This window comes from Enoplosus armatus, chromosome 3, assembly GCF_043641665.1.
Source record: "Enoplosus armatus isolate fEnoArm2 chromosome 3, fEnoArm2.hap1, whole genome shotgun sequence".
Taxonomy (NCBI): domain Eukaryota; kingdom Metazoa; phylum Chordata; class Actinopteri; order Centrarchiformes; family Enoplosidae; genus Enoplosus; species Enoplosus armatus.
In genome coordinates, this window is record NC_092182.1 from 23,372,031 (window position 1) to 23,613,878 (window position 241,848).

The 241,848-nt window shown below is 40.8% G+C and overlaps 12 protein-coding genes across 18 annotated transcripts; 4 read left to right on the forward strand and 8 right to left on the reverse strand.

The window, feature by feature from the left end:
* Window positions 1-47,303: 47,303 nt before the first annotated feature.
* gpr37l1a (G protein-coupled receptor 37 like 1a) lies at window positions 47,304-53,177 on the reverse strand. Its single transcript, XM_070903105.1, has 2 exons — window positions 52,533-53,177; window positions 47,304-48,326 (listed from the first exon to the last, which is right to left on the reverse strand). The coding sequence occupies exons 1-2, from the start codon at window positions 53,175-53,177 to the stop codon at window positions 47,304-47,306; spliced, it is 1,668 nt and encodes a 555-aa protein (XP_070759206.1).
* Window positions 53,178-54,215: 1,038 nt separating this feature from the next.
* On the reverse strand, window positions 54,216-63,902 carry nol8 (nucleolar protein 8). The gene is made up of 17 exons (XM_070902849.1): window positions 63,782-63,902; window positions 63,466-63,528; window positions 63,120-63,198; window positions 62,436-62,592; window positions 61,770-62,068; window positions 61,234-61,499; window positions 59,374-60,830; window positions 58,773-58,979; window positions 58,558-58,683; window positions 58,101-58,194; window positions 57,502-57,640; window positions 57,320-57,400; window positions 56,856-57,160; window positions 56,615-56,756; window positions 56,136-56,197; window positions 55,791-55,873; window positions 54,216-55,107 (listed from the first exon to the last, which is right to left on the reverse strand). The coding sequence occupies exons 1-17, from the start codon at window positions 63,900-63,902 to the stop codon at window positions 55,048-55,050; spliced, it is 3,741 nt and encodes a 1,246-aa protein (XP_070758950.1). The 3' UTR covers window positions 54,216-55,047.
* Window positions 63,903-66,268: 2,366 nt separating this feature from the next.
* Window positions 66,269-148,093, forward strand: cenpp (centromere protein P). Its single transcript, XM_070902776.1, has 8 exons — window positions 66,269-66,426; window positions 66,643-66,797; window positions 67,457-67,545; window positions 69,838-69,926; window positions 75,444-75,540; window positions 146,472-146,551; window positions 146,644-146,735; window positions 147,761-148,093. Exons 1-8 carry the CDS (start codon window positions 66,269-66,271, stop codon window positions 147,889-147,891), a joined length of 891 nt encoding a protein of 296 aa, XP_070758877.1. The 3' UTR covers window positions 147,892-148,093.
* On the reverse strand, window positions 80,457-87,812 carry ogna (osteoglycin, paralog a). The gene is made up of 6 exons (XM_070903186.1): window positions 87,657-87,812; window positions 85,324-85,387; window positions 84,151-84,315; window positions 81,878-82,080; window positions 80,867-80,959; window positions 80,457-80,627 (listed from the first exon to the last, which is right to left on the reverse strand). The coding sequence occupies exons 1-6, from the start codon at window positions 87,810-87,812 to the stop codon at window positions 80,457-80,459; spliced, it is 852 nt and encodes a 283-aa protein (XP_070759287.1).
* Window positions 110,268-114,754, reverse strand: aspn (asporin (LRR class 1)). Its single transcript, XM_070902478.1, has 7 exons — window positions 114,535-114,754; window positions 113,353-113,465; window positions 112,326-112,539; window positions 111,718-111,828; window positions 111,372-111,465; window positions 110,868-111,006; window positions 110,268-110,465 (listed from the first exon to the last, which is right to left on the reverse strand). The coding sequence occupies exons 1-7, from the start codon at window positions 114,752-114,754 to the stop codon at window positions 110,268-110,270; spliced, it is 1,089 nt and encodes a 362-aa protein (XP_070758579.1).
* On the reverse strand, window positions 124,958-143,071 carry ecm2 (extracellular matrix protein 2, female organ and adipocyte specific). Its single transcript, XM_070903054.1, has 12 exons — window positions 142,948-143,071; window positions 138,768-138,902; window positions 137,953-138,114; window positions 134,992-135,180; window positions 131,740-132,564; window positions 130,800-130,915; window positions 130,360-130,495; window positions 129,179-129,336; window positions 128,205-128,344; window positions 127,729-127,841; window positions 127,027-127,240; window positions 124,958-125,126 (listed from the first exon to the last, which is right to left on the reverse strand). Exons 2-12 carry the CDS (start codon window positions 138,898-138,900, stop codon window positions 124,958-124,960), a joined length of 2,355 nt encoding a protein of 784 aa, XP_070759155.1. The 5' UTR covers window positions 138,901-138,902; window positions 142,948-143,071.
* A 5,139-nt stretch (window positions 148,094-153,232) lies between the features above and the next one.
* Window positions 153,233-167,529, reverse strand: ippk (inositol 1,3,4,5,6-pentakisphosphate 2-kinase). The gene is made up of 14 exons (XM_070903187.1): window positions 167,449-167,529; window positions 162,275-162,334; window positions 160,848-160,943; window positions 159,386-159,452; window positions 158,658-158,776; window positions 158,178-158,267; window positions 157,326-157,384; window positions 156,935-157,007; window positions 156,239-156,391; window positions 155,692-155,812; window positions 154,918-155,053; window positions 154,731-154,833; window positions 154,108-154,199; window positions 153,233-153,544 (listed from the first exon to the last, which is right to left on the reverse strand). The coding sequence occupies exons 1-14, from the start codon at window positions 167,527-167,529 to the stop codon at window positions 153,301-153,303; spliced, it is 1,494 nt and encodes a 497-aa protein (XP_070759288.1). The 3' UTR covers window positions 153,233-153,300.
* A 3,643-nt stretch (window positions 167,530-171,172) lies between these two features.
* Window positions 171,173-182,802, reverse strand: rbbp5 (retinoblastoma binding protein 5). 7 transcript variants are annotated; one of them, XM_070902367.1, is made up of 14 exons: window positions 182,694-182,802; window positions 181,030-181,055; window positions 180,663-180,835; window positions 179,849-179,989; window positions 179,525-179,687; window positions 179,111-179,220; window positions 178,676-178,795; window positions 178,366-178,519; window positions 178,170-178,241; window positions 177,825-177,942; window positions 177,228-177,297; window positions 176,679-176,914; window positions 175,082-175,159; window positions 171,173-171,557 (listed from the first exon to the last, which is right to left on the reverse strand). In XM_070902367.1, the coding sequence occupies exons 1-14, from the start codon at window positions 182,710-182,712 to the stop codon at window positions 171,505-171,507; spliced, it is 1,533 nt and encodes a 510-aa protein (XP_070758468.1). In that variant the 5' UTR covers window positions 182,713-182,802; the 3' UTR covers window positions 171,173-171,504. The 7 variants fall into 7 exon arrangements, with proteins under 7 accessions (XP_070758468.1, XP_070758464.1, XP_070758463.1 ...); XM_070902363.1 differs by having other exon boundaries at window positions 174,938-175,159; XM_070902362.1 differs by having other exon boundaries at window positions 171,173-171,560; window positions 174,938-175,159.
* A 2,497-nt stretch (window positions 182,803-185,299) lies between these two features.
* LOC139282822 (transmembrane protein 263) lies at window positions 185,300-190,331 on the forward strand. The gene is made up of 3 exons (XM_070902711.1): window positions 185,300-185,543; window positions 187,382-187,469; window positions 188,884-190,331. Exons 1-3 carry the CDS (start codon window positions 185,535-185,537, stop codon window positions 189,168-189,170), a joined length of 384 nt encoding a protein of 127 aa, XP_070758812.1. The 5' UTR covers window positions 185,300-185,534; the 3' UTR covers window positions 189,171-190,331.
* Window positions 190,332-191,884: 1,553 nt separating this feature from the next.
* Window positions 191,885-198,575, forward strand: hgh1 (HGH1 homolog (S. cerevisiae)). The gene is made up of 10 exons (XM_070902853.1): window positions 191,885-191,986; window positions 193,174-193,296; window positions 193,730-193,868; window positions 194,087-194,224; window positions 194,482-194,633; window positions 195,278-195,378; window positions 195,785-195,883; window positions 196,441-196,532; window positions 196,620-196,742; window positions 197,937-198,575. Exons 2-10 carry the CDS (start codon window positions 193,187-193,189, stop codon window positions 198,111-198,113), a joined length of 1,131 nt encoding a protein of 376 aa, XP_070758954.1. The 5' UTR covers window positions 191,885-191,986; window positions 193,174-193,186; the 3' UTR covers window positions 198,114-198,575.
* Window positions 198,576-207,723: 9,148 nt separating this feature from the next.
* LOC139282783 (coiled-coil domain-containing glutamate-rich protein 1) lies at window positions 207,724-209,487 on the reverse strand. Its single transcript, XM_070902663.1, has one exon. It carries the CDS (start codon window positions 209,050-209,052, stop codon window positions 208,375-208,377), a length of 678 nt encoding a protein of 225 aa, XP_070758764.1. The 5' UTR covers window positions 209,053-209,487; the 3' UTR covers window positions 207,724-208,374.
* A 3,207-nt stretch (window positions 209,488-212,694) lies between these two features.
* nisch (nischarin) lies at window positions 212,695-235,795 on the forward strand. Its single transcript, XM_070902547.1, has 28 exons — window positions 212,695-212,775; window positions 213,462-213,545; window positions 214,423-214,605; window positions 216,169-216,217; window positions 216,396-216,559; window positions 216,678-216,773; window positions 217,910-218,005; window positions 218,098-218,250; window positions 218,909-218,977; window positions 220,216-220,401; window positions 220,892-221,020; window positions 221,179-221,292; window positions 223,181-223,352; window positions 225,558-225,676; window positions 226,181-226,287; window positions 226,414-226,704; window positions 227,393-227,709; window positions 228,011-228,222; window positions 228,579-229,024; window positions 229,618-229,799; window positions 229,882-229,945; window positions 230,653-230,791; window positions 231,153-231,303; window positions 231,837-231,956; window positions 232,111-232,272; window positions 233,217-233,389; window positions 233,479-233,669; window positions 235,203-235,795. The coding sequence occupies exons 1-28, from the start codon at window positions 212,695-212,697 to the stop codon at window positions 235,528-235,530; spliced, it is 4,578 nt and encodes a 1,525-aa protein (XP_070758648.1). The 3' UTR covers window positions 235,531-235,795.
* The last annotated feature ends 6,053 nt before the right edge of the window (window positions 235,796-241,848 follow it).

Here is a 241,848-nt window from a genome sequence, read left to right on the forward strand (position 1 = left end):
CGGTGGGTGGGACTGTGGGGAGGGGAAGGGGGTCCGACACATTCAAACAGGACCAGAGAAAAGACCCAACGTCCGGATCAGCGTCTTTTCCTGGCTAGCAGGGGAGCTGAGAGAGGGAGGTGAACTGGTGCTGGAGACCGCGAGAGAGGGAGGGACCAGCCCGGGAATGCCCTGTTTTTAAGGTGGATCTATGAATTAATTAGGTAATCGGGCAGAAACTGAGAGCCCTGCTATCGAGATCAGCCCCGGGCTGAGGAGCCAGACTCAAGCCCCGGCAATTTAAGAGGAGGAATCATCGGAGAATAACGAGAAATCCACATCTGGATCTTTTCTGGGAGCGACGTATGGAGGCTCATTTCCGCCCATGGCAGAGAATCAAATGATGAGATACTATCTCATTTAGTCCAGTGTGTCTTCTTTTTCTAACTTTAGAGGGAGGATTTCCCTCTAAAGTTTGTTGAAATACATTGGGGGAAAAAAGTCTTAATACTGCAAGAATAAAAAAGTTTAATATGTCATGAATAATGGCATAACATTTAAAGAAATAAATTATATTTCAAGAATAAAATCTTATATTTCAAGAAGAAAGGGGCTGTCATACTCTTTTTTAAGAGAGAGGATTGCCATTATTAGGGGGAAAAAAATTTCTCTTCTTGAAATGAAGAGGATTTTTTTTTTAATTCAGTTACTGCCAGTTAAAACACTTTTATTCCACAATACAGTCAAAAATATTAAATTGAATCTCAGTCAAATAAAGCATCTGGCTTGAACAGCAGCGTATTTAATCGTTTTTGGATCATGATCGTATATCTTGACCTTTGGAGAGGAACAGATACTCGTCCTCTCAAAGGTATTTCATAGATTGATGCGGAAGTTTAACATTTTCAGCTTTGAAGTTGTTGTTTTTTAACTGCTGAAAATCTACAAAACTGCTCCTGTTAACGCCTCCGAGCTTCAGTGCACATCTGTCTGATGTGTAGGTATGAAAAGGAGCGCTCACATCATCACAAATAAGAGATGGACATAGTTGAGACTGTGCTCACGTATGGTGAATATTTCTGGTCCAAATGCAGAACATGAACAAAGAATCTGAAAAGAAATTTCTCTCTGACTGCCAACTGGCCACTCAATCAGCTCTGCCTCCTACGCTATGCTAATGACAGAGAGGCAGAGAGGTGGTTAAAGCTGCCATTTAACAGCACAGCACACTGCTTCACTTTCTACCAAAAACTGACTGACTGCAGATGAAGGAGAGCTCCTGATTCTTATTATTGTTCCCAAAGTCACCATCAGTCACCAGCAGCCGCAGCCTCTCATCCTCACTGTGCGTCTGACAGCAGTGCTGTGTCCCCGTCCCAGAGCCGCTTAAATTCACTTCAATTTTATCAATATCACAAATTTGCCTCAAGGTGTTTAACAATCTGAACAGCATTCGTCACCCTCTGTCCTTAGACCCCCAATTTGAATGAGAACCCCCCCCCCCCCCCCAAATAAACCTTTAATGAAGAAAAAAATGGAAGACACAGAGGAGGGATCCCTCTCCCAGATCGGACAGACAGATCTGGGAGGACGTTGAGCTCCAGGTTCAGCTATCTTTGTACTGCTTCTGCAGTTAGTATGCGAAATATAACACGCTTTACTGTCCACCACTACAATTATTTGACATGTTTAGTTACTTCTTACTTTACAAATTAAGATTTTTACACACAAAACATATGAAAATATAAAAGTACAGCTGAAATGATTCATCGATTGACAGAAAATTGATTTGCAACTGTTTTGCTAATTTGTTTTTCGTGCAAAATCAATTCATGATTCTAGCTCAGTCAGTCACAGCGGCCATTTTTTAAGTACATTTTCCTGATTATACTTACATACTCTTACTTAAGTAACTATTTCACTACAGTATCTTTTACAGTGTAGTGTTAGTAGTTTTACTTAAGTAAAGGATCTGCCTTTTACATTCATGTAACGTTTAGACCCCTCCACCCCCCTGCTGTGAATCCGATCAGAGGAATGAGCCGTGTCAGGACTCACCTGCCTGATTCACCGCAGTCCTTCACCTCCCCTCCTCAACACACTGTTGTCACAACACACCTGTGTATCTAATGTCAATACGTCCTGCAGCGTCTGTCCGAGGCAGGGCAGGCAGGAGAAGAGCTGCACTTTTATTCTGAAGAGACGCTGACCACAAAGTTCAGCATCTGTGAAGGCTGAGGGACGCCCACCAAACTCAAAGTGAACTGCAAATAGACAAAGTGTAAGAGGACCTGGTTGGATCAGGGTTTGATGTTTGGTGTGTTCCATCTATAGCACAGAGTACATCCGGTAATCCAGTGATGACCATGAAATCAGCTTTATTTATTCATTTATTGTAGTTGGTTATTATTTAATGAAAACTTAATAAAGTCGTGAACAATGGTGGCTCTGGTTTGATGAATAATTCTGAGATGCTCCAGTTCCATCTTTTGCCGTGTAGCTGCATTTCTGCAGAGTCACAGTGGAGAGTTCATGAACTCCACCACCATCAAAATACTTAAACCGATACCTTTTTTTGAAAGCTCTTCATCACTTTTCTAAAACACTGGCAGAAGGAAGCACATTAGCAGCAGCAGACTGACTGATTGTGAGCAGGTCTTAGTGACTCAGGCGTCCTCTGGACTGCCTCTAACTTCACAGACTTTGAAGTAGCATTTTTGAGCGTCAGCCTAATTATTGTGACAACCCAAAGCTGTAACTTGAAAATGAGATAAGCCGCATAAAATATGAAATGTCGATTAAATATGTATCTGACACATGGAAATAACAGCTGGTGCCTACTGACTTCACAAATTATTTTTCACCAGCTACTTGATCCACATACTGGAGATCCTGATTCACAACGAAGTGGATCAGCTTTAATCATTTGTCTAAAGACGAGTAGCCCCTCCGTTAACCTTGTTAACACACACACACAGTCGAAGAGACAGAAGTTACAGAATGATGTTTCTTTTTGATCGCAAAGGATCTTTTGCTGAGAGCAGATCACTTTTTAAAGAGAGCAAAATTACATAAACGAGGAACCGAAAGAGGTCGTCAGCAGTGACTAAAAATTATAGCTAATAAAAAGAGTAAGAAGAGCAGAAGGGTTCGATGAGAGATTTGTTAGCAGCGTGGTTTAATGAACCCTTGTATTTTGCAGACCGGGCACCGAATCCAAAATGGATCTGGCTCAGAACCATATACTGTAGAAAAGAAGTGGACGTGGCAACCGCGAGGTCACCCATTGGTTTGTGGACTACCGTTTTGATTCCTCAAGTTTGGCATTTTGGCCGTCGCCATCTTGTTTTTTTAGAACCAGAAGTGGCCATATTTGGACAAGAGGCTTGAGCTGGGGATCCGAGAACCAGAGAACAGTATGCAGGCCTACCTATACTGACTGCAACAGGCTCCTGGCTTCACTGTGTTTAAGGCACTTCCACACTTTCCAGCCCCGTAGGTTGGTGCTTTCTCATATCCCGACCTGGTCTAAGTGCTTAAATGCTTTTTTAGCACAAGCTAAATCGACAGCCACAGCCTCACGCGTGTAAACAAAACGACAGCTGTTTGGTTAGCCGGCAAGTTGCGATCAGACAAGCATTTGAAATGATTTATGTAAAATATTTAAAATTTATGGAAAGCTTTAGAAGGCTCGCACTGCTTCTCCTGACGTTGTTTTGTTGGAGTCTCCTGGTTCTGTAAAAAGGAGGTGGTGAGTGCAAAGTTAGCATGACCCACAGTCAGAACGACCACAAACATGACAACAAAACCCAGCAGGCTGCGTCTTACCCCGGACTGGCATTGACACTATTTCTGGGAGTTTCTCCTAATTCGACCAGTTAGAAGCTACTTTTAGCTTCAAGATGTTTTGTGAACAGGGCCCCTGATCCATAACCTAAACCATCGAAAGCATTTATTTAGTTGCTGGAGGTGTTCCAGAGCCTGGAGGGGGAGCGTCCTGAGAGACTCAGTTCAGGGCATAAAAGTCACCCTTCCATCTGTTCATGGCTTCAAAGGCAACAGGGGCTTACACACACACACCCATACGCACACACGCACGCACACACACACACACACACACAGAGGCAAAGGAAAGTGGTTACTTGAATTTTTCCCAAAGTGTCTTTTTGACAGCTTTAGCATCTCACATCCATTTTCTGAGACGGAGGCGACCAAGAACATTAAAAAAAAAAGTTTTCCTGGACCATTTGTCACCAAATGGATTCCTGTTCAACATGTACTACAAATCTATATTTTAAGTTTTTCTGCCTATAAATCAGTTCCTTCCTTTGGTGGAAATGAAACATGTGGCTTGGGTTCATCCTTCAACACCAACAATATTACCAGAATATTATTAGACATGCATGAACGATTTCATTAAAGACAAGTGCTATTGGTAGAAATTGTTTTAAGCTGTATTTGTTAAAAAATAAAAGCTTGGTGCAGCACAGATTGAAGAAAGGCTGCTGACTGATCTTGTTGTCTGCAGTGTAATAGCGTCATACATCACTGTGTGATGTGATATTGGTGCTTCTGCCCTGCAGTTTCACAGATACGAAAGACTGATTCCACCTGCAGCTCAGAGTTACTGCAGCACTGAGCAGGTGGCTGAATTTCACGGAAACACGACTTTATATTTTCAGTTTTATTTTTAGCTGCGTGGCTCTGAGCACTTTGGTTCAGAGTCAAACATGTCCATAACTGGATTGTCATGAAATTGGGTTCAGACATTCAGCATCCTCAGAGGATAAATCTTCTTGCTTTTCATTTAGTGCCCTGGAGTTTGGTGGATCATCCCAGACACCACCTGTAACTTTCTGGCACATTATTAGTTACTTCTGTGCCATCTGCAGTGTTGCCAACTTAGAGATTTTCTTGCTACATTTGGTGACTTTTAAAGCCTCTTTAGCAAAAGAGCTTAATGACAAATCTATAGCCTTTTTGGGCCGACATTAGCTCCTGTCCCTAGAAGAGAGTCTGCAACACTCCTCATTGAATGTGAACTCATCCCGCTGCAGGTTTCTGGATCGACCGTGTTCAGAGAGTGGCGGAGCAGCACGTTCAGTCGACCAATCAGCAGCCAGACAGGAACATGACTCAGCTGTGAATGTGCATACCTGTGTTAACAACCAATCACGGACTCCCATTGTTTGCCTGGGGAACTCCTCCTTTGCTTTTGTTCTGAATTAAATAACTTGACTATTTGATTACTATTTAACTTGGTTTTATGTTTTCACAAGCAGCACATATTCTGGTGTCCAGACCGTCTCTATTCAAGTCACACTGTCTGTGTAACAGCCGACATATAGGTTTTGAAATTATATGTAAATTTAGATGCATACTGACGATAGCAGCTTGAATAATAATAGCTATTTATAAAGCTAGAATCTAGTTTGACTATATTTTTCCAGGCCTCCACATCTGTACTGCTCAACAAAGCCCCAAATGCAGTATTTAAGACTAGAATCTGACTTTTTCACTTGTTCTATGACATAAATTTTTTTACCATAGACGTGTACGTTATGAGAAAACACCTTACATGCAATAACTAAGTACAGCAATAGCATTTACAGCATTCTCAGTCATTCGAATTCATGTGATTTGGAGTACTCAAGCTTCCAAAATTTACATATATAACAGCTTAGTTCAGGAAAATGAACACATTTGGAGGTGTTTCTAGGTGTGTTTTTGAACTTTGGATAGAGCCAGGCTTGTAGTTTCTAACCGCTTTCAGTCATTATGCGAAGCTAGCTAACCATGTCTTGACTGTGTGTCTTCTTACCTTGGATGTACCATTTTACTTTGTGAAGAAGGATACAAGAAGTTAGATGATCTGGATGAAATGGGGATTTAAAGATGTTTGCTCAGCATAGCGTTCCTGCTCTGTTGGACGTCACGAACATGTATGAATTAATCTTTAACACCGGATCTTCAAACTGAACTGTCATCGCCAGGTCAGCCATGACATACAGAACATTACTGCTGCCAAGTTTAAAGCTAATGATGACCATGATGATCACTCTGCAGCAGATAGTTGGCTGCTGAGATATTAACCTTATTTATGCACTATATATAGTGCCCTCAAAAATTCCCTCAATGGAACAAAAAAGTAGTGTCCTTGGCATGTACTCTCTCTCAGTGATGATGCTATGGTGATGATTCATTGTCTGAAATTTCAGGTTTGTGCTCACTACAGAACTGTCGAGTGTTCATTATGTAGGGGGCAGTGAATGAGTGAACGAGGGAGTTATTTCGGACTCATCCTTGGTGAGTAAAATATTTTCAGGGATGATAAAAATGATGAGACAAAACTCTGGTTGTAAAATAAAAAAGATGAATTGTCCTTTAATGTTTCATTGTAAGGATTCCAGATTTTAAAATAACATGTTGACACTTCGACTGGAGGCTTTTTCGACGTTTCATATGTGGGAGTTTTTCTGTGAAAAGAGCAGGAGCCAATCGAAATCAGTGATTTAATCATGAAATCACTGATCAGCAGTCCTGCTGGAATGCGATGCAGTCGTCCCTGCAGTTGTCCCAGAGAAACTTTTCAGTATTAATGTTAATTATGAAATGGAGGCTGTGATTCAAAACCATCAGGCTTATGTAACGCTGTGACTTCCTGGGGTCAGAATCCACCTACACTGCAGCTATCTGACAACACACAGCATTTAGACAACTACTTGAGGTGGAAACACATAAATCTCTCCATATATGCACTGACAAGGGTGACTGGATGTTGTATCCATGGCTACCTTCTCACGTAATCTGTATTATTTTTATCACAAAGGCTTTTCTGTTTTTTCTCCCGAGCCTCCTGCTAACATGATATACACAGATTCAGTTTTATATGTGAAGGAACCAAAACCAAACAGGCTCAATAACACAGAGAGAGGTTTTTATCAACAGCAGGATGAACAAACTGGAGTCCATGTGGCTTTAACTGGTGTACCAGTCAGTTAAATGATTTCCATTTGCAGCAGATGTGAACATAAGTGATGGAGGTAATCAGACATAGAGCTGGTTCACCTACAGCCCCAAGAAACATAACTGTTATTCACCTGCATCGATGATGACTCCCTGGAACTAAACTAATGCTCTGCTCAGGAGGTGATGCTGACAGCAAGTTCCAGGTACTTTCAGGCTGCAGTGCCGTCGAGTGTGATTGGTCAGTCATCTGTTTGGAGCAGAATAGTCTGACTCACCGGATGTAGGCTGTTGGGATAAATCTGCCCCTCTCGCTATCTGCATGTTAGCGTTTTGCAAGGGCACTGTCACTGCATCCCTGGCTTAGCACCACCCATGACGATTGTGATTGGTTTAAAGAAATACAAACTTTTCCCTTATACCAGAATGATAATTGGAAAACAACCAATCCATTAAACAAGACTAAAAGTCTACAGCCATGCTAGCAGCTATGCAATGCTGTATTTAAGCACAGCAATGCTTTTAATTAAATGCTAACGCCGGCATGCTAACATGCTGACAATGACAAGGCTGACAGATTATGGAATGACATGGAACATGGTTAGGCAGGTATATGATGATATATAAATACAACATTTTCTGTCAAAGTTTGCTCAGTTTTGGTTATTTAACTTGAGAGATTTCTGTATTTGTTCTCTGTTGGATGCACCAATCAGGATGAAGCACTATTTGAATTAAAATATGATGACAGTTGTAGGTTGTTTGCTCATGTTGCCGGTACTGTCAATCAAATTTGATCAAACCACACACACACACACACACACACACACACACACACACACACACTCACAGTCCTGATGGAGCAGATTAGAGTTTTTGAGGAATTCTTTTCCCCAAACATGAACTTTGACTGTTGTTTATTTAGTCTATAATGTAATAAAATACAGAAATACTGAATATTTCAAACCAGGTTTTCAGAGGCTTTAAGACAAAAATATCCATATTTCTTCAAAATAAGAGCATCTTCACCTGGATTTTATGTCCCACACACACTTCTGTGTTTCTTCCTGCAAGATGAGGTCATTCAGCAGAGTATTTCCAGCTGTATGTTTGCAGTTTTTGTTTCAAATCTTACTTTGATTTTGTTTATATTCATTGATAAACCATCTTTATTATTATTATTTAAAAATAACAAATTAAGATAAAGACCCCTGAGTTAGTTCCAGTATTCTGGCTCCAGCTCTGGTCAAACAGTCTCTGATATTGTTGTGGTAACCCCACATCTCCAGACCGATTTCACAGTTTTGACCAACATTGTTCCGACTGGGATCTTATTCTGATCATCAGTGAAATAAAAAGCTCTATAGAAACAGAGCTTGACTGAACTGGCAGAGCTGAATTTGAAATTCAATGCAACCATAAAAAAATTCAAATTTATGCAGTTTAATCAGCAGTTTGCAGGCTTGACGCAGAAGAAATACAGCCTTCGACAGTCGAGGTGAAAGGTCAGGAGAGAATCCATACGAGGCAACGTTAGAGATCGAACGTTAATCCTTGTCACCTGCTCAGGGGGTTTCCCATCATCCTCAGCGCTGCGGCTCCTGCAGCCAGCAGTCAGCTGATGGATACACAGGCAGAGGAGTCCCCGCCCTGGGTAGCAGGGTGAGGCTTCCCTCCTGGCCTGGAGCTCTGCTGGTGGTCCCTGACATGGAGTCCAACCCTGTCATTACTGCTGCCCGGGGGTGGAGGGGCTGCTCACTGATACCATTAACTTTTCATCAGCAGCTCCAGCCTCAGCAGCCCACCATGTACTCAGAGACTTAGATACATCTACAGAGACCCTAATTACCCTACAAACCTTTTGCATTAAAAATCTAATTTACTCTGCAGTGTGCTGTACCAGCTAGATATAACAGAATATATGAAGTGGTCGGTCGTACAGGTGACAAACACACTCGAGCGCACATCACTCATCACATCTCCTGTTTGTAAAACAAATATAAGGTTGAAGTTTGGTTTTATTCCAGAAGCCATCAGACTTGGGAACAGCTACTAAAAGAGACTGTCAGTTGACTCCATGTATAGACTGATAAATTCACTTTTTGTACATTTATCAATGGCTATGTACTGCTACAGAAACACACACTGGAGAGTCCTTACTGCAGGGGCTCGGATTCGAGTCTAGCCACGCCGCTCTTTTTCCTGTCACTATCAATAAAGGCAAAGAAAATATTTTTTATAGAAAGCTCAATCTCTCTGCGTGTTTATTCAACCATTACTATTTGTAGAAGCCCTATTTTATTTGGTGTGATAATGATTTTAAAATTGTTATTAGAAGCAATTTTCATGGGTAAATTAGCGCCACATTCGATATCAGGCCATGTGAACTCTTTTTATATTTATTTTACGCTACACATTTCTTGGTGTTAAATCTGTAAAGTGCTTTATAACTTTGGCTTCATTGTTATTTTTATTATAACTATTATTATGCTCTTCCCATCAGCTCACAGACCCGAGCAATGAAGAAGGTCTACAGCTGGACCTTTCTCGAATGATCGTCGATCAATCCCAACAAGAGCAAATGATCCAGACACACTGTCAAACCTATAGAGGCTGAGTAGTCACAAAGAAGTCCCTCAGAACTACATTTTCTATTCTGCGACTGATGCTCAACATTTGTCCAATGACAGCTGACGGAGGTTTTGGTTCGTCTGGGTTTAATGTTGATGTGTTTGTGGGTTTGATCCTGCTGATGCTCTGCAGCGAGGCAGCAACACATCAACACATCCAGCCAGTTCTGATTCTCCACCAGGAGAAGTGTGAAATGGCAGGTTGGGATGTGTGTGTGTGTGTGTGTGTGTGGGTGGGCTCTGGCCTTTTCCCCTCCTCTCCCACGTCCTCCAGCTTTGCCGCAGCATTAGCATGCAAACAGCAGCTGCAGCGCTGCACCCCATTGCTCACTTCAAACAGCCGCACAGCCTCAGCTCCCACACACACACACACACACACACACACACACACACACAGACAGCGTCACACTATGACCATGTAGTACAGTTCATATATCATAACAGTAGAGGAAAAAGCACTTTGTACATGTCAATGAGATGTATTCATTTGACATTCAACCCACGCAGTAAGTGACACACACACACACACACACACACACACACACAGTTTACAACCCACACAGTATAAGCGGCTGCACACACACCTGAACACACACACACTGCTAACCTACACTCAGTCTGTTGCTCTGCAGAACCTGTTCAGCTGTCTTTAGGTTCTTTTCTTGTTTCTTCACTTTCTTCCCAAAGTACAAATTCAAACAGCTTTAGTCTGAGAGCTGAGCTGGATTTAAACTTGTGCATTACAAGTTTACAGCATCGCAACAGAGACCAGGAGCCTCTGTAGCTTCATCACAACCTCCACCCGAGCTGTCCTGCACCTCCTGAACAAATCTTCGGTATATTCTTGGGACTGTTGCTGCTTCCAGGAACTAGCCACAGCCTTGTAACCAGCCTCCCAGCCAGATTCCTGGATAGGTCACAGGTTGCAAACCCGAATCAACACCAACCAAACAAACACAAACGAATATGTTAATTATTTCTAAATCAACTCGGGACCCGTTAATATATGACTTGACCAATTTATGATTTATTGAAATCAATAATAAATCAGTTGTGGAAACAACAGACTTAATGTTAATTGACCTTGTGTGCTTTAACCTGATTTTGAATTTGTATGTTTGTGATATAAGAACTGTTTAAGGACTTTTAATTGGATGAATAATGACTGACGTTTTGCATATTGACAGGTTTATTTTTATTGGAATTTAAAGACATAAATGAAGCTTTTCAAATATGCAAAGGAGGAGCAGATTCGTGCAGTTTAAGATACATGACTACGGGAATTTAATGTCCCATAACCTTTAGGAACCTGTAAGGCTTTGGATCAAGGTTCTGCTGTGCATTTCCACTGTGTTTTACAAACCAGAAGGTTATGGATATACAGTATGTAAGGCAACAGCGGAACAAACATTTTCATGTGCTGTCTGATGTGACGAAGGCTACAAGCTAAGTTACGGATCATTAAGTTCCTGAAGCAGCCAATCAAAACAGAGACAGGATGAGACTGGTAACAATGGGCACCAGAAAGGGAACCAGTACAACATAAAGCGGCCTGCAGTTTGTTGATCATCATGTAACATCCATGGATTCATGCGCGAGTGAACTCAGGTCTGATCTCTGTTTCAACACAGATGGCAGTTTCTAATTGTACATTCCCAACATTCGGGGGGTTGGTGCGAACAAGAGCAGAGTGCATTAATTAGCCGACATGTTCAGATGGAAGCTGCTCTGTTAATGAAATAAGATCCACAGCTGCAGATAAGAGTGTTGTTGATGGTGTGTGTCTTCATGTTTCAGTGTTTGTGAGTGTGTGTTCACATATTGCGTAATGACCGCATCGCTGTAATTGCTCAGTAATAATCAGCAGACTTCACTCGCTGACGTCACAGAAACAATGATCTGGTCTTCAGTCCTGGTTTCCGGGTTTGTCCGCAGACAACAAGGATCCAGACCAGAAGATGTTTTATTTATTTCCTGCTGAAGCCGAAATTTGATGACGGTGACACATCGATGAGGTGGTTTGACTTGGTGTCTGTAGCAGCAGAACTCAGACAGTGGATTTAGAAACAGAGCTGTCAAAGGGACAAAAGGAACTTTTTTGCCTTCAAACTGAGACTATAAGACACCGAAACACAAAACAATCCAATCCAAACACCAGGAAAGATAAGAAAACTGTAGCTGCTTTCAATATTACTTATAAGATATTGCTGAGCAGCTCTGAGGATTCAATCAATGCTAACATGCTGATATTTAACAGTTAAACTGTTCACCCTCTTAATTTAGTATGTTAGCATGCTAATATTTGCTGATTAGCATTAGCTAACACAAAGTACAACTCAGGCTGATTTTCAAGTACATGATGGCAATAGAGGAAAAGCTAAAGGTGCCAGTTTTATTTACAGATGAAAATTTTAAATCCTATATTTAATCCTGTTTTCAAATGTTACATTTTATTCTGGTTTAGTCTTGTTTTTATTGTGACAAAACAAACACTGCACAGGACAAAACATCCCCCAGTTACATAAGTGAACAGCCAGGGAAAGGACTGAGAGGAGAGAGGCTGCTCAGTCATACAAATATCAAGGTGTTCACCTTGACTGCAAACTGGACTGGATTGACAACACATACTGTACTGGACTCTACCCACGGAGGAGATTAAGGTCCCTTGGAGTCTGCGGGGCCCTCCTGAAACTGAAGTATGACTTTGTGTTGGCGTTAGCATCTCAGCAGCAGACAAGAACCAACTGGACAATCTGATGAGGAAGGTCCGCTCTGTCCTCGGATGCTCTCTGGACTCCATAGAGAAGGATGACTGATGAAAGCCTGACTGCTCTGAGCAGCTCAATCAGTGACGGGGAAACCTGTAACCAGAGTCAGCTGCAACACCTGAACACCACCTGCTGCTGCTGAGTTTGTGAAAACTAGGTAGCAGAGAGTTGTGAAGTGGGAGGCGCAGTTTAAATGTTTTTAATGATATCCTCAATGTTACTTAAAATAGAAACAAAGGACTCTCCTGGATGACGTAACGATCCTATAGATTTGTTTATTTCAATTTAATTCCTGAGAAATCATGTTTTCCATCAGTTTGGCATGGCATGGCTCTAAATACTACAATACCCATAAGCCTCTGCTACCGTTGCATGCAGAAGAAGCTAGGTGCAAATCAGAATTTCTTTCAGCTGTAAACAAAAACACAGGCCCAGTTGCTGAATTCATCCAAAAGTGACCCAGAAATGAAAATTTAAGCTGCAGATTGAATTAATCTTAACACTGTAGTCTTTAGCTCCTGCCAGCCGTTGGCGCTGCACAGACTTTTTAAGCTCTATGTTTGGATGTTTCTCACTGAAACACACCTTAGTAGTCATAGTTAACTTCTCACCCAACATTGTTATGTCCACAGGCTTGTACCCTTGACTTTTCTATGAAAGAAGCTGACATTTTCTAACAGTTGTTAATCTTACGGACTGATGACGAGAGTTTCATGCCGATACAAGTCGTAGAAGAGCCTGAAGAGCTCTCCCCTGAACATATGTTGGTCTTTGTCTGTTGCATTACCTGTTTTATTTTGACATTAACCTTTCCTGTCGTTTCCGTTCCTGCCCTTGTGTTTCTCCAGCCCCTGATTATCCACACCTGCACCCACTTACCCGCCCCTGGTCTTGCCTTCAGTTTATCCCGTTATATACGCCCCTAGTTTCACTGCTCACTTGCCTGATTGTCTTTGTTTACTTCTCTGGTTTTTGGACTTTGATAAGCAGCACAAGCTTGATCTTGACTACCAGGCAACCAGCCCAGGAGTTCGTTGGGTCAACCGGTTGACTATCTCCTTCTGAACGGCCGTGCACGCACATCTGCATTCATAGAGGTATGAAATGACCTGTGATTGGCCAAAATCTCCCGCCGCGGGCTAGATTTTATGAAGCGATGAGGAGGTGCAGAAGTCTAGTTTCCTCTCAGACCACTTGAATTACAATATACTGAAAGCCTATTATGTATTTTTTGCCCAATGATGCCAAAATAAAACTGCCTACCCCAGCTTTAACATTGTCTATGGGAAAAATGAATGGGACCCGAAATAGCTCCTCTCACTTCACAACTCTATTCAAAAAGCTTCAGCTTCTGCTGCTCCAAATGATAAGTTTGAAGTACAAAAGCCAACCAGATGCACTGAAAGAAAGAAGAGACCAAACCTTCATGTCATCAATTCACTGCGTCTTGTATAAAACAGATCTTCTGACATTACAACAGTTAATAGTGTTAAATACCATCCAGTTTTCTAATGAACACATGTGGAACAGGGCTCAACTCATCTGACCAAGGCTGTGAACGACTGCTGTGGACCATTTCGCTGTTTCAAACAGAAGCATCGGCTTCGTTTGTTGTCAACAGCTGGCAACAAGTGAACTTGGACCCAAGCCGTTACCACGGCAACGCAAACAAATAAGACAGCATATCCCAAGTCACAAGCAGCGTTTTAATGGTCTGATTTAATGAGTTGCTGTGTGTGTGAGATCACTGGGATAAAAGACCAAAACTGGAGGACAGACAACTTGTCTTTTTAACTGTTCACTGCAGAGTTGTTAGCATTTAGCTAAAACTCTGCGCGCACCATTTTTAACTGACTACTAACTACAACAGCAACCTGCAACATCAGTTCCTAAAGCTTCACGGATTAGACAGGCAAGATAATTAAAATAAGACCCCAACTGTCTGAAACAAAGGAACAGAAAAATATATAAAATGCTGATGTATACATGTTGGAGACATCTTTTTTATATATCATATGTGTACGGGTGTGTTTTCTATATACATACAGTATATGTAAAAGAAGAACCATACTAACCAAGGCAGCAGATACTAAATACTGTTTTCTGTCTGTCCTCCCTCACTGTGACACACACACTTCAGTTAAAAACACTGTGTGTGTGTGTGTGTGTGTGTGTGTGTGTGTGTGTGTTTGATTCAGATGTGACTGTGCCACCTAAATCATGTAGGCGCTGCAGCAGAGTGTCAGATATCGACGCCATGGCAACAACACAAAGCTGTGTGGTTACATAAAGACGATCAGAGTTTCAGAGTGAAAAGACAAACTGATCAAAGACAGACGTAGACTCACCTGAGGAGCTGCTGCCTTCATCTGATCTGAACTGATCTGATCTCAGACCCTGTTTAGCCCCTTCATGCGTCTAAAAAAAGTCATGTGTAAATGCATCCCAGAAGCATTAGAGAAATGAAATCTAAGTGTTCGAGACACATTCTAGCCAGATGTTTGAAGATGTAAATGCATATGTAATCTTTACATTATATACTTACTGTGGAAGTAGAGTCACCAACCCATCTGTAGGCTTAGAGCTGTATCAGGACTTGATCTGCTGTGTTAACTTATCGCTAATTCAGAGCGATCACTTCCTTATGCTATCGTTTCACATTAAAAGCTTTGCAAAGGTGACTCATATGGAGACTTTTTTATTGTGAAGCAACTACAGGAAATATTGCATTTGTCATAGAGACAGAACAAAAAAGGAGAAAGCTTGGAGAAAAGTAAGACTGCATGGTAAGTTCTGAAAATATGTGTCTGTTACTTGATTCCAGATATCTGTTGTACTTGTACTATGAACCAAGTTCGCACTAGCGTTAGCTGCCTTCCCAATGACTCCCATCGGCTGTTAAAGGCGAATATTTTAAAATAGTCACATTCTTGGTCAAATGTTCGGCAAAAACAAAAAAGTGCTTTGAAGTACCTTTTTCCAGCTCTGATAATTTCTCTTTGAATGTATTCAATAAAAATGTGCGTAATATTAAAAAAGAAAACACCTTTTTTGAAGCACGAGACGGCATCTCCAGTCCCTGAAGGTGCATGACAGTGAGACTGCCCGCCTGCAGATGGATGGACTCATGTACTTCATAAGAATATTATGTAAAAATGTTTAAGCATTTTATAAAAATGGAAAAAGGCCTGTGACAAATGGAAATTAAATCACAACAGTGTGTTTCCGCTTGACGCACAGTGACTGATGACTGCTCCGACACTCAGCTGGTTTCGGGGGGGGGGTTTCCGTCCAAACGTCCCTCAATCACCCAAATTCCTCTCTATCTTTAGAACGGGACTGTTTGTCAACATCTCATTCACAGATTGAATGTGCCCCTTCAGTGTAATGAGCCGTACACATAAACAGTGATGGGACTTAATCACTGCTGAAAATTTAATTAAATGTTAGGAAACAGCCAAAAATCTGACCCAGTAATGTGTTGTACAGTTTCTGGGCTGTGACCCAAGAATAAACAATAAGTCCTGAAGCCCCGAAGGGTCGCTGGAGATATCTGTCCACTGGACATAGTGGCAGTGACATTTAGCAGCTAAAGAGCCAGATATTTCCCTCAGGAGTTGGTGGAGACCAAAAGCAGAGCTAAAAGAGAGTGAATATCAAACTTACATTCATCAAGTGGACACAAGCACGAATCCAAATGAATGCTAACGTTGCTCCGTAACTGCTGGATGTGTAAATAAGTAACTGATTGCTGAGTTCACGTTAAAGGGCTTTAACAACGGTTTGTTACTTCACTTCACTTCTATCAGCCTGACATGTAGTAAACCAGCTGGAGGCCATTGTAGTTACCTGTTGCCTCAGCACGACCTGTCAATTGTCCCAATTTCATTCTACATACTAATTGTTTACAGTGTATACTACGTACTAAATAGTATTAGTATGTATTTATAGTATACTGCAGAAACAGCTATACTATCATGTTTTTTGTGTCTTGAAGCTGCATTTCCTCTTAAGGGACAATAAAGAGATTTATGTCAAGATGTTAGTTTTTCACCAGGTGTCGGAGCGTTTGCCTTCTCTGTTTCTATTGAAACATTTGTATGTGAATCCTGTTTTTCAGAGCAAACACTCTCACCTGCTTCCAGGGAAGAACTCATGAATAATTATTTTACACTTTCCAAACTCTCAAACACTTTTGCTGTGTACAGACCCTGGGAGCTGGCCTGATTATGCTGTTTGCTTGTTTACGAACAACATTTTGCCCAGCAGTCTCTGCAGGCGCTCGCTTTTTACCGTCTCAGGGGTCCGCAGCCGTCCGGATGATGCTGCTTCATCCCCCGGAGCTAAAACAGACGTCTCCTATTCTCCAACAGAGTTCACGGCAGCTGAAGGAGAATTTATCAAAGCTCAAAAATATAAATAAATAAAAAGAAAATTTCACTGTCTTGCCTCTGGGATTTAGCTCTTTCTGTATAATAGCATATGCATATGATTAAATCTCTCCTCCAATCCTAACGTCTTTTTTTCTTTCCAATCCCTCCAACAGAATGGTTGTGTATGGTTTTCGAATCAGACCGTTCTTCCTCTGCAAAAAAAAAAAATTTTTTTAAAGATTTTGTGGTTTGACAGAGACAAGTCCAAAGCAATACATGTCCGAGTCAAAACACCGCTGAGATGAAGACAAATCCAAGTCAAAACACTTGCAAGGCAGAGACAAGTCCAAGTAAAATTACCCCGAAGACTGGAACAAGTCCGATTAATAACTGAGAGAAGTCAAAATCAAAATACCAATAACACAGAGTCCTGCCAGAGCCAAAACACCCATAAGGGCTGAGACACGTTCAAGTACACAAGTCAAAATACCCACGTGACCCAGACAAAGTCCAAGAAGACAGAAAAAACGTCTCTAGACTGAATTTAGCACTGAGACTGGACTGAAGTACTACAGCCCTGTTATAAAGTCAAAAGAGTTTGTATATCGTTGTTGCTAAATCACCTTTGGATCATTAATATATCAACACTAGTGCCGGAAGTATTTCCTCTCTGACGTGACGGCTGAGTCCTGCAGAACATTTTATAATCTGAGCGTGAACTGAGCTGTGGGAGAACAGCGAGAGAACGGAGTTGAAGTCAATAAAAAGAGAAAGTCTTCAGGGTTCGCAGCTGACTCTGTGACCTTTGTTGACCTTTGGTGATGTTGCTGAATGTGGGTGATGATGCTCCTGAGTTCAATAACGCCCACCAGACGCATCTCCAGCCAGAGCTGACGGACGAGTGAAGCTGAGAGAAATCATATCTGCACTCTGCAGCAACGAGGAAGTTTGTAGAGAGTCTGTGTGTGTGTGTGTGTGTGTGTGTGTGTGTGTGTGTGTGTGCATGCGTAGGCTTTCTGGACTGAATACCATTCAGTTTCCACTTTTCAGGGTCTCATTCACACAAACATCTCCTCCAGGCTGTGAGTCAGGTGTAGCAACAAAACTCAAAACTCAGTCTGGAGTCCTGCTAGTGTCCCCTAGAGGAGGCAGTGCTCATTACAGCCACATGATGACAGAACAGAACAAACATACTGATGATTAGTACTAAGTATTGAACCTCAACACTTTCAGTATTAAGTACCGTTACAGGGAGGAATCTAACTGTTGTGGCTGATGATGCTGAACCATCAATGCTATCAATAACGGGGTGCCACATGGGTCAATACTTGGTCCGTTACTATTTACATTATACATAAATAACTTCCATACATCCATTTTCTTCTGCTTATGCCAGCATGGGTGTAGACTCTTACGCTGTATCCCAAATTCATACTACATACTGATTCTTTTTCCGCAGTTTTGTTTATCGGGATCTCAAGAGGTCACATTGGATTTTCACGTATCAATGTAGCGTCACAGCCCTGGCGACCTGTCCAGGGTGTACCCCTCCCCGCAAAGGATAAGTGGTTATAGAAAATGGATGGATGGAATATAGTATCACTAGAATACATTTCTTTTACAGTCGATAATAAACACGAGTATATGTTTTCTTCATCTTGCAGTCTCCAGGGCGTCCAGCTGGCTGTGCCTGAAGCTTTTTTCTTCCTTTTTTAAAACAACTAAAACTTGATGTAGGCGCTGATCACCAGATTTACACCCAAAGAGGAATCCTACAAACTTCAGTTATGATTTCCTTGACCACTTTCTTTGTCTTTGACTTTATACTTGTAGATATTTGAAAGAGCACCGTCAGCTATGTGACGGAGCTGCGAGCCGCTTCATCACACTTACAGAAATATGACGAAGGTGTTGACATGTTGCGCATCAGACAGCCTTCGACCTCTGTGAGGCTCCGCAGGCCTGAGCGGCACGCTGAAACATTAACAGGAGCTGACTCAGCATCTTCTTACATTCAGCAAGTTAAAACGGCAACGCGTCACGTAGACGACTTACATGCAGCGAAGGATCACCTCATGTCCACCTCCTCCTGCTCAGGTCTCACAGGGGCAGCTGATCCACATCCTGCCACATCTGCCTGGTAACACGCCTGTTAAATCTCCGTGCCACAACAAATCACAATCATGTCGTCACCGTCTTCCACACAGAACTGTGTGTTCCTGCTCTACATCGGCGACATGAAGCCACATGAAATCCCTAAAAGTTGGAGGTTTAGACTCATTGCATCCATGCTGTTGGATGTCTTTAACAGACTGCACAATACTAATGATACTACTACCAACATTATGTTACTATTTTACCTTAAAATTACAGCTTCAATATCAATGGCATCGACTTGTAATAGGGAGAAAGGCGCCTCTTTCATTCCCACTCTGCGCCCGAACAGTTGAACTGATCGTGGAGGGATCAGGTTTGACTTATTTAAACCTCCATTATGAAGAATAAGTAAGCCTGGTTTAACTAGTAATCTGGTTTTATGAAACAACAGAGTGGCTAACGTTAGACTAAACGCTGACAGTAGATGTTCTAGTCCTGAATGATTCATGTTAGCCAGGCTGACATTTACAGCTTAGCTTACGTCCTTCCAAACTCTTTTCACTCCAGCTCCATGAACACCACTTCAACATGTGGAGAAATCTAAATACTGACAGAAATGCCGTACCTAGATGCCCAATTGTTTGAAAACTGAAATAAATTTTGATTTTAATCATTAATTGTACCCAAACATACAGCAGATAGAAGCCAAACCACCTTGTGAATTAACCAAAACATCATAAAACAACAAATAAAACCCGTTAATTCTGTCACTAACTGTCAGTTAGCTGCAGCTAAAAGCACTTTGGACATTCAGAGAGAGTCAAACGGTGAAGAACCTGCAGGAGCAGCAGCTCGCTCTTCACTCTGCTCAATAATTAGTCTAAATTGACTGCAGCTGCTGCAGCTCTGTCTGTTTCAATGTCCAGCAGGTGAAACTGACGGCGAACTACGTGATGGCTGGCCTTTTTAACAATATCCAAATAAAGGAAACATGCACTGAAAAGAAGCATATAATTTATATGAAATCACTACATCATCAGTATGTTCTTTGTTCTGTGAACACTGCAGCCTCTAGGGGGCGCTAACAGAGACTGTTAAGTTATAGTCGTGAATAAAAGATTTATTTTTGATTCTGATTTGTTTTGAGGTGCATTCAACAGCTCAGCGAGAGGACAGTTTTTGTCTTCAAACAGAACAGTCAAATGTTCAGCTGCGGAAACGTATTGTATTATTTTAAATCATTGTAATTATGAGGATGCATCTCTACATGTGTAGCTGCAAATTAAACTTTCTCTGATGTAGACGCTAAGCATGTTCAGCAAGTTTGTTGAATTACTCTGAATCCAATGCGGAAGTCTGCCATTGGCCGACTATTTCAGTCGGCTTTCTTGTCCCCTCGGTTGCTTCTTGTGGTTACACCACTAGAGGGTACTGCTTCTTTGAACGGATAACCAAAAATAGGAATTAGTCTGACAACATCTAATAATTTGAGGTCACATGTAAACAGCAGATTAGAAACCTGGTTACATGTAAGATAAGAACTCTAGCTTGAGGCTAGACTGGTTGGTGAGTGTTTAATTAAAATAGTTTATTTGCATTTTAAACATATTGCGTTTTTTTTACGTATTTCCTCACGTTGCCCGAGAAACAGACGTGGTTCTGTGACGTCTATTCTCAGCGTAATGTCTAAAACACATTTTCCACCAAAAACACTTTCTTTGTGCTGCCGCATTTGAATGGACCTCTCACCTGTTTGCACCTGTTCGCTCTACACTGAGCACCAAGTACCACACAGGAGGGTAAAGCAAATTAACAAGGCCAGGAAAATACCAAACTGGCCCTTAATCTTCACTTTTAGCGAAAAACTTTTTTACTCCGCATTCTTAAGCGCAGTTTCATGAATACAGAGCCAGGTTTCTCTAATCCTCTAACCCGATTACAAACAACAGGTTTCTGGTTCCAATGACGTTTAAGACCTCAGATTACTGTAGAAAGAGAAAGACTGTTACTGAAGCGCACGTGAACACACTGAATCTAACATTAATACACAGTAAACATACGTGTTGTCGGCAGTGCTAACACGCTGTGGATGTGTGTGAGAGTGTGTACGTGCACACACAAAGTGGTGCATTTTGTGCTCCGTGGCACGCTCCAGTGGTACCCCCACCCCCCTACAGGGTCGACAGTCCCATTGGAAATCCATGCAGCCAAAGCCTCTTCCCCCACGGCCGCCTGCTCATTGATTACCTGTCAGAGAGAGCGCGAGGGGGGGGGGTGAGAGAGCAGGCCTGGGCGAGAGACAGAGAGAGAGAGAGAGAGCTGACGAGACGAAACAGGAAGCAGGATGAGAATGAGGAAGAGGAGGAAGACTTCTGCAAAGGCTGAGAGTGAAACTGGGAGACGACATGAATGATAAGAGGAAGTGAAGAGATAACCCGGACCATAGCACACACACACACACACACAGAGATTATGTTGCATCAAACAGCAGCTTGTTATCTGTTTTTATTCATTGGTCACACAAATAACGCTAGCTGCAAGCTCTTTGGCTGAGTCTCAGTCACACTTAAACTGCCCAGCTGCTGAACGCTAACCTGACCACATGTTTACGCTCATGTGACCGAAGTCACTATGACGCGAGCAAAGGAGGAAGTCGGGCGACCTTTTTCATAAAGCGACAAAATCCTCATCAGGAGGAGGTCAGAGTGGATGAACGAGTCAACACAACACCCTTAACTCGAGGGACTGCTGTTTGCTTCACGTTTCCAACTGACTGTCATTGTTCCTCGTTGCGTAACCTTAACTACATGTTTAACATTGTGACCATGACGACCAAGGTCTCCTAACATTAACAAAGCAGTCATTAACCGTTATCTATAAACCTAACCGAACATTAACCACAGCGATGTCACGTCATAAAACTTCATGATTTATTTTTCAGTGATGATTTGAAGCAGTTCTGGAAGGCACAGAAAAAATATATATAACAAATATATTTAAATACCTCATTAATAAGGTTCAGAACACGGAACTGTACGGAAAATGTGTGAATGAGAGTTTAGAAAGATTCATCCGTAACTGAGCTCAGATTCTTATTAAATACTTACTATTGTATCCTTCACAATATGCAAGGAGAGCACTTTAGAGGCCTTCGAATACATAATGAGCAAGAAGAAGTGCAAAATATTTCAAAACGTTCCAGGCTGATATATTTTATTCTCCACCCGACGAGTAAAAAGAGCAAAACATCAAAGCTGAGTGAAAATGAATGCAGTTATTCATGTTGAATTGAAAAGTTTGTCTAGGTTTTTGTTGGAGCCGTCGAGCTACACACCCATCTGCAGAAAGTGAGATGGGACGGTGCAGAGACAGAGCGGGCCGCTCAGTGATGGAGGATGAAGAGGGAATGTAAATGTCAAATGTTAATGAGATTAGAAAAGGCAGAGGAAGAGTTGAAAAGAGAAGGTGAAGCAGCAGGACGTGGGGGTACAGCTTCCCTCTGATGTGTCCAACTATCATATCTGAGCTTTAATGATTCTCTCTGGATGAAGGAAGGAGAGACTAAAGAGAGATCAAGGGAGCTGAGGGGGAGGGGGTGGTGGTGGGGGGGTGGGGGGTGGAAAGAAAGAAAAAAGCAGTGAAACAGCATTAAGAAAAGACAGAAGTGCCCTTCCAGACATACTTATTCTGTGTGTCAGGGAACAGCACTCGTGGCCATTAATGAAGCCCGTATTAAATCCTGGTGTTGGGTTTTTACTTTATAAATAGAGATATGAGGTGAAATTAGACTCTAAATCACATTTTAAAGCCGTTAAACTGCTTAAATTCCTTAAAAATACAGAAGATTCTTAATCTATTTACCTCAACTTCAAAGAGAACCAGGCCTTTATTTCTAGATCATATTTTAGTAAGAAGCCTCCCTGTTTTCTGAGCTGCTCTTATTTTAATTAGCTATTTATGTATATTTACTGTAATGTACATTTCCACAGCTCTAATTCCATCAGTACAACAGTCATGTCACACTCAGCACTCTTTTTAACATTAATGCTGATAAAAAAACATTTTTTGAATTACTGTGAAGCTGCTGTTAGTCAATCAACATGTTTTACAGATGTTTCATATTAAAAGCCAACCAGCAGCTCAGTGGTTTCAATCCCTCCCCTTTTCTGGTAGGCTTTTATTGTGAAGCACATCCAGGAATAACTAATGTTTTTGGTCACTTGTGGTCAGCGGGAACAAGTTGTGAACACAAGTTGATATGTTGACATATATGTTGACAACAAACAGTTACTTATTTACACATCCAGGAGTTGAAGAGCAGCATTATCATTTGTTTCCTCGTTGACTGCTTCTGGTCTGCCGTCAGGACAAGAAACAGCGGTTTCTCGGTTGAAAAGCGGTCGTGGACTAATGCCATTCAGACGGATACTTTGGTCTATTGTGATTGGTTATCGAATGCCTCTCCCCCACGGAAATTGGTTGGAGTGGAGGCAATGTCAGACTGAGGATGGAAATGGAGTGTAACGAGTTGACAAAAGAGCGTTGCAGGGATGTTCCCTCGACAAAAAACTAATGGGATTTGGGATTATTGCAGAAAATAAACTCTGTGGCAAACAAAAATAAACAAAAGTAAAACGCCAACGTACACCACGGTCGCATAACTTCAACGTCACCACCACTAAGCTTAACTTTTGAGAGAATATAGATAGATAAATTATAATCACAACGAGGATATAAAGGCGGACTGGTGAGTAGATGACTTTCCGTGTTCGGCATGAAGATGTTAACGTCTGCGACAACTTCTGTAGTCTCATTTAGCCGCTTGTTAGCAACCGCCTTTTTTAAGACACGTAAAAGCTTCAAAATTCACGAGTGGGGTATCTACTGACGTATTTTATGTTGTAGAACAAAACGTGAAAATCTCTTAAGCTTGTGTTGACCACAGACTCATTGACTTCGAGACGAGGGAACCGGAAGTAGAAAGATGCAAACTAATTTCCGTGTTTTAGGACTCATTCCTGCAGCACTGTATTCAGTCTGATATCAGGGAAACTCCTGAGGGAAATATCTGTCTCTTTAGCCGCTAAATGCTCCAATACGTTCACCAGCTCGTCTCTAACTGTGTGTGGTTCGGTGCTGAGCAGGTAGTGTGCGGTGGGTGAACCAGAACAGTAAAGTTGTTGACCGGACAGATAAACAATAAGCTGAAACTAATTTTAAAGTACAGCGGAGAGGAGCTGCAGATTCAGGTTCATCACTACGAGCAGCACCTTTCACAGTTATTAATATATTGATGATAGCTGCTCTTTTTCACAGGCGCACAAAATTCACTTCTTCTGTACAATAAAACTGCTGTTGTCATTTTTTGCGAGGTGGAAAATGGAAGTGCAGATTTGAAACACGTAAATCTTCCAAAATTCAGAATTTAAAGTTTTGTAACTCTTCTACTGTCGACCAAAACCTCTCATATTTAAAGCAATTTCTTTCCTACAGCAGAAAGGACCCTGAACTCATCACCCTGACACACACTAATACATTTTAACATTTTTTTTACTCAAATTAAAAATCAATATGTTTAATGAATAACTGGCTCTATTTTTAACCCAGTCAGTGGATGGGCGGGCACACAGTCTGACTGACAGGAAAACGAAGTTAGCCAGCGGGAATGTTCTGTGTGAGAGGAGATTCATTAGCACTCTCAAAGGGACACAGTCATTTATAATTAAATGCTGAGGCTGTTCAATAATAGATGACCAGCAATGAATGTTTTCCCATGACAAAGCTCGAGACAAAATACAGAGAGAAAGAGAGAAGCAGAGGAAAGAGAACAGAAGCCAAGAAGGAGAGGATACGTGAAGTGTACAACCTCCAAGATGGCTGAAACTAATCACACATGAAAAACACCATTTTACCTCAGAAGAGTCGAGTCAGCAGCTTCTATTTCGTCCAGCAACCTCAGGATCACAATCTTGAGAAAATAAATTGTGTTCACCGTTTTCAAGCCTGTATTCCAACTGCAACTGCTTTTCATCTCTTCAGTGGACATTTAAGTCACATGCTTCTCGTACGTAAAGATTAATTTGCTATGTCTGTTTCCATTTTTGCATTTTTATTTTATTGATACACCAACTTCCACCACCTCAGCCAAACATAAAAACTATTTTTGCAATAATTAAACTTTTTTTTTTCTAATTTCCAGCATTACCACTCAGTTTTTTAACGTGCAAATTGAAAATGTGCATTAAAACAGACGCCTACAGTCCTTTGAATGAGTGCGGCTTGCTACTTAGAGAGGTCCTCACAAAGATAGAAGCCCACACACACAAGCACAGTAAATATAAACACAAATAAATGAAGAACAATATAAATCAAATTTTAAAAATGCCCAGAATTGCCAACATATAGTAACCACCAAGTACAACTAGCAACCAGCCTAATCACCATAGTAACCAGACCCACATGTGTGTCCTACCCCACCCCAAACACCTTAGCAACCACCCAGTGACTTTGTTCTTTCTCACGTCTTTGTCAGAGTAACTGCAGCATCATTATTATCATAAATGTACAGTAACATGTTTGCTAACTGAAGATGCTCTTAAACCAGGGCTGCAGGAAAACATTCATATTCAGGAGTAATTGTTTTGTGATTTACACATTTTATAGTGTGAAAGCCTAAATCTGTAGACTCCATGTAAAAAATCAGACACTTAACTGATGAAGCAGACATGATAAAGAGCTTTTGAGATACAAACAAAGAAACAGAGAATCTGCATCTGAGGACACCAACTGAAGAAGAAGTCATTATCTTCACGTCTAATTTGACCACAGTGAGACGAATGAGCTGAGGATCTTCTTCACAACCACCAGGGGAGGAGTATTATGGAACGCATGCAAGGTCACCGGCTAAATTGGTAACGCTTCGGTAGCCGTGATGATATTGGTGCTGTCAGAAACCTCAGGGGAGCAATAATGCAAAGGAAGCATAATTCTGCAGAAACAGTTTGCTGTTGTCTAAATGATGAGGATCTCCAAACACACTCAGAGGGAGGAATTCAGCACCGACAGAAGCCTGCACTACTTCTTTATTGGAATATTTATATGTATGTGTGTTGATATGTTTTTCCCCCTGTGCTCGTTGACTTCAGCCTGCGATGAAATGCTGACTGGCAGCCATAACTCTTCCAGCAGCAGGACACATTTCATTCACCCCCCACCCCCCGGCCTCGTGTCACTTCCCCTCTCCCCTCTCCCTCCATCACCCTCCTCTCTCCCCCTCATGACAAAATCATATCTACAAGCGTGGAAACATCAGGGTTTTTTTAAGTGTTGAGGATGTTGTAGCTCCTTTCACACACATGTACATTTAAGTGTTGGCACATTGTGGAGACAGGACCACGCAGGCCGAGATCAACCTGCCGGGGCAAAAATGAGCTGTGGGTCCCAAGTCGGCCATCTTCCCTTCCCAAGTTCATTTGTGATAATTTGATTACACATAGATTTACTAAAGGGAAACGTAACGCCCTGCTTTAGCTTTAAAAAGTTTGTGCATCCAAACCCAGACTCAACTGTTATATACATACCCTGTGAGGTATGTAGACATTTTTTAACCTCCATTGTATTGCGGTGGAAGCAGAAATCTCAGAGACAAACGGCTCAAATCCTGGACAAATGGTTCTAAAAGCTGAAACAATTGGTCAATTAATTAGTCGATTGACAGAAAACGTGCAGTTTTGATCATCGATTCATTGTTTCAGGAAGGAAAAATGTCAAACATTGACTGATTTCAGCTCCTCAAATGTGACTATTTGCTTTTATCTTTGTCATAAATAACTCGGGTTATTTGTAAACAAAATATCTTTGGGTTGTAGACTGATGGATTCTAAGAAACTACATCAGTGAGACAAACGGGGTAGAAAACAAACTAGACTGACTGACAGCATTTACAGTTTCAGGTTTTTACTGCCAACGTTACTTCTGTGTTAGCGTTATCACTGCTACTAGCCGCCATTTCTCACTGGAACATGTGTCGTGTTAGCTAGCTGTTAGCAGATGCCTATCAAAAGGTGGCACATGGTACATAAAAAAAAATGAATCTCTAAAGTATTTTCACTAGTTTACAGAATGTTGCTTTACCCCAAAACGTTTAATGTGCCTCCTTTCTTCAGCCAGACGAACGAGAAGAACGACCGGGAACGAACCTTTCATCTGTTTTGAGGTCAGAGAGTCAAAGAGAGGAACTGAAAACTGCTGACTCGGATCAGGTCAGGGCGAATGTTTACACATAATTGCTGCAAAGGTCGTGAGTGAGATCGGACTCCTCTGTAATCCATCTCACCGACAACAGGAGACAACAGGAGACTGAGACCCTCTGAACGACAGGACAAGAGTGCAGTAGTTCATAAAATGTTGAACTATGCCTTTCATTAACAGACTGAAGGAGAAATGATGAAATCCCAAAATAGAGTGATGTAAAAGACAGTGGGAGATGCAGAATAAGACATTAACGCTGTCACTTTTTATTTAAAGTTTGAACTACTGTTTGAACATGGGAAATGGGGAATTAAATATTCAATCTGTGATGATCTCTGGGTTTAAAATTCAGCAGACTTTTGCAATCAACTGTGCGTAGGTTTGGTTTCAGAAGTGTGGGGAGACACAATGCAGTTAAATATATATGAATTATTAATGCACTTCTTGATAGATAACGTCGTATTTGCATTCCTGGCGTCTTTTGAGGAGAATATTAACTGTAAATAAAAATATTATGTAAAAAATAACATCGTCTCTTCCTCAGTCCTGAGTAGAACCTGCAGGTCCTCTTTTCAGGCTGCCTACAGGCCCAAAAACCTTCACAGATGAAGTAGGGTAAGCTTGTGTGTAGCCTTAGAGGGGAAACCCAGGGCAACAAAAAGTCGGCAAAGCACTCGCCGCTCCACTCGGCCCTGCTCGATAAACTCATTGCTATGAGCACACAATAATAAAAACAACTGAAGGCTGAATAACTCAGATCCTCTCTCATCTGGATTATGGTGGCAGGACAAAAACATGACAATAATTCAGAGAGACTTTAGAATGAAAATCAAGCTGTAACAACAAGAGAGAGGGGGACTTTTTAAGTAGCAACAGCTCTGTCTTTAGTTTTTCATGTGTTTCAGTCAGGAGATGTAGGTTAGAAGACTTGTTTGTTTGCACTGTGCTGCTGGTCATCCAAGGGAGTGGAAAGATTGGAGAGTCATAACACCGACGTCCCGCTGTCCCACCAGTAACCTACGCAACTGTTGTTTTCTTTGTTAACATCAAATGTCGTAAAACTAGCCGGTTGAGCTGAACAGATGATCACAAAACATCTGAGGATTCAGCGCTATAGGTGGAAAACATGAGAGCAGAAACAAACACGGAAGCACTGAGAGCAGGTTTATTGTTAACAGGCTGCAGAGCAACATTCAACCTTTACATCGCCGTCCACTGAAACCAACCCCACCTCTTATCATGGCTTCATTCAACTGTGTTACAGAGCGTGGACGTGTTACACATGGGGGATTCCTACCTCTACGTGTGTGTGTGTGTGTGTGTGTGTAACAAACAGACTGGTGCAGTACTTATTTATGTGTCCATTGCGGCATCTAGCTGCAGTCACTTTTCTGCCCACCCTCCCCAAATCACTCACACACACATACAGTCCCTTGTTAGAGCACACAGTCATGCGATCAGCGCTGCATGCGGCCGCATGTGTCAGGGCTCAGCTCCTATAATCCACATTGATTCATGGTGTAGAGAGGAAACAGCTCCCAGGAGGGAAACACTCTGGGCCGTTGTGTCCATCAGCTGATGTTTGTGTGTCTGAGTGTCTTTCTGACAAGCGTGTGTTCGGTCTGAATACACCAACAGAGAGCCGGGTGGAGGTTTGTGGAGCGCTGTGACCAAATCAGGGAATGTATCTTCAAAAGAAAAACATCAGGATTTGTGTTGGGAGGATTTTCAGCCGGACAACAGAAATTAAAATCAATTCATGCCTGTTTTCATATTTCATAACTCCATCCAGACATATGTATTATCAAATATTCTCCAGCTTATATAAGGACGTTAGATTAAAGGTGAACAAATAATGAAATAATGGATGGAGGGATGGACTGATGGTTTAGTGGATAGACAATATACGGATCAATAAAATATGGATGAAGGGAGGGGTAGATAGATGAATAAATGGCTGAATGAAGGAACTGTACATGTAAATGGGAAGTTGGATGGATTGAATAATGGACGGATGTTTTAAGTGAATCGGTGGCTGTATATATATATATATATATATATGGATAGATGGATGGATGTGTGGATTGCTGGTTGGATGAATAAATGGGTGGATGGATGGATGGAAGGATGGATGTGTTTGACAGCAGCCCTGAACAGTAAAACAAAAGATAAAAACCACGCACACACACGAAGCCTCAGTCGTGAACAGAGACTCTAAAGGCTGTCAATATTCAACTAGCGCCTGACGTCCATTCACACAGAGACAAACAGCGAGAGGGGAGGAGGGGGAGGAGGGGAAGGAGAGGGGAGGAGGCCGTAAATCCAGAGTTTATGGTCTGTCCATGGAGCAGGGAAACAGGTCATCAGGGAGAGAGGGAGGACGAGAGAGATGGAGATGAAAGAAGGGAAAGGAGGTCAAACTCATAAGAAAAGAGGGGGAGGAGGCACTTTGTGGTAATATCCCTGTCTTATTGTGTTTCTTACAGCTGTGTGTGTGTGTGTGTGTGTGTGTGTGATTGTATATCTACCTTTGTGAAGACCAATTTGAGTTTTAGGTCTCGGGAGCGAGGACATTTTGGCCGGTCCTCACTTTGGACCAGACCTTCGAGGAGCACAAGATGGATCTAATATCTTGTGCACACAAAATAATAAAATGTTCTTTTGGGACTTCAGGGGCTGCGTAAGAATTTGAAATTGAAAGTTCATTCTTCTTCATTTTGAGAACAGCAGTCGCCAAAACAGTCTCACCACGCGGTCCATTTAGTAGCTGTTCTGGAGTTTTCCATCATATCACATGGTCTTCCTCAGCAGATTGAGTTTGCACAGTTTTCATTGAATTGTAGATGTTAAAAGTTCCACTTTTCTACTGTTTGCAAGGTCAAAACCAGAACTTTTAATACTTAAATATATATAAATGACCAATGTGAATGCTGTTATATGTTATTGGATTATTGTTACCAATGGATTCATGTGGAAGTTACTTTTTTTACTGTTGCTGTTGGTTGAGGTGGAGCAGATTCATACTATATCATATATTGTTGGGAAGTTTAATATTTAAAGATGCAGCATATTTTACAAGATGATCATGTGTTTTGTATGTAAAATATTAACCTGCAAAGTAACTGTCAACTGCAGCTATAAGACAAATGTAGTACAAAATTATACTTAAGTGCAGTTTGTGTTGCATTGCACTACTGGTTATACATTCAAATTGTTGGCTAAGCTGTAGTTGCAAAACATAATTATCATTTAAGCTAAGTTCTTACATTTTGGACTCTTTTTTCAAAGCTTCAAAGTGATGTTTAGAGTTTTTTCTCACAATACTGAAAATATGTGTAATAAAAATAGTTTAAGTTTAGTTGTAGTTTGTCGGCCTGCAGCCTGCGTTAACCTCTGGAAGGAGAAAAGAAAAGACGTCAGGGAAAAAGCTGCGTTGTAGAGTCAGATGTTGTGGGTTTGTTCTGCAGCTGTTCAACTTCCCAGTGAAGACAAGCTGCAGTGTGTGAAGGAAGGCGGACATCTTTAAACTCCTCTGGGCTTCTCTGAGAAATTGAAGTCACCGTGTGAATAATGTATAAGTCATATAAGGTTTGGCTCTTATGGCTATGCATCTATGCATATTTGACCAAACTCGCTGGTTCTGAGAGGCAGAGAGAGCACGCAGCACTCAACACGCAGTATGTATGTTTATACACACACACACACACACACACACACACACACACTTTCATGTCTGTAGTTACTTTTAACCTTCACAACTGGAAATATTCACTAGAGCAACAAATTTGTATTAATCCGCAGCTGAAAATAGTCCCTAACAAAAATGATTTCCTCCTGTTTGAGTAACATTTGCTAAAAACTACAGTCGTTTTTTTTTTTTAAAACGACCGGGAACAGTCTGGGCAGTCTGGTGGCAATATAGAGTGTTAGATAAGAGTTTCTATGACCACATACATACATTTTCTACTGCATTCCTGTCTGAATGAAGACGTGATGAAGTGTCATAAATATGCCTGTGCATACGGTTCTCTTTAATACATCATCAGCTGGAGCTTCGTCAAACTAGTCAAACCACGGTTGTTTTAAACGGAAGTGAACCCAAACAGAAGGGGTCAGCTTCCTCTTGTTGTTTCATGCTGCAGCGCCCCTGGCTGCAACGCTCAGACTGCAGCTCACGCTTGCTTTATAAAGATTTTTCAGATGACGTACTCATAGATGACATGTTTGTGCCCTGACTTACAGTTTAATTTTGGACCATTAATGTGATTTGTTGACAGTAAGAAATACTGTATACAGAATAATGACTTTTTTTGTAGGTTTTTTTTGTAACATAGTTATGTGTTAACCACCTAAATCATATCATCGTGTGTGTCCTTCAGGTCTAACAGACACATTAGATGTATTTCCTTCTTCATTCAACCTTTTTTGATGATTTTGAAACCTGCATTGTACACATCAGCGTTAACTTGCAAGCAGTCTTCTTCTTCCCTGTCTTTTGTGTTCCTTGCTGCACTGCCGCCACCTGTAGGTCAGAGGAATCATGTGAAACCATTGACAGGAATGTGCAGCCTTACAGACAGAGGAAGTAGTCAAGGCACAGCAGGTTTAGCACAAGTCCTAAGTACAGAATGGGAAAATGTATGAGTCTTTGTACACAAACCTCACTGTCAGCATTTTTTTAAAACTAGTTTCTACTGAAAAAAAAATGTCTCATTGAAAAGGAAATTGAAAATATGTTCTGTGGATCATCCAGAGTAACAGGGAGACTCTTCCTGGAGTGCAGTGTTGCCGATCAATTTCTTAAATGTAATTTTTCAATGCTCTGCTCTCAGATTCAATACATACAGGCAGTACAGTATGGATGTGACTTGTATTCATCCTGGCTGCCTTCAGCAGAGGGATCCCCTGTTAAGATGCTGCCTGTAATTATTGGATTATTGAAGAGTGGAGAAGCCGGTGGCCAACCTGAGCCCTTCACACTCATGATCGCAATCTCGATACCTTCCTCCTTCTGCTGCCATCCATTCTGCAGCCCCCCCCTCCTCCTCCTCCTCCTCCTCCTCCTCCTCCTCTCCTCCTCAGACAGCTGAGTGGAGGAGGCAGTGCTGCTGGGAATCCCACAGTCATACATTATATAACCAGCTCTGTGCTGCAGTCATGGTGCTCAAGCTGTGATACTGATTAACTGGTGGCTGTTCCTCTAAATCTAGCAGATCAACCTCCACATGGAAAAATTAATCATATTTCCATCTACTTAAAGGTACACTTTCTGATTCAAACGTCCTGTCAGCTCAGTGTTAAGACATCAGTCAATATTCGTACCTAATTGTAACAATCAGGCCCACTTCACGCGGTGACTGAGCGGGTGTGCGGAGGTGTGAAAATAGCCGAGTTTAGAGTGAACCGCCATGAATGTCTTCGAGGACAGACGTCTTAAAGTGTGCACCTTTATCCACATTTGCACGATTCATCGCATCTTGTCTCTCTGTAGGACGCTGCCTTTCACTGTGCACATTCAGAACAGGTAGAAACACTTCAGACTATTTTACTTTAGACGTTTCATGTGAACCAGTTTGTTTGAAGCATTCAGTTACATCCCCATTGTGGACTTTGGCTGTGGTTCTCAAACCTTTTCTGTTGTGCTCCCCTTTGGAAGCTGAAAACATGTCATGCCTCCCCGATCACTGAAATGTGCCAAATGGCCGCCATCTTTACGCACCGGGTCTAATTTTGCTGAATTTGCCGTATTTACTGGCAATTCATTTTGAATAATGCATTTCATTTGTGTCAGTGAACACACATATATAGTTTGTAGTTAGGAAGAGAGAGAGTCAGTCACCTCCTGCTCTCTATGATCACTTTAACTGTGTTTTATTTAATTCACTAAGATGTGTGGGAGGGAGGTGGAGAAACGGTCATGTGACGTCATTAAACACACACGTTTGATCGGTCAGACATTGATTTCTGACAGCAAAATTTAGGAAGAAAAACACAACTTGATATTACGTCTTTGGTTGTCAAGAAGCAACAGAAACACAATCTAGTACAATCGTACTGATCATATGTATCGACACCGGAGAAGTGGATAATGCTGCACGAGCAGTTTAACCTGTGGTTGATTGATTGATTAATTATAGTCATCGCTGGTAAAAACACAAATAAGATAAGTTACTCCATAAGGGGACAGAGGTCTTGTTGTAGTTTTATTTTGAAAGCATCATCAGGAGCTGGCAGACGTGTCAGGAAACAACAGCTAATTAACAGCAGGTGTCCCAGCTGATTATTCTGCTGCATCGATTAGGCTGATAATGTCACAGGCCTGCACTGTTTGTAAGACTGAACATCAGCACATACAAACACCCAGCGCAGGTCTGTTTATAAAGTCATTGTGAACACGAAACACTCCAGAATATTCCCCCAAAATAGTGAACTATTCCTTTAAACATGCACCTCCACGTTAAAGAGAAAGAGCTATAAATCATGTCTGTGGAAAGTTTCGAAAGGGTTACAACTCTAACATATTACTTTTAAGGTTACTGGAAGTTGTACTATCTCACATCATGTTGCATCATAAAATCAAACTATACTACACAGCCAAATGATAAATGTCTTTATTAAAACAAGTCAAAACGTAAAAAGAAAAGCTATAATTTAATGACACCAGGAGGGATTCAATGAAACCAGCTGTTTTCCCAAAATGTTCGTTTATGGTCAAGGATGGGGGACAGAGCCCCGACGTACTCCTCATAAAGCATCTGACAGTGAGCATCACAACACGTTACCAGCGTTTCAGCTTCATCACCACATTCAGTCATGGAGGTGGTGTTTCACTTCTTTTTTCTTTCTTTTTCTTATTTTGTGAACAGTGAATCACTGGCTGAGTGCCGAGGCTCGGCGAGAAACTAACAGCAGACAGGACAGAAAGAGAAGGAAAGGGTTAATGCATAGGAGGCTGAGCGGTGTGGGTGTGAGGTCACAGCTATAATCGATACGAAACAGTCGGAGAAAGTTAGAAAGTAGAGGCAGACATGGAGGGGGCAGGTAGAGAGGGGGTGGGAGACAGTAAAGCTCGACTGATTTGAATTCTATTCATAATTCTCTGCTGGGAGGCTGGTTAGCTGAAGGCGGCGGATGATGAGAGATGGAATGAAAGAGGGGGAGAAGGTGTAGGAGGAAGAGAGAGAAACAAAGGGAAGGACAGGATGGGATGGAGTGTGGAGTCTCTGAGGGGGAGGGAAACTGGGAATTAAATACAGCTCGGCTTCAAACAGAGAGGTAGGGAGACAGACAGAATGAATGAAAGACAGACAGAGTGAGAGAGAGGGGGGGGGGGGGGGGGGGGGGGCTGGTGTCTCTGCTGTGTGGAGGTTTGGACACTGATTTACAGCAGCTGCTCAGTTTGATTCCTGCAAATCAAAAACAAGAACACAAACCGTTATCCTCCAAGTACAGGAGCAAAGACTCACATGTCCTCAGCAGTGGGCTGTAATGTGATTACTCTTCTCAGAAGAAGTAGCGCACCAGACAGAAGAAGAAGTCAGGGTGCAGTAGCTGTCGATTCGGGGAGTAATTATTTTTATCAGATGCATCTTTTAATTCAACTTTCTGAGTTGAAATTGAAGTCAGAGGGAAGTCCGTCTCTTTCATCCATCTCTGTTTGTTTTATTAGACCCAACATCTTCTCCTCACATTTGGATTCAGATCTAAAGTCACCGGTTTGGGGATGGGGGTTCCCTCACATCGTGCTTGTTTCTTTGTGTTCAGAAGCGAGAAACAGGAGCTCGTGCTTTGGGAGGCAAAGGGAGTCACCCAGGAGGCACAACGTAGATCAACAGCACAACACAATTGTCCAGTACAACCCCCGCATTACTGCTTACACCGCACCAATCCCCCCGTCAACGTCACGCTCCATTTTACCCTCACTCGTGAAGAAGAAGACCCCAAGATACTTGAACTCCTTCGCTTGGGGCGGCAACACACACAACCCAGAGGGAGCAACTCACCGTTTTCCGGCAGAGAACCACGGCCTCAGACTCAAACCGTCCCAAACTGCATGGACGAGGTCACGGTCTGATGAAGCCACAAAACAAAAACAAAACCACATCATCTGCAAAGAGCAGAGAAGTGATGGTGTGAGGTCTCCACAGCAGACACTCTCCTACCCCCCGGCTTCACCTTGAGATCAGTGACAAGGGACAACCCTGACGGAGCCCAAGACCCACTGAAAACATGTTGGACTTCCTGCCAAGAACTCGGACACAGCTCTCACTCCGGTCATAAAAGGACCGAACGGCCCCAGTGGTCGAAAGCTTTCACCAAGTCTATAAAACACTGCATGGGCACACTCCCATGACCTCTCCAGTAACCCGGCAAGGGTGAAGAGCTGGTCCACTTTTCAGAGGTTGTCCCCAGTTTGCAAAGATGTCCCCACTTTCTAAACCTCTAACTGGTCCTCACAAAGATGGAAGTAAAGGAGCCTAACTATAAAAAAAACTATAATCTGAACCCTAAAAGAGAAAACAGTTAACCTTGTGAAGACCTGCTTAATGTGACAATGTCAGCGCACACACACACACACCCACACGCACACACACACACACACACACACACACCATATGCGGGTATAAAATGCTGGGTTGTGTCTAGTGTCTCGCTGTCATAAACAAGTGGAGCTGTTGGACCTGCTAAGAGTCTAAATATGGACGTTGTGAGCTGGTCTCTGTTAGGAAGCTGCAGTCCTCCTGTACAAACATCCAGCCTTCATATCCAACACACACACACACACAGCTCGCTGAGGAACACTGCACAGTGTCCAGGACTTTACTGCTGATGGAAAATCCTCAGCAGTAATGTTCTGTTAAAATGTATTCTAGCCTCCTAACAGCTATCAGACAGACAGTAAACTGCAGAGGTTTTACATGTTGTTGCTAAGACAGAGCAGAGTGAGTCATAATAAATCACCCCTCAAAAGGTCAGAATTAATAGCGGAGGGATATTCATGTTTTAAGTAAAAGTGAAGAAACACAGTGACACCTGTAACAGGAGGTTTGTGCTGCTGTGTTTCTGATATTTAGCCTGCCGTCATTGATGTAAATGGGGTGGACAAGATAATGGAAACACCTGTCAGTGTAACACAGTGCAGTTCAACAGCACCACAAACTACATCCTCCAGAATGACCACGCAGTTGAATCAACACGTCTCTAAAACCTTCATGAAGGGAGGATTTCCTCAGGATTTACAGGACTGTTAGTTATGGCTAGGTGTAGCTAATCAACTGGCAACTGTGTGTGTGTTTATACTGAGAATGTATATACAGTATATGTGTGTATGTACAAACTTTTTCATCTTTGTAAATCTTGTCCGTCTTAAAAGTCACATTTTCTTGAAACAAATGAAAAACAAAAAGAATCAAAACCTCTTGTGAGATTATTTCCAGCTGTTAATACAACGACGTCATCTTGAAACAACATCTTGTTTTTTATTGGAAACATCGTAAAACTTTGTTATTTGCTTAAAAGAATATGTTTTTTTTTTATCTATAGACATACACTTTACAATAATTTCAGCTGCAGTCTCGGTCAAGTTGTTACTCTAAATCAAAGTAATAATTGTGTACTTTATCAACACTGTCTGACTCTCACTGTGTTTCGTCTGAGAAATCAGGTCTTCTGACATGAAGCAACACTGTCCCCATGTGGCCAAAGAAAGACTCACAACACTTTAAATATACTGACGTTGACCATGAACTTCATCACCACATCAAAACACGGCAGGATTCATCATCATTTCACTGATATTTAATTTCATTTTTTATTCTTTTTCTCCATCCCTTTGCGTATTTGGCTTCACAACAAACATTTCCAAAAGTAAAGTGATTCTATGTGTCTCATTAAGGCGTGGGCCAACCTGATGTTGCCAGCTTCAGTACATACATAACACATAAATATCTGTCTATAAGTCTTGTTTTGAGTATTGATACTGGCATCAATAACCCAAACAATCTGATCACATTATGACCACATGAACACTCTTCATGCACTCTTTGCTTCTCTGCTGCTGTTGTTGTTGTGTGTATGTACGATACAATACTGCTGACTGTTACTGACTTAAAATAACAATAATCTGTGCAATAATTCACCAGTACATATATATATATACAGTGTTGTTGTATATATTTTTTACTTTTTTTACATTTTACTTTTCTCTTAAATATTGTAAATGTATATATATTTATTTTTTATATCTTATATTTGTACATACATCTAATTTCTAACTCTATGCTACGTTTTCTATCCTTGAATGGGAGCACCTGAAACTTGTGTAATTTCCCCCCCGTGGATCAATAAAGTATTTCTGATTCTGATAAAAAGCATCAGTATTGATATGGTGATTCTGGTCCTGGTATAATTGGTATCATATCGACAACCAGATTTTGAACATGCACATGTTCAAATAGACATTGTATGTTGTTGCTTTTTATATATATTTATATATACACCTATTTTTCCACCTACTTGTATGTATATAATAATTCAATGTTTATGTTTTCCTGTCGTTGTGTAGCTTGTTCTATCTTCCTGTGAACTGTTCTTGGACCTGTGTGTAACTGAAAGCAACTTAAAACCGGAGTCAAGTTCCTGGTATGTGTACACAAACGGATTCTGCAGAATTTAATTTGTGTTAAACCGTTTGTTTGATGTTTTTCTAGAAAGACCACCTCCAGATTTTGTCTTTTTCCTGCTTGAGCGCTGCCAAGTTAATGAAAGTGTTGTTTGCTCAGGATTGAAAGGGACCCCCAGAGTTTATTTGTGGGCTTAACTGATGCTTCCCATGTCCTCTTATAGAGCTCAGTGAGGAAGTGGTCCGGGCTGTCCACCCCCAGCCTGCTGGTGGGGTTTCAGTCAGCTTCCACTGCCTGCCGTCTCACACTGACGTGACCTCAGAACAAACTGCCTCTGTGTTCTGGTGACGGGGGACATGGAAGCATCCGGAGCCTCTGGTCCTGATGGGAAGCTTATAGCCCAAAAGTCTCTGTGGGACTCCAGCATCAAGTAGGGACGGACGAAGCCTTTTGTGGGACCATTGTGTGGTGGAAAAAGTACTCAAGAAGAACTAGTAGTACCAAAGTGTAAAAATAAGTAAAAGTCCTGGATTTGACTTCAGTAAAAGTACATAAGCATTTTCAGCTAATGTAAAAGTACTCATTATGAAGGAAGGCCCCTTTCAGAGTGGGATTTATTATATCATTGGATTATTATTGTTGACGCATACATTTGTAAACAACATTCTAATGTTATAACTGGTCGAGGTGTGGCTAATTTTAACTACTTAATATACTGTGTAATCTATTGAAATGCATTATATTTTATTGATGCTATGTTTTGTATTTAATATCTGAACCTGCCAAATAACTGAGCTGTCAAATAAATGTAGTGAAGAAAAAAACTTTTTTCTCTGAAATGTTGTGGAGTGGAAGTATAAAATGGAAATACTCAAGTATAGTACAAGTACCTCAAAGTTGTACTTGAATAGTACTTGAGTAAATGTATGTACAGGTGTTCATGTTCCGTAGCCAGCGATCATCTACGTTCCTTTTAACTGAAAATAACTAATAAACATCTTGTCACGTCTGGAGTTCAGTGGCAGTTTAATCACTCTGAATCCAGGATCTAATCTGCTTTTTGAATTATTTTGAAGCCTTTATAAAATCTAAATGTTGTAGTTATTTCTTCATGAGACAGAGATCATCAATCCACACTGACATTTTGAAAACATTGATGTAAATATGCAATGGTCAGCTCAACAGCTAGTTTCAAGGTTTAGCTTTCACAACGTTTTAAGAGACTAAAGTTATAAATAAACTTAAAGGAATAATCTAACATGTCTGGAAATATACTTGTTTTGTGTCTTTGTTAAAGTGAGATGAGAGAACTGAAATCAATCTCATGTCTGTGTGTTAGGCGCAGAGCTGGAGTCAGGATGTAGTTAGCCTAGCTTAGCATAAAGAGCAGGTGGAAACAGGTAGCCTTTCTCTGACCAAAGTTCAAAAATAATACACCACCGACACCTCTAAAGCTCATCAATTAACATGTTGCATCCGTAACATTTGTTAGTTTAACAAATCCAGATATTTAACTAACTTGGAACCAGATCCAAAATGAACGCAGCTACTGAAACTTAACCCTGCAGTCCCCAAATCCCCAAATGTCTTCAGATGGTAAGACATCTTGTTGCCACTAAAAGTCACGATATCATGATAATAAAATCAACGAATATACTTTTAATGCTTCAAATATTGACCAAAAATGATCAGAAGGCCACGTGGTGTCCGAGGGATCCTAAGCAACCACTCAGTTGGCCGATGCCTCGTGCTGGCTCTGCATCAAGTCAACAGAGAGCTCTCCTTGTGGACAGGACTCTGTTAGCATTGCTGATTAGCGGTGGGCTGTCGTCTTGGTAATGGTTGCTGCTAACAGATATTGTGTTGTGTATTTCCTGATCCTGCGGAGGCCGTCGGCGGAACAAGACAAGCATAAAAAAAGCAACTGTCAGAGCACACAGAGGAGGGCCTGGACGTCAATACAACAAGGCCCAAATACATGAAGGCCTGCACTTTTATTTTGAAATGCTACATGACTTTTGACTATTAGCTGTTTCATCACTCAAACTGTATTTTATTTAACACCAGCACCAGTATCTTGCATGCTTTAGCCCATTTACTGCATATCATATGTTATGTTATGATATGGAGGAAACCAAGTTACGATGCATGCTGCTGTGCTGATGGATAAATATGTTTTTAACTTCTTCTTTCGCTTCTAATATCAATGTCTGTAGCAGATGATCTTTTATGTTGGAATATGAATGGTCACACCCGGGAATAACTTTCACTGTTTTAGACTTGTGAAAAAATGATGAATAAGAGACTGCATTGCATCACAGAGTCAGGTGGAACAGACTAACCCGGACGTGATGTCAGGTCTTCGGCACTTTATATGGAGCACAAGTTTCACACTCAAATAAAATGGCAAACAGTAAATACACAGTCTCCGACTCTTGTGTTGGTTTTGCGATTCTTATCGGTTAATCTTTGCAGCCTCACGTGTCTGTCTTCGGGCAGTAAACCGGTGGAGAACCTGAGGAAACCCGCTTTAACACAGCATCAACATGCAGAGTCGACGCACAGCCCCCAGTCGGGTTCAAACCCAGGACCATGTTGTTTTTTTTAAGCCATATTGCTAACTTGAGGCCACCATGCTGCTGTGTCTCAGCTGGTTGTCAAGGCAACCAAGAAGAGAGGAGTTTGGGTTCTGGCTTATCTGGGTGGATCGCAGCAGTTCTTCCTCCCCTGCATCTCTGCCCTCTTTCTTCTCTCTCTCTTCAGTGACTGGGGCAGCTGGTGGGAGGTGGTGGGTGTTGTGTAGCTTAGCAACTCCCTTGGTGGATGGCGATTGATATGCAGCTTTGTTCAAGTGTCTCTCTCTCTGAGCCAGAGAGGGGGACGCCTGAACAAAGCAGGCCTTATTGAAGCTTCCCCTCCTCCTTCTCTTTGCCCAGGCACAACAACGTGGGAGGACAAATATTTCAGCTCAAAGGAACCGAGACTGAACTTACAGCAGCGGCCCTGAAAGTGTAACTCGGGGACGGCCGACATCTGTGAAGGGCCTCCAGGTGTCCCCGCCAAAATGAATGCATTGTGTCTTCATAGTATTCAAACAGAAGTTGTCTATGTACCACGAACCTCTTCTTAATTTACTCAAAATAATCAGCCCACTGAAATCAACAGGTACAATCTCCTACTGCTTCCTTTATCTGATTAAATGTGTGTTTTTGGGTCTTATATGAGACATTAAACCTCCACCCCTCCATCCATGTCCCTGTGTGTTGTGTTGCTGCTTCTTGTCTGACGTACTCAGCTGTTTTCTTTAGTTGTGGAAACCAGGAACGGACGCTGAATTTCAAATGTTTATTGGGTAAAAAGCATAAAATTCAATGTACAGTCAATATCAAGCTATAATCTCCACACAAGGGAAACTCTTTTAAGCCTTTTTTAAAGGATCATTTTGAGAAATACACGTTTCCTTTGTCTTCATTGTCAGAAGAGAAGATGGATCAAGTTTAATCTCTGTGCGTTCAGTACGGCGATAGGATGGATGGATGTAGTATGTATGAGTTAGTTTAGTTTAAGAGCACATACAATTGCACATTGCACTTAAAAAATGCACAAGAAATTAACCACCCTATTTCTATGCTCGTTTTTTTGTTTTGTTTTTCCAAAAGCCCCCATGTTTTCTGCTCCCAGAGGACCAAGTATGAGCTGACTCTGGCCCAACCATAGCTGCAGGATTTGGCTCAGGTTTAGGGGTGTGGACTTGGTCAGATTTGGGTTGAGAATCAGCTCCTGTCAGCAGCATTCAGGCCAGCTGTGGACCTGCAACCAGAATCAGACTTGGACTGATTACAGCAACCAGCCATGCCAAGGTGCCCTCAGGTGGTGTTGTGTTCACTGTGTTCATGAAAAGAGTCAATTTAAATGATGATTCGAGCCTCGGATGAAGTTGTGATGTTTTTTTTTTTTTTAAATGTTAAAATTGGAACAAGGTAATCTCTATTTTTTAGTCGTCTCCATCAGCACCTGTATTTGTAAGATAAAGTCACCTGCAGACATTTAACAAAAAGAGGAAAACATGGCCAGTTTGTGGTGCTAACAATGAAACCCTCACCTGTTCTCTCTGATTCGCTCATTGCTGAATTTCCTCAAACGTCCTCAGCTGTAGTCTGCAGGTGAGCAGCTTCAAGGCTTCGAGCTTTCTTTGTTTTGAGTTTCTTAATTTACACAGATTTCAATAAAAAATGACACCTATGTAAGATAACAAAGAACTAGACAGTTTTGTGCAACCAAGTAAGACATCTATCTGACGTTTGGTTTTGTTAAAGTTTTTATGAAGTCAGCAGCAGGATGTGTTGTGCCTTTTGTTTAGCAGTTAGCCTGAAAGCAAGGGGAAATTGCTAGCCTAATGCTATCAAAAGAGAAAAAATACACCTTCCAAACTGCAGATACCACATGATTTACATGTTTTATCTTGTTTATTGAACAGGTGTAGCAATAGAAATGTAAAAAGGAGACTTTTAACAGCAGTTAAAACCACAATGTTTGGGCACCAGAATGGGCACAAGATCCATATCTTGATCCATAAACTGTGCTCAGGATATTATCATACAGAGATAATCAATGGATCAAGATAATAATATCACACAAAATAATATTATCCACATCTTGACCCATATATTATCTTGCAGACAAGACAGTATCTCTATCAAGATATGAATCTGGTGATAATAAGACAACTGTACTGTGTTTTGTTTTTCATTTCTAAATGAACAAGATGACTTTCGGGCTACATTACATGTTATTCACAAAGTAGACTTTTTTTTAGATCAATATACAGTGCATCCGGAAAGTATTCACGGCGCTTCACTTTTTCCACATTTTGTTATGTTACACCCTTATTCCAAAATGGATTAAATTAATTTTTTTCCTCAAAATTCTACACACAACACCCCATAATGACAATGTGAAAAAAGTTTTTTTGAAATTTTTGCAAATTTATTAAAAATAAAAAACTAAGAAATCACATGTACATAAGTATTCACAGCCTTTGCCATGAAGCTCAAAATTGAGCTCAGGTGCATCCTGTTTCCACTGATCATCCTTGAGATGTTTCTGCAGCTTAATTGGAGTCCACCTGTGGTAAATTCAGTTGATTGGACATGATTTGGAAAGGCACACACCTGTCTATATAAGGTCCCACAGTTGACTGTGCATGTCAGAGCACAAACCAAGCATGAAGTCAAAGGAATTGTCTGTAGACCTCCGAGACAGGATTGTCTCGAGGCACAAATCTGGGGAAGGTTACAGAAAAATTTCTGCTGCTTTGAAGGTCCCAATGAGCACAGTGGCCTCCATCATCCGTAAGTGGAAGAAGTTCGGAACCACCAGGACTCTTCCTAGAGCTGGCCGGCCATCTAAACTGAGTAATCGGGGGAGAAGGGCCTTAGTCAGGGAGGTGACCAAGAACCCGATGGTCACTCTGTCAGAGCTCCAGAGTTCCTCTGTGGAGAGAGGAGAACCTTCCAGAAGGACAACCATCTCTGCAGCAATCCACCAATCAGGCCTGTATGGTAGAGTGGCCAGACGGAAGCCACTCCTTAGTAAAAGGCACATAGCAGCCTGCCTGGAGTTTGCCAAAAGGCACCTGAAGGACTCTCAGACCATGAGAAACAAAATTCTCTGGTCTGATGAGACAAAGATTGAACTCTTTGGTGTGAATGCCAGGCGTCACGCTTGGAGGAAACCAGGCACCGCTCATCACCAGGCCAATACCATCCCTACAGTGAAGCATGGTGGTGGCAGCATCATGCTGTGGGGATGTTTTTCAGCGGCAGGAACTGGGAGACTAGTCAGGATAGAGGGAAAGATGAATGCAGCAAAGTACAGAGACATCCTGGATGAAAACCTGCTCCAGAGCGCTCTTGACCTCAGACTGGGGCGACGGTTTATCTTTCAGCAGGACAACGACCCTAAGCACACAGCCAAGATATCAAAGGAGTGGCTTCAGGACAACTCTGTGAATGTCCTTGAGTGGCCCAGCCAGAGCCCAGACTTGAATCCGATTGAACATCTCTGGAGAGATCTGAAAATGGCTGTGCACCGACGCTTCCCATCCAACCTGATGGAGCTTGAGAGGTGCTGCAAAGAGGAATGGGTGAAACTGCCCAAAGATAGGTGTGCCAAGCTTGTGGCACCATATTCAAAAAGACTTGAGGCTGTAATTGCTGCCAAAGGTGCATCAACAAAGTATTGAGCAAAGGCTGTGAATACTTATGTACATGTGATATCTCAGGTTTTTTATTTTTAATAAATTTGCAAAAATCTCAAATAAACTTTTTACACGTTGTCATTATGGGGTGTTGTGTGTAGAATTTTGAGGAAAAAAATGAATTTAATCCATTTTGGTATAAGGCTGCAACATAACAAAATGTGGAAAAAGTGAAGCGCTGTGAATACTTTCCGGATGCACTGTATATTTTAGAAAAAAGCTGAGAAACGCCTGAAAATACTTGGTTAAGCAATGAATTCTTGTCTGCTCTCCCCAGCAACTGGTCACAGAGCGACTGTGTGTGTGTTATGTCTTCAGAAACTCAAAGGCCAACTGTTATTGTGAAGCTGTGACCTTCAATAATTGAATAATGACAAAAAGGAGCGTCACAGTCAGGCATGAACAGCTTTCTGCTTCAGTGGGTGTCGGGAGCCCTGCTGCATAGCATTCCTTCCAATGGAGATCATAACGTGAGCCGTCTCTCTTTTTCCAAATAAAATAATAAGGATTCTCCAAAAGTGTTCGGATGTTCACTGAAAAACATTACGGTTTAGGATCAAACGCAACTCTGCACTACCAGGAAACTCTTCCTTTTCGGTCTCTGTCTTCTGGCCTGTTTTTCATTCTTTGTTTGGAAAACAACAACATTTCTCCTCCCCCCATTTCTTTGTTTCTCTATTGTTTTTCCTCTTTTTCTGTTTTCCTTTCAGTCTTTTCTCTCCGACTTTCTTTGTACTCGTGCTTGGCAGCTTAACATTTAACTCTGAACTGGACCTGGATGTCTGCAGTTTTAAATCAAACACTTCATAAGAGAATTCCAATTTTTACAGGTGACACACTTTGAGGACATTCTTGCTTTTTTATGGGACTCAGAGAGACATTTTACTTTGTTGAGCCAATTTACAGGATATGGCCAAAGTTATTTTATATTTTTCTTATTGTCAACAAATCCCATGTGCAGACCATAAACCAACAAGGTGTTAAGTCTGTCTTCTTTCTGACTATCTTACTCAGGCCATTGGCTCTAAAAATGCCTCACAAGTATAGTTTCATATTTTAAAAAGTCTCAGTAATTTCCTAAAACAGCTGCTCACTGTAGTCTTTAACAAACATTACTCAAACAAGAGGAAATAGTGTATTTGTTGGGGGGCTATTTTCAGCGACGGATGAATACACATTAGGGCATTTGGGGAAGCAGGACGGTAAATGTGGGATTGAGTCAAAATAAACTACAGTGTGTGTTCATGGTAATGAAGGAACATGTCACCCGGTGCAACAGTGAGGCTAATTGATGTGTTTTTAATAGTTTTTGGACAACGATGGCGCTCTATGGCTCAGAGCAATAACATTTATCAGGCTTTGGATACTTTTCTTTTTCCAAAGATATTTCTGGGGCATTTTTGCCTTTATTAGAGAGAGAGACAGCTGAAGAGAGAAGGGAAAGGTGGAGAGAGGGAGGACGACATGCAGCAAAGGGCCCAGGCTGGAATCTGACCCGGGCCGCTGCGGTAAGGACTCAGCCTCAGTACATGGTACACACAGGTGAGCTACCACGGTGCCCCACGCAGACAGTATTTGTTAGCGGATCAGTTCATTGTTGGTTTGGTCCACTGGCTTTGTTGACAATAAAAAAAAACATCACCGGACATGTCTTTTAAGATGTGATTCTGCTGCTGAAAAAAAAAACAGCTCATAAAAACATATAAATTCATATCTAAGATAAGTAAAAAGAGCACTCAGAGTTTCATCTGCTGAATGCACTGTGAAAAGTGTAACTCATTTCTATTCCAATTATTAGTGGAATAAAAACACCCTGTAAACACAGAGAGCACCCATCAGCAGCTCTACTGGTTGTATCACCAGATACATTATAAAGACACACAGAGGGAATTACTCACAGCTGATTTTTCTGAACTTTACTAAACCAAATGTGATAAAACAAGTAAATAAAACAAATTACACTTAAAAATTTTGATTGATCTCTAATATGATAAGCTGACACGTACTGCTTACACGACACATCCTGTGTAAACGCAGCTTAAGTCAGCCGTATGAGCAGCAACAGCAAAATCATGTTTAAAAAAAAAAACAGCTCACAAAGTTCACAGAAGTCTGCTGACAAAAGTTTCAGTATGTCTTTGCTACATTTTCAGTTTAGCCATTTTAAACTCAAATTACCGAGTGTTTCTCTACAATACAGTACTCAGAGCAGATAATACTAATATCCTGAATGAGCATTACAAAATTGTTAATAACTATAACATGCAAAATGTATCATAAAAAAACACTAAACTCCTTTTTAAACACACATTCTCTATATTGTATATAATCCTCGAACTCTAGTCAGACAAGTTTCTGCTCCTACAGTGGCTCAACGCCGTCAGTTCATTCGGACTCAGATTAAAGGATTATTACACTTTATTACAACTTGGGTTTATTTTGGTAATTGCGTCCATCATTTCTATCAGTAATAAGATCATTATACTCACCAAGTTAATAGCTGAGATCTAAGAAAACTGTGTTTTCAGTCTGACAGGTGAAGAAACGGTCAGACGATCAGACAGGTTGGAGACAAACTGTAGGTCAGACAAACTTAATCTGGAGGACCCACTTCCTGCTCCAACTTTGACCTGCTGTACTTACCGTAGTTGTAGTTTCATCTAGTTTTATTGCCAAATAGTGGATTAGTTACACTGAATGACCAAGAGTATGTGGACATCCCTTACATACTGTATGTGATAGCTGAACATGGGATTAATCTGCTGATAAAACAGCCTCCTCTTCCTCCTCTGGGAAGTCTTTCCACCAGATTTTGAACCGTGGCTGCAGGGATTTGCTCCCATTCAGCCACAAGAGCATCAGTGAGGTCCAGCACTGATGTTGGGTGATAAAGGTCTGGCTAACAGTGAGCGTTGGATGGGGTTGAGGTCGGGGCTCTGCGTAAAGTTCTTCAACACCAAACTGGGATAACCGTTTCTATATGGACCTGGCTTTGTGCACAGAGGCTTTATCGTGATGAAACAGGAAAGGAACAAAGCTGGAAGCACACTAGTGTCCAACACGTCATAAGTAGCATAAAGATTTCCAGACTGAGACAGGGGTGTCCACGTACTTTTGGCCATATAGTGCGATCTGAATAAACTTGGTTTGTTTCCAACTTGTCTGATTGTCTGACTGCTTGTGTTTCTCTTCATAATGAAATCATTGTGCCCCCAAACCTCCACTTTTAACATGGTGAGTACAAAATTATTATGACTGATAGAAATGATGGACAAAACTACGAATATAAGGCCCCGGCTGTAATAAACCTAAATGATCCTTTAAAGTTACATGCGGCTAAACGCTAAATGTTCTGGGCCTCAGCAGGGCGTCCCGATAGCTGTTGAAGAGTCTTTCGCTGTGTCGTAGCAGACTGCTGGTTCTGTCGCCAACATGCTCTTTGTCTCCTCTTTGCTGGAAGGAGACAGGGAGGATGGAGAGGGCGATGTGGGCGAGGAGAGGTTGGAGGTGGCGGTGGTTGAAGCAGATGACGATGAAGAGGAGTTGCCGTCGGGGAGGCACTCTTCACAGCAGCAGCAGCAGCAGTCCATGAAGGCCTGGCCCAGCGAGCGACACAAGAACAGCAGCAATACCGGCGTCGCTGAGCAACGCACAAACAGCAGGAACTGTCCAATCAGACTCAGCGCTGGCAGAACCAGAGCCGGGAGCGCATCGGACACATGGACGGAGACGTACGCCAGGGTGATGTTACAAATGCTCTCCGGCAGGTTGCATGTGATGTACAAGATGGTGAGTGCCATCACAGTGGTGCGCAGCCTCAGCTCTCTCACATGCTGCTTTTTCTTTGTCGAGGAGGAAGACGAAGAGGAGGACGAGCATCTGGCGGTCACCTTGTCCCCGCAGGGTTTCTGTGGAAGACGCTGGGCTAACACTTGCCTCGTCACCAAGTCGCAGGCCAGAGTGAAGAGCAGCGGCAAACAGATGTAGCATCCAAAGAACCACCACATGCGGGCCTCGTGGTAGGTCAGCACCAGAGAGTAGATGTTCTCTGGGAGCTCCACAGACGGCTCACGGACACAGACGTCCACCTTAAACGCGTCCGTTCGGGCCACAAGGGCAGCCATCAGCGAGCCTCCCGACTGGCTCTGCTGCAGGTCGGTGGTGAGCGTGGGCAGGCTGACAGTTTCCTGGAGGAGCTGCCACAGCAGCAGCTCAGGGGCGGCCAGCACCATGGAGCCCACCCAGATGACGGACAGCTTGGACAGGATGGACTGGCAGGGCTCCACCTTCGGCGTCTGGAGGGGCCCGGGGCCGGTGGCCGCGTGGAAGCGATCGATACTCAGAGCACAGAGGCTGAATGTGGCCACGCCCAGAGAGGTCACCTGACAGAGAGGAGTGGAAATGAAGGTTAATGGCATTCACTTATATCAGGTATAAGCAATTAATAAGGACAACCTTTGGGTGTAAAATATAGATAATTTCCCACAATATTTAAAGTATTGCTTTCATAGAGTTGAAAGTGAGAAGAGCCCCACTTCCCCACTCTGTATTCCTCATTGTTCCTCAACATATAAACACGGGACGATCCAATAGGATCAGTTTGGTCGACGGCTCTAAATCCTACAATACCCATGAGCCTCGGCCGTTGTTGCTGTGGAGAAGAAGCCAGTCAGAGGTGTAAATCAAAGCTGTGTTGAATTCAAAACGCGGCGTAGTCGCAGTTGCCATAGTTACTGAATTCATCCAAAATTGACCCCCAATCCAAAAGTGAATTCAGCGTAATCGTTAACATAACATCTCTGTGACTGAATGTTTCTTACTGAAATCCACCCGGGAACTTCTCACCTTTTTATAGGTTTATACCTTTTTATTTTTTTTTTTTTACCTTTTTTATAAAAAAGCAGATATTCACATTTTTTGTACTAATGAGTAAACCAGGAGAGTTTAATGTCCATCAAACACTTGAAGTGCTCTAACTGTGAATCACCTAACATTGTCATTGGGAGAAAATGAATGTGACAACCAACGTCAATGTGGCTCAAATGTAGTTATTTATGACTAATAACTGAAAAACAAATGTAAATTATTCATCGCCATTGATAAAGCCACGACTTATAAACATTTTATAAAGGCTGCCTTATGAAAAACTGCGACTGAGAAGAGTACATTTTGGTATCAGCACAGAAACTCTGGAACTACAAACTTCTAATACAGTTTTTTATAATTCAATATGACTTCTTTTTTTTTTTTGCATTGCAGAGCAACTTCCAGGGTTAACCTGCAGGTTGTCCCTCGCTCTGTATTCATTCACACTGCTGCTCTGATTCCGCTCAGACGTGACCTGGTAGCACGACTGAGAACTCAGACAAAAACAACATGCAGACGGTCTAAATTGAGCACAATTGGGGGTGTTTTGTTGCTTAAAGAAGAGATTTAAGGCTTTCCTCTGCCTTGTTATGCCTTCAGCCTATAGGTGAATTCGCTACAGTACAACTACAGTAATGAGACCTTGTTAAGACAGAAAGGAGCACAGAGAGCCATTATGTCGTGACAGCTCTTAGCTTACAGCCGGGGGACAGTTATTAGAGCCTCGTGCACATTAAAGTCTGTGGTTTTGGCCAAAAACACAGACTATCATTACAGAGACTTGTCCTCCCTCTGTGAGTGCTTAATGACCTCAAACCGTTGAGACACAACTCAAGATAATTAACAGAGAGCTCTAATTAGCATGAAAATAGTTTAACTAACAGAGCGCAGGGGCAGCTGGCAGCCTGACCTGCTTTACACAGCTCAACACTCAGAGTACAAACTGCTAAAGACCACTTTAAAAAAAACGTTAATTAATTAGCAAGAAATTAATTCATTAATTAACATAAAAATAGGTGATGCAACAAAGAGGAGAGGAGGCCAGCAGCCTGACCTTGTTAAAGACGGCTTCAAACAAGCTGTTATTACAAATTAGTAAAAGTCCACTTCAGTGATTTAGAGCTCTGTAGACGTGCGGAGCTGGTTCTGAGCCAAGAACAAGGACTCTGCAGGCCGGCAGAGTCCACGATGACACAAGAGACTGATGAAGCCAATGAAAATCCAACAATAAGTAACCAAGAGGCTGTGAGCGCTCGACCTCATTACTCTCTAAACTCTAAACTAGACCACTGATTGGCTGAGCTTTTAACACAACTACAGGGACGAGTCAAGATTATATTTCAAGCTGCAAGTCAATGAGTCGATCATCAGAAAAATAACTCATTTTGATAATCGATTACTCGTTAAAGTAATAAATAAATGGCCGTGTCCTACTTTTCTCTGTTTCTATAAGCTGAAGATTTTGGGGGTTTTGATTTTGATTTATTTTGGACTATTTTCTGATATTTTATAGACTAAACGATGAATCAGTGAATCGATTCATCGATAATGTTGCAGCACTAATTATATTTCTTCAACTTTCTGCAGAATCATATCGTGATAAAATGATTAGAGCTGAAACAATCAATTAATTCGTCGATTGATTGACAAAATGATATGAATTTTGATGACAGATTAATCTTTTCCTCTGACAAACATTCTCTTATTCCATGCAGCTTTTCTTTGTTTTATGATATTGTACACTGGCTTTAGGAAATTGAGGCATTTCTCATTATTTTCTGACATTCTATAAACCAAACGATTAATTAATTAAGCATGAAAATAACCAGCAGATGAATTAGATGATAATCAAAATAATCATTAGGTGCAGCCCTAGATATGATAAAAAAGCATCTTCCAAATCAATGTAATATAACATTGGGACATACTGTACATTTCAGTATCTGACAATATTCTTATTAATATTGTGATGATGATTAACTACATCTTCATCACCCTTATTGGACAGCAGGTGATGTAAATATGCTCTACACTTTCCTTTTTTCATAGTTAGCTGTTCAATTACATTTTTTGCAAGTCGTATCTAAATTAAAGCAGTTATAATAATTTTAACACAACAAACTAAACTCAAACGCCAGTTTCAGAACATCGTCTATATTTTCCATGTAAAAGGTACTATTTAAACATATATGGACTTATCTTATTTCCCGACATGAAGGTCTCCATTAGAGTGGAAATGATTAGTTGATATTTTAATGTTTAATGTTTTAAAGTATAACTTGACTTCCATGTCTCCAAATTCAACTGCTGCCAGTTTATAATGAGCTGATATTTTGTACTAATAAAGGACGACTCTTCTGTTTTATCACGATTTTCTCCTGTTTTCATTAGAGGCAGCAATAACGTTATATTCTCTTTCATTATTGAGACTTAGTTTTGGTAAATAAACATCCCATTTCCTGATAACTACGTCTCTGTGTTTCATGGTTTGGTTCTGTGAGCTGGAGAAGAAGAGTCACTTCATGCGGGGCCCCGCCGGCCTCCCCTGATGGTTCCCAGCAGACAGCTGAAGAGGCCAAACAGACCACAACAGCACGTCTGTTGAAAGTAAAGACGGCTCAGAGTCTGAAACTGAGGCGCAACAAGACACAAACAGGCCATTCATCACAGACCTGGATGTCTCTTTATTACACTGGAAAACATTTACATTGAGTTAAACATGGGGGTGTAAAAACAGCACTGATGGTGTGAAGACTGATTCATTATCATCACATTAAGTTGTTTGACATCTCTGTGCCTCACTATGGCTGGATGACATCTGAGTTTTGGTGCAGATATAAAACGCTTAAAATACTTTTTGTAGCAATTTAACTCATGGTTTGGCTCATTTATACGGTGATAAAATAAATAATAAGTCAATTAAACGATTACTCAATAATCGATTAATCGTTTAAGTAATTTTTTTTAATCAAAAACACCAACAATTCTCTGGTTGCAACTTCTTCAATGTGAGGATTTGCTGCTTTTTTTCCCTCTTTTATGTAATTCAAAACTGAATATCTTTGGATTTTGAACAGTTGGTCGGACAGAACAAGATATTTAAAGACGTTACCTGGGATTTGGGGAAACTGTGATGGACATTTTTAACTTTTTCAACAGTCAGTAGACAGTCGGCTACAGTAGGCTAAAACATGAAAAAAGTTAAACAAAAAAACAAAAAAAAACTCAACAAACAAAACCACCAGATTACTCAGAAAGATCAGTGGAATAGAAATCCTTAGCAGCAGCACTGGAGCTAACTGGTAAAACTTCAGCAGTAACTGTTGCTATAGTTACCTGTTGTTTACCTCAAGCACTGATCTATACAGGTGTTGACCCCAACTTTCTTTAATAAAAAAGAAGAAAAACTTTTTTTTAGTTAAACCTTATTTAAAAATAACAGCCTATATTTATGTTACTTTAGGCTATATGTATTTCATATATTATATTTTCATTAATTGATTATTTGTTAATGTCATTTCATTTTAAACGACATGGGAGGAGTAGTGGGCCTAGTCGTGGTATTTTCATAGAATAAACAACATTAAATTATATTAAAAACGAATTCAATACTTTTAGGTCAAACGCTTTACTCATTCCTCACGTGCTCCATCACCTGCGCTACTAAGGCAAAGTGAACACCTGTCCCACGCGCACATTCGACTCCTCCTCCTCCTCCTCACCTCCAGATAGGGCACGAGCCGGCAGGACAGGTCTCCGAGCAACCTCTTCAGGGTGAGCTCGTGGAAGACGACCACGGGGAGGCAGAAGAATAGCACGAGGAAATCCCAGAAGGCGAGCCCCGCCAGGATGCAGTTCCACGCGCTCTTCAGGTAGAAGTTGTGCCACACGATGCACATGAGCGCGAGGTTCCCCACGATGCCCGCCGCGAACAGCATAAGCGCGAGCAGCATGACTGCGTACGCCCAGTAGGAGCCGTCGGTGACCGGGAACAGCGGGTTGAGGAGCCCCGACCCGCGGCCCGACGAAGAGTTACCCTGCCGGGCGGAGGCGTCCCGGCCGGTCCGCGGTGTGGTGAAGTAACCGCTCGGGTCGTCGTACCGCCTCGGATGCCCGTAGCTGCTCGGTGACTGCGGGTCTCTTTTCCCGAGACTCCGATCTTTGGCTCCTCGGGCGACTCGCTTCAGGTCGGGAACTCTTGCGCTTTCAACCCGGTCCAGAGAAGTCCTTTCCGGGGAGAGAGACTCCTCTAACCCCGCAGCCGGCGTGCCGGCGTCCTCCGCCCGCTGAAACTCCCGGGCTGCGTGGACATGACGGAGCTCCGCGGTCCGCACAAAGAGGAGCAAAAGACACAAAACCGGACTCATTTTGTTTTTACCGTTGAACTAACTGGTCCGTGTTATCGGTCTCCTCCACAGACATGTGCTGCAACAAACTCCCGACTGACTCCTGAAGTAAAAATGTCCATAAAAGAGCTGGTCTCACGGTCCGACCCTCTTCTGGTCCTGATGGAGAAGTTTGGAGTCTGCTGCGCACTTCAGCACTTGTTGTTATTCACGAGCATCAACGCAGACTGAATACATCAGGGAGCTTCTTCCGGTTCTACATTTCAAAATAAGGAAAAACTGGACATGAGATAAAGTGAAGCCTGGTCCTCTGAGCAAGTACAACATTACTTGTACTTTACTTGAGTATTTCCATTTTCATCTACTTTATATTATTTTATCTGACAACTTTACTTTCTGGTTACTTTGAAGATCAATGTTTACATACAAACTGTGTTCAGTTTATAAAATATGACGCATTATAGATAAACTGTTATAGATTAAACTACCCAACAGTATAATTGTTGATTAATTTTTCGATGGTCAACTAATCAATTAGTTAGTAATGTCCTCACACACATCTTCCTCTTTCTGGTGTTTCTGTTTTTATCGTTGCTTCCCACCACTCCCTTTATCTTCCACTGTTTGTTGTCAACAATTCAGTGATTTCTTCACCAGAATTTAGTTCCTGGCAGAGTAGAGAAAACTCGATTTCACACCAACTATTTTTATAACTTTGTGAAACTGTTTCAGGGAGGTGTTTGTCATTTGTAATGCTCTATATAGAGAGGTGTTTCTTCCATCTCATCATTTCATCTTTAAGAGACCTAACAATTGAGAAAATTATCAACAAAACATTGATAATGAAAACATCAGTTTCAGCCCGAGTAGAGACTAAATGTTAAAACACCTCTCATTATATCCCTCTCCTAAAAGACTGAGCATGATAACCTTCATAAAAGGTGGGACTTGTTGTATTTAGACTGCATTACTTTTAGCTAGCTGGATCTAATAATAAACTGGACACTGAGTGTATTCCCACAAACCGAAAGCTTCTTCATATTCAAATAACAATCTCATTTCACTTTATTTTACAGCACACACTGACACTGAGGCTTCTCATCACGCCAACCGTCAGGAGGCAAAAGCTTAAGTCCAGACAAGGACTCATCAGATCCGGACAGTCTGACGACACCGGCACCATTTCCAGCCTCGTCAATCATATCAAACCTTTAGTCTCGTTAGTTTGACTGCAGATGTTGACCTCAGTCCGCTGACTCACAGCAGTAACACCAAAAGTGATACAGAAATAGGTGATGTGATGTATTTAAGACCCCAAAAAAATGAAAAAAAAAATGAATAGACCGACCAAATAAATGACAAAAGATATATATGAATGAATGGATCAAGAAAATGCATCCACCTGAAAGATACAATAACGTGGAACTAAATTATTACACGTTTTCACATTTATTTTTGTTGTTATTTTGTTGTTAAAGTAATTATTTGTCTTTTCATTTGACCATTTTGTTTGTTCATTTATTGATTTTTTATAAACAGGTTCGGTCCCCTGACGCTCTGATTGGCCGATGCTGCTGATTGTCCAGGAGTTCCGTTTGCAGCATCGTTTCCATGGCAACTAACGAGAAAACCAAACCAGATGCTGTTTCAACAGTAAGTCCTTACCACAAAATATCTCTCAGTATTTACTAAAATAAAAAATAAATCTGATACTCTGATGATCTTGAACTTCCGCAAGATGTTTGCGTCTTCAGTGGACATTTTGTGTCCCTCCTGCTGTCTGAGGCACAAAACGGCACCAAGCGGGAGGAAATAATCTGTCAGCTCCCGATTCTGAAGTCCAGATCAGTGAGTGCAGACTGAAACAAAGAGACTTCAGCTCCCACAATCCTCAGCTTTTCTGGGAGGCCTTCAGCTTCCTGCGGGCGTCCTTGTGTTTCTTGCGGTACTCCTGTGGAAACAGACGGGAAAGTAGAAATATCTTCACTAAATCTTCCCCATGTCTGCACTCATCATCTCTAATGTGTGAAGAGAGTTGGGAAATGGCTTCTCAGGCTGTACATGTGTACTTTGATATACTTTTGATTCGCGAATGTGAAGCATAGGATTTGTACATGAGAAGAAGAATCCACAAATAAGTGTAAATGTCCTTTTATTAACAAGTGAAGGTATTTAGCTTCAGCTCCTCAGTTCCTTTGTCTCATTTGTCTTTGATCATGTGACTTTCGCTACACTCCTGCCAGACCCGACACATGCAGATGTGTGTGAAGATCTTTCTGTAGCGCCTAAGATGAGGCTCACAGTCTCAAGCTGTTTAATGTAGAACACTGAGTAACACTGCAATTACTAGCTTATGTGAGTGTGACACTGACCTATAGTTGGGTGTCATAGAGTACAAGGTTTTTGGTCTAGACGATAGAATAACTGACTGCACACAAAATTTACAAACCCCAAAAGTATATTTAGTGTTAAATTACTGTTTTAAAATGTTTTAAGAGTTATTGCGATAGTCACTGAAACATATTTTAATACTGTGTGAAGATTTTCATGTGGTTTGCCGCTCGACAAGGTAAACACGGTGAGACTGTTTTTGTTGTTCCTGAGAAGAGTTCATGTAAACGTCGTGATGCGTACCTGTCTGAGCTCGCTCCTCCTCTCCTCCCACTGCTCCCTCTGCTCCTCCAGGTGAGAGGTGCGACAGAACAACCTGGGACCCTCTGACGGAGGAGAGAGAGAGAGGGTTGAGATCACGCACAAAAATCTTTTCAATCTACATCTTTAGAGAAAACAGTAAAACATTTCAAACAAATCCTCTGTAATGTTGGCGTCACCTCGGGCAAACATTTTAACAGTACAGGTGGGATCACAAAAAAAATATATTTGAAGATTGAATTTGCTGCTTGAAAACAGGTTGAAAAACAAAAACAAAGACATTTTGACTTTTCCCTTAATGTTTTCCCTTAAGAATCTTCATCCTACCTGTCAATCTGCTGTCTTCAGGGAAGAAGAAGAATCGGTCTGTCTTTGAAAGAGTCTCCTCTCTGTGAACAGTAACGCAAACACACATTTAAATGACGTTTGATTTTAGAATAACTGTCCTGCACTGTAACAATGAAATCACGGGTCTACAGGTGAATATTAAGGCCTCAGTATACTTCAAACAGACAATCTGACAATCACGGCTGCTGTGATGTAGTGATTTGACAGGCGTGAAGTGGGCGGGGTTAAACCAGAACCAGTGAGTGTTTGTTGTCATCCTCAAAAGGAGATTATAACAACCATCTACACTATTTTATGACATTTATAGACAAAACAATTAGTTGAGAAAATACACAGACTAATTGATAATGAAGTTAGTTGCAGCTCTAGTAGAAACCCTTTGACTTTGTCTGAAGCAAACCGAGGCTTTAAAAACAAACACGGAGCAGTTAACAGGATTTAATCTTCATGTTTCTCACTCTGCAATTTTAGCGGCGACGCTGCTTTGCTCCTCATCTTCCTCCTGCTCTTCCTCATCCTCCTCAGAGCTGCTGTCATGGAAACGAGGGTCTTGCTGCCATGACACCTTTGGCGCCTGGATGCTCTCTACCTTGTACTCTTCTGGCAGAGACAGAGAGAGACATTTAAAGAGATTTAAAAGATTGGGAAAGCAAATCTTCCCTCTGACAGTCTGAGATAAATATCTGAGGTATAACCCACCTGTTTCTCTACTTCCTGTTTCTGTGTCGTCTCCAAAGAAGGAGAATTTAAATCCAGACGACTCTTCTGTCTCTGCGCTGGGATCAGCTGAGAGGAGTGATGACAGCGGGGTTGGCTGTTCATCCTTCCCTCCTCCATCCTCTTCTTTCTCTCGGTCCCAGCTGGTCTTCTCTTCTCCTTCAGTGACGACATCCTTCGATGCACCGAACACAGCCTTCAGGTCGCCGGACACATCGTAGTAAATCTCCTTAGAAACCTCCGGAAGCTTTTGAGCTTCCTCCCTCTTCTTCCTCCTGGCCAGCTTGCTGTGAAGACAACAGATCACAGAGGTGGACTAACACATTGTTGGCCTTTTCATGGGAACACATACGGTTACTTATTCTATCTGGTTAATAAGGTCAGTATCTGCGCAGATAGCGATTCAACATATCGGATCAGTGCATTCATAGTTCCCGTGTTCGTACCTCTCTTTGGTTTCATCTGTTTTGGTCTCAAACGCAGCGTGTTCCTCTCTGCTGGGGTCGTAATGCAGCGCCGAGACGTCTCTGCAAACACAAACATTTCATTAAAAAAAAAAAAAAATTCCTATTGAATATCAAATGTTCCAGTTCAGAAGTGGCTGTGATCATGTGTGTGTGTGGCTGACCTGAAGGTCTTGGCCTTGGTGGCCATCTTGCTGCTGCAGGTTTGTTGGCTGCTGCCGAGGACGCTCTGCAGGATGGACAGGTTCTTCTTCCTCTCCTCCTCCAGAGCCTCATCATCCTCTGTCACGCTCACCTTTGTCCCTGAATGAGCAACAGTCGTTTTATTCACCAGGAAGAGAAGCTTAGAGGTTTCACAAACTTACAAACACGACGTACACCACAGAGAGCCTCTCACAACAAAACTAGATGTAAATAAAACCAAATGTGCTTTGTAATGAGAGAAAAGTACAAATATAAGTGGAGTGAAGAGTGAAATGTACAAGCACAAAACTTTACAGCACAATTATACTGGCGAAAAATGATCCAATTTAATAATTACTAAATTAAAAAGTTAATGTTAATGATACTTGGAAGAAAACAAGCAACAGGTTTATGGACTAAATTAATCTACAATCTGCACAATGAACATACCTGACCTCTGCATCATTGTCATGGAAACATCATCCTTTCCTCTTAACTGTACCTGCTTTTCTACACGCTATGACCAGAGTGTACCCACACCCCCATCCAACCCACACCCCTCCCACAGCCAAAGCCTCACCTGACACCTCCTCTTCGTCCTGGTTCTCCTCCAGGAAGCGAGAGTCCATCCTGAAACGTTCGTCAGTCCCGAAGCGAGACTGCAGCTCCATCAGCTGGACAACACAAACAAACGGACAAACGACATCAGAGGCAGTCGTCCAATCGCAGCACTGAGCTCCTCCGTGAAGATATCTAAACGTGATTCTTGGACTTGAAATCTGGTTCAGACATGTACGGTGCCCAGAGGATGAACCCTGATGGCTTTTCATCTCGTGCTTTAGGCACCTTAAGCTTATTCTTAAAAAGGTAAAGCCATTTCAGTTCTACAAAATATGGGGCCTTTTTCTTTCTCACGTGGGAGACGATGTGATCCGAACTCTGAATGGACGCCATTGTGGATTTGCATGGGAATGTTACAGAATAAGAAGAAAACAGATGAACATACAAAGCAGCGCTGCGTGAACTCCTTTTCTCACCTTCTGTCCTGCTTGACCTTCAAACTGAGGCCTGATGTCAAACCTGCTGCTATCTTCCTCTTCATCACCATCCTCCTCATCCTCACTGCCGTTGAATAGCTGAGGAACCGACGGCTTCAGACGCACCTGACCACACACACACACACACACACAGTTAAACCACAGCTGATTTAGTGTCACCTGTATAGAAAAGATAAAGTCACTTTTTCACTCACCTTTTCTTTTACTGTGTCGTTCTCATTGGCTGATGCCTCATCACCTGTGGCCTCGTCCTCCGATTGGCTGTCCTGGAACAGTGTCTTCTTTGGCGCCGTGACCTCTGAGGTTGTCTGCTGCTTATCTTCATCATCACCATCACCGTCATCCTCCTCCTCATCAGAGCCAAAGACGATGTGTTTCCCTGCTCCTGCTGTTGGAATATCCTATTGAGGATTAACATCGCGCGTTAAACACGTCACCACATAAATGTTAATGTTGCTGGATGTGGAACTGACTGCTAACAAGTTTTTCATATCAATGTAAAAAGGTGAAAATATGCAAGTGTTTGTTCAAGAGGCCACTTAATAATCTGCTTTGTTTCCTAAACTTTATTCATCCGTTTCAAAGGTCAAGACTTACCTCAGTTTAATCAATTTGTTTATAACACCTTTTCAAATTAGTCATTATAATTTTACTTTGTAAAAGTCTATTTTTCTTTCCGTTGGCACAATCCAGACCCCACAACCCTAACCCAAAACTTAACCTAAACCTAATTCTACTTTTAACCCCTAATCTGAACCAGACAGCCTGAAGACTGAACACACACTCTGCACCCACCAGGTTGGCTAGAGCTCCCTGGATGAGCCTCTTGTGTTCTTCAGCCTCTTTCTGTCTCTGTTGGACGGCAGCCAGCCTCCTCACGTTGGCCTTCCTCTGCCGCTCCTCTTCCTCTTTAGCTCCTAACGGCACCCGGGGAGGAGCCTGTTTTTCCCTCTCTTCCTCCTCTTCTTCGCTGGAGGAGGACTCACTGTGTGGAGCAGCTTTCACAGCACCTTCAGCAGAAATGATCTCTTGCTCGTCCTCGTCTTCCTCAGTAGAGGAGCTGGAGGATGAAGGTAGAGTCATTGCTGCAGCTTTAGCTGTATGAACACTCTGATTGGTCTTCGTCCTCTCCTCCTCCTTCTCCTCCTCATCATCACTGCTGGAGGAGGAACCAGTCTCAGCTTTCTCAGTGTTTCCTGCAGCTTTGGTTGGAACCAGCTTTAAAATCCTTGGAGCAGCCATGTTCGTCTCGTCCTTTTCCCCCTCTTCTTCTTCTTCTTCCTCCTCTTCTTCTTCCTCCTCCTCTTCTTCTTCTTCCTCCTCCTCTTCTTCTTCCTCCTCCTCCTCACTGCTTTCTGAGGATTCAGTTTCTGTGTGTTTCTGTTCGCTCAGAGTCCTGCTGGTTTTGGTGTCCATTGCTCTGTGGTTCAGCTGAAGAGCTTCAGAGTCCATCTTGTGTTTTTTAACCTCATTTCCTCTTTCCTCCTCCTCCTCTTCCTCCTCCTTGTTCAGCGCTCTCGTCCCCTGGAAGGCAGGCAGCGGCGTTGCCGTGACGGCTTTTCTTTTCTTCTTTTTCTTCTTCTGTTCGTCCTCGCTGCTGTCCTCCATGATAGCGGCGAGGATCTCTTCCGGCATGGTACCTTTCTTGGGAGCAGATGGTTCAGCAGAACCGGACGTGAGGTTATTTCCTTGTTCAGAAGAGGCACTGAGGATGCTGGGAATTGTAGTCTTAGAGGTCTGCTGGGACTCTTCAGCTAGCCTCTGTAGATCAGCCAGGGAGATCTCCAGACGGGTGACATTAGAAAACATGGCTTCATAATCAGAATCTGAACTGTAATCTGCTGATCCAAACTCCTTTTCATTTTCATCCTCTCCATCCACATCATCATCCTCTCCATCCTCATCTTCATCATCTTCATCACTATCTGATTCTGAGAAAGGGGGTTTTACAACAGGGAGGAGTGTCATCTTCTTACTTTGCGAACTCTGTTTACCAGAATCTCCTTGCTGCTGTGTGGTGGAGGGTTTCCTGGAGGTGAGTTGTTCTTCAGCATCTGCTGAATCGCCCTCTTCCTCTCCAGCTTTACTTTTCTGCTTTGTCTTTCTCTTCCTGTCTGCGTCATTTCCTGAGAGGTGTTCTGCAGTGGGCGGAGTCAGTCTCTCCTGCAGTGGAGGAGGAGGTTTCCTGGAGGCAAGGAGTTCATCCGTGTCTGCAGAGTCGTAGTCATTCTCTTCTTCATCATCTCGACCGCCTGGAATCACAAAGAAAAACTTGTTCTTGCACAGTTTGCCACATTTTTACAGCATATTTAAAATGAGTTTTTACCAGGTCTTTGGATACAGCCTGAGCTTCAGGCACTAAATTCACAAACCTTCCTAGAACTACGAGCTGGTCCTTATTTATCATCTTAAAAATGAATTAATAAAACATTCCCTTTAATTATTTTTCTTATTCCATTATTTTATTTTATCATCTTTTACATACAGTTCCTATTAGTTATTATTACAGCTAGACCAATAAATCGACTTGGATTATATATATCAGCCAATCGTATCTTCTCACAGATATACTGGTATTGTAACGTACAGCTCCTCTTTAAGAGAGACGCTGACGAGACACAAAAGTGGAATTGGTGTTTAACACACGTCTGTGACCTTTCTGCTGCTGACGGGAGAGTCCGGCCTTCACCAAGTAGTCGAGTCCGACCACTTCCAGGTTATCGTCCTCCATTTCCTGCCACAGTGCAGCATGGGAGTTGCTCTTAGCCTCCACTATTCTACGGATTTCCTCGTCTGAATCAATATCATTGTCAGCCAGTGCCCCCCTCCTCTGAGCCAGTCTGTGGTTGGTTGGTAGGTCATGTCCATTGGTGAACTGACGAGCCTCAGTGTGATCGGCAAAGTCAACAGTCTGCTGAAATCTACGAGGAGAACATAGAAACCTCTTTAAACTTCAACCAAAGTAATCATTGTGAGCGTTTGGGAATTCAACAAACTAACTGAGAATCCCAGAAACATTGTTGGACCTTTTTGCAATGTAGTTTTTTGGAACTAATAAGAATTCCAAAAACCATTAGGAAGCTTTGGGCAGCCCAGAAACTAGTAGAAACCTTTGAGAATCCTGGAAAGAACTTGGAAAAATGGGACAAGCTGGGTCAGACTGTTAGAAGCAGAAAACATCTCGTGGTTACCTGGTTCTGCCCACAGCATTTTGGGAGTTGACCGTGTCTGGTCGACTCTTCTTGGGTCTCGATGGCTCAAACGGTGGGAACTCTCCCCGCCTCTTCTTGCTGATGTCATCATCTCCTCCCTGCACCTCCCAGGTGAGCTGGGTGACCGGTGTGGGCTGGTCTGCGGTGGTCCGGTCCAGCCTACGGATGTTGTGGCTGTATTTGGACGGGTCGTACTTCAGGGTCCGAGTTTTGCTGCCTTTCTGACACTTGAGCTGCAGGACGGGGAGGACTCGTCCGAATTTACTGACCACCCAGTCCTGAAACCAGAGCACCCAGAAGACAGTGAACACGTCCATCCTCACACATGGTGCAGCACGTCACACAAAGACGATTAAATTCTCCAATAGTGGCCGAGGCCTTTTTTTTTTTTTTTTTTTTTTTTTTACGTCAATGGCAGAGAAGACCAGGCCTTTATATTAGAGACTGGCTTTTATTCCTGATTTCACCTTCAGTATTAAGTACATAGTTTGTCCATCAGAGAGCACAGGCAAGTTTATTTTTTCAATGTAAAAAACTTAAAGGATTCTTATAAAAATGTTTATGTTATGTGTAAATTAAAGAAAATATTGTTCTATTTTTAACAGATTTTTTAAAAAACTTTAAAATACTGATATTGGTGCAGACCTTGTGTCCTGGCACTTCGGTCCCCGGCACCGCAGCCTTCATAGTGAAGTTCTCTACACCGGATTTGCTCAGAGAGTCCAGCATCTTCTGTCTCTGGTCCTCGGCTGCAGGCTGCTGGAGCTGCTGCTCCGCGGCCTCCTGCCGCTCCTCTGCCAGTCTAAGACACAAATACCACAAACTCATAACCCACTGGGATCAGGAAGAACCTACTCTCATAGATTATCAGTGTGTGGTTCAGGGAGGGGGATCATTTTTACTTAATATACTCTCTGCTGCTGTAAGGAGCCACTTCTGGGACCATCTCAACACCTTCATCCTACAGAACTACAGATCCGTTTAGGAAACAAAAACCTTTTCAATACTTTTACAGCACAGATGGTCACATCATGCTCTCAACTGCGATCACTTTGTAAGTTAAGACACAAGTTTTAGCTTTGCCAGTAGAGTTATAAAGATTTGGTGTATTTGCCGTTGGCACCCACTCAACAACCTTGATCATCTATCAATCGTTGAATTATTTGTCAAGCCTGATAAATTGAGAAAATAATCATCAGATTATTAAAAATTATTGTAAATTGCAGCATTGCTTAAAATTAAATTGAATGATTGTTAAATAAGCCAACCTACTCTCACCCCATAATCATTTTTGTGTTAATATTAGAAAGTCTGAAGACTTTCTTTTACCTGTGCAGGAAACTCTCCTTGGCTGTTTCAATCTGCAGAGTTCCTCCTTTCCATTTGGATTTGTTCAGCACCGTCAAACCTGCAGAGGAAACACACCGATGTCATTCTGATGATACAACATGAGCTCTGATGCTAGCGATGGTTAACACAATGCAAAGGATGTTTAAATAATTTTCCAGAACCAGAATTGTGCAGTGAATTCCCTGATTCGGTTTTGTTTCAAGATACAGACACTCACGTGAAACGAGAGAAGTGGATATATGAAGTGTGTTATACCCTAAAAGTATTTTAAGGCAGTAGATGGTAGACACAAAAAGCTGTTACTGCAGCAGCTCGCTTCACTTACATTTCTTCAGGTCAGCATCTGAAATGTTGATGTTAATGTAGCCGAAGGTTTTGTAAGGAATACCTGCAGAAGAACAACAAGAGTCAGAACACGTGCAGGTCACTGAGGAATCTCTGAACAGAAAAGGTATTAACAATAAAATGCGATTTCTACCTGATGGAACCACAACAACTGAAAAGAAGCCTATAATCGTTCCTCTATAAGATGACGGTGGTAATTTAGATTTTGATTAACCCACTAACTACAAAAATCAACCTGTAGGACTTGAAACTTGTTGTTATCATCACGATGTCAGAGTCTGTAATGGATTCCTCACCCTCATCGTCCCTCCTGGTCCGGAGCTCCACATCCTTCACTTCTCCAAACTTTCCGAATCGATCCTTCAGATCCTTCTGGGTGATCGAGTGACTCAACCCGCCGATGTACAGCCGCCGCATCGCTCCGTATCCACGACAACAGTCACTGCACAGACAACAAACACCAGAGTCAGCCATCTATTAACTGCCTATCCGTTCATCCACTCGTCAATAGGCCATGGATGGGTGCTGTCTTTGATGAACCACAAGGTTTCAGTGTGAGTACTTGCACTTTAGCAGTGCCAAAAAGTTTAATTAATCAATGATTAGTTGATCGATCAGAAATTTACACAATGACAGTTTTGATAATAGATTAATTGTCATGTCTAACTTTGTCATGCCACTTTACTAAAGGGTCTCCACTCTGACGATTTGCAGCTTCTTTGTTTCATAGCAGTGAAAACTGAATATTTTACATTCTTTGGTCACTATTTTGCATGTTCCGTCCTCTTCGTGTTAAACACTGTGCTGCCCTTTACATTGTAAAACAGATACATATTTTCTTTTTCTTTTCTCTTACTATGTTTATAGTTTTGCACCAAAATACCAAGGCAAAATCCTTGTATGTGAAAACCTACTTAGCAATAAACCTGTTTCTCATTCTGATTTTCTGTATTTGGAATAAGAGACCATTTATATATATATATATATACCCATTGTATCATAGCGCTGATTCTCAACTGGTGACAGCTTTGAGAATCATCATTAAGACTACATGAGTGTAGGTTGGCTCTCTCTGTCAGCTGGAGGAGATCTGCTCTCTTCATATCTCTAAAACCCTTGTAAGTGTTGATTAAACTACAGCCTCCAAAATTACCATAAAGTTGAATCAACACACATTCAACAAAAACTGAACAGTTTAACCTCAATGAAGGCAGGGTGTATTGCAGAGCTGTTAGACTACATTAGCTGTAGCTATGTGGACCTAATACACTTGTAAGTGACATATATTAAACGAGAAAGTAAATATGACAAGATTTACATGATCACACCCATACTCCCTGCATGGACAGACTACACTTAAAGGGGAAAATAAAATAAGTAAGTGAAACAAAAAACGGACGCAAATTCGTGGACTTAGTGGACGTTTCCATCTCATCTCTTTATAGCTCAGCCTGCAGATCTTCACTGAATCTTTGGAGGAACTAAAACAGCGGCACACAGAGTCTAAATAGACCACTATCTCTAAATTAATTCACTTATAACTGAGCTGATAGAGTTATCACGATCAAACAACCGGTTTAATTTATATCGACATGAAAAACCAACAAATGTTTACCTCACATGTATCCAACTGGTGTTACCGTTAACTCAGTCCGGGGCTGCATCCCTGCCGACCTTCCCTTCTGAAAATGTTTCCGCAAAACCGAAACGTTCCGCTGTGGTTTAATAACGATGACATTCAACAGCAACTTTAGAAAAACACAAAGAATGCCGGTACGTTTATCCGTTAAAATATGTAATTCTGACGTTTAGTTAATGAAGAAATAATTATTTTTCTCTTGATTAGCAACAGCAACGGATTACCAAGTGACTATACAGATATGACTTTCTATGTAGAGGGGACATTCACAATTTGCAGTTCGGACAGGTCTTTGTTTCGTGCCTACTAGCAATAATGAAGCATTAATGTGTACATTTAAATTGTATTTCTACAAACACTTGTGGTATTTGTACCTACAGAGAGGCACACCGACTTACCTTTCCTCACAAAAACAGTGAGCTGTCCCCCCTCCGACACGGGAAAAGTGGTAGAGTCCAGAGGGCGCGAGGCTCCAAACTGTTTTGGTTGTCAGGGTGAAGAAACGTGAATCTGTCAGGTGAGGAAAAGTGCTTCATTCTCTGTAAAGGGAATAACACCCTTTTATATATGTGGATTTAGTACTTTAAAGTAATTATTATAATAGTAGTATAATTCGGCATTATAACGGAGACGAAGCTAACTTCAGACATGGCGGTTTGTCTAACTTCGCCTGGTGTTATATTTCTGCTAAAATCATCGTTGTCATTTTAGCTAACGTTAGCTAGATTTTACTACTGCCGTGATTAAAGCTAGTATAACCCAAGTTAACTCTTTTAACAGCGTATTTCTTTTACAATTTAGACTGTCAGCTACGCTTTGAGATGGTGAGAAGTGCATTCATACTTAGCTAGTTAAACACAATGGAAAAACGGCCTCTTTATTTATAAGTTTTGTTAGTTAACGTTACCAGACTAACGTTAATATCACAACCTTCTTCTGCGTCTTCATCAGTAGATTTGCAGTAAACAATCACGTCTCAGATAGTATCCTTTCACCTCCTGCATACAGTATATTACTCATATAATATATAATTATATATTTTATAATCGTATTTATTTGTGTAACAGCGTTTTTATGCTGCCCTCTTCACCCTTTGAAACTTCCAGGTGTTTATTTGTATTGAATCAGTTGGAGTTTGTCCTGGATGGAGGAGAAGATGAGCGAGGAGAACACTGAGGAGGTGAGGATGCTGGAGGGTCAGATTGAGATTCTCCAGGCTGAAGTTGCAGCGTTGCAGTGTCAACAGCAGGACAACCACAAGGACATAACCTTCCACTTCAGGGGACAAATGCAGGATGCCATGTGAGTTTCATTTTTATTCTTCATTTTTAAATCTCTCTCACACCCACTTTTCACTTTTCAACCTGTAACATACAACTTTACATCTTTAAAATCTAGTCTTCCTGTTGAACGTACAGCACAACGGGGTGGTGCAGAGGCTTGTGGATAAAAAGTATAAAATGGTAAACAGAAGTGCTAAACTGTTGTAAATGAATAGTCTGTTTTCCGTCTCCACAGTTCGTATATGTGTGGACAGAAACAAGGAGGAGGGAAGGAGAAGGTTCTGTCCAGGCTGAAGGAGGAGGTGGAGGAGCTGGAGGAGGATCTGAAGCATCAGACACAGATGAATGGCATCAGTCTGAACAGCTGCACCACAAAGACTCTGCACAGCAGTAAGAGCACAGTCAATGTCTGAATCCACTGCCTTCACGGCCTTATGATGTTTTATTGATTAAATGATTAAGCAATGAATCAGGAAAATAACCAGCAGATTCATTGATCAAAGTAATCGTCAGTTGCAGCCCTAATTCTTCATATGTACAGTATATTGTTCCTATTATTTACCCATAGCGTTACTACAGTTTAGCATCTTGCTTCCCATGCTTATTATTATGGCCATATATCAAATAACTAATTTTGTGACGTTAAAGGTCCCTGTGGAGTTTTTGACCACTAGCAGTGCTGTGGAGCAAGAGCGGCCCCCATTTTATTTGTATCATCCACAATCAGTGTGAATCACACCCTGTTGCAATCACACTATTCCACTGATTGAAAGTTGCCACCAATAACGCGCCACGAAATGTGCCAACAAAGGTGGAGAGGAAGAAGACTGCTAGCATGTAAACAATACAGTATTTAAAACATCTGCTTTGCAAAACTGTTATGAGGAAAGAAATTAATTAACACTTTTGTTAGACCTCAAAGACACACAGTGCGTTTTGGTGAGAAACACTGGATGTAAAGCTAACTTTTGTTTGCTTACAAGAAAACTTAGAGAGAAACTTTTAATTTAATAACGTACTTAAACTGGTGTGATGTGTGTGTCTACTAGGTGTCAGTAAGCTGGTCCAGCAGCTCTGTGTATCAGGTCATTGCTCTGAACTGGTCTTTCAGGTGGAGTTCCAGCTCTCTGAAGTCAAGGTGAGTCATTTCATTGTTCAAACACTGTTGAAGAGACAGAGGGTCTCTGGTCCAAATACCACTGTTCCTGTTGCTTGATAAAGATGCTCCCTCTGTCACCCCCTTGCCAAGGCATCTGACAAGTGGAGCGGAGTTGATTATTTGATTTATTTTGATTGATTAGCCTTTCTGAATGTATGAAGTGTCAGCTAAAGTGAGATCAGTCAAACATCTTTTCATCACAGAAAATGTTGCCTTTTGTAGTTTCCATATTTATGTAATCTAGTCCCAAGCTGCGTTTGTGGATTCAATCCGCTTCTCTCTATTCTTGTTTTCGGACTTTAGTCTGGTTTTTAGTGTTTTCCAGACTGATAAACAGTTCATCCAGCTTCTCCTTTGATATCTGTATGTCCTTTACAACTAACTCCAGTCAAAACGTCAATCAAATCAAAAATTAATCCACAGTATTAGTAAAAATTATAGATTAAACTCAACAGCTGTATTGTTGTGTTGGATTTAGACCTGTGTGAATGAAAATACATTAAGCATTAATGGGTCATTTGTTAACACACAATTTATTGTCTAAGCTTTTGGTCAAACAAAGATCGACAGTGTTTCTTTTCATTTACACATTTCATTAGACTTCTTAGAGTGGTAAATCTACAAATCTGTGGATTTAGACACATTTTTAGAGAGACAAAAGCCATGTTTAAAATGGTTCTGGTAGCAGGTAACACACTGAAGGGTACACGCCTTTGTTGATTGTGTTATTGGGTGCTGGTGCTGTGTCCAGCCAGCAGTGGGCGAAAGAGGGCCATGTCCAGTGGTTCACTGATGAGACATCAAGAGCACAGTTTAGATTTTAGCAGCTCCTCGGACCTTAGCCGCAGTTGTCAGACATGCAAAACAGTTGAGAACAAAGAAAAATCACTGTGAGGTCTTAAGTCTCATCCCATCAGACCAAACTCCCTCAGAGGACGAAACTGTGTCAGGTGGTGCTTGGTAAAGTCATGCTGCTGGCAACAATAAACAGTTTAGGTTTATATGTCAGCTTTTCATAATAAAAGCACTCTTCTAAAGTGTTTTGTATTTTGTTGTCACTCCCACTAAGTGAAAGTGTGTAAATGTACTGTGCGCATTAATATGACAAAACTCCTCTGGATAGAACTGGGTAATCTTTGGATTCTAGTGCTGAATACTTGTTTCAGTAACAATACTAAAACAATAACTTTATCCATACCTTACTTGGAGAAATATAAACAGTTTTTGATCAAACACATTTTGTTCTTCACCAAAAAAGTATTGAGTTTCAACAAGCAGCCCTATGTCCAGGCCTCTTTTTGAACATTTTGGAACTTCACAGTTTAACAATAATGATGGTTGACTCTAAACATTAGCTGATACTGTATATGTAAAGTTAACAGGAATTGTAATGTTATTGTGGGGAGATTCTGTATTATTGTGATCTGTAAACCTGCTTCATGTAGGTCCAACAGTCTTCTGGTTTTCATTCTCACTGGACTAACCACCAGAACAGCTGGTTTCATTGAATCACTCCTGGCTCGCCTGACTCATAGTTTTTCTTCTGAAGTTTTTGTTGTTTTGATAAAGACATTAATTATTTGGCTGTGTAGGGAGTCATTTTGTAAACACATACTCTCTTCTTACCCTTTATTATAGTCTGATTAATACTTACATTTTATATTGCAACATAATGTGAGCTAATACAACTTCCAGTAACCTTGAAAATAATTTGTTAGTGTTGAAACCCTTTCCAAAACATTCACAGATATGATTTATGGCTCCTTAAATATGGAAGAACTTTCTCCTTAACCCTGGAGATGAATGTTTAAAGGAATAATTCAACATTTTGGGGAAACATGCTTATTCTCTTTCTTCCTGAGAGATGTTCAGATGGATATTGGTCTGTTTGTAGTTTGTAGGTGATCATTGATATAAATGATACAAAATAGTAATAGTAATAGAAACACCTGCCAATGTAATACAAGTCAATGTGTACCTGAATGAACTGCCAACTGAGTGAATTTCTTGTTGACCAACAGCCACTTGCAGTGACTATGAGCAGCTTCCTGAAGTCTTGTCGTCATAGTGATATTGAACAGTTGTATTTCTGTTTTTTCCATCAATTTACCTACATGCTCCGTGAATAAGCAGCTCTGGGCTTCTTGTTTTTTTTTCTCATTCTCTGAAAACAGGCTTAATTTGATAACACATCATCATTCATCACTGCACTGACTAAGTGACCCTAACCCTATTTTTTACTGGGTAATTGATGCTGTGTTTGTCCTTCAGGAGGGTCAGAGATCTGAGAGGACGATCAGTGATCTGAACGTGGTGATGGATGCCAGCGACCTGCAGAACTTCAGCAGTTTCTTGTCTGGGTAAGAAAAACACTGCAGATTGGCGTTAAGCTGAACTGGAATGGACGGCAAACCTTTTTTTTCCAGAGTTATCAACCTCTTGGTGATGGTAGTCAGGTTTCAGATTTCTCAGGCTTATAATTTACCGTAATGTTGATTGATTTCTTGTTATAATCAGTATTAATCGGTAAAATAAATGGTCTAAAATGCACCTCCAGTCTATTTAACAGACTCCATTAATTTCTAATTAATAAACTGCACCCTAGACCTCCAGTACACACTAAAGTTACACTCACATTTGTTTCAATTCAATGAAATCTGCCCACACTCAACTCTAAACCTGATGTCATGTCATGTCCACTGAAGGTAATAAATGTCAAGCGGGCAATCAGAATGTAAAAGGTCTACGACAGTGATGCAGCAGTTTGCCGTCTGGTAGTGTAATATTTTACTGAACTGTGTGACGGCTCATCACGAAAATTATGACTCTGCTTCCAAACACAAGACACATCAAGACAACACTGTTTCTTTCGGCTGCAGGTCAAAGTTGATGCCAGGTGGACTTGACCTCCAAGCCGGAGATCACACCAAAACACGAAATGCATTCTTGAAATCGTTTGTTGAATGGGCTTCACTGAGCAAATAATCACAGAAACTGGTGCAAGTGTGTAGATTAACATAGAGCCAGTGTATCTGACAAAACATGGGATCTACGCTGAATGGCCAAAAGTATGTGGACAGTTCTGTCTACATACTGGAGAGTAGTTTTTGGTCTGTTTCTGTTACTGGTTTGGTCTAGACCTCTTAGTTCCACTGAAGGGAAATCTTAATGCTGAATGGTTTTCCCACTTTAGTGTGGAAGAACTTGCCTGGCCTTCTCTGACCCCTGAGCTCAACCCCATCCAACACCTTTGGGATGAACTGGAACGCCGACTGTTAGCCAGACCTTATCTCCCAACATCAGTGTTCGACCTCACTAATGCTCTTGTGGCTGAATGGGAGCAAATTCCTGCAGCCATGTTCCAAAATCTAGTGGATTGTCTGAAACCAGAAGCAGCATGTTATAGCAGGAGATTAATGGAATCACATGTTCAACTATCACATACGCCAGAGGAATGGTCTGTTAAACTGAAGTTCTTCAGATGTGAATCAGCTATCAGGTTAATTGGTGTGTTTGTACTGAAACCCGTTGGCCAGTCAGTTTGTCATTTATTTACACTGTGTGTCTGCTCAGTCCAACTCTGCTTGTTTAATATTAGATATTGTTCCTGTCAGGATGAAGCTGTCTGTTTAGTTCACCAAGTGTTTATTAAGATTAAAGAAGATGTCAAATTGCTGGTGCCGTCCAGCTGAACGTCCTCACTCACACATCCACTTGTTCTCACTTAGTCTGCTCTTTACTCACAAACAACAAGCCTCTCTCATGGCAGACATTTTGACTTGTCAAACACAGGTGTAGCTCATTACTTTCATAATGGCTGCATTCCATTTAGGTGTGCTGGCTTACTTGCACACCTGCCTGTAAATGGAGCACAGCATCATTAATATTAATAAAATATTTTATTGATAGAGCGCTTTTCAGGGTAGTCGGAGACACCTTACGTAAGTTAAAGGGGTCATAGAAAGCAACACAATAAAAACATTAATCAAACATTGAAAGCAGTTACACCTGTTCTTTTCCTGCTGTGACTGTTCAAAATATCTGGGCTGAATCTGGTCTGTTGAGATTTACTCAGTAATGTCTAAACTAATGAGCTTTGGTCACAATATCTTTCCTACCAGGCGCTTTCTAAACCATGGAGTCGTGCCTATTGCACCACAGTAATAGAGAGGCCAGAGAATTAAGCTGAACCAAATTTTCAAATCCATGCAGACAGATACAAGAGAATTCTGTGCAGAGAAGGCAGTTACAACAATATGGATTCAGTGGGAAAAATCACCAGTATTACCATCATTTTCCAGCAGGAATCTATGTGACTGTTTACAATGAAAGAAAAATAATTTAGTGTGTAGTTCCTCTTTAATGTTGTGGAGAAATAATACTAGTAAAGATTTGAAAAGTTGTCAGGGTTTTAAAACTGAACAGCCTTCAGCTAAACCGTTTGCCTAATGTTATTTATTCTATTTGTCTGTCTGTTTTGTACTGTTTAAAAAATGTATTCATAAAGCACAATTTAAAAAAAATCTATCAATGCTGAATCTTACAAGAGAGAATCACTGCATCTCCATACATTTTCCTACCATGCTGTCGCTTCCAGTGGCCTTCGCTTGTGTCAGCTCTGGTTATTAAAACAATAACCAGACCTGACACAACTTACATATATTTTAAGTGTTTCGGCATGCAGCAAAGAAGTTTGCCTTGAATCTGTGGTGAACTCCAGTCTCCTGCTGACAGTATTCACCTGAGCATCAGGAGCACCTGCTTTGTTCGCGACTCCTGTTCGATCCAAGTGAAGTTCTCTCACTTGTGTTTATATAAACTAAATGTATTGAAGGTGTTGTGTTAATGTGCTCAGGTGCATTTTTCTGTCCTGATAACCACAGTCTGCCAGAAAACGTTTGTTCTGTCAGTGGATCAGCACCACCGAGCAGAAGTCTGATTTGCTCTATATCTGAGGCCAAACCACATCTGGATTGTATGGTCTAGTCTGCAGAATCTGGCAAACAACAGACGGAAAAATACTGGAGATAATGATTCTGACACACTGCTGCCTTCTCCGAGTCGGTCTGTCCCTGTGTGTGTCCGTGTGTTGTGTGTTGTGTGTTGTGTGTGTGTGTCCGTCCGTGTGTTGTGTGTGTTGTGTGTGTCCGTCCGTGTGTTGTGTGTGTTGTGTGTGTTGTGTGTGTGTGTGTGTGTGTGTGTGAGAAAGAGAGAGTCATACTCTTGCAGTTCAAATCAGACTGATAATCCTTTTTAAATCAAGCTGGTCTGAACTATAAAAGATAAACACTGACACTGAATTTTATTAGTTATTTTTATTTAGCAGGCACACATCGTTTCCACGTTTGAAGCCTAAGTTATTGTTTAGATTGATTTTGTCAGACGTTATGATCATAAAATAATGATTTTATCAGCAGTGCAGCGCAGCAGCTTGGGAGTGACTGCCTGGTTAACAGGTAGTATTTATGAGCTGCAATTATATCACTATTATTGTATTCTTCAGTTGTCCAACAAAAGAAACAGATAAATGTGTAAATGAGAATAACTAAATAGTGAAATCGGCTTTATTAACACACAGTATGTGATCACAGAGAGCAGGAAGCGGACTGGAAACTCGAGTGTGGACGCACATTGTTTTCTGAAAAATTAAATGGCTTAATTAGTCTCACTTTTATCCAACTGTTTATTAGGAGAACAGTTGAAACTCTTAGCCAATGCTGTTGATGCAGCGCATTGTGGGATAGGCTTAGAGGATTCAAGCAGGCTGGATTATGTCAAACTTCCTAATGAACCTCTCCCATTAAATCACAGTGCTGCTGTGGGATCCAAGCCAACTGATCCATGAAGCAGTTTGACTTCCAGCCTGCAGTTGAAGAAAACACTGAACCAGGCTATCGAGTTTCTGAAGTACAGTTTGTGTTTACTGATCTAAGCCAGGCTGATAGTATGAAGCCAAACTGTGCTGAAGTCAAGACAGCAGTGGGAAATATCAGTCAGCTCTGAAGTAAAAATTTACTTTCAAGACAGTTGTTGCCTTAAAGACATGGCAATCCTTACAGAATACATTCATGTGTTTTGGACAGTGTAATTGCAGTAGTTTGCTGCGTAATAATAAAAAATGTAATTTCAGATTTAAAGACGACAATGCAACACTGAGTCTGTGACTTTTTTTTGTGGGTAGGGCTGCAACATTCAATTATTAGGACCTGGGGTCATTAATATAAAAGGATTCATCTTCTCGGGAATATGAATGTTATCAGTAAATTTTATGACAATCTACCCAGCATGGCTACGATACTGACACTTCCCCACAGAGACACACACCAGAGAGCCTAGCTACAACACAAGTACCCACACAGTAACTCTAAAAAGGCCATAAATGTGCTTTTAGTGACTGTCCAGCAGAGATTTTAGATTTGGTGATGTGCTCATTAACGGCTGTTTCCCCCATTTCCATACAAGCTAATCTGACCTATAAGTAAAAGGATAAAGACTGGGAACGTCATCCTTCTGTGCCAGAGCCAGAAAATTGCCACAAAAATGACGACGAGTTGGTCGCAACCTTACAGGTTGTTGTAACTCGACTGTACTAACAGATCTTCAATCAACATATTTTCCACTGTTTGCTGCAAACAAATTTTACTGCTTCTTTGGCATGATGAACTAAAGCCACTAAAACTTTCCACACTTCTCATCAGAATCACTACATGATAAGGTTTTTGCATTTACAACCATTATGGTTTAATTGGTTCTACACTGAAGATATAATCAAACTGCATCACTCAGAACCAGATGGACCAAATCAGTTCAAAACAACAATATCAAACCAGGGATCAGTCTCTCTCTCTCCCTTTTTGGTAGTGCTCCATTATTTCAGAGGGTGCTGCCATGTTTCCATCAGCTCTTTGTGGAATAACAGTCGTCTGGAAACTTCACCCGGCTGCCGTCTAGCCCCGGGCCCCCATGGAAAACTCTTTCACAGAATGTCCCAGGCTCACTCAGAGCAAACCAGACCAAAACAAAGATTTTTTTTGTGCTATTGCCATTGTGTTATACAGCATACTGTATATAAGGAAGAATCATATTGTAACCTACCCTTTACAGTCTTTGGGTGGGTGGTCCTGGATTTACTCACTACTACACTACTACTACTACTACAACAAACAATGTATCCTAATGACTTTGATGATCCCCTGGCCTTTCCTCTAGCACCACCAGTGGGTGGAAATTTTTATTTGTCCAATACTTTGGTTTATGAGTAAATACCAGCAAAACTAATGACATTCCCATCAACCTCAGCTGTACTTGTTGCAAATTAGCAAATGTTAGCATGCTAACACACTGAACTAAATTGGTGAACATGGTTGCAGGTATGTTACCTGCTAAATATCAGCATGTTAACATTGTCATTCACATTAGCATTTAGCTCAACGCATGGCTGTCCCTAAGTACAGCTTCACAGAGCCGCTAGAGTGGCACAGAGGGAGTTTCAGCCACGTCGTCCATCTCACACTCTTCTGACGGAACAGATACGCTTATATTCTCATCAGTCCAGCTGTCTACACAGGCTGCACAACGGCTGTTAGTCTTTTTTAATGCTATACACTTGTCATCATGTAAGACTGCAGTTGAGTTAATGGATTACATTTAATAGCGCCCTCTGGGATGTGTTGTATTCAAACTAAAATTGCTTTGTAGTCTGATCACATTTACTTAATATTGCCATCCATTTTTCAGTTCAGTTATGCAAATGGTCGCATCTTTGTTATGGATATTTTGTCACACCTTTATGGATTAACAAATTCAATTCATCAACTTTGAAGAGGCAGAACTCCCTTAAAGCCCCTTTTTTAAAGTGGTGTTCAATGTCATTTCAGGGTGGAGGAGAGCAGGGATCTTCTGCTGTTCTTCAGGACTCTCAGGACTTTCTCAGACAGATGTGACGACCGGCGCAGAACCTTCCAGCACTTTCAGGTAAGTGAGGACAAACCTGCGCCAAAATGAACTTCAAACTGGCAACCTCACCCTCACATACCTGTTTTCCATGTTGTTTCATTATTTGTGTGTTGTTGACACATAAACTATTTGTTCCTCACAATGAATGTGTCTGACTATGGCTAAGTTGGTCCTTTTCTCTTACGCTATGTATCTAACACCACTGATGACCTTTTTAGAAACATGCCAGTATTTTGGTCTAATGAGATTGCCACAGCTGTTTTTTAATAGTTTGTATATGAATCTAGAAACATGAGGGAACATTTTTGACTTGTTGCTCAATGAAGTCTCTGCATCATTTGTGGGGGACAAGATGCATCAGTCCATCCGTTCTTTCAGTGGGGAGACCAGATGGTCCATCATTCAGTGTGAGGGCAGACAGACCTAAAATGGGAACCTAAAGACTGGATTTAATTTTTAACCTCTGCTTGACCCTTGCTGGGTTTCACCCTCATCCATCAGTGGAGGAGCCTTGCTGTCTTGTCCACATTAGAGGTCAGAGGGTCAATCCAGAATGACAGGGTTACTTTTTGTGGTGCAGAAGGGACTGGCTTCAGGTTTTATATTTAAAAAAGTACAATTCTTATACTGCTTTGGCAACCCTTTACCACCCACTGTCCCACCCACGGGACTCCAGTGCTATGTAGAACTTTTTTTGGTCATTATTTTATTTTCAAAAAGAATGCCTTTGTTGTCTAAATAACGTAGGTGCATGAATATACTACTGAAGCCTTGAACATGGTGTATCCCTACCTTCATAGCAGTCTGGCAGTCCAATAGTGTAAGTCTGATAATGAGGTTAAAGGGTTTATTTCATGAAACTGAATGTGGGCTCCCAAACCAAGGTATGAAAATCCTTATCAATACTGTTCCTCTGGAGAATTCTGGTGAAATTCTGGAAACATTTTATTTTCAGGCCTAAATTTAGGTAAGTAAGCGGAGAGATACAGCAGCTAGATGGATGGCTGGGTGAATGGATGAATGGTTGGTCAGATCGATGATAATATGGACAGACAGATAGATAGATAGATACTCTAGATTATATATTCTAGATATGTAGATGTCTCCTGGCATTGTCTGAAAATATGACAAATCTAATTTAATTTGTAGTGTAGTGCCAGCCTTAGCCTGTGTATGTGGGGTTTCTTGTGTTCGTGAAACTGTACACAGGGGCTGTTGTTTGTAAACTGCTTAGATTCAGGCTGATGAAAGAGTAGAAAAATAAATGTTAATGCAGTGGGTGTGAATTAGTGTGGGCATGGTAAATGTCAGGGTGGGACTTTCTTGAAGAGGTTGCAGTAAAATGTCAAACAGTAAATCAAGCTGCACAAGCAATATGGAACCTATTCTCCTGTTTTCTTGGAGAATGTAACATTCTGCCAAGTTGGCTGGGCTGAAGGAGGATTAACCCACATTTTCCATACTGGCCTGTGTGCTCTAAACTCTTATTTTGCTTTAGTGGCATTTTCTTCAGTGTTATTATGGAAAAATGTAACTCCCATTGTAACCATTCTGCTGTAATGTGGGCAGTGCCTTGTATACTGATTTCCATGCTTTAATGACACACAGACATGAACATGTATTTGGAGGAATAAACAAATAAAGATATAAATCACAAAGAATTCACATACAATTCAGGCCAGGAATCTTTAACATTTTTGTTGTTGGTAGACCACAACATTAACTAGTCACTGCAGGACTACAGGACTGCAGATGATGGTTGGCTACGTTGGCAGTTACAAACCACAGACATTTACAAGCATGTGGCCAATCACTGATTGGCATTTCTCCATTGAGAACATATTCGTGTTAAATGTCTCTGCACATATACACACAAACACGCACAGACTCTACAGTCAGCCATGGGGAACGGTGTAATGCAGTTAGTGTTTTTGTTGTGCAAGTCATGTGGCTTTAAGATGGCGATATCAGTTGGTCATTTCAACACTTTCAACACACAACTTAACAATGTTAGCTAAAGCTCTAATGATATTTTTAAGGTTCATATCTGTATTTAAGAGTTTAAAACATTTGATAATATATGAATGTCTGTGGCAATGTTTGCATTTTAATAAGGACCCCTTAAATTTTGATATTAAAGAATTTTGATGAAGATAACTGTACGTACTGAGTGGGACATTTTACAGTGTAAAAATAAACTCTGCCATGCTCTCTGGTGGATGAACAGTGTAATGGAGACACTGTTCCTAAATGATTCCTCAGATTGCTCAGCTTGGGCTGCTTGTGTTTTCCTACAAGTTTCTGATGCTGATGGAGATTGTTCACAGTAAAGACAACATTAAAGAAGTTAAAGTGGGACTGCCAGAACCACCGCCAAAACCCCCTGTGTAAATTATAATTCTGCCAGTACCTATACTTTAGTCTAAATATTACAAACATTATCCCTTACATGTGAAGCAGAGTCCAACAATGATTCCAAACACATTTTAATTAAAAAAGTTTAACTTTATTAAAATATCATGTCACATACACATCTTCCTGTACACCACTGTCTTATTCACATCAGTAATAATTAAGTATTTTTTTATTACTGGAAGGGAAGAGTTAGGGACACAAGCAAGACAAAATAAAAAGGAGTAACATTCACATTACTATAGTTCATAGATACATTGTTCCCCAGTTCACTTCAACTGGAGTTTATAAATTAAAAATCAAAGTGAAGCTAAGTCACAGAACGTTTAAGAAAGCCTGCAGTTGGACAAGTGTATATGGCCGTTGCCCTTATGTAGAGGCATTTTTAATGGAATAATTAAAAGTGAAATCAATTCACACAATGGCAGAGTACAACCCACTCAATGAGAAAAGCATGTACAGACTATTCTTGCTGACATTCCAAGACAATCTAATGTTTATCAGCTGTTTGAGTCAGCTGGGATCAATAGTCTGACAAGCAGGAAATCTCAAAGCAACATACAATTAATGTAATGAGACATTTTAACAATGCTTACAGGCAATTTTCCTTTTTTTGTTTTGTCATGTAATAAAGTTCAGTTGAAGAAAACTAAACTTAAAATCAACATGCAGGTATCAAGTATTCCTTTTGAAATTACTTAAATCTTGTTTGGAAGAGACTGTAGCATATTCTCTCCTACTGTCATCAGGACTCTATAAAGTATTAAATGCAAAAAATACAGATCGAAATGTTGTTTACCCAAAAACATCTAAAAACATTGTCTTTTTCTTAAACTAACATTTCATTTCAGTGGTGACAGTATGTCAGACAAAACTTCTTTTTTCAAAACTGTTATTTTTGCAATGTGTTATCCTCAAAGCCAGCTTAAATCTCACAAACTCATTTTCTCTACAATTTTAGTCTGGAAATTTTATAATGAAGCATGCAACAGCATTAATACACATAATTAAAACTTCAGACGCTTCAGTCATTTATTCTTGTAATGACGTCTGTCCAAATGAAATTCCTGATTACCCACAGTGAGCAAGGTGAAAACTGTGATTTGGCTTTGCAAGTCTAGAAAACATGTGGGTCAGTTAAAAACACCAATTGGATGTTTTTCTTCTAAAATATTTTGTAGTTAATTTAATAAAAAGGATTTTACAGTAGCACAATATACTTGTTTAGGTCAGCAAAAGTGGCTAAGATATCTAGAAGGCTGCTGTAATATCTTGAATTAAAAAAAATCTTTTCTACTTATAGTTACTTATAGTTACAAAATGCTTTTATTTTGGATTTCACTTCACAAAGAGTGTAAAAACACAAAGTTACAAGCAAGCCTGTTGGCTTGCTCGTGTGTGTTGGTTCAATGTCACAAGCAGCTTGTGTACTTTCATTCATCTAGGAAGTACAGCGTCAGGTCAAAATGAAACAATAAATTGGACTGATGTTGTGGAGGTGTTGAAGCTTCTCCACTTATTCAAGGGGTTACATCAGTTCTACTGACATTACATCACCTGTGGAAAAGACATTCAGAAGGCACCTCGCCTATGGTGTCTTTTGAATATGTGGCCTAAATCTTTTAGGTTATCTGTCACTTACAGTTCCATTGTCAAGGCTTCAGTATGCAAAGTATCAAAGTATCAAAGTATTTGTCAAATGTATTCACAGCATCTGAAGCCCCTATTACAGTGGCAGAATCGAAGGCTGTGTTGGACTATTTTTGTTGTGTGTGAAACAGACAATCTGACACGCTCACTTTATGCAGTGATTGGCCAGGTGTGTACACGTGTGGACGTACACCGGGTTTGAACTCTCAAACTCTTCCATCACTTTTCTTGTGAACATCCAAGTGTAACACCATCATTGTTTGAGCAGAGACCATCTGAAAGGTTATGCCGTTATCCCCATTTTACGATTTAATGCGTCAAGACTACAACATGATTCAAAAGACACAGAGTTGATGGAGAGAGATTGGGGAGGCAGTGTGATGCAGCCACAAGGAGACTATGAATGCAGGCTTTGCACCCTGCCTTTCAGTGAGGATGTTCATAACTAGTAGAAACACAAATTTTAGATGTGGTCAGACCAATTAGTCAAATTAGTTAGAAGCATATTGATGTCTTCACATCCCTTCTCAGGTTGTTTTGCTCCAATTCATGTGACAATGACTCAACAACTCTCAGGTGCAACTTCCTGCAGATGTTTAAATGCCTGGTACTCCCCACAAGTCAGTAGAACTGAAGAAGGCCAGAGTAGAGAAACTCCTTCAATTCTACACCTTTAGTCCAGTGAATGGTTTCATTTCGACCTGACAGTGTCACAAGCTGTTTGTAGGTTTGCTGAAGTAAAAACATTGACACTTTTATCCTCACGCGACCAGCACCTCAAAATCTAGAACGTCACGGTATCCCCGCAGCACTCTGTTGTGCGAGAACTGCTCAATCAGCAACAAAGGGGCTACAGTAAAGTTTCTGCCTCCTCAGCGGTACCGTCCGACAGGCAGTACCTTCATACAGGTGAAGCTGTCAGGGTACTTAGACAGCACCACAGGGTTGCCATCCAGACGGACCTCACTGAGGCTCAGCCGTAGGTAGTAGGTGTCATTGGACCTGCAGAAGGTGTCTGTGTTGACCTCAGTGATGTTGTTGTTCTGGAGGAAATGGAAACAATGTCGAGAGTGCAACAGAGTGAATAAAATCTTAGCTGGTAGAGTCAAAATCCTCAGGAACAGGTAAAAAACTTTGTCCCGTTATTAAAATCTCACATAGTAAGTTCTAGCAAAAAAAAGAATGAATGTAATCCGTTTTAAACTTGTACAGCAATTGGAGGGTGTTAGTAGTTTCTGAAGTCAGTTTATTTATATATATTTTAGCAGTAGAAGATACTAACCTGTAGATGTAAGATCTTAACATTGTCTGGGATGTGTGGAACAGCTTCCAGCTGGTTGTCGGCCAGGAACAGGTTGACCAGCTTGGTCATTTTCTGTTGGGGAAACAAATTCACACCATGGAGACCCAGTAGGTTCAACAGTTGTTTTTAGTTGTCCTATCACGGCATGGGAAATGAAGTTGTACTTGCAAATACATGCAGTACACCTGGCTATAAACCAGATATACTTTGGGAATAACAAAGTCATGACTTTGACTTATATGGACCCATTAACATTTTGGAAGATATGCTTTTTCCGTGTATTTTTGTCAATGAGATGAAGAGATTGATATGAATCTTATGTCTGTACATTAAGTACAAACCTGGAGTCAGGATGTGGTTAGCTTAGCATAAAGACGCACTGAGACTCACTAATTAACATGTAAATATCTTGTTTCTTTAATGCGTAGACAAACAAAAATATGGTTTTAGGGGGAGTTAGGCTAAGAGCTATTTATTGTTGAACGACAGCCAAGTTTAGTGACTGTACAGCTTCCCGAAGTCTTGTTGTCACACTGAAGTATGGGTATCATTGGGCTTGTACAGTGACTATAACCAAAACCTGTGCTCACCAACCACGTGGCAACCCACGTTATAGTCGGAGCTGCTGCACAGAAGAACTGGGCGGATGGATATGCTGTCAACAAAGAGTTCCAACATGTAACTCCCCCTAAAACCACAATCTTGTCATCTTCTCACTTCTCAACCACAAACTTCTCTTCTAATGGTTTTCTATAATATGTTGTAGAGTAACCTGAAGTGTTGTTGCATAGTATCCTGTAGTAAGTTGTGTTATATTTGAGACACTCTGCATTCATCATCATCTATAATGTTGAAGTATCTATCTGAAGATCACTCGCTAATGATGACAAATTTTTTTCTTTTTTTTTTAAATGCCTTGATTTGCCCCTTCCTTTGGATCTGGTTGAGATACTCCTAATTGAAAAAGTTGGGAGAGTTGATGATGTGTACCTTGAAAGCGTTAGCTTTGACACCCCTGGTTTTGAGGAGGTTGTGGTTGACGTTGAAGGATGTGAGTTTGGCAGGGAGCATAGGAAGTTTGACCAGTCTGTTCTCAGCCAGAGACAATTCCTCCAATAGGTTTAGCTTAGCAAACGCCCCGTCTTCTATCTCTGAGATCAGGTTCCCTGTCAGGTCAATCCTCTTCAGAGTCACTGTTGAGAGATGGAAAAAATCAGTTATTACAGTTGCAGCCATTTGTAGCCAGCGAGTCTGAACAGCTGATATTAAATGTCATATTAAATCCCCAGGATATTGGTTAGCAGTGGTGCAAAACGCTTTACTCTCTCACGGCCGGGCCACACATCCTACTTCTACCTTTGTGTGACAGCTACCTTGCTGAACTGCTGCGTCTTGCAAGCATGTGATGTCCACACGGACAGCGTTGCTGCTGCTGCCAGCCCTGTCTTTCTAAATTGAGTTTAGCTTTGATAATGGCCATCAATAATAGAATGTTTCATATCATTTCATTATAAACTTAATTTTTATTTAGTTTAGACAGAAAAGGGTTAAGAGGCGTGTGCTCAATTAATTTCTTTCATGTCTGTAACATATTCTAGAAATGCAGACATTGTACTGTCTGTACAATGTCTCCGAATCGCTAGATGACACACGCTGCCGACTCACCTGCTCTAACCTGTTAACATGGCCGCTGAAAAAAAGCAAGAGGTTCTGCAACGCACACGTGCTGCTCATACTGGATATGTGGCCCAGCCATCACATCTGTTACCTGACTATGACTGATTGAACTCCTTGTTGCTAATTTTCCCCCTGAACATTTTCCTTTTTCCCAAAATTGGGATGTGCTGCTTTCATTAATTATTATTATTAACATTGCTGTCACCCACTGAGCTGATTGTGAATTGTGATTCAACTCTTTTCTTGATGAGTTTAGTTGCTACTTTACTTAACAAAATCTAACACTTTCTGCTAACAGTTGTGGGAGGGAGGGCGTTCTGAACTATAAAGTACTGTGGGAAAACCTTGAAACTATCAAACAGTGTGGCATCCATCTTTATGCCACCTCATTTGAATCTGGTGAACCAATACAACAAGGCCTGTTAATTTTACAGTCTGAATCATCACATGATAACTAGTAGTTTAAGTAGATTGGACATCAAGGGAAAGACATTAGAATACGTCCTGGATGTTGCCATCATCAGAACTGAAGGTGAACATTAAGTCATAGTTCTGATTTTGTTGCCATAAGTTGGTATGAGTTACTCAATGATAGTGATGTACTTGCATTTCTGTCTGTGAAGGTCTCTCAAACTGCTGGTGTCTTGCCAGACAAAAAAGAGCAGTCGCAAACAGGGCTAAGCATCTTATCTTTTTAAATCATCAACAGAAGCTGATACCTGTGGTGTTTTTGTCATGTTTAATTCTGCTGTCAGAGCTCTCTGCAGGGCGTCTAAAAGGACACCTCCATGTGACACCTGTTCACATATGATGTCACATATGAGCAGTGAGTTAACAGAAAGTCAGAAGCACCTGTTATCTTGTTTTTGAAAGTAAATGCAGCTTAAAATGTAAGCTTTACCCTATTTATCCAAAATCCTTTACCACTGTTACGCTGACGACACGCAGCTATACTTCACCTTAAAGGGTTACTCCATTGATTTACTTTTACACTTCCATGAATTTGGGGGACTCAAAGATTGAAAAAACAATGGTCAAAATATATCTTGGCCAAGATATTCTGACTTTTAGTTCCAAGTTTGGGTCAAGCGCCAAAAACATTGGATCCTACATTTTCCATAGTTCAATTCGATAGTGTCTTTTCATTAGACCCTCCCTGCCTGGTAAACACCAATGTGTTTCAAACAATACATCTCCAGTTTGTAACACAGGCTTTCTGTTTATAAATTGGTAGACCAAGCTGACACAACTCATGACATCACTGTGACATCATCAGGAGGAGGAGTCAGGCATCATACAACTAGGAATAACCATGACTAGTAAAATGATCTTCACCTGTAAAAGTGCTCCTTTAACTCTAATTAATTAATTAATATCTTCAAGGGCTTTCTCTAAATAATAAAATACAGTATAACATTTACACAATTTAATTTCAATTAGGAAATATCTAATCAAAGAACAAGACAAAGAATCTGACAAAGCATTCACAGCCAACTTTGATTCTTTGACATTGTTGGGCTGAGCGATCAACAGGCTGTGATGGAGTCCGGTCTCCATCACAGCCTGCTGACTCCATCCGGACTTACCAATTTCATCAAAGTCTTTGATGCTGATCTTTTTGATCCTGTTGAAACGAGCATACAGGTAGGCCGTCTCTTTAGGCAGGGTGGGAACACTGGTCATGTCTGGACTGACCTCCTCACAATACACTGAACCAGTCAGACACACGCACAGCAGGCAGGTGGGCAGGTCTGCAACACAGAGGCACCAAAAAAACATCAAGCTGTCTTCAGAATAATCTAATATGGTCTTGTTTACATTTATGTCAACCATTGATCCAACTCTATTCTTGATTAATTGTTTAGCCTATAAAATGTCAGAAAATACAATTTTGTCAATCCCAAGGCGATGTGTTCAAATGTCTTGTCTGACAAACCAACAAAAACCCAAAGACATTCAGTTCATCACTTAAGACAAAGAAAGCAGAAAATCCTCCTTTTTGAGAAGATGGACACAGGGTATGTTTGGTATTTCTGTTTGAAAAATTACTTAAACGATTAAATGATTATCAAAATAGTTGTTGATTAACTAATTGTCGGCTCATTGTACAAAATAAACCATTTTGATGAATGGCAGCCACCTGACATGCTTATATGACTTTACAGCGAATGGTAATTGATCATAGTCCAAAGGTGACCAAGCTTTTTGCATTGCTTCTCCAAGACTGGAACAATTTACCCCTCACTGTCTTAAACATCTATCACCACTTTTAAATCCTATCCTAAAGACCTACCTTTTTCACAATTGCCTCGCAGTCCTCTTATCATTATAACTATATGTCTGCTTCAGTTATTTACCTATTTATTTTTAGATATAATTTGACCCTCTTTTTAAAATTCTGGTGGCCTTTTTAAAGTGCAAAATAGCTGAACAGGTATGGTGTTAAACCTTTGTAAGCCAGCAACACTAGTCTGATGGGCATGAGTACCCCAAACTCTACAAACATGGTCTTTGAGATAAATATTATGAACCACACTGTGCTCCTAGGTTCAAACCCAATACAACCCTGATTAACTTGTTATGAGAAATCTGTAGTTTGTCTTTGAGTGTCTTTCCCAGACCTTCGAATCATGAACAAATTGAGTCAAAACAACCGACTTGAAGTTTTAAACTTCCCCTATAATATATAAATTAGATTAAATTAGATTTTCTTGTGTGTATGTCCAGGTGGACATGAGGTAAACAGATCTTTCTCTTACCAGAGGCGTCTCCTTCAACTGGGATTGGGTTGTCATCAGATTCATCAGCAAGAGGCAGCGCCCTCTGCAGGAGAAAACACGGCCTGTTCATATACCGGCCAGCTCATTGGCTAGAGCAAAACATTGACACTGCCAAGGTTAGGAGGCATATTTACAAGGTTTTGTAAATATGCAAACACATTGCACTCAAATTGTAGGTAGCAACTAAATGAAGAGATATCTGTACTGCATTGAGCTTGACTTAACCTGGAGTCTGTTTGCTAATACTAGCAAGTTAGAGGTAAAAGTGTGGTTAAACAAGGTGGTCGGGTTTGGTTAGGTTTGATGTTAATGGTTGAACTGAATAAAATGAGAGACACTAACAGTTTGACAATTTTAAGCCCACAGTTTTATTTGGAGAATACGATTTACACACTGTGATTGTGGCAATATTAAGTCTTAGTGTAATTAATTAATTAATTGTGAACAGTGAAGGTGGAAACTGAATGTGTGATGTTAATCATTAGAGAACAAGAACTTTAGTCTGTTAGAGACACTTTTGGGTCTAATAAATTACAGCTAAGTTAAGGCCGTAAACACCACTGTGTTAAAAGAAAAAACTCCACAAGAGTCTGTTGGTGCGGGTGTTGCTTCAAGTACAAGTGAGAAGACGAAATACGATCCAGGAAGTCCAGTTTCATACTGTATAACGGTTTATAATACTATTTATCAACTCTGGTATGTTCACTTTATCCTCCGTTTCCACAATCCAGGTGATCATTAGAATCACTCCGTTCACGTTACAAAGTCATCTACCAGGAATGCGTGCTTGGATGTATTTGATTGGCCATTGCCGAGCATTGTTGGATGATGTTTCTGCAAAAGGTTAGTCAGGCTCAACTTTTTTGCTGCATTGCTTTGGCCAGTGCTGCGACTGTGACACAGTTCTGCTGTTGGTCTGAACATGTTTAACGCCCTCATCAATAATCTTATGTTGATTCCCAGCATATATTGGCTTTCTGTAGCAGTCCACATTATATCCCACAGCTGGCTGCTAGCTGACAACTGGCCACAGCCTTAACTGCTGCAGTGTGCATAATTGTAGTTATTGGTGAGCTACAGTTTTGAAGAAATTAATTTTTTTTAAATTTTGCAGTGATGACTTTTTGATTTCCATGGCTGTCCCAAGGTGCTGGCTCTGATGTTTGATACCTGGTCAAAACATCTTTTCAGAAGTGTCCTTGTTGTCACAGTGGCCCATGACCAGGATTTGTTTGTTTGTTTTGTGCATTCTTAGCCCCTGACCCCAAATTTCATCCTTCAGCTTGAGGAGTTTGGGGCCTCTGAACCGTCTGGCACTGACAGAGTCTTGTATGAAACACAGCTGGTCCCAGATTAAGTTTTTACTCATTAAAACTGAAGTTACATTTCATAAACATTTTCACTCACACTTCTTTCGCTCTCATCCTTTGGACTGTTTGTGGGTTTTTCACTTCCTGCAAGTGTTTCCCAAAGGACGAACCAGACCAGACTTCGGTTTTGGTTCGTCCAAATATTTCTATTAGAGGTTAGTGTGGTTAGTTGAGGGTTAGTGTGGTCGATTTAGGGTTCGGTTTGTCTGGTGGAAGAACAAGTTCGACACAGCAAATTGTGTTTGTGTGTGTGTGTGTGTGTGTGTTGACACTGTGAGCTGAATGAATTATTATCTCTTAGAGGACGGTAAAGTCAAGTGCTGACAGTTTGACAATTTCTGTTGTAAGCAAGTTGGAGAGAACAAATGAATTGACTAAACTATGAAGTGGAATATCAGCTTTTAGAATAATGTGCCTGGATCATTGATTTTGAATATTGCCAACTATTAAACTTTGGAGACTAGTAAAGACTTATATCTTATCGCTTATCTTTTTTCATCTGCTTTAATTATCTCATCTTTTCTCATCTTTTCAAATTTTCTGAAAAGAGAAAATTTGTCTGGTCTTACCAAAATCTTGGCAGTGTGTCTCTGTTCTCATATTTACTGTAACAAGAGCAGAATGTTTGTTTTTAATTTAATTCTAAATGTATTACATATTTTTTATTTGTGTTTATAAATGTATCCTTATCACCTTGAAATGTTATGTAACAGTGACAACCACAAGTGTAAGGATTGTCTTCTGAAGTCATGCTTCAAGTGAACTACTGATCAAAACTGTTTACTTGCTGACATTGGACTACTTGTGGAAAAACATTCACATTTAAATGTAAAAACATTTACATTTAAATGTTTAAAGCATATGTTGTATAAATGCATTTGTCAGTTATTGAAGAAAACATTGTTTGGCAGAGAAGCATGATATAAATAATAAAGTTCTTACCCTAGCCCTCCTTGATTTCAAATGGTCACTGAAGTATCCGTTCAGCTCCCTGCCAGGTAGAGATCCCGGTATCAGCTGTGAGTCCTGGTCAAACCTCCTGGCCGAGGCTGCCACCAGCCACGGCACCAGCATACAGGTGAATAAGAGAGCCTTCATGCTGTCCAAAGCAGTGTGACGCCGACACACCAGCCTGCCTTAAAGCCTGAGTTTGGGTCAGCAGCTGCTCTCTGCTACGAGCCCCTGTTGGGATGTGTCAAATGACTGTATTTAAAGGCTGAACTAGTAGCTTCCAGCAGACTCTTAAAGCAGAGTTTATAGAGCAGAGCACTTAACCCTTCCCTGACCACCCACCAGTGACAGAGAGACAGAGACACAGACAGGATGTACAGAAAGGGGCAGACACACCAAAAAGAGGCACATATGGAAAAAGACAGAGTCAAAGAGAGAATAAAGTGTCCTGTTTTTTCTGTTAAATGTTGCTTAAATGTGTACAGGAAAAATGCACACAGCGAAAACTGCAGAGAAAGCAGAAAAAATTGGAAGTTGACAACCACAGTGTGAGTGTGTTTTGTCAGGAGGAATGTCTGTGGTCTCTGCCCAGCCACTCAGTGAAGACTCGTAATAACCAACCTATCTTTCATTAGGCTGGATGAGTGTTTTTTTTTCTTTTCACTGGCTCTGTTTTTCTCTCAGACAACACGTTTAGCAGCCGTAGACACACATTGATTATAGGCTAAAATTTATTTGATTATTTTGGACTGACAATAGTCGAACCGGCTTTGCTTTCTGGACGACTCCTCTCAGAGTGACTGATGTTTCAGGTTAGGGTTGATTCTATTGGAATTCAAGGTCTAATAGAATTTTGAGAAGGCAGGCAGATCAGTTGAGTGTGTTTCTATTTTTTTCTTCAAGAAGTACTAGGGGTCCTGTAAGACTTTCTAGTGGGCATCAAGGAGGTTGTTGGGAACTTAAGGAGGTTGTCACGGCCACTGCAGTGGTTCTAGTGTTCCTTTAGGAGGATCTGGTGGGCCTTTGTCGAGATTTTAGGGATCTTTAGTTGGTTGAACACCTATGGAGATTTTTAGGCAGCACTATCCAGCCACATCATCAGAACAGCAAATGAGGGAATGTATTTTGGAAGAATGGTGTTCATCCCTCCACTAGAGCTCCACGGACATGGAGAATCTAAAGGAGGTTGTAGGGTCCCTTACAGTTTTAGAGGTCATTGAGGAGTTTCTTGGAGTCCTTTGGTAGGTTTTTAGTGGTAATTGAGAAAGTTTTGGGGTACTTAGTGAGGTTTTGAAGCCCACTGAGGAGGTTTTAGGGGGCCCTTAAAGAGGTTTGTGTGGTTGCTAAGGAGGTTCAAATGGGCCTTATGGAAATTTTACGGGTCCTTCAGGTGGTTGAACAGGTTTTGGTGTGACATCTTAGACAACACTCGCCACCACCATCATCAGAACATCAAATGAGGGAATATCTTTTAAGAATGATGTTCATCCCTCCAGTAGAGTTTGCCAGACCTGGAGAACCTAGGACAAGGAGCACTGAAGCTATTGTGGAAGCTCATAGTGGTACAACACCTTGCTAACACACGTTTGGTTTTACTTTCATGTGTTACCCTTCTGTAAATTACAGCGGTAGTATCTAGGAGATAGTTCTTTACTGTGGTTATAGGTATGAAGTAATGTCAACAGGTACTATGCACAGATTAACTGTGTCTTTGTCCACCTTGCAGTTGTCTTATGAGTTAACATGTTTTTCATCATCACTGGCTATAGAAATTTTCAGCATTGTAGGCATGAACTAACACATATGTGTCACTGTTCATGAAGCTTAGTTTTAAATGGGTGTTCTGTTTGAATAAAACTGTTATATCAGCCTAAATCTGTGTTTCTGACATAAGGTGCTCTATCTAAACCAACTGAGGACTCTGTTCGTGAGACTGGAGCCATGACAGTCCCTCCAGCAGCAGCATTTGGTTTCCTTATTGCTTCCTTCCTGATGTTGAGGTGTCTTGAATGAGAATGTTGTTCAAAAGTTCAGATGCTTCTCATCTTTGAACATCAACATTCTGACTTTCTGTTCTGCTTTCTGATATGAAAAATTAATTCAGTTATCTTACATAACTTCACAGATAAAGCAACGCACCAACAGTGTTGCAGTCTTTGTATTCATTTTAATTGGTGGATGATTAGCTGTGAAATAGTGATGTAGTGACAAGCAGAATTTACCATTGTCAATACTCCCTTAATCAGTCATTTGAATTTTACCTTTTCAGGCTTATCGTCGATGGCAGAAATAAACTGATCAATGACAATCTTATTGAAAATGTGATCTTTTTGGGAGTTGCTGGTTGTTTTCATAATCGTCTTCAATTATCCTTAATAAATGGGAATTGATTGGAGCATGCACACTGCAGTTGTATATGACCACTCGGCCTTCTACCATGCCAGGTGTAGACAGTCTGTGTTGAGATTTCTCACCTGCATCATTTCTTTAGCCACATTTAGGTGAAATAGTCTTGAGCCTTTACAGTTTTGGCAACATCTGTGTGCAACAAGGTATGCATCATCATCATCAACGCCTGAAAGCAAAACCAATTACATTTTTCCATGACATGGCAGGACACTGGATATTTGCTGAAATAAAACTCAAAATCCTTCACGCATGTTAATACTTCAGACCTTTTTAGTAGGTTCAGCCTAACAATCCTATTTGAGGCCTACTTGCTGTATTTTCATATGAGCATTTCATATGAACAAATCAACATCACACATTGGTGCAACAGTAGATTACATCTACTTTTTTGGTATATTTCTATTCTATTATTTATTTTTTATTTAGTTTTAAGATTTAAGATTTTTGGCATTTTCACCTTTATTGGACATTTGACAGTGAAGAGGCAGGCAGGAAATGAATGGAAAGAGAGAGAGGGTCCCCTTCAGCTTCAGTAGTTATTGAAGTTGAAGAACATTTAACTGTAAAAATTATGATTCGTTGACGATCTAATGCAAACATAATTCTCAAACAAAGCTGTTGACTGGCGATATTATTTCCCCTCTCTTTATGACGGCCGGCTTTTCACTTCGCCTTTGAATGTTGCCTTTTGGAACAACTATAAACACATTTGATTTCTGATGTTGTCAGATAACATGTTATATAAACTAGTTCTGTTCAAACATAACTGGACCCTAAGGTAGCCCAGATGTCCCGCTCCCCAGCTGCATCCAGCTCCAGTTCTTCGTGGGAGATCCCGACGTCTTCCTAGACCAGATAGGATATATATAATCCCTTCACCATCTTCTTGGTCTACCCCAAGGTCTCCTCCCAGTTGTACGTGTCCAGAAAACCAGAAGGAGGCATCTAGGAGGCATCCTTATCACATCCCCAAACCACCTTATCTGACTCTTTCAATGGAAAGGAGCAATAGTTCTTCTCCCAGTACATCTTACCCTCACTCAAGAACAATTTGCATCCAAATATGAAGCGGCCGGGATAAGAATCTGCACCAAGTTTGAGAACAGAATGAAAGTGCTCCTGAAGATGACTGTAAAAGGTGAACAGGTTCTCAGTGATCTAAGTCAACTCTAACCAGAATGATCCCTGGAAGATATTGTGAAAACATTCTGGACAAGACATATCTCAGCTTTTCATCTCTTTAATCAATGCATCTCTATGCTTTAATATGTATCAGACCTCTACAGCCTTGCTTTTCGAAAGAGTTATGAAGTGCTGTGCAGGCAATAACACATCAATAAATAAGTGCCAATATGACAAACACAAAAATGCCAGAAATGAATCAAAAACAGAATTACTGGAAAATGGCAAAAAAAAAAGTATGGAAGAAGTTTCCAAAGCAGAAAGGCCAAGAGATTCTCAGTAATAGAAATGAAGAGACACTGTTCACTCAGTCTATTCAACAGCTGTTGAGGTCCAGCTGTTCTTGGGTTGATTTCAACCTTGGTTGTCAAACCAGAGAGATGTTGGGCTTCCCCAGAGCAGTTTTTAAGAATTTGCAGTTTTTTCTGTGTTGTCCCCAGACATGGTGCAATGAAAGAGAAAAAAAATGACAAGAGACAGTACTTCTCTATAAACAAGCAGAGCAAAAGAGCAAAGACTGAAGTTTAACAGTTAAATAGAAAACATGTGACTCTTTCAGTGTTCAAGAGAAGAGGAAAAAGAAGGGGGCCCAGATATAAACATCCAAGGAACATGAGCCCAGACTGTTACAGGTGTGTTAGCAATTATGAACACCTTTAAACTTTTATGACTCTGGGAAGAGGGCCAGCAACTGGAGAATGTTTTTACTGTCACTAATTTTCTATACCAGAGTTTGGGCTGTCAGGGTGGTTTCACTGGTATTCCACTGCACAATAAAGCAAGTCAATGGGGAAAGCCACCCACAACAACACACTTAACACACACTATATCCTTGTGTTTTTGTACCAAAAGAGAAATGGACATATATTGATATATTGATAGCTTGACAAGAGAAAACTTTTACACTCTATTATTTTTCCCTCCCAACTGTCAACACCAACTGGTCCAGAGTGGACTGGACTTGGTCTAACATGCCCAACTCAGAAATACAAATAGCCACCTAATTGTAATGTTTGTGCTCCCCTTAAAGGTTCCCTGTGGAGTTTTATTGTAAACAAAGAAAGTAATATTTTCATTCAGTGTTTCTCATCAGAACACATCGTGTGTATCCTTGAGGTCTAACAAACATGTTTCATGCCATTTCCTTCCTTATAAAACATTGCACAATCTTCTTTGTCACTGACTTTGTCGGTGCATTACTGCGTTTCTTCATGGGTTATCGCTGGCGACTGTCAATCAGAGGAATAGCGTCAAACTGGTGGTAGGAATGTGTATCTTGTCGCTTGTACATGAAACGAAATAGGGACCCACTCATAACACACAACACCATGAATGCTTTCGAGGAGAGACTGTCTGAAAGTGTGTGCTGTTATCCCCATTTTTACAATTATCACACATGCCCCTCTCCATTCAGAACAGGTGTAAACATTTTATCCTTTAGATGTGGTCCTATGCCATGGCGTAAAATCTAGATTTTTTGAAGCGTAATGGCACCTTTACAGTTGTAAGCCTTAAGATTTCTGTCCTGGTTGATTTGAAATCAACACAAAAGCAGCTACTTACTGAAACCTATTTAGTACAATGGAATGGACAACTGGTCTATCTGTTTACAGTGCAACCAAACAAACTCACGTTGTTTTAATTAAAAATAAAAGCATGGTCTGATTTCATTCTGTGCATGGCGTGAGTAGTTTTCCACACAACAGCAGAGCACGATAACAGGAGTTGGTTACCTTGCTGAGGAGTTTGAGTTGTGCAGCCTGTCGCCTGCAACTCTTCATTACTTCTTGTTCCTTTACTCCTTGCAATATTTGAAGCTGATCCCCTGTCAAAATTGCCAAAAATTACCAAGTTCTGTTTTATAGATGCATGGTTGATGAATGATGACAGTCTGTGCTAACCTCTGTGATGAATACATTGCGATTTTCTGTGACTGCTTCACAATAAAAGACACCCCGTGTTTTGCCCGTTGAATGCTTTTAATGTGAAGCAGCAGCAGTAGAAAATGTTCTGTTTGTATTAGCAGTAACTTAATAGAGCTCTGAGATGCACATGAAAAATTTCGATGAATCAATTGTCTGAAAATTGTTAATTAACAATAGCTTCAACAACCTCTAACCTGAAATTCAACTAACCACTCAGCCCACTGTCTAATCTTTTATATCTGTGCATTGTTCCAGTAGTTAAATAATTGTATTATTTGAAAGAGCAGAGGCTGCTTGAGTCATAAAATGCTATTTTCAGCAAACTTGTAAAACCAGTTAACTTGTGTGTTGTAATCCTTGAGGTTGCCTGCTCAAAACCCACCACTTTTCTCTCATGTAAACACAGTCATCATAACATTAAACTTTTTTCTGGCTTATTTCTTCTGACAGCTGCGGCCGATGTGACGGTGAGCTGGGTTTTAGGGTGACAGGTGTAAGCGAGCGATACGTAACGCCAGGCTGAAGCCAGCCTAGACAAAACAACATACGTCAGTGAATTTACTCCACACACAGACGCCCATTTGACTGCAGAGTAGCTTTCGACACAGTGGACCACCTGGCTAAGCATTAAACAGCCTTGGTCTGCATGGGTCTGGCTGACAACTGACATGATGTATTAACCCACCGCTGAGAGCTATGTGTTTTGGTGTTTTGACATAGCCACCCGCTAGCTCTAGGCTGTCGCCAGCAGCTGCAGACCTGACAGTGAGGTTTTTTTTATTTTATTTATCGTTATGCAGTGAGTGTTACATGTTTTTCAAATTAAATGGTTGACACAAAGCTACCACCTTCAATTCCATTAACGTCCTTGTGAAATTAAACAGAGACAAATCAAACTGACCTGCAGAAAATGACCACCCAACGCTGACAGACACAGGCGGCTGTTTTTAGAAAACAAGCTGTGATAAACTCACTGTACACTAGCTGGTGAAGAAAGTGGAAGAGCCAGACATTTTTCTCAGGAGTTAATGGTGACTACAAGCGCGTTTGTAGTCATTTTGTGTTTCTTTCAGAGACATTTTGCAAATGAACCGGAACTCTCAGCTGCTGCTGTTTGTTTAAAAACGCACTCAGTATGTAGTTGACGCTGGAGATCTCCTGTCATAACCATCCATTCCTCTGTACAGATATTATACAAAATACTATAGCATACTATACAATATAATATAGGAAGCCATCACAGGCTGTGGCTCAGGATTTTGAGTAGGTCGTCCATTAATCGCAGGGATGGGGGTTTGATCCCTGGCTCCCCCTGTCCACATGTCAATGTCGACATTTGGAAGCACAATGTGTAAGACCAAAAATACCAACAACTCTCATCACATTACCTCATTTGAATGAATGAACCTCCTACTTGTTTGTGCCTCCCACCTGAGCACTGAGTGCGCTGGGCACCAAAACACCACACAGACAGGAAATTTCAAGGTCAGCGAAATACCAAACTGCTTGTGCAAGCAATTGAGCCAGTTCTGAATGTCTACTGATATTTGGCATTGGTTTATCAGAAGTGATCTTGGCTGGACGTCCAGATATGGAACCTGTCCTGGACATGCATATGACTTCCAAGAGTGAGCCTGGACTAACTGACAACACGTGTTTGCTGGGACAGTGTTTCAAATTGTGTTTCAAATTTAAGACTCATTTAAACTCAGTAGCTCAGTTGTTGTATGACTCATCTTTTATCTTTAGTTGTCATTGTGACATTACTCTTTTTAAACATAACATGTCATTCCCTCAAATGCACAAGTGAAGTTGCACAAGTTGTTCCAGCAGTTGAGTTGTTAGGTCTGTATTACTGTAGGTCTATTTTTCCCCCTGTAATCTTTTGGAAGTAAACCCCTGTGCAGGAGAAGTGTTCTGTCTTCCTATTTACTGTAGAAGTGAGTGTTTTTCCTCATGCCGAGTTTTGGTTCAAATACTGGCATTTAGCCGTGGACTTCAGTCCCAGAGGACCTGAGGACGACCTGATGGTTAAAACAGAACAACTGCAGCCTCCACAAGGAGACCACCACTTTAGTTTTAGAAACGACAGGTTAGTTATTAATTTCTACAACATTTATATGTTTTTCCAGAGCTCAGGGGTTAAAGACAAAGATTGTATTGTTTTACTGCACATTTGGCAGTATGTAGTAATGGCCTCTTCCACATCATATCTTTGTTACACTGAATTTTTTTTGTCATGCAATGTTATTGGAAAGGGAAAAGGAATACTCAGTATTCTCAACATCATTCCTCATTAAAAATGAGCAGCGTTCTATTTTCTGTTAGTCACTAACTCGGATTTATTAGGTATAATTTGAGGCCTATTCCTATGTAAAATCATAAACATAATCGTTTTAAAAGCAGAGGAATTCTAATTATAAATGCAGTTTTTATGTTCAGATCAAATTTAAATCTAATACATTTGTGTAGCTCTTTGCTGTGACTGCTTGTTTGCTTGATGTATAGTGTATCACTGTGAAGCTGTATTGTAGAGCTGTTTCTGTAAACTGCAGTATGCCCACTGTCTATGTATGGTTCCTGTTGTCAGAGCCAGATGCAGAGCAGATGTTGAGGATGCATAGGGAGGAAGGCCGGGGTTTATAGTTTGCTGTTGCACATACGACTCTGTCATGCAACACAAGTTCTCTGGAAGACATCTGATAAATTGCTGTATTGCTGGTGGTTGTAACTAGTGAAGGTTCAGGAATTGATGTCAGACCTGGACCTGGAGCATGCTTTCAATTACCTCCCAATAAGTTTGATATGACAGTGATCTCTTGCCAGAATGCTGTCCTTGTTTGAATTTTGAAGAAAAATCCACATGCTGAGTTGAATGTGTACTCTTTCCTGTTTTGTTTTTATTACATGCTCAGTTCAAGATATCCATTTGCCTGCAGGAATATGAGGCTTTTTTTGTATCCTGTCCAGGCCAAAGGGAGGCCTTGCAGTCTCATGGTAGAGTTTGAGTTCTCTCCTTTGGTTTGTTCTTGGTTTAGTTGCCTCAGACTTCATCAAGAGCCATTGAATTCAGCTGTGGTGAATTATTATTATTATTATTAATTATAACCCCCTAACCCATGTTTTGATTTGAGTGTGCAAAAACAAACAAGTTTCTTACCTAGTGAATGATGGCTATCTCTTCTGATAGAACTCCATAGGTGTCCTAACCTGTTAGTAGCTGAGATTGGTGTGCCACAGCCAACAGAGGGCTGTAACGTTATTGCCGTGTGTGGAATGGAGATAGTGACTCACCCTGCCACCCCATTAATACATGAAACTTAGACGCCCGTTGTAATTGGAAAACCAATACACAGGAATTCTGAGTAGATGTATAGTTACCACTACAAGGCTCATTTTATATAAAAGGTATTTGATTTGATTGATCAACAGCCTGAGAAGCATTTGAGAAACACATGCACATAGTGGAACAACTATGGTAACTGGCACTGATTTGTTTTACAGCAAAGATGTGCACAAGTTAAAGAAGTGAAACCACAGATTTGTACAGCCTCTATGTAGAGAGTTTGGCAAATTAAACAAGTGCCTTTGTTCCTTCTGATCAAATCTTTTATTTTTTCACTGTCTTGGCGCTGTGTTGTGTCTGCAGTGTTTCTGTTAGTGATGATGGTCTCTGTCTGTTGGTACTGGACAAGAGACCGACTCTGATTAGACTGTCAACTGAGACATGACGGTTTGGACTAAACCAGTATGAGACATGTGGAGAGTATTACTGGCTGACTGGGTTCCAGTGTGCGGTGGTATTGGATAGTTGTTCTCTGTTCTCTGATGACTACTGGATTTGTTATCCTAGCATTCCTGGCATTTTCCTCCTGCCAGACAGAAACTGAGGGACAGTTAAGTGTTGGCCCAAACGTGATTCATGCTGAATTTGAATCTGTTGAAATACTAAATATCTAAATGGTTAATCTAGTGACCCCCTGGTGTTCTCACACAGTGGTTCATTTGTCTTCAGGTCACCCGTCCCAGCTGAGCATTCACCATCTTTATTAGTCAGAAGGTAAAGGCTTACTTACAGCTAGAAGGCACTTTGTGCGACTTGGATCCCACTGAGAGAGATAAAAACAGATGGAGCTCATAGTCGACATGTGTTTCCAGGTATCATACGTCATTGTTGGACCTGAGGCTGCTGAAAATGAAACTTTGTTCATGGAATGAATCAGGATTAAGGATTTATGTTGATAAGATCTCAGTAAAGATGAATGCATTTTGGTTTTTCTGACATCTAAACTAAACATGGTGCACTGACAACAAGGTTCTTGAAATAATTGGATGTGACGTCAAACACAAGGGCTTTTCACTTTTTAAACAATATAATGTAAAAGAATATCAATTGATGAGTAATTGATATTGAATCTTTACAACACGATTGTTTCTCCCACAGTGGAAAATGTTTCTTACTCCCAAATATGTAGCCTTTGGCATTTGTCTTCATTCTGTGTCACAGCGTTCAGGTAATATCAGTGAGTTCTCCACTGTCTGAAATGCTGCAGAATGAAGGTTGTTTTGTCTCTTCAGTTCCCAAAATGAGCAGCTTGTTAACATTTTCAGTGCTCCTCATTAAAACTAACAAGTCCCACTATTGGCTGGCTGATAGCCGTCACTGACAACTGCAGTATATTGGGACTAATTGAAAACCTGTGATCTACACAAGTGCGTGTGGACCAAAGCATATGGAGAGTGTTTTCTGTTGGGGGGGTCCCAGTGTTGGGTGGTACTGGATAGTTGTTCTCTGTTTTCTAATGCTGTAGAATTTGCTATCCAAACATTTCTGCCCAGACAGACGGTGGGATAAGACTTGTATTTGGGTAATTTGGGGGATTTTATATAATTGTGTATTATATACTGGGTCACACTGTTTCTAAGTGCTGTTAATTACAGGTTTACTCACTATCGGGTACTATCACCACACTGCAAAAAGGTTGATTCAAGAAAGGGCTGCACGATTCTGGTCAAAATAAGAATCACTATTTTTGTCCACTCAGAATTGAGATCACGATTTTCTCCCACAATTCCTACATTTATTTGGGAACAAAGAAATGTTTATTGCAATCAATATTATCTTCATGTAAACAGTACAAGGAAAATGATCACTAGATACACGCTTCTTTTTTTTTTTTTAAACAAATACAACTGCACGAAATGCTAGAATCAACAATAATCAACGAAGTCTGTCGTCTGCTCTTTAGAACAAAAATGTTTTCCAGCGTCTGGTTGTCGCACACTGTCAATTTTAAAGTTGAACTGCTTATATTCTGTTTTACTCGTTTTAAGGTCAGATTGTGCTTCGAAGTGGCCTGATTCACAATCACAATGTTTTCCTTCGATGACAATGGTATTAAGATACAGATTCTGTAATGCACGTCATCTACACTTCAGAGAGATACTAAGAAAAATAATTTGTCAACCAAATTCATTTCAGTGGAATTGCTGTTGTCAATGGATTTGCTTGCAGAGGCAAAGTACATTTCCACAGAGTTAAACCATCTTGTCACTTAGCTATTATCAATGAATTTCAATGTGCTACTTTCCGGCATGAGTTTGAGTTCATTTTATTACTATGATGAGTTAAAACTCCAAGTTCCCATGAACGCTGTAAATTAGAGCTGCCAGTAATGATTACTTTAATTAATTATGATTAGTCTTTTCGATCAATTGATTAACCATTTGGTCTATGAAATCTCAGAAAATTGTAAAAAAAAAAAAAAATGCCCATAACAATTTTGCTGAAGCCTAAGGTGAAGTCTTAAAATTTATTGTTTTGTCTAACCAACAGTCTAAAACCCAAAGATGTCAAATCTATTGACTATTGTATTTCCAGTCGATGAATCTACGTATTGGTTCATGGCTCTGGTGCAGAATTAAAGTAGCTTGAAATTCTTCAGTTGTGGGGAACACCAGTTTCTATTATCTATTTAAATTTTTTCTCAACTGTAAGTTTTTGAGGCAGGCTGAGGCTTTACTGACCTGTAAAAATGGTATGTTGTTTTTTCTTTTTTTTTCAGTCAATGAATCATACTCGTGGTACAGTAGCCTACAGTCTTCTCCCTACTACAGTTACAGTTCATCTATATCATTGTTTGTGGTTAAAGTCAATGCGTTTTTCATGTGTTTGTGAAGGCAGGGGAATTCTGGGAAGTTCCCATGTTAATGCAATTATGTCTGCTTAATAGGACATTGTGGTCTTGAATGTTTCCCTCTGTGCTAATTGTGATGAGGAGAACACGGCTGTCTCCTCAGCAGTAGACTCCATCTGGATAAAATCTCTTTTTATTGGACTGCTCTTCAAAAGCTCTTCCTTTAATATCGCTACTGGCTAAAATAACAGTGTCTGTGATTCTGGCTATGACTGCCTGTCTGTCTCTGTATTTCTCTGTCTGTCTCTCTCATTTCTGCTCTCCTGTCTGTCTTTATGCCTTCATTAAGGCTGTAGCATACCCTTAACACAATTTTAATGCCATTTTGTCCATAAATTTAATACCAGAAACCTCAAATTATCCTTTATTTGGCTTCCAGCCAAAGATTGTTGTTACTCAGAAATACTCTATTGATCCCCGGGGGGAAATTGTACAGTAAATATTACAGTATTATAATAATATTACAGTATTCTACAGTTGTTGCAAGATATTATTGAATCAGCGTAGGCAAACTTTTCAAGCTTTTCAATCCTATTCAAAACTGCAGAAAAAACTCTTGCAGTCTTTGAATTCAGACTCTTATAATTCTTAACTGTGATGAAAGCAGGAGGCTGATGGGGTGATCAGGGATATCACACAACCTGGTAGAAACTGACAGAATCATGTCCTCTTTGGTTGATTCAGAGACACTTGAAAACTCCTCTGAAACAACCCTGAAATTATGTGTGTGCTTGATAGAAATACTCCTTTCGCCTTTTGCAAGTCAACAACAGCCGTCACATCGCAAAAGGAAATAGTAGAAGACAAATACACCTTTTCATAAATAAAACTAATATAAAAGTCATGTCCTTCCCCAAACACTACTAGCTTGAACTACACAAAAATACATTCAGTAAAAATGAAAAAAAAAAAAACAGGTTGTCATACCTTATTAGTTGTTGGTCCTGATGGACCCGTCAGAGAGATGGGAGGGACTAATACCAAACCCAGAGGAAAAGTTTTTTCAATATGGCTGCATTTATACAATGCTTTTATCCAAAGTGCATTACAACATACTCACACTCGGTGGCCTGACCATCGGGAGCAATTTGGGGTTCAGTGTCCTGCCAAAGGACACATCGACATGTGGACAGGAGGAGGATCTGGGGATCGAATCCCCAACCCTGTGATCAGTATACCCACTATACCTCCTGAGCCACAACCAGCAGGAGCACATTGTCTGTGACAGACTATATCCTTTACCTTCTGCTGAATTTACTTTTTTGTTGCTTTGGTCACTTCTAACAGAAACTTGTAGCTGTTTATGTTTTTATTTCTGAGTCTTTTACACCAGGATGGACGTTTTGCATACGCTGTTATTGATGTTGTTATTATATATGATAATAGCTGGTGCAGCAGACGGCAGGAGATTATGTCCATTAAACATGTACTGCTTCTCACTTTTCATACTTAGCACATTATATCTCTGAATGAAAGAACAGTAATGACTGTTAATTGGTTTTAAATGTTCGTAAGACAAAACTGGTTCTGCTGGCTTCAGTGTAGAAACTCAAGTTTGGAATCAACTGGTGAAGCAACAGCTTTTTTTTTTATTTATGAACAGGTATGGTTTTACTACTTTTATACTTTAATTTCACTATTTTGATGCTCGACACTCTCTTTCTCTCTTACTCACACTCACACACATACACACACACACACCCTCTCACACACAGTCATCATAGGCCAGGTTTTTCCACTCAAGAGCCAGACAGCAATTGGCTCGTCGTCCTCGTTGCTCATTTTTCATGTCAGTCTTTTCCCTGCAGAAAGCATCACTGCTGGGATTCTCTCACATGAAACAAACAGGCCTTTCAGTCTATGCCTCTAAACATTTTAATTTCATTGGCCTCATTTAGCCTTGGCTCTGCTCTGGATGAGTTGGTGGTGTATGTTTTAGGTTTGTGTGTGTGTGTGTGTGTGTTTTTGGACAGTGAATGTGTGTTGAGTGAGCGCTGACAGACTAAATGTCCAATTTTCTCCAACTTTTGAGAGTCTTTTGCTGTGAGTTTGGCATCCTGAAGTGTTTGATTCCTCTCTGAAAGCGTTGACTGCAGTCTGGGGAGACTTTGTGCCTCATTAGTTATTTAGGTTTGTTGGCAGTAACTGTGCAGGACTTGTCGTGCACAAAAAAAAAAAAGGTGATGATGTGCTGGTTGCAAAGGGCTCTGAATGGAGGAGCTTCTGCAGTAAACTAATGACGATCTGTGGAAATTGTGTTTTAATGCTACGACGTAATTGTTAACTTTGCATAAAATGTGCAAGGCTAAAACCATTGAAGGGACTTACTGTCCGGACCGTAACCCAGTGTTTCTTTCCCCCTCATGTGCATTGGATCCTGCAAGAATATGTCCACTCTAATCTGGATAGTTTTGATATTAATATGCAGCTCATCTTTAGTCATATGTGGCCTGTTATGGCCCCCACCCCCACCCCCATGTTTATTCAAAGCGTGGTCTTTCAATTTGAGAGCATGACTTATTGATTTCACGTTCAGATTTTGTAATGCTTTCCCTCAAAATCCTGCCTGCGCACTCAAACAGCCCATGCCCCAGCCCTGCATGCTCTGTTTCTCCTTAAACTGTATGATTGCACTCATATATATTGCACAGATTTCCTGCTTCAGCCCTTCTCCTTGCACTCAGGCTGCTGCTGTGCGCTCGTGAAACGTCTGCTCTCAGAGCTCTCTTAGATTTTTTTTTGCAGCAACCCTGTCAAAATGCCCCAACCAATAGAATGCCAGAATATACCAGTGCCTTACTTTTTACTATAATAGCTATAGCACGGCCTACCGTTGGTGTGCTATACTATACGTTTTTCAAAGGTCAACAGGTTTCTGATTTGTTTATTAAATCTTGATCCAAGTCTTTACTGATATTGTTAAAGAATAATTCTGGTTTATAACAACATGGGTCCTTTAGCAACGTTATTTTCGTAGTTTGGTCCGTTTCATTGTTGTGTCATCAGTAATGATGACTCACCAACTTGGTAGCTGTGACATGGGGACATGGTGACATCGCTAAAAAGAAGTCCGACAGGTCAAGAGCCATGAGCAGTCAGACGATCAGACAAGTTGGAAACAAATCCCCGGGTTAGACAAACTTATTTGGAAGAGAAAACAAAGGTGAAAGGTAACATTATTACACAAACTGTCCCTTACAGTTATACTTCCTGCTTCAACTTACTGACCTTACTTACACACCATAATTGTGCGCACACAGTTTTCCTGTGCATTGAGGGATTATTACTGACATATTGACGTTCACGTGACGCTTGTCTTGTAAGTCATATCAGTCCTTAGAAATTCTCCTGAAACAGTACTGCTGTATGGGCTTTACTTATTTTTTCCCCGCAGAAGGAGGACTCCTCTGTAGCTTTTTGACATCAGGTTGAGATAGCAGGAAGAAGCAGAGTTAGGTGACCTTTCACCTCGTTGCGTGGTAAGTCTTTTAAAAGATTGAACATCAGATTTGAAAAGGAAACGCTGACATTCTTCTTGCTGGAAAGTTAATGACAATTAGAAGGTAGAGTGATATTTCAGTAGCCTTGAATTCATCAGTGAGGTGTGAAGTGATTGATGAGGTTTTCGGGTCTCCAATCAGAGGAGCGGCTGAAAGCAGTGGCCCTCTCCTGCTTAATGACTCTACCATTGCCCACTTTGTCCTCAGTTTATACTGAGAAACCTGAGCTCCCTCCGTGCCTCCTCTGCCTCTTTTGTTGGCCTCTAACCAGCGTCTTCCAGGCTCACAGCACAACCAAGGGCATTCACTGCATCCTCTGAAGACAAACATGACAAAGGTAATGTTATATATGGCAAATTATAAGATCCCAATGTTTCTCCCGTTTCTCTGATGGAAAATATTTTTGACACTCTGGGCATCACATACCTAATTATCATCAAACTCAAGTTCAGTGAGATTGAGTCTCATTTTACTCCAGCCACCTCAAAAATGCAGCCAAGTCTGAAAATTAAACCCCCTAAACTGTCAGTGTAAAGTCGATTCATTATGACAAGTAAGATTGGATTATGAACTTTACAAATGGCATGTCTGACACTAATCTAGGTTTAAAGAGCACCAAACGATGGTAAGATTTTAAAAAAGGTCTAGATTTAACACTATGGAATTATAAAGTTGATCCTCATTAGTGCAGTCCATCCATGGAGCTGCTGGAGCTTACACCCCATCTACAGTTCATCATCTGAGGCGGTGACATATTTATAGTATCAATATTAATACTATTATTATTATAGTATTATGATGTGCCTTGTAGTATGGCTTTTACATTTTGATAGATAAGGGAGGCAGAAGAGGAGAAAAGGATAAAAAAAGTTATCTGAATTTGTTGTTTTTGGATTTAAAATATTTGAACTGCAGACAGGGAAGGCTGATTTATCTCCCCAGACAGTTAAACAGTCTTTAAAGTACACAATAAATCCAGCAGAGATAGAAAGGAGTGTCCAGCAGCTTTTCACCTGAAAGAACTTATTGAGGAGGAGCCGACTAAAAGAGGAAAAAGGATGAAACTGATACTTTAGTGATCTTTTCTGGGAATATTGCATCAACACAGAATTAGGTAAAGAAATATGGCATGGCTGAGGAATGAGTGACATAGACACAAGCATCCCAGATTAATTATGTTTTAATTCATTAATTCATATTTAAAATTAATATCCCGTATTAAGTATTTGGGACATGATGTTTTTGGGCCGAAGTGATTCGTCAATTAGTCGTTTCACAGAAAATTGGTGATAAACTGATTTCAGCCTGGTGTCTGACCTGCAGCGTGGCGGTGTCATGACTTTTCCCAACTTGTAAAAACTGCTGCGCTGATTAATTACTGCAAATAACGTAATAAAACGCTGCGACAACTTGGGGAGCCTTCGGGCATGGAGCAAGATCATTTTGGGAGCATGGACCCCTCGCACCAGGGACACTGCATTGACCATAGTGTTCAGTGTCTTGCCCAAGGACACTTCGACATGTGGATAAGGGGATCGAACCGCCAACCCGTTCTACCCTGCTCTACCTCCTGCGCGACAGTGCTAACGACTGCACCAACATGCCACCTGCGTTAATAGATGATGGTTTAAACAAAATCGCCTCAATCGATTCACTTTACGGTGAACCAGGTGAGGCAGAGAGCCTCCATTATAAACCCTGTATAACTTGTGACAAGTGTCTGACTATAAATTGACATGGACTGACTGCATAATGACTGGCACTCTGTGGTTTGTTGGGTACTGATTGTTGAAATTAACAAAAAGGATACACAACCTTTGTGATGCATATTGAGGCAAAAGAAGGCTGCATTTCTGTGCTGGATTTATTTTGGTCTTTGGAATGGGACAGACCTTGTTAAACTGTTGATGACCCTTTTTGTCCACACTTTGAAGGAGGTGGCAACTGACTTGAGACATAATTAACATGTACTCTACTTTGACATCCAGAGCATCTTCATATTGCTGATCAGCTTACGTTTTCTGACTAGCTTCACTAGTTTAAAGACTCATTTGTGCAGGATGGAAACTGTCGTGGAGAGAAGTCGTGGATGGAGGACAAAGTGGAAGATGGGAGAGGAGATGACTAGAGTAAAGTAGAAGATAGAAAAAAGTATGAGGAGTAAAAGCTGAGGGTGAAAAGAGGTAAAAGCCCTGAAGTTAGGACCATTTTTTGTGTGTGTGTGGCTGTGAGACGTGGCAGAACGAGGCCTGGCCAACCGGCAGATCTGTTCCATATGTTTCCTGGAGAAAGCAAGAGAGGCAGCTCCCATCCACCCCACCCACAGCACAAAGAGTCTTCATTTAAAAAGACAAAACAGTCGAAAAGCAAACCATCCACAGTACTACGTCGTCGTACAGTACTGCAGCGCCGTCTCGTTTTCTGTGGACTGTAGATATCAGTTTCAGGTTAAGATGGATCTGACAAAGGCAGCTTGCAGGTGTTGGGTTTCTGGGAGTCTGCAGGGAGCTGGCTGCTGTTTGACAGGGGCCTCCCAGAGAGACTGAGAGGGCAAAGAAAACACACACACAGCCGTCACGTTTTCACATTGGTTTCATCACATTCATCATTTCTGTGTGTGTGTGTGTGTTACAAATGAATAACTTTTTCAAAGAAACTTCCATATAGACCCAATATTATTACCTGAATTTACTGGAAATTTGTTATATCACAATGCCCATTGTTTTACACGGGATGGAAAAAATAGAAAATTTTGGGTTCAAAATAGAACCCAACCCATTTACCCATCAGTAAAATTCAATCAATCAATCAAGTGAAAAAGAGTTAGTGTTTTTATTATTATTTATTATGCATTATGTTTTCATGTTGGCCATCCGTCCATTCCATTCTCATGAACACGATATCTCAGGAAATCCTTGAGGGAATTTTTTCAAATCTGGCAGAAATGTCCACTTTGACTCGAGGATGAACTGATTAGAATTTGGTGGTCAAAGGTCACTGTGACCTCACAAAACACGTTTTTGGACAAAACTCAAGAACTGATGACCATATTTCACAGTTGGTCAGACAATGAATTGGTAAGACTTTTGACTCAAAGGTCAAAGGACACTGTGACCTAAAAATGACCTTGACAAACATGTTTTTGGCCACAACTCAAGAATGTATGAGGTAATTATGACAAAATTTCACACAGATGTTTAATGGTGATGATGAAGTGAAGTGAAAGGTTGACTTCACTGTGACATCTAATGTCCTAGAAAATCACATTTATGACCATTATTCAGCATCGTAACCCAGGAACAGACGGGGTAATTGTGACCTTATTTCATAGTTGGTCGGACACTGAGTAGGTGACACTTTTGACTCAAAGGTCATTGTGGCCTCAAAATAGGTTTTTAGCCATAATCTAAGAATGAATTGGGCGTTTCCAGATTTCACACACACATGTTGACCGGGACGACACAATGAGTAAACAATAACGTCCACTCTGCCTTTCACTTCCTACCTCATTCTGAATTTCAAGCATCATTGGAATCACGTGACCGCAAACCACGTATTGTAGCGCGCCTAGCTAATTGTGATCATGTGAGTGAGTGAGTTTAGTTTCTTCTTTTGCATCTAAAATTGCCAAGACATAACAAAAATGCCCCATTTTGTGTAGTTATATTCTATAAGAATCCATCTTTACATAGTAATCAAGTACATGTGTACCTGTTTAGCCAATACATCTATGATAATCCTTCGTTAATCAGTTCAACAATGTATATTTACTGGAATCATACATATGTATGATCACTATAGTGATAACTTCCATTTAGCCAAAAAATACACTTGACTTTCATTCAATTGCATCTAAGTATTCACAACATTTTATATGAGTCTGGACAGACATGGATGTAAACTGGAAGTTGACTGCAGGGTGGTAATTCTAGTTTATTGATACATCTGAACAGATCTCCAGTATGTGGTCCTGTGTTCTGTCTGTTCATTAACATTTGGTCTACATGGACACTTAATTGTGTTGGTGGATACGTTTGAAATATTGGGGTAAGGAATAGTTTTAAAATAAATCAGTTTCTTGTAGGGTCAAATGTTTTACAATGATTAATCAATTATCACTTGATCCAGGTACAAAGTATCAAAAAAATGTGATTGAGATACAATTGAGCAAACTCAATCCTCTGAGGAAGACAGTGTGATACAGTTGAAAGCTCAGGAAAAAAATAGTAACTGGACCTTGATTTGCGATTGTTTTCTTCTCTTCCATTAAAGGAATACTTTGATATTTTTGGAAATTCATGTATTTGCTTTCAGCAGCTTTTAAACTCACTAATCAACATTTTATATATTGTTTGTTAAATCTGTACAAAAATCGAAGAGAAATAAAGAAGTGAAATGTTGCAAAGCAAGTTCAAAAGATTTATGAAATGTTGTCATACAAAGGAAATGTGTTTTGTAAATGTTCCTTTAAGGAATTATTTGAAGATTTCCAAGACCTCTCGTCCTTTGACTAGTTTCCAAATAAGTCCAACTACTAGAGAGTTGCTTATTGTAGAAATAATGATAGAGTAGACAGATTTGACAACAATAGGAAAGCATAGAAAAAACAGCACAGTTTAGACAAAATGGACCCCTATATTGTCCAATTGCAGAATAGAGGGTTAGTCTCACAGGAGGCCACAGTCTCTCAACACTGTAGACTTCTGAACCAATCTGAACCAATCACTATCTGGGTGTCTTCAGTCTTTTGGGTCAATCTCCAGACCTACACTGACACCAAGAAAACTACCAGTTACTTGTTAGTGTGCAGTGACATCTGCTGGTGGGTGAAGCAATAGCTCAACTGGTCTTTATCAGCCTCCTACAATGGAAACCAACACTAGTCCCAGTTAACATTTAGCTGCAGTGAGAATGGAGAACTCACTTTTTTATAGGTCTGAACTGATTGCTTATTGTTTTACTAACAAAGGAAAGACACTGGCAGAATAATTTGACAATTTTTCACAATAAACTAAACAAGGTAATGCTCACTACAATATCACATCTGCGCCCCCTACGGCAAGTTCAAAGTGAATATCACGAAGAAACATTACTTAGAACAGGGGTGCCCAATACGTCGATCGCAATCTACCGGTCGATCGCAAAGGTAGTGTGGGTAGATCGCATGGCATTGAAAAAAATAGACGTCAGCCTATCATCCATCCTCACTATGAAATTTGTCACTTGATTGACATACAGGGCAGCCAGTCTGACATCTGATCTTTTCTGACACATGGGTCACCACGCATGTGCGTACAAGTGCACCAAGTGCGGCAAAATGCATCCCTGGCTGATTCCATTCAGTGCAAGTCATCAGAGTAAGGTAATGAAAAAAATGTACAGAGTTATATTGTGCAATATGGGTTCATGCAGTTATGCAAGGTACACCAACATATATTGTACATATAAAGAATACTCAATATATTTATAAATAAATATATGTTTTGCATTTTTTTAGTAGGTAGATCATTTTGACTTGGTCATTTTATAAGTCGCTCACTTGCTGAAAAAGTGTGTGCACCCCTGACTTAGAATTAGTGCTGAAACGTTAGTTGATTTATTGATTCGTCAATCAAAGGCAATTGATTGGCAGTAGTTTTGATAATCTATGAATTGTTTCTCATTTTTAAAGCAAAAATGCCAAACATTTTTGGTTCCAGCTTCTCGAATGTGAGGATTTTCTGGTCTTCTATATCATTGTAAACTGTATGTCGTTGGGTTTTGGACTGTTGGTCGGACTGTCAAGACATATTAAGACGTAACCTCGGGCTCTGAGAACTTTTGATGGACATTTTCCATAATTTTCTGATATTTTATGGACTAAACAACTACTGATGACTACGTTATTAATAACCATTAATCCATAAAACCATTTGTTGCGGCTCCTCTAGGTATGCAATCCACATATGACTCTTTGGTTTGAGATTTAAAGTTATTTGAACACAATTTTACCCTTTTAAAATCCATTCATGCAATTTTTGGAAACCATGCAGAGTTGATGATTTTTGCAGATTTATTCATTTGCTTGATATGTCAAGTCATGTTCATATAGCATATATATAAGAGGATAAGACAGTAATAGCTCAAATAACACAATCAAGTGTTAACTTTCCGACTCAAACCTAGAGACAAGACAAGACATAAATGGGGAGGTGTTCCAGGTTTATTCAGACAAGACATACTAAATAAATATAGCACCATTTCAGAGGAGAAATCACTGGAGGAACATGTTTGTAAGGAAGATGCTCTTTCCGAGTTGGGAGTTACATTACCTGCTTATAATTTCAATGATAACTTTGGAGTTGGTTGCTATAGTGACATGTTGGGTTTACATCAAGGACAATGTATAATCCAGTCAGTCTGACATTTAGCTTTCACCTTCTAAATGAAGACAATACAGACATGCATTGAGATAATATAAAACATCCACACAAAGACAAAGTGACTTATTGCACTAAATAATGCCAGCATCATTAACTGTACAGACTTCTGCTGGGGAGGGGGAGTATGTTTTAGGTTAGGTGAAAGTGTTTTTTAGACTCCTGTTATGTTACAGCTCTGGCCTATAGTGACTCTTCTATGATAATTACAATGTCTCAACTTTAAAAAGGCGTAATTATAATGTGTAAGGAAATGACAAAAGAGGGAAGAACTCTATTTTGTTAAAAGTAGAAGTGTTACAAAGGCATCTTAAACTTAGACATTTTTTTACTAAACTGTATCTCATTAAAAGTCGTCTTATTTTGAAACTAGAGAGGATAAAGATCTCTTGTTGAAAAATCCATCAACATGTAGCACTACTCAAGTCAAGGCAGTGGGTGGTTTTGCTCAAAAAGTGTCCAGAGGGAGGCGCTTTATTCCTGCAAAAGTTTACACAGCAAAAGTTGAGGGACAAATGTTAAGGGTAACCTGACAGAATATACCTCACAAAGGTAGACAGGGCTCTTATGTTGAATTTAATTATAATGTACAGATGTTCATGGTGTTTCATCCTCCCTCTGTATACTGTATTTAGCTGCTTAAAACATTTTCTTAGTGTTGTAGCTTATCATTTAATATTAATTTTCAGCGCCAACATCCTGACTAGACATTTGTTTTTGTTTGTTTTTTTTCTCCCCAGGCCAAGAACTTTTATGTTTAAATTGTACCAGCATTCAACATCTATGTACTACAGTTTCTAATATACATCAATATAATGACATTTCCTGAACAGCAAACCCTTTAGGAATGCAGTTTCATCTTGATTTATCCATCAGCACTATTTGCAGCTCCTTTCTTATACTGTAACGAGGATATTGGCAGTTTTCCATTTCTGAGCTGTCTGGAAAGCATCATTTACACTCCCTAATTCTACTTTCTGAAGTTTCCGAGCTGAACGCCCCTCCGTCCAGTCACACAGCGAAAGGTAGCCGGCTGGACATCCCAGTATCTAAGAGGATTTGCAAACAGACTGATGCCTGTGTACAGGTTCTTCTTGACACTGGGCCTGATGGGACAGAAGTCGTTGATTCCCACACTGCTGATTTTGTTGCCATGGAGGAAAATCACCTAAACAGACAGAGAGGATTTGTTTTTTAATCAGTGATTGTGAGTGAACTGCTACCTTCCTTCCCTCACAACCTTTTAGATCAGGAAAGACTAAGACGATTTGAGTTACAAGTCGGAAAGTTGGGCATCATTTTATAGCTCCAGGTTGCTGATGTATTTGAGATGGCTGAAAAATGGAGACATTGTTGCTTCAGCAGAAGTTAGCGTTGGAGTTATTTGTCGACCAACAACCGCTGTGCGCGGTGACTGCACGCAGCATCTCAGAAGCCCTGCCCTCATAGTGGGTTTGATGCTTTTTGATGCAGTCCTAACTTAACTGTCAACTAAACCCAGCTGACATTGTCATGCACCTTAATCTACTGATACTGATCAAAGTGCCAGATTAGTTATAGTGTCTCTCACCTGGAGGTAGCGCAGGGAGCTGAGGCCCGGTGGGATCTTTTTCAGACGGTTGTTGTCAAGGTGGACCTCACGGATGCTCGGTATGCTGGCAAAGCTGCCATTTTCTACATATTTGATTTGGTTAAAACCTAGTCCTAGCCTGCAAAAGATAGTTGACAGGTATCACCACTCATGTTCAAGTGGCAAAAAACAGATTTACACATCAAATTAACAAACCTATATTCAAACTTCCCATTCCAACTAACCCATAAACAGAGCCTTTTGTTTAAACCTGGCAGCTTAAAGGACACAAATGATGTTATATGAAATCATGTATTAACATTGAGGTACAACATGATGGCTTTTTGTTTTATTCTACACTTGAGTGTTAAAGTTTTTTTAGTATCTTTTGAATGTTAAGCAAAACACTCAAATTGGAGTTTTGACGAAGAGTCAGACAGCTTGCACAAAATCTTGGCTTATTGGAAAAAGTTTATAGGATAAAATTATGTGGCCAGTTTTCACCTCTGCAGGTTTTTATATCTGATGAAGTCTTCTACTTCCACCTTAGAGATCTTGTTGTAGTCCAGACTCAGCTCTGTGATGGAGGATGGGAGGTCTGGAAGATACAAAACACACTAAATATAACCAATGTAAAAGATGGATTAAGCATACTTAACTTCATTACTTTATTTTAATAATTAATAACCCTTTTAAATCAAAGCATCATATTAATAGACATTAGCAGTATGAATGCCTCATTTCATTGCACAGTTGAGGACCAGTATAGTAGGTGGCAGACTGAAGGAGAAAGAAAAGTTTACCATTCATTTGTTTAAATCAGCACAACATGAGGTGAGTGATATTCTACCTTTTGGTACAGCAGTTAGTTTGGCCTCTGCCATACCGACATACAGGGTCGACAAGCCGTTAAAAGCTCCCAGCTCAATCCCACTGTTGGCCAGAGGGTTGGCGCCCAGCTCTGTTTGGACAAGCACAAAACATGAGACATAATTATTAATGATCCATTATATCTCCTGATTACAGTAGAGGACATACACGTTTCTTATAACCATTACCACCATCTTTCCATAGCCTTTACCAAGTAGTTCGGCTTGTCAGAACTTAACCAACCTTAACCATGGAGGTGGCATGTCAGAAAACAAACACACACAGTATGAATAAATGGTCATATGGGTCATTGGAAGATAATGATGAACAACCTATTTTGTTGTGTAGGTTTGAGGACTTGTTGGCCCTTGTTTTATGGTTTACCATTCAAACCAAATACTACAGTGTAGCAATTTATTCATTACTTCTCTCTGGTTAAAGCTCTGGTTAAAGCATTGTTAAATCAATAAAAATCAACTGCTGCAGTGTTTGGGTTGAATAAAAACCCTGCAGACTTCTCTTGGACACCCCTGGCCTTCGAAAACACTTATTGCTAATCTGATACAGGATGCTGAAACCAGGTCTTACCTAGCACATGGAGTTTCCTCAGGCCTTTAAATGCATCCTTCTGGATTCTGTTGATCTTGTTTTCATGGAAGCGGAGCTCGATGACGTTGGGAGGCAGGTTTGCAGGGATTTCAGTCAGCAGGTTGTAGGAGAGGTACAGCAGTCTGAGATGGTCCATGTTTCTGAATGCCTTGGGGTGAATCTTAGAGATCTTGTTGTTGATCAGAAACAGGCCCTGTTGTCAAAGAAAGGAATCAGAAAGAAAGAAAACTTACTTGATTTAAACTGGGTTTTGCTGCATTTCTTACGGCAGGTGTAAGATTGGAACATTTTAATGTTTAATGTTTAATGATAACGAAATCTGCTTAATATAAAGCTGTTTTTTGCTTTTAATTTGGTTTGTTTTTGATCTGTATTTCAATAATGAGACTAGAGATTTGATTAAAACTAGAATCGATGAACAGAATCAAAATGCATTAAAAAAAAAAATGAAACTCAACCCTATTTAGGTTCAGGTCGGCTGCACCTTTTAACTCTTGATGATTAGCACAAAGCTGTGGCTGCAGATTGTTTGCCTTGATACAGTACAGTATAATCCAGAGTTATGGCCTTGATGTGGTTTGTTCCCAGCTGGGAAAACATCAGCTAGATCAAAGATAGACCCACTGTTAGTGGCCCCACTTGAGTCTGCATGTGACTCATTTAAAGCCAGTCTCTCAGGTCCCATCTTCAACTTCGTTCCTTTTTCATGAACTGTGCTGATGTGTGGACACCATTTGTTCATCTGAGCAGGTAGTTTTAATTGGTAGGAGATTGGTGCTCCTAATTATCCCATAGATTAGACTGTAAATACATGTGCAGACCGATACAATACCATTAATATTACTCAAACTTGAAATTGGAGACTGGAACTTATTTGCTCATGTATTTTGTTTTCATCAGATGGACTTCTTTAACATGCGTGATATTTGGGTCTCTTTAATGTTAACAGGGGATGTGGTATTCATTAGTATTTACAGGCTAAACCAGTTCTCAAAGTTTCTCTTACATGAAGCTTGTGGAGGCCTTTAAAGTCGTTCTCCTTGATCTCAGTGATATCATTGTTTTGGAGGTCAAGTATCACAGTGTCTTCAGGAATCTTCTCAGGAACAGCGATCTGACCTGTCGGGAAAAACAAAAATGCCTGATTAAAGCATGCAACACCCGGGTGTTACATAACAGCACAAATACTGAGATGTATGAGTGACAAAACTCATTAAGGTCTTTCTGACTCAAACTCTGCTATCTCAGGTTACAAATGATGATGTATCAGTGAGCCACTGTTGTTGTTGCGCACCACAGTTTAAGAAAGTCTAGTTAAACGAATTTGGTAGTGACTCGACTGATGTATTCAGTCTATAACTGTGGCAATGACCCCCAGGCTTTTTTCATAGCCGTAGGTGTTAATGTTGCAGTAAACAAAGTTTCATGAGAATAAAGTCAGTCATACAGAGCTCTACTGTAAGTGCAACAGATACCAGCTGTGTCAAATACTGTTGGACCATTTGACAGAGTAAATAGTCAAGGTACTATAGCCGAGATGTGCCAATCCAGACAGTGAATGTGATAAAATTGCTGATTTTTCTTCTGGCAAATAGGACAAATTAGGAAATAGAAGGTATAACTTGATATTTTTCTTTTCCACCACTTTCACATCAAACCTGGCTTCAAAATCAGGGAAGTGCGTGCCGCTACATCTTGTGTAGCCACCCAGGGAAGTGCTACCGTTCTCTCAATTAGAAATAATGGCCTTGCTCTGTGCAGTGTCGCACTCTGGTAAGTTAGGTGGAGAAACCTCGTAGGCTGCATTGCCTCCTCGACCCAGAAGAAAGTTCCCTTTTTCTTTGATGCAAGCTGCATCAAACAATCCTAATCATCACTTTCTGACATAAAACAGTTTAGTAGTCAGGTTGTTCAGTATGAGATCATTTTCATGGTAGGGTAGGGAAGTCTGAAAGCATCGAGTGACAGACTAACATGTTGTTGGTTTTAGACCTTTCATGTGATTTGTAGGCAAGGAAAAAAATGTCGAATAACACCAAACACTGGTAATCTTAAATGGTGAACTACACTACATTACGTAAAAGAGCAAGCCGTAATCAATATTCATGCATGTAGCTCAGAGCCTTCAACACCCTGTGTTCACAGTAACATGTGGATCCAGATGTGTTCATACTGTGTGGCTTCTAACCCTGGTCGGAGCACTGCACCACTCTGGGTGAGCAATGGCAACCAGATGGACAGTTCTTATCTTCATCATAATCGTCATCGTCGTCATCGTCATCGTCGTCATCATCATCTGAGTCAGCCATCATGATGTCATAGTTTTTCATGAAGTCCATGATGTTGATTGGCTGGTAGGGTTTCGCGTTGCCCAGCGCCAGCAGGCAAAGCAGGAGGAAGACCCTCATGGTTTTATTAGAAGTCAGTGAAACAGCAACCAGGGAGAGCTGTAGGAAAAGGCAGAGGTCAGGTTTGCTCCAACACAGTAGACAGGACTAGACAGTGATGTCATGGCACTAAGGAAAGAACCTGTCCAAGCAGTGGCATGTTTTTTTATTAAATTTTTCCTGCAGTTTTATTCCAACATCAACATAACAAAACAGTTGCAGAACCTTGTAGTTTACCTCAGTTTACATTTTCCACATGAATGACCCACTGAAATGGTATTCATGAAGAAAGTGAAAATTTTGATAGTTCAGTAGTAGTATTTAGTAGTATAGTATTTCACTAGCTCAGAAATTTAATGTTTTTCTGATCTCTGTGGTGTCACAGTAGCTTTATTACAGATAAACACAGATGTTATTTGCTAACATTTTTAACTGTAACTGCCATTTCAAGTCCTTTCGATGCTTCCTGCCTTTCATATGAATCTCCAGTAAGTGACCAGTCTGACCCAGGAGTCCCTCTGCTATTAACTACAGTTGGTGGATTCTTAACTGATGTCAGGCACACATGCACAGATGCAGATACAAGTACACCAAAGCAAGTCATGGCCCTTCAAAGAAGGAACAAATTTTACATGTTCACACATAAATGTCCTCCACAGATGCTATAGGGAAAACACATGCATGCATACATGTTTAAATATATAAAAACCAACAGACAGATATTTCTGTGAAACTGCTGCCACATACTGAATCTCACAGATGCTTTAAGGCAACAAAACACAGTTAGTGATAACAAAAACACACAGACACATGGTCATAGACACGCATAGAACCACACACACAACTCAACTCCTAGTACACTACAGCTCATTACAGTACTTGTAGGGCTTAGACTTAAGCTGTTTTACCCTTGTAAAGTCACTTTAATGACACCTCAACTCCTTCTCCGTACACTTTAGCTCATGTAAATCCTCACACTAAAACTGTAATGCCAACACGGTTCGTTGCTTACACTGCATTTAGCTCCCTTTATCCCTTTCCTACTATTAACTCTAACTAACACTAACTCTTCATACTCCTTCAGCTGCTCCTTCATATAAAGTTAAGTCAGCAATACAGCTTAGCTCCCAGCCATCTATCAAGCAGTGCTGTTCAGCTCCAAGCTATACATTAAGTTATACATGAAGCAGTTTCTGGCTGTTCATCAAGCTATATAGCTCAGCTTAATCCCACCACGATTTCTTCTGAAATTGTATTCGCTAGTTATTGTTGATGCATTAACATGTAATCAGTACTTTAATGTTGTAGTTTGTTGAGGTGGAGCTGATGATAACTGCTTCATATACTTTTATCATTTATACAAGTACAAGTACTTAAATTTATACCTTACATTCCATCATTGATGGTTACCATGGCAGCAGGATACAAGCATTTCGACTGTATTTCCTTTTCCTGCAGTGCTTTAGTAGACTTAATAGCGACCACCGCTGTAGAGTGTTGGAGCCATACTGTATAAAACTATAGCTTTATACCCTTATGCTCAGCAGTGTCACCTCAGACCCACCAAAACTGTTTTTAGTGCTCCAGTTGAGTTTCAGTTTTACAGACCCAAATTACCCTGATTTAGGAATGTATTGCTAAAACAGTGCATGATGAAAGGCCGTGCAGAGTTCCTGGAGTGATCGGTTTCAGTAAGTGCTGCTCGTTTTTCTGTCAGTGTTTCCATGAAGCTCTGAAAACCTCTGCTGGAAATGAGTTCTTGCAGCCAACATAAATGTTTCTCCAGCACTCACCTATTCACCATCTGTGGTGATTCACGAAGTGATTTATATATCTTCCTCTATTACACATTCACATAACCAGCAGAGAGAGGCCGAAATCGTCTGGTTGCGTGCTTCTGTTAATCTTGATGGATTCTGAGCCCTTCAGTTGAGCAGTTAGTCCACCCACAAGTATGTGGTGGTGGTCGAGCATCCTGCTGCGACAGCAAATACCGCTCAGCACCGACCCTTCCTCTGTACCCAGACTGCCTTTTGTTCCACATGTGCACATTTACCACAAAAGAGGCTGTTTTCTTGATGTGTGTTTTGCATCTTGGTGGTGTTTTGCTTCAGCAACTTGGCAGTAAGTTGGAGATAATTCTCATGTTATTGTGTTTTTCTGTCACGTTATCAAACAAGTCATGAAAACCGACCCAGTAAATGTGACTTCACTCCAGTCAGACTGGTGCAGGTAAAGTGATTTTGTTCACAGTCTGAATTATACTCAGTTCTCCAGAGGTTTGCATTTCATAAAACATCCAAACCAGAGGAACGTCACCAGCCTTTACCCCCCTCTGATCCCTGCTGTCCCCATCAGGACTCTCATACAGTATCATACAGCAACTAGGTATCATATATATATATAATTGGGTAAATCATTAAAAAGGTCAAACATTTCTATCCCATTTAAACAGAGCTCAAGACAACATGTCTTTAAGTCGTTTAAGTCCAACCAACAGTCTAAAATCCAAAGATATTCAGTTTACAATCATATACAGTAGAGAAAAACAGCAAATCATCACATTGTCCCCAATGGAGCCAGATTAATCTATTATCAGATTTATTGCTAGATAATTTTCTGTTGATCAGTTAATTGTTTCAGCACTCATACTAGTGTAAGATCCATCTGCTTTGTACTTGAAGGAATTCTGGACATTTGAGGTGGTTCAGACAATTTCCCTCATGTGTTTATATTTACGATATGTAATGACTGTACTCCATAGAAAATCACTTTGCATTTTTGTCAAATGAGAACAGCTTGAACTCCAGGCAAGTAACACATGAATGACCACAGCAATCAATAAAAAACTCGACCATTAAACATCATCTTCCCTTCAGATTTAGCAACTTACAACGTGATCCCCAGGCTTATGAACATTTCTGTAAATTGATCTTGTTGTGATTTAATATTTGCATGCAAATCTAACTCACTTAGAAATAATTGCATTTGAAATATTCTCCCTTGAAATATTTCAGTTTTTCCCACAATACAGACCTAGATCAGCTGGTGAAATGAAGATTTTCAGACAAAAATCTGCAGCCTAGTCCTGTGGCCTCACTGAAATGCTTCCACCACCTTTAAGGTACTCAGCAGAAGTCTTGTAAACTGACCTAAACACCTCAGAGATGCTGCATTCACTGAAAATAAAACTTGCCAGACCGACTAGATAAAAACTTGAAAAGATGAGGTAGTTGTTTTGTTAATAAATCCAGGGTGTGTCCTACCTCGGCCGTCAGGTGTGTTTGTGTCCTGGTTTAAACCCCACGCAGTGAGCAGAGCAGCGGCAGGGTCCAGCTGGAAGGCTGAGAGTTGGATCCTCAGTCAATACATTCCCAGTGAACGAAGAACAGCATCACCCTCTCTCTCCAAAGAAAAAAAAAAAACGGCCCCCAGAACACCCCCACCGATGGAAAACCTCTGTTAGGGTGAGAGGTTCAGTTTCAGTTAAGAGCTCTTGACTCTCTCTGTGATCACATCTGTACGTCTCAGGGACTAGATTTGAAAAGGCATTGTTAGGACTTGAGTCATGTGCTTTTCATCAGGAGCTTTGAAGTGATGCCAGGATAGTTAGCTTCAGACTCCTGAATGCAAAGTCTTTATATAGAACAGTCTGGTAGGTCTGTCACCTCCCCTCTCTTCATGGCCGACTGCCATATTAAATATTTTACATCAACGTGAATGGTTCCTACACTAAGGCCTGTTGGCACTGGGTTAAACAAGGATAGTGGGACTGTACTGCCGCTGTAGCTGTTTGGGTTTTCTCAGTTAAACATCAACAGTTAGGATGGAGGTGAGCCGCCCCTGCCAGGGATTTTTAGGATGATGATTTGTCATTTTGTTTGAGGAATTCCTTCATCTGGCTGCTTCACAGTAACTGACTTCCCCATACAAAGAGCCAATGCTGCAATGTTGACCTACAGTACGTTGAGATATACATCAGTGAAATGATCGTCAGGAAGAGGGTGTTTGAGATGTAGTAGGTGTAGGTACTGTAGTAGTAGATGATGAACCTGCAATTATTGAGCCCCTTTAACAATTTTCCCTGAAAATGATTATGCAGAAATATACTAATTTCAAGATACAAAGACACTGCAGCACTTTCTTAAAACAATCTGCCCAGAGGGAATGAGAATAGAAATATAGACTTCTGTATTTTCAGTTTTCGTTCATGCCAACTGCATGAACGTTCACATACATTGTGAATGAATGAAAAAAAGACATTTCTTTAACAGCCAACTAAGGCTTATTCTGTCTTGTTTCAAAATACTGACCCTCATTTCTGGACATTTTTTAGAACCAAACTTGGAGTAACTGGCATTATCCCACCCCAAAGGCAAACACAAAAAAAGTCCAGACTGCTGAATGACTTGTTAAGACAGATGAGTCTACAGCAGTGTTGTTAACTGACTTAAGGTAGTACAAGTTACCATCAGAGTCAGTGAGAACTGGAAGCTTTGTTTTTGTGTTATTAAAGATTTCCTCCTTAATTGGAAAGCAGAGGCAGAAGAGAAACAGAGGTGATGCTTTGCAACATCCAATCAACATTATTTGTTTTGTGTTGTGTTCTGCATTATGTGTATTTTAACCAGACATAACAGGAAAGCCTAAAGCTTTACATTTGAGGAAGAAACTAGAAATACCTCCCAAGAATGGAAAAGCTAACAGGGGCTTGCTCCCTCAGGGGTTCATGTGTTATACTATTCCTTTTTCCATTCAGTACTGGTATTTTCTGCTGAGCTGAGCTGGAACGACACTCTGAAGCACAACTTATGGCGGAGCCAGACCATCCAAATATGCCCTGGTTTGGCAGTCAGACGGACTGAAATGGGAGCGGGTCTGTGTTCTGGTTTCAATGCATCTTCTCTAAGAGGAAATCATATTTTCCAAACCATCAGAGATCTGGTTAAATGATCATCTCATCAACGAGGACCCTGCTGAGCTCTGCCATGTTCAACATACTCTTTGAAGGAAATTTCTAAACTTTTAAAGCATTTTAAACAAGTGTATCTTTTGCTTATGCTCTCCAGTAGTTTCCAACACCAGAAAACTGAAATTAGTAATAGTATTTCTAATAACATTTTTTGATTCAGATTGAATAACTTCGGTCTTTTTTCATTAACTGTAAAAAAAACCCACCTCCCACTTATTGTTCCATAGCACAGCAAAACTATTGAGTATGTCTTCTCTTATAAATATGTAGGAATTATTCTTACAGGACTCTCTTTCATTTAAGCTCCATATTCATCAGTTTGTGAAAAAACAATAAAAGATTTTCGAACAAAGCCTGCTCCTCCCTCTAAGCTAAAAAGAGTCTTGTTTCTGATACTTTCTGCCTGATGCTGGACTATAGAGATGCCCTGTTCCTGCATGCATCTTCTCAGTGATTTCATGCTTTGGGCACTGTATATCAGAGACCACAAAGATTTATCACAAACATTAAGGCTCTCACTCTTCTTGATAAGAATCGGACTCCCCATTTTAGTTGTGGAGTCAAAACTTTTACCTATTCCTGCTAAAATTTGATAAGTAAGAATTTCAACACTGAGCTGAGCAGTACGTCACGTTTCAAAAGTCTCATGGAACAAAGTCCAATGTAAACTATTATCTGATCTGTCAGCAGGTCCACATTTATGATTCTCCTGTTTAAAACGTCAGGCTCAGTTTCCAGTTCTTCATGATCACAGCTTCATAGCTCTGCTGAAACAATACCCTGTTATGAGCCAGATTTTAAGATTAAAGGATACCATTTTCCCAAACATTGCAGGGATCTGATTAGACCCTGATGTAAACCTTGGAGTTTTCTGCTTTCTGTGCACTATGAAAGGACACAGGCTTTGTTCTGAACTGTAAGGACCACAAGCCTAACAGTGAATCCTAGTGTGTTATGTTTGCCTGCATATCTGCATAGCCTGATGGTCGTTTGTTCCTCTATCTGTCCAAAAAGTAGAAAACGCAACCTTTAAAATGTTGAAGTTTTGTTTTGAGCAGGACATCTGTCGTGCAGTCATCTTCTCCTCTGGGGCATCTTGTGCATGAAAACCTCATACTTCTCATCTGACTGTTCTGCCACAGAAAGATTTAATTCAGTAGCTTTAATAGTCCAAAGAGGGAGTTTGGTTTGTGGTAGTGAAAGAATCTATGGCGTAATTGTTGGAATTACAGTATTCAAACTGCAAATTAAATGTTAGAGATTATTTCCTGATGGGAGATGGTCTGCGCTCCTGATGGGAGGCGGTCAGGATGTCTCTTCTCTCTCAGGATCTCATACTTTCCAACCCATCAGACGTCTGTGACGGCTCTGGGCCGGCTGGAGCTTGTTGTGTTCTTATGTTGAGAAGAATTTCCTCCAGCTGAGCCTTTAAAGCTTTGAGTCACCGGGGCAACTTGCAGGGCAACGGTGCCAAGGAGTTGCCTCAGCGCTGCTGTTGCATTAGTACCATAGTAACATCTTTTTGCCAGGAAACATTTCAATAGAGCTGTGACAGGGTCAAAACTCTGCATGTTACCTGCTGCTGGGAGTGTTTACCCAGCAAGACTGCACAACAGACCAGTCTTCACCATCCTCAGACCTCACCATGAGTCCCCCTGATGCAGGAATGTTTTAGGCTGATACCAAAATTGATATTAGATGTTTTTTAAAAATCTAATTGTGAGCACCCATGGCGAAATCATAAAGTGGGTTCACAATTAGTAGAATAATAACGTCATCTAAGTAAGATCTAAGTTTTAACTATGAGCTTAACCTGTGTCCATTGCTGTATTTAACCTGGGTGTAGTTAGCCAATTCCCCTCTGTTTCGATCAATCAGTGGTTTCTTTCATAGTGAAGTCCCTCATTTTGCACACTGGCCGTCTTACCTAATTTGCTCTGGTAATGTACATTGAACATTACACATTTTCTGCTTTCATAACATGTAAATCATTTTCTGACCAAAACTATAACAAAAAGAGCGAAGTTATAATATATCGTATTTATCCTGATATAATTCATCAGGCACTGGAGCTGATAGAAGGTCCAACCTTATGAAATGTCTGCTGAGCACGTAAGGCTGACTTTGTGAGTGAAGTTATCAGCTATATGTCCTCATCCTGAGGAGCATTGAGGAGGTCATGTGACTAATGACTATTAGATTGTTCCTTCATGTGTTTGATTTTTGAGACTGATGAACGCAGCAGCTGTTCATTTTGGCAGACGAGAAGAATTTTCTCTCTTCTACAGGAAAACCTTTGATCTCTGAGCTTCGGCTCATTGGAAGAAAGTTTTCCAGCCTAAGTACGATGAGATGAGGACTGCCAGCATCTAGAAACTGACCAGACAGTACTGATTGTTGTTTTTATTGCTTTTCTACTTTTAGATTTATTTTTGTCTGCATGTAATTACCTAATATTTCCAATTTTTTTCTTACCAAAGAAGACTCTGAGGTTTTTGTCCTCTTCACATTTCAGCTTTTCTGTTCCAATCGTCCTTTAGATCCGTCTGCTACTGAAGTAAATGATCCTAAACCTCAGGCTTTCAGAGGAAAATATTATGATAAAGTTGGCTTCTTATTCTCATAATTACAGCTTTCATCGAATGTGTATTGCATGAGGGTAGAAGACATGTGATGCAAAGATCACCACATTTTATCATGACTTTTCGTTTAATAGTCACCATGGCTCCACGTCCTCCCTGAGGCCTGAGGTGTTAATTTGATAACGTGAAAGTAAGTGACTGAACTCTTCAATGTGCTGGATGTGCTGACAGTGAATCAGGGAATCCAGTGGAATAAAATCTGACTTCTTGTGACTCATACACCTCACAGGTTGAAGATTTGCATTCAGTGTCAACATGTGTCTAATCCTAAAACACCTCAAGGTGTTCTACAGTGTTCCAGATGGGAACATGAGGCGTATGTAGTCCAGACCTCTGAATCACCACTCACATTTTCTTCATCAATTCAAATAGGTCTTCTGTTGTGCTCATTGACAGCAGTTCCCAGATTCTCAGGTTGTGGCTTATCAGTTATCAGCACATTAATAGTCCCACAATCAGTGTATATTAGTAGGGACAGCAGTGATTGAACCAGCTTGGTTCTTTGAACTAGATAATAAACATCTGTGTAGTCATTATAAACTGCTAAAAGGAAGAGCCCTGATATATTGCCAAATGGACACAGACAGTAGCGGATGCAGTTCTGTACTATATTGGGTTTCTGTGTACGCGTTCCACACTAGAAATCAAAGTGTCAACCTCTCTAGTCGGGTGCATGTAAGTGCACACAGTCCATGGTACTTCCATGAGAACCTGAAGAATGAATAGCTGATTACAGTTGCACTGGTTCAGAATAGCTGTTAATGTCACAATTATCCTTTTATCTTTGTAGTGTAGTGATCAGAAAATGTGACTTACTGATTCTGAAGTGTTTCTATTCATACGAAGTAGTGAATGTAGGTGGGATTTCATCAACCAGGCAGTAATGGGAACATAATGAAGTTTATTTGAATTTAGCATCGTAACATTGTGTAAAATTATAGTATATGATTGTTGACAGGACAGATGAACATTTTGTCATATTTATGCATGTTGGCCAGCCAAGAGCAAAGTGAAAGGAGATGTATTTCAGCTAAAATGTTGAAATACATTTTTTGAAGAAGTCATTTTTGGTACAACAGTTCTCAACTGTAAATTAAATTTCAAATGTTCAAGTGCTATTTAAAGCAACAGTACAATCTGTAACTGTAAAACCTTTTAATCCACATCTCTCTCCAGCTGCAGGAGCCTATACTGTCAGTGCTGATGTGGACTTATTAATACATTACACTACAGTTAGACAGGTTGATAGTTGAAGCATAAACAGGGACCTTTAGTATGGTTAAATAATATTTGAGGAGCATTGACATCATTAAAAGAGAACTTTTAAATGGGATTTTACAGTTGGGAAAATACTTCTGGAGCCAATGGTTCCTCCCACATCTCAATTCTGTTCTGCTTGAGGATTGCCTGATTCCCAATGAAACCATGTAAACAACTGCACGGAATAGTTTCCTGTTCAGTAATGAGACGAGGCAAAATAGAAGTTACCTGGATGTAACTCCAGTTATACAAGTATGTGCATGGCCCACCGTCACTCAGTATCACAAAGTGAAGTAAAACTGTTACTGTGTGGAATATAATTAAAGCACAATACAGCCCAATGACGTAAGATGCATGCCTTTATTGTTGTGGGGCCATCAACGTGTGAAATCTGACGCTCAAAACCTATGCCTTTCTACGAGACTCCCGGTAACCCCTTGCATCAAGAATAAATCTGGTTTAACTGCACCAGGGGAAGTTACTGTCCTGCTTCTGTCCACTTAAGTGCAGATAAAGAGTGTAAAAGATTGAAGAAATGGACATGTCATTACATCTTCCTTCTCTTTATCTGCCAGAGAGATTCACTCACCAACAGCACTCACTTTAACGTAATCCTTTAACCCGCTCTTTATCCTTAACACAAAGAGCTCAAAGGATGTGTCATCTCACTACTCACACTCCTTTCCATGTCCGTTTTTATGAAAGAAGGCATTGGAAGAAACAGAGCTGAGAAATGGAACATGAAGGTGGTGAGGTTGTTAAAAATAATGTGTTGGGCCTGTGGTCTCACTTCATAGAATTCTTTCCATGTCTTTATTAGCATTTTCACTTTACTGTGTATGGGGCAGGAGTTCTTTCCATTTTAGAGAGTTTAGCATTTTACTAAAGCAGACAGATGTGTTTGATTTTGAAGTCTGAAGGTGTTCTGTCACCTTCACACCAGTTTAAGTTGGGCCAGGCGACAGTGCAAAACAACTTACCAGACCTAAAATGGTGTATTAGGGCCAGAGAAGAAGAAAATCTTGCTTTTATGCAGCTGGTAAGCGTTCAGTCCAAGGATATGACAGGACAGTACATTCCCAAAAAGCAAATTACTAAAGCAGCAACTGTGTTGACAGTTAAAGTCTGTTTTTTCCATGTTCAACCTGTATGTCAGACATTAATGTGAGAGCCTTTTTTCTATGTAATTTCTTATTATTTTTGGTATCATTTCAATAACATGCAGCATCAGAGGAAGCTAGTGAGGGGTCATTTATCTTACGTTTTGACTTCTCTTGGCACATTGAAAACCAAAATCTTTGCCCCCTCTGGGGGTTTGAAACAAGTGTCTTTTAGTTTTTTTTCTGTTTTTCACTTGGTTTTTTGGGGTTTTAAGACCACACTGGAGGAGGAGCGTACACAGGAAAAGGCTGTAGGTGAGATCTTCTGGGGGTCAATGTAGTTGTTTTCCAGCCTCAGAGCCACCAGAGTGGAGTCTCCGCTGTGGTTCAGGTCACAGATGCTTTCATCAGGGATACTCCTGGAAGACACAGCATCAGGATGCAGTTAGATGCACTTTTCATTATATCTAGGATTAAAGCTGCAACTAACGTTGATTTTCATCATCAAATAATCAATCAATCATTTGTTCTATAAAATGTCAGACAATGTCCAGCAATCAGCCCAAAATACAAAGATATTCAGTGTACTATCACATAAGACAAAGAAAATCTTTGCAGTCGAAAAGCTGGAACAAGGTAAGGTTTGGCTTTTTTGCTTGAAAAGTGACTGAAGCTTTGAATTGATTATCATAATAGTCATAGCAACAAATAGTTTCAGCTCTATCCAAGACCGCAGAAGTAGCTGATTAACTCTAAGATTCAATCAGAATTTTCTTTTTATTATTCTTACATTTTTCATAGCCTCTCTGGTGTAGAGCGTGACTGGGTTTGTTTTATTGGAAATCTGCACTTGAAGTTTGGCTGTCTGTCCACACAGATTAAGACACAAGTTACAGATCTGGTAGTGATTTTAGGCTTGGATGTAATTTTTTGTCATTTTATCAAGGTCATAAAAACATCCTTTTTTCATCTCAGGAACATAGCCAAAGTCAGACCACTTCTAAGTCAGATTGATGCTGAAATGCTGATACATGCTTTTATTTTTCACCAAAAAACTAAAAAAAAGAGTTCCTCACTGCTCGCAAAACACTTCACTAGCTACCTGTATTTTTTTTTTACTGATTTTAAAGCCATCTTACTTATGTAGCCTTACATAAACTAACACCTTCCTATACGTGTGATTGCTTTTCAATGTATGTTCCAACTACAACTCTAAGATCTTCTGCTGCTTTCTATTAGGAGTTCCTAATGTTTCCCACAACAAGAGAATGGCATTGGCTTTTTCTTGCTTTCAAGTGTTTTTGCTATTTATTTATTTTTTCCTATGAACTGTAGGTTAGTGTTATGGTTTGCACTGTACCACATATTTTAAAATGATCTGCAGTATTTGCTTGGAGGCTGGTTCTCGCCTCTTGGCAGTGAAGATGGAGTATGGTGTTTGAATTGTAATGTTACTTTTATATAAAACCATGCTACAACATACACTGTGTGATGAGGTGATTCAGGGTGACTTTCAGGTGGAAATATGAATCAACTTGTTTTGTTCCTTGTCGTCAAGGCAACTCTCCATCCAGTGAACTTTCAGCTTTAGTATTGTCTGGCGGGCTGTGATGAATGAGTCAGTTGTCTGGTCAGACTCTGGTCTGTTGTGGGACTCTTTGTTGTTGGTCTTAAAGAATTGTACTGAATTTAGATTTTTTTCCTTGAGCTCAGTCTGTAATCACCTCATTTATGTTTGTAGTTTGAGAAATAAACGTGTTATTATTTACATATTTTCATTATGCTGTAAATAAATGAGACCTACCAATAATTGACAATGCTAGTGTAAAATCAGGTTAATTGATAATTCCTGTTTATTACAGCTTAGGTCTTATTTAATAGTTTTGTCCTTTCTATCAGTCATGATGACATTGTTCTCTTCAAGTTTATTTATGAACACAGTATGTTCCCAGATCTCAGCAATTAACTTGGTCAAGTCAAGCCAGCACTTGTATAGCCCAAAATCACAAATCGGAAATGTTCTTCAAAGGTCCATCTGTACAGCATGTGACACCCTCAATCACTTGTTGAGTATAATTTTATTATAACTGGTAGAAATTATGGACAAAACTATGAAAATATGTTTCAAGTTTTGATAAATTTGAAATTATCCTTGAGTTATGGATCGCCTAACTCAACGATAATTGATGGGCTGGTGACCTTCACGGAGACTAAAGTGCTTGTATGCAGGAATGGACTTCAAGTGCAGGAATGGAAAAGATGGGAAAAGAAAGTAATTCAACCCTAATAGATGGATATTTGTGGATGGTGGCTTCGTACCTGATCTTGTTATTGTTGAGTCTGAGGAAGTGTAAGTTGGTCATCTCGTTGATGCCAGACGGCACAGCGATCAGCTGGTTGTGATCCAGACACAGTTCCACCATGGAGTTGAACGAGCCGAAGAACGACTCAGGTTCGATTCCCTCCCCATCCAGTTTGTTGTAGGAGACGTAGAGGTACTCTAAACCAGGGTCCATGTGGGCAAAGACGTAACCTGTGGAGGTGTTGGAATGAAACAGTGTAACTACGGGAGACCATGACCCGGTTTTTGTACAGTCTACTGGGGCTGCAACAAATTATTATTTCAATTATTGATTCATTATTAGGTTTATAAAATTGTCATGTTTGGTCTGTTTTGTAGGTGAATGAAGTGACATCATCTCAACTAATCACGATCAACAACACTGCAGCCAACCCCTGAAAGTACCGTGAACTTGGGTTTAGTATAACTTCCTAAGCAGTGCCTAAATGAACAAGCCTGCGTTTTATAAAATGGTTTTGAAATCTATCACCTACATGATCAATTTAGAGCCATTTTTGTGCTGTTGAAAATACAGTAGTGTGCCATTCTTGATTTTGGGGGCGCCTAAAAGTTTTAGGAAGTCCTCCAGGTATCATGCCAATCTACCAGCAGTTAAACTCCTTGCATCTGTTAGGTATCATGTTTGTCAGACAGGTGTTCAACCAACTCTTTCCACCTACCAGGTATCCTCTCTATGTTGTTTCCCACCAGCACTAGGTGGACCAGAGATCTGGGTAGGTAGGACGGAACCAGGTAAAGGTGATTATGTGAAAGGTCAATGGACTCCAGATTTCTGCAGAGAAGCAGAAAGATGAGGGGAGGATGGATTTATAAGGAAGTGAAAATGAGAACATGATTGATTGTCCTTGATGAAAGCAGATTAGAGAAAACCTGAACAGGAATTAAATACCATCCACTGGTTCTGTCAGTACAGTGTGAAAACAAATGTTCCTTTCCTCTTTGAAACATTCAGTAATATATCAGGATAGATGCTAATTAAAGTGAGGTAAAAAGCACGGCAGATGAAGGTGTGGTAGTGAAATGAAAGATGATAATAATATTGGTTACAGACAAAATGAAGCTAATAACTTCCTGTGATCCTGAAGAATCATGGGTTGTAGTGACAGAGCTCTTTTTTTTTTTTTTTTTGTCGGACCTGTGGTTGATCCAAGCCATTGGGGCGATCCTGGTCTCATCCAGCCTGTTGTGTCTCAGAGAAACCACGTTTAGACTGTGGGTCTGATTGAAAACTGCCTCTGAGATTTCCTCAACCAGGTTGTTTTCCAAGTACAGCTCCTGAACAACAGACAGAGCAGAAAAAAGAAACCAAATGTTTGACATCATCAGGCTTGGAAAGGAAAATGTTTTGATTGGTGGAAACTCGTTGGATGTCATACAATTTTTAATTTTTAATGAAAGCAACATCGGGGGTGTTACGAGTTTGTCATTTAACAGTTGTGTTAACTGAGTGCTTTTGGTTCAGAGATCTTGGCAGGCGAGTCTGGTTTATTGGGTCTGTTTCTGGTTATAATTGCATAATCCACCCCAAAACTAAATTCATGTTTGTTTTACCTGCAGTCTTTGTTAAAACTTCCAACCTAATGACACATTCTGGGTGTCCCCTTAGTTACCCTGTATCGTCCTTAAATCATGATCATAACTGGCTATACAAAGGTGAATGTGTCTGAGAAATCCTGGAATCCCAGAGCTAATTAGCATAGAACAAATGTTCAGGACTAATGACAAGAAAAGATATGTGGTTCTCGGATTTGCAGGGAGTGTGTAGAAACTTTCTAAGGTTGTAACATGAAGTTGGTTTTAAGGTGGATTTACAGCAGCAGCATGTTGCTGGTGTTCTGCAGTGTTTGTGGTTAACCAGAGGCCATAATTACAAGTTGGAAGGACTGGTTTCCCACAGGTAGAAGCAGAGTTTACTTAGTGGAGGAGTCTCAAACATCAGAGCCAAAAAGAAAATACTGATGGATCAGCAAACCTAAATTCCTGTCAGTTTTCTGATGGCCCCATTGTGCTAAAGCAGCAGTTGGCTGTGGTTGGCTGGACTTTTATGAAGAAAGTGAAAAGTCTGTGAGGTATTCCAGTGTGGGGAATGAAGAGGTAAGAGCTTCATACCAGCAATGACATGGGAAGGCCCTGTGGTATGGTGCGGAAGTGGTTTCTGCCCAGTCTGAGGTAGGAGAGCTGGACGAGGGGAGCGAAGGCCAGAGGACTAACGTTCCCCTCACTCAGCAGATTTCCCTCCAACTCCAGAATCACCAGGCTGCTCAGATCTTTAAGATAGAAAATAGATAAACGTCACTGTCTTTCAACTGGAAATTTGTCTCAGAATCAGTGCAGCATAGACACATCTGTGACTATAATAGTCCAGCAGTTACTCTGCACAACATAACAGCAAAGGCAAAAAATGTAGCGTAGGTTTACATCATCATCGAGTGCCAGGCAGCTGGAAAGTGCATTAACAAAACAATGCACCTACAGAAATAAAGACAATTTCTGAATTATGTAACACAAAAGAAGAAGACAAGTAAACGATCAAGGAGAGTTTGGGTACCATCCATCATGGGTCTCCTACATGTTACATCACTGACAGCTGTCATCTCATTGTTTGTGCATTGAATCACCAATAAACAAGATCAAATTTGAGGTCGAAGGTTCAATTTATAACTTTTAAACAGCGCCTTAACAAAAAAAACAATTCTCCACGCAGGGTCCAACTTACTTTTTGTTTCCAACCAAATATCAAAGTTGAAACTCTCGGCAAAACTGAGGTGTACAATCCAAGCCGCCCAAAGTTCTGGTTCTGCTGCTGTTCATGTGTTGAGGTCCTAATTGCACTTTGAATAAGTGCAATTTTCAAATCTCAAGAAGCATGATTTTAATTTGGCCTATAGGTTAAATTATTAATGATGTCAAGCTGTAAGAGGTGAAGATTTTAGTGAAATGACAATCAACGCCAACTTTAGTCAGCTGTAGCTAATTAACATTATCTCAGCAAACTGGCCAAACTACAAAATGAATCGCCCTATTGTTGTCTGGTTAATGTCTCTTCATGCTGCTGTCTGTACTGCACTTGGCCAAACAAGGTTTCCCGGAGAAAGACACAGTACTTTGCATCATTTTGATATTTGAACTGTACTTTCACAGTTCAGAAAGACCAACGGAGTGATGAGTCTATAAACAATCCAGGTGGTCGCATCCTGTCATTGACAGCTAGTTGGCAGCTTGGTGGGTAGTTGTTAAGTGTAAATGACTAACAGCTGGCAGAGTATTTTGTGACATTAAAGTGACAGTACCTTGGAAGCTGTCTTCATGGATTCCTCTCAGTCTGTTCTCACTGATCTTCAGCTCCTGCAGGGTGGGGGGGAGGTCAGAGGGCACGGCCTCTAGGAGGTTCCCGTCCAAATACAGTCGCCTCAACATCTTCAGACCCTGACACACACACACACACACACACACACAGATACTGGTGATACTGGGAAGCATCTTTCTCTTCTGCTTATTTAAATTCACTTTCTGGTCACATTTTAATCTTAATAGTATTTGAAAACATTGATTCCTGCAGTTACATATGTGACACCTGCAGGTTTTTGCACTAATATATCACAGAAATGTTCACATCATAATATCTTGAAGCCTCTATAGAAACACTAGAATAGAATGACAGGCAGTTGGGAAAAAAAGTTGTCTTTTATTCTGAAGGGCTGCAGTGGTTTAGTGTGTCAGTATGTCTTACTTTGAAGGCTTTAGCATCAATGCCGGCAGAGGTGAGTTTGTTTTTCTTCAGGTTGATCCATTCCAGGTTGGGGATGCCATTGAAGGCTTCTGCTGGGATGCTGCTGATGTTGTTGCCTGCAGGTCAGAGGGGTTTCTGTCAGTTAACGCTGAGAGCAGGAAAACTGGCAGGCTTTCTGTAATTGCTGTGTTTTTCAGTGGGCTCAGCCAAAGATCATTTGCAAAGTAAAAGATGCACTACTCTGTAATTTAACGTTGGTGTCAGAAACTCATACTTTAAATTATTCATCTAAAATTAATGAAAGTCTGCTGATATTCTATATTTCTCTTATTGTCAACAAACCCCGTGTGCAGACTAAACATCAATGATTCAAATCATGAGTTGAGAAGCCCCCTGAGTGGAAACTCATTTTGACAGTCGAATCACTGGAAATGTTGTTCGCTATTCTCCGTCATTCTGCACAAAGCAATGCAGGAAAACAGCATGGCACGCTATAAAATGTCCTAAAGGTAAAACACAAGACTTGACATGTACTCTGATATTGGAGGTGTGGGGTTGGTGCTCCATAATCACGGGCACAGAAGTCAAGTGGAACATCTTCAGTAGGAACCAACGTGCTTAGGGGCTGAGCGGAACAGAAAAGGAAGTCAGCAAGAATTGACAGACGGTTGGTTTGTTGATAGTAAGGAAAATATAGAATAATGCCAGGCTTTTCCTTCAAGCAACTTAATAATTATGAATTAGGACCTTAAGTATTTGAAGCAACTAGCCAATGAAGAATAAGTTGTGCAGAGTGAATTAGGCTGCACATCATCAGAATCATAAGTACAGATCTCAACCGAGTTTTTGTTATTTTTGACTTTAGTTACACATTTGGAGAAAGCAGCGCATGGACCTCTCTGGACTACTTTCTCTTCGTCTTGTCGTGGTGTTGACTTACCCTCCAGACTGAGAGACCTGAGCTCAGGTATGGCCAGAGGAGGGAAGTACATGAGTTTGGCGTTCTCACATGTCACAGTGACATCAGAGATGTCGCAGCCTGGAGGGAGGCCTCCTCTGTTCACTACTACCACCTCCCTCTCCTCCCCTTCCTCCTCCACCTCCTCTTCTTCCTCCACCTCTGCTTCCATCTCCTCCAGCTCGTTCTCCGTTGCAGCAGGAGGTCTTGGGATCGGAGCAGGGAGGAGGTCTGGTTCCTCTGGTTCTTCATATTCTTTTGGGGGCATCTGAAACACATCGCCTCTCAGCCACACCTCCTCCTCATCCTCTACCTCCTCCTGCTGCTCCTCTTCCTCCTCCTCCACAAGAGCCAGTAGTTCTTCCCTCAGTATCTCCTCCTGCCTCCTCCTTTCCTCCTCTAGCTTTCTTTCCTTCTCCCTTGCTTCTCTCTCAGCTGCCTCCTTCTGCCTTCTGTCTTCCTCCTCCTGTCTTCTCCTGTCCTCTTCCTGCCTCTTCCTCTCAAACTCCTCCATCTGCCTCCTCCACTCCTCCTCCTCTTTCTCCACCTGCAGCCTCAGCACCTCCTCCTCCTTCTTCCTCCTCTCCTCCACAATCTTCCTTTGTCTCTCCGCCTGCTCCTTCCTCTGCTTCCTCCTCTTTTTCCTCGCCTCATCCTTCTTCCTCAGGCGCTCCTCCTCCTCGCGGTGTTCCTCTTCCTCCCGCCAGAGGATTCGCTGGATCTCCTCCTGGGTCAGCGGGGTCACAGGCTCATCGGGGTCGTTGGGAACTGGGGAGTCACCAGAAAGGTCAAGGCTGAGGTCAGGTTCTAGGGTGGGTGTATGGTGGGGCGGGGCAACCAATCACACGGCAGGAGATGGTGGGGAGCAGGAGGTGGTCGAAAGGAAAGAAAAAGGTGACAGTATAGAAACAAGAAAGGAAGAAAAGAAGAAGGGGAGGAAAAGGTAGAAGAAAGAAAAGAAACTAAAAGAGGATGGAGATGGAAGTTGGTGAGGACAGACATGATAGTTGGACAGACAGACAGACAGACAGACAGACAGACAGGAGGTGGACAGAGACGGCTGTGTGTTAGTGCTGCAGATAGACAGACAGGTACAAGACCAGCTTGTTGTAGCTACAGAGCAGACTGCTGCTGTAGACCAGTCTGGACCAGATCCCATTGAGCTGTACTTGTATAACCACAGTCAGGTAAAGGTGCCAGATTAAATTTAGACCAACCTTAGCTCAGCTGTCTAACACTTAATGCTGTTTTATAGTCATGAAACTATGTGCCAACAGGGACATCCAGCAAATATTCATTTTTTATATATAAGATAAAGATACTTGTCTGATGGTGTCTCTGAATATAAAACAGCTTTCAGTGTTTTTTCCTTTACAGTTAACTCCTTACATGCAGCAGCTACAGTTTCTATACAGTGTTCTTATACAGATATGTACGTTTCCATGGTTATTGCTATCAGGTTAATGCTGTGTTCATCTACATACAGTGATAAGTCATAGACAAAATGACTTTGAGAGGTTTTCTCCTGCTTCACCTCCATACATGCACATAGTGACTGTGCAGTGTATTACTGTGAGCAATGAGTTAGTTACTGTCAATTCAACTGCTGCAGTTTTTTCCCCATAATTTCACTGAGGTTACAGAGACAGGTTTCCTGTTTACAATAAAGGATGCACACGCAGCAAGGAGGCAGAAAACTCATTGCCACAATGTCATGATCCTTTATATATGGACACTTTCAGTATTATTATAGTGACTGGAAGCCAGTAAAACTGTTAATTTGTATGTGAGACTGGTAGTAAGAAATAAAATGAAATTCCTGCAGTTTGCAATCAAATTGTTATGTTATGTCTTACTCACAACCTGTTTGTCATCATACACCTGTGATGTTTTTCTATGACAAAGTAATGGATTTTGCATCCAAAGCCATCAGTCTGCCACCTCTATCAGCTGTTACCAAGTCCCACACTGAAGCATTGACAGCACTGACAAACATTTGTCCTACTCAGCTACGACACAGACATAAACACACAGTAACTTCTTGGGATATTGATTGATATTTCCACCCACTACTTTTCTTTTTTTATTTGTGCAGTTTATTGTGAACTCTCCATTAACTCTCACTCCTTCTGGTTTGTTTTCTGCCTCCAGCATGTGGACACATCTCACAATAACCTTGTTGCTCGGCAACTGTCAGTACATCTTGATTTGCTGTAGATTCAGATATACAAACAGTCTTCATTTTGATGAGATTGAATTGACGCTAAGGTGAAACCAATCCTGGACATGTTGATTAAAAAAACAACATGTGGTATCTCCCAACATACAGACATGTTAAACCTTTCACAACATGTGTCTTGATCTGACCCAAAATGTGCTACCACATTTTTTTAAAGCCATGATGGAAACAGGAAGCAACATGCTGAGGCCTCAGAGGTGGAAACTGTTTCGTTTCATTTATTCCAGGAGACGAGTGAACCATTTAAACATCAGCCTAATTAATTTCAAACTTTTCTGAATTTTACAGAAAATCCAAATATGATGTCATTTGGAAACAATATCTGTGGCATTACTGACCACTCCTATTATACTTTTACATTTAATTCAAGACTCATGGAGACTTAATAGCACAGGTTTTCAGGGTGAACTCTACAAATTCAAAGGGTAATTGATGAATTCTGTTGAGTTCTATAAATTTCTGCTCCGATCAGTTAGGATCAAATTTCACTCCCCAGTTTATTTCTGAGCTGTGGAGCAAGATATGTTTTAAATAAACCAGTTTTATCTAAACCACTAATTTGTGAATAAAACCTTATGTGTACACACCCATAATGATATAATTGTCCCAGTTGTAAAACTCTGCATTCAGTGCTGCAGAAGGCTCAGCCAATCAAAGTTGAACCAGGATGTAGTTTAGCCAAATGGTTTGGGTAATAACTTAAATGTGCACATCATTTTTATTTCCAAATCATTGTGGTTTGGTTAAAAACAGCACATCCTGCTTGTGCTGTGAAAGCTGAGTTAGCACTGTTGCCATGTCCCACATCTCACTCATGAAGTTGGTAAATTAGATGTTTTTGATTATAATTATGATTATAAAAATGTGATTTTTTTTATGATGTAAAGTGTTGAATGAAACCCTTCAAATATTGGTCCTGATTGTCAGAAACATTCTACTCATCTCTATTGCCTCTTGATGTTGCACCATGGCGTTGCCACATGTTGTGTTTCTACCTTGCTCCATGCAGACGGGGCAGCACTCCCCAGCGGGTGTGAAGGGAAAATGGCAGTGTATTATGGGACAGGTGATCTCGTCACAAACCACATGCCCTCCGGTACAGAGACAAGTCACGCAGGGCTTTGGAGACCAGACCGCCTGGTCGAACATGGTCAGACCCTGGTACACACACTGGCCCTGCTTACCTGAAACAACACAGACACATTGCAGTCAGTTCAGTAGTTCATTGTAGTTAAAATCAGGTCGCACAGTGACGGAATATGAAGGGAGTAAAAGTCTTTTGGCACTTCTGTAAGAAGTAAGACATGCAACAAAGGTCAAACTGGAGGATGTTACAGTGGTATGCATCTTCATCATTTGGCTACCAGGACGCCCCCTGGCTGTAATTTTTCTGTGGGTTAAGAAAACAGATTTGCACCTTGAGAAATATTTTGCTCTGACCAATCAGTCGCAATTTTTAATCAACTTGGAAGCGCCAACCGAAACAGGAGCAGTTAAATCACTGATTCAGAGATCTAGAACAAGGCAAATTCAAACCAGCAACCTGTGGGTCACACTTTTAGCCTAACATGCCGACCCTTGTCCTCCTCCTCAGCAGCAGCAACAGCAGGCCCTGGTGCAGTAATTGCTGTGTGCGTATAGTCAAATCTAAAGCCTGTACTTTACTATCAGAACCAGACAAAGCAGTGATTTGTAGCGTTTCCACTCCTCCCTCTGCATTAAGCACCTTTCAACATCAGACCTGGGACAGGACAAGGCTGTGACTGGCAGTGAGTCAGTAGAAAAGGCTGTAAACCACTATGATACAGCAGGAAGAGTCCTGCCTGTCATCTATCCTTTCTAATGGTATGCTCTTTGTTACGTCCATAGAAACACAGGTAGTTAAGAGGCTCAGGTTATTTCTCTTAAATACTGTCTCTCTTATGTCTGTCCTTTTTACTGTGAGCAGTGAGACTGTCACCCTGTCATCTCTGCTGGAGCACACATACTTTAGAGCTTTTCTTTCTCTGTAAAATATCGTCTTGCTGTTGTTAATCTCTTTATTGTCTAGTGAATAGCAGGGTTTTGTTTCAATAATACACCAACAACCATCAGACTCTGCTGGCACCATCGTTCTGTGGCATTTAGTGCATATTTCAGAGGTGAAACAGTTCATTAATCAATTGACAGTTTTGATAACCAGTTAATAATTTTTCAAACAAAAAAATTGTCCATCATTGTTTGTTTCCAGCTTTGCCAATGTGATTATTTCTTGCTTCTCTCTGTTTTATATCATTGTAAATTGAATATCTGTTGGTCGGACAAAACAAGATATTTGAAGACGTCATGCTGGGCTTTTTTTAATCTTGTGAGCGTTAAATATTGTGACCTATAAGTAAATATCATGTTGAGAAGAATGATGAAAGGTAAATGATGATTTAGGTGGGAGGCACCAATGCACCAGAGTTACAGACAACTGTGAGATAAGGTTGAACACTCCAGAAATAGACTAGTAGGTTGACCTTGAGATCAGATTATTTTGTCAAACTATTGTTCCCAAGATCAAGAATGAACTTTCACTCTGAACTACCCTGTAACATTTATAAAGACGATTGGTTGTCTTGTCGGTTCGACGTCTGTAATGTAACGACCAAACAGATCAGACTGCACTTTACAGAAAGTTACAGTCAGTTTTGTCTGCTTGTCTGAACACAGAGACACGTTGTCATATTCCAAACAACAGCGAAAACAGAGCCAAATGGTTTAAATCTACATGAAAAAGAAATCCCCCTGCAGCTCCTCCCAACAACAGACTGCCACCAACACCACCTTCCCTTGTAATTACATAATGCTGACTTTATTGTTTAAGCTGAAGGGCTTCCGCGTGGCTTTGAGGTTCTTCTGTGGAGTCTGTCCCCATGTCTGCGTGGGATGTTTCAGGACTTATTTTCTGACGAGCTTTTCTCCCACAGATGGTTTTCCCTTCTGTTCCTGTTGGAATGTGATGATTTGTCATTAAATTACTGAGCTGTAATAACAAGCAGCTTCATTATGAGAACGGAGCAAAGCCTCAGAGCTGCACTCAAACATCCTGAAATGTTCTGTTTTTATTCAGTTAAAGATTTTATTTTATTCTATTAAAATTTTATTGACTCGTTTATAATCCATAAAAAAAAAAAATCAATCAATCAGAAACCTCTGTTATGTAATATACCACTTGAAGGTTTTAAATGCAAAGATACACCCATTTAAATAAACTTTTACTTTTTATTTTCTAAATTAAAACCGGCTTTTGGAGAATCATTTTTGGAACTCACACTGGTGTTGTTCAGCAACTTTCACATGGTTGTTTTCTTTTATACTTTGGGTATAATGTTAACACGTCCACTTCAGTTCCATTATTCCATTTGAAACTCACCTCCAGACAGGAAGTTGGCTCAATCAGCTTGTTTAATGGGTAGCAGTGCAAAGTGCGTTATCATATTTGGTAGAAGAGCAGAAACAATTGATTAATCTATTGACAGAAAATGATCTGCAACAACTTTGATGAACAATTAATAGTTTAAGTCATCATCAAGTGAATGAAACCAGTGTAACAACTGGCTGCTTTTCTCTGTAAGAGTCCAACAAATGAATGAGATATACGAAAAACTAAAAGAAAATATAAATATAATTGTAAATTGAATACTTGTTTTTTGGACTGTTAGACATTGTGAAGGATGTATTCACTATTATATAGACTTAAGGATTACCTGAAAAAATTATCTAGGTTGAAAATGATAATTGATGCAGCTCTGTTTGGGAGGTCTGCTACCCATAACACCCTTATAATTATAATTATAATTCCCACGTAAGACAACATTTTCAAAATCAGATTACGCGCAGAGGTCTCACTAACCTGGGTTAAGGCTGAGTTACTGGTCTGATTAACCTGGCTTAAGCCTGAGGGTTAATGACTTGTTACCAGTCTAACTGACCTGGGATAACGTTGTAACTGGAGTGCTGTTCCTGTAGGTTCTTGTAGGACTCCAGGAACAGAGTGTTTCCTTGCTTTTCTCTAGGCTCCACTGGGATGCTCGGACCAGGAACCAGTCTGATCATCAGAGGTCTAGAGCGCCCTGCTCTGGCCCGCCCATGACCTGTAACACATTGTCATATCAATTTTCATCTACATCTGCATAGAAACTTCTAAAAGGCAGACAGGCAGCTGTATCCAGAGCCACTGGAGTCTAGACGCAGTTTACAGATATGTGTTTGGCTGATTTGTCCCACATTTGATGTAAGCTTGTTTGTCCTAAGTTTAGAGCCACAAAAAAATCAGTTTTAGCCACATGAAGAGACAACTTGTTTCTACCAGTTCTTGATCTTCTCACTTGAGACTGAATGTATTCCCATTCTTATGCAAAGCCAAAATGTCTCTAAGATTATGCCCTGTTGGACTCCTGATTGGTTGATCTGGGGTTTGTTCTTGTTGTGTCATTAGAGGTTTTTACATCAGAAAACAAGACTGTATTTTAAATTATGATGACCAGAGAAACATTAGGATGAAGCTCAAACCTGGCAACTCCACTGTGAGTTTAAGACTTTTGAGATGCTGCGCCCAGTGGCTGTTGGTCAACAAATCGTTAGTTTTGATGAACCTTTGTGCTAAGCCTGGCTAAACACATCCTGGACCTATCTGTACTGGACGCATTGAGATGAAACTGATAACAATCTTCTCATCTGACTGATATCTGGCAAATCCTCGTGTTAACCATCATGCAGTGTTTTCCTTAAAGAAGCAGAGTCTTACCCTGTCCATCCCTCTTCCTCTTCCCCCGGTGGGTCTCACCGTCCTGGTTGCGAGGTCTGTTCCTGGCCTGGACGTACGGGACGGTCAGGACCACTAGCAGCCACAGACTGGCCACCACTAGCCACCACCTCATCCCTGCAGAGCAGTACAGACCAGGTTCAGGTCCAGGTTCGCTTACAGAAACCTTGTACCTCCACTGAGGGCTTCACGTATTGATAGAAAGTTTCAGATACTAGAGTCGATGCACTGCGTGTCTATGTATTGATACCAAAGCACTACTTTTATTTGATGCCTTACTTTAAGGAATATAAACAGCCAAAGCCAAAGTTCTCAAATGTTAAATGTAGTTTAAACACAAGCAGCCAAACTATTTTCAATATGCAATCCTTCGAACACATTGTGACCTGTACCCAAAAAGAAATGGGTTTAATACCCAGCCCTAGTCTTCACTGGTTCCTCAGCAGGAGTCCAACAAATGAATGAGATATACAAAAGAAAGAAAGAAAGAAAATATAAAAGTTAATTCAGTCGTTATTTCCTGTCTCTCTCCCCTCGTCATCTATCAACTCTCAATAAAAGCAGACAAACGATTGTTTATCACGCTGTTAGTATTTTCCATGGTCTCTTCTTGTTCAAACTTTTTTAATGTGAGACTTTAAACCCTGAATCATTTCAGAAAGCAGCAGCTACAATGACCTGAACCAAACAGATAGATTGATGTTCTTTCTCCGCCCACAGAAAAATAAACATAGGAAAGTCAGAGGTTTTTACCTGCAGCAGCTTCTCCGACAAAAAGAGCTGCCAGTGCTGCCTCTGGCCCTCATATAGCTCTCTGCTGGGGTCCTAATGGCTGGTTCACCGTGTGTGTGTGTAATGACTGGTCTATACACAGCAGTCCTGTCATTATTAAAGCAGAGACCTGACGCTAACACACACCCTCTCACACCTGATAGTTTGTCTTCTGTCTGATTCCCCCTCTGAATGGAGCAGATTGGACCACTTCTCTGTATCAGCCTCAATAACAGTAATACATGTGCTGTAGCTGTGCCCCAGTGCATGATGGGAGTTATTGGTGGTGTTAGATAATAGGAGTCTCTGATTTGTCGGGATGGTGCCCAAACAAGCCTGAGTGTCCCGATAGAGATGTTTAGTTCTGTTAGTCTGAATGACTGAAAGCTTCAAATGGCTTCAAATCGTGTTTGTTTACCTTTCTTTATGAGGACCCCTGGAAGAGTAACTACTGTTGGGGATCTAAACAAACTATTGTTATTCTCAGGAGAAGACTAAACCAGAGCTAAAGCACAAGTACATTCGTGAGTCGTGTTTGTGTCCATCTAATGACTGGAAGTTCAATGGGATGTGCTGCTGGATGTGAAAGCAGGAAGCTGTTTGTGAACATATTAGCTACTTTATAAGGTCATTTCAGAATAAGATGTTGCTTTGCATGTAGCCCCGGGAAAACCAAGATAGACTGCAATCGTATTTGTGAACTGGCCAAAGATCTTACGGATATTACAGACATGCATTTAAAATTCACTCTCTTGTTCACTCATTCACTGCTGACAGGTTTAGAGTCGCACAGCAGAAATGTTCACATCTATAAAGTTTGGTGTTTTAGATTGTGGGGAATTTCCAGGGCTCTATATATTACATACATTTACACTCAAATAAAATGGGGTGATGAGGGTAAATATGGTGCACTATATAGTAAGCAGGGAGTGATTTCAGGCAGAGCCAGACAAAGTGTTTTAAATCAGGATTGACATGATGAAATGAAGTGTAAGTGGGGCCTGAGATGAATGAGTATCTACACTTACAGACCACTTGATAAGAGGATTTAAACCCTTTTATGATTTTAACTAGGTTAAACAATGATTGATTAGCATTCAGAAACTACAGCTCCCATGAAGTTTTCCCTGAGCAGCAGCACATATTACACGTCACGGTACGTGGGTCTCCCTTTACCCATGACATCCACCCACGCTCTCTGTTAATCATTCACATTTTCTTTTTGGATGAAAACAAAACTTAAGCCTGCAGCTCCACAGACTGGAGGTCTGAACACACAGTCAGCTAACTCCGAGACCCTCCCACCTCAACTCAGCACCGGCCAATAGGAAAACAGAATTCAATGCTGACCAGGAGGCAAAGAGGGAGATGGGGGGGGGGGGGGGGGGCGGGGGGTGATCCATGAGTGCAGCGACAGAGGAAAGGAAACAGGAGGGAGGGGAGACAAATGGAAAATATTCAGCAGTTCAGTTTCTGGATGAGCAGGCTCAGACGGAGAGACTTGCAGCAGGAACAGATGTGGATAAAAATAACCTGGAGGCTGTGTTGGTGTGTAGTTTAAGCTGATTTGTTCTGCTGCTGTTTCTGTTTACTTCTTAACTGGACTTGGGGGAAATATTTAAAATAACTTCTGAATGACTTTTTATTTCTGACACGGCCGACATCCTTGTGACAAGTGTTTGTTTTACTTTTCAGTAACAAGAGCTCCACATAAATGACATTTTCTTCACACTAAAGGATATGACTGAGGTTTGACTCCACACAGATCGTGAAAAATGCTCATCCTAGTTTCTCAGTGTCCGAGGTGACGTCGTCAAATGTCCTATTTTGTCCAACCAACAGTCAAACACCCAAAGACATGCCAGGGATATAAAACGGAGAAACGCAGTAAAGCAGCCAGACAGTGCCTCACATTTTTGCTTTATGAATTACTCAAACAACAAACCGAACCGTTAGAATTGTTTTGAATTGTTTATTTGAATTTTTCCGATTGACTGTGTGTTGTATAAATCCTCTGGTCCACCTTTTGTTCTCTAACCCGATGACTCCAGCTCCCTCTGAGTGTCCACAAATGCTAGAGACGGCCTGGACATGTTGGGTTGTCCAACAAGGTTTCTTCACTATTCTTCTTTTAAAGGACTGGTTGTCCTGCTCCATACAAATGCAGTAGTAGTAGAATAGTGGTTACTGGTGTGTTCTCCGCCTGCTTTAGGGACCAGTCCCTGAATCTAAATCTGGGCTCTGCTCAGGAGGTGATACGAAATGCAAGTTTCAGTGCTGTCTGTCATGACCGGTCAAGCAGATGTGACGTTACATCACGACAAAGACGTCTACAGCAGTGGAAACAGAAGACGAACCATAGACGATGGATGCACGATATATAACCCTAACCCTGCAGAGGGAAAGTGCTAGTAGGTCCCTGACAGACCCAAAGAACCAGCACAGACAAAGATCTACTGACAAAGACTCATCTCACGTCGTCTGACTAGCATGAAGGGAGAGAGAGAGTTCTTGACTCAACAAGGGCCATTTTGTTACGTAAAGCATCAGGTCATGTCTCAAATTTGGCAGCAGCAGTCCGGTTCAGTCTCGTCAGGTTTCATTGATGCGGACCAGGTTCGCGTCTCAGTTGTAGGCTCCTGTAGAGCTTTCCGCCATTGTGAATCTGTTTGAACAATCTCATCATATACTTGGAATATAAACTGATAAAAATAAAACTGACCCAGTAAAGTTTTGATAAATGTGCACGCTACCAAATCCGAATTGTTGAATGAGCTCATTATTTTCTGTTTAAATCCAGAAACTATTCTGTTTTTATTTTGATAATTACTGAGAAATTACTCCATACCATACCAGTGAAATCACCAAGGAGGGAAAATATTACGTAAAATATTAAGTAAAAACCAGGTACTTTTTAGAAAGAACACAGGAAACCTGAATAAAGATGGTCTTTGTGTTTTAGTAACAGAACTCCTCAAATCCACAAATATCTTCTTAGCTCATTTTTGACGTTCGTCAACAAAACAGAACATCGTCAGTGAGCTGAGGGGAAAGTTTGGGAGTGCTGCATCAAAACCAGGAAGAGCACAGACGTGTACTTGTATCTTAAAAGTTTCTGAAGAATCTGGTTCCTTTAGGTCCGTTCTGGTTCAGGTCTGGGCTGCATTTAAATGAACGAGTCCTCATCAGGTTTTGTTAAGATCCTGTCCGTCATGGGTACAAGCTTTTTGTCTTTTCTTTTGGACCTGTGAAGACCATCTACAGCAACGGAAACAACTGTTGACAAATCATCGCAAGACAGACAGACAGACAGGGAGAGAGACAGGGAGAGAGACAGGGAGAGGGGAGGAGCTGAGGACAGACAGACAGACAAACATTAACTCTACTTTACCAGCAGTTTGAAGCCGGTTGCAGGACTTGAGGCCAAATTCTTCCACCCTCTTTTCTCCTCCTCCGGTTCTGCAGGAGCTCCAGGAGAGGTGTGTGTGTGTGATGATACTGTAAGTGTGTGTGTTTGTGTGTGTCTCGTTCTCGGTGTGTGTCTGAGCGTGGAGCAGTTGTGTGGAGCAGTTGTGTGGAGCAGGGCAGGCTAATAGAGCTGTGAAGGAAAGCCAGGATTTGTACTGCAGCTGGGACAAAAAGAGAGAGTGAGAGAGAGAGAGAGAGAGAGAGAGAGAGAAAGTAAAAAACAGAGAGAGAGAGACAGGTCGGCATCTGTCTTCCTGTCTGAGGGAGGACACTGCCGGGATGTCGGAGGAAGACAGTAAAGTTGACAGAAGTTAAATATTCACATGTTCCAAAGTGAAAAGGACGAAACCAAGTGGAGGTTTACTGAGACGAGCATGAAACACGAAGGCTGCTTCAAGTCTGTGGTGAAAATAACAAGAAGTCTGAAGAGGTGAAGTTTACATGTAGGTCAGAGGTCAGAGGTCACTTGAGACCAAACAGTGTCGGCTTCATGTGAAAAACAGATGGAGGGAAAGTACTAAAGTTCTCCTGAGCGTCCCGGCTTCTGTACCAAGACCACTTCCCCTGTCCGCATGAGGTGTTTGGTGCTTTTGTGCTACGAGTGCTAATGTACTTAAAGTTAACTCGGTTAACTGTTCAGGAACAAAGACGTGGTTTTGCACCATTTTAGGAGTCCATCTAATCAGTTGTTGAGATATTTCACGCTGGATCAAAGGACATGACTTTAGCATGTCAGCAAGCACATTTTAGCATTAAGATCGGAGTAGCAGCCGAGGCGTACCGCTTGGACCGCTGAAAGTTGATCCATGTCTGACATCAACTTAAATCCACATTAAAGACAACATCTGTACGTTGTGATGAACTGCACTGAGTGATCACACGGAGCGTTAGAGGCAACAGGAAGTTTGCTTGTTTACTTTACAGCCACACGGCCTCGACCGGGCTTTCATCATCGGCCATGTCAAGAGGAGTTGGTCTGATTTTAATGAAGACATAAAAGGATTTTGTTAACGTTATGTCAGCAGGTTCGTCAGACCGACTGATGTATTTATGTATTATTTCAAGCGTTGAGCCTCGGGCGTTACAGCCGATTCTGTCTCGGCTTGTCTGTGTCTGTTGTGAGCTGCGTGTATTTAACTCTGTTACCCCGACGACACTCGTCCTCTTCCTCCCGTAAAAACAGAACAAGCTTTCAGAAGAAACATCTCTCTGTGTGAATAATCAGATAGCTAATAATAAATACTAATATTCACAACATCAAATCACATCATTTGATAAGCCCTCTGGTCACATCGTTGCCGGCAGAATATCCGTGTCTGTTACGAAAACCAGTTTCTGTAATTTGTTAATCTATTCATGGGTGAAGTATATATTGTATTACATTAACATAACTTTATTTATAGCTCACGCAGAGACGAGCTGAGAAAACCAGTGGGAAGTGTTGACGTGGGGCTCTCACAGTATCTCATTCACATGCTTTGAAAGACATTTTTAGAGCTGAATTTTCAATATTTTCAGTTATTTGCAGCCATATATTGACTTTCAATGAAAAAGACATAAAAAGGAGTTGGAATAAAATCACAGTATAACAGTATAATGTATTACAGTTTTATTTCTTCTGTATTTGTGTGTAGAAATAGTGACAGTATTTTTTATAACCTAGACCTGTTCTATAATGATAGTCTGAGTGACTTTGACTAAAGATTTGTATATTTTAGAGGTGCCTTTGTCATTTTTCTGCTTTCTCTGCTAAATAAGGTCAAAAATAAATGCATAGAAAGTCTCAGAAGTGAACAAACGTGAACCTGGACTCCAGATGAAATACTGATAAGCAGGTCAAAGATTTCATTATGCTCATGCACCTCACCCTGTAATATTGATCCCATCTGAATGGGCTGACAGTGAGTATTTAGTCCGCTTGGAGTGGGCGAGGTCTCATTGTGCAGAGAGACGAGAGGAGTTCAGTCTGAAACCAAGAGGAGGAGTCACGAAGCTGCTGCTGCTGCTGCTGGGAGAAAACATGAAGATATGTTTGTTTTTCTATAAACTGTGACTAATGTGGGCAGATTTCATTCTCCGCTCGTCTGTTTCTCTCAAAGTCTTTTGTTTATGTGAGACAAGCGTGAGACATGAGAGGAACAAACGCAGCAGAGGACAATGAAGACCTGGTTCTGGGCTGATCTGGACTGGTTCAGGGAGGAGAAACTTCTGATTACAGACAACACACACAAACACACACACACAGAGCTGCAGATGTCTCTCAGATGAGTCACCTGGACTCATCTCTCACCTGTTGGACACACCCCTAACGACTGAAGTATACTGGAAAACAGCCCTGCGTGTGCTTATATGTCTATCTTTGTGAGGACCAGTTTGAGTTTTAGACCTTGGGAATGAGGACATTTTTGGAGAGTGAGGACATTTTGGCTGGTCCTCACTTTGGGACAGATGTTAAAGGGCTGTTCGAGGGTTCACACTTGGTTTTATGGTTCAGGTCAGAGGAAGGGGCTAGGAAGTGCGTATGAGTGTCCTCACAAGTACAGAAATACAAATGTGTGTGTGTGTCTGTGAATTGAGGCTGTAAAATAAATCATCCAGTTTATTATCAGATCAGCTTTCACTCCAGAAAGTCGACAAACGTCCCTGAACAGATGAATCACTCTGAACGCTCTCAAACGTTCGCTGATTTTTTTTCTTGATGAACAAAGAGGAAAGTTTTCTGTGGAACTGAAGCAGCTTTCATTCATCAACGTCTCAGCTGTGAAGCTGATGAAACACCAACACGACCTCAAGCTCAAAATATTCACTCCTCCTTGTTTCCTCTTGACAGTTTAATGTTGTATCTCTGTGTACTAACTTGTGTATTTTGTTTGATTTATGAGGCCCAGTGTTCAGGTTACTAAGCAGATGTTGCAGCGCCCCCCACAGGACGGCTGATGCAACTTTGAAAATTGTGTAAAAGTAAACATGCAGATGGCATCTCCAGATATTTGGACAACATCAAATAATTTGTTTTATACGAATAGTTTGTAGGTTTTATCCAAACACAATCAATATTATATATTAAATATTATTATAAGTATCTGATGTCTCTGACAAAATCACTGTCTGTGTAAAAATATAATCATCTGGAGATAATCTGAGACAAACCAAAAGATTATATGAATAATAACACCAAGCAGGAGCTTGGTGATTTGGAAGATACACAACTCAGACTGCTGAAGCCTCAAAATAACTTTGGTTGAACTTTGGAGGAACGCAAAGAGGACTGTGGATTTTGTCCTTCATCACTTGAACTTGCTGTAGGAAGGGAACTCTTCACAGTCAGACCTGAGACACTGAGTCACATCCTTCTTCCTCCTTCACAGACAGGACAGGTGCCACAGTTTAGAAATGTTTCGTCATTCAGTGTTGGTAATGTCGGTCTTTCTGTTGGTCTCTCTGCAGGAGAAGTATCCGGCTGTGGTCTCTCTCTCTGGAGGCTGCAGGTCAGAGGTCATGACGCTGAATCACCCTGAGCTTCCTGGGTAAATACACTCGAACCGATGGAGCTCAGTGACACGCGGCCTCTGTAAAGTCACCTCTGATGACCTCTGACTGTGTGTGCTTTTGTCTGTAGCTGCGTCCTGTTCGTTCATTGGTCGGTTGAGGTTTCCAGAGAGGGCGGAGTCTCTCCAAAGATCAACCTGCTGACAAAGATCCCCGAGAGAGGTGAGAAAAATAAATCTATGAAAACACATTAGGATGAAAGTGGTTGCACTTCTACAATAACCAACTTACAATAATTATTGTCAAACAAAAATGGAAAACTCCATATAAATGTACATAAAATCAAATTTGGTTTTGAAGATTTTTTTCTGATAATCAACATTTGTGTATTAACTAAAACGTGCTGTCCTCTTCATGTTCATTTGTCTCTTTGTAGGGAAATGTTATGTTTACGCCTGTGAATCAAAACATAGATTCAGTTAGTTAAAAAAGTGAGGGGACAATTACGTCTCAGACTCTACCAGACCTCTCACACTGTAACAGATCAATAATTAATCAAATTGAAACAGCAACTTAAGATTTAAACCAGACTGAGTTTCTACTCAAGAAAGAAACACAAGTGACTTTATTTTACAGGTCAACTCAACTGTTTACTGGTAGAACTGTGTAGTTTGGTACTAATTATAAAAAGAATAGGCCAATTGAAATCCAAGTAAATATTCATTAGATACTATTAGAAACTTTAATAATATATAATTAAAATGTTTTGCCTGTTCAGCCGAGCACTGAATAAAATACTCTCATTATTGATTCTTTTTTTACGGGAGGTGTTTTGACAGTTTGTTTTGTCATAAAAGATTTTCAGTTCACTCTTCAAGATCACAAGAAATGTGTCAAATCCTCACATTTGAGAATCTATAACCGGCAAATATTTGGAAAATGACTAAAACAATTAATTCATTTAAAAATAGTTGCCGAATAATTTTCTGTCAATTGAATAATTGTTGCGGTTCTTCTCACATTTATTTATTTAATTAATTGGAAGTGTACAAATTGACCACCGTCTTCATTTTCCCTCTTGTTAATGCCATGCCATTAAAATTAGTTTTTTTCCAGGAAACCTCATGGAAATTATTACAAAATTATTTGGAAATTGCAGACCCCTAAAATAAAGCGTTATCAAAACTGTCCTTAATGATCCAGGTGAGACGACATTCAGGTCTTTGTTTGTCCCCGTGTCTCTGCAGCGCTGCAGTTGTTTCCCTCTCAGGCTGTCGGCGGCGCCATGGAGGCCTTTCAGAGCCTGCTGAGGATTCTGGGACCTGAAGCGGCCCTGGAGTCCGTCATCAGGGCGGTCAGCCTTTCACCGGACACATAACTCACATCCTCTTCACTGTGCAGAACTACAGCTCAAACCTTTTATATTCTAACACGTCAAAACTGATGTACAAATGAAGTAAACACACAGATGGTTTAGTCTCTTAGAAATCTTTATTCAATAGAAAGAGCTCGACTGTGATGGCTGTAACAGCGGAGCTCATTGGTCAAAATCTACAAAAATAAATAATTTAAATACAAAATGCCAGACAGCAGTGTCGCCTTTGTATTTTCAAATAGTTTTCTTCTCTCAACTATTTACACACGCAGTTATTAGAAGTCTGTAGGTATCACAGTGCTGTGATGTTTCTGCAGGCCGACGCTCAGGCAGCAGGCGGAGGCAGAGGCGACCGACCAGTCAGACTCCAGCTCACCTGTCGGAGCTGCGTCTCTCTGTGAGGACAGAAGTCTAAACAAAAACAGCTGTAATATTTAACATCATCTTATCAGCTGTACGTACGTTGTTCCGAGCCCCAGTTTGTCTCTCGAATCGTTGCATTAAATCCATGACAATATTTCAAAAACCCACAAGGTCGTTTAGCAACACTTGAAGAGATTTCCAGGATCCTTGAAGGTTCTTTGTTTATCTGGATGAAAATATATTCTGTCTGCTGCTCGATTAGAAAACCATTTCCCAACCTGCAACTTTCCTAAAACCAAACAAAGATATTTTTTATTCTTTATGCAATTTATAAATTTGAACAAAAATTAGAAACTGACAAAACTATCTCAACTCAATGTCTCCTTACTCTCTTGTTCTGGAGCTTTTGACCGTATCACTCAGTCCTCATTAGCAGTTTCCTCCATGTTTACCTTTGACAACTAACAAACTCTACTGATGAAGAATGTGTAATACAGTTGAAAGCTCCACAACAAGTAAGAGGATCTTGAGTTGAAATTGCTGTTTCCACAGTCAAGAATGAATTCTCAGTAGCTCAACTAAATTTGACAATTCATCACATACATTTGTCTTAATGTTATTTTCCATTATTTTATATTTACAGTCATAATAACTTGATGTCTGTCTCTGGATTAAGACAATAAAGCTGCAATTTAGGAAACAACAGAATATCATCATGTGAGAGGCGGAATGTTTTTTTATCCAGATCAACAGAAAAGTTTTGAGGATTCTGGAAAAACCTTCAGAACTGTTGTGTTGTTAAATGACCTCCTGTGTTTTCAAAGATTTCTCTTTCAGATTAACGTCCCGCCTTATAAAGACGAAGAGACACCTGCGGTGTTATTTCTTCTTTTTATTCTGCACAGACAAGAAGAATCTCAGAAGGAGCTTTTTTTGTTGCCATGTCTGTAGAATAACAGTAAAACTGGGAGTGAGATATCGGCCTGCAAGTTTCCATCTTTTTGACCAGACCGTTTCAGACTCTTCAAAGCTCCGATATATCCATCTAAATAATTCACAAGTACCTGAAAAAGCAAATTAAGACACCTCGTGTCAGCCAAAGTTGGTAGTTGAAGATAACTTAACGCTAATTTAATGGTTGTTAATGTGCCGTATTTTTAATCCTCACTCTTCCAGCGCTGCAGTCAAACAACCGCCTCGAGCTGTCTGATAACGTAAACTTGTAAATCATAAACACTTCTTTAGCTTTGTGACTTGTAAAATGATGAAGAGACACACACTGTGGCGGTTTTCTCATCATCACACTGACAAGATTATGAAAACCCGATCAAAATCTAGCGAGCGTTCCAGCTACGACGCAGGAGGACGTTTCAATGACTGATCAGCTACTTTGGTGTAAAGTTTCGTTCGTTAAAGTTGTTATGCTGTTTAGAAGTTTCAAAGTGAATCAAACCGTCACAGTAACATCAAATCTTCGACTGTCTCGCTCACAGACGACGCTACAACTGCAGAGAGATATCCCACCCTCCTCCCTCTAACTCCCATGAGCCTCTGCTGTCCTGTCCTGCTGCCTGTTGCGTCTTCAGTTCAACAGTTAGAACAATCAGTGGTTGGTTCAGTTCACTGCTGTCCACTCTCCAGCCTTTTGACTCCTCCGTCTCCCAGACAACCAGGCATCAAAGGAGGTGTCAAGTCAGAAAGGGGGCGACGTGATTGGTCAAAGGTCAAACTGTGCAGAGTAACAAGCGTTGGAGAGAGTCTTCTGATTGACAGGCTGAAATCTGTCTTGTTTTAAACCTTTTTAGTGTTTGGATTTAAGAGAACTGCTGACCACATCACCCTGCTGCTGGCTGGGCGAACGTGTGATCGCTCACGTCACAGTGATGTTGACTTGCTGCTGATGAACGAGGCAGCAGCCGTTCATCATCAGCTGACAGGTTCCCTGAAAACGTGCCTGATGTTGGGAGATCAAAGTATGAAGCGTTGTCTGAAGTTTCAGTCTTGTAGTGTGATTTGTTTTCAGACGTTTGATTGGCTGATGGAGGTCGTGGAGGTTGGAGAGTGGACACTGTAAACAGAGGAACTGAAGTCAAGTGTTACCAGTTTTTTATCTGAAGCCTCCGTGAGCGCTGCTGGTCGATGAGGATGATGAGATCACCAGGAGAGGAAATCACAAAGTTTGTACCTGACGACGGAAAGACCCGAGATAATCCGAACGCAAACATCATCTGGATTTGAAGTCGACACACATCTGCTGATGGTAACAAAGTCTGGGTACAAGTCTCATCATCCTCACAAACCTCCCAGCGCTCCTGAACACATCGTTTTTCAAACATCAGACGACCGCGTGGAGCTTCGGTTCGGGTCGTCAGGAGTTCGAGGTACTGAGAGTTCACGGCTGCGTCCACATCAGCACCTGAAGTTATCTGACGTCAGTCTGAACTGAGACAAACCAAAGAGAATTTGTCTCAGATCTCAGCTGTGAACGCAGCCTGTAACAAAGTGAGTTTTTCTCAACACACACACACACACACACACAAACACACCACCACCCTCCTCCAGCCCTCCCAGAACATTTAGGCACATGGACAAACACACATCACAAACACACTACAAGCCACTTATGGCACAAAAAGCCAGCGGAGCAGCAGCATGAAGCTCGGCCGTTCTCAAGAGGACTGCTCTCTGTTACCCAGGAGCCCTTGCTCTGGTGGGTCAGATGGATCTACAACAGACCGGACACGCTGACCTCTGACCTCTGGTGAGGAGACAGAAAGCGTCCCTGCTCTGTTTTCAACCATCTCATGTTGTAATTTTCCTGCTTAACTTTACAATCCTCTGGCTCCGCTTCCTGCTGTGCAAGCGTACGGTCACATTAGTCTTCTGACACACTGATTCTCCAAACACATCACATCAGTGTTTCTATTGGCATCATAGGTCAAAGGTGAACTCTGACCTGTGAATCCACACAACAACAGCAAACCTGTGGCTGAACTGACGAAGCAAATGTTCGCAGGGCCGAAGTGTAATGTAACCGTACCTTTTTATAAAGCTACGTATCACCAGGTTAGTCAACAAGAAAGTTAGACAACTACTGAAATGCGGCTTTTCTTACAACAAAAAATGAGCTGAATCTTGTTCTGACAACAATAAGAGTTCAAATAAAATGTGTTGGGGGTTTTTTAACACCGAAAGGAGGTTTTATGTCAGAAAAAGGCAGCTGGACACAAACGACCCGACAGGAGCTGCTTGGTCAGAGGTTGCAGCTGGACCTTAAAGGGTCAGTTTACCCGAATCACTTCAACATACACACTCAGTACTAGTTATAACTGTATAAACTAATACAATCCAACACAACAGCTCTGCCACGAATGCCACACTTATGAATCTCATAATGTTCAGTGACACTGTCAGGTGTTAATTCAGCTGTAAGCCAGTTATTGAGGTCTTAGTTGGTGTTATTGTACCTCTCCGACAGTGTCAACATTATATGTTTTAAGGTAGAATGTACAACAGAGCGGTTGTACTGGAATGCATTATATTGTACAGGTGTACCTAATAAAGTGGCCACTGAGTGTATTTTCTCTTTCCCCTCTGCTGATTTAGATTTGTTCAGGTTTTGGGATGTCTGTCATTTCTGCCTCCACTCCAAAACAATGGAGGTGAGCGGAGTTCAGATCGTTGTGATTGGAAAAAGACATTTTAAGAATTTCAACAGCAGCATCTCTTTTCATCTCTTTTTAAACAACGTTGTTCCAAATGAATATTTTCTTCTGTGTATCATCCAGAGTTACACCGTTTCTGAAAAGAGGTGTTGCTGTTTTGAATTTTTTAAATAAAACATCACTATTGTAGCATCATCATTGTATTGCAGTAGAGGCAGAAATCTCACACATATCTCAATATCAAAACTGGAGCGCAGAGAGAAACGTTCCTTTCTTTTCGTTACCGACACTCAGCTCTCCTCCCTGATAAAGATGATGAGAAAAATAAAGTCGCAAACATTTGACCTTCAACATCTCGGCACAAATGCCCGATGAGAGAACGTGTCGACGTTCTGCCACCAACTGAGCGGGAGTCAAAAAAAAAAAAAAAAAAAGGCGCTCGCTGTCTCAGTTCTGGTTCTCCACCTGGTTCATGAAGGTTTTCAACACAACCAAACACTGCGTCACCTCATCTCATTAATTAAATAGTTAAGAGTAGATCAGTGTGATGAGTTGGACTGAAAACCTTCCTAAAGTCCAGCAGAGACCTGAAAAGGATTATGGGTACAACAAACATCTGTCCAGTTGCTGAGACTCGCACAGACACAGATTTGGTGATCAGACCAGCCTCTCCTCTGTTGCTGTAGCTATGGTAACTAGTGCTTGTGTTACCATAGCGATGCTTCACAGAACACAGTTCAACCTGCACATACATATTGGCTCCGCCTCAGTGCCGACTCTACCAGAGGCCCCGCCTACATTCAGGAAATGACATCATACGTACGTCACAGCTCAGCGACCTGCTTTTCTCTCCATCACTTCCCTTCTCCTTTCTTTTTTTTCTTCCCGTCAGCAGCGTCGCCACGGAGAACGAGAATGGTCAGAGATTGTTGCCACGACAACCGCAAAAGTCCTATCAGGAGGTCAATCTGAACTCTCGTCACCAGAGGAAATAACTGAGCCTCCCTCCGAGTTTCCTAATAAATATCAATCATGACAGAACAGAGCGGCGATGTTGGGATTCACCTCCTGACAGGAGCGAGAAGTCGGCCGCCATATCAACGACTAGAATCAGTAACAGAAATATCTGGAAGTCGCTTTAACGTCTGGTGATTTAGTGGTGACTTCCTGGAGATTTTAATTTTGCTGAGCAGCAGCAGCAGCCAGAGTTGTTAACTGTCAACATGAGCGGAGTGAAGAGAAAGTGCTGTAGTAAAGTCTCTGATAAACAGCTCTGGTCTGAAGTGATTCTAGACCTCAGCATCAACGTGGCGTCTCTCCTCTCTGAGGCAACGTGGCTTCAGTAAGTCTTCGTCTTCAGGGTGGTCCGGCTCTTATTGGGTGTTTACACGGGGTGGAAGAGCAGTGTGCAGTCCTCCCTCTCTGCAGCTGTGAAGATGCCGGGGAGAGACGGCAGAGAGCCCTTTGGCAAGGCGCCGCCAGTCCTCAGGTAGCAGGAGACGATCTTCTGGTCCAGGCGGAGCTGGCGGGGGATGCTGTCGAACGGCTTCGGGTCTAGATCCAGGATGGAGACCGAGTAAGAAAAAGCTGGAGGTCTGGAGGAGAGGAAGTCCCTGAGCCGCCTTTGACTGGGGGAAGGAGGAGAGGAGGGGGGGTATTAATGAACAGGAAGAAGGGAGTCTTTCATGTTTGAGTTTCAACATGCTGAGCTGGTGTTTGGCTCCGCCTGGTGGCCTTCATCAGGTACTATACGCTGATTCATAAAAACAGTACATGCAGGCACCAACATGAAGGGTAGACAGTTAAATAACAACGATCCGTCAATGTTAGAATAAACACATATAATAAACAGTGTGTTTAGAGCGGTTTAGTGCAGCACTCGTCATATTAAAAAGGTACCTGCGGAGTTGGAGTGGACAAAGAAGACGTGGATGTAAACGCATGCAGGTTTCTTCCAAAAATTAGCTTTGCAAAATGTTTTATGAGAAATAAAACGTGTTTAACTTGTTTTTTAGGCATCAAAGACACAGACGACGTGTTTTGGAGAGAAACAAATTAATTGTTCACAGAACGATTCACGAGGGCATCTTTAAGTGAGCTGAGGTCATCAGTATCTGTTCAAGACTGAAAGTCAACAACATCATTTAGCTTTGTGCTCTGATCAACATTGCTTTCAGAACTAAACCCTTACCCTTCATCATCCTCCTCTTCCTCACTGCTGGGCACCAGGGCGACCATGATGGAGCAGTCCTTGGCTGTCATGGCAACGCGGTACTGATGGACCTGAAGTCAAAACACAGAGCAGTTAGACATGCTGCCATCTTTAGGCAGGTGAACACCTGAACAGTACATGTATCACATACACGTTCACACTGTGTGAGTGTTCAGAGGGTGAAACACCGGCCGCATTTAGCAACTGATTTACAGAACAATGAATTAGCCACTGATACTTCACTGCCACCCTTCAATATGAGGCTTTGTGCTCGATGTCACTGCATGACCTCAATTGTTTGTTTCCTTCTTGATGAATCAGTATTTACCCTCAGTTAGATATATGGAACCGCTACTGAATTGATCCAAATTCCAAAACTGAAACTGGGCCTCATACTTGGCGTCTCTCTTAAAAAAGGTGTTGTGGACAGTCTTATACCTTTGTTTAATTTTCAGTACTGAGGATTTCACTCGTGCTTAAGTGTTAAAATGCGCCAACATTGGGAGAAATGTCACCACAGGAAACCTGGACCATCACACAGAGAAACCTGACGCGAGTTTCCAGCTCTCGGTGTAATCAGGAAAATCTGGATCCAGACTGACCTTGGCGACAGCGTACTCCACAGAGCCGTCATCCTCAGTCGGACATTTCTGCAGCTTCTCCAGGAAGGCCTCATTGTACGGTCCGTCTATCTGAAGACGAGTTCTGACAAAGACACAGACAGGAAGTGACGCCAGAGACCAGACAGTGCCTCCTCATGAGTGATGGTAGTTGTTAACTGTGTATTACCTCTCCTTGGGGAAGTCCTGCAGGTGCTGCTCCACTTGGCGGTACAGAGGGTAAAGTCCTTCAATGTCCAGCGTGTCCAACATCTGAGTCTGAAGAATCCTGAACAAAACACTGTCGCTGGGTAAACCCTGAGAGCCTGCACACACAGACAGACAGACAGACAGACAGACAGACAGACAGAGGAGGGAGGTCATTTTTTTCCTTTCAGGTCAGAACTCAATCAGGAAGAGTATTTAATGTCTCACTCAGCATCAAAATGCACAAAAAGATGCGTCAAGTCACATTTACATAATCAGATTCAGATGTTAGACGAGTAAAACGTTTGTGTTGAAAAGACACAAACGCTTCTTTCAAATCACAAACATTTCTGAAGGAGGCTGCCGCACAAGAAAACCCTTTGTAAGAAGGAGACAGAGAGACGGGCTTCACACAGATCTGTTCGACTGCTCTATAGCGTCTCCGGGTGAAAGAGATAAAAAGGGAATGATTACTGCAGTTGTTTAGAGTCTAGTATAGGGACAAGGGCTGCAACCAACAGTTATTTGCATTATCGAAGAATCTGACAATTATTTTGTGAATTCATCGTGAATTGTCATTCATCGTCTTCAAATGCCTTGTTTTGGCAACAGCTCAAAATCCAAAAATCTGTTACATTTCAAAATAGTTGTCGTAATTGTTGCAACTCAAATAAGGAAAACAAATAAACTAGTGCTTATAGTCTGACTTTGGTTTGCAGTCTGCATATTGTTAGTTTAGAACAGGCAGGTTTCTGACCATGGCGAATCCTCTCCTTGTTGAACAAACTCGCTTCACAGAAGCTCCACCCTTCTCCTCGTCTGTCCGTCACCATCCCTCCATCTCCTCCTCCACCACTCAGCAGGGCGTTCACCAGGACCTACAGACAGACAGACAGACAGATTTTCCTATGAGGCTTCACCACAGTCAATGACAGCAGGTTAATGTCCTCTCTGCAGCCAGTGTCTGTGTCTCATTTGTTAAACAAACTAAGTCCACTCTGAACATCCTTACCATCCTGGACTGTGTGTTTTTGTTTTGAGTCTCACGTCAGTTTCAGGAGTCAGAGTCTCTAGTTAAACCTTCATATCAGATTAATAATTGCAGAATAATACTTTTCATGTAAAAAAAAATGTTATTTATAATTTCAATTACATGACACCAACAGAATTTAATCCGTTTGTGACTCTTACAGTTGGTGTAGGTATGTTTTTAGTTTATTGCCCAGCCGTCACACAAATCTATTTTTATTTCTAATTAAAAGGACACCTGTATACTTGTGTGTTTGTGTGTTGGGAGGTCTTACCTGGATGAAGTCGTTCAGAACAGCTTTGCTGGTCATGTGACTATTGATTCGGTTGTTTCCGTACATGAAGTACGGTCTGAGATGATGCAGCAGAGAGTTCAGGTCCAACGAGTCGTCACTGCCCTCCTTACTGCTGTAGATGCACTGACCACCCTGACACAAACACACAAACACACATTTAGGCCTTACTGCGGCTGCTCAACATCAGCATCAGGATCTTTATACCTTTTCAACGTGTCATGAAAATGCTCCAATCTTTCTGTAAATCCTTCCACTCTGAAGTGCTCCAGGTTCTGTTCAATCAATCTTTTAAAGAAAACTGACGGGCAAAGATCACCCATTAATCACTAATTAACACAGGTGTAAAAAGCAAATACTATTTAAAGGATAGATTCACAAGTCTCTCTTAAAACAATACTCACATGCGCATGTGCATTCTGTGCAAAAATGCCTTCTTAAATTTATCTGAAGCTCATCTGAGGCTTCAGCAGTCCGAGTTGATATCTTATAATAACACAGTGGGAATTTTGTCCTAAAATGACTGTAACTTTGGAAGATATCCATTTGATCTGACCAACTCTGGTGAAGCTTCATATTAGTTTCAGCTGAACATAAGATGTGATACGAGTACACAAACGCAGAGGTTCCACATCGCACTGTGTCTGAGAGAGACAGACAGGTGTGGATGTGTCTCACCTTGAAGATTTTGAAGTTGTTCTGAGGTTCTTCTATCAGGTGTCTGATGGCAAAGTGCATTCTCTGTCTGTTCCTGAACAAATCGAGAGAAACCAGAGAACATCAGCTGCAGAACAATAACGCAGCTTTATTATCAGCAGCTGTATCTGCAGTGTGGCGGTCGGAGGAGCAGAGAAGAAGAAGCCATCTGTGAAGCATGTTGAGGCTGTAGTGTTTTTGTATTGGACTGCATTAAACTGAAAGGTGCTCTAATGTTTTGTCCATACAGTCTCGACCACCTAACAAATGTGCAGTTTCACATCAATATATACATACATTATTACAGTATAACTGTAATACACAGTAAATGCAGTAGTGTTGATGGTAACAGTAGTAGCTGCAGTAGTCTCACCCTGAGAACAGGTCTAGAGGACAGTACAGACTGCGTCTCTTCCACTTCCCATTGGCCACCTGGAGGGAGACAGAGAGGTAATAAAGCAATAGAAACAACAAAGAGTTTTTTGGTCTGTAGTTGTACTGATCAACCTTTTTAAGTGGATCTAAATCCTTTAATATTGGGTATCTGTTGATATGGAGTCTGGTCCGAGGCTTCTATTTACCAAAATGTTGATGAAATATGTATCTGACAAATTGAATTAACCTCTTATTTTGACCTTACTTTTCACGAGCTACTTGATCCAAATACTGAAGGTCCTGATTCAAAACTATTATGTTTATAAGCTCAAATTATTGATGTGATATGAATGAAAGTTTAAATGCATCTAGAGAGAAGACATCTCGCTCTGCTGGAGTCGTTGGAACTACAGAAACACTCTGATTGTACAGCGTTGTCACAGAGTGGAGCTTCTTCCCTCACAAACAACCTTTGATCGATTACAGACAAGTTTCGTTTTTGATCATCGAGTTACTGACAGAATAAAAGTTAATTAGCGACAGCTGATATGATCTGCTGCCAGCAACGTCTGTGAAACTACTAAAAATGGGAATCTACCTGAATGAATTTGTACACTGAGCTTTGTAAGCAAGGTAACGGATTCTTTAGCAAATCCATGTATTTTGCCGATCCAGGTGTCAGAACAGTCACTCACCGGTACGACCACATCATTTTTCACATTTACACAATATCGATCCATTAAACATAACCGGATCAGCTATATTTGTTCTGTACTTTTGTTTTGAACTGTAGTTGTAACTTTATATGGTTGTTCTGTAGTTGGTGTAGTTGTGCTGTGGTTGTAGTTACCTTGTAGTGTTGGTGCATGCAGAAGCGGCACACTTTGGTCTTGATGTCTTTGCTGACATGTTTGGAGGACGGCAGGAAGCCACATTTAGGCTAAAAACACAACGCACAAAAACAGCTGCTGAGTAACAAACACACTCACAGTCAGACTCATGTGATTTGTTGTTTCAGCTCAGTTTGTCTGTATGAGAGTGATTCACTGGCAAAGACTTCTGAAACTGTGGCTGCTTCTCCGGAGGGAGAACGCCATCTTGAACAAGATCTAAAGTTTTATTAGAGATGAAACTGAAATTTAAACCAGGCTCAAAACTAATTACAATGATATCAAAATGGACTCAAATTGAATGAACTTCTTGTATGTTTCTTCATAAGGAATAAATGTTTTCTCCATCTTTCACGATACAATGTCAGTGCCACTATTCAATGTGTGTGTGTGTGTGTGTGTGTGTGTGTGTGTGTGTGTGTGTGTGTGTGTGTGTGTACCTTGATCTCGATGCAGAGTGGAGGAGTGTGTGTTGGCTGGTGGAGAGTTGGAGACGTCAGGTTGGGCAGACAGAGAGCACAGCCACTGTAGATGTCCATCACCTTATCACAACGCCAGGCTGAGAGACACACACACACACACACACACACACACACACACACACACACACACACACACACACACACACACACACACACACACAATCATATTTTGTGTGAATAAATTACTTCTGTGTATTTGTGACCTCTGAGGAACGTATAAAGTACAACTACTGATCATTTTCATTATCAATTAATTATTTTCTAGATTAATTGAATGTATATAAAACATCAGACAACAGTATATAACCATATATCCTATGTCATCAAATGTCTTTGTCTACTGGTCCAAAATCTAAAACTATTAAACTTAATCCCATGTAAGACAGAGAAAAGCAGCGAATTGTCTCATTTGAGAAACTGGGACAACCATGTTTGGCCTTTTTGCTTGAAAATTGACTTGAATGATTAACAATAATCCAAAATAGTTGCCGATTAAATTTTCTTTTGATTGACTAATCAATGTATCGGCTTACTGTTGCAGCTCTAGAATAAAGTATTTGAGTTTATTTTTTCATTAACCTTGAAGACCTGCAGCCCAAAATCATCATGAAGTCAAGACTTTTATTTGGTAACCTTCAGAAACAGGCTAGCTGTTCCCCACAGTAACTATTAAAAAACTGTTTTACCTGGTCGTTGATGTTGAACTTTGATTGACAGCTGTCGCACAAACTCTAGCGGCAGTTTGACCACTTCCTGTGGAGAAAATGAGCATTAACTCTTTAGTCCAGTTCATGAACAGAACATGTCAATACTTCCGTGTCTGCTGCCGAGTCTGTTATCTGTTTCCGTTATCTCCTGTATGTAAAGTGATCGGCTGGCAGTGTGCTCATCATCAGGTTATTATGGGAGTGATAATGTACACAGCAGCTTCAATAAACACTCCAGATACAGTATTATCCTGCTGATTATACATATACTAACATATTCATGTGAATATTAAGTTAAATAATTTAGTTATAAGTTGTCACACACATCAGACCACATGTTGGGAACCTGGCTGTGAGTTTTGATAGTGCTCTAAACAAACAGATAAATCTAACTTCCAGTTTAGAATTAAATCTAAAATTAGGCAGCATCTGACCTGGGGAATATTGTTCATGTGCTAAAACCCACCAGACTTCAACACTGTGACTCATTGTTTCTGTGAATGTCTGCTGCTCGAAAACGCTCTGGTTTTATCACCCAGCTCTGAGGCGAGTGTATATTCCAATGGGAATTCACATTGTGCTTAAAAAAAACAGAACGTATGCACTGTGGCGATCTTTGAAAAGTACAACATTTGACAAACTGGCTTCTTACGCTGATTTACGCTGCTGCTCTGAACTCTCTCAGTGTTCATCAGTGACTGAACTAAAGTAAAAAGTCTGGATTGTGACTGATGCTCACGAACTGGTGATCTTTCTCTCCTTCTGTCTCCTCAATCTGAAATGGTTTCTACTATTTCAAATGGAAAGGATTTGTTTCTGGAATGGAAACTAAGTGCAACACACACCTGCCTCTTCACTGAGCGTGGCCTTATTTAACGCATAAATTGTATTAGTCATTAATGTGTTTTAATTTTTAATCTGGCCACCGTGTGCGTTTGTTTATTTCAGCTTTGTGGAGAACTCCACTGATTTCACACATCACAGTATTTTACAGGTGTTGGGGAGTACTGCTAGCATATGTGACAAAAGTTGTACAAAGCCTTTGCGTCTCCAGAGGGGGCCGTGGTTTTAAGGCTGATAAACTGCCTCAAGTGATGTCACAAGTGATGTCACTTGAGTCAAACTACAAGTTTGAAAATGACAATATTCTGGGGGTGTGGAGTTAGAAAGAAGTGAGGTTATCTGACCTCTGTAGCTCTACATCCCTGCTTGAGGCTACATTAGCCACTACTAGCATAACTCACTCACATCTCCAACCGAACTGTCGGTGGTCAAGTTGCATTGTGGGTAATGTAGGCGCCAGATTTTTGACAAGAAGAACGCATGGACTGCATCGATTTTGACGCTTTTTGTCCATCATGAGTCGGACATTGTTGTAGGAGCTCAACACTAGACAAAAGTGAGATAAGAAGATCCCATGCTGAACACTACAGTGTCTCACCCCGCTGTGGATGAACATCTCTCCCAGCAGGCTGCTCATCACGTTGGAGCTGAAGTCAACGATGTTCTGGATCTGCCTGAAGGCCTGCTCCACTGTCTGGACGACAAAGACACAGAAAGACAGGCAGGCAGGTAAACAAACAGGTAAACAGGAAGTTATGTCCTGTTCTGAGACATCATGTTGACAGAGCCTCTGAGTTATTTGTCCTCTCTGAGCTGACAGAAGCCCAGAGAGGATCACAACACAACAGCTCAGCTCAGTTATTATCTGGCTTCACTAAACCAAACACCAACATGTGATTCTGGATAACCTCACAGAGCTGATCTCCATCTGACCCTGTTCACTCTCAGCATTGTTCCAGACATCAGACTTCTCCCACAATCTACGATTTGTTCAGGGGTTCAAATAGTTCTGCTGTTGTGCTCATTGACAGATGTTTCCCTGGTTGGACAATCAGCCACTCAGGGCTTCATAGACAGGATTAAGAATATAGACGTAGGTCTTCCTACGTTAACTAGATACCAAGCGACATCAAATGTAACCGCATATATTTTTGTCTCATACTGGAATATTGACTCACTTCATCCTCACAGCTCACTGGTCAGGAGGTGGTTCTTTCATATGTTTTGATCTGCAAGTCTTTCTTTAAATTATTTTAAAAATTAAATTAGAAGAGTTTTAGATGAATTAGAAACACTAGCCTGTTTTCCTGCTGTATCTACATACAAAACTTGTGTAAACCTTTAACTGCATCAGAAAATGTTAATAACTTTAGCGGTTGTCTACTGATAGTCCCGGTCCCCCGAGTGATAAGCAGCTCCCAGTACATTTGATGTTCAGGAGTGGGGCAGGGCTACACTTTGGTTTACATTTGGATCAGAACTGTGCCTTCATGTTGTGACTAAATGGAGCCCTGGACTATTATGACCCTGCTAACAGGTATGAACCAGAGCTTAAACCTAACATAACGTCTGATCTCTCCTCTCAGTCACGGATCAATCAGCCCGACAGACATAATCAGGATGACTGACAGTTGTCCTCTTTACTTAGTCATCATCATTAACTCTTACATCACACCACCCTGCTGACAGCTGGGTTATTTACGATAGAACCAGTTTAACACCTGTGTGTGTCTTCAGGTGCAGGGTGGGATCGTCCTGTGCAGCCATGAGACTGTTGTTTTAAGACGAATGTTTTATTTGATTTGGCAAGGTGTTGCTGTTTTATCAAATAAAGCGTGTGGGACTTAATAATGAATAAACATCTGTGTCGTTTGATTTGACAAAGGCACATTTATCACTTCAGTTTTATGTATGTAGTCTGAGCTGTGCAGCCTGTGGGCTCTTTAATCAGCTGTCAGTCATACCTTCAGCTCGGGCTGGGAATTCAAATTTAAACACAGTCATTTAACAGAGGCTCATATTTACCTGTGGTGGGTTTTCAGAGTCCTCTGCTGGATACTTGAGCAGGCGGAGAACTCTGGAAAGCTGGAAGGAACAGAAGAAAAGCTCAAGTTAGGATCAGTGGAGGCTCATTTAAACCTGAACTACTGAGCAGGGTCAATCCAGGGACATCTCTAAGAGATTCCTGAGGTGGGTTGAAATACCAATACAGTTTTCCCACAGTGCAACAGGGGTGAATCAGGGAAAAACTTTAGTAGGCTATCAACACTAGCTAGCATCATTAGCCTTAAAACATTTGCGTCAGACTGCAAGTTGGGTTAGTGTCTCTGGTTGTCTAAAGAAATTCAAAACACACTGTATATCAATGGTTACAATACACAGCAGTAACTAATTCTGTCATCACTTGGGTGTGATTAAAGTAATGAACGTCCATATACCTGAGAATATGTTGACAGATATCTGGAGACTTTAGCAGTGAGTATCTACCTCAAACAAATCAGGTTATGCAGGAAACCAGACAACACGTCTACATGCACATTAGTAACCTGGTTACTGTAAAATACACATTTACATGCATCAGGTGAGTAATGAGTGAGTTTTGAGCCATGCCCCGATTATTTTAAGTGTACTGGTGAAACACTTTATTGGGACAGATGCTGCAGTTTTACCTTACAGAGCGAATTTGTCAGAAACAGTCAAATGTTCAGTGGTGGAAAACGACTTAATTTAGACTTCTAGGGGCAATTTAGTGCCAGTTTCAGTTTTAGTCCGACTTTGACGTCAATCATTTTAGAGGATAGGAGGATGTATCTTTACATGTCAGGCCTGTATGAAGGTAGCCAATGAAAGTAAGTCTGACTTGACAGAGGAAATCAAAAGGAAGCCACTATCTTTCTGGGATGATCGACGGTGACACGGACACATTGAACAAGGCATGCAAAACAGTCTGCGCTCAAATCCTGCAAACGGAGCTTTGGTGAATACGAGACATCGTGGAGGTTCGGAGAGTAATTCTGTTCCACTGAAGGCCTCACAGGTAAATGCGATTACTGCTGTGCTTAGTAATACACTGAATGTGATCCAATATACATAATATCAAGAATTTGTATAATTTCATCATTCAGTTGACTTTGTTAAGTCATCCTCATCAGAACAGTAATAACTATTTGTCCCCCTAATTACGAACGGGAAATTGTATTATTGTATTATATTATACTGACTGTTTTGTTTTGTTTTAAATCAAACCTACTTTTACTTTTCTGTCATTCATTTAGATTGGAATCGGCCGTGCTGACTGTCCAAAAAAAGGAGCCCGTGGTTGTTATATCTTATGACCTCCTCCACCTGCTGTGGAAAAAATACCACTTCAACCCAAAACCTCAGAGGGAGCTGCAGGCAGTGAGCAAAATTTTGGGGGTCAACATCAGTGACCCTTTCAGCGCCAAAGGCATGCTGGATTCCTCGTGCTGAACGTGCATTGCATGCACTTCTCAAACCAGTTAGACATGATGAACAGGACAGGGGCCAGTATGCAGCAACCCTGCAGCACATGAGCCACCTGTCTGTATCCCCCCTTGGCTGATGTGAGACGAAGGATAAGAAGGTAAAATACTTCAAAAAATGCTTTCAAGAAAAGCACTGAAGGCTGCCAAACGGAGGAATTCAATCCTAGCCAGGAAACCAAACAGGGAAGAGTGGCCAGCAGACATGCTAGCTCTGAGACAGACACACACACACACACACACACACACACACACACACACAGTCTCAAACCACAGTGGACTGTGAATCTGAATCTGTTGCATTCAGTTAAAGAAAAAAAAACCTTTTGGATTCTAGTTTTTATATCCATGTCCATATATTGTATTTCCCATGTTTGTTTGTGTAAATTACTAATAGAACAATTGTAATATATGGATAGATGACAACAAGAGATGTTATGTCCCTGCAATTTACCATTAAGGGCAAATAAAGAAAACGTTTCTGGTTAAGGTTTGGATGTTGTGTGCCCTGCATGCAACATTAATGTCCTTTGCAAGTCACATGCCTGTTTAAGTGATGAACTGCGCTGCCTGTGGTTATTTTTAGAGACGGTAACAGACGTTTTATACTTGCTACTATTTTGTGGCCTGTGCTACAAAACTTTCAACCTCTGTAGCACCAGTGCTATGTGCGCAGTCCTGTCTTACAAACCCGGTTATGTGTATACAAGGACAATAAATCAGCATTCTTCAGAACAAATCTAGCTGGGGAAACCAGGTTTCTCTAGTCCCCTACTCTAATTACAGAAACCAGGTTTCTAGTTTTCATGAAGTTTAAGAAATCAGATTACTGCAGAGTTTCACCAGTAACCAGGCTACTGACGTGCAGGTAAGTGTATGATTTAGGGACATGCATATCAAAAGAGATAGATACCACAGTATCTCTGACTCCAGCGTAATGCCATAGAAAAAATAGCAAGATGGGACATTGATATAATCATAATAATTGTCATAATAACAATAATAAATATGTTATAATTGGAATTATGTACACTTGCACAGATGGTTATCCGAAAGGGGTCTCATAATCTGTCTTTGTTTATCCTTCCACCATTCGTCTCTCACAGTTGGTTCACTCTCCCCTCTTACATAATCTCACACCTGTTGAGGGGGAGTGAGTGAACCGTGGAGGTTGGACAATAATGACTATACCGGCTAGGCTTGGGCGGTATCAAGGTATTATCATATACCAGGGTATATAGAAATCCTAAAGGTATGATTTTCAATACCATCAAAAATACAGACATGGCATGTCATCCCCTCTCTCTCTCCCATATTTCCTGTCACTCTCCAAGCTATCACTATCAAATAAAGGCAAAAAATGCCCCCAAAACAGGAATGTCTGTTTTGGGGGCATTTTTTTTCTATTAAACTGATTCGGAGATGTTGTATTGAGGTGATGTATTGTAGTGCACAGCACGCACCACCAGCGGCCAGCCTACGGGTGGAACAGGCAGCTTAGCTGAGAAAGATGGCGACTGTGGGGATCGTAACAGGACTAGTAAAAGAAAAATGCCTCTGTCCCAGGTTGGGAGTATTTTGGGTTTAGTCCCGATGATAAAGGTGATATTATGATATTATTAAATATGAATAGATATGGAATCATGAAAATGTTGCTACATACAACTTTATCTTGAGATGACGTCTTCCAACTACAACAGCTGGTCCTCCAGCAAGAATCTACGGAAGACGGGCACTTATTTCCCATCTATTCATTATTCTATGGGCCATAAGTATTTAAACCTAGCAACACTAGTCTAGGTAAGCTAATTGCAAAGTAGACACACCGCATTGTAGGTAAGAAAATGTCATACATGCAACAATGACTTCTATGACCAGCAGCTCAGCTTTTACATTTTTACACAAATACCGTCATCTACCTTATACCCCGGTGAAATGTCAAGAAGGTACGAACAAATAGATACCGCCCAAGCCTAAAACCAACAAGCGTTAGTTAGCTTGTTGTCTTGTTGTATTAGACCATGGATGAGCTCATTTTATCTCTGTGTCTCCCAGTGGAGTCACACTGTAACATTCAATGTTAGAAATGTGGAATTCACCATTTGGAAAAAACATACATATCAAGACAGGTTGCAAACGCCAAATGTAAATGTTTCAAGCAACGTCTTCAACACGATAATAAATTGTAATACATAAATAACAAAGAGAATATCTGAAGAAAACATTAAAACTTACACTGCAACACAACACAAACCATGATTTAATGCTGTTTAGGGTTGTTTTGCTCTTCTACCTTCAATTTTTCATCTGTAAAAAATTCTGATAACTATCAACAATGAAAAAGATACAGTCTGGGAAATATGGTTGAAATCAGTATGGCAATATTCATAAGATTATCTATTCCACTATTAATATATATGGCAAATGTCTGCACACAAGTCACAAACCAAATATTTAAAATTGATACCCAACACAATGAACTGTGTTGCATAACATATGACAAAACTGCTAACTTGTATCTTGGGCTCAACTCGTTTTTGATACTGACCAAAATACATTGGTAGCATCAAGTATGAAGAACTGAAAGCTTGCATCAAATGTCTGGTCAGTTTCAAATGAAATAATTGCTGATTTAAATCATAATTTTGCCAGTTTAAGACTGGATCTGTAGTATTGTTATTATACATCTGCTTGTGTTTAGACAGCATTTAGCACTTCATTTGTTCAGTGAAAAAAAAGGTTTGTAGAAACATGTTAATATTTCATGAAAGAAGTATTAAGTATCAGCATTTTCAATTACAATTCTTCTGAAGCAAAACTTTGAACAACTGGATTTTGTAAAGTGATCATACAATACAATAATGTATCTATTACATTGTAAACAATCAAAACCCCTAGAGAGCTTGACAGTCCCCGAGCTGATTACAACACCGCTGATGTGATGTCATGTCCTCATAACATGTCACCTATTGCTCAATAACAACATGATCAGACAGGTCCCGTGAATGAGACTTTCCCACAGTCGGTCAGGGGCATGTCAGTGGACGTACCACCCAGCCCAGGTCAGCCCAGGCTCTGTACGCACAACGCACGCGTTAACCTGCGTGAAAATGAACTGAAAAGACTGGCTGTCTGCCTCAGAGTCAGCTAACAGGCTCCTGTTAGGCAGCAGCCCAGTAAAGCGTTTCAGCTCCGTGTGACATCAACCAGCAGCTGGATGAAAACCTGGGGAGCTGCTAACGGCTAGATTAGCTCCCCGGCAGCCCGTTATCTCTAACATTTTATGACTCAACACCATCCAGTCAGTCCGTCACTGACTGGACATGAATCTATATGTCATTTCTAATAATTTGTGGTGTTTTAAAGGCGTTGTTGTCCCTGTGTAACAACCGTCATCATTGGTTGGACTAATTTGAACTCTTGGCAGTTGGCTAACGAGCCGGCTAAGCTAGCAAACACATGCTAATGGTAACGATGATAAATAAAACCCTGACAGTTGACATTTCACCCTTCAATAATAAGCAAAATTTCCAGAGAATTACTACAAAGTTTCCATCGTCAGCAACACCGAGCTGAAGCACATTTAACGTTAGAAAAGTGTGAAGCGGGCGGTGGGTGTTTTCTTAAAGCTAAATTCACACTCCTCCTGCTTTTAGCCGAACTTGGATTAGCTTCATGTTAGCCTAGCCTACTCACCTGTACGTGTGAGACCACCAGGCTCTTGTTTCCCTCTCCGTGATACTTCCAGTCGTTCTCGTCCATTTTGTCCAGTTCCATCACACCAACGACGACAAACTGAGCTCCCGTTAACGGCCAGAAAGTAACACACAACGTGACGGCAACATACACGTACTCCGACTGGTACTACTGGCTGCTAGCTGTAACTCAGAAGTATTACAAGACCGACTGACTTTTGCTGCTGCCCGGCCCTGAATGACCAAGCTACCCACCAAAATAATACTTCCGATTAAGACTTCAAAATAAAAATTCCCGTTAGGCTGACGCCAACGGTTCTCGAGCAATAAAACGAAAGATTGGGACCACTGAGAGAGGAAGACAAATCTGAGATTTTGGAGAGATCATATCATGCAAACATAGTTGGGATTTTTAAAGAAAGGAGACTCGTATAAGAGTAAAAAAAAAATCATAACAAGAACAAGAAGAAAAGTCATATAAAATCATAGTTTTATGAGGACAGTCATATAACTTGTATAACATATGAAATATATAAAACGGCTTATCTAACAAAAAGGTCATTACAAGAACTAAGTTGTATTTTTGTGAGAAAAAGTCATATTACATATATATGAGATGAGATATTACAAGGAGAAAGTTGTAATCTCACGAGAAAAGAAAAGGGAAATATTTTAGAAATTGTGACTTTTCTGAGAGTAAAAGTTTAATATTATGAGAAGAAATTTCTAATATTATGAGAAAAGGTATCACAAGAGGAAAGTAATATTTTTTTTGAGTAAAGTCCTAATATTAAGACAAAAAATACTACTTTATCAATGTAATATTATGACTTTTGTTCTATTCAATATTTTGAAAGTTATATCATGTCAACCGAGTGTTTCTTTACTTTTTCCTAAAACAAAAAGACCTTTTAGAGTTGTTGCTTTTATTTTTAAGCCATTTCCGGTATTATTCTGCTTAACTCTGTGTAGCTTGATTGGCTGTTTGATTGACAAGTTGAAGAACCCCTCCCTGTCACCGCTATCCACTGATGTCCCGCCTACTCCACTGTCATCGGTCAGGGAAGATATCAACAGGGTTGGACAGGTGGGACCTATGGGTGTGACTGAGAGGGGAAAAAAAACTGTCATGTACTTTTGACAGCGTGACAAAAGACGTGATAGGATCCAGAAGTGGAAACGTACAGTAGATCATGTGATTAATGAGTAATGCCTGCATTTGAATAAGAAAAAGCCGAGATAATCCCTCAAAGGAAAACTAGGCTACAGTTTACTGTTAATACTTTGGGAAATACTCAAACTTCCTGTGAACTGTGGTGGAAAGTAAGTACATAGTAGGAATATAAGTATTGTACCAATTTTAGGTACTTGCACTTGAAATATTGTGTATTTTATTTGGTTACTAGTTACTTAAAAGTTAAGATTTTACATACATACATACATATGATAGGTTTATAAAATATGATGCATTGTTATAGATTAAACTTCCCAACAGTTTATAGAATAGCAAAATAAGATCCACTTTGACCAACTACAACAGTAAAGTGCACCAGAAATAATAATCCAATAATAACATGTATGATAGTAAAACACTCACATGAGGCATTTTTCTGAAGTAGGACTACTTTTACTTTAAGTACATTTTGTTAATAAAACTGACATAGTTTTACTTAAGTGACATTTTCAAAGCAGGACTTTTACTTGTAATGAAATATTTTTATATTGCCATATTGCTAATTTTAATTAAGTAAAGTATCTGAATACTTCCTCTGCCACCACCTGTGAAAAAGATTTCAATTCAAAGTTTCAAAGTACAAACTTTGCATGTTTGCATGTATATTTTTATCTAACTTTTCATTCTTTTTTTTTCTTTCCTTTCCTGGCAGAAATTTACTTCCACACAGTTCAACAAAAGGCTCAAACTAACATTTAAATACTTTACTTATGTATTTCCATTTTATGCTAATTTACTTCATTTGAGAGGCAAATAACTATAACTATAATACTTTTTAACTCCACTATATGTATTTAAAGTTTCTTTGTACATTTAGATTATTAGATTATATTCTGAAATGCGTCATGATTCTCCATAATGAGTAGCCTACTTTAAGTATATTTTGATGCCAACACTTTTGCACTTTTACTCCGGTAAAATGTTGAATTCATTACTTTTACTCAACGGAGTATTTCTACACTGTGATATCGCTACTTTTACTTCAGTAGAAGATCTGAGTACTTCTTCCACCACTGAGGGAACTCCTGAGAGAAGAGAAGGGGTGCGGTTGACCCCGTTGCTATCAAAGTCTACGGTTGCTATGGATGACGTCGCCCAGTTCCAACGTTCCCCTCAATCGCCGCGCGCTTCCGCTCGAGTGTTCCGGGCGTTCCCACCGTGAAATGTGTTTGACGGCTCCGTCACGGACTTGTTGAGCCTTTCATGCATATTTTCCATAAGTCTTATTAAACACTGCAAACCTAATAGGTTTAAGGGAAAACCCCACAATGCATCGCGTTGCGACATCAACGCATCGTAAAAAGAACGATAAACTAAAGTAGTTGGCAAGATGACGTTTTCCTTTTAATTATAATCGCACATGCTGTTAATCAGCAGCGATGGAAGACATCCTTTACTTAGTAAAAGTACCAAAACACTACATTACAAGTGCCGCATTCAAATTCCCGAATAAAGTAAAAGTACATAATTATCAGTAAAATGTGTATTAAACTATCAAAGCCTCTTTAAGCCTGGAACATTTATTTAAGTGAAAACATCTGAGCATTTTAGAGGTGGAAATCTCTTTGGTGGAACTGCCAACAGCTCACAGAGATCTGAACACGACAAGGAATGACAACTAGACACTTTTGTAAGGACTGAAAAATTTGAAAAGATCTGGTTTAATTATTTAACAATGTTTTTTAAAGTAAAATCTTCAACTGAAAAGTAACTTGTAGCTTCAGCTGTCACATAAATGTAGTGGAGTAAAAAGTATAACATTTAAGTGAAGTAGCAGAAAATATTCAAGGATATTCTCAAGTGAAGTACAAAAATGTACTTCATTATGTTTCACCACTGCAAGACTTTGACTTAAAATGTGTTAATTTGAGTACAACATAAGTTTTACTTATAAACAAAAACAAACACTCCACTTCATTAATCTACAGTCTGAAACATCAGCCTCACACTTCACTGATATTAATTTTATTTTCAAATATATAATATTTAATAAATTGTCACAGATTTTAAACATGAAACTGACCTCTCAAGTAGATTTTATCTGGCACTAAACTCCATCTACATGTTGACCAAACAAATCTTTGACGCAGTAACTCTACATACTTTACTAATTTTACCCGGTAATCCAGCAATGGCCATGATATCAGTTTTATTTATATATTAATTTCAGATGGTGATTATTTAATGTACACTTAATGAACTGTTGAACAAACTGGTAACTGAGCTTATTTTTGGTTTGATGGATAATTCAGCAGACAGATACTGCAAAATGTAGACTTGTGCAATCAACCAAATTAATTACTTCTGGACCAAACTCGGCCAGTTAGGACAAACATTTTTTTGGTGAATGCGGCCCCTGATTCTGTTTCCAGCTTTCACAAATCCATCATCTGTCAGGATCTACAGATGAGTTCAGGCTTGCACACAGAACCACACAACAGCTAGTTACTTATCAATCAAAAGTTTTTAATACGTATAAAAAACAACAAGACAGACCCCACACACACACACACACGCACACGCACACACACACACACAAAGACACACTATCAAGACACAGGCGTTCTATACATGATGAATCCTACAGAGACGGAGGACATGTGATCTCTACTGTGGCGACTCGGCTGCGTCACGCTCTCTTTGTCGGCTCCTGTTAGCGATCCGGGCTGAGGAGTTTTTTCCTGTGATGCTGTGCTCTGGTTGGGAGAGGAAACAGTCTGCACATCAGACAGGCTGCTCACTCACAGTCAATATGTGACATCAGGCTTCGTGTCTCTTTGTTTAAGCCCGTTGGTGCTCCTTCACAACTGTACACAGCAGTGATCAGTCCATCCCTCCGATGTCATGTTGTTTGTACGACTGCGAGACCAGACTCCCTGCTGAGGAACAGATCATGTCAGACAGACACATCATGGACACTGCTTTCACAATGTTTACTCCTTAGATCAACTACTGTAACTCTCAAATAAAGATCAGAATTCAAATAACAGTCAAATCTCAAATAGCCAACACAAACAATTAAATGCCCGTAGCTAATAAAGGACGGATAAAAAGAACTGGAGGAATGGTGGAATTACCTGTACTCTGATGTCTCACGTGATAAAGTCTGTATAATGTACATTTCCACAGCACTAATTCCATCAGTACAACAGAGGCATGTCATATTCACCACTCTGCTTAAAACACTCTTCTTAACAATAACACTGTTTTCATTCACTAATTAATTCTGATCACTTCTACTATCGCTGTTAAGCTACTATTAATAAAACTGAACACTTCCTGCAGATGTTTCAAGCTGCTGGAAGGCGTTTAATGTGAAAAATGTATGCAGGAAGTGTTGAGTTTCACTGACAGCAGCTTAACAGCGACAGAACGAACGGAAAAGTGTAAGCGACTGAAATTAAAGTGTTTTCAGCAGATTGGTGAGTACAGCATGAGCCATGACTGTTGTTGTACTGATGGAATTAGTGCTGTGGAAATGTACATTATGCTGAATTTATCAAGACAACTGGTAAACATGGAGGAAGGGTTGAGTTTACATTAACAACAAATTAAAATAGGTGGTAATGTGGTATTTTTATTTGACTAGAGCTGGAACTGTTTTTAACACGAGAACAGTATCGATTAAAAAATAACACTTTAATTTTTGCTGAATATAAACATGTTTTCCTGATGAAGTTTTTAACATGCATCAGTAACAACAAAAACATTTTTAGAACTGGTTTCCAGCTCGACAACCTGGACCGGCTTTGCCAAGTTTTTAAATTTGGAGTCATTGGAGTGAGAATAGTGCTTCTGGAGAACATCTTATTAAATATGTTATGAATAGTTCAACATTTTGGGAAATAGTCTTTCTTTCTGAGAGCGAGATGTCCAGATGGATCTTATGTCTATGTGTCAAGTATGGAGCTGGAGTCAGGGCGTTGTTAGCCTAGCTTAGCATAAAGACTGGAAGCAGGGGGAAACAGCTAGCCTGGCTCTGTCCAAAGTAAAAAAAAACAAAAAAAAACTCATCTCAGGACATCTGAAGCTCACTAATAAACGTGGTATCATGTTTGTTTTATCCATACATAGACATACATGACAAACAACAGCTGGGTGCAGCTCCCTGAAGTCTTGTTATCATATTAAGGTTGGCAGGTTTGGTACTATCGTGGCTCCGCAGAGACCAAGACCAAAACCTGTGTTCACTGATTGTATCTGGCGAGAAACCCAGCACTGAACTCCCACCAAAACCACAAACATTTCCTTTGACATTTTCTGATTGTGTACAAGATTAATATCTTCTCACCTCAATTTCAGAAAGAAAACAAATAACTATTCCTTTAAGAATGATTTACATTATGTTTGTTTTGTTTTCCTCTTCTTTCTTGCTGTCTTCAGATTTTGCACGTGGCTTTGCTGATAAAATAAGCAGTAATGTTAGGAATGTAAGACTAATGTTAGACTACTAAACGTCTAATCTTCAATGCGATCATACAATTGATTTATATGTATTTGTTCGTTTGCTGCTGCTGCTGTTGATATGCGTTGGTTGTAATTTTTATAACATAGTTTTGTACAAAAGCAGCGTTTCTCGACATTCTGAGGGAATTCTAAATTTCCACCGCACACCTGCACGGTTAGTGTAGCTGTTGGGTAACAGACGTTTTGATGGAAGATCAAAGTAGGATGAGTTCAGGCATTTATACCAACGACATAAACTTCCACACACAGAAACAGGAAAGACAGGACCTGAGCAGCGCTGCTACAGACACATGTTCATGTCACATAACAAGCCCAAGGAGCGAGGTGGGAGTGGGAGCAGGAGGGTCAAAGGCCAAGCAGGAAGTAGATGTAGAGTAGCCAGTAGCCACTAGCCCGCAGGGAAACAAGCTGAACCATCCCACCGTTAGCCACGTCAACACCCATCTGCCAACTACAGTCCAACTTCACCAAGTTCAAATGACGGCAAATTAGTCGGTATGAGGCTGAGGTTAGCAGAGGTAATACAGTCATAAAGCCACAGTCTGGGAGGGATAAAACAATGTTGGTACAAGGAGTCACTGTAAATTCAGCACAGACAACTTGTTCCTGATCAGACAGCTGTTCCGCTCATTTGTCAATAATTAATCATAAAATGATTAAATCAATGAGTTAGTCTGCCTCTCAATACTTTGACTTCCCTACCCACGCAGCCCCAAGCCCAGTGGTTCCTACTGAAGACATACATATTCACAAACAGCTCACAGATATATCATTTAATTTTTTTTAAAGGCTTGTTACTTAAACAGGAGGAAATAGAGCATTAGTTGCAGTGCTGATATTATTATTATCATTATTACTGATGCAGGTGGCAAGCAAATCTGTCACATCGAGTTATTTCAGTATATTGTTTTGGTGGTTTGGAGCTTTTTTATTTGACATTTAAATCAGTTGTAACACCTGCTGAACGCCTGCATGTCTGATTAAGACACTTGCTGAGTTGCCTGCCGAGTTTCTGTGTACAGATTTCACACTCCACTTTGCTCACTTATTGTAAAAGAATATTTAGACTAAAAGTTGACATGAAAGCTGCCATTTTAGCCTGAAAAGTAACTGGTAGAAACGTCTGCAGCTCAAGGGCTGGCCCAGTTATATCACTGTAATTACATAATTTCAAGGTTGGAATTTAGCTACGACAGAACGGGTGTGTTATTTCTGAGAAGGCGCATGTTTCAGTACACAAGAGAGACTTCAGTACACAAACACACAGGCCCACACATGCTAAAAATAACGGGATACTTTTCACAGAAAATGGGAGGTTTTAGCGAGAATTCCCAGTTTTCAACCCTAATCCTAATCTAATGTCTCAGAAGCAGCTATTGCAGGACATCTACCTCAAGGAAAAAAATAAATAATACAATTAAAATAATAGCAAAAATCTATAGCTGCATAAGAACATTAATTTAGACTGTAGCGGACTAAGTATGTGACCAGTCAGACTGTTTGATATCAATCATTTCATGCTGGACCAGATCTAATTTAATGAAGTACTGGTCTGATACACAATGCAGATTCTGTGTTCTGACCTCCAGACTCCGGCTTTACGGCAGGCAGGTCTCTGTCAGTGAGGGTGGGGGGTTGGTGTTGGGTGAAAGCAGTACAGGGAGGGGGGTGGGGGTGGGGGGGGGTTGCCTTGGAGACAGGCTGGGCTGGTGCGGTGTCAGTCAGACTAGCAGGGCTGCAGGACTAGCAGAGGTCCCAGACTCAGCAGCAGGGGCGGTGGCGTGCTTACCTGTGGCCAGGCCCCCCTCTGCTCTGCCCTTCATCCCTCCTCCTCCTCCTCCTCCTGGGCCAGAGCTGCCCAGGGCCTCCACGGGGAAGGAGGGCCGTTCACCCCTGTAAGGCTTGGGCCTGAAGGGGAAGTCTTTGTCTTTACCTTTGGAGCCTTTGGGCCGGCCTGCGGTCTTCTTCTTGGACTTGCCATCCCCCTTCACACCCAGCAGGGGGTGCACCTCTGAAAAGAGAGAGGATGGACTCAGGATCAATGTTCAGCTTTTCACAATAAAACAAAAGAAAGACACAATCAATTATCAATTGATAATTAAAATAATTATCAATTATGATTTCCTCATGTTGGCTAATGCCCATATAATTACCTGCACTAACACTGGCTCACACAGTAAATTCATTATAGTGTACATTTCCACAGCACTAATTCCATCAGTACAACAGAGTCATGTCATACTCACCACTCTGCTGTTCTCGGTTTTCTTTAACACTAATACTGTTTTCATTCATTGTATTCGTTTCTTTGACCTCATGCAAACATTTACTCATCATCACTGAACAAGTACAGCTGAGGATGACGGGAATGTCATGAGTTTTGCAGGTATTTGGTGATAAACCGAAGTATTACAATTCATCTTGAGGGAAACATAAATGTTCCAAATTGTGTGCTAATCCATCTGGTACATGTTGTACTATTTCACTGGACACAAGTGAAAACTTTGACGTGATGGTGGCGGTTGTGGAAACGTCAGGGGATCACTCAAGTCATTAGAATTCATCCTCTGGGGACCATGAATGTCTTTTTCAAATGTCATGGCAATCCATCCAATAATTGTTGAGATATTTTAGTCTGGATCGCTGTGGTTGACTGACCGAAAGGCCGACATTACCTTCCCTAGTGCCACTGCGCCAGCATGGCTACAAATAGCAAACTAGAAGTGACCACAATGAGGCAGCATTAGTGTTAAAAGGATAAAATCTTTTCAGCAGTGTTTAGTATGGGATGACTCTGTTGTACTGATAGAATTGGTGCTGTGGGAAAGTGCATTATATTGAATCAAGACAGCAGGTAAACAATCAAGACAACAGGTAAACATGGAGAAAGAGTTGAGTTTGCATAACAGAAAACAGGGAGGCCTCTTACTTAAATATGATCAAAAACAGGGACATTATAAATAAAGGCCCGTCTCTTATACAAAACTGTTTCCAATTTCTTGCAGTTGAGGAAAATAAAGGCCCTGGCCAGTAACTGAAAATGTACCCGATATATAAACCCGACCACAACATTGCAACTTGTGTATTTTATTATGTGTGTGTGTTATTATTTTTAGTCATAGTTCTGTTACTATTAAAGCTATTATTGCATATTTCCATTATTATTATAATTATAGCTGCTATGGCTACTGCTAGTGCTGCCATACATCTCTGCCTGCCTGCCTGTCTGTCTGTCTGTCTGTCTGTCTCTCTCTCTCCAACCCAAACGGTCAAAGCAGATGACCACCACCTAGAGTCTGGTTCTGCTCGAGGTTTCTGCCTCTTAAAAGGAAGTTTTTCCTTGCCACTGTCGGCAAGGTGCTTGCTCATGGTGGGAACTGTTCTCTGTAATAACATTATAAAGAGTCTAGACCTGCTCTATTTGTAAAGTGTCATGAGATGACTTTTGTTGTGATTTGGCGCTATATAAATAAAATTGAATTGAACTGAATTCAATTGTGTGTATTTATCGTTGTGTTCCACTCTCTCACCGTCACTGGGCACCCCCTGCAGCTCAATGGTGGTGGTGCGAGCCTTCTTCTTGGCCGGGCCTCCTTCAGATGAAGGCTGCCGCTGCTTCTTGTCTCCACCGGCCAATGCGTCCTCTGGGGCAGCAGCCTGGACCGAGGCGTCCGGCGGGGGGCCGAAGGGGTTTTCCTCTGGATCCTCGACCTCAGGGGCGATGGGTAGGTACAACAGGGCCTTATAGTCCTCCAGCTCCTCATCACTAAAGGACACAAACACAGACGAGACTGTCAGTAGCTGAAGAGTTCACACAGATTTAGAGTATGAACAGAATCAGCCTCTCTAACATGATACGGTCAGCTGATTTTACAGGCCATGCTCTTTTAGATTTGAGTTTATTTGAGGGATAATTTGATTTAACAGTTATGCAACGTACTCTGAGGCTTTGCCATGTAATACCTTACAGGCAATTAAAATAAATAAATAGAATCCTACATTCTTAATAAGGTTACATGGTGAGATAAGAAGCCCACGGAGTTATTTGAAAATAGGAGTAATTTAGTTTAATATCTCACCTGCTGCAAAAAGCAACTATGGGGTCAACAGTGGTGACATCCACCTCTTCATCCTCTGCAGCGTCAGCACCTGCAACACGAGCACAAGTTCATGTGTGAGACATCCAGAGAGAACCAGTAAGAAAGCAGTAAGACCAGTGCATCTAACAGCAGAACACGCGGTGGTCAACACTCAGTCCGAATTAATTGAGTCACTGCAGTGTGATTCCACTTCATACTTATCACCCAGTTTTAATTAGTATGTAGTTTATTAGTTATTAGTCCCACATACAAATAAAGACTCCTTATACTTTAACCTTTGCCAATTGGCTTAGGAGCCATGTTATACAACAGATTTTGCTTGAAATTACACACCATCATCATGTTTTAGTCTTTCTTTTATACCAGTGTTGTGTCCTGTAAATTGTGAATTCTGCAAATGATCTGCTTGTTGTAAAAAACACTGTGTGGGAAGGGAGTATTTCTACACTGTGATCCCCAAACTTCACCCAGTTCGAACAATATTTACAACCAAAGTCAAAACTGCACAAATAAGAACCTCTACAGGCTCTCTGTGAGCCAGAAGAAAACATGTCCACCACACTGTAGCATGTCTACCTGTCTGCTCTGGTTCACTCTTGTCTTCGTCCTCTATGTCGAATTCGGACTCTCGCTCCTCGTACTCCACATTCTCATCCAGCTCTTTAAAGTCTGGAGCAAAAGCGCTCCAGTTTTCCTGCAGACAAACCAAACAGTCACACATCAATCGGACCATGACACCATTTTACATCAACTCAGCTGGTAGTGGTGCTTCATTAAATTCCCACATTTATGACCATAATATGGAACATAGAGCCAAAGCTTTGATTCTGAGTATCAGAAACATGAGACTAACACTGAAGTATCCACCTGTGACACTGTTCATTCATGTACATCCAGCCTTTACTGTCACTGTCTACTTACCACTTGGTTCTGAGCCCAGATGGACACCACTCCACTGGAAATGGAGGCAATAATCGGACGAACAGGATGCCACTGGACAGAGGTCAAAGGTGAGATGTGTAAATTATCCGATTGAAAATAACACAGCGTCTCAATATAACTGAAAATACATAGACGGGTTGTGCCAATGTTTAAATCTCTACAGTGTTCTTCTTACAGCAACATCCAGCAGCAGCTCTCCTCTGGTTCCATGCAGGATCTTCACCAGGTTGCCGATGCTCTTCTCCCAGATGTAGAGGGCGTGCTGCCTGGCTGATCCGGCCACGATGTATTCGCCATCGCCGGAGAAACAGCAGCGCTTCCACGGAGTCCTGAACACAGAAAACACAAGTGGAGGACATGAACAAACTGAGATCAGAGGAGGAGACAAAATGTAACACTTTACCAGCAAGAGAAATAGATGCAATGCAATATTTGCAAGAGCTTGCAGTTCTTTCACATCAATTTTTAGTCCCGTGTTGTCATACCTGTTGACCAGGTCCTGTAGTTTCTGCATGGGCTCAGGTTCACCGTCTCGGCCACAGGTCAGTATCTCCCTGCCGTCATATACTCTGATGATCCGGTCTGCTGTGTTTATGAGGAAGCAACTGCACAGAAAACAGGACAGGTGCACAAAAAAAAGAGCTAGAAGTAGAGACAGGAGAAAATAACACACAGGAAGAGCTCTGCTTTCACAGCTAGGGCTTTTAAAGCCTTTAAGGTTTCTTTGCTTCTGTGGATCCTGTGTACATACTGTAATATGGATCTGTTCTACAATCAACATGGAATATGTTAGACTGTGTCACAGAGGATGGAGAACCCCAAATGGACTACAGCCTAATGTTCAAGGTGCGGCTTATGTAGTCCAGATTGTGTTTGTGCATTAAGGTTTAGACACAGAAAGACCTCCTGATGCCTCTCACCTGCCCTTGCGTGCAAATTCAATTGATTTGATGGCAGTGGTGTTGCTGGTGCCAGTTGTCACTCTGAAGGAAGCCACCAGCTCCTGAGTGTTTGTGTTCAACACCAGGATCTGCAACAACAGACAGAGGAACACATGATGGAAGTGAAAACAGGAAAAACGCTGGACGTCACACACAAGAACAGCTTTGAGTGTAAAATGTGAGTGAAGGGAAATTTACAAATGTTTGGGTATTTATTCATCAAACCTTAAGTAACTGATTTATCAGTTAGATTCTACCACTGGGGATGCCAAAAGCAGACATTTTCTAATTTTACTTAAATCATTGAGATTTTTTTCTATATAAAATTCGATAAGATCGACGTGATTTAATTGGTGTACTGTTAATAAAGTTATGACTGAAAGAGAGGCTGACCTTTCCTTTGGCATTGCCAGTGTAGATGTACTCCCCCCGCCTGTCAAAGGCTGCCACCACATTGAGGTCTGAGTCATCGTCCACAGGCAGCACAACATGTTTGGAGTCTGACAGAGTCAGCAGGACCGGGGCTGACTTCATGGGACACACCAGCACCTTGTCCCTAAAGGCAAAGTATATTAAATTATGACTGATCAAGACAAATGAAACTGGAAAACGCCCATCATGTGATGTCACCACCGCTTTTGGTGTATCTGACCAACAGCTGAACCTCAGAACACATCTGATGTAACATGTACATACAGATGCTGTCAGGTCACTCACATGTCTCTGGGGTGGCATTGCAGTTTCAGGATGGGTGAGGGGAAGCGGAACCTCTGGTCACAGTCTCCAGTCAGGACGTCCCACTGCGAGACAATGTTGTCTGTGGAAGCACTCACCAGCTTATGGCCGTCTCGACTCCAACTGTGCACACACACAAATATATAGCATTCTTTCATTCGTCCTGGGTTTTGCACTCAGTTGTTCACGTGAAAAGTGACAGAAGTAGTAGCGTGAAGAATGGAAAAGACACCCCCAACTTCTACATTGCTGTGGGGATAGGGGTTTTTAGACGATCCAGCTGGCAGTTTGTTTAAAGAATACTGACACCTTAAGGTCTGCAGAGAACATCGGGTCCACATTAAGCCAGTTGTTTTGTCAGGCGATGTCACAATCATAAGATAATGATGTGATCAGCACAGCAGTTTAGGAATGACTGTCAGGATAACAGGCAGTACTTACTGAGCCAAGATCAAATCACTATTTCATACTCATTCTGTTGTCTGACCACAGATTCAGAAAAATACGTAATTGAGAGCAACTATATTGTGAATTCGGCCGTATTACAACACAGTATAAGTGATCACAGAGAGCACCTAGTTCAGGTGTTTCAGTGTGGACAGAGATATTTTGATAACAGCCTGGAAGCACACGCATTTAATTTTCACACAAAAAACGAATCTGCTTAGTGTGAACGTAGTCTAAGACGGAGCAGGCGAGGCAGGTAAAAGATGGATATGTATTGGTGCATAAAATGAAGGACATTCATCAGGCAGTGATGACCACACGAACATGCATGATGTGAGATGAGTCTCACCATAAAGAGCAGACTGGGTGGATGTGTGCACTGATGATTTTGGCGATGCCCCGTGTGAGGAAGTCCCAGATGACGATGCGGCCGTCGTTGCAGCCCACAGCCAGCAGGGTGCCCCAGCGGTTGAAGGTGCAGGTGAGGGCCATGCTGATACAGTCCAGAGTGCCATCTGCCTCCTAATGACACACAGAAACACAATGAAACACAGTCATAAAGCTTGAGTCACCACTGAAGCAGTCCAGGAGTAGCTTCACATATGACTATTGCCTAAATCAAGACACTTCATGTGGTGTTTAGATGATTATCAGTGCACAAATATTATCCAGGACTTCTATCAAGCTCATGTGTACATTATGAGCTGGCGGCTTACCTCTGGGTAGTTCTGCCCGAACGATTCTAGGAGAGGAATAACAAAAGAGACAGTGATGAGAAACACTTAACAAAAAAGTAACGTATGTACTAAAGTGACAGCTGACTCAGAAACACAACACAACCTTCCACTAATCATTATTTCATTCTAATTAAGATGGTACAGATATTCTGACAGAGTATTTGGGAAGAGCAGTACAATCAATGTTTTGTTTTGAGAGGAACACATTCAGAAATGTATAACAGATAACCTTTATCAATTTGAGATTAAAGTCAGATATTCATTACAAATACATTAAGAAAGAACTTGGAGTATATCCATGATAAAAACTGGAAACTTTAAACAATTAAGTTGAATATTCACCAGAAAGAAGCAGGAAATTATCCATGAGAAATTTGTGAGAGATATCTTGAAGTTTCATCCAAAGTCTTGGTCAATTCATAAAAAAGAACTCTGAATTTCCCAGAAATTAAAAATGGACATTTACAAGAGAAAAAAAAACATTTATAATATTAATATTTAAATTCACCAACAAGAAGGGTGAAGCAGCCAATTTACAAGGTAACTTGAAACAGTCAAGAGAGGAGGAAAAAACACTGAATTTAAAGTTTGCAAAGGAAATTTGCAAGTGAAAGTCAAAAAGAAAAAGTGTATGAGTATTGTGAGGTACACTTATTTCAAATCAATAAAAGAGAACTGGTATCAGATCATATCGGCTAATAACCTCGGGAGAAAATAAAATGTTAGTGCTGCAGACAAACAAATATTTGAAACAAAATAATTACTTTTTTTAAATGGAATACAATTTGTCAGATATTCCAAAATGTCCTCCCCAATAAACTTTAATTTCAGATAACTCTTTTTCACAAGGCTGGCTTTAGATTTGCAAGTTCAGGATAAACTTAAGAGACAGTATTTCTCCACTGATTCCCTGTTTTTTCACTGTTTAAAGTTGTGAAACAGGCAGTAGACTTCTATTTTGGTCTATCTTAGCTCAAAAAACAAAAACCACAGTGCCTGGACTAGTACTAACAAATAAACTAAACTGACTGCTTAAAACCCAGATTTAGATATTATTCTATTTCTGAAAACAGAAATAAGTCTTATCGCACTGCTTTTCCTCAATCCAGACTTTTACAAACCGATCAAAATATTTTATTTATTTATTTATTCTTTATGTATTTATTTTTTCCTGAATAGTGACGTTACTCCCTGTCATATGGACCAGCTGTGCATTGTTTTTATTTCATATCGGTCCTAATAACGTTAAGAGCTAGCAATTCGTAGGCTTGGTGGAATACATATGATGAAATTAACAAAACAACATATGGTAAAGTATATACTTCCCTACAGAGAAACATCTGATTCAAACACAATAAGAGACAATGTGTCGGGGCTAACGTTAGCTAACGGCCACTATGGCTACTTCCATTTCCATTTCATTCCAACCAGTACGTACATAAATACTCAGATGATAACTTAGGAGCCAATTTAAGATGAAACGTTTAACAAAACCTAACAGTGTGATTCTAACAATGAAAGTATTTTTAAATTAGACTCAAATCGGCTGCTGTTAAGATGCTAGGCTAACGTAGATGCTAACCATAACAGGCACACAAAAAGTAAGGGGAATTTAAAACAAAGAATATGTTTTTGTTAATTACCGAGCAGTTCAAGATTCATTGCTGGACGACCGATGATCCAACTGTCCTTAACAACGTTATTTCACTGAATATTTGACAAATGTTTTACTCAGATTTACTCTGATACAACCACCGGGGAGACTGGCGCCGAGCCTCCAGTGAGGACCCCAAACAATGCGACGCAAAATATGCCTGAACCAAATAACAGAGATAAGGTGCATTATTATAGAGTTAATAAAAGGGGGAACAAAAACATCCTATGTTAAGTAAAAATACATAAGTATTAGCATCAAAATATACTTAAAGTACCAAAATAATAATAATAATAGAATAACATATATAATAATATCACTGGATTATTAGTGATTCATTAATGTGTAAGCATCACTTAAGATGAAGCTAGTTTTAACTGTTTTATATACTGCGGGGTAGCTTGTGAAACTTTCCCCAAGGATCTATGAAGTCGTGTTGATATAATAATATCATAATTTATTTGTTGATTATATTTTGTATTATTAATCTGAACCTGCAAAGTAACTAAAGTTATCAAATACATGTAGTGGAGTGAAAGTATAAAGTAACAAAAAATGAAAATATTCAAGTAAAGTACAAGTACCTCAAAATTGTACTTAAATGGTAGTAGTAAGGGTCAATAAGGGCCCAGACAGCATATTTTACCGTTGGGCTGCCTAACAGGTTACTCAGGCCATAATTACATATTTGTGTGGTACAGATGACACGTTCATAAAGTCTATTCTGTTCTACTCTATTATGAGAGAATGAAAGTTGCTGCCAACATCATCATGCAGCACTTGACCCTTGACTCTTATCTATACACTATCTTTAACTCTTTATGACTTCAGTCCATGTGTGACTCTATACAGGCCTGCATGTAAATCATGATGTGCAGCACATGTCAGTTTACATGTGAGTCTCCCTTTGAATCCACACACACACACAAATATATATATAAATATATATATATATATATATATATATATAGTAGAAGCTGCTGATGCAGGACCCGGAGCTGGATCCGGAGCTAGAGCGACATCAATCGCCCACAAGCGACTTCCTGTCTTCACAATAAAGGCCCAAAATAAATTTGCTTGAGGTGTGTTACAAAAATGATGACGCACACCCAAGAGTAGCATCTTTTACTGTTGAATCAAACATCAGCTATTAACAGATGAAGGATAAAAATGATGACAAATATTTATTTCTTGGTTAAAGAACAGGTGTTACATTTTTCAGAGAAATACAAGATACATGTACCAGAATCCTAAAAGACTCTTCTAACCATCCAGATAAAAAGATATTCAGTACACTGCACAATAGAAATGTTGCTTCCCAACTTTTTTTGTCCTAATCCAATCAAATATTGCAGCTGGAAATGACATTTGTATTTTTTTGATTTATACAGTGTGAACCAAAATTAAAAGTTACATTTGTCCATATTAACGTTACTTTCCATTATTTCAATACACAATAACCCTTTTTTTTTTCTTGTGTTGAACAAAACAAGCACAGACATAATTTCTACCTATCTGGACAGGAAATAGAGTTGCAACTTGGGAAATGGTTTATCAAGCAGTAGATCACATTTTTTAAAATGACTACAACCGCACTCACAACCGTTTCACAGCTAATTAACAACTAACTCAAAGGTTTTTGTTTGAAAAAAAATGCACCCATCAAAGATCTGTGCTGTATTTAGTTGTTTTTAATTAATTTTGTGGACATGGAAAGGATTACACAAGATTTTGTTTAGTTTTTCTTTGTATTTCACAATTTTTGCTGTCCAACTGGGACCATTTTTGGCCCAATAAAAAACCCCATCACTGTCTGACCCATATTTGTTGTCAAATTTGAGGTAGTGAGGATGGACGGGGAGGAGGGCAGTGACAAACGAAATCCAGATCCTTTTCTGGACATGCACCTGCTAACAGAGAAGTATCCCAGCTCAAATGATTGAAAGTAAATAAATACATTTACTCAAGTGCTGTTTTAAGTACAGTTTGGAAGTACTTTACTTTACTTTCTTCTACTCCATTACACTTCAGATGTAAATATTGAACTTTTTACTCCACAGCATGTATGTGTTACAAGTTACTTTTCAAGATTTTACATTAAAAACATTTGACAAGCTTATAAAATTCAACAACCTGTTAAATGATTAAACCAGATGTTTTCAACCTCTTGCAAAAGAAGTGTCTATTGTGGCTCCTTGTCATGTTTCAGATCTCTATGAGTTGTTAGCTGATAATACTGTGTGTACTTTTACTTAAATAGGAGTTTAAATGTAATACTTATACTTATAATGGAGTATTTCTCTACAACGTTGTATTGGTATTTTTACTTAAGTAAAGGATCTGAATACTTGTGAGACAGACCAACCTCCTGTCTGTCCTGTTCAGTACCTCCACTTTGAAAAACACTGAAGTAATCCACCTCATCACTGAGAAGGCTTTTACTTTGAAGGTCCTAAACGGACGTCCAGTGCGTAGGTGTGTGTAGTTTGACTGTGTGTGTGTGTGTGTGTGTGTGTGTGTGTGTGTGTGTGTGTGTGTGTGTGTGTGTGTGTGTTGAAGGCGCCACGTCGGCAGAACCAGCAGGGTGAAAAGAGACCTGCGTAGCTGCGCCTGTAACTGCGGGTGAGGAGAAGTTAGGAAGCAGCAGATTAATGCGATAAAGGCGTGAAAGAAGAAGAAAAGGGCCGCTAACAGTCGGAGCAGCGGCTTTCACACACAGACACAGAAAGTCATTAATTCACAGCGGAGTTTGGTTGGGAGGCTGAAACAGAAGCTGCTCCTGTCTCAAGTTTCTGTGCCAGGTGTGTTTGTGGGAGAAGCACTGGGAACAATGGTGAAGGTAAGGACTAACCAGCATCCTTTTTAATGTTTGAATATGTTGGGGGGAAAAAATGCTTCACGAACTGCGTGAGAGTGATGGGGTTTTAACAGCGTGCTAGTTGTATAAGTAGTTTTTTTCAGCAGCAGGCTACATGAGCGCTGATGTGGAATTTGAATATGATGATAGGACATTATTTTATTAGTAGGATCCCCTTTCAGGAGATGTGGCCTCTTCTCTTGTTCTTCTCTGAAAAGTGTAATTGTTGGTCCAGTAGCATTAAAGGGAGACGTCACAGCTTCCTGAAAATGTTACACAAACTCTGACACAGCAGTGCCAAACCTTCACTTAAAAAAACCTCTCGGTTTTTACATTAGATTTGGTATGCAGACTCAACAGTGGCAATATTCAGATCAGATACTGGTTATCAGATACAGCACTGGTTCTTAACCTTGGGATCTGGGCCCCTTTTTTTGGGTCACAAGAAGAAGAAAAAGGGGGTGGGGTGATGGTTTGCAAGATGATTCATATTAGAGGAAATATAGCATCTCTGTTTTTGTATTATGTATGTGAGATATACACTGACCTCTACGTGTTGCAGCTACTCACCTGGAGTAAGAGAGAGGCATTGTTTAATTTAAAGGGTCACAAGTCAAAAAGGTTGAAGCCCACTGACCTAAAATGACAGTCAGGAGGATCTCTTGCTCATGTTCAGTGTGGCAGCCTTTTGTACTTTAGTCAGTTTTACTTTACTTTACTTTATTTTATCAAACAAAACATAAGACAGGAGGAAAAAGTCAAGCAAATTCTGTTATCATCCCATCATCAATGACTTAAATAGATAAAATAAAAGGGGAGGAACTCAAGTGACATATTATTTAAAATTAAAATAAAGAATGTATGTACACACACAAATGTATACACAGAACACCCTATGTCAGAATAAATAAAGGGGCCCCACATTTCACAATATGAATAATCTCAGAATCAGCTTTATTGGCCAGGCATGTGGGCACATACAAGGAATTTGACTCCGGTTATTCGTTGCTCTCAGTGTACATGCACAGAACAAAAAATCTTTGGAGTGTGATAAGTCTGTCAGATAATTACATGTTAAAGTTAGACTCTGGGCCCAGCTGGCTAGACAGAGATTCATATCTGTAATTGAGTTGGAATAAATAGATTTTCTTGAACAGAATGACAGGGAAAACAAAAGAGAAATTGTCTTTCTCTTCATATTTATCACGTGTAAAATCTGAATCTGACATGCGGAGCAACAGGAATAGAAGATTGTTTCGACATCAGTACAACACGAACCCACAATCTTAATGAATCCCTGTGAGACTTCATGTGGGGACTTTTGTCACAAGAGCACAAACACTAGTTCATGTTTAGGACTTATTGAAAGGGGTTTGCCTTGAACATACAGCACCGACTCAAAGGTACATTCACACTGTACATCAGTTTATTTGGCAGTGAAGCTGAAGAAAGTCCCTCCCAATAAGTGTCATCATAATGTAACTAGGGCTTGTTTTTACATGTTCTGGTGATAGTGTGGTGCTGATATGATGCCAGAATTATGCTTTTTTTAATACCTTACATGTTCCTCAACAAAGCCCTTTTCTTTCATTTAGCTCCAGGAACCACAGTCATCAAATGTCGTCTAAATGAATGATATACACTCTAAAATCTGCAGAATTACAATAACAAGATTATGAATATGACCAGTCATTTGAGGCCAGATTCCAGTATGTGGCGTGTTGATGCTAGGAACACATAATTGGTCAAAACTTTAAATGTAGAGAAGTGCTGTGACTGTTGGAGTAAAGAGAGCCTGAGGTTTTCCCTGTGTTTTCCAGAATGTGAACAGTGTTAGCGTGGAGCCCCAGCCTGGGACCAGCGTGGCCTCGGACGAAGCTGAACCCGCCTGCAGCCAGTCTACAGAGGGTAAGCGGAGGACTCCCCAGACTGTGGCTAAACGCTGAGAAATCCGAAGGGAATATGGTGCAATCTGTGCTCAAATGTTGCCCGCTGCTATTTCAGAAACCATTGGTTTGTCAGGGGAGTATGTGTGTTTGTGTAAGAGCGGCTGAAGCTCCAACCTGCTATTTGTGTCTTAACACTGAGACACTTTGCTCCAGTTTATTCCCCTGCCGCTGCTCTCGGTAAACATCACTGTTGTTATTGGGTGCATAGCATAATTGTGTTTTCAGCATCTATCAGTTCTGATGACAGTTTACTCACCAGGTGAAGTGTAGAGATCAGACTAGCAGGGTTTTTTTTAGAAAAGCCCAGATTTAAAGATACACTCCTGGTAATGTTAGAGCACCAATAGCACCCTAATTATCAAAGTTTCATCTCAGCTTTTTAGCCGGGGCTGTAGCGTCAGTTTACCACTTTGCTCCAGACTGAAATACCTCAACAAATATTACATAGATCGCCATGCAATTTGGTTGAGACCATTGACTGTATATGAATATGGTCGCCCCCTAGTGGCTGGCTGCAGTATTGGTCATAAACCCCGCCCCCCTTCATGTTAGCGGGTGGGAGTACTACCCACGTCAAATAAATTGTTCCCAAAGATGGTTTCTGTCATTTTAGGTAGTTTTTATCATGCTGATGTTTGCTCAAGTGTTCATGACTCCTAATTCTTTAGTGATCCGCTTATGAGTTTGCATCTATGTGGTACTTAATACTTTATGACCAAATACCTACAAAACTAATGACATGTTTAGTGCTAAATAGTAAATGAGTAAAGATGGTGAACAGGGTGAGCTGCTAAACATCAGCATGTTAGCATTGTCATTGTGAGCATGTTAGCATGCTGATGTGAGCATGTACATGTAGCTTAAGTTCAGCCTCACAGAGCCACTAGTGTGAAGTTCCTTCATTACTTTGAACACACACTGTAGTTTATCTTGACTCCGTCCTGCTGCCGGAAATACTCGCTAGGGCAAGAAATGTGTATTAATCCACCACCGAAAATAGTCCCCAGCAAATGCAATGCAGCAAAAGAGTAGAGAGGTCAGAAAGCATCGAGAGACGGACTAACACATCGTTGAATTGGGTCTTTTCATTGGAGAAAAAAATAGAATAACATCATAACATTGAAGGGTTAGGGTTATTTATTGGTTCATTGATTTCATTTCCCTGCCAACCGTAGCTCTCTGATATGACCACAATGAAACAATTAGATATAAATAGACATTTGTCCAAATGAAGCAACATTGTTCTCTATAAACAGTACATGTCTTTTCTACACAGAAGGTGTTTTCATCTCTTAGACGTTGTCCAGCAGTGCAGGAGGACATGTACGGTATTAGAAAACTGAATATTGCGTGTTTGATGTGTTTGTTTTCAGATTCTGGTAAGGACCACGTGGCGCCTGCCCCTGGCATGATGTGGCGGGTGACCGGCGGCCTCTTCAACGTCACCAAGGGAGTCGTGGGCGCCGCGGTGGGCGGGGTGGCTTGGGTGGGCGGCAAGAGCCTGGAGATCACCAAGTCCGCCGTGACCACGGTGCCTTCGATGGGGGTGGGGCTGGTGAAAGGCGGGGTGTCTGCCGTGGCCGGTGGCGTCTCCACAGTGGGCTCGACGGTAGCCAGCAAAGTCCCGTTCACAGCCAAGAGGAAAGACAAGGCCGAGTGAAGAGGAGGAGGAGGACAGTGAAGATGATGATGATGATTGATGATGATGATGATTGATGATGATGATGATGGACTTGCCCCGCCCTGAACCAACAGAGAGGCTGCCAGCTGATCTCTGTCTGCCAATCAAACTCCACAGTGCCTTCTGATGCCTCTCTCGGTCTTGAACACGGTAGTCTTGTCACCATACAGAGATCTAGACTGTGATGCAAATACTACATTCAGTACCGAAAAATTCAGTAGTACTACGATACCATGGCAACCCAGAATTACCAGCAAGAAACGCTGAGTCACTGAAACGCTTCACTCAAAGTTCCTCATCCGACTTGGAGTTTGAACTTGAACATCTGGCTCCAGGCTGATTACACGGACTGGGATCCACTTCAGAACGTGGTGGACGACTTCATGAATATTTTTTTTATCTGTTTACAATCCAGACTGAGGCTGTTCCAGTCCTCTTTCTTCTCTTCACTCTTTCCAAACTACACACATTTTGGTGACATGTTTCTGAATTAAGATGCTGATTTTTAGTCTTTTTTTGAAAAGGTATTGAAGTACTATTGAAATTGAATATTGTGTGTGTTGAGAAAACCAAAATGTTTCAGCGTTGGAAGCGAAGGAGCAGCAACATTCTTCAGTCTACAGGCTTGGCTGTGTCTGACCTCCTTTAGTGCTTTGGAAGAGCCTGGGGCGGTGTTTTACCCAGCAGCCTCGGATCTGCATGTGGGAACATTTCGCTGAAATGCACGTCTGAAGACTGAAGATACAATCACAAGTACACCAACACCGGGCTCGGGCCTTTTCCACAGCTATATTATTGTTGAAATGTTTAGTTTTTTTCCGTGTGTGTAAGAAATGTTAAAATGCTGCGATTATTTTTAAGATTTAAGAAAAACAATAAGCAGCATTTGATTCGTTGATGGTTGCTTGAGAGGAGGAGTGCCCCATCATGTCAGTAAATGTTGAACTGTACCTTTAAGCAGAAGGTGAATGCTGTAGTAGTGCAGGCAATATTTGTGAACGTTTATATGCAATATCAGCATATCAATGCAACGTGTGGAGTGAGTGGGAGCTGTTGCTGATTGGATTAAACTATGTGAATGTCTTGTATGTGTTTTTTTTTTTTTTTCAATATATCAATAAAATAGTTTGGAAAGTTAAATCCAGAATTGTTTACATCAATGTTTATGAGTTTGCAGTCTCCTTCTTCCCTGCGTTTGTGAAACCATGCGCCCCTCTTGTGCGCATTCAGGTATGTCCTCGTGCACCTGGATGAGATAAACAAAACGGGGACCCAATCATCAAAAACAGATCAATAGCACAACTTAGAGGTCACAAACTCCACAGGGAAGCTTTAATTTAATTAATTAATCTAACATGCCGACTGAAATCTGTCCCGCTGTGTGTGTGCATGTCATTGTATATAAACCTGACAATATTTAGATGCTGCATACTTTTGCTCAGTTTCCCGGCACAGTAAGTTCATTGTAATGTGCTTTTATTGAACCGCTGATAGATTTTTTTTCTTTAAAGAATTGGAGTGAAATACCAACAACCTGATAATAATAATAATTACTGGATGCAGCAATTTTCAGGTTAACAGGAGCTCAGCTTTATCAAATAATTGACCAGCATACAATTAATTATAGGTCACTGAGGCTGCCTCTCTGGGCTGTATGTAATTATTATTATTTCAAGTTTCAAATGGCACATTAGAGACAGGCTCCAACATAAAATACTTTCAACCATGCAATATACTCGTGAGGAGGCAAAAGGGTGAAAATATGTATAATAAATATCAAGTAAAACAATAAGCATAAAAAGTAACATATAAAATATGTATAATTTACATCTTGGAGGGGAGTGGGGGGGGGCTTTAGACTTTTGGGCAAATTTGAAAGTTCATGTAGGAACAAAGAGATTGATGGACTGGTGGAAGAAGTACTCAGATCTTTAGAAGTAGAAGTAGAAATACCACAGTGTAGAAATACTAATGTTAATGTTGTAAGTAAATTTCCTGCATTACAAATTTTAAGCAAATAAAAGTACCTAAAATCAATGTACTCAATATGCAGAATGACTCATTTTAGAGTAATCTGTATTATATTATTGGAGTATAATTATTGATGCATCAGTGTGTACATCACTTTAATGTTTATGCTTGTAAAGGTAGAGCTATTTCACTTCATATAGTTACTGGTGTGTAGCTTGTGAATGTTCCCCCCAGGAATCAATCTTAAGTCTTATCTTAACCTTTAATAATACATCCCAATTAATTAATCTGAACCTGTAAAGTAACTTAAGTTATCAAATAAATGTAGTGGAGTAAAAACTACAATATTTGCTTCTGAAAGAAGCAGAAAATTAAAATACTTACAAAGTACAAATACCCTCAAAAAGTACAGTATTTGACTTGAGTAAATGTACTTGGATGTGTTCTAAGTTTACCGATAGTTGAAATACTATTAAAAAAGTTTCGTTATGTTTGTTTCTGTCTCAGTACAGAATGTCCTTAAAGTCAGTTTTGGGATGTTGTCCAGCTGCAACGAGATCCAGCTGTGGCTGTGAAACCACAGGCCACCACATGTAGCTAACACTAGAGGGCAGTAACGTTCACCGAGCACCGTTTAAACTGCAGAAGACGAAGAACAGGAGGCAGCTAACCCGGAAGAAAGGCGGGATTCAGGCTGTAGCTGCAGCCTGTAGTGTCCACATGTTCCGCTGTGACTGTACACATGCTGTCTAATGTTAGTAGAAGAATATAGAAGAAAATCAACAGCGAAATGAAAAGTGGGCAACTCCTATAGCTCGTTAAAGGTAAGATATGTGTTATTATTTCCAGTAGCTTTAGCTAACATTGTAAAACTATGCTAAAGCAAACAACAGTTCGTAGCCTTGATAAACACAGATTATTCTTTACAATGTCTACTTTTTATTAACGTTATTATAGAGAAAATTATGTTTAGATAACAGCCGATACGCCTTTGCTGTTTTATGACACAGTAGTCTTAAGTACACAGATATCTAATGTAATAATGTAGAAAATAAAGATTATCACAGCCTAAAGATGCTGGAGATAAACTCTGAGTCTGTAACAAATTACACAAATAAACATTTTCTATGAATCCTAGTTTCTGTACCTGCATAATACATTATAACACATGCAGAGCACAGTGGGAGAGTTGCTGTAAACTTGTGTTATAAAGGCTCATAGCAGTTGGTTTAACAATAATCTTAAGAATGGTTGATATTTGTCAAATGGACGGTTATAGTTTTAGTAGTTTACTCCAGGTTTGTGTTATTATAAATGGTTGTTTGCTCAAAGTAATCAGGGTGCCATCAAGTCAAATTATTTTGAGTGTATTACATCTAATTTTACAAATACTTGGCCATAAAAGTTACTAGGTTGTCTGAAATTTGAGGTAATAATTTCAGCATCAACGTTTAGTCTGAGTTTATTCTCTCTGTGCCAGAAGCAGAGTTTTAATGTCCTATGAACAGTGGTGGAAAGTGACTAAGTACATTTAATCAAGTACTGTACTAAAGTACAGTTTTGAGATACTTCTACTCCACTACAATTCAGAGGGAAGTATTATACTTTTTACTCCACTGCATTTATCTGACAGCTGGAGTTATTTTTCAGATGAAGATTTGACCAAAAAAAAAACGTACGATAGGCTTATAAGATATAACACATTGTTAAAGATTTAACTTACTTAGATTTAACTTTCTTTACTTAAGTAAAGGGTCTGAGTACTTCTTCGACCACTGCCTTTAAAATCAAGCTAACGCAGAGTTTGAGTTAGTTATCAGACTCTTCTAACAGTCAGATATATGGCAGTAAAGAAGAACCCTTTTATTGTTGATATGTTTTACTGTTCTAGTTTTCTTTCATGTGGAGCTTTACTGGTTTCAGATCAGTCAGTGAGGCTTGCAGTAAGTATGTCAGTAGTGCACCGTGCTGTTGTCTAAGCTGATGGTTGGTTTTTGTTTTGTTGCATCAGACTCTGTTAGAAGATGTTGAGTGATTCAAAGGCTGCAGAGCTGCTCTCCTTCCTAACCCTCGGGACACGTCCTGATGTCAAAGGTCATGCCACAGAGTACATCCTGGGACTGTCTGGAAACAGGTAGGAGGCTGATGGTGATGATGATAATGATGATTATGATATCATTAATAATGTAGCTTTTCATTATAATGTGGCGGCCTGGGATCCTTGTTTCTGCTCTCAGCTCTGATACAAATGCTAGACTAGTCCTGAACCAGACCAGACTCGTCGACTGTGATAAACACTTTGGTGGGCAGGAGAGGTGCTCCACAGTGCGTTAGGATGTTATTACTGAGCTATGAGCAGGACGCACATTACAGAAGGCACTAAACTCTGCAGGTCTGTAGTTAGTCCTGCTCACCCCTTTAATGTCAGTACACATGAGGGAAAACTCCTCCCTGAAGTTTGCAGGATTTATTTGGATGTATTTGCTCTGTCACTCAGCTGATAGTTCACCAACTTAAAGTTGCCACGGTAACACACTTTTTTTGTGTGTGTGTTTGTTTGTTTTCAGGGATGGCTGCCGATTCCTCCGCTCTAAACCTGACTTACTTGTTGCCCTGTTTGCTCTGACTTCTGACCCCTCTATTGCGATAGTGAAGGACTGCTACCACATCCTCATCAACCTGTCAGCTGACGAGACTCTGCACCAGGTGATCAGTCTTTATTGATCAGCAGAGAATGCTCTAAAATAACTCTTATGGATGATTTATTAATAAGTAACTACTCTTCTGTCTCAGAGTGAGAGGGTGTTGTTGATAACGGACATTTGACAAACAAAACAATAAGAGCCGCTCAGCCCGCAGAGATGTTGTGGCTTCAGTGTTGATTTCCAACATATTACAGATGTTCTTGGTTGTGTCTCACCTAGGTTTTGGTGGCAGAAGTCAAAGTTCTTCCAGTGTTGTTAAAGAATCTTCTGGATCCAGAGTACCTGTTCTCGGATCAGGTCTGCACCATCTTGTCCAACCTGACCCGCCATGATAAGACCTGCAAGACTGTGTTCAAGGTGGGTCCCAGTGATGCAACTAGAAGCTTTACCAGGGATGGGAAGAGGTTTTGGCTGGGTGGCATGGTTAATCGAAATACAATCTTGATTTAAGATCTAACTTTCATGTGATAACAACTCTGTTTTAGTCAGCTTGACTCCACCATATATCAGAGAGCTTCTGATCCCATACAGGTCCACAAAGCCTCTCAGGTCATCAGGAAAATCACTCCTGAGTGCTGGAGAGTGAGAGATGAAGTGCTTCTTTGGTGTTTCAGGTCCTCCAGGAGGGGGTTGGTCTGGCTCCGCTGGTGGAGATCTTCTGTACTGAAGGTTACAACAAGAAGGCTAAACTCCACTACCTGGGTCCTCTGCTGTCCAACCTGACACAGCTGCCCGAGGCCAGAAACTACATGATGGACAAGGACAGGTGACTGATTACGCTGCAGGACAAGAACTGATGGTCAGACAGAGAGAGGAGGACTGCGTCTCCCAGTTTTTGTAATTTTTAAAATCTGATATCATACCGTTTTTTATTGCTGCAATGCCTACAGGACCAGTGAGAATTTAGGGAAGAGACAGAGGAAAGTGACACATTCTGAAACTAGGACAGATATGGGCTGATATGAGCTCTGGTTTCATTATTTGTGCTCGCCATACCAACGACACTCGCTACATCAACAACTACCAAAGATACATGAAGCATATTTTTCTGCTTCAAGTCCCATTTTCTTCTGTTTTTTGCGTGTATTTACAGTGGTAGCGTTCTGAGTGCTAAAACACTGGTGGCCTACACTACACCCTGTGCCTGAACGCATCCTGTGGAGACACATATAAAGGACTGAAGCTGCTGCTAACATTCTGCTTTCGCTATGCAGGCTGTGTAGACGTTGTGTTAGACCTAATCAAAGTGTATTAGTATAAATCAGTAGTAATATTGGAGTCATACTGAAGTGAAGACATTAGTTTCAGGAGGACAGACACGAGTCGTTACACCCCTGATAGTCACAGTTAATTCAATTAAAATCCAGACATGACATCCCTTGATCATAATTATCTGTGTGTGTGTTGCAGGTGTGTAATCCAGAGGTTGTTGCCCTTCACTCAGTACCAGGCATCAGCGGTGAGGAGGGGCGGTGTCATAGGAACCCTACGCAACTGTTGCTTTGACCACGGTGAGGCACACGCAGAGACCTCCTTTACACTCAGTCACTTCATGCGTGTTGGGCAGATCGGATAACTATCTGATATCAAAACATCGTAAATACGTCCAAGAAGCATTTGAGACGGACTGAAATCAGATGCGTTCTAGCTAGAAGGTGAAAAGGTGTAAATGCATCTAACTATGTCAGTAAGCCGTCTGTTAGAGTAGCCTCTGCGGGGTCTGTAGCCTCTACCTGGTCTGTAGCATCTACAGGGTCTGTAGCCTCTACAGGGTCTGTCCCCTGTGACAACACACACTCTGAAATCAGATAAATTTGTATTCAGCAAAGTCTTTGTAAAACATGTCCCGTCCTCGCTGAACTGTAGTCCAACAGTAGTTCCAGTCTTCTGATCCAAAGCTCTCCTCAATCTGTCCAGCCCACCATGAGTGGTTGCTAAGCGACGCTGTAGACATCCTGCCCTTCCTCCTGCTGCCGCTGGCCGGACCAGAGGAGCTGACAGATGAAGAAAATGAAGGTGAGAAAATATTTCTAATTTCGACTACTTATTATTCAAAGGATACGTCTGGTGACATTTTCTGTTTCTTCTAGTCAACAAATCCCATGTGGAAACCCAAACCAAAGTATTGTCTGTGTATCTAAAGCCTGATACATCCTCTTCCTCTGTGCCACAGTGCTTCATTGATGTCCAAAAACTATTAAAAACACATCTATGTTCCTTCATTACCATGAACACGCACACTGTAGGTAATTTTGACTCAATCCCACAAAACGATTGCTAACAACTACAGTGTTCCAGCTGTTTTAGGAAAGCACTGAGCCTTTTTGAAATATGAAGCAAATGTTTGTGAGGAGTTTATAAAGATTTACGTCTTCACTGGGAACCAATGGGCTTGGGGCTGAGTGGGAGGGGAATTCAATAAAGTATAAGAGACACAGACTAATACAAGGTTGGTTCTGCGTTTGTTCTGCTCAGAATCTGAACAAAATGTTTTTAGTTTTATCACAATCCAAATGAAGCCCAGCCACAGTCCCGCTGGTCCTGACTGTAACAGAAGGTGATGTGATGTTCAGGTCTGCCTGTGGACCTGCAGTACCTCCCAGAGGACAAGGAGAGAGAAGAAGACGCCGACATCAGAAAGATGCTGCTGGAAACACTTTTACTGGTACGACACGACAAACACACACAGCAGATGCACACGTGTAGACTCTTGTTTTCATGTTGAGCTCTTTACTGTTTGTCTCTTGTGTAGCTGACAGCGACCAAAGCCGGCCGGCTGACGCTAAAAGACAAGAGTGTTTATCCGATCATTAGAGAGCTCCACCGCTGGGAGAAGGACGTCTACGTTGGAGCAGCCTGTGAGAAACTGGTCCAGGTAGGAATCTGATAGCCAAACAAATCTTTTGACTGTCAAAAATATAACCACCAAATAGTGAATCTCTTGTTACTCTTTACTTTGTGCTTTTATTGTGAAGGTTGGGCAAAGATGGTTTTATTTCCATGTTACAGTGTCTACCTTCCTCTTAACAATATACAAGAATCAAATTAACTGAAAACAGAAAGATAGCATTGTTTTTTATTTCAATACACACACAATTAACAGAAGAATGAAACCAGAGTCTCTTTTGTTTTTTTGCAATCTGCCAAACTGAATTAATTAACTGAATTAATTAACTGAATTGATTAATTGAATGAAGAATGAATGAGACTGAATGTCCTGAGCTGACAGACATGCGGCATCAGGAACCAAAATGAGTGCCGGCGCACAACAATAGACCTTTTTCACGCCAGACATTTTGACATGTCACACACGTTAATGTTGTTCATTCTCACCTGTGCTCGGCTGCAACATGGTTCCTGATATTCCTGATCTCAGGAGTTTGGAGTCATAACTAGAGCTAGAGCTTAGTCGCTAAACAGAAGTTTGAAAATCAGTTTAATTAGCCATTTTTTTAAACAAAAACTCCAAACATTCTCTGGTTGCAGCGTCTCTGATTAGACGATCTGCTGCTTTCCTCATGTCAGTGTAAGCTGAATCTCTGGGAAACTGTGATGTACATTTTCAATATTTATCTGACATTTCAGTGACAATTAATTGAGTAAATAATCTGCAGATTAAATGGAAGACATTTTGACATGACGCTGTAGGAAAAGCACAGGGTTAAATAATAAAATGGCTAGCTCCTTCAGTTTCAGGGTTCCTGGTATTGTGCATGCTGGCTCACGGCCACACTGTCATGCCTTACAGGGATACTTGAATAACAAGCCATCGTTAATGTTATGAACAACACCTGAGCTTCTCCTACTATGACAAGTCAAAATGTCTGCGCTGAAAGAAGGCCTGTTCAGTAGCAGCACAAACAACATCCTCCAAAACGACCATGAAAGTAAATCAACACTCTGAGACTTCAACTAAAACTGTATATTATAACCGTCATGAGGGTGGGATGTATTGCAGGGCTGCTGGTTTAGACTGCATTAGTTTTAGCTTGGTGTGCCTAATAAACTGACAGCTGTATGCATATGTCATGTAGTGTACTCTCTATCCCTCATCTCGTCCTCCCTCCAGGTGCTGATAGGAGACGAGCCGGAGCAGGGGATGGAGAACCTGATGGAGGTGAAGATTCCTGAGGACGTGGAGGAGAAACTGAAGGATGCTGATGCCAAAGAACAGCAGGAGCTGGAGAGAGAAGAGAAAGAGCAGGAGAAGATGAGACAGGAGGAAGGAGGAGAAGAAGAAGCGTGACGCAGAGGGGACAGACAAAGGACAGGAGAATGTACGATAAAGCCTCCAAAACAGACCTGGGATCTGTAACCGTTCTGGCGTGTTAAATGTTCTTTACGGCTTCATTCAGACATGACGGGACGTTTACAGAGAGAGCCACAGCTGGAGAACAGCGCTGAGCTGAAAAGTAAAAGTAAGTGACGATATGAAAGAAGAGGAGAGTTTTCTGTTTTCTCACCAGTTTCATCATCTACAGAATTCTGATTACTGCTTTATGTCGGACAGTGACGAAGCACACAATGTCAACATCTCGTTTAATTTCTGTTGACTTTTTCCTTCTCTGTCCCATACCATGAGGGGAAAAAACATTTTTATAGATGGATCTGACATGAGAAGAGTCTGTTTTGTGTTTATTCAAAAGATTTTGTTATTTTTATTTAAAAATATGAGTGAGAAATTCATTACAGTTGTCTGAAAACTCAGAACAAGTGTTAAAGTGTAAAAACGACTTTTAAGTCTGTTTAAGGTTGGAAAAGTCCTCCTATTCCACTCTGTTTGGCAGCATCAAACTTTGTATGATGTTTTACACTGAGTGAAATATTCAAACCCAAGACCGTATTCTACATGTCTGCTGCATCATCTCAGACACACAGACAGATTTGAAATCTTTGGAAACTTCTGTGTGTTTGAACAGTGTTCTACTGCACAGCATGAGAGTGTAATATTCTGTGACGTGTCATTAGACACCAGAATATATTATTATATTATTAGAGATTAAGAGAATATTATCCCATGTCAAATAAAAGAAGTGTCATTTATTTCCAATATAATCCTCAGTGCTGTGAAATTAGCTTTTTCAGTGTAATTTCAGACTTGACAAACACATTATACAACTGTTTATACATACTAAGTTGAACCAGTAAACTGATGGTATACAAAATTAGCTGAGTGCCTCTACAAAGCTGCTGTAAATTATATAGCTAATTGCATTTCCATTCATATGATTCAATAAAGACAGAGTAAAAGAGTAAAAACACATCTGAAGTTGCCAATCAATAATTCAGTTTCTTATTCTGTCTTTATATGATGAATAAATGATTGAATTTCAAAATGGAATCAGAAAAAAAAAATCCTTTCTGTTTAATGTGTCTGTCTCATAACGTGTTTGTTTCCTACTTTAACAAAGCTGCATTCATCATCACTTGTGGTCATCAGGGGACATAAATCCACAGCACGCTCCTCTGAGGACGTTTTTAAATCGACCAGAAGAGGGTGTCAGAGCATTTACACTTCCTGTCACTTCTCCTCGCTGACGTTGATCTAAAAACAGTCAGATGCACCACTGCTCTCTGCGGAAGTTCATTCTTAACTTGAAAATAAACAGACGGAAACTTAAGAATGAAGTATATCATAGTGTGACTCAATAGTGAGTCAAAAAGCTAAACTCGAATCCTTTTAATTTAATAATTGCGTATTAAGTCATAATTTTGTATTTTGTTGTTATGACTTTATGTGTCAGAACTCTGATGATCTCTGATTGAAACAGTGAGTGGGAGATAACTGCAGTAAACTTTAACCTTTACACGAGCGAGACTCATAAAACCACGAACTAAAACATAACTGCCCTCGACTGTGTGTGTGTGTGTGTGTGTGTGTTTTGTTCCTCTCTCTCCAGCTTGAGTTTAAACCCTTTAGACTAAAGACTAAAGACAAAGTTTCACTGTTATCACTTTCTAAAAGTCTCCTCAGTGTTGAAAAGTGAGGACTATTTTGGACATTTTTGAAAGTGAGGACATTTTATTCAGTCCTCACTTCTTCAAAGGGCTGTTTGAGGATTGAGACTTGGTTTTAGGATAAAGGTTAGGGATAGGTTTAGGTTCAGTTTAGGGTCTGTCTGTCAATAAGGGTCCTCAGAAGTACGAACCTTTTTGTGTGTTATTAGCATTAATGTAGCTGGTAGAGGAAAAGTTTGCAGTTGCAGATCTACTTTCTGTAAGGTTAAAAGATAAGGAATACACTATAATTTCAAATGAGGGCCTTATAAGTATAGAGGAACAGTGTGTGTGTGTCTGTGTGTGTGCTGAACAGGTATTTCTTTATCAGCGTCTCTGTGAGTTTTTCCACCTCGACACAAGGTCACATCCAAACAGTCGGAACAGGAAATCGTCTCATTTCACACTGAAACATGTAAGTTATCGCTGACATGGAGGAAGAAAAAAAAGGACCATTAGGTCCATAGTTATTAACCTCAGAAGGACGTTATCTTCCCGTCCATCAAACCTTCTGTCAACTGAACAACTGAAACAAAAATCATTATTCATCCACAGGTACAGAACTATGTCAGAGGAAAGGCTTTATACATAACCTACAGTGTTTTGTTTCATGTCAAGTCTCGACCTTTGGAGGCACATTGACCAGATATCATGTCAACATGTATGCTCACTGCTACATTACATATGTCTGATCAACAATCAATCAAGGGAGCCTCAAAATTAGTTGCTTTGTGTCACTTTACACACAAAATTGAATCAACTGCAACTAAAAATCAGTTTTTTGGAAAGAACTCCAACAAACAGATTTTTAGTTTTAGTTTTGGATGTTCTCCTGAACTGCTGCTCCTGAATCAGAGTACATGTTGAGACCGAGCACACGGCTGCATATTTGTTCATCGGAGGGTGAATACAGGAAGGAAAAGAAAGACGACTTGTGTTGAACGGAGGGGTTCGGCGTCACTGTGCTGTTAAGTAAAGAGGCAGTTCCGTGTGGCCAGCCAGCCAATCAGACGCTGAGGTTTCCTGTTTCACTTCCTGGTGTACATCCTCAGGACACACACACACACGCATTATGTGTCAGACGTGTCCAACACACCAACAGTTGTGTTGTCAGACGGTACAACTGACACACTTTCAGTACATTTACTGTAGTACTGTTCCTACGCTTGTGTATCTGACAGCTGCGGTTACAGCTCGCTTTACAATAAACTTTTCCTCTTGCAAAACATATAAGCTCATGAGACGTGATGCAAATTTTAACATATCATTGACTGCATCCTTCTCTACTGACAGCACAACTGTCTTGCAGAAGATACTTCACACACGTCTGTTTTGCCGCTACAAGTGCAATAACTTAATGTTCACGCTGCTAACGATGCTATCAGCAGACGCATGACACTTCACCCACCTCCCAAATTCCACATCTCAATTTACAGTGTAATTATTCTGTACTGACCCTGGACCAGTACAGTGTGTACTGCTAAATACGTATGGGGGAAGATGAGACAGTGAGTTCTTTGTTGCTCTGTAATGGTCACCCTGTACCCCGTAATGATATAATAGGTACCTGGTAGTTAAAAAATACCCACAGTATAAATTATTTTCAAGATTGTTATTCCCTAACTTCACATCTTGTGTCCTTGTACCTACATGTATGTAACAGTATGTGGGAAGTCACCCCTCTATTTATATTTATAGTGTATAGTAGATGCCAGATTCAAGTCATAAATATGATGTTTTTAGACTTGACAAAATAAAACAACTTAACTTTGACTTTAACACCAGTGACTCGTGATTTAACTTCAGCCTTTTGACTTGCAGCGACTTCACATCCTCCACAAAATGACACAACAGTAGATCTCTCTTCATATCAATCTAACAGGAATCTTCTCGCTCTACTACTGAGTCTATGTCTCTCGCGCTGCTCTCTCTCAACCCAAGCTAATCACACACAGCCAGAGGAATGTGTGTGTGTGTGTGTGTGTGTGTGTGTGTGTGTGTGTGTGTGTGTGTGTGTGTGTGTGTGTGTGTGTGTGTGTGTGTGTGTGTGTGTGTGTGTGTACCTTGAGGGGATTGTCAGTCCTGTGAAACATTCACCACACTGCTGAGAGGATAACCACTCCCCCACTCTCTTTCTCCTCTTGAATTGAGCTCCTCTAAGTATGTGTGTGTGTGTGTGTGTGTGTGCGTGTGTGTGTGCGCTCAGTAAAAGCTGTCAGGTCAGTGGAGCAGCAAGAAACACACTCTCACTGGTCAGCCTCAGACATGAGTGCCGTGTTGAAGCCTGGAGGCTGGTTTATCAAGAAGAAACAAAAAGGAAGCCAGCTGATACATAGTTGAGTCAAACACATTATATCAGATATAAACTTAACAAATTAAACAGACAACGGTCTCATACGTCAATGGTAAGTATTTAAGAAAACCAATTTCATCTGTATCTCTGTTTTAAGTACGGAGCTGGAGTCAGGACATGGTTAGCCTAGCTTAGCATACAGACTGGAAGCAGGGGGAAACAGCTAGCATGGCTCTGTTCAAAGTTCAAAAATCCACCTACCAACACCTATAAAGCTCACTAATTAACACATGTCTTGTTTGTTTCATCCGTACACAAACAGAAATGTAAAAACAACAGTTTTAGGGGGAGTTAAGTGCTGGTACTATTTCTTGACAAACATTTTAGCTTGAGAAGAATACTCAAAATGTACCTTAAATTACAAGTTATTGATTAACCTAAAACATTCCTTCAAAAAAAACCCATCACCCAATACTTTTGGTATCTACAGAAGTGCCAATGAAAATGTTAAATCAACTTTTGAAACTGTTTTGGTAAAGTTTCTTCAACATGTTCACAGTTCAGCTCAGTCTGTTCCAGAAGGGAAAATCTTTCTCACATTAAATACTGTTTCACTGCCAGACTAAAGCTTCTCATCAAAAACAAAAAACTAAAGTTTACATGAAGACAGAGTTCACAATTGGAGCCTCACTGCTGGTTTGTCATTCTGCTGAGCACGGCTGTCAATCAATGTGTTTTTCTGTGCTCTGATTGGCTGGCTTGCGCACTCAACAGAGAAGTCTCCGCCTCCGGAGCAGACGGCTGTACTTTTCCACTCCAAACGGAGATAGCATCCAACTCCATGCACTCCTCCTACTCCCCCTCCCTCCATCACTTCATCTATTCATAACACACACATGCCCCCTCCCCAATCACACACACACACACACACACACACACACACTGAGGTAACAGAGGTTTCTTCCAGGGCTTTTGGTTGTATTCAGAACCACAACGACTGAGGTTACTCTCTGATTGGTTAAGAGTTCTGGTAGAAAACCACCACCCAGTATGCCCTGTCTGAATCTGCTTTCACTGCAGATGTCCTGAAACGTGACATTAATTCCATCATTTGCTTTAGTATCAGTTTTCTGGACATCTTTCAGGTCACGTGACCTGCGAGGAAACACCAGGCACGACCACGGCTTGTCTTTAAAAACTTACAAAGATCGCGATTTTTCATCCTCACATGTGAGTCAGCTTTGACTCTGTTGATTAGGAGCAGTTCATATATTCTCAAAGGGTTCCTGACAGCATCAGAGGTCTTCATGGGTCCACCTGGTTACTACTTGAGTAAACAGTCTCGTGTCAAAGTCTGTTTACCCTTCAAACAGACTTTGCCTCGTGTGTTTCCCACAGCATTACTTTGCATGGTTAAGTTACGGTTAGGCATCGCTGACACAAATTGATGGGAAAAACAGACCTCGACGCAACACCAGGTCCAAATGATATCCAGTCCAATCCGGTCTGGTACAGTCCTGTTGCATTGCTGCACGTCTGAGGTCAATATGTCAGGTGTGTCAATATGTCCAACACCACAGTGGATCAAAGTGGACTCTCTCGCTCTGATCACTTGCATCATCATCACCACAGGACATTTGTTTAATTATCTATCTATTTATTGTGGCATTTTGCCTTTATTGGACAGCTGATGGTAGAGACAGACAGGAAACAAGGGGCGAGGGAGAGTTGGTGTAGAAAGTGACGTCATGTCTGAGCTCTCTCCCACTAGCTTCTGTAACTCAGTGCAGTCGTTCAACATTTCTTTCATCTGTCTTTCTGAAATAATTAAGTGTGTCTCTGTGCTGCTGTTATCACGGACATGTCTGAACTAACAGCGGCCACTCAACTCTTTGGCCTCCCCTTTTGACGAGCCGTGACTTTAACCAGCAGACACCCGGGTGCTCATTAAAAACAGAAATATTGAATAAACAACGATTTTAGATGAAAAAATAATAACCTTCCTTAACTACACTTATGACGTGAACCACACGACAAACTGTTGAGCAGTTGAACGTAAACAGATGTCGTTTTGGGGTGTTTTGATTGGCTGCACTGGCTGTTAATCACGGGTCAGTCACTGAGAAATGTCACCATGGGCACGTCATCATGCTCGATTTTAATTTGCCAGTTGAAAGACTCACTAATCTACAGTTTATCAGTAACTATTCGCAGTATATATTCTACATTTATTATGTCATGTTCTCTTCATAAGACACCGACAATGAACTGCAACGTCCCCAGTTCAGATTTGGCTGGGGACCTTTGTTGCATATCTCTCTATCTTGTTTCAGTAAGTATATAATAAAGTTATATATTCAGCTATATTTCAATATATTTCCGTTCCATTCAAATGCTTTATCTATAAAACTGTTTGTCGGATCATCACCAAGTCAGTTGCACGGTTGAACCTCTTCCCCCAAACCTGGAAAATTAGTTTCTTTATTCGCACACAGTGACATGATTCAGGATAATAAAAGACTGAAGATAATCATTCACAGCTGAAATATTAAACTTTAAACACACAACACGGAGGCTCACAGATTTCAGCAACTAGAAAAGGGCATTTGCTTGTGTGTGTGTGTGTGTGTGTGTGTGTGTGTGTGGGTGTGTCAGTGATCTTTCTAACCGTCATTCATACTATAACTCTGTCTGTACTTGTTGTTGGACAGCTGCCCCTTCACCAACAACTCACACTCCTCAATGTGTGTGCGTGTGTGTGCTCTTGCACCTCTTTGTGAGGACCAATTAAGGTTTTAGATCACTTGAGTCAAGTTCAGGCATTTATAAAAGTAAGGAACTTTTTTGAAAAGTGAGGGCATTTTGTTTGTTCCTGCACTTCGTCAAAGGGCTGTTTGGTTTTAGACTTTTAGACTTGGTTTTAGTGGTAAGGTTAGAATTAGGTCTATATAATGGAAGGAAACGTCAGAGAGGGTCCTCACAAGTATAGACATACAAACGTGTTTGTGTGTCAGCTGATTAGCATTAGCATAGCTAGCAGAGGTGTTTGCAGGGTACTGATCTACTTTCTGTAAACTGCCACACACACACACACACACACACACACACCATCTTACGGCCATGGTTTGTGTATGTGTGTGCCAGCTCACTCTCTCTTCCTGTTTGGCAGAGTCAGCCGACCAATCAGAGGCAGCATTGCTCAACAACAACTAAAGTAGAAGCTGCTGCTGACTGATGACAACAGCCTGCCACAGCGTCCCCCAGAAAGACACAGTGCAAACACACTGTGAGGCAGTGTGACTGTGTTCCTGGTTAACACAACCTCAGTATGGATTTCACCACCGGCCAACTGAGCTGGCCAGCTGATCTACAGATCAAAGGTCAGTCCGAGGAGGATAGACCTGTTGCTGGCTTATGACATTTTATTACCATAAGCTTGCATGAGTTACTGAAGTGATGTGAATGGATTAAATCATCCAAGGCTCAATTACCAACCTGACAAAGAGGCTTGCTGCTCCACGGCCCCAGAACTAAAAGGGCCCTGAAATCTACAGGCTGACTGTGTTTTTGGAAATGTGTTCTGGAAAAATGCATCATTGATTTAATGAACACATGACATCTGCAGCAACTCTTGAATGATGTAAAAAGATTTAATGGCACGGCTCAAACAATTTAAATTTACATTATGTTGTTAAAGGACCCCAAGCAAGTTATATAGACTCGGTTTGAAAGACTCTGCAGCCTGCTGGTCCCAAAATTGAACGTTTGTGGATGAAGATTCGTTATAATTATACTTGAATGTCGTGAATCTGTAATCTCTCCAAAATGTTATATTTTAGGAGACTGTAAGGTATTATCTGCTTCATGATCATTGAAGGACTGTGCCCAGCACTTGGAGAACCTCTTTTTCAGGACTGGAAGACAGAGTTAAGAGAGCTTCCTATATATGAAATAATGTCATATAGGATGTGCAAACAGGCAAAAAAAAAGAATTCCTTAAATGCTTTTGCATTTCCTCTCAGTATTATATTGTTTCTTTTTTATTTATGTTTCTGTGAAAACCCACTTTGTATTTTGGTTGACCCCTCTTGTTTGAAATAAGTTGTACTTTCTTTCCAGTTTATAATTTAGACTTTTGTCTTGTAGTGCCTCAAATTACAAGCTTACTTTTAACGGCTTTAATGTACCAATTTATATAGTGCTTACCTGGATGTATATTATATATACACGCTGCACAGAGATTTGGAGAAACAGCAGCATAGGGGGCCCACAGCTCAATTTTGCCCCAGAGCCCCCAAGCTGGTAATTCCAGACCTGGTCTTTTGTTACTTTCAAACCTTAAAAAGCTTTTCCCACCTTCAAAATTAAGTATTATCATACACTGTAAGTCATCTTAAGTCAGTGTAAATGTAGTTTAGAAGAAACCTGCTCAACTGTGCAATTATAAGCCAAACACAGTAAGTAAATATTTGGAAAGTTAAGATTTTTGACATCTGTTTTAGCATATAAGAAATGAATTATGCTAAATAAACATATAATTCAAGTTACAACAAAAAGCTTCTCTGCTACAGCGAAACAGCTAACCAGACAGCTAAAGCAAGAGAGCCACATCAAGTTAAAGCTAACTTTGGGGCTAACTTTTTGGGGGTTGGGGTAAAATAATCAGACTAAAAAGGTATGAAATAAAGACATTGCAACATTTATCTCTCATGAACAGTTTACCAGCCAACTCAAAAACTTTTTTTTAAACCCTTTTTTTTTCTCATTTTCACCGATTCTGTAGTCGCTGCTTTCTCACTTTGAAGGGCAGAATAATAGAAGTTGTAAATAAGAGTTAAGAACATCTGTAACCTGACTGTTCCTCATACTTTGACCCGTTACCATTATTAGTTTATGACACACAAGCACAAAGAGGCTTACACCTCCCTGCCTGTCCGAAGTGGGTGTGACCAGCCCACTTCACTTTATGTAATCCACTTCAACTGCTCTGTATGCAGGCAAACAGGGTTTCTCCCTCCTTCCTGCTTAAACGCCTGTCTGATATTTCTGAATACAAATGCTAGTTACAAGAAAATGTGACATATTGCTTTGACACAATCAAGAATTGACCGTACATGTAGTTTTCTCTACCATGGACTTTCTAAGCATCAACATACCGGTTGATACGTAACATTTTCGATTATTTAATGTTGGATTGGACCTGTTTATGTCTTCTCCTCTTCTTTTTTTTTATGTTTTGTGAATATCTAGATAAGTGTGCTATGTGTATGTTAGTTTATGGCAGATTAAAATAAAATAAAATCAATGTTATCTATTCAGCCCCAGATAAGTGTTTACATGCTCATTTCTGCACTTATATATTCTCTGTTATATTTGTTGAATAGGTTTTTCTTTACCGCTCGTCTCTGTTCTTGCTGCTCCTCTCACATATTGTCATGTCACTATATATTTTTACATTATTCACTATGAGCTGGTGACTCAGTGACAGACTGGCCCTGATAACTCACTCACATTCATTTATGTCCAGAAAGTAATAAGTAAGACGAAAGTAAGAAAATCCATCATCCCACGTTACACCAATCAGATTTTTATTTGAGTTTTTTCTCCTTTTTATTCTGTACAGTAAAAGGCTTTTTCGTGATGACAGTCTGCATCAACCAATCATCTGTAGCCTAATCCAGCCAGCTCCGTGCCGATTGGCTGTTTGGGCTCACTCCCACCACCCAGCCCATCTCCCTTTGTGTGCAATAATAACAACGGAAAGGCAGCACTTTACACACACTGTACATGACCAAACATGAACTGTAAAAAACCAACCGTCTTAATAATGTCATTTAATCTTGCATTCAGTTAAAGTTTTTTTCTTAACCCTAGAAAAATACCAACAGGGTGAGACAATTTCACTTTTTCTCAGTGCAGTTTTCTGAACATCAGTGCCAGTATCTTGAAAAAAGACAAAGTAAGGTAGATCACTGCATGAGTAAAAAGTAAAGACACTTGATTTAGAAAATGTTTAAAAAGTAGATTTCTGCAGGAAACTGGTAGAATCATCTCACCCTGTGAGCAGATTCTTAACATTTTAAGGCTAAATGACTTGATAAGATGGAGATTTCTTATAACTGTCTGTGAACATGAAGCAGGACAAACCTGACCCCGTTCAGTCTGAGGTTTGAGATTCACACTGCTGAGAACAAAATGGCTCCCTGAAAGTTTCCCTTCAGGACGTCAGGATGTCACAGAACTCAACAAAGTCCTTCTGCATGAAATTCTGGCTCTGCATTAGGTCGTCTTCAGAGGGAAAATACTGCATGCTGTCCTCCTGCAGACGCAGACTGTCCTTGTGCAGATGCAGACTGTCCTCGTGCAGTACCAGGATCTGTCCTGGTGGTGTCGTTGAGCTGTGTGGGTTGGGACTGTCCAAGAGGGCTCCTCTGGCATTCTCCAGGACGCCCAGGTATGAGTCCATGTCGGTGAGCTCCATGTCGCTGTCGGAGCTGCTGCCGCTGTCACTTCCCACTGAGTCAGAGCGCAAATGCAGCATCTGGTACTTCTCGTGCATCAGAAACTGGTTGGTGTTCTTGGGGGCCCGCATCCCCCTCGCTCTGTTTCCTTTGACGTTAACGGGCCGGAGGGACATCACCGGCCTCTGAAGGTGTCTGGGATGATGGTAATGAGGATGATGACGTTGATGGTGTTGGTGGTGTTGATTGCGCCCTTTCGGCCACCCTCCCCCTCCTGTCCTCCGCCCCTGCAGGCGCCCCCTGCAGCTCTTGGACCAGCCGTGCTTCCTGCGGCTGGAAGGGTCCCTCTGCGGAGCCCCTTTTCCATCCTGCTGCTGCTGCTGCTGCTGCTGCTGCTGCTGGCAGCTCCTCCTGCACATCATCTCTGAGAGCATTTTTCTTGTCTTTCTTGCAGTTGCCTCCCTTCCTCCCTACTGCTCTCCTTCACATCCTCCTCCCTGCTTGGTGGCCCACACAACAACAAAGAGAGGCTGGTTTCTGTTTTTCTGGCTCAGATCACAAATGACCCCCCTCTCACACAGAGTCTACCTTTTCACTATTCTTTCGCTTTTTTTCTTGACCTCTGGCTTTGGCTGATGCATAGCCTGTTCTTCCTCCCCTTGCAGCAGCAGCTTGCCTGCTCGGCTGTCTCACTGTCACGCCCTCCTCTGTCTCTCTAATCTTTCTTTCTTCGCTTCTCTAAAAGTCAAATCAGCTCTTTACAGCTCTGATAAGTGAACTGGAGTGAGCTGCTGAGGGGTTTTAAGCGTTTTCTAGCTGATTTTAAGCTGTTATTTCTCAGTTTTGGGCCAGTGACTGCAGCGTATACAGCTCGGTCTAGCTCTGACTGAGGCTCTGCCTTCCCCTCAGAGCCTGGATAAAGAGCTGGAAGGATCCATTCATGGGTTTAACAGAAGGAGGGGGGGTCAGGGTTAGCACGTTTGTCCACTACCTATTAATAACACCGTAATATGACAGATTTCTATAAGATATTAGCTCTACATACCTAAATACGACATTATAACATATACGTCAGCCTGCAGGTGCCTCAGGTTGTGTGCTGTGGTTGGGATAAACAGAATGCCGCTCCCTGCAGCAGGATGGTTCACTCCGCTTCAGTTTTAGCAGCTGAAATCTGATCCACAGCTGCTGCTGTTACTGCCTGCCCCCCTGACAACAGACACACTGTACACCAACAACAACCAGCAGCACACTGGGGCAGGAGGACTGTACTAGTTATTGTAATAGTACTTAGTTACTGTGTCATGCACATACAAGTAATAAAAGCCCATAAGTACACATTATAAAACACCAAAAATACTGTTTCACTAAAAAATTACATTAAAAAACAAAGAACTTCGTCTTCTGTCCCAAACTCGAATACAATCTGCCACAAAAAAAGGTTCCTTTGTAAAGTTTTTAGCTACCAATGTGGCTCTAAGAACGGCAATGACAGTCCACTTTGGTCCAGACTGAACTATCTAAACAATTACTGGACGGATTAAGATAAAATCTTGTCCAGACATTTATGGTCTCCAGACAATGCATCCTACTGATCCTGGTGATCCCCTGACTTTTCATCTAGCACCACCATGAGGTTGACATTTGTGATTTTAGTGAAATATCTATATATAACAACTATTGGAGTGATTGCCATGACATTTGACTCAGACATTCTCGTTCCCTTCAGCATGAATTGTAATAAGTTTGTGATCTCATCTAGCGCCATCATCAGGTCAAAATCTTTATTTGGTACTTTGCTTTATGACCAAATACCTACAAAACTAATGACATTCCCATCAGCCTCTGATGTTTAATGCTAATTAGCAAATGTTAGCATGCTAACATGGTAAACTCAGATGGTGAACATTACACCGGCTAATCATCATCATGTTAACGTTGTCATTGTGAGCATATTAGCGCGCTGACATTAGCATTCATCTGTGCCTAAGTACAGCCTCACGGAGCTGCTTGGCTTTAGACTCTTGTTTATAAAAAGTAGAAGTCAGAAATTAAGGACATTTTACTAAAAAGTGCAGCCATTAAATCAACATAATGAGTAAAAAAATACATGAACTTTTTGTTCAATGTCAGCATTTTCTCTTTAGAAAGCTTCTTATAGCTACAATCAGCACAATTATCTCTTCTATTACTATTCTGTCCAGTTCAAATATATTTACATCAACTCAAGAAAACATAACATGCCTGAACCTTTGCAGCTACGCTGCTGACCCCATGTGGCTGTGATGAATATTACACAGAACATTTGGAAGCAGAAGAAGGGGGTCGGCGTTTACTGCAATCCATTAGACTGATTTGCTATACTTAGATTTACCACCAGTGTAGCACAAAATTTAAAGTTTGTCCTGAGAGTTAATGGATTCACTGATGTGTTTCATTTGTTGTGAACATGGATTTTTATTTGATTGATTCTTGTAGAGTCCTGAATCATCTGCAGAATAAACACAGAGTGCAGAGGATGATTAACATTTACCATTACATCAGGCAACAATAACAATAATGTTAACCTTGCTGATGACACATACACGACACTATGTACTGACTATTTAACCTATTTTGATACAAGACGTCATCAGCATCTGTCCCCATAATCCAGCTAATATAACTATATATAGTTTTTGAGACTTACAGAAGCACAAAACTACCTCTTTGTTATGTAACTGATTGGTCAGACATACATAAAGTATAATAAACCCCACAAAAGTTAAACACAGCCAGGAATAATCAGTAATTGTGGAAAAATAAATAATAGCAAATAGACCAAGTAATTACATAAAACAAAATTATACAATACAATAACTGTAATTACATAAAGAAGGTATTGCTTTTACTGACATACTTCATATATCTTCCCAGCCAGCTGTTTTTTGTTCTTTGAGGAGGAGAGCGCCTTAATGAAAGAGTTCATATAGTAAAAGATACAAAGCTTAGTTTTACTATTTCAAACTTCTATCGCAAGGAAGCATTTGCATTGAAAGATGAAAGATTTATTTTTACAAATAGCAATTTTGCATCTACCTTATGATACTTGTGAATGCCAAAAGTAAAATGTTCAATGTTCATGTTCAAAGTTCAAGAAAGTGCAATAAAAGTCAGGCAGCCTTCTCTGTCTGATAGCTGACAAATCACACAGAAAGCTAAATCCATCGTATAAATCCAAACCATCACCCCCTTGGGTCAGAGATACAGGTTTCTAAAAATGAGGTGCAACAAGTTTTCATTTGTCCCATGTGAAATAATTGCTCTTAATTCTAATACATTATCAAGGAATCAACTTAGGTCATTTATTTACAACACAGGGTTGCCAATGAAATGTATATTGTAGCTCCTTCATGCTACACGCACATAGAACATATTCTATGTTTGATGTCTGTGTTTTATGCTTTTATGTTTTATGCCAGTTGGTTCAAATAAACATGTCTGTGCCTCTACTACTCACAGTTACTGCCATGGATTTGTACATTTGTTGGTCCAAGCTTTGGTCTTTGTTCAGAAATATTTTGTGGTCAATAAGTCACAGCACCACTCCTCACACATGGATGTATTAAGTCCATTACCTCATACTGTTCCCATGTCTACCACCGTCACTGAGCTGCTGTTAATAGACGTATCATAATTCTCGCGAAAAAAAACTTGAAAGATGAGACATGTTCCTATTATCGGACAAAGGTCGTGAAATGAGGATACATTCAGGTCGTTTTACTTTTTCCTTTCAGTTTTATTTTGACCTTTATTGTATGACCTAGTCTCATACACTGTTCGTATGTTTGATAAACGTTTAATATAAAACAGGTGTTCATGAAAAGAAAACGCAGTGTAAAATAAAATGTCACACAACAACTGTAAATAAAGTTTGAGGATTTTAAATCTGTCAGCTGCTCCGTTCGGGCATCACAACAAACATGGCGTCAGGAGGCGGCTGACTGAGAAGGAGCGTTGGAAATCCTCTAAAGCAGTTTTAATTAAGAGTTCATTGTACTCAATAACAGATAATATTTGCTCGTCCTGATCTCAAGATGGAGACCGCCCCGTTTCCAGAGGAGGTTTCGGAGAGGAAAGTGTGCGTTGTCGGGTCGGAGCTGGTGGAAAACTACACTGTAAGCTACGTCCGGGTTCCTCTCTAGCCTAGCGTCATTTAGCTTAGCTTGTAGCTACCCTGGGTTCAGGTTTGTCAGTGACAGCGAGTCAAGTTAATGTTGAAGAAATTACTCTGTCACGGAATACATAAACTGTTCAGTTATTATACTTATTTTTTTCAGTCGTTATGTCTTTATCCTCCCGAGGCTGCACTAAAAGAAGCCGACAGAACTGACAAGCTAACCGCTAACTGCCGTGTTAGCTGAGCTGTCAGACAGAGTTGTGTTTACAGCGTTTCCTCTAAAGGTTACAGACCCGACAGCCCACTGCAGCCTTTCCTTTCTCTGTCAGGGATGATATTTTCTGTTTATATAGTGTCTCGCTCTGTACTGGTTAGTTTAGGTTTCAGTAGCCTCACCGATGTGGCTGATTGAAAAGATAATAATTGTTCACCAGCCCCATAGCTCCTTTAATTTTCTTCTTCTTTCAAGTCAAGTCAATTTTCAGTTATGAAGCCCAATATCACATTTTAGTTCACCTGATAAAAGGTGGTTATAAATAGGGCGAGATGGTAACTTCTGTGTGTATTCAAAGATGGTCTTTGGTGTTCCTTGATCTTTCTCCATTTAATTATAAGAGCATCCATGTGTCCTTTTTAATTCAGGAAGATTGTAATCACTGATTGTCCTGCTGCTGGGTGTTTCAGGTCTATATCATCGAGGTGACGGATGGAGAGCACAGATGGACAGTGAAGCATCGCTACAGTGACTTCCACGACCTCCACGAGAAGGTAAGAGACCGGAGCAGCTCAGCTGGTGGCCGTTTGCCCCCATCAGTAATTAATCTGCTTTGTATGAATGGAGTCACCAAATATTTATTTTGCAGTTTGTCCAGGTAAACAAACAGCAGGTCAAATTAGTTTTTTTGTTTTGAATTCAGTTCAGTTCTGTGATGCATGAAGCAGTGTTTTTTACTATTTTGTGTTGCAAAGCACTACAGCTTATTAGTAAACTTCCGTAAGCAACCATATTTAAATACAAATTATTAGACATGCACAACTTGGAAGTTTAGGGCCAGTAACTTTAATTGTCTGTATTGCAATTGCAAAAACATGAAGAGGACATTAAAGGCTAACTTGACTGATTAACCAGTTTATTTTCCGACTGTCAATACAACTTTTGCAAATAATTTGTAGTTAGTAGTTACCATAAAAATGGCCATTTTCTTCTTTATCTTGCATTTGCTAACAAGCAGCAATGCAACTGAAATTAATTTACTCACCTGTGTGACGTTATACTTGTTATACTTATATTGATTATAAGTTACTTATACTTGTGGCGTTCATTCACAATCACAAAGAACACACACCCCACAGCTGTTCCAGACAGACTCCATGTTATTGGACATAATTATTGCCTGAAATTCCATTATCGGATCAATGATTGATAATTAAAATTTCTCATTTATCAGAGGATAATATACCGGCCACAAATATATTATTCATCTCTCATTAATAACCATAAGGCATTATGTCAATGGTGTCTCATATCTTGGAAGAAAACAGAGAAAAGCAGCAAATCCTCACATTGGCGAAGCTGCAACCTGAGAGTATTTGGCATTTTCACTTAATAAATGAACGTTTTATCCTGATGTGTGTTTTCCTTCAGCTGACGGCAGAGAAGAAGGTGGACCGACGGCTCCTTCCTCCAAAGAAGATGTTGGGAAAGAACTCGAAGAGTCTGGTGGAGCGGCGGCAGAAGGAGCTGGAGCTCTACCTGCAGACGCTGCTGCTGCAGTTCCCACAGGCCACGCCCACTCCGCTCGCCTGCTTCCTGCACTTTCACCTCTACGTGAGTACACCTGAGGCTGCTGCAACCCTACAACCTCTGCACAAGCACAGTAACCTGTTTAGGTGCTTCGATACTGCAACCAGCAAGTACACTACATGGTCAAAAGTACGTGGACTCGTAAACATTGCAGCTATATGTTACAGTTGAACATGTGGCTCCAAAGTGGGCATTAATCTGCCGCTATAACAACCTTCCATCAGATCTCGGAACCTGGTTGCAGAGATTTGCTCCCATTCAGCCACAAGAGCTTTAGTGAGGACGGACACTGATGAAGGTCTGGCTCACAGTTGGCGTTTCAGTTCATCCTAAAAGTGTTGGATGGGGTTGATGTCAGGGCTCTGTGCAGGCCAGTCAAGTTCTTCCACACCAAACTGTGAAAACCGTTTCTTTATGGAGCTGGCTTTGTGCCTGAGACATTGTCATGTTGAAACAGGAAAGGACCTTCCCCAAACTGTTGACACAACAGCCTTTTTTAAGTACGATAAGACATTGCTGGTAAATTTCCAGTGGTTTGTTGTTTTCATTTCATAAAGCTGGAGGACTTTATAAATCAAAAATGCCAACCATTCACTGGTTTCTGCTTCTTCAATGTGAGGATTTGCTGCTTTTCTCTGTTTTATATTATTGTTTTGGAAAGCTAGTCAGAGAAAAAGAGGAACTTGAAGTTGTCAACTCTAGAAAATTGTGTTTTTCTTTAACTGTTTTCAGACATTTCAGTGATGAAACAATAATCTTGAGTAATAGAAAAAATAATTTACAGATTAACTAATTAAATTTTTGCTACATGCTGTGACACAACCATTACTACACTAAAACCAGGTCAAAAACGGTTTTAATTTTTCATTCGCCTCAGTTTATGTCTAAACTCAGATTCTTGGGTTTTAGTTCTCAACATGCTTGTCATGTCAAAAGTTCCTTATGGGCAGAAAACGGGTTGATATGTCATAAGATAAAATATGATGAAAGAACAATGATATTTGTTTACGTTTTTGTCTTTCTGTCCAGTAAATAGTGATTATTTCCCAGACTGAGAAGCAGGCCGCTGTTTGTATTCAGTATTTAAAGGCTTTGTGATGTCAGTGACTGTGATCATATGATGATGTCAGTACAACAACAGACCAGTGTTGTCTTGAGTCCTGCAGAGTAAACAGCCAATAGAAAAACCTTCTCATGTGATGTGAGATGATCAACACGTGTCACAGAAGAGTTTAAATGACCACAACAGTTTTATTGTTGTTCATTTTCGGCTGCATTAATGCTGCATTAGCACATAACTACTGTATAATTTAACTGTGATGAAAACAATCGAAAACATGATGTTTTCTGTCTCATGTGAGGTTCAGGTTCTTCAAACAGAGTTAGATTTGTTAATCTTGGATGAAGATGACAAAACAGTGTGTTTTTGTGTTGTTGTTTTTTTAAAGAAAAGCAACATCAAACATCCATAGAGTTGAAACCAGCAGTGAAGAAATAATAATAATAACATACAGTCACGCTTGTAGACTCAGTTAAATAACTATAATAAGTGAATCCAGTTTTGAACTAACTCTTTGTCTCTTTCAGGAGATCAACGGCATCACAGCAGCGCTGGCTGAGGAGTTGTTCCATAAAGGTTAGCTTCCGTTCTGACCTTTGACCTCTTTTCTCTCGTCTAGTGTTTCTACAGCTGTGTTAACAATTGATGAAACTCCTTCACCGGAGCGGTGTGTTTCCACTCAGAGGCTCTCTCCCTGTTGTTGTAACTGTACTTATCAGTTTAAGAGATAAAGTGTGTTGTTTGTGTGTTGTAGGTGAGCAGCTGCTGCAGGCTGGCGAGGTGTTTTCTCTCCATCCTCTGCAGCTTTACTCCGTCTCCCAGCAGCTACGTCTGGCCAAACCAACGTGCTGTAATGGAGACGCCAAGACCGACTTGGGACACATCCTCGACTTCACCTGTAGACTGCGATACCTCAAGGTCACACACCTCTTTATTTAACTCAAATATCCATCGTACACTTTAGTGTCATGTCCTGACTTCACTCTCAGGAGCAGAGGTGATGAATGTTCTCACTGGTTTTGTCTCTTTTGGTCAGATGTCTGGTACCAGAGGTCCAGTAGGAACTAGTAACATCCAGGAGAGCAGTCTCCCCTTCGATCTGTCTGTTTTCAAATCACTGCTGCAGATAGAGGTAACTGTCTGTCTGTTTCTCTAGAATTCCTGCTTCATATTACACACAAACCTGTTTGATAATGGCATAATGAACTCCAGGTAACGTCACATCTTACCCATTTATACCAGACTATGGCGCCAGGTTAGTGCCAGGTCACACCAGTAAGTAGGACATAGATGAACACGAAGAGGAAAGTTCATTGGACAGTGCAGGGTTAAATAATATCGGATGGTGTGATTCAACAAATATGATGATTTACTCCATTTTGGACTTTCAGGCTCTTCGTTCCCTCAAAGGTCAGCACTGTAGTTGGTAGCATGTCAAAGTTCTTGAACACTGAACTTGTCATGAAGGCTCTGTGTGGATCTACTTCACCTCCACAAATAAATCTGCTGTTCTCTGCGATTCTGTGGAATTTAATTGATTTTTAGCTATTTATTTATAGTATTCCATTTATCAGGCAAGACGTTAACATAAGCTATCATATCAATATGTACAAAAAGATAAGGAGTACTGGGAAGAAACCAGAAAGAGTGAAACCCAACACCACATCCAAAATCACAGACAGTTTGCAGCTGTTTCACATCACTATTAACACCATATATAATAAAATGTTTTTTCCTCTTTGCTGAGTTGGAGAAGTTGGTGATTAGATAAAGAGGACATATGAGACAGGCTTTGATCTTTTAAGACTTTTCATCATTTCAGACTCAAATCAATAAACACTGATGTGCCTCATCATCAAAGATACCAAAGACCAAACGGGCAGTGGAGTCAGGTGACCGGGGAGTCTAAGACACATAACGTGCTACTTCACCTTAATGTTCACAGTTCGAGTCTGTCCCGAGATCCTTGCTGCATGTCACTCCCTCTTTAACCACATAGTGAAAACACCAACAGAGGAGACAAATTCATTTCATTATGAAAACACAAATGACAGCTGAGGTGATCATCAGCAATGAAATGCCAGTATGTATCTGAGGTATTAGTGCTCTGTTAATTATGTAATCATATCCTATTCTCTTGAGTATTATCCTATAACAGTATTGATGGGAACACACACAAATAGAGATTTTATTTTGACTTTTCAGAAGTCCACTTAAAACCTGCTGATATGTGGACGGTAACCTCTGTCTCTCTCTCTCTGTCTTCAGATCAGTGAGTGCAGCTCTCAACAGATTCAAGGTCTGTCGTCTCTGAGGTCGAGTCTGGCAACTCTGAGTATCCACCGCTCCACGGAAACTATGATGGTGCAGTTTAGACTGAATACTACTCTTTGGTATACATGTTTATGCAGTGTCTTGTATGTTGATGACTGATGCGTGTACTGTGCATCCTCCAGTCAATCCTGGTCCCGGAGGCGAGCGAGTTCTCACAGTGGGAGGCTGAGGGGGCGGAGTCGGGCTGTCCCGTCACCGCTGTCATCCCCGTGTGGAGAAACCTGACCACGCTGGACATGAGCCACAACTGCATCAGCACCATTGACAACTCCGTGGTGAGACACGCCCACCAGACTCAAACACAGTGTGAACTTCAGTCGATACCGGTGTTTAAAAGTCAGTGTTTTGTGTAATTTTTTCCTCTGCAGTGAAATCAGGGGAAGAAATATTGACTGACCTTCATCTGTCTGTTTGCCCATTTCACACAATACCTCAGATGTCATTTATTGATTTCTTTTTAAATAATAGAAAAGGTTTGTTTTGAATTTTGCCTGTATTTTACGCAACAACATAACAAAAAAAGAACTCCTGTTCCAACCCACCACCTTTGTAGACAAATAAAACAATGACACCTGGAAAAGTAAATAAAGAAAATAAGTCTGGAAAAGCTGTTTAAAAATGTATAGAAATAATGACTAAATTATGTAAAACTTACTCAAGCAGGATTAATTTGGAAAATGTATAAACGAAGTCAACTAATACTCCATAGCAGTAATACAGTCATATGAGTCAGAAATATGAGTCATCTTCTGTAACAGACAAAGCAGTTGTGTCAGGTGATAATTTTGTGTTTGTGTTTAATATCTTAAGATCCAGATGAGTTTACAACATTGGCTTAATACAGGGCTAAAAAAAAGTGTTTGTGAATAAAGGAAAGTTTATGTTCCTTACGCCAGCTTCTGTGTGCTGACACTGAGTTTTTCTCTGTTCTAGAAACTGATTCCTAAGGTGGAGTTTCTGGATCTGAGCTACAACCAGCTGTCTACAGTGGAAAACCTCCAGGTATGTGACAGCGTGATGAAGAAGGCATCCGATCTGTCAGGACAGTCGTCCTTCATGTCGATGTCGGTATAATTTCTAGGGAGGCAACTAATTATTTTCACTGTTGATTCATTAATTAATTCAATATCAGAAAATGGGGGGAAATGTCCAAACTCTCCTTGAGCCCAAGCTGATGTCTTCAAATGTCCTGTTTTGTCTGACCGACAGTCAAAAAACCCAAACACATTCAGTTTAGTGTGATACAAAACAGAGAAAAGCAACAAATCCATATCTGCTTGATACTTGACTTAAACGATTTATAGTTTTCTGTCGATCGACTCAGTGTTTCGGCACTTGTCGTTTCTATGAAGTTCCTTTTCTTTCTGAAGCACTTTCTACCTCGTTAGGCTGATGCAGCACCTGTTCAAACAGAGCTTAGTTTGAACTTAGTGAAGGACTGTCACTTTAATTAGGAAAAACAGGTTGCACCACACAAGTTAGTAACAACATAGAGATACAACTTAAAGCTTAGACTTTCCTCAGCAGGTGGAAGTAATTCCTTTTTAACTGTCGTGGCAGAACGTTCAGACAGATGGGAGAGACTAATGATTGAAGAGAATTTGATATTTACAGCAGGAGCACAAAACTGGATCCCTTTTACAGTTATGATGACAATAACATACACACTCAGTATTGTGTTGTATAGATACAAGTGTGATTTAATGCTGCATTCACTTGAGATGGGATTTGCTGTTGGCACCACTTGGAAGATATTCAGAGGCTTTTTGATGTTGTTGTTATTATATATGACCATATTTATGTGTGATACAGTCATACTCACCTTAGTAAAAAACACAGAAGTACCACCAGTGTTCATGAGGTGATGTCAGACAAACACACGAATGATATGTTAGCTAGTTTACATGTGACACATTACTTTTTTTGTTGTGTTCCATCACTAGTCAGCAGTGTCTTTCTCTCCCATTCTATATGAACTATGCACAGGACGAAAGTATGTTTTTATCACAGTGGACCTTGTTCAGTTGTAGCTTCAGTGCAGATGGTGCAACCAAACAAACTGGTGAGTTTAATGTGAAACTTACTAGTTGCAGTATAGCAGTTAGGTTTGACTTTATACTCAAACTTAAGCTCAGCTGCTGTAACGGGCAGCTGGTCCTGACAGGTGCTGTAAGACACTCCAACAGATGTGTAGTTTGTCATTAACAATAAATACTGAAGTAACTGTCCTGTGGTTGCAGCACCTGTACAATTTGGTCCACGTGGATCTGGCCTATAACAGCCTGCGGGTCCTGGAAGCTGCTCACACCCGTCTGGGCAACATCAAAACCCTGAGCCTGGCCGGCAACCAGCTGGACCAACTGACCGGCCTCACCAAGCTCTACTCTTTGGTCAACCTGGACCTCAGCCACAACCAGCTGGCCCAGGTAATCCCACCATGGTCCGCCCTGATGGTCTAGTGGTCAAAGTGACGTAAATACATACAGAAAACCTTTCTTTTTACACTTTATTTGATGAAAATGTGGAAAATGATCACTTATAAAAGGTATTAAATATAGCTATCACCAAAAACGAAGGAAATAAATAAATACTTAAATTATTGAAATGACAAACCTGTAGATGTAGTTGATCCACATCCATATTATTTGCATCAAAGGTCCTCGGCCGTCCCCCATCTTTCTCTCTCCTCATTTTCTGCAATCTCTGTCTGCTCTCCAATACACACTTGAAAAAACATTCAACCATAGCTCTTGTTAAAAATCCAGAATTTAATGAAGGAGTCAGTGGAGGTTGATTTGAGGTGTGTGTGTGTCTGTGTGTCTGTGTGTCTGTGTGTCTGTGTGTGTGTGTGTGTGTGTGTGTGTGTGTGTGTGTGTGTGTGTGTGTGTGTGTGTGTGTGTGTGTGTGTGTGTCCAGTTGGAGGAGATCAGGAACATCGGCTCTCTGCCGTGCCTGGAGAAACTCAACCTGTCCAATAACCCCATGTGCATCATCCCAGACTACAGAACCAAAGTCCTGGCCCAGTTTGGAGACCGTGCAGCAGAGGTACACAGAGGAACCACCACACTGTTAATATTACTACGTTACCACTACTACTACTACTACTACTAATATTACTGCTGCCACTGTTTTATGCTACTTCAGCTTTTGCTACCAATACTATTAATTATTGATCGTTATTATTGTTGTCTCTGCGTCGTCAGGTTTGTCTGGACGGTAAAGTGACGACAGAGAAGGAGCTGGACACAGTGGAAGTGTTGAAAGCCATTCAGAAAGCCAAAGAAGTCAAAGACAGGATGAGCAGCAGCGACAAGAAGGTACGCTCTGTCACTCTGAATCATACAACAGGAGGCAGTGTCAGACCTGCCGAGACCGGTTTACGTGGTTAAATTGTTGTCAGTAGTTATTTCACTTATATTGACATGCAGTTTGCACTTTAAAACTTTTAAATAGTTTAGATAATTATTATTATTATTTTTCATATATATATCCAGTGTAAATACATGTGAATTATTATTATTATTAATCTCTTTTAGGACTGTGAGAGTGTTTTCTTTTCTGTACCTCTCATAAGAGGATTTTACCCGACAACACTGAATGTTATATTTCAACATTACCAGTATCAGATAAAATGAACTTGTGTTGTGCACTTGTGTTGACTCCTAAAACTTTACTCTCATAAAAAGCTCAAAGCATTGTTGAGATACATCTGTATCTTGTACTCACAGCTTCCAAATAAATTAACCCTGAAACCTGCTGTAGTGGTTTTTATAATTCTAACCTGATTATAGACCAATCACAAGACAAAATGCACCAATTAGACGTGACTAATAGTTATCCTGATATCAAGATAATTACTAACAGATCTCTGAAGCCCGAAGATTGACCAGCTGTTATTAAAACAAACTCAGTCAGTCACTACAGCAGCCTGTTTTGTTAACTACATGAGCGTAAAGAGCTGCTGTCGTGTTTGTTGTCACAACCTGCAGATCAGCAACTATAACTGGACACCAATAACAACACCTTTTTATATTAGAGAGGTTGTGCACATCAGCAGCAGAGTTAAGATAATAATAAATCAGAGATGTATGGGCATAAAAACCACCATGATTAGGTGTGTGAGGTTGTGCAAAAATCCACCAATGTAAACTGATCTGTGGAGTTTGTGAGCTGAATCTATGGACAGTCTGTGGTTGTGTATTTTCTGTAAATATGTAGAACATATTCTGTGGACCTTTTTTTTGAACATCTCAAAATATTTGCGGCAAACTGTTTCCTCCTGCCGATTCTGATTCTGAAGATGCGTGTAAGTTTTCTGTTGGTTGGTCTTTGTCAATGTATCCAGAATAATAAAGTTACTTCCTTGTTTGGGGGTCCAGCTTTCAGATAAAAAATTAAAATGACAAAACCAGGCTACAAAGACAGACCAAAATGTGGCCAGATTATTTTAAATTATTCATTATTCATGAAATGCATCTATACACACCAGTGATGTATATTTTTCTTCAATAAATCTGGCCGTATTTAGAGACCTTAGTATCATTACTGAGTGAGTTAGGCTTTGATCTAAAAGAGTTGTTGTACATATAATTTGACTACCAAGCGTCGTAAATATCCTGAATCAAAATATTAAAGCTGCTTGTTTGTCCATCTTTCAAACAGAATGTTTAGAACTAAAAGTGCCTTCATGCTGGAGGCTGGAGGTGATCTTTGTAAGAATATCTCCCGAACACAAACCTTTTCGAGGTCTTTCTGCAGAAGGAAACTGTTGACCACAAATGTCTTCAAATGTTCACAAAAGCAAAATATTGATTGCAGCTTGTTCCTGGAGTTCTGCACCCTCACAGATTTAAAGAAAACTACAAAACGAGTAGGAAGTTTAAACACAACCTTTCAGCACACAGATTTAGCTCTTTGACTCCACAGTTTGGTTTACACATTTTCACACAACCTCATACATGTGCAGTAATTATACAACCAGAGCAGTGCTAGACTAGTGCAACTGGATTTCTTTGTTTCCATATGAAAGGAGCTGGTGTGTCTGTGTAAAAGTCAGTTTTAAGATGTCTGTCTCTAAAACCCGACTGACGGTTGCTCTGCTGCTGATGGAGCTGCTGGTTGCAGGTTTTAGGATCATGTGATCTGGTTGATGATGTAGGTGACTGCTGCTCTCTGAAGGCTTCCTCCTCTCTGTCCTCTTGTCAGATCAGTGAGGAGACCAGGCTGTCTGCTGCTGCACCTCCTCACCTCTCCTCCTCCTCTCCCCCCTCCTCCTCCTGCTGCTCCTCTGCTGTTGCTCCTCCTTCTGTCACCTCCTCCTCCTCTTCCTCCTCTTCTTCTTCCTGTCCGGCCCAGCAGGCTGCCTGCCCCAGCCAAGGTAATCATGTATGTATCAGGCTGTGCAGGGCTGAGGGAGGGGGGGTGGTGTTTTTTAATTTCTGCGCTAAGGCAGCAGCCAGACAGATGAGTATGTTCCTTAGGTCTTTGTGTTTTTCTTGTACGCCTACTCGACAGTTAGCTAGCAATTTAGTGAAAGTCAGAGGCTTAAATACAGTATTTTTATTAAGTATTCATTCTTTTTTTGTCTTTTTGTAAAACTAAGACAATCCCTGCTTGTATAATACAAGTAATAATAACACAATCCCTGGTTACAAAATGTTGACAGAATAAAGCATACATGATCGTACTATGTCAACAAGCTGACCTTGCACATTTTTAAATATTAACCTAAAATGTTTGGTTTGAAACCCAATTAATTAAAACTACTTAAGAATCAACACATTTGCACAAAACATCAGAAAATGCCACAACTTATAAGCACAAGCACAAAACACTCGGGTAAAATGTAGAGGAGCTTTGAACTGCATGGAGAAATTCTTACACAGTCACATTTATGCTGGCTGCAAACCGATGAATCGCATGACCTCAACTGATTAATCAAAATACAGTCTGCAGGTCTGCTTTGCCACAGTATCACAGTAAATTTAAATACTACAAGAATGATGTCGTGACAAAAGTGTTTCTGTGCTGCTATCCTGAAAGACGATTGCATGTAGGACTGGTTAGCCTAGCTTAGCACAAAGACAGGGAGCAGGGGGAAGCTGCTAACTTAGCTCCATCAAGAGTGAAAAAAAATCCACCTTCCAATGCAGTCTGAGTTACACATTGTGTCTTATTTTTTTTAACAAGTATAGGAACAGAATTGTTAAAACATGAAAACATCAAATCTGTCTGGCTGATGCTTTCAGTGACGATAAAGTTTGGTTCAATTCTCACTGATTTTTGTCTTCAGATAATGAAGATTAGCACTACAGAGGCCGACATGAAATGATCTTTCCATCGCAGACATGTGATGCTCTGAGGCTGGTTAGCTACAGTGTGGGACTCTTTAGTTTTCCTTTGATTTGTATCATATGAATGTTCCTCAGAGCTGCATCAGGATCTCTATTAACATGAGAACAAGTCACAGGACATCACAGTGGAAAAATCACAAAACCATCATCAGGTTTGCTGATGAAGCTAACCTGCTGTTGTCACTCCTGACAGAGGACATCTTGTTTTAGCCTCTAAACCAGATCTCCTCAGCTTTATATTTCCTGTTGTAAGACGCTTTGCTTCCTGCTCAGACTGAGAGGAAAACAGTTTTTTTTCACGGTTCATAATTTATAACAAAAATGTCTTGGATCAGCGTGGATTAGATGTTTGCAGCTTTACAAATTGTTGTAGGTCGACTAAGAACTCTTAACTCAACATGTTTTAAATGAATAGATAAATGTTACTTGAATCGACATGACAAATGTTAAGTTAAATTCTCCGAGCAACCACTACCACACCGTCTTTGTCGACTGAATATGACATCGACAGGACGGATACATGAGTCTCCTTTCTCCTTCACATTCACACACAGAGTAAGTGATGGATTTACAAACAGCTGGTTAAGACGACAGGAGAATAACTAACCAGTGACTGATATTTACTAATGATTGGCTGCAGGTTGTGTGACACCCTGCTAATGCTCATTAACCCCCGTTTGTGACACTAATATTTGTTCTGACTTGGTCACACTCAGTGAGTGTCTGAATATAAACGGTAAGAACCAAATGCATGTTGGTATTTTTTTAGTCTGTCCAATGAAACAGGGTTTGACTGTTATGTGGCATTGACATTTTTCACTCTGCATGATGCCCATTTTTAAGCCTTTTATGTAGGGTTGCAACTTGATTGTTTTCATAATTGATTAATCTGCTGATTGTTTGGTGTATGAAACTGTGAAAAATGCCCATCATCGCAACTTCTTAGACCCCAAGGTGTTGTCTTACAATGCCTTGTGTTGCCTGACCAACAGTCAACAAACTAAAGATTTATTTATTTAATTAACTAGTGTTAAGACGAGGCAAAGAATCAAATATTCATATTTAAGATGCTGGAGCCACTTAAAATGATTCTGCACATAAATAGTCATATTTAATGATGTTGTGACAGAATCAGTACAAAAGCACTTTAATGGTGTCTCATCAGTCAAACTTTGCGGAGTATGCTCCTCATCGTCCGCGCCACTGATCTGTTTGGTTTCCTGTTTCAGAAGTGACGAGCGGAGAGGAGGCCGCAGTTCCCCCCAGTGTCCTCCCTCCTGTGGACGCTGCACCTCCCCCCACAAGCTTTAACCCCAGTACACAACTCCTGTCTCCTGACCCCGCCGAGGTCAGACACACACCTGAAACACCGGGGAGGGGGGGGGGGGGGGGGGGTCTGTTACCACTACAACCACTAGGATGTCAGTTTGATTAGATGGGAGGGGTGGAGGGGCAGGGACTGAAATCAGTTCAGAAATCAGTTTTTATGTAAAAGAGAAATTATGTGACAAAACATTTAAGTGTAACAGTGTATCATTGAACAATATGTCTTAGTACACATTTTTCCAATACTTAGGTTTATGATCAAATACCTCCAGAACGAATGTTTACTGTTAGCATGCAAACATGCTAAACTGACATGTTATATATGGTCAACATGACCTGCTAAAATCTGCTCACATAGTTTGTCATTGTGAGCAGGTTAGCATGCTAATGTTAGCATTTAGCTTGAGCATAGCTTTGCCTAAGTACAGCTAAATAAAGGTGCTCTACACAAGGTGTTCAGATTGAAGCAGAATTTATTTCGATATTTGTTTCAGGATATAATGTTGCTTCATGTGTTTGTCTGTAGGTACAACAACCTGCTGTCAGTCTGTCTGAACACGCACACTGTGGAGCTCCTACAAGTATCATTGCTACTACTACAACTACTACTACAACTCCTACTATTACTGTCTGGTCAGTATCGAATAACAGTGCTTCTACTATAATATAACTAAACAACGCTAAATAAATATCCAGTCCATTTTACTTAAAAGGCTTTTTTGATTGCTGTTAATCCATCCCTGTCTCTCTCCTCTCCAGTTGTGTCTGCACCTCTTCCTCCTCCAGACCAGTTGAAACCACCTGCTTCTCCTGCTGTGCAGCCTGCTGTCCTCTACTTCCTACTCACCTGCTCTCCCTCTCCTCCTTGAACAAAGACTTCATTACCCAGCTCTCCCATCGTCTCAGCTCCACCCTGAAGGAGCAGAAGAGGAAGAAGAAGGAGGAGGAGGAGGAGGAGGGAGAGATGGAGGAGGAGAGGGAAGAAGAGAAGAGGTCTGAATCCAGAGAAGTTCAGTCCCATGTGGAGGTCACCGAGGTGGGAAGTCCCAGGTAATTTAACCAGCAACCTTCTCTTACTGGTTTCTTAGACAAGTGTTTTCTGAGACATCTAATGATTGGGGATTCCTAGAAGTTTGCACTGGTTTCTAGGATCCCCTGAGATCTCCTGAAAGTCCTTCTGTTTCTGGCATTCCCATAAATTCCCAGAGATTCTTGCTGGTTTCTGTTTCCTATTGTTTCTGGGATCTTCTAAATAATGTTCCTAAACATTATTAATGGTTTCTGACATCTCCTAAAATTCCCAATGGTTTCTGGGATCCCCTAAAGGTCCCACTAATTTCTGGGATTCCCATAAATCCCAGTTTTTGCTGCATTCTAGAAGTTCCAGACATCCCTGTTGTTTTCTGGGATCTGGCTGCTGGTTTCTGAGATTCCCTGAAAGTCCCACCGGTTTCATTGATTCCCTAAAGTGCCCACTGTTCTCAACGGCGTCCGACATCCCCCAAAATTCCCAGTGGCTTCTGGGATCCTCTAGGTCCCACTGGTTTCTTCAATCACCTAAAGTTTCACACTGATTTATGAGTGTCTGAGATGATGTTTTTACACTACATGACAGTGTCCAATAAACAAGTTTGTATTTGTGTATGATATCAATGTTAAATCTATGAACACTTAAATGACAAAAAAGTACAAAAGGATGATTCTTGATTGATTCACTGTTTTATGCTCATCATTCTAGTCCAGGATCCAGGGACGGATACTTTGAGATGGGTCTCGGTGACTCTGTTGAGGAGTCCGTCTGCTCCTCATCCACGTCGCTCGCTGTTCCTCCTGCAGACGAGCCTGGTGACCACCAGGGGGAGCTGTGTGAGGAAGAGGAGGAGGAGGAGGAGGAGGAGGAGGAGGAGGAAGTGCAGGTCAGCAGGGTTCTATGGTGCTACTGTCTTCAGGTGAAAGAGGAGGTGGAGCAGAAGGGGGCCTGTCTGGTGCTGACGGACCGGCTATTGGGCCTGCTGTACCTATCAGATGATTTCACATGGACCAATCAGGATGCAGGTAAACACACAATCAGCCTCAGTTAAACTTTGTGTGTATACTTTACACAAACAAATATGGAAACTTTGGTTGCCGCTCTTGGATTGAATCAATTAATGAGTTCACGTGAGGCCTCCCTAACGTAGCAGGATCATTATGTTAGCTGGATGACTTTGCTGTGTAAAACCAGGCGGTTTGATCCCCACCTCCTCCTCCTGTCCACCTCCTGTCGAAGTGTCCCTGGGCAAGACACTCAACCCTAAATTGCAATAATTTTGCTGCGTGCTGAAATACTAAGAGCAATCTGTTGTCCTGTTCTCAGACCAGGAGCAGAGTCCGCCTGTGGAGGAGGTGCTGTCCAGCCTGCAGGTGGACGTCTTGCTGCCGTACTCCCAGCTCCTGCTCTCCTCCCTTGCTGAGCTCCCTGACTCCTGCCTCGCCTTCGGCCTCCAAGCCGGCCCGACCCGCTGGTACATCTTCTCCGAGGCCGAGGAGCTCTGGCAGACCAGGACCGAGCTCACAGTGCTGATCCAGGTCAGAGAGCAGCACATGAGCAATTTAGAGTCCCCAAATCTAAAGAACAGCTTCTGCTTAATTTTCGATCACTGTTTGTGGTTTTTCAGTTTATTTTCTTTCTCCTGATAGAGAGCAGTGCAGTTCAGTGCTTTATTTCCCCAAAATTTAATTTGCAGACAGCATTACATGTCATGAGAAATAAAATCGACACAATTAAGTAACATCCAAGTGATTGAGGAGGTCATTCAACACAGTTCAGTCTGTAATTTGGTGAAACAGAGCTTGAATGTCTGCTGTATTATTGTGCCAATTAATGAGCATGAATCACTGTGTCAGCACCTGGAAAATAAAAACCTTCTCACTTGTTCTTCCAGGCAGCAGGGTCTCAGACTGACCCAGAGCCCCCCAACACTCCACAGCTCCTCCCCCGCTCACTCATCAACTCCTGGGAGCTGGAGGAGAGTCAGGGAGCCCAGGGAGGCTATCCTGCCCACCTCCTCCCCTCCTCCTCGTCCTATGGCCCGGACACCCACCCCCTCCTGTCAGACATCTTATCCAACAGAGAGGAGCCCAGCCTCCCTTCTCTCCTCTTTCTCACCCACCGACACCTCTGGGTGCTGAAGATGGACTTCAGAGAGATGGCAGAGAGAGAGAGGAGGAGCACTGACCTCCATCACTCCTCCTTGTCCTCCTCGTCCTCCTGGTGCAGGCTGGTCCGTGTGCCCCTCGGCTCCGTGGTGCTTCACCCCACAGAGAGAGCTTCTCAGGTCGGGGACAGAACCAGCAACACCTCCTGCCCCGATCCAAAACACCACCACAGGTACAGAGGCTGTGATTGGTCAAAAGTATGTTGTAACTCTATGGACTGTGGCTTCTTTTGTTTTGTGTGTATTTTTTCCAGATAATTACAGACACACACTCTGGTATGGAGTTTCATACTTATTGTATATTATACTTATTTTATGTTCGTACAGTTTGAAAGTAATTGTGTGTCTGCAGGACTAAAAAACTGAAAACAGAATCAAGTATGTGTGTCTCGGTTTGGCTGGTTTTCAGGCTAGCTAAGTAAGTTGTGTTAGTATATGTAATGATAAGTTGTATCGTTTAACATATTTATATATATTATATATATATTATATTTATGTTTACTTTGAGTTTAACTTTGACATTATTATCATTAACATGCACAATTTCAATTTATAACTTTTTTTTAATTGATCAGGTTTACTATAAAATGAAACACCAAAAGTCTATAATTATTCTGGTGGCACACAAAGATGAATTCCACGTCTTTGTGAAACCGAACAGCGAAATTGATTTCATGTTCTCGGTATTGTTTGCTCTTGTCTTTAGTTTCCTTACACTTAAGTATTGTCATTATCTGTATTTTAACCATCATGTTGTGTCCTGGAGGAGTCACAGTGTGGAGCTGCTGCTGGGTGGTCAGAGGCTGCTGCTGCTCTTCCCTCTGGCCAAGGACAGGTGCTCCTTCCTGGGGGAGTTGAGTCAGCGGAGAGCGTCTCTGGAGGGGCTGAAGATGGTGGCCCTGCCCTGGCCTTGCACGCCCTGTCCACACCAAGGACAACACACACAAGGTGAAGACCAACTCAGGCCTTATAGGTTTAATTTAGTTTGATCCTTGCTGGTTTGTTTGACACCTCCTTGTTGTGTTCTCAGGCTGCTTCAGATCCAGAGACCAGTGCTATTGTACCAGTACCAGGAAATCAAACAGCACCAGCAGGTAGACCTCTGAAGCACAACATAGATTACTTTCTCTCCATGTAACTGCAATAATTCTTCTTCTTGTACCTGCATTTACAGCTGCATGCTAATATCTTTGCTAAAGGCCACACAGTGTGTCCCAGTTTCACACTGTACTAATACTGTTAACACAATGTACTAATCTTATCAGGGCACTCATTTATTTATCAGTGATTGTATACGACATTTACTTATCTAAAACAAACCATGATGCAGAGTAAATGCTGATGGACGTCATTGAACCTGTAATATCAGCACTTAATCACAAGAGTTCGACCGCTACATTGACACTGTCAATATTAGCTGATTTTATCACAGATATACCACTATCAGCTTTATGTTGGGCGATAAGTGATAAGAAACATCAGCGTTATGTTTGAGGTAATATATAAACAGTGTCTCCATTACATAGTTTGTCCTCTGAGATCACTGACAGGTTTTTTTTATATAATGTAAAATGTCCCACTCAGTACATATTGTGGTCACTATTCTTTAACAACTTCTCATAATGGTGCTGATTGGTCTCAGGGGGGCACTGCATGTTTCTTTTTGTACATTATTCAACAAACATCAGGGAGCACAGTGTGTCTTTTCCCACAGCAGCTCTGTAGCGTTCATGAGAGATGACTTATTACTGGTATTGATATTTTTATCTTTTCCTCACCTCTCCTCCCTCCTCTTCCTCAGCTGGGACTCTTCCCTCCTCCAGGTGGAGGAGAACCAGCCATCCCCCCACCTCACCCCGGGTCTCTCCCCAGGACTGAAGCTCCTGGCTGGCCTCGGAGGACAGCAAATGCTGGCCTACTTCCACAGATATATAGCAGTGGTAGGACACACACACACACACAGTTGTGTTTGTGTATCAAAGGATGTGATGCAGCTGTTTGACATCTAACATTTCATCACAGACCCATCAGATTTAGTTTTAGAGCAAAGTCACTTTACTGCCGACTGTTTTCCAACTGTTAAGCTGTTCAATTTTAGTAGGGCTGCAACTAAAGATTATTTTTATTATCTATTTACGTACTGATTATTTTCTCAATTAATTAATTGATTTGTCTCTAGAATGTCAGGAAATAGCAGAAAGTGTCTAAGGCAGTGTTCATGTTCAGAAAGATATTTTGCTGTTCTTCTGCAGTCTTTTTAAAAATTCTCAACTTTTTTATTTTTTGTGCCTCTTGAATTAGTCTGAGGCGGAGGAGGTGAGACAGGTCTTGTGGCTGTCTGTGGTTCTCTACACGTCTCCAGAGTCTGAGCTCACCTGCTGTCTGCTGCTCTCCACTGATACAATCTACTTCCTGTTGGAAGACTCCGCCTCTACGCTCGGTCATCACTCAGGTAGGATGAACTGACGATAATGATTGGTTCATTCAGAGTGAGAAGAGATTACATTTAAAATCACATAGTGTAATGGGAGTCACTGCTGTTTTAATACTACTGCTCTAGCTGGCATTGCTAATTATTATAGCTAAAATGTCACATTCAGGATCAGGACTGATCCTGGTTTTAATTTGACCAAGCAGAGATGTGTTAAGATCAAAACCAGGAGCAGTGATGTAAAGAAACACTAAGACAATAACCCTTTAAAATGTAGGTAAAAAATGCATTTATGTATATCCTTATACATGAAATTGTTGTAGTTATTATTTCCCAAGGACCCCCAGAAACGTAATGCTAAGTTATTATTTATTTGGGGATCCAAATAACAAACTTTACATTTTTTTACCCCTAAAATGTTACAGTTTTCTGTCATTTAACGGTTTGTTTTCTGGTGTGTAGTGAACATTACAACCATTACAACATTACAAGTTTGTCTGTAGACTTTCAGTGCTGTTAAATCTCTTCTCTCTCCGTCTCTCTATCTCTGCCAGTGTTGGACATAATGGACTCTGGAGATCCGGACGTCTGTCTGTGCTGCTGTCTGTCCATCAGACTGTCCGAGCTGCTGTCTGTCAATGTGGGACTGTTTGACCAGTACTTCAGAGTCGTAGGTCAGTGGATGTACACACACCCTGTCTCTAGAGGTCATACAAATGTATACCAAACTGCTGCTTAATGCTGATATTACTCTGTGTCACCCTCTTATCAATCCATGGACCCTCTCCCTCTCTCTCTCTCTCTCTCTCTGTCTCTCTGTGTTTGCAGGTTGTTCGGCCGATCATATCGTGTGCTGTCTCAGCAGGGACAGTTACGGGACAAGTGTCTTCCTTCAGGAGCTGATGTCAGCTCTCAGTCTGCAACAGAAGCTTCCTCCTCCAGAGCCGTCAGATCAGGACTTCTACTCCCAGTTCACCAGCACAAACACAGGTAAACAGGCTGTCACTCAGAGGACATGTTTATACCTATTCACCAGATCCTACATGAACAACCTTCCCTCTACAGTGATATATAACTAAATAAAAAATGTCTGTTGGCAGATAAATATAATTATAGGATTTTTGGAAGGTAAGAAACCTTTTGAATAAAACACAATAGGCCATGTTTAAGGGGTTAGAAGGGGTCACAATTAGTTTCTTTGAGCTTCTGATTATGACACTCTGTGACGTTATGACAGTGGTAAAATTCTTGGTTGAGACGCTTTTGACTCGTTGTACTCATCAGGGATTTATTTCCTCCAAAATGTTTTACACAGGCTGTTAGAAACTCCTGAAGGTCAAACTGGTCTTCTTAAACACTTCTTGGTGTGACATACACACTGTTAACGGACGTGAAGAAACCTGCTAGCCTAGCAATATTAAGGCTACAAGAAACCCATAATGCTACACTCTCCAACACAGGAACCACTGGGACCAGAGAGAGAACAAAGGGTATCTAAAAGTAATATCCAGAAAAACAAACAAACATTGTCTTATTGACTCCAGCCACTGCTCTATCCCCTTATCCCAAATATTAAGGCCACTGCTAAGAACCTGGGTGTTATCTTTGACTGAGCTTTGGACAAAACACAAAGAAATTGGTGCAATCATGTTTCTACCAACTCAGGAATATTTCCAAGATCAGGGCAATGTTTTAGCAATACTGAGAAAATTATTCATGCTATTTATGTACTCCAGAACGTGTATGTGTCTAAAAATATTGATGTTTTTGTTCTGATGTGTGGATTTATTAAAATTAAAAAAAACATCCTATCCCAAATGATATCTGTTCAAAATTAGAACTAATTGTCTGAGTTATTGGAGTGAGGAAGACAAATTGCTGACCAGGTGCGAAGCTGACGATGTTGACAGATTTGATTTTGTCTCCCCCTGCAGGTAAGATGCAGAACTATGAGCTGGTCCACAGCAGCAGGGTGAAGTTTATTTATCCCAGTGAGGAGGAGATGGGAGACCTGACCTTCATCGTGGCGGAGAGGAAGTCTCCGGCCAGCGCAGCATCCTCGTCTTCACGCTCCTTCAACGTCCTGCTGTACCTGCTGGTCTTCCAGGTAAGAACTTCTTTCTTTGGAATTTATGATTTCAATATAAAATATAAAAAATTATTACTTTTCACCTGCTTTTCGCTCCTTTCCTCCAGGTCCAGATCCCCAGCAGTCTGCCCAGCCAAGGCTCCACTCTTTCATGCCTTCCCCCCTCAGTTTCTGGCTCTGCTCCATCTCCTTTACTCCAGCCCAGGACTTTGATCCTGACCAGCACCGACGTGTTCCTATTGGACGAGGACTATGTCAGCTATCCTCTGCCTGACTTCGCCAAAGAACCTCCCTCCAGGTGAGCACGTAGGAAGCCCCGCCCTCTTGTGCCACCGCATTTCAAAACCTTTACCTCTCTTTATCCAGGGGAGTCACTTAAAGCTGTAGAGGGCAATTTGAACCTTCCGCCTCTGCTTCTCTCTGCTGCCTCATCTGATATGTTTTTATTTAGGACTTTTGAATTCTCTCTCTTCTCGTCCAGGGTCTTCATTCTTTTGGCGTGTTTTGTACAATATGCCGTTGTGGGCAAAGGAGGCATTGGAAATGCATCACAAGTTGCCATAGCTCTCTTGACACAACTTCTGCGTGCGTGCTGGTGAGCCTAGCAGAGAGGAAAGGTCGAAGAGAGAGAAGAGTTGCTGTGTTTGTACAAAGGGGCGGGCGTTTAATGGAACCCTTCAATCAAATATTGTTAGTGACATGCAATGGTCAAATAAGTTATTTCAACCAAAATTGTGATTAAATAATATTGCCTACTGCAGCTTTAAGAGCAGAATTATTCATTGCGACGTCCCTGAGGTTCGGGAGGCAGAACCGACAAACACCAAGCAATAAAATCAGTCAAACATGTCGTCTCCCCTGAACGCAGCAGAGTTGTATTTTGGGAGTAAAAAAAAAAAGCTGTTCCCTCGTGTTTGTGCCTGTCTGCTGCAGGAAAAGAGGAAGAAGAGGAGACACTGACTGGCAGCCGAAGTACTGTGTGTGACGTGTAGACAGTTCACTCACAGATACTGATGGTGTCACAGGGAACACGGGGCACTCAGGAAACCCCCCCCCCAGCTGAAATCAATATTCACTGAGGCCTGAAAACAGAGAGGCGTAACATCGAATCAGTCACCGTTACAGTCACTATTATTGACTCACCAGTAACTCACCAATAACTCACCGGCACCAGCACTTCAGGGCTCCACCTGAGAGAAATGAAACAGAAGCAGCGTTTTATCAGCTCAGAGGCAGAGCAGATCTGCTGCATCACTCTCTCTTAGTGTGGAGATCATTAACTGAAACTGCCAGGTGCTGTTTGTTTGTGTTGCTCTGCAATTTATTGAATCGCTGTGTTGTTCAGGATAACAAGTTTGCCATACCAACTTATATGTTGTACTTGTTTCTGCAGAAAATGTTTAAAAAGAGGCTTTCACTTGGTCCAGAACTATGTGCCAAGCCCTGTCTTCATTTTTTAATAATTTATGAATAATAAATAATCCAGCACTTATTTTGCCTTTTAATTTTAATCCCAGTTGTTTTTATCTCAGGTTTGTTTTAAGGACTCTGGGAAATGACAGCCCACTTGTCGTGGATCTTCTTAATTGAGGAATATCAGCTATCAGACTTCATTAGACCAGCTGAAAACATATATGTCTTTGATAACATCATAAATCTCTGTTGACACATTAAATGTCATTAGTGAGCCCTTTTTCTCAAAGAAAAGTAGGATTGTTGTGTGTTTGATTCAAGTGATGTCATTCATTGTGATGGTTTTTGACAGTATGGTAGTAGTCATCCTCCTTCTCATCCTCCTTCTCATCCTCCTCCTCATCATGTCCTCCTGCAGGGAGCGGTACCAGCTGCGTGAGGCTCGGAGGATCAGGGACCTGGATCGCGTCCTGCTGGGGTACCAGACATACCCTCAGGCTCTGACCCTGGTGTTCGATGACCTGCCCGGCCCCGACCTGCTCTGCCACCTCACCATGGACCACTTTGCCGCCGGAGGGGAGGAGGCCCTGCCCAGAGGGGGCGGAGCCAGTGGGGGTGCAGAGGGCGAGGTCCAGTGGTGCGTCTTTGTCCCGGGAGCTGACAGCAGAGAGAGGCTGATCTCACTCCTCGCTCGCCAGTGGGAGGCGCTGTGCAGTCGGGAGCTTCCCGTGGAGCTCACCGGCTAATTGGTCAATGGATGACTGTTCAGCACCTAGTTGGTCGCTGGGAGCTGATTGGCAGGCGGAGTAATCGTATGACCGAAAAAATTTACACACAGATTCAGGGCTTGATTGGCTGTTTAAAGGCCTCACTATGCTTCAAATGAAATAGTTTGTACAAAGTGTTGTCTGATCACGTCTAACGGAAAAGCATTTTCTAGCTGCTGTGAATGGTCACACTGAGGCAGAGGCCTCATCATAGAGAGGGGCGAGACGCGATGAATAAATCAAATGGAGATAACAATACACACTTTCAGTCTCTCCTTGAAGGCATTCATGATGGTGCACTCGGTTGTTCGCATGAAAACTGACAGAAGTAGTTGTGTGAAGAATGAAAAACGAGAGCTTGAGGGAGAACTTTATATCCCGTTTACTTGCACGCCTCCACACACCTGGCCAATCGCATCATATCACAGCATGATTACTCTCAGAAAGCATGCCAGAGAAAACAAACAGGGGGGTTGTATCTTGACATCACATTGTGTTGCGACAAAAGTCGAGCCAAGTTAAACTTTTTGCCGGAGGCGTTTTATTGATGAAGTCTCTGCTTGGCACCCTTATTTAGATAAGATCTGCACTTCAAGAAGACCAAAGCAGAGGCCTCAGTACGCGTCAAAGGGACTAGTTCATACGACGTGTTATCCGACCACGGCGAATGTCAAGTGGTGTCTCCCTGTTCTGTATGTCCATACTGGAAAGTGGGGTGAAAAGCCTCCAACAACTCGGTGTCTTTTGCGCGTCTTTGTAGTCTTGATGTCATGAATCGCTCAAATGGGCCTAACGGCACACACTTTCAGAGAGTTTCTCCTCAAAGGAATTCATGGTGTTGCACTCGGTTGCTCACCTGAAAAGTGACATCAGTGATTGTGTGAGGAGTGAAAAAAGACTGTGAGAGAAAATTTGAAAATCGACTTACTTTCACACCTCCACACACCATTGACCATTGTTGGTTTCAGAAAGTTACAAAAATTGATTTTGCTGTTGGAAAGGTTTCAGAGGCTGTTAGACGATCCAACAAGCACTTAGATTGAAGCATACTGGGGCCTTTAGTCTGACTTCTTACGGATGAGAAGGGATGTGGCTCAGACCACATGCCATTTGGTGTCCCCCACAGAAAAAATGGACTCAGTGGACACCAGACTGCCATTACAGACAGTAGGAGGAGACTGTGACCTCACAGGGAGCCAAAATAGTAGGAATGGGGGTTTCTGGCGCAACCTCAAGTGTCTCACGCGGAGCAGATTTACTGATTTGTTCGATGACTTGATTGACAGACAGACTGGTTTTTGCGCAACAGGGGGGCGCTGCAGACAGTCCACAGGAGTTCTACTCGATTTTAATCAACATTACCTTAAAGGAACAGTTTGTCATTTCTGGTAAATCCTCTTGTTCACTGTCCTCTCCAGGGTCAGCTCAGAGGATGTACATCAGTTTCATCTCTGTGTGTCCAGTACAAAGATAGGCCCAGGACGTGTTAGCCTAGCTTAGCACAAAGACTGGAAGCAGGGGGAAACTGCTAGCCTAGCAAACTCCAAAGCTGTCTGATTTTCATGTTGCTATTTATGTAAAGTTGCTCTTAAAACCAAAAATGACTTTTTTTTTATATTTCCATTTTTACATTTGTGCAGTCTTACTCTGGTTGAGGTGACAAGAGGATATCCCAAAATGTTGGACTGTTGTTTTTAAGTAGCACACACACACACACACAGACACAGACACACACTCTCACAGCTGCTCGGCACAATCTGCTCTCTGAACATTTTATTCCTTGCACATTATAATTGATTAAGCAGTATTATTGAACTGTATATTGTTATCAATATTATATTAATATTATTGTTGCTTTGGGACAGATGGATGTTTTCCATCCTGAAGCAGATTTTTTTTGTACTAAACATGAAGCTCCTGATGATATTTCCAACATGAACTCTGTAATGTCATATTTAGTATTATCATTGAGTATTATATTTTATATTTTCTTTGTGTTTTATTTCATTGTATGTTATGTTTTTCTATTAATATCGACAAATGGGAAGCCAGCCAGTGTTGGACTGCCCCACCCTTCACCAGTGTTGTTTACGTTACATGTTGTCTTGTTAAAGGGGAATGCCACTGAATTAAAGTGAAAATGAAAACTCCACATGTAACAACAATTCCTGTTTGGTTCAGCGACAGCGGTTTGGTTCATCGAAAATCAGCAGGATTTAACCGCAGCCAGGGCGCTTTTCAGCTTATGCAGCAATCAAACCAGAAAACAAAACTTACTGTGGAACCAACAATACTGCAGTGATCAGCAATATGTTATTATTACAGTGACCTGCCTCATTCTGCCTCGCTTTGTTAAGCAGGCGTACAGGCCGAAAACAGCACCACAGGCTGCAGTGTGGGTGCTTATTTCACGATGCGATGATCACATGCGATTACATTTATTCAGCTTCCATCCAAAGCGACTTACAATAAGTGCATTTCACCCATGTGGATACGATCCATTAATTGCAAGAATTCAAGCACATCAACTGTGCTTGTTCAGGTTGTTTAAATATCCTGAACTGCTTCAAGAAAGAGTTTTTTGGTTTTTATTTTTATGGGCAGTTAAGGTGCAGTCTGAACACATGAGTTCAGTCTGCGATGTCCTGCAGTCCTGATGTCAGTGGGCAGCTCATTCTTCAGTGAGAGAGCAAAAGAAGATAGTAAGTCAGATCTTAACTTCTCTGTCTGGATGTTGAAGTCGCCGAGACGTACACGTCGGGGGGCCATCTTCAGGGATGTTTGATAGGAGGACGTCTAATTCCTCCAATAATTCCCTGAGAGGACTTGGTGGGCGGTAGATTTAACTTTATTTATTAAAGTACTTTTAGCCCAACAAAGTGAAAGCTTCAGAATTTCTCCGCTGGAAAATATTCCTGGCAGCGTGGAGAGGGCTTTCAAACCGCATTTACACATTAATGTTGGGTTGTAAAACACTTATTTTATGTATTATATTTTATCTTTTCTTGAAAGACCCTATGTAATTGTGGCATGGTGGTGCAGTGGTTAGTACTGCTGCATGGGAAGTAGAGCAGGGTCTTTGTCCTTGAGCAAGACACTGAATCCTAAATTGCTCCCGATGGAGGCCTGCACCTGCACCAGTTTGGCCTCCATCGGTGTGTAAAGTGCTTTGGGAACCGTTACAGTTGAAAAGCGCTATATTAGTCCATTCAACATCCATTTTAATTTGTTATTAATTATAGGGAAAATATGGACAAAGTTGTAGTTACAATTTAGTTAGTTGTGTAGCGTTTATAAGCTCTCATCAGTGGAAACTTGCAGAAAATATAAGTGAACAGCGAACTAAATAAGAATTATATGACACATTTGAATGATTGACATTATTTTTGAGGCAGGTTTGTTGGGGAGGACTTTGACTCATAACCTCAGTATTTCTAAACTCCTGAACCACTTGCATTCCAGAGGAGACAAAAAAAACATCGTCAAAACATAAAAAAGAAAGGATTTATCATAAGTTCCTGTCAGCAGTTCATCGCACCCGCCGCGCAGTGAGGTTTTGATGACTTGGCAGTTCAGCAGCACGAAACGCACCGCCACCTTTCAACTCGTTCGACTTCCTCTATTTCCTGTCTGTCGGAGGAGCTCGTCATGGAATTCAGCTGATTTCCTTTTTAGGGACACTTTTAACAGACCGAGGGGCAGAGATACTGTACCAGGAAGTGTCTGATCAGCAAAACTGGCGAACTGACCTCTGGTTGGCATTCAGTTGGTTCCAGTAGGTCAACTGACCAACAGGAAAGAATTTCAGCTCCAGGCTCTGCAGTCATGTGAAGAAAGAACTGCGATAAAGAAACAAATTCAGCTGTCCGCAACTTCATCACATGGACAGGTTAGATCCTGTTTGGAACAAAGTGACAGTGTGCCAAGATGACATGACAATGTTTTTAAGAACAAACAGGGTTAACCGTCAGGCTGGGAAACTACTCTGGGGAACAGTGTTTATCACCTCTGCCAAGGAGGTTATGAGTTTTTTTCCTATTAGTTTGTTAGCAGCATATCTATCAAACTTCTCAACATATGTTCCATTTAATTTGGTGGAAAAGTCAGCTATTGGCCATTTTATCGACTCCATGATGATGTGGGATTTTCCAAAGCATTTCCTCACATTGCAAGTTGGACTTTCTTTTTTTACTTTTTCTGTCATGAAGTACTACACTTACTACAATTGGCTCATGTACGCTATGTCCATCACTTTATGAATTTGAAGTTATTAAATTAACAAATTCAGAGGATTTATATTATGCGCTTCTGTGAGTGCAGAAACCTCAGTGTGTAAGTGAGGCCTCAATATAAAGTTACTGCTACAGCAACTAGAGAGGTCTTCAGTTGTCAGAAACAATGTACCCAACCTGAAAACAGGCTTCAGGTAAGCTAACAATTCAATTTAGGAGCAAAATCTTTGGTTAGTGTTTGGTTTTAGTCTGGTTTAGCAGCAATTTAATTGATCAGGTTAGCTAACAGTTTGGTTTAGCAGGTAATAGGTTTCTTGTTAGTTAACTGTGCAGCTTAAGACCTATAACTGTTTGGTACAGAATGGTCCAGTTTATCAGTTTTAGTTTAGCAGCTAAAACTGTTTGGTTCAGGTTAGCTAACAGGTCAGATTTTCAGTTAATATTTGGGTCAGGTAAGCTAACGGTTCAGTTTAGTATCTAAATTGTTCGTTTTTTCACAGTCAAGCTCAGTAGCAAATCTTTGATCCAGGTAAACTAACAGGTCAGACTGTCAGCCATAACGGTTTGGTTGAGATTAGTTAACTGTTCAATTTCAGCTATTTCAGCGAGTTTGGTTCAAGTAAGCTAACTGCCCAGTTTATCAGCTGTAACAGTTTGGTACAGGTTAGCTAACGGTCCAGTTTATCAGCTATAACAGTTTGGTACAGGTTAGCTAATGGTCCAGTTTATCAGCTATAACAGTTTGGTACAGGTTAGCTAATGGTCCAGTTTATCAGCTGTAACAGTTTGGTACAGGTTAGCTAACGGTCCAGTTTATCAGCTATAACAGTTTGGTACAGGTTAGCTAACGGTCCAGTTTATCAGCTAAAACAGTTTGGTACAGGTTAGCTAACGGTCCAGTTTATCAGCTAAAACAGTTTGGTACAGGTTAGCTAACGGTCCAGTTTATCAGCTAAAACAGTTTGGCACAGGTTAGCTAATGGTCCAGTTTAGCAGGTAAAACAGTTTGGTACAGGTTAGCTAATGGTCCAGTTTATCAGCTATAACAGTTTGGTACAGGTTAGCAGCTAAAACAGTTTGGTACAGGTTAGCTAATGGTCCAGTTTATCAGCTGTAACAGTTTGGTACAGGTTAGCTAACGGTCCAGTTTAGCAGCTAAAACAGTTTGGTACAGGTTAGCTAATGGTCCAGTTTAGCAGGCAATGGTCCAGTTTAGTAGGTAAAACAGTTTGGTACAGGTTATCTAATGGTCCAGTTTAGCAGGCAATGGTCCAGTTTAGCAGGTAAAACAGTTTAGCACAGGTTAGCTAATGGTCCAGTTTAGCAGGCAATGGTCCAGTTTAGCAGGTAAAACAGTTTGGTACAGGTTATCTAATGGTCCAGTTTAGCAGGTAAAACAGTTTGGCACAGGTTAGCTAATGGTCCAGTTTAGCAGGTAAAACTGTTTGGTACAGGTTATCTAATGGTCCAGTTTAGCAGGTAAAACAGTTTGGCACAGGTTAGCTAATGGTCCAGTTTAGCAGGCAATGGTCCAGTTTAGCAGGTAAAACAGTTTGGTACAGGTTATCTAATGGTCCAGTTTAGCAGCTAAAATTGTGGTTCAATCAATGAAAGCCTTTGAGTTCCCAGTAGAAACTGAGTAAATTGAACCTGCGTCTTTGAATTTGGGGTAATTCATCTCCTCTTTGTACAGCGGCACAGTACTTTACTTTTCTTTTGTACTAGCTGTGGTAGCAAAGTAGTACACTAAGACAGGTTTACAGCATTTAACAAAACATATTTAGTTGGGACAAAACATGCAGACTCTAGCATGTAAAGTTAATGAATGCTTTACACATGATTTGAAGGAGATTACTTAAAGAGAAAAAAAAAATCATATCGCAGATCTTGAGCGTGAAAGGACAGTTAGCTAATTGTTTACTTATGAAACAGGTTAATTCAGCTTTAATTCCATTGCACATTTTTCACCCTTGCTGGTCACCTTATAGTTTGAGATCCACTGGTGACCCGGTGAAGTTGAAACCTTAAAGCATTATGTATTTATGTATGTGTTTATGTATTCATG

What these genes read in the sequence shown, in the direction of transcription:
- gpr37l1a (XM_070903105.1), bottom strand. Translation starts at nt 53,177, where the DNA reads ATGAGTCCGGTTTTGTGTCTTTTGCTCCTCTTTGTGCGGACCGCGGAG. An exon ending in GGCTCGTGCCCTATCTGGAG is followed by an intron (nt 48,327 to 52,532) that starts GTGAGGAGGAGG and finishes CCTCTCTGTCAG; the next exon opens with GTGACCTCTCTGGGCGTGGC.
- nol8 (XM_070902849.1), bottom strand. Translation starts at nt 63,902, where the DNA reads ATGCGGCGGCTGTACATCGGCGGGTTGAGTCACTCGATCACCCAGAAG. An exon ending in AAGGTCAAGCAGGACAGAAG is followed by an intron (nt 58,195 to 58,557) that starts GTGAGAAAAGGA and finishes TGTGTTGTCCAG; the next exon opens with CTGATGGAGCTGCAGTCTCG. An exon ending in ACAGATGAAACCAAAGAGAG is followed by an intron (nt 57,161 to 57,319) that starts GTACGAACACGG and finishes TTGTCTTCACAG; the next exon opens with CAAGCTGGCCAGGAGGAAGA.
- cenpp (XM_070902776.1), top strand. Translation starts at nt 66,269, where the DNA reads ATGGAGGAGAAGATGAGCGAGGAGAACACTGAGGAGGTGAGGATGCTG. An exon ending in GGACAAATGCAGGATGCCAT is followed by an intron (nt 66,427 to 66,642) that starts GTGAGTTTCATT and finishes CCGTCTCCACAG; the next exon opens with TTCGTATATGTGTGGACAGA. An exon ending in TCCAGCTCTCTGAAGTCAAG is followed by an intron (nt 67,546 to 69,837) that starts GTGAGTCATTTC and finishes TTTGTCCTTCAG; the next exon opens with GAGGGTCAGAGATCTGAGAG.
- ogna (XM_070903186.1), bottom strand. Translation starts at nt 87,812, where the DNA reads ATGAAGGCTCTCTTATTCACCTGTATGCTGGTGCCGTGGCTGGTGGCA. An exon ending in CAAAGACTTTGATGAAATTG is followed by an intron (nt 82,081 to 84,150) that starts GTAAGTCCGGAT and finishes ATCTCTCAACAG; the next exon opens with TGACTCTGAAGAGGATTGAC. An exon ending in TTAAGATCTTACATCTACAG is followed by an intron (nt 80,628 to 80,866) that starts GTTAGTATCTTC and finishes CATTTCCTCCAG; the next exon opens with AACAACAACATCACTGAGGT.
- aspn (XM_070902478.1), bottom strand. Translation starts at nt 114,754, where the DNA reads ATGAGGGTCTTCCTCCTGCTTTGCCTGCTGGCGCTGGGCAACGCGAAA. An exon ending in GGTGCAGTGCTCCGACCAGG is followed by an intron (nt 113,466 to 114,534) that starts GTTAGAAGCCAC and finishes TTTTCCCGACAG; the next exon opens with GTCAGATCGCTGTTCCTGAG. An exon ending in GAGGAAACTCCATGTGCTAG is followed by an intron (nt 111,829 to 112,325) that starts GTAAGACCTGGT and finishes TTGTCCAAACAG; the next exon opens with AGCTGGGCGCCAACCCTCTG.
- ecm2 (XM_070903054.1), bottom strand. Translation starts at nt 138,900, where the DNA reads ATGAGGTGGTGGCTAGTGGTGGCCAGTCTGTGGCTGCTAGTGGTCCTG. An exon ending in CCCCGTCTGCATGGAGCAAG is followed by an intron (nt 132,565 to 134,991) that starts GTAGAAACACAA and finishes CACCCACCCTAG; the next exon opens with AACCTGACCTCAGCCTTGAC. An exon ending in CAGGTCTCTCAGTCTGGAGG is followed by an intron (nt 130,916 to 131,739) that starts GTAAGTCAACAC and finishes TCTGACCTGCAG; the next exon opens with GCAACAACATCAGCAGCATC.
- ippk (XM_070903187.1), bottom strand. Translation starts at nt 167,529, where the DNA reads ATGGAACTGGACAAAATGGACGAGAACGACTGGAAGTATCACGGAGAG. An exon ending in TGGTGGTCTCACACGTACAG is followed by an intron (nt 162,335 to 167,448) that starts GTGAGTAGGCTA and finishes TGTTCCTTCCAG; the next exon opens with CTTTCCAGAGTTCTCCGCCT. An exon ending in TTCTGAACGACTTCATCCAG is followed by an intron (nt 155,813 to 156,238) that starts GTAAGACCTCCC and finishes GTCTGTCTGTAG; the next exon opens with GTCCTGGTGAACGCCCTGCT.
- rbbp5 (XM_070902360.1), bottom strand. Translation starts at nt 181,450, where the DNA reads ATGAAACTTCAAGATATCTCTCACAAATTTCTCATGGATAATTTCCTG. An exon ending in CTGGCAATGCCAAAGGAAAG is followed by an intron (nt 179,221 to 179,524) that starts GTCAGCCTCTCT and finishes CTGTTGTTGCAG; the next exon opens with ATCCTGGTGTTGAACACAAA. An exon ending in GAGTGAACCAGAGCAGACAG is followed by an intron (nt 177,298 to 177,824) that starts GTAGACATGCTA and finishes CTCGTGTTGCAG; the next exon opens with GTGCTGACGCTGCAGAGGAT.
- LOC139282822 (XM_070902711.1), top strand. An exon ending in CTGCAGCCAGTCTACAGAGG is followed by an intron (nt 187,470 to 188,883) that starts GTAAGCGGAGGA and finishes GTTTGTTTTCAG; the next exon opens with ATTCTGGTAAGGACCACGTG.
- hgh1 (XM_070902853.1), top strand. Translation starts at nt 193,187, where the DNA reads ATGTTGAGTGATTCAAAGGCTGCAGAGCTGCTCTCCTTCCTAACCCTC. An exon ending in CTGACGAGACTCTGCACCAG is followed by an intron (nt 193,869 to 194,086) that starts GTGATCAGTCTT and finishes TGTCTCACCTAG; the next exon opens with GTTTTGGTGGCAGAAGTCAA. An exon ending in GACAGATGAAGAAAATGAAG is followed by an intron (nt 195,884 to 196,440) that starts GTGAGAAAATAT and finishes TGTGATGTTCAG; the next exon opens with GTCTGCCTGTGGACCTGCAG.
- LOC139282783 (XM_070902663.1), bottom strand. Translation starts at nt 209,052, where the DNA reads ATGCTCTCAGAGATGATGTGCAGGAGGAGCTGCCAGCAGCAGCAGCAG.
- nisch (XM_070902547.1), top strand. Translation starts at nt 212,695, where the DNA reads ATGGAGACCGCCCCGTTTCCAGAGGAGGTTTCGGAGAGGAAAGTGTGC. An exon ending in TCCACGACCTCCACGAGAAG is followed by an intron (nt 213,546 to 214,422) that starts GTAAGAGACCGG and finishes GTTTTCCTTCAG; the next exon opens with CTGACGGCAGAGAAGAAGGT. An exon ending in ACCGAGGTGGGAAGTCCCAG is followed by an intron (nt 226,705 to 227,392) that starts GTAATTTAACCA and finishes TCATCATTCTAG; the next exon opens with TCCAGGATCCAGGGACGGAT.